At 49.5% G+C, this 227389-nt stretch overlaps 7 protein-coding genes across 15 annotated transcripts in view; 3 read left to right on the forward strand and 4 right to left on the reverse strand.

The window, feature by feature from the left end:
- Positions 1-36157: 36157 nt before the first annotated feature.
- Positions 36158-43293, reverse strand: mrpl12 (mitochondrial ribosomal protein L12). The gene is made up of 5 exons (XM_038777652.1): positions 43130-43293; positions 40232-40418; positions 39484-39558; positions 38202-38336; positions 36158-36651 (listed from the first exon to the last, which is right to left on the reverse strand). Exons 1-5 carry the CDS (start codon positions 43177-43179, stop codon positions 36535-36537), a joined length of 564 nt encoding a protein of 187 aa, XP_038633580.1. The 5' UTR covers positions 43180-43293; the 3' UTR covers positions 36158-36534.
- Positions 43294-56159: 12866 nt separating this feature from the next.
- On the reverse strand, positions 56160-95713 carry hgs (hepatocyte growth factor-regulated tyrosine kinase substrate). Of its 6 annotated transcripts, none has more exons than XM_038777007.1 (23): positions 95558-95712; positions 93348-93432; positions 89488-89563; positions 87940-88032; positions 84991-85114; positions 83133-83185; positions 82208-82276; positions 81745-81869; positions 78628-78693; positions 77959-77985; positions 76084-76168; positions 75392-75514; positions 73443-73538; positions 72706-72744; positions 72451-72594; positions 72114-72327; positions 70756-70928; positions 68640-68780; positions 67110-67287; positions 64810-64943; positions 61994-62107; positions 60466-60561; positions 56160-58833 (listed from the first exon to the last, which is right to left on the reverse strand). In XM_038777007.1, exons 1-23 carry the CDS (start codon positions 95592-95594, stop codon positions 58750-58752), a joined length of 2376 nt encoding a protein of 791 aa, XP_038632935.1. In that variant the 5' UTR covers positions 95595-95712; the 3' UTR covers positions 56160-58749. The 6 variants fall into 6 exon arrangements, with proteins under 6 accessions (XP_038632935.1, XP_038632938.1, XP_038632940.1 ...); XM_038777010.1 differs by having other exon boundaries at positions 58661-58833; positions 72114-72324; positions 95558-95713; XM_038777012.1 differs by having other exon boundaries at positions 58661-58833; positions 72114-72324; positions 75416-75514.
- A 597-nt stretch (positions 95714-96310) lies between these two features.
- Positions 96311-109549, forward strand: arl16 (ADP-ribosylation factor-like 16). Its single transcript, XM_038777020.1, has 5 exons — positions 96311-97147; positions 101490-101548; positions 103395-103511; positions 107072-107187; positions 107739-109549. Exons 1-5 carry the CDS (start codon positions 97087-97089, stop codon positions 107914-107916), a joined length of 531 nt encoding a protein of 176 aa, XP_038632948.1. The 5' UTR covers positions 96311-97086; the 3' UTR covers positions 107917-109549.
- slc26a11 (solute carrier family 26 member 11) lies at positions 109499-146919 on the reverse strand. Of its 3 annotated transcripts, none has more exons than XM_038777015.1 (17): positions 146838-146919; positions 143469-143919; positions 140516-140708; positions 139024-139109; positions 136091-136170; positions 132989-133131; positions 126028-126203; positions 123835-123907; positions 123287-123337; positions 122342-122402; positions 120891-120946; positions 120113-120253; positions 119305-119432; positions 117818-117917; positions 115176-115309; positions 114114-114201; positions 109499-110880 (listed from the first exon to the last, which is right to left on the reverse strand). In XM_038777015.1, exons 2-17 carry the CDS (start codon positions 143652-143654, stop codon positions 110807-110809), a joined length of 1770 nt encoding a protein of 589 aa, XP_038632943.1. In that variant the 5' UTR covers positions 143655-143919; positions 146838-146919; the 3' UTR covers positions 109499-110806. The 3 variants fall into 3 exon arrangements, with proteins under 3 accessions (XP_038632943.1, XP_038632944.1, XP_038632945.1); XM_038777016.1 differs by lacking the exon at positions 146838-146919 and adding an exon at positions 146730-146781; XM_038777017.1 differs by lacking the exon at positions 146838-146919 and adding an exon at positions 146122-146701.
- A 38-nt stretch (positions 146920-146957) lies between these two features.
- sgsh (N-sulfoglucosamine sulfohydrolase (sulfamidase)) lies at positions 146958-180346 on the forward strand. 2 transcript variants are annotated; one of them, XM_038777018.1, is made up of 8 exons: positions 146958-147219; positions 148003-148163; positions 149727-149832; positions 150448-150598; positions 155290-155446; positions 174150-174231; positions 178127-178330; positions 179366-180346. In XM_038777018.1, exons 1-8 carry the CDS (start codon positions 147132-147134, stop codon positions 179938-179940), a joined length of 1524 nt encoding a protein of 507 aa, XP_038632946.1. In that variant the 5' UTR covers positions 146958-147131; the 3' UTR covers positions 179941-180346. The 2 variants fall into 2 exon arrangements, with proteins under 2 accessions (XP_038632946.1, XP_038632947.1); XM_038777019.1 differs by lacking the exon at positions 146958-147219 and having other exon boundaries at positions 148075-148206.
- A 13877-nt stretch (positions 180347-194223) lies between these two features.
- On the forward strand, positions 194224-199576 carry npb (neuropeptide B). Its single transcript, XM_038778218.1, has 2 exons — positions 194224-194515; positions 199125-199576. Exons 1-2 carry the CDS (start codon positions 194261-194263, stop codon positions 199251-199253), a joined length of 384 nt encoding a protein of 127 aa, XP_038634146.1. The 5' UTR covers positions 194224-194260; the 3' UTR covers positions 199254-199576.
- Positions 199577-203171: 3595 nt separating this feature from the next.
- gnav1 (guanine nucleotide binding protein (G protein) alpha v1) overlaps positions 203172-227389 on the reverse strand; it is a 158462-nt gene continuing 134244 nt past the window's right edge. The window contains exons 8-13 of the mRNA XM_038777971.1: positions 224925-224943; positions 222296-222352; positions 220835-220853; positions 217493-217564; positions 213606-213693; positions 203172-203390 (exon numbers count right to left, since the gene is read on the reverse strand). Coding sequence (XP_038633899.1) covers positions 203200-203390; positions 213606-213693; positions 217493-217564; positions 220835-220853; positions 222296-222352; positions 224925-224943 — 446 coding nt within the window. The 3' untranslated portion in view covers positions 203172-203199. The remainder of the gene's footprint in view (positions 203391-213605; positions 213694-217492; positions 217565-220834; positions 220854-222295; positions 222353-224924; positions 224944-227389) is intronic.

Genomic DNA, 227389 nt, shown 5'->3' on the forward strand with positions numbered 1-227389 from the left:
CCCCCTGCGCCCCCTCCCCCCCACCCTGCGCCCCCTCCCCCCACCCTGCGCCCCCTCCCCCCCACCCTGCAGCCCCCTCCCCCCACCCTGCAGCCCCTCCCCCCCACCCTGCCGCCCCCTCCCCCCACCCTGCAGCCCCCTCCCCCCACCCTGCGCCCCCTCCCCCCCACCCTGCGCCCCCCTCCCCTCCCTGCGCCCCCCTCCCCTCCCTGCGCCCCCCTCCCCTCCCTGCGCCCCCCTCCCCTCCCTGCGCCCCCCTCCCCCCCACCCTGCAGCCCCCTCCCCCCCACACTGCAGCCCCTCCCCCCCACACTGCAGCCCCTCCCCCCCACACTGCAGCCCCCTCCCCCCCACACTGCAGCCCCTCCCCCCCACACTGCAGCCCCTCTCCCCCACACTGCAGCCCCTCTCCCCCACACTGCAGCCCCTCTCCCCCACACTGCAGCCCCTCTCCCCCACACTGCAGCCCCTCCCCCCACACTGCAGCCCCTCCCCCCACACTGCAGCCCCTCCCCCACACTGCCGCCCCTCCCCCACACTGCAGCCCCCCCCCCCACACTGCAGCCCCTCCCCCACACTGCAGCCCCTCCCCCCACACTGCAGCCCCTCCCCCCACACTGCAGCCCCTCCCCCCTACACTGCAGCCCCTCCCCCCTACACTGCAGCCCCTCCCCCTACACTGCAGCCCCTCCCCCCTACACTGCAGCCCCTCCCCCCTACACTGCAGCCCCTCCCCCTACACTGCAGCCCCTCCCCCCTACACTGCAGCCCCTCCCCCCTACACCCCCTCCCCTACACTGCAGCCCCTCCCCCTACACTGCAGCCCCTCCCCCTACACTGCAGCCCCTCCCCCCTACACTGCAGGCCCTCCCCCCTACACTGCAGCCCCTCCCCCTACTCTGCAGCCCCTCCCCCATACACTGCAGCCCCTCCCCCACACTGCAGCCCCTCCCCCACACTGCAGCCCCTCCCCCCACACTGCAGCCCCTCCCCCACACTGCAGCCCCTCCCCCCCACACTGCGCCCCCTCCCCCCACACTGCGCCCCCTCCCCCCCACACTGCACCCCCTCCCCCCACACTGCACCCCCTCCCCCCACACTGCAGACCCTCCCCCACACTGCAGCCCCTCCCCCACACTGCAGCCCCTCCCCCACACTGCAGCCCCTCCCCCACACACTGCAGCCCCTCCCCCCCACACACTGCACCCCCTCCCCCCCCACACACTGCACCCCCTCCCCCCACACACTGCACCCCCCTCCCCCCCACACACTGCACCCCCTCCCCCCCACACACTGCACCCCCTCCCCCCACACACTGCACCCCCTCCCCCCCACACACTGCACCCCCTCCCCCCCACACACTGCACCCCCTCCCCCCCACACACTGCACCCCCTCCCCCCCACACACTGCACCCCCTCCCCCCCACACACACACTGTGCTCTCTGCTTACTCATCACCCATATTTAAATAAATGAGGTGACGCAAGAGATGGAGATTATGCAAAAACCCTCGGGCTGAGAGCTATCAGAAGGGGGTCCCACAAATAGTGATTGACATTATATCAACAAAGTCATCCGAGGGGGTATTGGCTGATTAAAGGGCGGGCGGAGAACTCAGGAAGAATTAAACTGTGTGGAGTCCAAATTAAACAGCGCGCCCTCGTCAAAGGCAACGTCTCTATCATTCTAATTACAGACAGACAACGACAGCAATAGAACGGAGAAACCTTTGTGGGGTTATTATTAGCAGCCTTGACTGAACCAGAAAATACTTGTAGTTTGGCAACATGATCAGCACAGTCCAACTTGACCATTTGGTAGCAGATTGTAGCACAGGGGGACAGGGACACTAGTGTGTGAGGGTGTGTGAGGGTGTGTGTGTGAGGGAGTAGAGAGAGAGAGAGAGAGTGTGTTGAGGCAGTTGCTTTGAAAGCACCCATGTGTCCAGTTCAAAGTGCAACATTCCCGACATCCTCCCCTTCCCAAGACCAGCTATCTTCCGGGGGGGAGACGACGACACCCCCTGTCCAGATTCAGGTTGGCATAGGCACAGCTCTCCCTCGCCTCTCAGATTTGTTCCCATTCTTTCAAATATTTTCCCGACAGACCTCCCTTTGTGCGGTCTGTCAGATACTGGGAACGGGGCCCAAACTCCGCAGAGCGCGCGCAACAGACAACGAGTTCCACAGAGAGGGAACAGGATGCACAATACAGCAAGACCGTTCACAGCCTCTGGGTCACCCCCCCCCCCCCCCCCCCCCACCTGCCCCCACCCTCAAAGCAATTTACAGCCAATAAAATATTTGTCTGTTCGAAGTGTCCAACATGTGAACACCCAGGCAGACAATTCAAAACTTGAGAGAAACTGTGAACAGACATTGAAAGCAGAAATTTACAACATTGTTCAGAAACACGGCAGCCAATTTGTCCACAGTCAGCTCCCGCGTTGTTAAATTCTATGATTTAATTGAATGCAATGGATTTAGAGGGCTTTGGAGATATTACTGGGGAATAGGACGAGCTCGGTGGCTCTTTCAGGAGCCGGGGCACATGATGGGCCGAATGGCCTCCTGCTGTATTGTAAAATTCTACAAATAGCAAAATGATAACGACAATCTGCTTGCGTGACACTGGTAAAGGCTGAATTCGGGCTTTGGGAAGCCGAGTGGAATGGGATCTTTCTAAATCCACCCAAGACGACAGGCAGAGTCTTGATTTTAATGGCACAGGTGAAAAGACGGCACCTCCAACACTGGAGCCCTCCCTCAGCACCTAAATAAAGTGGTTCATAAAGGGGCATCTGGGGGCAGCACGGTGGCGCAGTGGGTTAGCCCTGCAGCCTCACGGCGCTGAGGTCCCAGGTTCGATCCCGGCTCTGGGTCACTGTCCGTGTGGAGTTTGCACATTCTCCCTGTGTCTGCGTGGGTTTCACCCCCACAGCCCAAAAGATGTACAGGGTAGGTGGATTGGCCACGCTAAATTGCCCCTTAATTGGAAAAAAATGAATTGGGTACTCTAAATTTATAAAATAAAAATAAAGGGGCGTCTGGGTTAGGTGCCGAGTCTCCGCACTGGGACGTGAACTCAGAACACATGGGAACGAGTCTCCATGTTACCTGGGTCCACGTGATCCCCAAGTCCATCGCAGCCCAGGAGACCCACGCGGTCAATACATAATCGACTAAACCAGTTTGCTGGTGAGATTGAGGTTATAAATTATGCATCGTATTGGAGAGAATCTCAACAGATAAAGAGGACATTATATAACCATGGCAATAAAACAATTGAGGAGTTTACAAGGGCAATAGAAATATGATAAAAATTGAATGAAAGAGAGGGCAGCATGGTGGCGCAGTGGGTTAGCTCTGCTGCCTCACAGCGCCGAGGTCCCAGGTTCGATTCTGGGTCACTGTCCGTGCGGAGTTTGCACATTCTCCCCATGTTTGCGTGGGTTTCGCCTCCACAACCCAAAGATGTGCAGGATAGGTGGATTGGCCAAGCTAAATCGATCCTTAATTGGAAAAAATGAATTAGGTACTCTAACTTATAAAAATAAAAAAAATAAAATTGACTGAATGAATCAAAGGGTTAATGATTCTTGCTGAGTCCATGCTTGCAATTCCGTTGTCATCTTTAGATCACTAGGTTTTGTTGGTGATCTGAATGGAACATAGCAAAGAGATGGATAACAACTGCCAGTGAATCTCAGTACATCATAGAATTTACAGTGCAGAAGGAGGCCATTTGGCCCATCGAGGTTGCACTGACCCTTGGAAAGAGCACCCCACTTAAGCCCACCCCATAACCCAGTAACCCCACCTACCTTCTTTGGACACCCAAGGACAATTTATCATGCCCAATCCACCTAACCGGCACATCTTTGAACTGTGGGTGGAAACCGGAGCACCCGGAGGAATCCCACGCAGACTCCACACAGACAAGTGACCCAAGCCGGGAATCGAACCTGGGACCCTGTAGCTGTGAAGCAACACTCAGACACACAGGTATCCTACCTCAATGAGTACCCAACTAATAACAATAATAATAATCTTTTATTGTCACAAGTATGAAGTTACTGTGAAAAGCCCCTCGTCGCCACAATCCGGCACCTGTTCGGGTAAGCTGGCATGAGAATTGAACCCACGCTGCTGGCCTTGTTCTGCATCACAAACCAGCTGTCTAGCTCACTGAGCTAAACCAGCTCTGCATTGTTACACATGTGCGCACAAACATCTGTACGCATGTGTACGTGCATGAGTAGGTATGTGTGCGGACATATGCATGTATGTGTGCACAGGTGCGTAGGATAATTAGACAAATTCAGATGAGAAAGAAGTGGTGACCCAAAGTGATATTTTCAAATTTCATGAAGTTGGAGTTGGTTTGAGGATTGAGGGACGCGTATTCTCTTCAGGGTTTTAATTTAAAGGGTCTGGAGAAAATTGGTTAAATGTAAAACCAAGTCCATGCCGGACAGGCCCAGGCCTTGCCGGACAGGACCAGGCCTTGCCGGACAGGACCAGGCCTTGCCGGACAGGACCAGGCCTTGCCGGACAGGACCAGGCCTTGCCGGACAGGACCAGGCCTTGCCGGACAGGACCAGCCGGACAGGCCCAGGCCCTGCCGGACAGGACCAGGCCCTGCCACAGGACCAGGCCCTGCCACAGGACCAGGCCTTGCCGGACAGGACCAGGCCTTGCCGGACAGGACCAGGCCTTGCCGGACAGGCCTTGCCGGACAGGACCAGGCCTTGCCGGACAGGACCAGCCGGACAGGGCCAGGCCTTGCCGGACAGGACCAGCCGGACAGGACCAGGCCTTGCCGGACAGGACCAGGCCTTGCCGGACAGGACCAGGCCTTGCCGGACAGGGCCAGGCCTTGTCGGACAGGGCCAGGCCTTGCCGGACAGGACCAGGCCTTGTCGGACAGGGCCAGGCCTTGCCGGACAGGGCCAGGCCTTGCCGGACAGGACCAGGCCTTGCCGGACAGGACCAGGCCTTGCCGGACAGGACCAGGCCTTGCCGGACAGGACCAGGCCTTGCCGGACAGGACCAGGCCTTGCCGGACAGGACCAGGCCTTGCCAGACAGGACGAGGCCTTGCCAGACAGGACGAGGCCTTGCCAGACAGGATGAGGCCTTGCCGCCCGATTGGCAGTGAGGGTTCCATGCCGCCCGATTGGCAGAGAGAGGTCCATGCCGCCCGATTGGCAGTGAGGGGTCCATGCCGCCCGATTGGCAGTGAGGGGTCCATGCCGCCCGATTGGCAGTGAGGGGTCCATGCCGCCCGATTGGCAGTGAGGGGTCCATGCCCCCCGACTGGCAGTGAGGGGTCCATGCCCCCCGACTGGCAGTGAGGGGTCCATGCCCCCCGACTGGCAGAGAGGGGTCCATGCCCCCCGACTGGCAGAGAGGGGTCCATGCCCCCCCGACTGGCAGTGAGGGGTCCATGCCGCCCGATTGGCAGTGAGGGGTCCATGCCGCCAGATTAGCAGTGAGGGGTCCATGCCGCCCGATTGGCAGTGAGGAGTCCATGCCGCCCGACTGGCAGTGAGGGGTCCATGCCGCCCGACTGGCAGTGAGGTCCATGCCGCCCGATTGGCAGTGAGGGGTCCATGCCGCCCGATTGGCAGTGAGGTCCATGCCGCCCGATTGGCAGTGAGAGGTCCATGCCGCCCGATTGGCAGTGAGGGGTCCATGCCGCCCGATTGGCAGTGAGGTCCATGCCGCCCGATTGGCAGTGAGGGGTCCATGCCGCCAGATTGGCAGAGAGAGGTCCATGCCGCCAGATTGGCAGAGAGAGGTCCATGCCAGCCCGATTGGCAGAGAGGTCCATGCCAGCCCGATTGGCAGAGAGAGGTCCATGCCACCCGATTGGCAGAGAGAGAGGTCCATGCCGCCCGATTGGCAGAGAGAGGTCCATGCCAGCACGATTGGCAGAGAGAGGTCCATGCCGCCCGATTGGCAGTGAGGGGTCCATGCCGCCCGATTGGCAGAGAGAGGTCCATGCCGCCAGATTAGCAGAGAGAGGTCCATGCCGCCCGACTGGCAGAGAGAGGTCCATGCCACCCAATTGGCAGTGAGGGGTCCATGCCAGCCCATTGGCAGAGAGAGGTCCGCGCCATCCCCATTGGCAGAGAGGTCCATGCCAGCCCATTGGCAGAGAGGTCCATGCCAGCCCATTGGCAGAGAGGTCCATGCCAGCCCATTGGCAGAGAGGGGTCCATGCCGCCAGATTAGCAGAGAGAGGTCCACACCATCCCCATTGGCAGCAAGGTCCATGCCGCCCAATTGGCAGTGAGGGGTCTATGCCGCCCGATTGGAAGTGAGGGGTCTATGCCGCCCGATTGGAGGTGAGGGGTCCATGCCGCCCGACTGGCAGAGAGAGGTCCATGCCGCCCGATTGGCAGTGAGAGGTCCGCACCAGCCCCATTGGCAGTGAGAGGTCCATGCCACACCCCTATTGATAGTGGGAGAGGTCCATGCCACCCCCATGTCCTGCAAAGGGAATGGGCAGGGCAGCAGGACTGGCTTGTCCAAAGGAGCTGGTTGGTGGTGTTCCGAGGATACCCTTATCTCCAGAGCTGTGAAGAACACCGAGGGACAGTATGTACGGCCACCACACTCTTCGCATTTCATAGAATTTACAGTGCAGAAGGAGGCCATTCAGCCCACCGAGTCTGCACCGGCTCTTTGAAAGAGCACCCTACCCAAGCCCACACCTCCACCCTATCCCCATAACCCAGTTACCCCATCCAACACTGAGGGCAATTTATCACGGCCAATCCACCTAACCTGCACATCTTTGGACTGTGGGAGGGAACCTCTTCAACGCCCGAGATACTTGTCAGACTGAAGGACAAGGGTGATGATGGTGCAGCGGTAATATCACTGGCCAGTATTCCAGTGGCCCAGGCTAACGCCCTGGGGACAAGGTTCCAATTTAAATGAATATACAGCTGGTTTCAGTAATGGTGACCATGAAGATATCGATAGTCATTAAAAACCCAGCTGGTTCACTAATGTCCTTTAGGGAAGGAAATCTGCCGTCCTTACCTGGTCTGGCCTACATGTGACTCCAGACCCACAGCAATGGGGTTGACTCCTATCTCCCCCGGCCGAGCGAGCCACTTAGTTCAAGGGCAGTAAGGGATGGGCAACAACTGTTGGCTTTGCCAACGACACCCACATCCCATAAAAAACAAAAACCGCCCGGCCTCTTGAGGCGCTGCAGAGAGCAAGAGAACATCTGGACAGACAGACCTCTGATTGACCTCGACGGTGATCCCACACCCACTACCTGGAGTAGGTTTGAGAACTGGGAAGAGGCGGCTGTTTAAGTTACAGAATGTGACAGAAATACATGGGCATGGCGTTGATATCGACAAGGGGCTTGTTTAGCACAGTGGGCTAAACAGATGGCTTGCAAAGCAGACCAAGGCAGGCCAGCAGCGCGGGTTCAATTCCCGTACCAGCCTCCCCGAACAGGTGCCGGAATGTGGCGACTAGGGGCTTTTCACAGTAACTTCATTTGAAGCCTACTCGTGACAATAAGCAATTTTCATTTCATTTCATGTGTTAATAGCAGGCCTATCGTTGCACATGAATGCGTTCCATATCTCCATCAGATTGTTTAATCACCCGAGTGGTTCTGATAAACCCCCTAAAAACATTTGTTTTACAGAATGTTTAAATAGCAACAATGCCGATCTACCCTCCCACAGGAAGCCAGAAAGGAGATTGACCGTTCTGCTGAACTTGCCACGCACAGAAAATTCAGTGCTCTGAAATTGGAACGTAGAAGACAAATTGGATGAGATGCTCTTCCAAATACTCAAAGGAAATTCCAGCTGATGTTCAAGGCAGTTGTTCAACACTTATCTCAGTATTCACAGGCATTGAGGGAGTTACTAAATTGACTGGATATGGGGCTTCTTAATGATAAGCCAGTGGCAACGAGTCGTGTCAAAGGGAAGAGTGTGTCGGAGTCGACAATGACTGAGGAATGGTACATCCTAACCAACGCCTCAAGAACTTGAATCAAAATGCCGCACAGTCGTGATGGTATTCGGGAATGCAGTGCCACAGGGAAACTAAATGCCAAGGGAGGCTGAATGAATTAGGAAGGAATATCTGTTGATCCTTATTGGACTTGGCCTGCTCCACACCGGGGCCATTTGAGACGGTTTGCTCAGTCAGTTTGTGGTTCTCTATCCACAGAACAAGAACCAAACATGGTTGCATTTTCCATTGTTAAGTCCTGGTTATTTGTGCGTCATTGGCACAACGAGAGCCTGATGTAGGCTCCATAGAACAGAGCTAATCGGGCCTTCTCAGAAACGGAACAGGGATTAGCCTGCAAGAAAGACACAGCCTGTCAAAGCTTTTCATCTAGCACTGATCAGGGCAGATTCACAAGAATACCAAATCTCGAAGGGAACAACAATTTATGCTGCAAGAAAAGAAAGGGCTTAGTGGTTGGCAAGTAGACTCTGATAGGTAGAGGTATTGTCATGGAGAATGCACCGGTCTAACAGTTAACTGCCAAGCAATTCAGAGCTTTTGTCTGTCGACAGGTATGCGTGATAATATCCATCAGGGAAATTGCCAACACAACATCCTGTCTGGGAAAAAAACTCACCAATGAGGTTTGGTGCTTAATTTCATGTCCTCAATTACAGATTCAGTTAATAGTTTTAAATTCATTCACGGGACGTGTGCTTCACTGGCTAGGTCAACACTCCTACATTATTCCCACGATGGCATTGAGAAGGTAGTGGTGAGCTGCCTTCTTCAACCATTACCGTGCATGTGGTGCATGTACACACTTGGTGCTTTGAGGAAGGAAGTCCCAGGGTTTTGACTTCAGCGAAGGGTGAAGGAACGGCGATATATTTCCAAGTCAGGATGGTGTGTGGCTTAGCGGGGAATCTGCCGGTTGTGATGTTCCCAAACATCTGCTGCCGTCCTTCTACGTGGTAGAGATCATGGGCTTGCAAACAGCCTTGGTAAGTTGCTGCAGTGCATCTTGCACATGCCACACACTGCTGCCACTGTGAATCAGTGGTGGAGGAAGTGAATGTTAAGGTGGGGGATGGGAGGGAGCGGCACAGTGGTTAGCACTGCTGCCTCACGGCGCCGGGGACCCGGGTTCGATCCCGGCCCCAGGTCACTGTCCGTGTGGAGTTTGCGCATTCACCCCGTGTCTGCGTGGGTCTCACCCCCACAACCCAAAGATGTGCAGGGTAGGTGGATTGGCCATGCTAAATTGCCCCTTAATTGGATTTTGTTTTTTTTAAAAAGGTGAGGGGGTGGGATGTTAATCAAATGCTGCTTTGTCCTGGATGGTGTCGAGCTTCTCGAGTGTTGTAGGAGCTGCCCATGCAAGTGGGGAGTATTCCATCACACCTCTATTTGTGCCTTGTCGATGGTGGACAGGCTTTGGAGAGCCAGGAAGGGAGCAGTTCGCCGCAGGATCCCCCAGCCTCTGACCTGCTCTTGTAGCCAGAGAGCGAGTGTGTGACGTTTGTGTTCTCGTTAACGCGCAGATCCGGATTTACACGCTTGCTTGGGAGTGGGATCTTATTGTGATCAGGCTCTCCCAATTGCCGAGTGTGGCGATTTGTAAATCTGTCCATTTGGAGCCATCACAGACCAACATATTTCAGAATGGGAGTATAATTGTGGGAAGTGGGTCCACTTTGGCAGGGGGAATTGGATAGCATTATTGAAATGGAGCGAGATTACAGAACTCGTGATGTGTGTGCTCCAGTGAGTGTGTGTGTGCACATGAATGGCAAACAGTATGTCAGTACAGCACATGATTAGGAAGGTAAATGGATTGTTGTAGTTTATTGCAAGGGGGAATGGAATAGAAAAGTGGGGATGTTTTTTGCCCCAGGTGTTGGTGCGACCACATCTGGAGCACCGAGTACAATTCTGGTCTCCTTATTTGAAAATAAAGTAGGTCAATGCATTAAAAGTTCAGAAAATGTGAGCTCGCCTCATTCCCGGGACGAGGGGCTTTCCCGGTGAAGAAAGGTTGGGCTGATTTCCATTTCGAAGTATGGGATCCTGAGGGAATTTTCGGGTGAATGCCGATAGGGTATTATGTAGTTTTGGTAAAGCAGTTCAGAGAAGGTTCACTCAAGTGAAACCTGGGAGAGTGGGACACAGCTTGCCTTCAGAGGCAGGGCTGTTGTTTCAGATAACGGGGCTGCCAATGTTGACTTACTGTGGAAGGTCTGTTCAATAAACAAGGTTGGCAATTGGAAAAATGTTGCTGAACAGGTTAAAACAACTATGCAAATGTTACCCAGATAACTTCTGGCAGAAAGGGAGGGGGACAAGGGTTAGGAGGAGTGCAGTAGCTAAAGTCCACACTTACTGAATATTCTGGCTGGTTTGAAGGGGAAGCACTTGATGATCTTAAAGTTCACGGATAGAGACCAAAAAAAAAACTGATCACCAAATGGAAAGTTTATTAGGGCATTATCTCGCCCTGGCACACGGGGCCTGATCTAACGGCCACGTCACACCCCAATGGGAGCACAACACAGCTGATCCCAGGAGAGAAGCCTCACCGTGGGTTCCCCGAAAGCCACAATGCCTCCCGGGATCTACCCAAGTCCCGCCAGGTGCTGGGATCAGGAACCCGTCCACAATGGGCGGGGTCCAACATGGACCAGGTGTAACGGCACCCAGAGTGCTTCCCAAGCCATCGGAGGCCCCTGGGTGGCCAGGAAGAGTGCAAGGTGGCCCCCTGGCCCTCTCCGTGGAACGTGGGCACATCGGCACTGCCATGGTGCCTCGGTGGCACTGCCAAGCTGGCAGAGCACTGCCAACATGCCAGTGCATCAGAGCCCTGGTGGCACTGCCAAGGGTCAGGGTCTGAGGGGGAGCCATGCCCACGAAAGGAGGGTAATGGGGTGGTGGTACGAAGGGTGGCAAAGTGCAGGGTCGGTAAAAAAGCAGCCTGTGGGAGGTTGGGGGTGGTTGATGAATGGGGATATTGGAAAGGGGGCCTGAAGAGGGGGGCACCCCAGGGACCCCATAGCGGGGTGTCCTCACTTGGGAGAGGGCATCGAGTAATGCCCCTGTGTGTGGGGGGTGACATTGCCCACGGGTGGGGGGTGTGGGGGATCTCGGAGTTCAGCTCCCCGGTGCTGAATAACATTCTCTGGGCTAACCCGGTGTGAAACTCCCCAGGGCCCAAAAAAGTGACTACGGGCGGGATGCACTAACCAGTCCCGCCATTGTCAACGGGATTTCCTGGTCACTGCACCTCTCGTCGCTGGGAAACCCATGCGCCGGCGTGGGAACAGAATATCCCAACAATGTAACCAGCCGGTAAATCCCACCCCCAAGTGTCATTCAATAGCGGCAGGAAACTCCCAGCAAAACCCGCCACAAATGACACTTAAAACCTTTCCGTTAAATCGTGCCCTGACACACTCACTTGCTCTCACACTCACCACATGCTACGTGAACCCAGTCAGGAAAACACTTATTGTTTTTAAAATTGGAACAGACTGCAGTCCAGTCATTGGAGCCAAAAACATGATCATTCAATTTGCCAAGTCTTGTGACTGGGGCCTGCACTGCTCTCCCTGTCAATGCACAGGATATGCTCATTCTGCAACTCGCTTGTTGTAAAAAGAAAAGTTTCAGATTGTCTCATTTAACAAGGGCTAGTTACCCCAATCAACTGAAATAACTAAATTGCTCTCCAGGCAGAGATGAGCAGGGAGATTATGCGAGGCACTTTCTCACACACTCTCACACTCGCTGTCTCACACACGCTCGCCGTATCACACGCGCTCGCCGTATCACACGCGCTCGCCGTCTCACACGCGCTCGCCGTCTCACAGTCTCACACGCGCTCGCCGTCTCACACGCGCTCGCCGTCTCACACGCGCTCGCCGGCTCACACACGCTCGCCGTCTCACACACGCTCGCCGTCTCACACACGCTCGCCGTCTCACACACGCTCGCCGTCTCACACGCGCTCGCCGTCTCACACGCGCTCGCCGTCTCACACGCGCTCGCCGTCTCACACACGCTCGCCGTCTCACACACGCTCGCCGTCTCACACACGCTCGCCGTCTCACTCACGCTCGCCGTCTCACACACGCTCGCCGTCTCACACACGCTCGCCGTCTCACACACGCTCGCCGTCTCACACACGCTCGCCGTCTCACACACGCTCGCCGTCTCACACACGCTCGCCGTCTCACTCACGCTCGCCGTCTCACACACGCTCGCCGTCTCACACACGCTCGCCGTCTCACACACGCTCGCCGTCTCACACACGCTCGCCGTCTCACACACGCTCGCCGTCTCACACACGCTCGCCGTCTCACTCACGCTCGCCGTCTCACCACGCTCGCCGTCTCACACACGCTCGCCGTCTCACACACGCTCGCCGTCTCACACACGCTCGCCGTCTCACACACGCTCGCCGTCTCACACACGCTCGCCGTCTCACACACGCTCGCCGTCTCACACACGCTCGCCGTCTCACACACGCTCGCCGTCTCACACACGCTCGCCGTATCACACACGCTCGCCGTCTCACACACGCTCGCCGTCTCACACAGGCTCGCCGTCTCACACAGGCTCGCCGTCTCACACAGGCTCGCCGTCTCACACACGCTCGCCGTCTCACACACGCTCGCCGTCTCACACACGCTCGCCGTCTCACACACGCTCGCCGTCTCACACACGCTCGCCGTCTCACACACGCTCGCCGTCTCACACACGCTCGCCGTCTCACACACGCTCGCCGTCTCACACACGCTCGCCGTCTCACACACGCTCGCCGTCTCACACACGCTCGCCGTATCACACACGCTCGCCGTCTCACACACGCTCGCCGTCTCACACACGCTCGCCGTCTCACACACGCTCGCCGTCTCACACACGCTCGCTGTCTCACACTCTCTGGCCGGGATTCTCCAACCCCGCGCCAGGTCGGGGGATGCGAGACGGCGGCTTACCGATTCTTGGGTGCCCGCGGGACCGCCGCTGTGCCGGTCGGGGGCGTTGAAAGGCACCTCCCCACCCCCCCGACAATTCACGGGCCCCGATGGGCCAAGTCCCACTGGCGTGGGTTACTCAGGTTCCACATGGCAGGATCTGGATGGTGTGTATGCGGGGTAGTCCTGGGGGTGGGGGGGGGGGGGGGGTCCAACCCCAGGGTGGGGCCTCCATGGTGGCCTGGCCCATGATCCGGGGCCTACCGATCGGCGGGCGGGCTGGCTCCGTGGGGGCTATGTTCCTCCGCGCCTGGCCCCACCATAATGCGCTGGCGCGGAGACGGAAACCCACGCGCATGCACGGAATCACGCTGGCTTTTCCACGCATGCGCTGAATTACACCGGCCGTGGCACACGTGCACGAACGCGCGCCGGCCGTTCCACGCCGGCCGGTGCTGTGGGGACCACTCCAGCGCCAACCTAGCCCCCTAGGAAGGGGGACATTACTGATTATTAGGGATCATTGATGCCAGAGTGGTTGGTGCTGCTTTTCACGCCAGCGCAGGACCTGGCCACGGGGTTGGAGAATCCCAGCCCCTATCTTTCACATTCTCTCTCATGCTCTGTCACTTACACTTTCTTTCACACACTCTCTCACACACACAGTCTGTCTCACTGTGTCTTTCACACACACACACTCACTGTCTCACACTTTGTCTTTCACACACGGTCTGTCTCACTGTGTCTTTCTCTCACACACGCACTCACTGTCTCACACTCTCTCACACACTCACTCTGTCTGTCTCACACTGTCACACACTCACTCTCACTCTGTCTGTCTCACACTCTCACAAACTGTCACTCTGTCTCACACTCTCTCACATTCACTCTCACTCTGTCTCACACACTCACTCTCACTCTGTCTCACACTGTCACACACTCACTCACTCTGTCACACGCTCTGTCTGTCTTACACTGTCACACACTCACTCTCACTCTGTCTGTCTCACACTGTCACTCTGTCTCACACTCTCACAAATTCACTCTCACTCTGTCTCACTGTCACACACTCTGTCTGTCTCACTGTCACACTCACTCTGTCTCACTGTCACACACTCTCTCGCTCTGTCTGTCTCACACTGCCACACACTCACTCTCACTGTCTCACACTCTCTCACACACTGTCACTGTCTGTCTCACAGTCACACTCACTCACTGTCTCACACTGTCACACACACTCACTCTGTCTGTCTGTCTCACACTGTCACACACTCTGTCTCACACTGTCACACACTCACTCACACTGTCACACACTCACTCACACTGTCACACACTCACTCACACTGTCACACACTCACTCACACTGTCTCACACTCTCTCACACACTGTCACTCTGTCTCACAGTCACTCTGTCTGTCTCACTCTCTCACACACACTATTACTCTGTCTCACACTGTAACACTCCCACTCTGTCTCACTCACTCCTTTCCGAACAGCCGCTGCTCTCACCTGGGACAACTCACCTTGAGCAGGTCCAGCGGGTGGGTACAACACGCCGCTCCGCATGATGCCAAGCCCCCGAAATACCAGCGGGAAATGCGCCTCTCACTCATCCTCGCCTGCTGCCCTCAGCTCCGGCTCTGTGGCCTTGGGAAGGGAAAGCTGGTGGCGGGGTTGCTGCTGCAGGGTGGCGGGGTTGCTGCTGCAGGGTGGCGGTGCAAGGTGCCTCCCCAGCCCGGGGGCAGGGGGGGAATTCCAGCCTCTTGAACGGCTCAGTCTCAGCAACACTGACCAGCCGGGGCTGCAAAGTCATCGGAGCCGGGCGATGCAGCGATGTTTTATTTGGCGCTCCAGCGGAGCGGCTGCATCAGAGGGTTTGGGAGGAGGGGGCGGGCGGGGGGGGGTTTGCAATGCGGCCAATCTGACTTCCTGCAGCTCAGCCTCCGCCCCCCACACACACACACAGCCAGGCAGCCTCTCAGCTCCAAGCGGGGCCGCTTGTCTCGCTGCAAAAATCTGATACAAGCGGATGGAACGTGGCCCGGACGGCGGGGGCGGGAGGATGGGTGACTGACAGCCACCTCCGCCAATCAGCGCAGCGCCGCCTGTCACCGCCGGCCAATAGGCTGGCGGGGCGGCTTTGATTGACAGCCCATTGTATCGTTTGACGGTGACTACATTGAGGAAGTGGCTGCGGCCTCAGTCTGTGCTGCTGCTGGGCTGCGTGGGCTGTGAAGGATGGACAGGGAGGGTTTGTAATAATTAATCACTTTTATTAGTGTCGGGTTTATAATAATTAATCATCTTATATTAGTGTCACAAGTAGGCTTACATTAACACTGCAACGAACTATGGGTGAAAATCTGTGAGCCCCCAGCTGCATTCATAGAATCATAGAATTTACAATGCAAGGGCAGCATGGAGGCGCAGTGGTTAACACTGCTGCCTGACGGCACCCAGGTCCCAGGTTCGATCCCGGCTCTGGGTCACTGTCCGTGTGGAGTTTGCACATTCTCCCTGTGTTTGCGTGGGTTTCACCCCCACAACCCAAAGATGTGCAGGGTAGGTGGATTGGCCACGCTAAATTGCCCCTTAAATGGAAAAAATGAATTGGGCACTCTAAATTTATGAAGGGAAAAAAAAATAATGTACAATGCAGAAGGAGGCCATTTGGCCCATCGAGTCGGCACGGCCCTCGGAAAGAGCACCCTACTTTAGACCACACCTCCACCCTATCCCAGTAACCCAACCCAACCTTTTTGGACACTTTTTTAAATTTTAGAGTACCCAATTAAGGGGCAATTTAGCCCCTTCATGTTCCTCTGACCAAAATGCATCAGCTCACACTTATCCATCAAAGGTCATCTGCCACCTCTCTGCCCACTCCACCAACTTGCCTATGTCCTTTTGAACTTCTATATTCTCCTCTTCACAGTTTACAACATTTCCAAGTTTTGTACCATCCATAAACTTTGAAATTGTCCCCTGCACACCAAGATCTAGATCATTAATATATATCAGGAAAAGCAAGGGTGTAATACCAATCTGAGGAACGCCACTGCAAAACTCCCTCCAGCCCGACAAATATCCACTGATTGTTACAGTCTGCTCCCCATTATTGAGCCAATGTATCCACATTGCTATTGCCCCTTTTATCGCATGAGCGATAACTTTCTCACATGTTGCTGTGTGGCACTCTACTCAATGCCTTCTCAGCGCATCTCTGATGCTCCTTGCCTCCGCCTTCCAAGGTTCCAGGCTCAGGAATCCCCTCCTTAAACCAGCACGGTGGCACAGTGGTTAGCACTGCTGCCTCACTGTGCCATGGGTCCGGGTTCAGTTCCCACCTCAGGTGTCTGTGCGGAGTCTGCACGTTCTCCCCGTGTCTACGGGGATTTCCTCCAGGTGCTCCGGTTTCCTCCCACAGTCCAAAGATGTGCAGGTTAGGTGGATTGGCCATGCTAAATTGCCCTTAGTGTCCAAAATTGCCCTTAGTGTCCAAAATTGCCCTTAGTGTTCAAAGGTTAGGTGCGGTTACAGGGAAGTGAGCCGAGGTGGGCCTGAGTCGGTGCTGGCTCGAATAGAGCGAATGGCCACCATCTCTACTGCAGGGATTCTAAACCTCTCTAAATCCCTCTCTGTCTCCACATCGCTTCTTGAAATCCCTCCTCTTTGACCACAAGCTCCTGTGAAGAGCCCTCATTTGCCCTGAGAGGTGCGATATGAATGCACGTTGTTGTTAGATGTGAGTGCCACTAGCTGGCGGTGCATTTATTGCCCACTCTCAGTGACCTTGAGAAGTTGGTGGAGAGCCACTTTGTTGAACCGCTGCAGTCTGTGTGGTGATGGTCCGCTCCCGGTGCGGTTCAGGAGGGAGTTCAAGGACTTCTACTGGATGCACACTCAAGTCGGGAAAGGGCGGCACATGGCGCAGTGGTTAGCACTGGGACTGCGGCGCTGAGGACCTGGGTTCGAATCCCGGCCTTGGGTCACTGTCCGTGTGGAGTTTGCACATTCTCCCCGTCTGCGTGGGTTTCACCCCCACATCCCAAAGGTGTGCCGGGTAGGTGGATTGGCCACGCTAAATTGCCCCTTAATTGGAAAAACATAATAATTGGGTACTCTAAATTTATTTTTAAAAGTTGGGAAAAGTGTGGCTTTGAGTGAGACCTGGAGGTAATTGCCTTTAACAACCTCAGGGGATTCCAAAATACTTCCCACCAATGAATTATTTTTGAAAAGTGTTCCAGTTTAGTTCTGTAGGTAAAATTCAGAGAAGGTTTGGAATGGCCGAGTTGTCTTATGAGGAAAGGTTGGGCAGGCTAGACTTGTATCAGCTGGAGTTCAGAATAATAATCGTTTATTGTTACAAGTAGGCATCAATGAAGTTACTGTGAAAAGCCCCTAGTCACCACATTCCAGCGCCTGTTCGGGGAGGCTGGTACAGGAATTGAACCTGCGCTGCTGGCATTGTTCTGCATTACAAGCCAGCTGTTTAGCCCACTGTGTTAAACCAGCCCCATAAAGAGTGAGGAAACTTGATTGAAACATAAGATCCTGAGAGGTCTTTACAGGGTGGATGTGGAGAGGATGTTTCCTCTTGTGGGAGAATCTAGAGCTGGGGAGCCACTGTTTAAAAATAAGGGGTAGCCCATTTAAACAGAGACGGGGAGAATTTGTTTCTTTCAGAGTGGGGTGAGTCTCTAACTCTCTTCCTGGGAAAACAGAGTCTTTGAATATTTCTAAGGCAGAGATGGATAGATTTTTAGTAAATGTAAGGGTCCTTCCCAAGAATTATCTTATTTCCCTTTTCTTTATTTTTGGGCCATTATCATTTTGATGCATGTATGCATCATGGAGTGGTCATGTATCTTTAAGTCAAGCAGCAGACAGAAGGAGAAATTCAAAAAGTTGCAACATAGAATATGGTGCTAGTTTTCAACCAGCAGAACTCAGACTTTATGGCACCCGAGAGATGGGGTGAAACTCGGTTCGATTGGTTGGCTGGTGGCCAAGGAATTGCCCAAAAGGCCGTATTCTGCTCGGTAACAGGTGGTGATTGGCTCCTACCCGAGTGAGATGATTCCCAGGAACTCAGGAAAAGCAGCGTTGGGTCTTGGATGTTCAGGGAAGAAGGAACTGGGAGTGCCTGCTCTCCCTCTCTTCGCTCTCACTCACTCTCCAGAAATACTGTGAGCTGCTGGATTTCTGAACCTATAGAGAACCTGGAGGAATGAATCTATGGTGAAAACCATTGCAGACCGAAAACAGGGAGCTTGACCTGAAAGCCTAGTTTGATGGAAGGTGTGCTTAAAGACAACCATCTGAAACAAAGATTCTTTATCATTTTACTTATTATTTTCACCCCTCTCTTATAGAATCATAGAATTTACAGTGCAGAAGGAGGCCATTCGGCCCATCGAGTCTGTACCGGCTCTTGGAAAGAGCACCCTACCCAACCGCACACCTCCACCCTATCCCCATAACCCAGTAACCCCACCCAACACTAAGGGCAATTTAGCACGGCCAATCCACCTAATTTGCACATCTTTGGACTGTGGGAGGAAACCGGAGCACCCGGAGGAAACCCACGCACACACGGGGAGAACATGCAGACTCCGCACAGACAGTGACCCAAGCCGGGAATCGAACCTGGGCCCCTGGAGCTGTGAAACAATTGTGCTAACCACTATGCTACCGTGCTGCCCACTGTGTTTGTTCTTCCCCTCTGTGTTTCTTTGTCGTGTATGTGTCAAGGTTGGGGACAAGTTAAAGTGGGGAATTAGGAATTAGATAACAGTTAACAGACAAACTGAATAGTTACTTTGCATTAGTCTTCACGGTGGAAGACACCAGTGGGATGCCAGAGCTCCAGGAGAACCAGGGGGCAGAGGTGAGTGCAGTGACCATTACTAAGGAGAAGGTTCTGGGGAAACTGAAAGGTCTGAAGGTGGATAAATCACCTGGACCGGATGGACTACACTCCAGGCTCTTAAAAGAGATAGCTGAGGAAATTGTGGAGGCTTTGGTGATGATCTTTCAGGAATCACTGGAGGCAGGAAGGGTCCCAGAGGACTGGAAGGTGGCTAATGTAACACCCCTGTTTAAGAAGGGAGGGGAAATTATAGACTGGTTAGCCTGACTTCGGTCATTGGTAAGATTTTAGAGTCTGTTATTAAAGATGAGATCGCGAAGCACTTGGAAGTGCATGGTTAAATAGGACTGAGTCAGCACGGCTTTGTCAAAGGGAGATCGTGTCCAACAAATCTGTTAGAGTTCTTTGAGGAGGTAACAAGCAAGTTAGACAAAGGAGAACCAGTGGACGTGATTTATTTAGATTTCCAGAAGGTCTTTGACGAGGTGCCGCATAGGAGACTGTGAAATAGGTTAAGAGCTTATGGTGTTCAGGGTAAGAACCTGGCATGGATAGAAGATTGGCTAACTGGCAGAAGGCAGAGAGTGGGAATAACGGGATCTTTTTCAGGATGGCAGCCAGTGACTAGTGGTGTGCCTCAGGGGTCTGTGCTGGGACCACAACATTTTACAATATACATTAATGATCTGGGGGAAGGTACTGAAGGCACTGTTGCTAAGTTTGCAGATGATACAAAGAGATGTAGAGGGACAGGTAGTATTGAGGAAGCAAGGGGGCTTCAGAAGGACTTGGACAAGCTAGAAAAGTGGGCAATGAAGTGGCAAATGAAATACAATGTGGAAAAGTGTGAAGGAGGAAGGAGGAATCTAGGCACTTTGGAAGGAGAAATGTAGGCATAGATTATTTTCTAAATGGGGAAATTCTTCGGAAGGCAGAAGTACAAAGGGACTTGGGAGTCCTTGTTCACGATTCTCTTAAGGTTAATGTGCAGGTTCAGTCAGAGTTAAGAAGGCAAATGCAATGTTAGCTTTCATGTCAAGAGGGCTAGAATACAAGACCAGGCATGTACTTCTGAGGCTGAATAAGGCTCTGGTCAGACCCCATTTGGAGTATTGTAAGCAGTTTTGGGCCCCGTATCTAAGGAAGGATGAAACCCAATCAGATCAAGGATCAAATTTTATGCTTTGGCTATTCAGGGAAGTTATGGATCGCTTAGGAGTAAACAAATTAAATCAACTGCATACCATCCAGATTTGCAAGGAGCATTAGAAAGGTGGCACCAAACCATGTTAAGCGGCTATAATCAGGCTTATCCAGATAATCTGGATAAAGGAATTCCATTTGTACTATTTGCAATTAAGGATGCACCGAATGAAACATCTAAATTCCGTCTGTCCAAATAGTTTTTTGGTCAAGGGGTTTCTCCAGTCACAGGTGCCCCATCTCTGTGAATCCTCCTCCAGTGATTCAGGGGAGATGCCTTGCCTGACTGCAGCAGCCCTTGGTCAACCAACCTGGCCCCAGAACGGCATTCAGTAAGTGCGGCGCCCCAGAGCTTTCGTTCCTACGGAGCGCCACTCATCTGAATAGGGGTGGGGGGGGGGGGGGGGCACGTCTTACATTGTTCACCTCCATCTCTGATGTACCCTGGAGCCCCTGGACCCTCTTCTGCACACCCTCCCATGAGAGAGAGATCTCAATGTCCCTTTTTAGGTGTAAAGACTGTTCGGCCAGTAACTTCCGCTGGGTCGCCATGTTGTTAACTCAGCACACAAAGTGGCCTCATACCGTCTCCGGTAGAGATGGCCCATAATCGCAGTGCTCTACCAGTTTGCGTAAACGTGCCAGAAACTCCGTAACAGACTCCCCCGAGGTTTTCTAGGCCGTATTGAATCGGTATCTTTGAACAATGACCAACGGCTTAGGGAAATAGTGGTTTGTTACAAGCGCCACCAATTCATCAAACGTTTTGGAGACTGAGGATGCAGGGTAGGTTATGCTCTTTATGATGGTGAAAGTGGGGGCCCATAGGCAGTCAAAAGAATCACCGTCTGGTGGTCCTCCCCAGTAACGCCGTTCGCCCTGAAAAGATTGTGCATAATCTGTGTACTGAGCCCAATCTTCCGCACTTGCGTCAAAAGCGTTGAGTCTACCAAACAGCGGCATTTTTGAAACAGTGCTAACCTTACTCCACTGTGTTCAGATGCAGCCATGGTCTGAGTGTCCAGTGGCGCCACATGTAATTCCATTTTATCCTCGTCGCCAATATTGTAGTCAATTAGGAGCCCCGCAAAGGTGAGTCAAAAGTAGTTTATTTCCTACGTAGGAAATACAGCAACTAAGCAACACTCCAAGTCCCCGAGATGCCGGCTCCCTCTTGGGCCAGCTTTTATCTGCGGGGATTAACCAGCCCCGCTGTGGTGCCTCTGCCCCTGAGCGGGGGGCAGCACATCCTCCACGAGCCCCAGGGGGAGACTGATCGGGTCATCCCCGTGTGTCTCGTGGGGGCTATCACAAAAGAGAAAAGATTCTTCCTGTTGTACAAATTGAAGTGATTGTTCAAAATTTGTTATTGTTGCAATTGTCCTGTTGAGTGTGAGAGAAAAAGCTTCAACAACCCGTCTCTCTTTTCAGCCCTCTTCAAATTCGGGATCACCAAGTGATAGTTTAGTTTCCTCCAGTTCTGACGAAAAGCCATTGATTTGAAAGGCTCTCTGCCCACCGGACCTGTGGAGAGTTTTCTAAATAAATGTAATCCTGGTTCAAATACTGTCCCTGTGAGATACTGCAGCCACCTGAGGTACACGGATTGTAGGTGACCCTCCGAGATGGGCTGAAGGGACCTCGCAGTGTTACCTGACTTGGAAATTCCACAAGGATTCCTCGTGGTCTGCTGTCCTCATCCTGGGAGCGGGTTACGGGAAAAAAGCTCAGGAAAATGGGGTGAACAGTCGCACGATGCATAGCTCAGGATTTTCAGCCGATTGTCTGCCAACGTCACAACGGCGGAAGCACGGCGGCAGGCTCCGGGAAGTCGGGAGGCGAGTTACTTGCCGCAGAATTCCCCAGCCTGTGGCGCAAATAAAGTACAGTCGCTGGTAAATTCAAAGCAGGAATTCAGGCGGAGCGTCTGTACTCAGGGAAGGTTGAGAATGTGGGACATGCTCCCACAGGCGGAAAGCTTTGAGAGTCATTCAAAGGGAAGCTGGTGAAACTGAGGGGGTTATCCTGAGAGGCTGTGAAGTAACGTGGTGGCAGGGGGCTTGTGTGAAGCAAAGGTGACACGAGGGAAAACGTTTACACGCAGAAAGTGGCTCGGAGCTGGAATGCCGCAAGAGAGTGGGATGGAGGCAGGCTCAATTGAAGCTTTCAAAAGGAAATTTGCTTGTTATCTGAAAAGGAAGAATGTGAAGGGTGACAGGGAGAAGGCGAGGGAATGGCACTAAGTGAACGGTTCATCCGGAGAGCTGGTGCAGACATGATGGGCCGAATGGCCTCCTTCTGCGACGTATCAATCCTATGATAAACCTCAACATAGAGCAGTTGGATGTAATGGCCTATTTCTGCGCTGTGAATTCTATTTAATTCTAAATATCCGCGCCCCCCCCCCCCCCCCCCCCCCCGCCCCCACAGGAAACTGAGCTGATGAACGCTTTTTAAAAAGAGAACAATCAGTAAAATGTCACTTGGCTCTATAACTAAACCTTCTTGAATCAATCATTGGCCATGTGCTAAACTCGCTCTGCCAACGGACCCACCTTTTAACTGCCCCGAGTTATTCATTTACCTTCTCAGTAACCCAATCCCTACCAAAGTACGTCGCAATGCGACACTGACAAGGGACAATGCCCCACAGGTCACATCTTTCATTTCCTATTCTTCCCCCAGCGCTCGCCCCTCCCGATGGGGCTGTTTGCTTGTGCGGTGTTCTGTGGATCCCGGCCACCTCTTCGTCTTGCCGCCAAACCTGGGAACCTGGTATGATGTTGGCTAACCAGAAACGAAGGAACAAGTGTGCGCCAGTTAGATGGATTCCGAGGGTGTGACACAGCAAGGAGGGCACACCCTCGCGATCGGCGTGGGGACATTTTCTCTGCTTAATGTGCATTCTGGCACTGGGGTTCAAGTTTGAAATTCACGGATAAAGGTAGAGATCGATTTAAAGAGGAAATAGACAGGCTGGCGGGATGGGCGAATGGATGGTTCAACGTGTGAGTGACGCATTTTGGTAGTAAGAACGGGGAGAGGCAATAAGAGCTAAAGGGGATTGTGGTGATAGCCCATTACTCTGCTGTGTTGCCCTTTGAGGGACAAACACCACAGAGGTTGAAAAGAGGTTGCAAGGCGATTGAGAACTGAGGACTTTTTTAAAATATAATTTCCAAATGAAGGGGCAGTTTAGCGTGGCCAATCCACCGACCCTGCACATCTTTGGGTTGTGGGGGTGAGACCCAGGGAGGCAGAGGGGGCAATGAGAGCTGAGGATGTTTGTGCAGAAATCTTTAAAAGTGGCATCGCAGCGAATCAAGTACATTATACTGCAGCTCTCTCTCAGTGCTGGCGTGGGGAGTGTCAAAGTGGACTCCAGAGTGGGACTTCAACCCACAACCTTCTGGAGTACAGAGAACCCTGCCGACTGTGAAAGTGGACTGGGAACCAACCCAGCTGGCCAACATCCACTGAACTCCGGTGAAACCGGCCGGGATTCTCCCCTACTCGGCGGGGCGGGGGGTCCCAGCGGGACGGAGTGGCGTGAACCACTCCGGCGTCGGGCGTCCCCAAAGGTGCGGAATTCTCCGCACCATTAGGGGCTAGTCCCGTGCCGGAGTGGCTCCCACTCCGCCGGCCGGCGCGAATGGCCTTTGGCGCCCCACCAGCCGAAAGGCCTTCGCCGGCCGGCGGAAGTCCGCGCATGCGCCAGTGCGTCAGCGGCTGCTGATGTCATACCGGCGCATGCGCAGGGGAGGGGGTCTCTTCCGCCTCCGCCATGGTGAAGGCCATGGCGGGGTGGAAGAAAAAGAGTGCCCCACGGCACAGGCCTGCCCACCGATCGGTGGGACCCAATTGCGGGCCAGGCCACCATCGGGCACCCCCTGGGGCCAGATTGCCCGCGTCCCCCCAGGACCCCGGCGCCCGCCCGCGCCGCCAATCCCGCCGGCACCAGACGTGCTTTGATTCCCGCCGGGGGGACCGACCTGTTAGCAGCGGGATTTCGCCCCATCGCGGGCCGGAGAATCGCCGCGGGGGGCGCGGCGCGATTCCCGCCCCCGCCGATTCCTGGGTGGCGGAGAATTCAGGCCACGGTGGGGGCGGGATTGACGCTGGCCCCGGGCGATTCTCCGACCCGGCGGAGGGTCGGAGAATTCCGCCCACCGTGTATCGTCAAGGTTGACGATTGGCTTATGCGGAGAGACTGGGTAGACTGAGACTGCACTCGTTGGAGTTTGGGGGAATGAGGGGGGATCTTATCGAAACACATAGAATTGTGAAGGGAATAGATAGGGTAATAATCTTTATTAGTGTCACGAGTAGGCTTACATTAACACTGCAATGAAGTTACTGTGAAAATCCCCTAGTCACCACATTCCGGTGCCTGTTCGGGTACACTGAGGGAGAATTCAGAATGTCCAGTTTACCTAACAAGCACGTCTTTCGGGACTTGTGGGAGGAAACCGTAGCACCCGGAGGAAACCCACGCAGACACGTGGGAGAACTCTGCACCGACAGTGACCCAAGCTGGGAGTCAAACCTGGGACCCTGGAGTTGTGAAGCAACAGTGCTAACCACTGTGCTAGCGTGCCACACAGGATAGAAGCAAGGAGGTTGTTTGCCCTGGCGAGTGGAACTAGAGCAAGGGGACATAGCCTCAAAATAAGGGGGAGCAGATTTGGGACTGAGTTGAGGAGGAACTTCTTCACCCAAAGGGTTGAGAATCTGTGGAATTCGCTGCCCAGTGAAGCAGCTGAGGCTACCTCGTTGAATGTTTTTAAGGCAAAGACAGAATTTTGAATAGTAAAGGAATAAAAGGTTACGGTGAACGGGAGGGTGAGTGGAGCTGAGTTCGCAAAAAGATCAGACATGATCTTATTGAATGGCGGAGCAGGCTCGAGGAGCCAGATGGCCGACTCCTGCTCCGAGTTCTTATGTTCTTGGGATAAGGGCAAAAGTGGATTCCACGGGGCAGCACGGTGGCCTAGTGGTTAGCACAACCGCCTCACGGCGCTGAGGTCCCAGGTTCGATCCTGGCTCTGGGTCACTGTCCGTGTGGAGTTTGCACATTCTCCCCGTGTCTGCGTGGGTTTCGCCCCCACAACCCAAAAATGTGCAGATTAGGTGGATTGGCCACGCTAAATTGCCCCTTAATTGGAAAAAATAATTGGCTAATCTAAATTTAAAAAATAAATAAATAAATAAAAGTGGATTCCACAGTCAAATGGCTTGTTAAACGCAACAAATCAGAAAATCCTGGCCAATCTCAGCAGGTCTGACGGCATCTGTGGGGAGGGAAGCGAGCTAACGTTTCAATTCTGGGTGATTCTTTGTCATTCAGTGCAGTTTGACAAAGAGTCACCCAGACTCGAAACCTTCGCCCCCTTCTCTCTCCACAGATACTGTTGGACCTGCTGAGATTGTCCAGCATTTTCTGCTTTTGTTTCAGATTCCATCACCCGCAGCGATCTGCTTTTAGCTTGTTAAATGCTCTGATCAGGACTCAGGTGGATAGCGGGTGCTTCCATCGGACTCGATGCCCAAATGCTTCAAGGTGTCAGCCTCTGAGTGGGGGAGCGGGAGAGAATGGCAATCCCTCACAATCATAGGAACAGCTGTTTCTTTCCAACATTTCTTTTGCATGGTTAAACAGTAATTGCACGCGTCAATCACCCCAACCGTGGAGAATTCAACTAGATGGAGTTCTAACATTCTCAATCGGATACCTATCAGTAACTTATAAATCATGGGGCAGCACGGTGGCACAGTGGTTAGCACTGCTGCCTCACGGTGCAGAGGACACCAGGTTCAATCCTGGTCCCGGGTCACTGTCCGTGTGGAGTTTGTACATTCTCCCCGTGTCTGCGTGGGTCTCACCCCCACAACCCAAAGATGTGCAGGTTAGGTGGATTGGCCACGCTAAATTGCCCCTAAATTGGGTAAAAAGAATTGGGTACTTTAAATTTATTTTTTTTAAAGTAACTTAAAAAAAAAATTTTGAGTACCCAATTAATTTTTTCCAAGGGGCAATTTAGCATGGCTAATCCTGCACATCTTTGGATTGTGGGGGCGAAACCCACGCAAACACGGGGAGAATGTGCAAACTCCACACGGACAGTGACCCAGGGCCGGGATCGAACCTGGGACCTTGGCGCCATGAGGCAGCAGAGCAAACCACTGCGCCACACCGTGCTGCCCCCTAAAAGTAACTTATAAATCCACTGTCCCTAACTTCTCCCTTTGTTTCGAGCCTGCAATGGCTGCCGGTTATTTTTTTTTTAAAATATAAATTTAGAGTACCCAATTATTTTTTTTCCCAATTAAGGGGCAATTTAGCATGGCCAATCCACCTCACCTGCACATTTTTGGGTTCTGGGGGTGAAACCCACACAGACACGGAGAGAATGCGCAAACTCCACACGGACCCAGCGCCAGGATTTGAATCTGGGTCCTCAGCACCGCAGTCCCAGTGCTAACCACTGCGCCACATGCCACCCTTGGCTGGTGGTTATTGCCACTGGTTCTGCCTTCCTCTTTCCTGAGGCAGTAAGGCTGTGGAACTCCTTACTTCCTCACACCGTGATGCACTATCAGTTACAACGAGACGAGAGTAGAGAGTAATCGAGGCTTTATTACACAGAGATGTCTGGGCCTCCTGCAGCTGCTGCCAAAATGGCTGCAGCTCGGTGAGCACACACATTTATACTCCGCCTACTGGGCGGAGCCAGCAGGCAGGGATCTACCCCCGTACCTGTAGTACAGGAGCCTTACCGTATTACATCTCATATGTGCACTGTATACAACAGAGGTGACTACCACACACTATCCCAGGCTTTTCAAAGAAAAAGCTGAGTCACCCATCGCAAGGTTCATTTCCCTATTCTCTGACTTTGTGAGGCCTCAGTTGTGGTCTGAAACTAAGGTCAGAGCTTTTGACCACACATTGGCCACTCTTCGAAACTGGGACATCGTAAATTCCTTCTTCTGACCCAACGTGATCTTTGCACCTCGGGCTTTCGCAATATCTTGCAAAACCGAGTTCAGAGCGTTTGCTTTCTCAGCAGACTGACTTTACTTTAAACGATGGTGGGGAGAGGTTTAACGCTCCATCGATTGCGCCACCTGCTTCAACATCACATTTAATGGAGCCATCGTGTGCTATTTGACCTCACTGAAATGTCACAACGTTTCCACATGTAATCCGACAATTGTGAATCACTCTCATCAATACCCCAGGGATTGATGAATCAACATCTGTATCACTGCCCTTTCACTTTTTTTTATCCTATTATGGGATATGGGCGTCGCCAGTTAGATTAGCATCTATTGCCCATCCCTAGTTGCCCTTGAGGAGGTGGTCATGAGTTGCCTTCTTGAACTGCTGCAATCCCTGAGGTGTAGGTACACCCACTGTGCTGTTAGGGAGGGAATTCCAGGATTTCCTCTTAATTGGACAAAAATAATTAGGTACTCTAATTTTATTTTTTTTAAAACATTGACTCCTAGTTTGGGGGGGGGGGGAGGGTGGTGGAGAGAGAGAGAGGGGGAGAGGGTGGGGGGTATAGCACCTGCCACATTGCAACCACTTTACTTTTTAAAAATGAATTGAGATTACCCAGTTATTTTTTTCCCAATTAAGGGGCAATTTATCGTGGCCAATCCACCTACCCTCCACATCTTTGGGTTGTGGGGGCGAAACCCACGCAGACACGGGGAGAATGTGCAAACTCCACACGGACAGTGACCCAGAGCCGGGATCGAACCTGGGACCTCAGCGCCGTGAGGCAGCAGTGCTAACCCACTGCGCCCCCCCCTCGTGCCGCCTCAGCAGACATTTTACAGTATGTTTGAAGTGTAGCCATTGTTGTAATGTAGGAACAAAGTGAACTCCCATAAACTGCAACGTGATAACAATCTGATAAAACCTGTCTATGATGCTGGTCTAAGGAGGAATGTTGCCCAGGATACCAGAGATAGTTTCCCCGCTCTTCTTCAAAATGGCCGCCGGGGAGCTTTATTCAAAATAAATTTCCAGTACCCAATTTTGTTTTCATTAAATTGAGGGGCAATTTAGCCTGGCCAATCCACCTACCCTGCACATCTCTGGGGCTATGGGGGGTGAGACCCACGCAGGCACGGGGAGAACGTGCAGACCCCACATGGAGAGTGAGCCGTGGCCAGGATCAAAGCTGGGACCTCGAATCCATGAGGCAGCAGTGCTCACCGCTGCACCACTGTGCCGCCCCTCCAAAATTAAAGTTAGGCTGCTCTAGATAGCTGAAGTCAGAAGGCCCAAAAGGTGAATGAAATCTGGTATTCTCTTCCCCAAAAAGCAGCTGAGGTCAAGGTTCAATGGAAAATTTTGAGCTCAAGACAGAATTTTGTACGGTAAACATGTTAAGGGATACAGGAACAGGTCAGCCATCATCTCATTGAATGGCGGAACTTAGTTGAGGGGCTGAATGGCCTACTGCAGTTCTTTTGTGTACGTTCTTTTGGAAGGTAACTGAGTCTCCAAGGAGCTGAAACATGCAGCCTTTAATCTCTGCTTTATTTGCATCCGTGGAAACACCTCAAGTGAACATAGCCCACCGATCACAATCCTTACCGCACATCCCAGGCACCGTTTGATTGCTTTGTTCATGTGACAGAATCTTTGCAGGTCAATACCCGAGTGACTGAGGGTAGAATATAGAACATGGAACAGTACAGCGCAGAACAGGCCCTTCGGCCCTCGATGTTGTGCCGAGTAAGTGCGCCGGTTGTGCGAAGAATGGTGCCCCTCCCTCCTTCATGGCATTCGCGCTGTTTCTACTGTGAGTGAGTTGCAATTCTTTGCACTTAGCATCAGCGAGCGTGAGGAGACAGCACCAGGGGGCAGTGCTGTCCACAGCAAATGGGGGCGAATGTCCTGCTACCCCAGACCCAGAACGGCCCCAGGTCAACACCATCGCAGTTCCCTGAGTATTGAACCTGGAGCGCACTGCTGAAGGGACAACCCTGTAAGCAACTGTACCCTCCCTAGTAGCAAGTCCATTTAGGGCAGCACGGTAGCGCAGTGGTTAGCACAGTTGCTTCACAGCTCCAGGGTCCCAGGTTCGATTCCCGGCTTGGGTTACTGTCTGTGCGGAGTCTGCATGTTCTCCCCGTGTCTGCGTGGGTTTCCTCCGGGTGCTCTGGTTTCCTCCCATAGTCCAAAGATGTGCAGGTTAGGTGGATTGGCCATGATAAATTGCCCTTTAGTGTCCAAAAAGGTTAAGTTGGGTTACGGGGAGAGGGTGGAAGTGTGGGCTTGGGTATGGATCTCTTTCTGGAGGCCGGTGCAGTCTCGATGGGCCGAATGGCCTCCTTCAGCACTGTAAATTCTATGATATTCTGCAGCAGACTGCAATTTCCACTAAATCAGCAGATTTCTCTCCTTAATCATGTTCAGTGGCCGCTATGGGAAATGCCATTAAGTGCTGAATATTTTACATTTTGGACAATGATCTCAAACTGGCAATATAAAATCGGCTGGCCTTTGTAGATTTTTTCATTCCTCTCACTGAAAAGTGAAGTCCAGCCAATGGCTAATGAAGTGCAGAGAATTCAGCTTTCCACATGGTCAGAAGTATCCCCAGTAAGGCCAGCTCTTCGGATCTCTGCACAACTGGCAGCTCTGTGCCTTCAGCCGCTTAGGCCCAGAGTCCCTCCAATTCCTCCTTCACAACATGCTTTAAAACAATTGCCCTCGAGGTAGTACCAGGTACAATTAGTCATCGCTGCTGTCCACCATCCGCCAGCGAGGCTCGGTTTGATTCTGCCTCCAGTCGATTAATGAGGGCTAAAAATCAAAGTGCTCCCGCCGGCCAAACACCCACCCGATTGCCCTGTTCCCCCCTCGAGCCTGAGAAACAGGCCCTTTGGGCCTAATGCCCGAGGGACCCTGACACCTCTGGAAACCTCAGGCCTCCAGGACACCCACTACCAGCGCGGGGGGGGGGGGGGGGGGGGGGGGACGGACGTGGCTTCACAAATCCACATCTCGACTAACGCCTGTGCAAAATAAGGCAATCCCTTGACTTAGCCCCCGAAGATCGCGTCGTGTGACCAGTGATTGTTGAGAACAGCTGGGGGTGACACAGTTCAGGTCAGCAGAGGGGTGGCCGCTGGTTTTAGGCCCAAAGGGACATGGAAGCAAAATAAGCAGGTGTGTGTGCAAACCGACCACCGATTCCCCGTTTTGCTGGGGGCGAGCAGCCAGGCAGCGTACAGCACCCAGCTCCAGCTGTCGATACGCCCCGGAGAATTACCGGGTCCGTGGCCGTGCATGCGCACAGTGGCAGCCGCGCCCTGCTACATGGCGGAGGCCGCTCGCGGACCCGGCCCGCGAAATACTGCCCCCCGCCCTTTTGACCGGCTCGCGGTGCCCGGACCACCCCCCCCCCACAGTGGCACCCTGCCCGCGGATCGGCCCTCCCCCGACTGTGGGGGCGCTGGACTGAGTCTGCAGCCACCACGCCGAGTTCCCGACGGGTGGAACCATGAGTGACCCACGCCGTCGGAAACTCGGCCAGTCGGGGGCAGAGTATTGGGGGCGGGCCTCAGGAAATGTCCTGAGGCCGTTAATATGTGGTACGGCAAACTCTGCGAGTACGCCGCTTTGGAGGGGGTGGAGCATCGTGAAAGCAGCGCCGCCCCCGATTTGGTCGGAAACTTGGGATTCTTAAGCCAATCGCCGAACGCAATTCCGGCATGGGGAACCCCTTAACTGTCTACCCGGAGCACAGTAAGAAGTCTGACAACACCAGGTTAAAGTCCAACACGTTTGTTTCAAACACGAGCTTTCGGAGCGCAGCTCCTTCCTCAGGTGAATGAATTCACCTTCCTCACCCGAGGAAGGAGCAGTGCTCCGAAAGCTCGTGTTTGAAACAAACCTGTTGGACTTTAACCTGGTGTTGTCAGACTTCTTACTGTGCTCACCCCAGTCCAACGCTGGCATCTCCACATCACTTGGAGGACGCAAAAGGTAGGAATGTTGAATGTTTTACCAAACCTCACATTAGGCCTCAATTGATGTACTGGGACCTTAATTTAGGAAGGGTGTGAAAGCAATGGGCAAAGGCAGAGTTACTGGGGATAACGGGTCAGTTCTGAAGAAAGTTAGGGCTTTCTATCCATTGCAACTGAGCAGTTTTTTCTTCTTTTTTTAAAATTTAGAGTACCCAATTATTTTTTCCAATTAAGGGGCAATTTAGCGTGGCCAATCCACCTAGCCTGCACATCTTTGGGTTATGAGGGCGAAATCCACGCTAACACAGGGAGAATGTGCAAACTCCACACGGACAGTGACCCAGAGCCGGGATCGAACCTGGGAACTCAGCGCCGTGAGGCAGCTGTGCTAACCACTAGGCCACCGTGCTGCCCTTCAGCTGAGCAGGTTTAAGGGGCGATCAGTCAGAGGTCACCAAGTTCACAAAGGACAAGACCACACCCCCAGGTTTGCAAGTTGGTAACTAGGGAGCACAAGATGTGAAACCGTCAGCGCTACAACATCACTGCTGAGGCGACAGATATTTTAAACATCTTTTCACACACAAGGCAAATAAAATAATTAATTTTTTCACCAACCATTGTTTAGCAGAATGATTCCTGGAGTTAAAGGATTCAATTGCAAAGAGAGATGACACAAGCCAAGGGTGGGTTCCCTGGAATTTAAAAGCTGAAAGGGTGTTTGATCATTTAAGATATGAAGGGAGACAGACACAGATAGAAACAAACGATTTGGGGAGCCCAAGATTGCAACCAGGGGCTGGATTCACCACAACCCGGCCCCGGGGCGGAGAATCCACTTCCGCACATGCAAGCTTTGACAAAGGGTCAGCTGGACTCGAAAGGTTAGCTCTTTTCTCTCCCTACAGATGCTGCCAGACCTGCTGAGATTTTCCAGCATTTTCTCTCTGGTTTGATTAACTCAATTGAGTTCTTGGAAGGTTGATTGATGAGGGATTGATTTGTGTTTGTGTTTTCAAAAGGTGTTTGGTAGGAGAAACACAATAATGTCCTTTGAAGAATTGAAGCCCATTCACGCATGCAGGCACGCACACACACACGCTGGTATCCGCAGGGACCGATATAGGACCACTGCTCTTTCTTCTGCATTAATTACCTGTACTTGGCTATAAAGGGCAGTTTCAAAGTTTACAAATCACATAAAATTTATAAAAGTAGCAAACATTCGTGAGGATAGGGTGATTTCAGGAGGATGGGGGTGGCAGGTGGGGAGGCTTCAGGAGGATGGGGGGGTTTCAGGAGGACGGGGGGTGGGGAGGTTTCAGGAGGATGGGGAGGTTTCAGGAGGACGGAGGGGACGGCTTCAGGAGGATGGGGGGGGCGGCTTCAGGAGGACGGGGGGGGCGGCTTCAGGAGGACGGGGGCGTGGTTCAGGAGGATGGGGGGGGCGGCTTCAGGAGGACGGGGGGGCGGCTTCAGGAGGACGGGGGGGCGGCTTCAGGAGGACGGGGGCGTGGTTCAGGAGGATGGGGGGGGCGGCTTCAGGAGGACGGGGGCGTGGTTCAGGAGGACGGGGGGCTTCAGGAGGACGGGGGCGTGGTTCAGGAGGATGGGGGGGCGGCTTCAGGAGGACGGGGGCGTGGTTCAGGAGGACGGGGGCGTGGTTCAGGAGGATGGTGGGGGCGGCTTCAGGAGGACGGGGGGGCGGCTTCAGGAGGACGGGGGGGCGGCTTCAGGAGGATGGGGGGGCGGCTTCAGGAGGACGGGGGGGCGGCTTCAGGAGGACGGGGGCGTGGTTCAGGAGGACGGGGGCGTGGTTCAGGAGGACGGGGGCGTGGTTCAGGAGGACGGGGGCGTGGTTCAGGAGGACGGGGGCGTGGTTCAGGAGGACGGGGGCGTGGTTCAGGAGGATGGGGGGGGCGGCTTCAGGAGGACGGGGGCGTGGTTCAGGAGGACGGGGGGCTTCAGGAGGACGGGGGCGTGGTTCAGGAGGATGGGGGGGCGGCTTCAGGAGGACGGGGGCGTGGTTCAGGAGGACGGGGGGCGTGGTTCAGGAGGATGGTGGGGGCGGCTTCAGGAGGACGGGGGGGGCGGCTTCAGGAGGATGGGGGGGCGGCTTCAGGAGGACGGGGGGGGCGGCTTCAGGAGGACGGGGGCGTGGTTCAGGAGGATGGGGGGGCGGCTTCAGGAGGACGGGGGCGTGGTTCAGGAGGATGGGGGGGCGGTTTCAGGAGGACAGGGGGGGCGGCTTCAGGAGGACGGGGCGTGGCTTCAGGACGGGGGGGGAGGCTTCAGGAGGAGGGGGGGCGGCTTCAGGACGGGGGAGGTGACTTCAGTAGGACGGGGTGGGGCAGGCTTCAGGAGGACGGGAGGGGGGGGGCGGTGTGGTGGCTTCAGGGGGGGCGGTGTGGTGGCTTCAGGGGGGGGTGGCGGCTTCAGGAGGATGGGGGGGAGAGGCTTCAGGAGGATGGGGGGAGAGGCTTCAGGAGGATGGGGGGGGGGGGGGGGGCGGCTTCAGGAGGGCAGGGGTCAACAGAATGACCGAGAAGGAAATCCAATACCAAGCATTTTATTTAGTTTTCTCACAGATGTGGGAGTCCCTGGTCATTGTCCATCTCTAAATGCCGTTGAGGTGGTGGTGAGCCTTCGTGAACCATATAAATACTGTGGCTACAAGAGCAGTTCAGAGTCCTGCAGAGACTAACTCACCTCCTGACTCCCCAAAGCCTGTCCACCATCTATAAGTCAGGAGTGTGATGGAATACTCCCCACTTGCCTGGATGAGTGCAGCTCCAACACTCAAGAAGCTCAACACCATCCAGGATAAAGCAGACCTTCTGATTGGCATCCCTTCCTCAAACATTCACTCCCTCCACCACCAATACACACCAGTAACCATGTGTACCATCTACAAGATGCAGTGCAAGAACTCACCAAGGCTAATTAGGCAGCACCTTCCAAACGCTCAACCACTACCATCTAGAAGGACAAGGGCAGCAGATACCTGGGAACACCATCACCTGAAGGTTCCCCTCCAAGTCACTCGCTCTCCTGAGTTGGAAATATATTGCCGTTGCTTCACTGTCGCTGGATCAAATTCTGAAACTCCCTCCCTATCAGCACTGTGGGTGTACCTGCACCAGAGGGGACACCAGCGTTCAAGAAGGCAGCTCCTCACCACCTTCTCAAGGGGCAATAAATGCTGGTCCAGCCAGCGATGCCCACATTCCTTGAATAAATTTTTAGAAAAATCTCTTACTATGCCATGTCAGAGGCAGTTAAGTAAGAGTCAACCACATTGCTGTGGGTCTGGAGTCACATGTAGGCCGACCAGGTAAGGATGGCAGATTTCCTTCCCGGAAGGGCATTTGTGAACCGGCAGGTTTTTCCGATAATCTTGTAGTTTCATCATCGCAAATCCTGAGACTTGCTTGAAATGATATATTTGGGGAAGGAGAGGCACAATACAAACTAAATTAGACAATTGTAAAGAGAGATGCAGGATCAGACCGGTTAGTTGATGGACACAAATATTTGAAGGCGACATGGCAAGTTGAGACGGTTGTGGGAAAAGCATGCAGGATCCCCGGGTTTGTAAACGGAGGTATAAGAGTGCTAAAGCTTTCTAAAACACAGTTCCAGGCCCCGAGAGAGTAGGATATATATCAAGGCCTTGAGATGACGTTGGGGAGATTTACCAGAGACAGAAGATGCTGCCATTGTTCTCTGAACAGCGAAAACATTCAGGGGAGATTTAATACAGGCACTCAAATCATGAAGAGGTTTTGTTGGGTGTAAATAAGGAGAAGCTGTTTGCGTTGGTAAGAGGACACAGAATATGAACTTTCAAGTTGTGCATTCTGAGCTGTCTCTCGCTACTTGAAAGGATGGTGCAAGATTTCAATAACTTTCAGAAGATAAATACATTTTTTAAAAACTTCCAATTAAGGGGCAATTTAGCATGGCCACCTTTGGGTTGTGGGGGTGAGACTCATGCAGACACGGGGAGAATGTGCAAACTCCATACAGTGACCCGGGTCCTCAGCGCTGTGCTAACCACTGCGCCACCCTCAAAAGATAAATACTTGACCGAGCGGAAATCCGCAGAGCCACGGGGAAAGAGCAGACGCGAGAGTACCTGGATAGCTCTCCACCGGCCTGACATCCGGCAATGGGCCGAATGGCCCCTTTCAGTGCTGGAAGATTCAAGGATTTGTCTGGGAGGCAGCAATTCAGCAAGGAATTGACAAACTGAAGTTGCTGTCAAGCAAAACTATCAGCAAGGGGTGTCTGACTGCCAAGGCGGTGGCGAGTTTTCAGCGACTCTGACTTTAAAGGTGGCAAACCCGATCAGCCTCCGCAAGTGAGTGACAAGCGATTCAGTGCAGGAAACACCTCACGCCAGCAGAACCTTTGGCAACACAGTCTGCAGGAACCCAGCAACAACTCAAAAGCCTAACCTACGGACTCACAGATCCTGTGAAGGGAGAGGCCAGGGAATTCAAAGAGGCCAATCAGTGGGTTTGTTTCATAGTCAAATCTCACTTCACAGAGTGTATGGCAGACCAACAAATGACCACAAGCCCTTAGGGACAAATGTTCAATGTCTTTGGTTAAAAGACTTTGGTTAATTTTACCAATAAAAATCTATCTAATTCCTGTCCCCATTACAAACACCGAACATATCAGAGGCCTGGACTGCTCGGTGCACATTACCGAATGTTAAAACATAATCTTCCCAGTGCATACGGCTACTGTTATTAATACCTCGGAATCATCTTTTATTTAAAATGGGCAATCGTCAATGCGATTCAGATGGACTGAACTTTGCGTTGTGAACACACGAAGGGAGAGCTCTGACCATCTCCGCTGCTGAACCTCGTCACTCGTCGTTATTCCCGGGGCCTTAATAACTGGGAAGAAGGTGGTCAGCATTGGGAAAGATGATCTATCGGTTTCACACCGGCACAAGCACCTCCATTGTCCGAAACCTGCTTCTCTAGCCTGATGATGCTGCTCCAGTTCTCCGGATCCATCACTGCATCCCCAGGTGAGTTCGCACTAGGATAAGTGGTCACTGGGTGGCAGGTCAAAAACGTTCATCTCCGCAGTTTTAAAAAGGGTGTTCTCCCCTCATTTAATGTTGGACGACAATGACAGCTGACGCACTCAGAAATTCCGCTGACTGCTGGTGACGGTGGCTGTACAGGCCGAGCATTTACAGTATCTCCATTATTCCTATTTGACAGTCGGCTACACCCGCCAGCACTTCAGAAGTGGTATAAAATCATAATATGCAGACATACATACAAAAAAAAAACATCTTGGTCAAACTACACTCTCCATTGATATTATAAGTCCCATGACACAGTATGACACAGTATGGCAGCTCCAAGACACCAAACTGCACAGTGGGCTGAGGAAGGCCGAAGAATTGGTCTCCACGGTATCCTCCAGCCCAAGGATTGGCTGGAATAAGAAAATTATTCCAGCTGAACTGTTCCTCCTGCTGCTTCAAGGGCCGACTTCAGTTTCTCTGCCTCTTCCTTCGAGACGTTGGTTTTTACCTCTTGCGGAAGGGATTCCACCAGCTTTTTCGCCTATGGAACAAACAAACACAACAACATTAACGCCAAAAAGTCACCCCCCCCCCCCCCCCCCCCCCACGGGAATCCTCCCAGCCCAGTGACACGCGGCTCTGCAGGCCGGGACGCCCAGGCGGCGTTGACGGCTCTCAGGAGGGATTGGCAGTAAGGGGGAGGGAGAGGGTGGAGGGGGAAACAGGGTTATATCGCCTGGCTTCCTGAGGTCTGCAGAGGGTCGGGTGGGAGAAGGCCCCATCGTTCTCACTCCGGGGACAACTGCAAGTGCAGAGGTTATTCGAGGCAGAGCTCCTTGCTGTGTTGCCTCCCACAGTCAAACAGTAAGTGAGAGCTGACCATTTTGGCACACAGATAGAGAATGGCCATTTGATTGAGGCAATCACAGGCACTCGAACACACCTCAATAAACAGAGTGCTTCTTGTTAGAATCTCCCCACACTGGAAACTCTCAACACCATATCTCTTGTAATGCAGTAACTAATGCAATTAAATAGTAGAAAGGGCCAATAATATTGGAGGAGGCGGGAAACCCTCACTGCAATAACAGGCCTGATTTTTGTATTCTCTTCTTTATTGGAATGTGGGGTGGCTGGCAGGGCCTGCCATCTTGCCCATCCCTAGCTGTCCTTGAACCGAGAGGCTTGCTGGGCCATTTCAGAAGGTGATTAGAGTCAACCACATTCCAGCCTGACGTGGAGCCACCTGGAGGCCAGGCCGGGTAAGGACGGCAGATTGCCTTCCCTAAAGGGCATTAATGAACCAGGAGGATTTTTACAGCAATCGGTGGGAGCTTCACGATCACCATTAACGAGGCCAGCTTTTGAAAAAAAAAATACATTTAGAGTACCCAATTATTATTTTTTTCCCAATTGAGGGGGAATTTAGCGTGGCCAATCCACCTAACCTGCACATCTTCGGGTATGGGGGGGGGGGGGGGGGGGGGGACCCACGCAGCTACGGGGAGAATGTGCAAAGTCCACACGGACAGTGACCCAGAGCCGGGATTCAAACCCGGGTCCTCTGCGCCGCAGTCCCAGTGCTAACCATTGCGCCACATGCCGTCCTAACAAGGCCAGCTTTATGTTCCAGTTTTGAATCCCACCAGCTGCCGTGGTGGGGTTTGAACCCGCGCCCCCAGAGCTTTAGCCTGGGTCTCTGGACTATCAGTGACATTACCACTGGCACCTGATGGCTGGGCAGCAGAAACAAAATGCTATACTCTAACAAACGGGAGCAGGGACAGGTCCCCAGCCCAATGCGACTCACAAACCGTTCGTTAGGATCACCCCCCCCCCCCCCACCTCAAATCCCCCTCCCCTCCCGACGCCCTTACTCCTCAACTCCACACGTGATCGCAGCAGTGCGATCGACCCCACTCACCCTCTTGTGCCACAATCAGCACAAGATCATCGCAGGCTGAGGCGAAGCCTCCCTCCCTAACTCCCCAAGTCGAGAAGCGGAGAAACGATCAAAAAACAGACAGAAGCAGATCGAAAAGTCAACTTTAAATTCAGTGATGAAAATCAGATGGACAACAGTAGCCTCACCTGCACAAGGTTGATGCCAGAAATGCAGTTCTTCACTTCTTTAATGAGTTTCACTTTCTCTGCCGCCTTGAATTCCGTCAGTTTCACGGTGAAATGCGTTTTCTCCTTCTTTACTGGGGCCGCCTCATCTTCTGCCTGCCCGGGAAACAGGAGCAGAGAAAAGAACAGGGAAATCAGACGGGAGCAGGACAGGTAACAATGCTCAACCAAAAACAAAATACGGCAAATCTGAAATAGACACAGAAAACACTGCAACATCGCAGCAGCTTCTGTGGAGACAGTAACAGAATTAACGTTTCAAATCCAACAGGATTCTTCTTCAGAACCTCAAATGCAATCCTGAAATACTCAAGTGTACTGGCACAGTGGTTAGCACTGCTGCTCACAGCTCCAGGGTCCCAGGTTAGATTCCCCGCTGGGTCACTGTCTGTGCGGAGTCTGCACGTTCTCCCCGTGTGGGCGTGGGTTTCCTCCGGATGCTCCGGTTTCCTCCCACAGTCCAAAGACGCACAGGTTAGGTGGACTGGCCGTGCTAAATTGTCCCTTAATGTCCAATGGCTAGGTGGGGTTACAGGGATAGGGTGGGGGAGTGGGCCTCGGTTGGGGCTCTTTTGGAGGGTCGATGCAGGCTCGATGGGCCGAATGGCCTCCTTCTGCACTGTAGGGATTCTACGTCCACACAAGCTTTAAACTCAGGGATTCATATCATCTCGAAATTGGGAAAACTGCTACCTCAGAAACAAAACAATTGCCCAATTCACAAAAGATACACGGTTTGATTTTATAACAAATACCACAGGGTAAACCTGCTGGGCAGCTGTTGAATACAATGTTAGTTAATGGGGAAATTATACAGGGAGGTGGTGGTATAGTGGTATTGTCATTAGACCCAGGGCTATGCTCTGGGGACCCACGTTCAAATCCCACCACAGCCGCTGGTGAAACCTTTTTTCTTTTTTTTAAATTTAGAGTACCCAATTATTTTTTCCAATTAAGGGGCAATTTAGAGTGGCCAATCTACCTATCCTGCACATCTTTGGGTTGTGGGGGTGAAACCCACGCAAACACAGGAAGGATGTGCAGACTCCACGCAGACAGTGACCCAAGCCGGGAATCGAACCTGGGACCCTGGAGCTGTGAAGCAACTGTGCTATCCACAATGCTACCGTGCTGCCCGGAGTAAGTTAAAACACAGGCAGCAGAGTTTTGGACAAGCTTGGGTTTACGGAGAGTAGAAGCTGGTCAGAGCAGCAATGAGGGGTTTACCTCGAGTGTTAGTTACCTGGAGAATCGGCTGAGCAGCTGCCATTGCTCCAGCCATCGGCATCATTCCAATATCCTGAATTTTCAGCGTTTTCTGTGAAGACAAAGAGTATTAACTGGTATCGTGATATACAATAAAGGCCACACAGCCGATTCCACATTCTGCTCACTTGCCATCTCCATTCACCACCTTGCTCTCGTTCTCACATTTCAGGCCTCGGCTTGCTTTTAAACACCGTCCGACCAGGAGCTCCATTCATCCAGAAGGCCTCAGTTTAACACCTCGTTCGAAAGGTGGCATCTCCAACAATGCAGCAACTCCCATCGCGCTTCACTGGACACTCAGCCGCTATCACTTGCTTAAAGTCTCTTGGAGCAAAACAAACACACCACCTTCTGACTCAAGAAACTGAGTTATGGCACCGAGACATTGTCCTCACCAGGGTTGGGACTGGTGGTGGGGCTGCTGCCCTCACTGATCTACATCATGTTTTATAGAAATTTAGAGCACCCAATTCTTTTTTTCCCCCAATTAAGGGGCAATTTAACGTGGCCAATCCACCTACCCTGCACATCTTTGGGTTGTGGGGGTGAGACCCACACAGACACGGGGAGAATGTGCAAACTCCACACGGACAGTGACCCGTGAGGCAGCAGACGTAATCACATCTGAATTTGTACCCTCCTGTTGTGTTCAGAGAGTTATGTCAACCTGCTAGGAGGCTCTAACGGATCCCTCAGCAAATGGAGGCCATTCTCTGACGTACCTTAAGCAGTTCATTTAAGTCGGCGATTTCGAGAAGTGTTAGGCTCGCTATTTCCTGCACCAGTTGTTTTATCTTTGGGGAGTAATCCTTGGGGGCAGTGTCGAGGGGCGGTGTTACCAGGGCGTCGCAGCGATTGCAGGCGCTGGCCCTCAAGGCCCGCCGGGCACAGAACGTTTGTAACTCTCGCCTGCAAAAAGATTGAATAGAAACGGAAAGCTCACCAGGAGACACTAGCAGACAGGATACTTAAAACGTTATGCGATTCCTCTGGCACTGGTCATTCCCAATAGGGGCACCACTTCTGAAGAGTCATCAGCTCCGATGGTGTGTAATAATGGTGAGGCTTTCAGCGTTTGCTGCTATTGCAAAGTAAATCAGACAGCAATTTGCAGCATCAGATAAAACGCAATTAAAACCTAGAAATCCAGCAGTTGCAGTCAAGAGCTACCTGCTCCACCAACATAGCTGGCACTGAAATTATTGCAATGGTCGAGTATTTGTGAGTACCTGTTGTTTGTACGTATGATTTTTTTGGATTTTTTACGTATTTGTGAGTACGATTATTTAGTGACTAGTTCAACACCCAAACTGACTGAAAGAGTAACGGCTGGTACAATTAAGAGGAAATGAGATGCTAATAATTTATTTATGTGATAATTATGTGATAATCTCTTTGTTCAGAAAATTGACTTTACAAGTGTGGAACTGCATTCTCTCAAAAGATGACTTTTCAGAGACATGAAAAGTAAAACTATTAATTTATTTTTTCCTTTTCTTCCTCATCTCTCTTCCTTAATCCCACCTTAATTTTGTTTCCTGCACATGAATTTAATGTAATTTTGATTTCCTCTGCCTTTACTTCCCAGTTTGGGGTCTGCACATCTCATCCTAAGAGGCAACTGAACTCAAGGGCTCCAATAGAGGGGGGTTTAAAATCAGAATGTTCAAGAGATGGAGGGACTACAGATCAGGGCCGGAAGATTGCAGAGATAGGGAGTGCAAGGTCACAAGGGGTGGGGGGGGATTTGAAAACAAGGATGAGAATTTTAAAGTCGAGAACATGCTTAACCAATGCAGGTCAGTGAGCACAGGGATGATGGGGCAGGTGTGACGGGGTAGCTTCTCCAGTCATAGCATCATACAGCACAAAAAGAGGGCCATCAGCCCTCCATGTCTGCACCGGCGATCAACCACCGATCTATTCTCATCCCATTTGCCAGCACTTTGTCCAGAGCCTTATTTGCTGTGGCATTTCAGTGTTCATCTAAATGCTTCTATCCTGCACCGAGACAGGCACTCGCCCGAGCAGCGGGACAGGCACCCCCCCCCCCCCTCCCCCCACGTACCGGGCACCTCCCGGGCACCGAGATCACCATTCCCATGAACCGCGCTGGAATAGATCAAGCCCGGATGGTGATACCCCTCTGTTGCTGGGACTCAGCCACTGTCCTCACCCCAGGCGACTGGAGCGCACGGGCACAGCACCCTGCCCAAGAGGCAAGAAAGCTGCACAGAAAGCAGATCAAAAAGACAGGCACCCACCGGGCACCAGGACAGGCACCACCCCCAGGTACCGGGCAGCACCCTCCAGGGCATCACCCTCCTTGGCAGCACCCAGTGGGGCAGCACCACCGGGGCAGCACCCACTGGGATAGCACCCACCGGGGCAGCACCCAGCGGGACAGGCACCCAGCGGGACAGGCACCCAGCGGGACAGGCAACCAGCGGGACAGGCAACCAGCGGGACAGGCAACCAGCGGGACAGGCAACCAGCGGGACAGGCAACCAGCGGGACAGGCACCCAGCGGGACAGGCACCCAGCGGGACAGGCACCCAGCGGGACAGGCACCCAGCGGGACAGGCACCCAGCGGGACAGGCACCCACCGGGACAGGCACCCACCGGGACAGGCACCCACCGGGACAGGCACCCACCGGGACAGCACCCACCGGGGCAGCACCCAGCGGGACAGGCAACCAGCGGGACAGGCAACCAGCGGGACAGGCAACCAGCGGGGCAGCACCCAGCAGGACAGGCACCCACCAGGACAGCACCCAGCGGGGCAGGCACCCAGCGGGGCAGCAACCAGCGCGACTGCACCCACCAGGACAGCACTCAGCGGGGCAGCACCCAGCGGGACAGCACCCAGCGGGACAGGCACCCAGCGGGACAGGCACCCAGCGGGTCAGGCACCCAGCGGGGCAGGCACCCAGCGGGGCAGGCACCCAGCGGGACAGGCACCCAGCGGGACAGGCACCCAGCGGGACAGGCACCCAGCGGGACAGGCACCCAGCGGGACAGGCACCCAGCAGGGCAGCAACCAGCGCGACTGCACCCACCAGGACAGCACCCAGCGGGACAGGCACCCACCACGGCAGCACCCAGCGGGACAGGCACCCACCACGGCAGCACCCAGCGGGGCAGCCACCCAGCGGGGCAGCACCCAGCGGGACAGGCACCCAGCGGGGCAGGCACCCAGCGGGGCAGGCACCCAGCACCCACCGGGACAGCACCCACCAGGACAGGCACCCACCACGGCAGCACCCAGCAGGGCAGCACCCAGCGGGACAGGCACCCAGCGGGGCAGCACCCAGCAGGGCAGCACCCACCGGGACTGCACCCACCAGGACAGGCACCCGGCAGGGCAGCACTCAGCACCCACTAAGGCAGCACCCACCAGGGCAGCACCCAGCTCCAACCAGGACAGCACCCACCGGGCAGCACCCAGCTCGGAGCCTGGGGGGGGGGGGGGGGGGGAGGATACCCGGATCACAAGCCGGGAATTGGAGCCGAGGCGGAGGCTGGGCAGCTTCCCCGGGGGAGGGGGGTCCACAGCCGGTCCCCGGGCCCCTGACTCGGCCAACCTCTATCAGCAGGAGGCCCGGTCGCGAACAGCTACCTGAGCAGGCCCCGGGCGGGCCCGACCCCTCTCCCCAACGCCGCCAGCATCTCCCCGGCCAACAGCACCCGGCTCCCGGCACATGGAGCAATGGCAGCGGCAAGGGGAGGGGTGACCTCCAGGCACTGACCTACCCAGCAGCCACCGCGCTGCCAGCATACAATTAAACTTTCTTGACAGCACTGGGCAATCAGAGACACCCAACAGCCACCGCGCTGCCAGCATACAATTAAACTTTATTGACAGTACTGGGCAATCAGAGACACCCAGCAGCCACCGCGCTGCCAGCATACAATTAAACTTTATTGACAAGGATCAAGGAGTTTAGAACAGGCCCTTCAGCCCATCAGTGCCAGTCAGAAATAACACCCTAACCATTCTAATCCCATTTCCCACTTGGGCCATAGCTGTGTACACCCTGGCATCGCAGGCGCATATCTAAATACTTATTAAATTAAATGAAAATCGCTTGTCACAAGTAGGCTTCAATGAAGTTACTGTGAAAAGCACCTAGTCGCCACATTTCGGCACCTGTTCGGGGAGGCTGGTACGGGAATTGAACCTGCGCTGATGGCCTTGTTCTGCATTACAAACCAGCTGTCTAGCCCACTGTGCTAAACCAGCCCCTGGTTTATGAGGATTATGACGGTTTATGAATGTAACGAGGGTCTCTGCCGCCACCACCCTTTCAGGCAGAGTTCCAGACTTCCACCACCCTTTGGGTGAAGGTTTTCTCCAAATGCCCCCTAGACCTCGAGCCCCTTCCCTGCCCTTGATTCACACATCCCTCTTGGCCATTAATCCATACATCCCTCCTGGCCATTGATCCATACATCCCACCTGGCCCTTGATCCATACATCCCTCCTGGCCATTGATCCATACATCCCTCCTGGCCATTGATCCATACATCCCTCCTGGCCATTGATCCATACATCCCTCCTGGCCATTGATCCATACATCCCACCTGGCCCTTGATCCATACATCCCTCCTGGCCATTGATCCATACATCCCTCCTGGCCATTGATCCATACATCCCACCTGGCCCTTGATCCATACATCCCTCCTGGCCATTGATCCATACATCCCTCCTGGCCATTGATCCATACATCCCTCCTGGCCATTGATCCATACATCCCACCTGGCCATTGATCCATACATCCTACCTGGCCATTGATCCATACATCCCACCTGGTCATTGATCCATACATCTCTCCTGGCCATTGATCCATACATCCCTCCTGGCCATTGATCCATACATCCCTCCTGGCCATTGATCCATACATCCCACCTGGCCATTGATCCTTACATTTAACCTGTAATGTGGATTCTAGATTGGCACACAATACCCTAGCTGTGGCCTAACCAATGTTTTATACAGTTCCAGCATAACCTGCCTGCTCTGAAACTCTATACATCAGCCAATAAAGCCAAGCATACCCTATACCTTCTTAACCACTGTATCTACCTGCCCAGCTATCTAAAGGGATAGTGTACATGCACACCAAGGTGTCTCTGATTCTCGGTGCTTCCCAGGGTCCTGCTGTTCATCATGTAGTCCCTTGCCCTGTTTGTCCTGCCCAAGTGCATCACCTCATACTCAACCAGATTGAATTCCATTTGCCATTGATCAGCCTCTCTGACCAGCCTGTCTATAATCTCCTGTAATCGAAGGCTATCCTCCTGACTATTTACCATCCCACCAACTTCTGTATAATCCGTGAACTTACTAATCAACCCTCCTCCATTCATATCTAAATCATTTACATAAACCACAAAGAACAAGGGCCCCAACACTAATCCCAGCGGGACCTCACTGGACACAGACGTCCAGTCAGAAAAACACCCCTCGACCATCACCCTCTGCTTCCTGCCACTCAGCCAATTCTGGAGCCAATTTGCCAAATTTCTTTGGATGCCACGGGCTCTTACCTTCGCTATCAGTCTCACATGTGGAACCTTATCAGAAGCCTTGCTGAAGTCCAAGTCGACTACGTCAAATTAATTCTCATCTACACACCTGGTCACCTCTTCGAAAAATTCAATCAAGTTGGTCGGATATGGCCTTCCCTTAACAAAACAATGCTGGGACAGCACGGTGGCACAGTGGTTAGCACGGTTACCTCACGGCACCAAGGTTCCAGGTTCGATCCCGCCTCTGGGTCACTGCCCGTGTGGAGTTTCCACGTTCAGCCTGTGTCTGCGTGGCCCCCACAAAATGTGGATAGGTGGATTGGCCACGCTAAATTGCCCCTTAACTGGAAAAGATGAATTGGATATTCTAAATTTTAAAAAAAAACAATGCTGACTGTTCATGATTAATCCCGGGTTTCATTTCATTTCATTTCATTTCCAAATGCAGATCAATTCTGTTCCTCAGAATTGCTTCCAATAGTTTCTCCACCACTGAGGTTAGACTGACTGGCCTGTATTTTCCTGGTCTATCCCTTCCTCCCTTCTTGAATAATGGCCCCACATTGGCTATCCTCCAGTCCTCCGGCACCTCTCCTGTGGCCAGAGAGAAATTGAAAATTAGTTCCAGCACCCCTGCTACTTCCTCCCTTGCTTCACTCAACAGCTTGGGATACATTTCATCTGACCCTGGAAAGTTGTCTACTTTTAAGCCTGCCAGACCACTCAGAACCACCTCTCTGTCTCTCTTTAATTTTAACACAGTCCTTCTCCCTAATTTCAATACCCACACCGGCCCTTTCTCTAATGAACAGTGAGACAAAGAATTCATTTGGAACCCGACCTACATCCTCCGGCTGGACACACAAATTACCACCGTGGTCCTTAATGGGCCCTCCTCTTTCCCTAGTTATCCTTTTACTCTTAATGTACTTGTAAAACAACTTAGGCTTTCCTTTATTTCACCTGCCAGTATCCTCCAATGTTCCTTTTTGCTCTCCTAATTTCCTTTATAAGTTCTCTCTTGCACATTCTCTCTGCCTCTCCGGTGTCTGCCGTAAACCTCCCTTTTCTCCTTATCCAATGCTGTCTATCCCTCGATATCCAGGGTTCACTGGTTTTCTTGGGCCCACCCTTTCTTTCTTGAATGAAACATGTCGCCCCTCTGTTCTCCCTAACTTCCTTCTTGAATGCGTCCCACTGCTCTGTCACAGATTTGCTTGAACGTTCCTTCTCCCAGTTCACTCTGGCCAATTCATATCTGATCTTAGAAACAGAACATAGAGAATAGGAGTAGAAGGAGGCCATTCGGCCCTTCGAGCCTGCTCTGCCATTCATCACGATCATGGCTGGTCATCCAACTCAATAGCCTAATCCCGCTTTCCCCTCCATATCCTTTGATTCCCTTCGCCCCAAGCGCGATATCAAACTGCTTCTTCCCCCAGAAGCGGACCATCGCCCGCGGAGGAATAAGCCCAAATCTGAGGAGCCGCCACGGGCGATCATTGTCCAACTCCGCAGGTACTTAAACAAAGAAATGATCCTGAGGAGGGTTGAAGGAAATAGGAGAGTGCAGCTGGTAAGGCCACACCGTTAGAATTTACTAAGATTTGGGAGCAGAACTGGCAAAAAGGAGGGCGGGGTTTAATAAGGTCAAGTCTGCTCATTTTAGGAGCAAGGTGAGGTTACGGAAGGTGAGGTCGCCTGGCTCGCAGTGGGTCACACACGGGGGTAGGGGCCATTACATCGACACGTCGGGGGAGGAGACGAACAACATGGACATGGGGACATTTGAATGGGGGACAGGGGTGGGATATGGCTGTTCAGGGGCATGAGACCCCCGACCAGACTGGTCACATAGAACGCGAGGGGATTGAACGGGCCGGTTAAAAGATCTCGGCTGTTCACCCATTTACCGGATGTGGTTACCTTTAGGGGTCAAACGAGGTTGTGGTTAGACTGGGTGGGACAAGTGTTCCATTCTGGATTCGACACCAAGATAAGGGGAACTGCGGTCCATATTAATAAGAGGGTGGGTGGCCTTTTCAGTGGGGAACATAGTGGGAGATCCGGGGGAGTAGGGGGCGAGATACGTGATGGTGGGTGGAAGGTTGGAAGGATTATGATTTAGTGAATGTGTACGCTCCCTAACTGGGAAGATACAGACTTTATTAAGAGTCCCGGGCAGTCCCGGATTTTTTTCTCATCAGTTGACTATGGGAGGGGATTTCAATTGGGTGCTTGACCCCAGATTGGACCGGTCGTGCCTCAAATCCATGAAGATATCAGGGTGGCGAAGGAGTTGCTTGGATTCATGGAACAGATCCGGGGGGGGGGGGGGGGGGGGGGGGGGGGGATCCATGGAGCTTTAGGCAACCTAGAGGAAAGGAGTTCTCCTTTTTCTTACATGTGCACCGGTTTTACTCCCGCATTCACTTTTTTATATAGTGGGTAAGGATTACTCCCTGGGGTGGTAGGTTCGCAATACTCAGCAACTGTTATATCTGACCATGCTCCGCACTATGTGGATGTGTTTGGAGAGGGGTTGTGCCCAGCGGCCATTGTTGGCGGATACGGGTGTGTGTCAGAGGACTGTCACAGCTAGAGAAACTGACATGGACGATGTTTCACTTTCCACTTTCTGGGAGATCGTAAAAGCGGTGATTAGTGGGGAACTGATCCCGATTAAGGCACAGAGAGAGAGAAGGTGGGAAGGATAGAGAGAAGGTGGGAAGGATGGAGAGAAGGTGGCAAGGATGGAGAGAAGGTGGCAAGGATGGAGAGAAGGTGGCAAGGATGGAGAGAAGATGGCAAGGATGGAGAGAAGGTGGGAAGGATGGAGAGAAGGTAGGAAGGATGGAGAGGAGGTGGTAAGGATGGAGAGATGGTAGGAAGGATGGAGAGGAGGTGGCAAGGATGGAGAGATGGTAGGAAGGATGGAGAGAAGGTGGGAAGGATGGAGAGACAGAGGTTGGAAATGGTTAGTCTCCCAGAGGAGAATTTGTTGAAGGAGAGGAGGAAGCTCCAAATGGAGTTTGAATTGGTATTGATGGGGAAAGCGGTTGTGTACGAGGGGTGTTCTATGAACATGGGGAGAAAGCCAGGAGGTAACTGGCACACCAGTTGAGGTGGCAGGCAGCCTTGAGAGATACAGCGCAAATAAAGGGTCCGCGGGGTTGGGGGGGGGGGGGGGGGGGGGGGGGGTGTAATGGAGTGGTTTCTGTTCCAGGAAAGGTCAATGGGGTGTTTTACAGATCGGAGACCCCAGTGGGGATTTGGACATGAAACAGTTCTTGGTAGGTTTAGATATCCTGGTGGTGGAGGAGGAGAAAGTGCAGTTGCTGGAGGCTCCGCTTGGGCTGGAGGAAATTACAAAGTGCCCTTGGTTCATGCAGCCTGGGAAGGCTCTGGGCCCGGACAGATTCCCAGTGGAATTTTATAAGAAATTTGCAACGGAGCTGGAGCCTGATCTGAATGGAGATGTTTAATGATTCGCTATCTCGGGGAGTTGCCGATGCCATTGGCACAGGCTTCCATTTTTCTAATCCTGAAAAAGGCTCAGGATCCAGAAGAGTATGGGTCTTATTGGCCCATATCTCTATTGAACGCCGGTGCGGAGTTGTTGGCCAAGGTGCTGGCAACTCACTTGGAGGGATGTCTGCCAAGAGAAGTAGCTGAGGGTCAGACAGGGTTTATGAAGGGCCAACAATTAAGATTATTGAACGTGGTGATGTTGCTGCCATCGGGCTCGGGGCAGAGGTAATAATCTCCATGGATGAGGAGAAGGTGTTCGACTGGGTAGAACGGGAGCATCTTCAATACTGGGTTGGTTCGGGTTTGGACCCAGGTTTATTTCTTGGATCAGACTGCTGTAAAATGCCCCCATTGCGAGTGTTCTTACCAATGCATTAAGCTCAGGGTACTTTCGATTGTCTAGGGAAACAAAGCAGGAGCACCCACTTTCCCCCGTTACTTTTAGCATTGGCGATTGAACTGCTGGCTACCATACTAAGCACAATAATGGAGTGGAAGGGTGTAGAGAGGGAAGGTATGGAGCACCAGTATCCCTGTATGCAGACAACTTGCTGTTGTACGTAACAGTGTGGGAAGGATTAAAGAGGTGTTGGGCAAGTTTGGCTCCTTTTTGGGGTTATAGACTTAATGTGGGGAAGAGTGACATGTTTCCAGTGAGCCCTAAGGAACAGGGAGGGTAGATTTGCGGGGTTGTAGGAACTGATGGATAGACTTCAGCTCCCGGGAGAGGCGGGGGAGGGGTATGGGTACAGGTACTTACAGGTTAGGAAGGAGCTGACTAGGTTTCCTTGGTTGCCACCCCTTTCATTGATGGACAAGGTAGTGTCTGAGGATGAGAAAGGGGAGGGGAAGAGTTTGGATATATCTATGGGCAATTGATGGAGAGGGAGGGGACGTCGCTGGAGGAGATAAAGAGGAAGTGGGGAGGGGGTGTGGAGTGAAGCCTTAGGTAGGATAAACTCCATCTCCTCGTGTGTGAGACTGACCTTGATTCAGTTTAAAATAATGCACAGAACACACATGACCCAAAACAGGTGTGAATGTTTTTTTTTCTGGAGGTGGAGGATAGATGCGAGCAGTGTTCAAAGGGGCCAGCAAACATGTTCTGGTCCTGTCCGAAACTGGGGCGGTTCTGGGAGCCGTTTTTTGAGATAATGTCAGAGAATTTAGGGGTAAGGGTGGCGCCGGGCCCGTGGGTGGCGATATTTGGGGTATCAGATGAGCCGGGAGTGCAGAGAGGCTGATGTGTTGGCCTTTGCCTCCCTGATAGCTCAGAGGACGATTTTACGAGGGTGGGACTTGTTGTAATTTCTGCCATTAGAGGGTTGGAGGGGAATTCTATTCGAGGTGGAGGCTGCTTATCTCCTTCAAGAATTGGGTGTTGTCAGCAAATGGAGGGGGGGGGTTGCAAAAATTAAAACTGGGCACACAGAAATGAAATGAAAATTGCTTACTGTCACGAGTAGGCTTCAATTAAGTTACTGTGAAAAGCCCCTAGTCGCCACATTCCGGCACCTGTCCGGGCAGGCTGGTACGGGAATCGAACCGTGCTGCTGGCCTACTTGGTCTGCTTTAAAAGCCAGCGATTTAGCCTTGTGAGCTAAACCAGCCACAGGATGGGATGATGAGAGTTTGTTAGAGTTTAATGAGTGTTATGTATATTGTAAAATATCCTGAATAAAAATATTTTTTAAAGTTTTGATGTGGGCTGTATCTCTGAAATTTCCAAATCCAGGATACATTATATAAAAGCTAGTTTTTTTCTGTAAAATTTGCTTTTAAACGTTGTTATGGGCCAGGGATTAGAGAACCCCAAAGTGTATTGTGGAGTTCACCTGATCCACAACTTTTAATAGATTGTGTTATGGGGAGCACACGGCCCACTCTACAGGTGTGGTACAACAGAAAAGGAAAAGTATTTTAAAACAAAACAATGTTTATTCTATGAATTCAAGTTAACCTTTTTAAAAACATACAGTGAACATCTTAGCAACCATTAATTCAAATACAATCCCCAAAGAATACAACACTAAGTAATCCTTAATAACTTCCCAAACAACATCCAGAAGACAAAAGAAACAACTTTTAACAGAAGCACATCAGGTTTACATTCACCACTGAAAACATTTATAATTCTGAATTCACCAAATGATCTTTTCATGACAGAGAGAACAGCAGTACACCTGCTTTGCCTGGCTTCAGCTCCAACACTGAAAACGAAACCAAAAAAACATACACACCAAGCTTTTCTCAAAGTAAAACTAAAAAGGGGAGTTAGAGCTCAGATCCACCCACACTCTGACATCACTTCAGTAACATGAGCATTCAAACATTACTTAGTGACATTCTCATGACACCTCCCCCCAAAAAAAAAAATAAACCATCAACTTCAAGATGGTTTCATTTTTCACCTTCTCACTATCCTTTAAGAAATGCACACAGTAAATATACTTTTTTGTTTCAAAAAACAACACACACAAACAAGTATAATAATATAGTCCATTTTTTTGTTGTTGTTCTTCCTCAAACTGAACCTGCTTCCGTTCATCACATTCGCGACAAAGCATTGGTTGTCACGTTTTCTCGTCCTGCCACACGTACTATTTTTAAATGAAATGGCTGTAACAATAAACTCCAGCGAAACAGCCTTGCATTGTTATTCCGGAATCGCTCCAAAAACGTCAACGGATTCTGATCAGTATATATAACGGTGTCAGACGGATTGCTGGTCACATAAATGTGAAAATGTTGCAAAGCCAGCACCAAACTCAAAGTCTCCTTCTCAATCGTGGAATACTTTTTCCGGTGAGAATTCAATTTCTTTGAAAAATAACCAATAGGCCGCTCTTGCCCTTCGTCATCGTCTTGTAGAAGCACCACACCTACACCCACATCAACTGCCGCTTTGAATGGTTTGGTATAATTTGGGATGGCTAACACAGGAGCAGTGGTTAACACTGCCTTCAGGCCGTCAAATCCCTGTTGATACTCTGCTTTCCACTGGAATTTGTTACGCTTCTTGAGCAAGTCAGTCAGTGGAGCGACCACACTGCTAAAATTGGGTACAAATTTCCAGTAAAATCCACTCATACCAAGAAATCGCATTATTTCCCATCGTGTCGAGGGTATCGGAAACTCCCCAATAACCTTTGTTTTCACATCCCGTTGGACCATTCGACCCTGTCCAATTGTACGGCCAAGGAAAGTGACTTGGGCCATTCCAAATTCACTTTTGGCTAGGTTTATCACCAAACCCACCTCCTGAAGTCGATCAAATAACTCCATAACTTTAAATGTTCTTTCCATGTCTGGCTGAAAATTACCAGATCGTTGATATATACCGCACAATTGGGTAATCCTGAAACAACTTTGTTAGTTAACCGTTGAAATGTGGCTGGGGCGTTTTTCATGCCAAGTGGCATAACTTTGAATTGGTATATATGATCTGGAGTCACAAAAGCTGAAATTGCCTTCTTTCAGATAAAGGTACCTGCCAGTAACGTTTAAGTAAATCCAGTTTGGAAATAAAAGCTGATTGTCTCACTTTCTCAATGCAATCCTCCAAACCTGGGATAGGATAAGAGTCCGTTCTTGTAACTGCATTACCTTTCTATAGTCCACACACAACCATTGGGTACCGTCTGGTTTAGGTACCATCACGATGGGCGAGCTCCATTGGCTGCAACCCACTTCAATCATGCCATTTTTAAGCATACTCTCAATCTCTTTGTTAACCTGTGCCAATTTTAAAGGGTTAAGTCTGTGTGGATGTTGTTTGATTGGTACAGGATTTCCTACATCTACATCATGTATAGCCATTTTAGTACTTCCCAATTTATCTCTGCAAACTTGCCCATGTGATATCAATAACTCTTTCAGGTCAGTCCTTTTTTCCTCTGGAAGGTAACTCAACAATTTATCCCAATTTTTAAGAACATCCTAATTTTCCAATTTAATTTGAGGTATATCAAATTCACAGTCATCTGGATTTGGTTCGTCACTTTGAGTTAGAATCATTAAAACGTCCTCCTTTTTCTCTCCTTCCCTTTCAAAATACCTTTTAAGCATATTCACATGACACACTCGTTGAATCTTCCTTATATCTGGTGTTTTTACCACATAATTCACCTCACTTGATTTCCTTTCAATCTGATAAGGTTCACAAAACCTTGTTTTTAAAGGTTCACCTACCACTGGTAACAATACTAAAACTTTATCTCCACAGGCAAAACTACGAACTTTGGATTTCTTGTCCACTACCCATTTCATCACATGTTGTGCAACTTTTAAATGCTGTCTAGCCAATTCACCTGCTCTATTTAACCGTTCCCTAAAATTTGACACGTAATCCAATAATGCAAGTTCCAATTTCTCACTCACCAATTTTTCCTTAATCAATTCAAGTGTGGGCAGCACGGTGGCACAGTGGTTAGCATTGCTGCCTACGGCGCTGAGGACCCGGGTTCGAATCCCGGCCCTGGGTCACTGTCCGTGTGGAGTTTGCACATTCTCCCCGTGTCTGCGTGGGTTTCGCCCCCACAACCCAAAGATGTGCAGGTTAGGTGAATTGGCCACGCTAAATTGCCCCTTAATTGGAAAAAAATAATTGGATACTCTAAATTTAATAAAAAAAAAAAAATCAATTCAAGTGGTCCTCTTACCTCATGACCAAAAATTAGTTCAAAAGGACTTAATTTGGTTGACTCATTAGGTGCATCCCTAATTGCAAACAGTACGAATTTATCCCAATCCTCTGGATAATCTTGACAATAAGCCCTCAACATTGTCTTTAATGTCTGATGCCATCTTTCTAACGCTCCCTGCGATTCTGGATGGTACGCAGTTGATTTAAATTGTTTTATTCCTAAGTTATCCAGAACGTCTTTGAATAATCTTTTTTTAAAAATATTTTTTATTGGATTTTTGCAGAGTATATTTCGCCGTTATGTACACAGGATATGATATATCTGCATACATGTAGGTAGGTTCTTTGAATAATCTTGAGGTAAAATTTAATCCTTGATCCGATTGTATTTCTGTTGGTAGCCCATATCTAGTAAAGAATTTAAGTAACTCCTCTACAATCTTTTTAGCTGTAATATTACGTACTGGAATGGCCTCTGGAAACCTAGTAGACACATCCATTATAGTCAAAATATATTGATTCCCACTTTTTGTTTTAGGGAGCGGTCCTACGCAATCAATTAGGACCCTTGTAAAAGGTTCCTCAAATGCTGGAATGGGTATTAAGGGCGCTGGTTTTATCGCCGCTTGAGGTTTCCCCATCACTTGACATGTGTGGCATGATTGACAAAATTTAACTACATCTTTATGTAGTCCAGGCCAATAAAAACGATTTTGTATTTTAGCTTGAGTTTTCCTTATTCCCAAATGACCTCCCACTGGTACCTCATGTGCAACTCGCAACACCTCTTTTCTATACCCCACCGGCAATACTACTTGATGAACTTCTGCCCACTTTTCATCCACCTGCATATATGGTCTCCATTTTCTCATCAAGATATCACTTTTACAGTAATAACACTCTGGTATACACTCCAATTCCTCTTCCGTATATGCTTTCTGATACATCAGTTTTATTTCTATATCTTTCTGTTGGAACTCCGCCAATTTTCCTGAACTGAAAATATCCGCCTCATCCTCCACCGTCTGATCAAAAATCATTTCTGATAATTTTGCACTTCAACTTCATCTTCACTCTTTGATTTCTCCTCGTCTTAGCCTCTGACTTTGCGACCGTGTTACTGCACAATCTGGAAAAATCCCAGGATATTCATCCATCAACTCTTCAGTTGTCTGATTTTCCACTGGCATATCAACCACAGTGACATCACTCCCACCTACGATCCAGCTATATCATTACCCAAGATAAACTGTATTCCTGGACAAGATAGTTTCTCTATTATTCCTACCACTTCACTTTCCAATCTTACGTTGTATAATGGAACACTACTCCTCTCACCCTGAATTCCACATATTACCACCTTTTTTGGCAATGTTCTTCCCAAACTACATAACTCATCTCTTACCATTAAAGATTGACTAGCTCTCGTGTCCCTCAAAATTGTGACTTCTGTATCTGCTCCTCCTGATACACGAGTAAATTTTACCCACACAAGTAAATTCTTTAGACATCTGGCACCTTCTTATCAATCACCTCTTGATCAGGCTGTACAATCTTTTGCACCTCCTTCGCTTCACTTGGGCTTTCCTTTACCACTTCAACAAACCCACTGTCTTATCCTGTTTTACCATATCAGCCTTCAGAGTGCTTTTTTTCAACCACCAACACTGACTTTACATGGCCTAGTTTATTACAGTGAAAACATTTGAAACTTTTCATTTCTTTTCCACCCTCCTGGATTTCTTTTTTAATCTGAGGTACACTCTCCTTACCATCTCCCATCAGATCACCTTTGCCTTTACCACTTGAGTATTTCTCATGTCTCCAGTTTCTATCCTTCACAGGCTGAAACTGATTTCTGAAACCAAGCTTTGATTTATGAACTAATTCATAATCATGCCATTTCTGCTCTAATCTCGCAATTTTAACCCTCTGCTCTTCCACATGAGTTCTCACTACATCAGGAATTGAATTTTTAAACTCCTCCAAAAGTATTTCTCTGAGCACTTCATACATTTGATCTATTTTCAAAGCCCTTATCCACCTATCAAAATTACTCTGATCCTTTAAAACTCCCTGTATGTTTGACCAAATTCTTTCCTTAAATTTCTAAACCTTTGTCTGTAGGCTTCAGGCACTAGTTCATATGCACTCAAGATGGATTTTTTCACCTCTTAAGTCCCAGATACCTTCTCCGGTAGCGATGCAAACACTTCACTAGCCCTATCAGCTTTGTTTGAATCAGTGATGATGTAGCCATCTGGGATGGCCACTTACAAAGGATCCTGGGAAATATGGTCAACCCAGGACTAATAAGGAAGAGAGGGCCAGAGACACAAACGGGCCAGGATCTTACAATTGAATCTGCTGGAGAGCTTTTCAGGAGAGTCCACAGCGGGACAGAGCAGTGCTGGTGTGAACTGTATCCAGAGTTCCAGGGCCTCTGGTGAACAACCCCATTAAGAATAAACTGAAATCGGGAACAAAGCAGTAATAAAGATGATTTATTGAGGTATGGCTTTATTAATTGTGCCAATGCAAATCAGGCTGCAAAGCCCATGTGTGTTTTATGCAGGGTAGTGCTGGCAAATGAAAGTTTAAAACCCTCAAAACTTCAAAGGCATTTGAAGACTAAGCATGGCGAATCCGAGGGCAAACCTCTTGACTTTTTTCAATAGATGCAGCGAAAACATAAATCGTCAGCTGAAGTCCTTAGCAGAAATGTAACATTGAATGACAAAGCAAGTGAGATCTTGAGGACCGGTCGCATTAAAGGTAAGTGAAAATGGTGGGCCACGAAGGTCGGCCGGTTGGTAAAAGTGGGTCCCCGGGAAAAAAAGTTTGAAAAACACTGGTCCAGATCATCGTAACCCGTTGTTTAAAAATAAAAACCTTATTTCTCAAATAAACCACACACCGATTCCGCGGAAGTAAACAAATATGAAGGGAAAAATGTTTATTAAATATAAAGTATTAAAATGAGCTGAGATGGTGATGAAAGCTGAACAGTGTTGAATGAGGGAAAATACACAAGACATAGAGACACGTTCATGTACAGCAGAACAGAACGTGTGTGTCCAGTGCCTTACTGACATTAAACTGGTACGTCATCTACCCAAACTACAATGTAAATTATCCTGTACAATATTATACTGCAAATGAATAGACTATTTTCAATTTAAACATGCACACCCTATTATGAAACTTTCTTTTTTTTAAATTAGACATTTAATTGTTTATGTTCCAAAGAACACAAATATAGGACAGAGTATGACTGCACAATATACAATATGCTATACGGATGACAGCTACAGATTATGGTTAATTATATTGAGCTCCATTATTACGCAGAGACAGTTCATGGAGGTTAGTAACTTCCACTGCTAAGTGCCTGCAACTCCAATGGCGGGAGGAGTACATGGTAGAGGTCAGCAAGCAGCCAATTGTAATGTCCACCACTTACTTAGGTCAGAGGAATGAATTTCTGATCCGAGTTAGTGATTCCGTATCGTTCAACCTGGGTGTGTAACACGTGGACACACTCAGACTGCAATGTAACCTACAGTCAGGACCACTTGTGCCAACTGTCATGGTTGCTCATTCTTTACCCTCGACCCGTCTGATATTTTAAAAACATTTCTCTGTTGCCGCATCCCGCATATTCCTTGACAAGCGAAGGAGAAAGGGTGAGTGACAATCGAGAAGCAGGCAGTTTATTGAACAGAGCCTCCACGAGGCTCCCTGTGTTTAGACTCCTGTATAGTACCTTCCAAAAAACAAAATCAAGAGGTTGGCACAGGCAGTGCTGACTCGAGCAGCCCAGGGGCAAAATGTTTGATGCACGCAAACCTCACTTGTCTAAACAAGAGTTTGACTTGATTCACCAGGACAACAGCTTACTGATAGGAGCATCCCCCCGTACAGAGTTTAAAAGCGGAGTGAAATGGGACACAGGGACCAGTCCCAATATAGCCACTGGTGGTTTCTCAGCCGATTCACGGAGCAAGAGTGGGGAGTGGCCAGCGTACTTGCCAGACATGAATTTGCAACCTCGGGTTGATCAGAGGCGACAGCTACCCGGCGAGGGAGTTGAAGTTCCTTTGTTCTGGAACATGCAAGTCCCTGCCCTCTGCCAAGGCATGTCCCAGACTCACAGAGAGCTGGGAAGGTGGAGAGGTGAGCATGTAGCAGCATCCCTGCGATTGGAGCTGGGATTGGTAAAGAGAGAAATACAAGGTGTGTTTTGCTTTCCAGGTTACTGTGCAGATGCCAGTTGAGGACAGCTGTCATTTCCCTTCCCCACTCCATGCTGGAACGGACGGACACGACGACACACCTTGCATTGATATGGCGCCTTCCCCAGCCTCAGGAAATCCCAAAGCACTTTATAACCAATCAGATACTTAAAGAAAAATTTAGAGTGCCCAATTCATTTGTTCCAATTAAGGGGCAATTTAGCGTGGCCAATCCATCTACCCTGCACATCTTTGGGTTGTGGGGGTGAAACCCACGCAAACATGGGGAGAATGCGCAAACTCCACACGGACAGTGACCCAGAGCCGGGATCGAACCAGAGACCTCGGCATTGTGAGACAGCAGTGCTAACCACTGCGCCACCGTGCTGCCCTCCAATCAGATACTTTTGAAGTGTTGACACTGTTGCATTGTAGGAAGTGTGTGGCAGCCAATTTGCACGCAGCAAGCTCTACAAACAGTAATGGGATAACTGATCAGATAACCTGTTTTTGTGATGGCTGTTCAAGGGTGAATATTAACCAGGAGACTGGTGACAACACCCCTTGCTCGTCTGTGAAATAGTTCCCGGGGGGTGGGGGGGGGGGGGGGGGGGGGGGGATACACCTCAGTGCCTGAAGAAGGGTGAGCAAATACTGGTAGATGGAGGAAGCCAGTTACTAAAAAGTCACTTGCTACCGGAAAGAATTGCCAATACAGTTACAAAAAGCAGTTTAGGTAAATGGGGAGAAACAGCTCAACCATCTCCGTTGCTCACATGACACGGCTGAGTGAAAAAGCTCATGTGGTCCCAGGGGTGTGGATTAAAACAACGAGGGTCGGTCGTTTTTGGTAATAAAACGTGAGTGGGGTGGAGTGGAAAGAAAAAAAGAAAATATTCTAACAAGGAAACCCAATCAAAACACCTGTGAACTCAAATTTTCCCTCGTTCCAAAACAAAGTAAGCATCATCCCCAGTCGCTACATCGCACCAACAGGCCTCCCGCTTAAATTTAGAGTCTCGAATGATCATAATGGTCCTTTGCTTCATTCTCTCTCACACCAAGAGCACAAACAGTAACTGGAGATTTACCAGTCAGCAGTCAAATCCATGCCTGTCTTTCAAAAGGATCGGTTTATGAAAGCCAGTATGACTTTGAAAAGTGAATCTGTCAAGAGGCACCATACAGTCCTACATTTCTTTCTTGGCTCCCCTCCAATAATCAACTGGCTAGCTGCATTCCCAGTATGAGGGTGACTGTTCCCTCCCTCTCTCCCCCCACACACAGAGAGAGAGATTAGTCGAACGAGATGAGCTGCGCCTCGGATCCTGGCTGCTGCTGCTGTGGAGGTTGCTGCTGTGGTGGTCCAGGGGGTGGCATCTGCAATAAAGGAAAGGGAAGAGTTAAGATTCAGCCAGATGCTGGTTGCCAACGGCTCCTCATTTGTTTTGCTCCGGATAAATCACCATGCACCATGACAAGTCACAACGGAATCTCACCGACACAGAACACTGGAGAGAAAGAGTTTCAATTGGCTGAACGGTTCGCTCGCATCTTTAACTTTCTTACGCTCTTGGTGCAGGTGTGGCTTTAAACTCAACACTTGTTTCTCACGAAGCTGGGGACGCGGGTATCAGTGCGTAGTACTCTGGCCCAAGTCCACCCCAGATAACTCAACATATAATCCAGGTGGACACTCCAGTGCAGTACTGAGGGGACTGTTACACTGTCAGAGGTGGCATTTTTCAGATAAGAAATTAACCAGGCCATAGAATCCCTACAGTGCAGAAAGAGGCCATTCGGCCCAGCGGGTCTGCACCAACCATCTCAACAAGCAGCCAATCTAGGCCCACTCGCCTGCCCTATCCCCGTAACCCCACTTAACCCGTACATCTTTGGACACTAAGGGGAAGTTTTTAGCACGGCCAATCCACCTAACCTGCACAACTTTGCAGATTTTGAGCAAACCGGAGGAAACCCACGCAGACACGGGGAGAACGTGCAAACTCCACGCAGTCACCCGAGGTTGGAATTGGATCCGGAACCCTGGCCCTGTGAGGCAGCAGTGCTAACCACTTTCAGGTAGATATAGAACCCTCGACACGAATGAAAGACAAGCAGGGGAGCTATTCCCAGCAATCCAACCAATATACATTCCTTAACCAGCATCATTGAAAAAAGAGAGATTACTGGATGGTTTTCACAATGCTGTTTGTGAGAGTTTGATGTACACGAACTGGCTACTGTGCAATCTCTACAATTCTGACTGCATTTCAAAAGTACTTAATTTGCTGTAAAGCTCTCCGGGGACTTCTGGGAAGTGAGAATGGGATAGAAATGAAAGCCGTTTGTCTTCCCCCCCCCCCCCCCCCCCCCCCCCCCCCCACCGCCCCCGAGATGAGGCCCCTTACGCCCTCCCTCGCTCTCACTTGCCAGGCATTTGCAGCTCGCATTCCAAATGGAACTTGGCCAGTAAGATTTACAAAGCAGGTCCTGAAGCCGCAGCAACAGGAGGTCAGATAGTTACACAATGAACTGACAACACAGCCTCTCTCTTTTACCCATTTTTGGATTTTTGAGGCAAGGACTGTTGAAATTAAAATGAATCGCTTATTGTCATGAGTAGGCTTCAATTAAGTTATTGTGAAAAGCCCCTAGTCGCCACATTCCGGCGCCTGTCCGGGGAGCCTGGTACAGGAAGTGCTGGGGAAATGGAATATTCATTATGCAAGCACAGCGTTGGCATCAAGCGCTGCCAGGTCACATATAGCAAAGGCTGAGAGTTTGAAATGCCGTTTTGCCCCAGTAACAGGAAAGAACTCCGTGCTCTATCAAAGAGATGTTTTCTGTTTTCCCACATGATTCATTCGATGAGCTCCGAGACAGACAGCTAGTGCACCATACAACAGCAACACCCCCCCCTGGGTACAAATGTACCGTCGTAAAACAGTGATTGTTGGGTTGGCACTGCCCAAACCTGGGTTGCTGCACACATCCCGGCCCTCCACTTACCTGCTGATACATAGGTTGCTGTGCTGGAAGGTAAGACTGCTGCGGAGGTAAATTGCTCATGGCGGGGTCCTGAGCTGGGAGGGTAGACATCATATTCTGTAGGAGAGCAACAGAGTTGCTTATTGTATATTACAAAGCTTGGATGCCAAAGCACAGGGGAGCAGACTGAGTAAAATACCAAGCTGCATGTTCACTGTAAATACAGCCCCCCATATTATAGAAAACACTAAATACAGCCCCCCATATTATAGAAAACACTAAATACAGGCCCCCATATTATAGAAAACACTGTAAATACAGCCCCCCATATTATAAAAACACTAAATACAGGCCCCCATATTATAAAAACACCAAATACAGCCCCCCATATTATAAAAACACTAAATACAGGCCCCCATATTATAAAAACACCAAATACAGCCCCCCATATTATAAAAACACTAAATACAGCCCCCCATATTATAAAAACACTAAATACAGGCCCCCATATTATAAAAACACTAAATACAGGCCCCCATATTATAGAAAACACTGTAAATACAGGCCCCCATATTATAGAAAACACTAAATACAGGCCCCCATATTATAAATACACTGTAAATACAGGCCCTGAATCATATATACACTGTAAATACAGGCCCTCAATCATATATACACTGTAAATACAGGCCCTCAATCATATATACACTGTAAATACAGGCCCCCATATTATAGAAAACACTAAATACAGGCTCCCATATTATAGAAAACACTAAATACATCCCCCCATATTATAAATACACTGTAAATACAGGCCCTGAATCATATATACACTGTAAATACAGGCCCTGAATCATATATACTGTAAATACAGGCCCCCATATTATAGAAAACACTAAATACAGGCCCCCATATTATAAATACTGTAAATACAGGCCCCCATATTATATACACTGTAAATACTGGCCCTGAATCATATATACACTGTAAATACAGGCCCTGAATCATATATACACTGTAAATACAAGCCCTGAATCATATATACACTGTAAATACAGGCCTCTATATTATAAATACACTGAGAAATACTGGCTCCCAGATTATTATAAATACACTGTAAATACAGGCCCCCATATTATAAATACACTAAATGCAGGCCTTTACCGTTTAAATACACTGTAAATACAGGCCTCTATATTATAGAGCAGAGGAAAAAGCCAAACATTCACTTCTCTGGTTCTACTCAACAATGTGCAAGTGTGATGTGTCGGAGTTAGTTAACAATTAGCCCCTTTAAAATATACTCAACAAAACCAAATCCTTTTTCGAAATAAAACGCGGACAAATACTTGATCATATCCAGATTTCGGAGGACTAATTCTTTTCATGTCTTTCAGGATGGGGTTGTGTTGAATCTCGGAAGGATTATGATCAGTTTTATTGGGGATATCTCTGACCTCAAGACAATCCATTTGGCAACGGCAAACGTTAGGTATTTGGTATTCAGCACAGCTCAATGATGAGGAAGGATAGCTGCAGTAGTGCCTACCTGCATGTTATATGGCTGGTAACCCATGGCAACAGTCTGGGAACCCATGTATCCCAATCCAGCTGACTGAGGCGGCTGGGGAAGAGTTCCGCTCTGTGCCTGCGAAACCACATTCTGCAATGGAAGATTCACAATGAGCTGATACAGAATTGGAAAGTGTCCAGATACACACACACACAGTCCAGAGGCAGAATAGCCCCCTGCGCGCGTGCGCACACACACACACACACACACACCGGCACAACACAAGTAATGAGCTTTCTACTCCCTTGGCTCTGCAAATAGAAGGTTCGCGTGTTTGTCGTGGGAGCCTGGTGGCGAATATTTACTGGTACTTGACTATCAGGGAGAAAGACACCTAAGCAAGTCTGATCCTGTGCTCCTCAGCCAGAGATTCCAGCAGGGGGATCGGGATGGGGTTCAGGTGGCTGATTTCCCCTCTCTAACACAGACTGCGGAGGACCAGGTAGGTCCAATCAGCTGTCCGCGTGGAGTTAGTAACCACGCTGACCTAACCCAAACTCCCCAAGGAATGCAACAAAAACAGAAAATACTGGACAATCTCAACAGGTCTGACAGCACCTGTGCAGAGAGAAGGAAGCTAATGTTTCGAGTCTGGGTGACTCTGTCAAAGCTAGGAATGCAATCTATGGAATTCCTTGCCCAGTGAAGCAGTTGAGGCTCCTTCATTAAATGCTTTTAAGATAAAGATAGATAGTTTTCTGAAGAATAAAGGGATTAAGGGTTATGGTGTTCAGGCCGGAAAGTGGAACTGAGTCCACAAAAGATCAGCCATGATCTCAATGAATGGCGGAGCAGGCTCGAGGGGCCAGATGGCCTATTCCTGCTCCTAGTTCTTATGTTCTTCCAGACTGGCAACCCTCTCTTCCAGATATAGATCCCTCGCCCTCACAAGCCCCACCTCCTAAGATGCCATCCATCTCCCCCAGCTTAAACCCATGGTTCCCACCTCCTCCAAAAAGAAATATACCACAAACAGCATGGGGGGGGGGGAGTGGAGAAGAGAGAGAGAGAGAGAGAGAGAGAGAGAGAGAGAGAGGAGACAGGAGTGACATGGAGAGGTTGAAAATGAGACAGATACAGCTGGGTAGAAACGTGAGGAAGGGGCAGTCTTTGGGTGGTTAAGGAGAGAAACTGACATATAGTTGGGAAATTTTCAAATTAAGGGGCAATTTAGCATGGCCAGTCCACCTACCCTGCACATCTTTGGGTTGTGGGGGTGAGACCCACACAGACACAGGGAGAATGTGCAAAGTCCACACATAGTGACCCGGGGCCGGGACTGAACCCGGGTCCTGGGCGCCGTGAGGCAGCAGTGCTAACCAATGCGCCGCCCTCTTCACAAACAATCATAACGGCAAAATCACCCCACCCGAGAAAAAGGCCCCACAACACCCACACCTTCCGATCTCTGTGGTTCCAGCTCCTCCAATTCCCATCAACATTCAGTTCTTCCCCCAGTTTATGATCTGTTATCAAGTCATTGGCCTCCTTTGGGGTTTCAAAATGCTACTCCCGACCTTCACAGTTTCACTGGGTACAGTCCCCCAAACTGGATCAGCCTCCGGTATAAAACCGCTTCGGCCTTGTTGAATCGGGCGCTGAATTTACACCAGCTCCGCTCCAATGTCCTGACGGACCCTGTTCCCCTCCCATTCGCAATTCGGTTTCTCCCTGGCTCACCCCAGGATTTTCTCCTTCTCCACAAACCTATGGAGACTCACTGTCACCGCCCGTGGTGGCTCCCCCGCTCTTGGCTTCTGCCTTAGGGACTTGTGCGCCCTGTCCACCTCTGGGGCCTTGTCCAGCACCCCCTCCACCAACAGCCCCGTCAGCATCCTTGAAACGCGTCTCATGGCACTCGTGCCTTCCACACCCTCAGGCAAGCCCATGATAAGCAGGATCTGCCTTCTGGATTTCTCTTGCTTCTCCACCCTTGCCCTTAGCGATCTGCGAGGGTCCCCTCGGGGCCCCACCTCCGCCTCCAACACCACCACCTGATCACTGCGATCGGACATCTCCTTCTCCATCGCCTGGATCTGCGGCCCCTGTGCTTCCAGACACTTCTCGACTCTCTCCATCAATCCTTTCAAGGCCGTTACCGCTCCTTCGATGGCCTTCGCCCGATCCTTGTACATCGCCTTTCGCTGCTGGTGGAACACCTCTCTAATAAAACCATCAATTGCTCCACCTGGGGTTTTCCAACTTGCGACAACCCTCTCTCCTCCACCATCTTCTCAACTGTTACTGCGCCACAGGTCTCCTCCAGTTCCATGGCCAGATCTTTAACCTTTTTCCGCTGGGTCTCGTAACCAGTAGACATGCCATTTGGGGGGGGGGGGCAAAGCCTTCGAGCCGGAGCTGCCCTGTGTGCGACCACTCCATGGCCAGCACCGGATGTCCCCTAGTGTGAATCTTCTCTACACAACTCCAGGAGATGGCAGCAGGGAATGGCATTGAAACAGGCAGTATAAGTGGAGGAAAGCAGGAGTCAATGGGGGTGGAGAAGAGAGCAAGGGACATGCATCAAGAGAAAAAGTGTGCGATGAGCGAGTGACATGGAGAGGTTGAAAATGAGACAGATACAGCTGTGTAGAAACGTGAGGAAGGGGCAGTCTTTGGGTTGGTTGAGAGAAACTGACATATAGTTGGGAAAGTTAGGACCAAAGCCACGGAGTGAAACAGAGTCAAAACTGCTGCTTTAATCTAACACCAAAAATAAGCTCAACATCATATAACACCATAGTTAAAGAAAAACTGGGGTCCAGGCCAGAGAAGATTAGGGTGAGACTTACCTGGTAATTCTGTGCAGGAGTTGGTTGGTAGTTTGAATATCCGGTGTTTGTTGTGGGCACTCCCTGGCCTTGCTGGGTGGACTGACTGGTAGGAGCTGCTGGCTGGTACATGTAAGGATTCACCATGTTGGGATCTGAGGTGCACATGAATTGTATGATTGCACACAAGATATTTAGCAAGAGAACAAGCATCCACATGTGCTACCCCAGAGATTAAGGAGCCTGAATGTGGAGTAATTAAATTGCCTGAACTGATCTGTATGCACTGGCTCTGAATAAATAACAAAGATACAACTATTTAGCCACAGTATACAACCTACATTGGCAGACACGTCCCAACATTCTGAATTATATACCAGTCTGGCAAGTCCCTGATTTTAAAACTCTAATCCTTATTTTCAGATGCGTTCATGGCCTCCCCCACTCCTACCTCTCATCCCGTGTCCACAACCCTCCATTTCTGGTCTCGGACATCTCCGATATCCTTTGACAGTGCCATCAGCTGCTTCTACTCTGGAATTCCGTCAATAAACCTCTCCATTTTTTCATTTCTCTCTCCCCTTTCAGAAGCTCCATAAAACTAACATCCTTGAGGAAGCTATTGGTCACTAGTTCCTAATGAGACTTGATGGTGAATTTTGTTTGCTAACACATTTTGGGATGGAAGCGATCTCTCTTCAGTAACGATGCAACTAATTTACAATAAAACACAAGGGTCACAGTTGCTCATCATCAGAAACAATAGCAGTCCCAGTCCAGACACGGAAACAATAGCCACCCCAGTCCAGACAGAGAAACAATAGCCACCCCAGTCCAGACAGAGAAACAATAGCCGCCCCAGTCCAGACAGAGAAACAATAGCCACCCCAGTCCAGACAGAGAAACAATAGCCTCCCCAGTCCAGACAGAGAAACAATAGCCGTCCCAGTCCAGACAGAGAAACAATAGCCGTCCCAGTCCAGACAGGGAAACAATAGCCGTCCCAGTCCAGACAGGGAAACAATAGCCGTCCCAGTCCAGACAGAGAAACAATAGCCGTCCCAGCCCAGACAGAGAAACAATAGCCGTCCCAGCCCAGACAGAGAAACAATAGCCGCCCCAGTCCAGACAGGGAAACAATAGCCGGCCCAGTCCAGACAGAGAAACAATAGCCGTGCCAGTCCAGACAGAGAAACAATAGCCGTGCCAGTCCAGACAGAGAAACAATAGCCGTCCCAGCCCAGACAGAGAAACAATAGCCGCCCCAGTCCAGACAGAGAAACAATAGCCGTGCCAGTCCAGACAGAGAAACAATAGCCGTCCCAGTCCAGACAGAGAAACGATAGCCGTCCCAGTCCAGACAGGGAAACGATAGCCGTCCCAGTCCAGACAGGGAAACGATAGCCGTCCCAGTCCAGACAGGGAAACGATAGCCGTCCCAGTCCAGACAGAGAAACAATAGCCGTGCCAGTCCAGACAGAGAAACAATAGCCGCCCCAGTCCAGACAGAGAAACAATAGCCCCCCCCAGTCCAGACAGGGAAACAATAGCCTTCCCAGTCCAGACAGAGAAACAATAGCCGTCCCAGTCCAGACAGAGATCACAGATTTCACCGATGGGAATGTGTGAATTGCACGCTCTGGAACACTGGCAGCACCCCATCAATTTGAGTTATCAGCATCTCTGGTCTTCTGGTATCTACTGATGCCAAATCCAAGTTTGTCGACAATTTGATCATTCCGGGTAATTCAAGCATATGCGGATATATTCAGCACAAGTGTAGAATGCAAACCTACAGCCAGTAGCCGTGTTTAAAATGTTTTTCTGTTTATTACTGTTGTTTTTTCATTTATTATTTCATTTGATGTGGGTGTGACTGGCAAGGGCAGCAATTGTTTTTTTAACGATTTTGGGGTTTTTTAAATTTAGAATACCCAATTCTTTTTTTCCCCAATTAAGGGGCAATTTAGTGTGGCCAATCCACCTACCCTGCACATCTTTGGGTTGTGGGGGTGAAAGCCACGCAGACACAGGGAGAATGTGCAAACTCCACACGGACAGTGAGCTGGGCCTGGGATCAAACCCAGGACCTCAGCACTGAGGCAGCGGTGCTAACCACTGTGCAACACCCCCCCCCCCCCCCCCCCCCCCCCAGGCCAGCACTTGTTGCTGATAGCTGTCTTGGTCACCAATCCGGAGACTAGCTCTAAATTCTAGATTTATTTGTGGAATTTTAATTCCAATCAGTGGATGGGGGGGGGGGGGGGGGGGGGGGGGGGGAAAGAGAGGAGGAGAGCGGGGGGGGGGGGGGGGTTTCTCACCTGCTCCAGAGACTGGCATGGAGGGATATGGTCCGGTGCCCGGCTGACCCGCCTGATTCATGTACACAGAGTGCATAGGAGATCCTTCCACTGAGCCCGAGGGGCTGAATGTGCCGGGGTAGCTGGTTGGTCCTGCAGGCTGATACATAACACCACTAGCAGGAGGCATGGATTGGAGCTAGGCAGAAGGAGAAATTCAGATGAAACAGGAGTGTCAAGATCAATTAAGTTAAACATCTGATGCTGTGATTCAGCTTTGTAAGTACCACACAATTAATCAGCAGGTCAATCCTATGGCGGTTTCAGAGGTGCCCTCAGTCCACAGTCATACACGGTGCACCACCACTAGGAAACTCTGAAGAATAGAGCACTCCTAACAAGGGATGCACACTACGGAGGACAAATGGACAACTACAAACATATTTTTGTTCTGAAAATGAATTATCAAGCAGTTAAAAAAAACGGTGTGATCTACAAAAACACCAAAACACACCAGGGAGTTATAGAATCAGGTGCCAACCTACAATTGTAAACTTGGGAGCAGTTTGAAAATGGAACCTGGACCCAGGGATTAAATTAAATTCCCCTCGCACGTTTCTTGTTAATACATATCAAGCCCCATCAAACAGTCATTTCTCTGAACTTTGGAACCGGTTTGTCAATCATTGTGCGCAGGAATGATTGTAGATAAGATGCAGGGAAACATAGAACATACAGTGCAGAAGGAGGCCACTCTGCCCATCGAGTCTGCACCGACCCACTTAAGCCCTCACTTCCACCCTATCCCCGTAACCCAATAACCCCTCCTAACCTTTTTGGTCACTAAAGGCAATTTATCACGGCCAATCCACCTAACCTGCACATCTTTGCACTGTGGGAGGCACCCGGAGGAAACCCACGCAGACACAGGGAGAACGTGCAGACTCCGCAAAGACAGTCACCCAGTGGGGAATCGAACCTGGGACACTGGAGCTGCGAAGCCACAGTGCTAACCACTGTGCTACCGCGCTGCCCTTGGGCGAAGCCAAGCCTGGCCAGAACAGACTGCAAACAGCAGGGCACTGAGCTACTTGTGTCAGTGATAAACACTACCCTGCTCTCTCTACAATCCCCCCCACCCACCACCCAGACACAAAACAAATCCTTCAATGGATTACAACTTAAACTACTGCAAATATATCAATGATATGAAAAACAAAATCAAGAAAGGAAACCTGCACCACATCAATCAACTGTGCGTATCTGCAAAACAATCTGCAAATTTATGGCCTTGATGGAGCTCGGCTGCCACTTTCAGGGCATTCCCTCCCCTATCGGCGTTACAGCCACGCTCTCCTCTCCCAGGCACCCACTCTTATTTTTTTTTTTTTTTTTTTTTTTTTTTATTTTTTTTTTTATAAATTTAGATTAGCCAATTATTTTTTCCAATTAAGGGGCAATTTAGCGTGGCCAATCCACCTATTCTGCACATTTTTGGGTTGTGGGGGCGAAACCCACGCAGACATGCACCCACTCTTATTTAACTCTAACCTGTGCGTACGGCAGTGGGAAGGCTGGCATCTGCGCTCGCATCTGAATGGTTTGCTTTTGCTGCTCCAGGCGCATTTGCCGTTCCTTCTCCTGTTCCTGCAGCCTCTGAATGGCCAGCTGACGCTGCATCTCAAGATACTCCTAAAACACAATTAAGCAAACGGTTCAAATCCCAGTAACTTCAAGACTGAACCAAGACTTAACAAGACACCTCGTATTACTGGGAAATGCATACCACTACCAGCAGGGAACATGGACTGGAGCAGAATAACAGGGAGAGTTTAGGGGAGGCGCTGGTGTACATAGAACATACAGTGCAGAAGGAGGCCATTCGGCCCATCGAGTCCGCACCGACCCACTTAAGCTCTCACTTCCACCCTTTCCCCGTAACCCAATAAACCCTGCCTCCCATTCCCACACACAACCTGCCTCCCATTCCCACACACCTGCCTCCCAATCCCACACACACCTGCCTCCCATTCCCACACACACCTGCCTCCCATTCCCACACCTGCTTCCCATTCCCACACACCTGCCTCCCATTCCCACACCTGCCTCCCATTCCCACACACCTGCCTCCCATTCCCACACCTGCTTCCCATTCCCACACACATCTGCTTCCCATTCCCACCCACACCTGCTTCCCATTCCCACCCACACCCGCTTCCCATTCCCACCCACACCTGCTTCCCATTCCCACACACACCTGCTTCCCATTCCCACACACACACACCTGCTTCCCATTCCCACACACCTGCTTCCCATTCCCACACACCTGCTTCCCATTCCCACACACACATTTGCTTCCCATTCCCACACACACATCTGCTTCCCATTCCCACACACACCCGCTTCACATTCCTACACACACCCGCTTCCCATTCCCACACACACCCGCTTCCCATTCCCACACACACCCGCTTCCCATTCCCACACACACACCTGCTTCCCATTCCCACACACACACCTGCTTCCCATTCCCACACACACACACCTGCTTCCCATTCCCACACACCTGCTTCCCATTCCCACACACCTGCTTCCCATTCCCACACACCTGCTTCCCATTCCCACACACCTGCTTCCCATTCCCACACACACATATGCTTCCCATTCCCACACACACATATGCTTCCCATTCCCACACACACATCTGCTTCCCATTCCCACACACACCCGCTTCCCATTCCCACACACACCCCGCTTCCCATTCCCACACACACCCGCTTCCCATTCCCACACACACACCTGCTTCCCATTCCCACACACCTGCTTCCCATTCCCACACACACACCTGCTTCCCATTTCCACACACACCTGCTTCCCATTCCCACACACCTGCTTCCCATTCCCACACCCGCTTCCCATTCCCCCACACACCTGCTTCCCATTCCCACACACACCTGCTTCCCATTCCCACACACACCTGCTTCCCATTCCCACACACACACCTGCTTCCCATTCCCACACACACCCGCTTCCCATTCCCACACACACCCGCTTCCCATTCCCACCCACACATCCGCTTCCCATTCCCACACACACCTGCTTCCCATTCCCACACACACCTGCTTCCCATTCCCACACACCTGCTTCCCATTCCCACACACCTGCTTCCCATTCCCACACACCTGCTTCCCATTCTCACACACACCTGCTTCCCATTCCCACACACACCTGCTTCCTATTCCCACACACACCTACTTCCCATTCCCACACACACCTACTTCCCATTCCCACACACACCTACTTCCCATTTCCACACACACCTGCTTCCCATTCCCACACACACCTACTTCCCATTCCCACACACACCTGCTTCCCATTTCCACACACACTTACTTCCCATTCCCACACACACCTACTTCCCATTCCCACACACACCTGCTTCCCATTTCCACACACCTGCTTCCCATTTCCACACACACTTACTTCCCATTCCCACACACACTTACTTCCCATTCCCACACACACCTGCTTCCCATTCCCACACACACCTGCTTCCCATTCCCACACACACCCGCTTCCCATTCCCACACACACCCGCTTCCCATTCCCACACACACCTGCTTCCCATTCCCACACACACCTGCTTCCCATTCCCACACACACACACCTGCTTCTTTTGTCTCATGATCTCTAGCTTCTGCGCTAACTGGATCTGCCGCTGGCGTTCCGCTTCCTCGGCTGCTCGCCGCAGCTTCTCGCAGTGTTCCTCGCGCAGAGCGTTCAGTGCTCCTCTTGCATCTCGGATCTGGGCCAGCTTGTCCTGTAGACCTTCGTAGTACACTGAAATACAACAAAAAAAAAATGAAACCATCCTCTTTGATCATTTGGTTCCCCAACAATCCGTCAATACGACACTTTAAACAAAGGATTTTACAAGTCCCTGTGTGGTCAGACATGTGACTTTAGTGTCTATCCCAATAAAGTACTGCTCTTGGGAGTCCATAGATCACAGGAGACCATTCAATCCATCGTGACTGTGCCAGCTCTTTTGAAAGTTATCCGATTTGTACCCCTCAATTTCTCATTCCTCAACAGCTCTGCAATTTTTCACCTTTTATGTCTGGCTGATTCCCGCCTGAAAGTTACTGTTGGGTCAGTTTCAATCACCCTTTCAGGCAGTGTAAAAACTGGCTGCGGAAAAAAGGCCAATTCTCCTCTCCCCCACAGTTCTTTTAACAAATATCTTAGAGAGTTTAGGTACTGCTGCAGAGTTAATGACTACTGAGCTAGAGTTCTGGAATTTAAAACCGGACTTTTTAAAATGACTGTCAATTCCCAACTTGCTCTTCTATTCAAGCCCCACAGTCAGGGTTGACTGCCCAATATTGCTGCCAAACACTTCCTGTTCAGTTCCAACGCTCATTATAATACACTCTCGATTAACATCGCAAAAGTGTCTCCCCGGCTGTTAAGAGCGTTATTTGCGAGTGCAAGAGCCGACTGGGCTTCCACACAACATACAATGTGAACGGGAGGGTGGAAGAGGGCATGCCAGGTGAAACTGACTGGAGTAGCAGCTGGCTAAAGCACTCACTATTTAATTGTGAGTTTTGCGAGCATAGAACCGGACTGAGGAAGCTACCGTAGATATTAGGACTCAAGCCAGGGGATAACCATTGAGAATTCCACATTCTTTGGTAGCCTACATTTAGCTTTCGCCTCTTTCCTGCCACTGTGAGATACCAAAGCCAAGGTACAGGACCAGACAGGCTGTTACCGGGCCTGTGTCAACACACACCAACAAACTCCTGGATGACGGATGGGTGGAAGCCCCAGCGGAGTGAAGCACGCCATTCAGCCCAGCAGGTCTTATAGTTTACCCTGTACACAATGTTCCTCCCACACTACCTGATTTCAGCCCATCAACAAACTCTTCTACTTTTTTCTCCCACGTTAGCGTGCTTTCCCTCAAAATGGAGTCGTAATATCTGCCTCAACAAGTGCTAGTGAGCTCAAAGTACTCACAGCGCTTCTCATCGAGCTGATTCAGGAGCTCCAGGAGCTGAGGGTGCATGTTGTTGATGGACTGGAATAAGGACAGCACGGCAGTGTCGTTGGTGATGCTGCGGCCGCGTATGTGATTGCTCTTCATCCGGTTCACAAATGTTACCACTGAGTTCTGCAGTGCCTTCAGGAACTGGTCATGGTTCTCCTCAGACTCTCCGTTCTGATACTGCTGCTGAAACCGCAAAACAAAAACAAATACTAAGTCTGAGGCCATTATATAGAAGGTGAAGCAGTTAATTTTGTATGTTTTTTTTTTCTAGCCAATTAACAAAAAGTCCTTTCACCACCCATTTACCTCCACTACTGTGACAGGAGCTGTGTGAGTCTCAATGGGCTGTGAGACAGACTCCACCACAGAGACTGGGGCAGAGGGAGTGGGACTCTTTCGAACCTCCTCCTGTTTCTTCTCCCAGTAGTTGCGATTCAGGTATCGAGCCAGCTTTAAAAAAAACAAAGTTCGAGAAATAAGGACGCTTGTCTCGTTATTTCTCGACATTTGAAAACCACTAAATTTATTTTTAACGAGTCATTAACACAGATTGCTCTTCACCTCGGGATCAATCTCCTCAGCTGTCGGGGCAGAAGAGTTCTGTAAGGGAAAAATACAAGATCATGTTCCAGTTCTTAGCATCGTACATTCAACAGCACCAACCCTTTCTCTCAACAATAATGACAGCATTTACTCTCATAACCCAGTCAGATTATACACAAGTGGGGTGGTTTGAAAATGTTTCCAGTTGTGGGAGCTGCCATGAGCACTCAATGGGCAAATGTATCATGTAACCCGTGCGATTCCAGGTCTCTGTGCTGTAGCCAACCTCTCTTACTGTAGACGTTAACAGCTGACTTGCTGCTTCAGGGCCATGGTTATTGCTCCTCTCTCCTAGGCAACCTGTAACTCCAGTTAGAAGCGGACTCTCATGGGCATCAAGCAAGGGTACAATCAGCACTAAAATAGATGAACTGATCACGTATTTCAATGCCACTTGTGCAAACTTCCTGTTCCTGCGCACAAAATAGCTGCCAACTATTACAGCAGCGACGACACTGCTGGTTGGAAAGCACATTCTGATGTTGTGGAGGACACTTAATAAAAACAATTCCTTTTCTCTATTCAGCAAGAATAGCACCAGGTTCTTTTCTATTCACCAACTAAGTGGCGGGGTGCGCGCGCGCGTGTGTGTGTGTGTGTGTGGGGGGGGGGGGGAAGCATCATATACACACAGCAATGCCAACTCTCCCATGAAATCAATAAATAACATTTAAAAACTACCAATGAACTCTTACCACAGGGGATGAATACAGGCTGCTGACTGGTGGGGCTGAAGAGGTGACAGGTGTTGGGTCAGTCTTTGGGTACATGGAGTAGGTGTTCTTCTGTCTCTGCACAGGGAGAATTCTCAAGTCAGTTCACATTAAAAGGAACGAGCATACATTAACTGCTACCAATTCATGTAGCTCAGTGTGGTGTGTTATCGACATCAACTTCCAGGCATTCAGGAGTATTCTCCGAAATCCTGGCCAAGTATTGACTCCGACGTAAACACCGGAGTGTTTCACGCTGACATCAACGGGCCTCCTGGCCCAGCGATTCAGCGGCCCTCAAGGGGCCAGCATGGTTCCACGCTGCTCCGGTGCCAATACGGGGCCCTGCAATGCCGGCGTGGGTCCACACATGTGCGTGACGGCCATCTCCGCGCCGGCGTAGGGGCAGCACGGTGGCACAGTGGTTAGCATTGCTGCCAATGGCGGTGAGGACCCCGGTTCGAATCCTGGCTCTGGGTCACTGTCTGTGTGGAGTTTACACATTCTCCCCGTGTCTGCGTGGGTTTCACCCCCACAACCCAAAGATGTGCAGGGTAGGTGGATTGGCCACGCTAAATTGCCCCTTAATTGGAAAAAATAATTGGGAACTCTAAATTAATTTTTTTTTAATCTCCGCGCCGGTGCATGCACGTGGTGGCGGTTTCCGCGTTGGCAACGCGCAACATGGCGGAGCCGTACAGCGGGCCCGCGCGGAAGGAGGTAGGCCCCCTCCAGATGGCGGGCCTGGATGCCGTGGAGGCTCCCCCCCCCCGGAATCTGATGCCCCCCGTCCCCCCCACCAGGATGGCCACCGCGACCACGGGTCCGAGTTCCCGTCGGGTGGTACCAGGTTGGGAATTCGGCTGGCCGCTGGGTGGGGGGGGGGGCCTCTTTCAGCGGCCCTCGACCGGCGGCGCATCGACCGGGCGTGATTGCCGCTGATTCTCCGGAGAATTGCGTCCCGGCGCCAGAGTGACGTAGCGGGAATTTCCCCTATCACCAGCGATTATCCAACCCCAGCGCGGACCGGAAGAACATTACCTCTGCTTCTCGCTCCACAGATGCTGCCTGGTCCACTCACTGATTTCCAGTATTTACCACCTTTATTACAGTTTTCCTGCAGCTGCAGTATTTTGCTTTTGCCAAATTGAATATTCAAGTACGCATTTTTAAAAACAACGTTGGGCTTTCGCAAAAGATCTAATTCGAAAAGAGTAAAGAAATGGGGAGGAAGAGTGGCGCAATGGTTAGCACTGCTGCCTCACAGCACCGTGGACCCGGGTCACTGTCTGTGTGGAGTTTGCACATTCTCCTCATGTCTGCGTGGCTCTTACCCCCACAACCCAAGATGTGCAGGGTAGGTGAATTGGCCAGGCTAAATTGTCCATTAATGAGAAAATAAAGAGTAAACAAATAACACAGATCTTCTCAAAAACTGTTACAATACAGGTTGAGGAACGCAAGCCACGTGGCTGGCGCGCCAGGGTCCCAGGTTCAATTCCCGGCTTGGGTCACCGTGTGCGGAGTCTGCACATTTTCCAGTGTCTGTGTGGGTTTCCTCCGGGTGCTCCGGTTTCCTCCCACGAGTCCCGAAAACGTGCCGTTAGGTAATTTGGACATTCTGAATTCTCCCTCCGTGTACCCGAACAGGCGCCGGAGTGTGGCGACCAGGGGCTTTTCACAGTAACGTCATTGCAGTGTTAATGTAAGCCTACTTGCGACAATAAAGATTATTATTAATATAAACACAAGTGCGCAAGAAGTCATAACTTAAAGAACCGAGGCCGTGAACTGAGGCCGTGAGCTTAGAAGTGTACATCTTTCCTCTCTCCAGATTTCACTCTGGCTGGATACTGAACGCAGTGCCAGTGTTCCGCGTGAACGCAACAACAGTTCCTGCACAGGGCTGACTTTGTTCCTCGTGTGGTTACCGTTGTCCCAGGGATGTCGCTCACCATTCTCTCCTTCTCCTCTGCCTCAGACTGTGATAAGGCTATAGCCAGCTGAAGCTCCTCTTCCTCCTGCAAGGCAGCTTCATCACGTTTGGGAGGCAACTGCCACAAACAGAAAGCAGAAAAGACACACAAGATTAACAGATATATTTTCAGAATTCTAACTTTAAAAGATTTAAATTGTTATCGAAACGTGAGCATCACTGGCGAGGCCAGCGTTTATTGATCACCCTTAATTGTCTTTCTTGACCCTCTATGAATCCATGTGGGGTAGGTACACCCACAGCGCTGTTAGGGAGGGAGTTCCAGATTTGAATATCCAGTGGCAGCAGGGATGTAACTCCAAGTCAGATGGTGGTGTCCCCATGTTAAAAGTAATGTCTTCCTTCCACAATTTGGAAAGCCACCCCCAAATGCACAAGTCCAATGGGTTATGAGCCACTTTGAAACAAAGATGCACATGCACAAAGCTATCACCTCCAAATCTGGAAGGGCGATTTACCTAAAGGAGAAGGGATTATTGACCACGCTTACCCAGCTTGTGCATTTAAAAAAACCCAACAAATTTCTTGCAAACGTCTATTTCATCCCAGAAACTCAAAATACAGAAGCATCTAACTGTGCAAGACGACACGGCAAAACATGCTGAACCCAACGGAGTTGCTGTCTACCTGTGACTGCTGGGATAGAGGGCTAGTCAGGTATTCAGGGGGAAGGTCGACCGGTGCTGAAGCTGCGGGTTTGACTTCAGGTTTCCTGGGAAAGGAAGAGAAAGGTCAGCGTGTGTTGCACCAAAGAGCAGAACAAACAGATTTCAATCTCCCAATGCAAATGAAACATGACAGTAAAGTCTGTGCTTTCTGGAATAATGCAAGTGATCTGCATTCATGTACAGAGCTTTAGGAATCTACACAGCTAACTCTGCTGAAGCCTGCTACGATTTAGAAAGCCGAGGCAAACATTATGCAACATGACAATGCAATGGCACACCTCACTAAAACTGCTGCTGGCAAGTGTGGACCAAGTAGTGGCGTTGGGTTAAGAACTTGTATAAATCAGCTCACGTTTCTGATTTGTGCTAGTAGTTTGGAACTGCTACAACTATATGTTAACGGTCAGAGATCCAGTGCTTCCCTGATGTGGCAATACCCCTCAGCTGACATGACCGGGTCACCTGTTGAAATCTGTGCTGGAGAATGAGCAGGCTGTGGCCATGGTCAAGAGGAAAAGGAGAGACGGTTTCAATTAGTCCTCTTGTTTGAAGCAATTTGATGAGAAATCAAGCACTTTTTAAGCTCTGAGAATTGCCCCTTTCTGCTGTTGGTTTGATGAACCTGAAGTCTGGTACAGTCAGCTGCTGAATCTGTTTGCTCGGCTCTTCCATTACTAAACAAGGTGACTTCTATAATAGCATAATATTATTCTATTATAGAGAATAGGTTTGTCACGTTGGACAAGGGTTGCTGTCAAAGGTGAAGCCTGCGCATTGACTTTTGAACTTTGCTGTGATGACCCCAAAGGTTGGCAGCGTCTGAATGGGAAGACCCTTAACATTACAGCAATCAACAGCATGTCTGCCTCCGCTCCCAGCTGACTTATGGAAGTACCTGCCTCACACACCGTTGTCCGTTCAAGAGGAAACCTTCTCCTGCGTTTAGCACAACAGGAGTGCTTCATACCTGGAACCCAGCAAGTTGCATGTACTGATGCACTTCCCCTCTTACACTGTCCTGGGACAATGATTGAACCATCAGATTTGACAACATGGTATCATGTCCAATGGAGTAACAAAGTCTTGCGTCACAGATTGCTGGGTTTGGAGTCCCTGCCACAACATCTCACTTGCCCAGTTACTGTCAGGGCAAAGCAATGGGAGGGAGGAGAAAAGACAGTTCAGAGAACTGGTCTTTCTTAAATGCTCTCCTGTGGATTTGGATCACGAATGGGAACTTCTCGAAATACTGGAAACATTAACCAGAGTTGATGATAATGCACTCTTTCACAAGGGGTGAGGTAGAGAAACCTCGCTGAAGAATTTCTGGTGCACACATGGCATTTTTACATGGACACTTTATCACTGGGAGATGCAGCCATCTTGCTTGATTTAAGATTAGTACTTTATTTGATCCAGATCAGTGCAATGGCAGTGATATTTTTATAGACTGATCACAATTCTCCTTACCCTTGAACTCCAACCCCTCACACCAAAGAAACAAAAGCTGCCAATGAGCATTTACAAGTCCGGGCTAGGTCGGCATTATTTATATAAACTGGATGGATCCAATGGAGACCAGCATGTTTTACTGCTATAGACAATTCTACTCTATCAACTCATTACAAGCTCCTTAACCTACGATGAAAATGTATGCCGATTGCCAACATTCTATAGACAAGGTTAAATTACATACGTTTACCATCTTGATATTTAAATACACGATTTACACAACACTAGGTAAAAATAATTAATACAATGTTGAAGTTACAAGGCAATAATATATTGGTTTAATTGTAATCTACCAATTCAATGAGAATAAAGTTTGGCGTACATGTTACTGGTGTCAAGGTCTTCCTTTCTGTGAAAAAAAAATTATACGTCACCATGGAGGTATACACACACACACGGAGATATTAACTTTAACAACCTGAACTGTTGCACTCAGCCTATACAATTACAGACAATTGGCACACAGACTGGAGCTCCTCAGAAACATTTCTTTTACACACTTTCAGTGGGACATTTCAGGGGCTGCTCCATTCAAGCAATGGGATTCTTTGACAAGGTGAATGAGCGGGTGGTACAATCCTCCAGCATAGAAAAAACACGATTGACTGGACTTGCCAGATGGAGCAGAGAAGTCGGACACTTGGGCTTCAGTTTGTGCACAAATAAGACAACAGCCATGGAAGGAGGCGATGAAACACCAGATTTTATACAGACATCATATGCTCAACTGATATGTTGACATGTGAACTCTGGACGTCTGTACACAGTTCAAAATGTATTTTCCTCTTTACTTTAGACCGCTTTCGACCCACAGCGGTTCCCAAAGATCGTCAAACATGCCAAGCCAGATAAAGAATGACTGAGACCATCGATATTTGATGAAATGGCGGTGTGGAGCTTGTGCTCTCTATTCACAAATCATACTTCCCATTGTTAGTTTATGGTTACGTTTTTCTATCAACAAAATTGCTGCATCAACGTCACCACTCACTTTTGGTATGTTGAATGCCCTGTTGCGGCTCCAGGCTCTGCGGAGCATGTTTCTGAACATTTACTCCTATTGTGACCACCATGCATTGAGAAAAACACCAAATTTATCAATTAACAGTGAGCAAAACCACAGATAATTTACTAATAAAACACTAAAAAATGTATCATGACAGCAGGCTGAGTAATGCTCAGTGTAAACGTATCATTACAGCAGTGTGTAATGCTCAATGTAAACGTATCATTACAGCACAGTGTGTAATGCTCAATGTAAACGTATCATTACAGCACAGTGTGTAATGCTCAATGTAAACGTATCATTACAGCAGTGAGTAATGTTCAGTGTAAATGTATCATGACAGCAGGCTGAGTAATGCTCAGTGTAAACGTATCATTACAGCACAGTGTGTAATGCTCAATGTAAACGTATTACAGCACAGTGAGTAATGTTCAGTGTAAATGTATCATTACAGCACAGTGAGTAATGCTCAGTGTAAATGTATCATTACAGCACAGTGAGTAATGTTCAGTGTAAATGTATCATTACAGCACAGTGAGTAATACTCAGTGTAAATGTATCATTACAGCACAGTGTGTAATGCTCAATGTAAACGTATTACAGCACAGTGAGTAATGTTCAGTGTAAATGTATCATTACAGCAGTGTGTAATGCTCAATGTAAACGTATCATTACAGCAGTGTGTAATGCTCAATGTAAACGTATCATTACAGCAGTGTGTAATGCTCAGTGTAAATGTATCATTACAGCAGTGAGTAATGCTCAGTGTAAATGTATCATTACAGCACAGTGAGTAATGCTCAGTGTAAATGTATCATTACAGCACAGTGAGTAATGTTCAGTGTAAATGTATCATTACAGCAGTGTGTAATGCTCAATGTAAACGTATCATTACAGCAGTGTGTAATGCTCAATGTAAACGTATCATTACAGCAGTGTGTAATACTCAGTGTAAATGTATCATTATAGCACAGTGAGCAATACGGAGTGTAAATGTATCATTACAGCACAGTGAGTAATGCTCAGTGTAAATGTATCATTACAGCACAGTGAGTAATGCTCAGTGTAAATGTATCATTACAGCAGTGTGTAATGCTCAGTGTAAATGTATCATTACAGCACAGTGAGTAATGCTCAGTGTAAATGTATCATTACAGCAGTGTGTAATGCTCAGTGTAAATGTATCATTACAGCACAGTGAGTAATGCTCAGTGTAAATGTATCATTACAGCACAGTGAGTAATGCTCAATGTAAATGTATCATTACAGCACAGTGAGTAATGCTCAATGTAAATGTATCATTACAGCAGTGTGTAATGCTCAATGTAAATGTATCATTACAGCAGTGAGTAATGCTCAGTGTAAATGTATCATTACAGCACAGTGAGTAATGCTCAATGTAAATGTATCATTACAGCAGTGAGTAATGCTCAGTGTAAATGTATCATTACAGCACAGTGTGCAATGCTCAGTGTAAATGTATCATTACAGCACAGTGAGTAATGCTCAGTGTAAATGTATCATTACAGCACAGTGAGTAATGTTCAGTGTAAATGTATCATTACAGCAGTGTGTAATGCTCAGTGTAAATGTATCATTACAGCACAGTGAGTAATGCTCAATGTAAATGTATCATTACAGCAGTGAGTAATGCTCAGTGTAAATGTATCATTACAGCAGTGTGTAATGCTCACTGTAAATGTATCATTACAGCACAGTGAGTAATGCTCAGTGTAAATGTATCATTATAGCACAGTGAGCAATACGGAGTGTAAATGTATCATTACAGCACAGTGAGTAATGCTCAGTGTAAATGTATCATTACAGCACAGTGAGTAATGCTCAGTGTAAATGTATCATTACAGCACAGTGAGTAATGCTCAGTGTAAATGTATCATTACAGCAGTGTGTAATGCTCACTGTAAATGTATCATTACAGCACAGTGAGTAATGCTCAGTGTAAATGTATCATTATAGCACAGTGAGCAATACGGAGTGTAAATGTATCATTACAGCACAGTGAGTAATGCTCAGTGTAAATGTATCATTACAGCACAGTGAGTAATGCTCAGTGTAAATGTATCATTACAGCAGTGTGTAATGCTCACTGTAAATGTATCATTACAGCACAGTGAGTAATGCTCAGTGTAAATGTATCATTATAGCACAGTGAGCAATACGGAGTGTAAATGTATCATTACAGCACAGTGAGTAATGCTCAGTGTAAATGTATCATTACAGCACAGTGAGTAATGCTCAGTGTAAATGTATCATTACAGCACAGTGAGTAATGCTCAATGTAAATGTATCATTACAGCAGTGAGTAATGTTCAGTGTAAATGTATCATTACAGCACAGTGAGTAATGCTCAATGTAAATGTATCATTACAGCACAGTGAGTAATGCTCAGTGTAAATGTATCATTACAGCACAGTGAGTAATGTTCAGTGTAAATGTATCATCACAGCACAGTGAGTAATGCTCAGTGTAAATGTATCATTACAGCAGTGAGTAATGCTCAGTGTAAATGTATCATTACAGCACAGTGAATAACGTTCAGTATAATAGTCCAAGACTGGACATGGGCTCTGCCCCTTTCTCTTCGGTTCCAATTTTGAACCACATACAGCAGCGGAGGGAAGGTTACATCATCCCCACTTAGGAGAAAAAAAGGAATCATGAGTAACTAATGTGTAAGGAAAGTTTCCTGAAGGGACGATACGAATATGGTGACTGGATTGTGCAGATGATCGATCCAATGATGCCACAACACAAGGTGGATTGCTCCTAAACTGCTTACAGGTCGTGAGTTTTGTGTCGACCAGGAGTAACTGATAAAGGATTTACACACCCTTTGTAACACAGGAATAGCGAGACTCTAAATTCTGAGACGACAGGTTTAAGTCTGTATGCCCCCCCCCCCCCCCCCCATAAGGAAATGCCTTACCTTTGCTCAGCATCACCCAGAAACTATGCAATTATAGAGAGGCGTACGACAGGAGACCCTGCAGTGCACAGCGACTCCATCACGGAAATCCAACTAGCCATCCCTGCACATTAACCGGGTCTGAATTCCTACAGATTAAGACCAAAGTTACTAACTTGTTCAGCAGCTCAAAGCATGGCTCACAAACTCGGACTTCTTTCTCAATCCCAAATTTGGGGATCGTGGAGGACTTGGAGGAACATTTCCCGCAGAAGATCTGGCCACATGCCCTGCAATGATGCTGTCAAACAAAATTAAAACAAGAGAAGGATATTGAACTAACAATCCAGCATTGCTCAGTTTGCAAAATGCTTATGTGCTTAAAAAGACTATCCAGTTATTCACCTTGCTGTTCAAAAATTATCCTACATTACAACAACTGTACTCCAAAGGTACTACTTTATGGGCTATGAAGCAGCATAGTTATGTTGTAAAAATCAAACTCTTTTGTTCTAACCTATCCCTAGTAATGGCATTGACTGCCAAAACATTTTAACCAGTTATTCAATGGGATTCGCATGTTAGAACTGATAACGGAGCAATAATAAAATCCACAGAAAAGGCTGAGGATTAACTTACTTTCCTTGTTACTACTCCAAACTGCACTCTGCACCGGTGGCATTCTTCAGCATCGACCCAATCTGGAGCCTGCAGAGAGACCAAAAAAAACAACCCTCAGCCAACTCTGGACTCGAGGCAAGATTTTCTCTTGGTTCACAAGTCGCTGCCATGTTATAACAGTGACAACACTGTTGGCTCATTGGCTGTGAAGCACTTTGAGACGTTCAGCAATTGCTGAAGATGCTGTGTATCTGTGAAATCCAGGTTTCTTTTCTTCGAAACAGTGGTGGTCACCGCCCTCCCCCACCACAGGAACTAGGCGCAGGCATCATTAATGCAATATTCAATAGAAAATAAATCCTGCGCTAATCATAGGGTTTTAAAAAGTACGCTCTTCTGATACTCATGCACAACTTTCCACAGTAAATATGGACTCACAAAGAAGAGTGCTTGTTGTGGCAAACTCACCAACTTCAATGTTTGATTAAGAAGGACCCAATATTCGAAACATCGGATTTGATCATAGAATCCCTATAGTGCAGGATGACAACATTCGGCCCATCGAGTCTGCGCCGACCCTCTGAAAGAGCACTTGATCCAAGTCCACTTTCCCAATAACCCCTTAACCTAACCTACACATCCCTGGACACTAAGGGGCAATTTAGCGTGGCCAAGGCACCTAACCTGCACACCTTTGGGCTGTGGGAGGGAACCGGAGGAATCCCACGCAGACACGGGGAGAACGTGCAGACTCCACACAGTCACCCAAGGCCGCAATTGAACCAGGGTCCCTGGCGCAGTGAGGCAGCAGTGCTAACCACTGTGCCGTGTTGAGCAGTAAATCGCCACAGCAGAAAGCACCATCCTCCTTGCCTTCATTTTACACGTTATAGAATTTATACCAACTGTAAATAAAAGGGGAAGCTGGCATTGTCCCACTTACCCTTTCAGAAACAAACATAGCATCACTCTCTTTAAACTCCGGAAAGATGTTTCCTGCAATGATGGCATTAAAATTAAGACACAACATTAAAACACATGCGCTGCATGTCTTAACCATTATACACATGGCTTACACACTTAACACCCACTATTCAGTGCCAGCCTAGCACTCTGCATGTAGTACAGACATACACCTTAGCAAATACCCCAGAACAGAGAGAAGTTGGTTGCAAGAGACCTTCCTGTTTATTTCCTTTGTTCCCATTTCTTTCACTTCATTTTTATTATTTTGGTCCGTAGACCCATAATCGGGATGTGCCTTTAAGCAGAAGATTCAAAGTTAAACAGCCTGCTTGCCAGGACATTGTGTTCCCAGGTTTTCTATTTCGGAATGGAGAAGCCACACTCCTCGGCACCAAGTGGATCTTAGGAACAAGCTTTGGAGAGGGCCTTGGTTTGATTGGTTAACTGGCAGCCTGTGGGTTGGCCAGGGGCAGTGTTCTGCCTGACAACGGTCAGTGATTGGTTCCTGTGTGCTGCTTTCTGAGACTTGAAAGTGAAAGGAATGAACTCCAGGTCTCTCTCCCTTGAGGTTGAAGTGAAGGAACTGCTCTATTGTTCTGAAAGCAGCGAGTGCCTGGCAGACACTTTGCTGTGAATCTGAAATGACTCAGTCTGCAGAGAAAGTAGACCACCTTGCCAGAGAATGTCATCGCAAGCCTAGAAGGAAAAAGTGCCTAAACAAAAGCTTGAACTTCAGAAAGACATTAACTGGAAGCTATCCCCGTGCATCAAAGATCCTTATCCTTTTGATTTTATCAACATTTCCTTTCCCTTTCCACCACCCTTTCCCCTCTGTGTTGTTTTGTGTGTGTGTATGTGTATAGAGAGTGGGGTGAGTTAGGAAGGGGGTGTTGGGAAAGGGGTTTAATTATAATACTGTACATAATAAATGGAAAGGCTCAGGGACTTGAGGTTGTTTTTGTTAGAGAGGAGAAGGCTGAGAGGTGACTTAATAGAGACATATAAAATAGTCAGAGGGTTAGATAGGGTGGACAGTGAGAGTCTTTTTCCTCGGATGGTGATGACCAACACGAGGGGACATAGCTTTAAATTGAGGGGTGGTAGATATAGGACAGATGTCAGAGGCAGTTTCTTTACTCAGAGAGTAGTAGGGGTATGGAATGCCCTGCCTGCAACAGTAGTAGACTCGCCAACTTTAAGGGCATTTAAGTGGTCACTGGATAGACATATGGATGAAAATGGAATAGTGTAGGTCAGATAGGCTTCAGATGGTTTCACAGGTCGGCGCAACATCGAGGGCCGAAGGGCCCGTACTGCGCTGTAATGTTCTATGTTACTTGCGTTTAAAAGTTACAAAGTTTCTTGGGCTCAACCAAGGACCTCGAGTATTTTAAATAAGATCTAATTTCTCTCTGTCGCGACTCTGGGCCAAGTGGGGCTGGAATTGACCGCGCGCTAGCCCAAGGTGTCATGATGTTGTGAAAGAGCACACAATTTGAAATTTAAAAAGGGAAAAGCTACTGGAGCTAACAAAATGCCAGTGGGGCAAATGGTCTACTTCTGCTCGCATCTACTGAAACTAAATGTTTGTGGGGGAGGTGGGGGGAGTGTCAGGCCAGGCTATTTGGACTATGATATTCCCCCACAGCCAAACAGCTACACCCCACTCACATGAGACAGTCACTCGAAGGAGTGACCAGAAAACTACATCCCAGCCTGATCCAGCAAGTTAAGCTCTAGAAGGGAGCGCTGAGAAGAGGACAGGGAAATGAATGACGTCATTTAGAAGTTGGCAAATTCACAGATGCCACCATTTGCTGTTGAGATTTTCTCACCTTCGACCTTCATGATCTGGTAGGTGTCCTGTACCACTTTGTACTTGGGTTCATTACGGAAAGCCTGTGCCCAAGCCTGGATCAGCTGCAGGATCTTGGTACGAACATTAGATTCTGTCTGTTTCTGCGAAGCACAGAACATAAAAGCTTACTGAAAGAGTAACAAAGCCAGTAAGATAGAGAACCATGGTTCCCGCGGAACCAACATTCAGTTGTACAATACACCCGGTAACAACATTAATATAAAGCTCCCTGCAACTAAATTCCAGTTTAACGGAGCCGGGAAGAGGGCTGCCAATTGAGATGTAGCGCTAGAGTCTGTTGGGAAGGTATCGCGTAGCAATTTAAACTGAGCGTTTGCTGCGCCATTTGTTTTAACACAACACTATGGTTAATTCTAATCACTTGGGCCCCAAATCCAGAATTAGAATTCTAAATGGGCACCGTATAATAATAACAACAACAATCTTTATTATTGACACAAGTCGGCTTACATTAACACTGCAATGAAGTTACTGTGAAAATCCCCTGGTCGCCACACTCCTGCGCCTATTCAGGTACACTGAGGGAGAATTCAGAATGTCCAATTCACCTAACAGCACGTCTTTCAGGGCTTGTGGGAGGAAACCGGAGTGCCCGGAGGAAACCCACCCAGACACAGGGAGAGCGTGCAGACTCCACACAGACAGTGACCCAAGCCAGGAATCGAACCCGGGTCCCTGATGCTGTGAAGCAACGGTGCTAACCACAAATTCAATCATGTAAAAGTAATTTAAACAGGGGAAAGGGTGGGAAAAGAGAAAGAAAATGGGGAGAGGTGTTGGGAATTCTGCTCTTTTTTAAAAATTGTAATAAAATTACTTCAATGTTGAGTGTATTTCAGCACAGCAGCTCAGATACACTAACGATGCAGGTATCGGAGAGAATCTGGAATCCTTAGAAACTTCTGATATTCTAGGTTTTAACATTTGAGACCCAACAACAATTTAACCCATCCAGTGGGGGTGGGAGAGGGGGCAAACACTGTGTCAACTTTGAGGCCGGCAGGTCAGACAGGTCAATCCACTCACGAAGCGTGTGCGGTGTCACTGCCTCAGAACGAGCTTGTTTCACCTCGCAGGAGGTAAATCTGTGCAGAGAGGCAGACAGTGAGCGCTGTGAAGACCACAAAACCCCAAAAGGTTGGAGCCTCGGGCTGTTTAATTATCCTGTGATGTTGGCTCACCTGAATCACCACAGTGTCAGCAAATTCAGCCTCAGTCAGGTAATCCCCGTGCAACAGGGAGAGGAACGTTATAAATCACAAGGCACATGATGTCATCAGGAAGTAGATGCTGTTAACGGGAGGCAGAAGCCGCCCTGACAATCACCTGGGATTATTTCCAGGTTAAAAAAAAAAGTTTCAGGATATACTGCAAATAGCGGAGTTTCCTGCTTAAAGAAAAATTTATTGCGGAAGTCAATGCGAGTTGGGTGTTTCCAACAAACCATTTTCGTCATTAACCAGTGGGTGGTAGGGGGTCATTACTGATGTTTGGGTAACACCATCTAAAACACACAGACACAGCACAACGATTCAAAACATTAAATACAGCCTGTGCTGGAAATGTGAAATAAGAGGAGGAAATGCTGGGAATACTCAGCAGGTCAGGCAGCTTCGGTGGAGAGGGAAGCAGAGTTCACATCTCAGGGGAATGAACCTTCATCACAACGTTATATTGATTGTTACCCATGGGGCTATGGCATTCAATAGATGTGGGGGTAGGAGAAGGGAGGCAATGATTAATCGGCTCGTCAAGTTTAAACTTGAAAAACAAGCTGTGAATTTGAGAGAGAAAAATAAATCGAAAGGTGGGGGGGGGGGGGGCAGAGGAAAGTGGGAAATAGAAAGAAGAAATCCAGGCAGAATGTATAAGCTGCCAAAATGGCTTCAGAGCCGCTCTTTCCAAATTATTTGCACATGGCGGAGTTATTTAAAATGAAGAGGTATCATATTTGTATTATTTCATTTTTAAAAGAGTGGTATTACAGTTCTCCATTGTTCCCCACCTCTCCTGTCGGCTTTGGACCCGATCCCCCATAGGTGGATTGGCCATGCTAAATTGCCCGTAGTGTCCTAATAAAGTAAGGTTAAGGGGGGGGTTATTGGGTTACGGGTATAGGGTGGTTACGTGGATTCGAGTAGGGTGATCATGGCTCAGCACAACATCGAGGGCCGAAGGGCCTGTTCTGTGCTGTACTGTTCTATGTTCTAGGTAAGGTCCACTCGATTGATTCCTGGTGGTGGGGGAGAGAGTTATCTTAGCAGGAAGGAAGGTTGGACAGTTTGGGCCTGTATCCACTGGAGTTTGGAAGAATGAGAGGTGATCTTATTGAAATATACAAGATCCTGAGCAACTTGACAGGGTGGTCGAGGAGAGGATGTTTCCACTTGCGGCAGAGACTGGAGCTAGGGTACACCGTTTAAAAATAGGGGATCTCCCATATAAGATGGAAATGATAGACTTTTTGTTTATAAATCTCAGAGGGTTGTTAGTTTGTGAAATCTCCTTCCCCAGGGAGCAGTGGTGGCAGGACCATTGAATATGTTTACGGCTGAGGTAAATTGTCTCCGTTGTCAATCAAAAATCGAAGGCGACGATGAGCAGATAGGACAGGCCACAGTCGGATCAGCCATGGTCTTACAGAATGGAAGAGCAGGCTCAAGGGGCTGAGTGGCCTACTCCTAATGAATATGCACGTTTGTTCCTACGTTCCACATCTCACTCCATGGAAACAGTGGAGCTTGTTGCCCTTCTGGCTGAGTCGGCAGAGACTAGGAATTACAGTCGCACAGTCCAGTGCTGTACTGGACACAGAGCACTTTATCAACTGAGGCATTGCAGCAGGCAAGGCCTGAACTTTAGCACAGTTTGTTCCAAAACTGGTGCAAATGGTTACGCAAGTTACCTTAAATAGCTCCTTGAGCTCCTCCATTGTTTGTTTATTGGCAACTTCATCGTGAACAGTCTGGCCACAGTTCTTCACCACAGATTCCAAAACCTGGAGGAGGAATCAAGCAACAGATATGAAAATACAGGGTTCCGTCAAAACAGACTGACCACTTCAATCTGGCAAAGCTCCGAGATCACTCCAGAGAACTCCTGGCTAAGCGTGCCAGACTCTCATGGAGCGGGGGTCATCGAGTATAAGATGCGTTTTGTCCCAGTTCAGAAGTTTTAAACAGGAATGACATATTTGCAAAGATTTTTGGAGATACTTGCAAAACATAATCTCACGCTAAAATAAAAGCAAAATACTGTGCAGATGCTGGAGATTGGAAATAAAAACTTAAAATGCTGGGAAAGCTCAGCGGGTCTGACAGCATCTGTGGAGAGAGAAACAGAGTTCACGTTTCGAGACCAGAGGACTCTTCCTCAGAGCTCGAACCGTTAACTCTGTTTCTCTCTGGACAGTTTAACCAGCTTTTTCTGTCTTTATATCGAGTCACTTTCTGGGAATATTATCCTTACAAAAGAAACGCACAGTTGTTCTTCCCCATCGGAGGGCTGCTGTACGTTTGTAGAAATCAAGCGTGTTTCAAGTTGCATTTGTCAGTCCCTATTCCCAGTGGACAGTCACGAACAAAACACGGACCTCGGTTATCGGATTGACAGAACCTACTGCAACGTCAAGGCAGGTCCCAACAAACCCTCACAAAACCCCGGTCCCTGCTTCTGTCCGATCTATTGTCCAGCACGGACGGTCAAATTTACCTTCCAACACATTCCACATCTTATTCTACAGCCCCATCTTCCTCGATGCCCACTGTCAACTCTGCAAATGATTCTCCGGTCACAAAACTTTCAGCAAAACGCACTTCACAAGGTCAGATAGTAACCAGGCACTTGGAAAAGATTAAAACTTGACAGCTATGGGTACAAATAATGAACAACCCTGGACCCAGACTGCAGTCTCCCAAAGTAAATCCAGTGCAACTCACATACAACAAAAAGTATTAAGCTTCTAACAAGCAGATTAGTCTCCAGTTAACAGCAACTTATTCCTTGTTCATTATCAAGCGGTTTCTACAACCTGCACATTTCACTTCCTGAATGACTAACTGAATGACACAATTTACTGCACTTGTTTAATCAGCAGTACCTTTACTCTCTCTCTCTCTCTCCCCTATACCATTCGGTTTGCTATACCACGGCCTAACCTGGCAGCTGTGATGGTGGAATTGGCAGCTTTCACTGGAGCCGTGCTGCAGCAGTGCTAGTCACGCGGGATCACACCCCACTCCCCAACACCAGCGTGGTACAGCAATTCAGTAACATGTCACCCGCGCGAGTCGCCGCTGTTCACCACCAATGTTATCAAACGTCCCAACAGTCGAACAACACAACTCAATCCTGTATTCGCTCAGAGCAGGAGGAGTTATTACAAAGTTCACTGTCTAGACTGTACCCTGGTTAAAAGCTGAGTAAGCTGCAAGTTGTAACGAGGAAAGCTCACCTCAAGACTGTAAAGAACCACATGGGGATTTTTATCATTCAGCTTCTTCTTGATGGCACCAACTGCGTATTTAGCCCTATACAAAAGAAAAGCTGCAGTTAAAACAAGATCGCAACCCAAAATACCCTTTTTTAAAATAAATTTAGAATCCTCACGAAGCCGTGAGGCAGCGGTTCCACCGCACCGCCCCTCCAAAATATCCTTTTGATGATTTATAAAAGTCACAATCGCCATAGGTGACTACCAGGGCTACGGGTTAAGATTGGTCCGTTTTTCCTTTTCTTCTCATCTTGTGGGGCAGTGCACTGCTTCTGTGTCTAACCCACTGCAGAGCTGGGCTCGGCTCCTCAACACCTGGGAGAAATGGGACCAAGTGTCAATGGATTGTTCAGGGATTCCTACCCCACCTTCCGTCTCAGGAAGTGATAGAGGGGGGAACACCAGCATCAACAAGCCCCCTCGTACATCAATCACCCCCACAAAGTCTCAGTAAACAGAATGAAAACATTCAATTGTTGGGCAACACAAAACTCAATTCACTCGATCATCAAATTAAACTCAGAAACCACTCGGCCGGGGGGGTGGGGAGGGGCTGCCATTCCGTAGGGCAGGGACTCACTTTAGGTACCTGGGGGTGCAGGTTGCCCAGGAGTCCGGGGGGGGGGGGGGGGGGGGGGGACATTTCTAGCTTGGTGGGGTGAAAGCTGATCTGGCAAGGTGGGATGGTCTCCCTCTGTCACTGGCAGGTTGGGTACAGGCAGTTAAAATGAACATGTTGCCGCGATTTCTGTTTATTTTTCAATGCCTGCCGATTTTCCTGCCAAAGGCTTTTTGCAGAGAGATTGAGGGATTACTTCGTTCATATGGGGAGGGAAGGAGTTAGAAAGGTGCTGCTACAGAGGGGCAGGCAGAGGGTTTGGGTCTTCCGAACCTGATATACTACTACTGGGCGGCGAATGTGGAGAAGGTACGGAGCTGGGTCAGAGGGGTTGATTCCTAGTGGGTCAGAATAGAGGTGAGTTTGTGCAGGGGGTCAGGACTGAAAGCACTAGCAACAGCGCCGCTCCTGATACCCCCGGGGAAACACTCAGGGAGTCCAGTAATAATAGCTTCATTGAGAATTTGGAGGCAGTTTCGCCAACACTTCGGGTTGGGGGCAGGGTCAAGGAAATGCCGATTCGGGGGAGCCACAGATTTGAGCCAGGGAGGTGGGATAGAAGTTTTCGGAAATGGGAGAGAAGGGGATTAAGACACTAAAAGATTTGTTTCTTTGGGGTCAGTGTGCAGGATTGAAGGAGCTGGAAGCGAAGTATGGGCTGGGGCAGGGAAAATGTTTAGATACATGCAGGTTGGAGATTTTGCCAGAAAGGAGTTACAGAGCTTCCCGGAAGCCGGCCTCCACATTGCTGGAGGAGGTGCTGACGACAAGGGGACTAGAGAACGGGGTAGTGTCAGCGGTTTACAGAGCTATTTTGGAAGAGGAGAAGGAACCACTGGAAGGGATCAAAGCAAAGTGGGAGGAAGAGGTGGGAGAAGATATGGAGGAGGGGGTCTGGTGTGAGGTGCTCCGGAGAGTGAATGCCTCCACCTTGTGCACGAGGTTAGGGCTGATACAGCTGAAGGTGGTATACAGAGCACACCTCGCGAGGGCAAGGATGAGCCGATTCTTTGAAGGAGTGGAAGATGTTTGGGGGGGGGGGGGGGGGGGTGTTAATGGTGACTAATTCCTTTTTCTCATTTGTATATGTGAACATGCGGGCTAATATTTGGGGTTTGGTGGGAGGATGGGATCGTTGTTATTGATATGGGGATTGACAAATGTGTTACTGATTATTGTTTATTGTTGGTGGGTGTAAATTTGGGAGAAAATGTGAAAAAGGAGAATAAAAAAATATTTAAAGTAAAAAAAACAGATCTTCACTCAATCCCGAGGAGCCCTGCCTCTCTAACGCATTCCCGGATTTCCTTTGCTCACCAATAAGGACCATGCCTTTGGTCGTCTAGGCCCCAGTGTCAGGAATTCCCACCCTTAGACGCTTTCTCCTTTAAATTGATCCCCAAAAACTACCTCACCTTTTCCAATCTGGCTCAGTCTCAAATTATACCTGATAAAGCTTGTGTGAAGCACTTTGACCATGTAAAAGGCTGTATATAAATGCAAGTCATTGTCTTGGATTCGCTCTCAAACTTATAACCACTTTACAATTACATTCTGGACGGTGGGAGGAAAACAGACACTATGGAATGTTGCTGCTCCACTTTGCTCCTTCTGGGCTGTTTCACAGATATCTCCCATCCAGCAAACAATGACGTTGTTTCAGCATTGGGAGGCGTGGCTCTGACTAATGCATGCAGTCCACATGACTGACAACACACCACTTTAACATTCCACCAACAATACTTTCAAACACAGCAACACTGTCTTGTTGCTTTACACTAATCGCAGATTTTAAAATGCTGGTGGGGGGTTGGAGAAGAGAGAGAGAGAATTATTTTTTATTTGGAAATCTCACTTTAACCTGCCAATTTTAAAAGTCATGCTTCAGACATCCAAGATTTGAATGACTTTAAATCCTGGCAGAGCTTTTTAACTAGGCTCTTCGCCAGAGGCCAAACGCCTTGCAATGGTACTTGGGCGAGGTATTTGAGTTATGAAACAGTTATACCAGAGCATTATAGGGTCAGGGTTTCAGAGCAACAGGAGGACATCTCGCAGGCCACTGATCCATCCATTTTATTTGTCATGGCTATACTATTATTTTAATCTCCATATCTCACTGCTCTGCACAAACCTTAAAACTCTTAGCTCTCTCAAGTGAACATCTACTCCATTTTTAGATACCTTAACTGATTGTGAATCCACCACCTCTTCAACCCACCACCTCTTCAACATGCTGAAACCTTCAATACCCTCCAACCCTCAATAGCTGCGAGGGGAATGTGCACGACCATTCAACATCTTTCCACAATGGGTTGCTGGCCAACTGAAGCAGGTGTCAGGAATGGGTTGTGGTCCGGATGGGGAGGCAGTGAGATTGGGCTTTTGGAAAAATGTAGTCCAAATGGATTTCTTCATCCAGATTAACCTGGTCAATGTTTGGCTCAGAGGCTTTCACCTCCTGACCTGGGTTAGGTCTGTTTCTCGCTGGGGGAATACAAGTCACGAGCAAGCGTTTTGACGTGATCACCAAACTAAGCAAACTGCCTCAGGGAATATTAGTGACCAGTTTTCAAAGCACACAGGGGAAAGAGTTCAAGCAATGGAGACACGACAGTTAAAGCAATTTCAGAAGGAGCCTCAGCGGGTAAAAAATAAAATCCTAACCCTTTCCCCCGTGTAAATTAGAATCACTGAACAGATCTAACCTTCCAATGGTCAGAACACAACTCCTCACAAGTGGCTGGAAATACAAGAAAGCTGCTGAAATCAAAATGAGATCTTAACAGTAGATGCTGAGAGGTGGTCTCCCCCTGACTGGGCACTCTACAATGGGTTTATAATCTCGGGATACGGGGAGTCTTCACTCAAGAGGTTTGTAAACCTTTGGAACTCACTACCCCAGTGCACGATCAGTCAATGAGTATATTCAAGCCCGAGATTGACAGACTATCAGAATCGTGGGATCGAGTGAGAAGGGAAGTGGAGATAGAAGCTTAACCATGATCTTCTATAACGGCAGAGCAAGCTTGATAGGCTGTCTGGCCTCCTCTCCTGTTTCTAGCGCCTACTTCACATCTGCTAATAACAAAATATATTCAAAGACTCCCTCAGCTAATTGACCGTCTCTTTTTAGCCCCCCACCCCGGACAAATGCAGACAACACATAGTCCATCTCCACCTCTCTGCCCAAAACACCTACTGGGCATCTCCCTGTCGAATCAGGTCACAGATCTGCAGGATGGATTCCCAATCGGTTTCCAGAAGTAACTGGCTGGTTGCTTTGTCTGTTTGGGGAGAAGAAGAAAAACCTTAAACACACAAACAAGGATGAACTAAATGTTCCTAGCTCTACCACATGTAGACAGGCTTTCTCATGAGTATCTGTTAAAATAGATGAGGGGAACTCTATGAAGCAGTGGCAGCGAGATTCTTAGGCTCAGTAAGTGTTGTAGCATGGGTCAGTCACTCAACCAAAATTTGAGCTGAAAATGGCCATGGTTCTTATTTTCTGCAGGAGGATTATCCTTTCCTTCTGCCTGATTACAATTACCATAGAACGGAAAACAATAGAGATAATGGACAAAGCATTAACCTCACCCCAATAAGCCAAACACCACAAATCACAATTTCAGGATCAGAGCTACAGGAGCAAAACAGTAGAACAAGAAAATAAACTTTCAAAAAAAAACCCCCAGCTCATTCACATTTATAAATATTAATTTGTAATATTTTAATTACGTTTCTTTCAAAATGTAATTCTTTAAAGTGCATAAATTTGACAATAGCAGTTGATTACTTTGCTAATTGAGTCTAGCCACTTAAAATCCCTCTAGTTCGTCAAACAAAGACACAATTTCTTCAATTCGCTGGTTACTATGTCTGAGAGAAGCCCGGTCAGATTTTGCTGCTCTCCCAGTCTAACTTACAGTCACAATAACCAACCCAGACAGTACCTAACTGCCGCTAATTAAAGGGAGAGTGAACAGCAGGTTAATTCTTCCTCTGGCTGGAAGTACAAACACAGGTTCGAAATCTTCCCAAAACAAGTGATCATGTGGGGCAGACACAAGGGACAGAGTTTAGAACATACAGTGCAGAAGGAGGCCATTCGGCCCATCAAGGCTGCACCAAACCACTTAAGCCCTCACTTCCACCCTATCCCCGTAACCCAATAACCCCACCTAACATTTTTGGACACCAAGGGCAATTTAGCATGGCCAATCCCCCTATCCTTGTACAAAAGCAGAGGATGGACTGGATATCGCCAATGACAACTACACAGAAGACTAGTCTCTGAATGCATAAGCATAGGTAGATAGAAACAGGAGTGGGTTATTTAGCCTCTCTATTCTGTCCCACCAGCCAATGATCAGCAATCTGCTCCTAGTTCATTTATTTTACAGGTAATCTCAAAACACGGTCAGGACAGGTTGGCATCTTTGTTACCCAGACAATAAATCTCCTGTATAAAATGAGACAAATGCGGGCCGATTAATGCATGGGCCTATGGAGTTCATGGCCAGCGATCTAGCTCAATATGGACAGCATTTAAACCTGATCTATGGCGATAGGAATTTGCTTTGTTTTTTTTAAATTTTAGAGTACCCAATTCTTTTTCTTCCCAATTAAGGGGCAATTTAGCCTGGCCAATCCACCTACCCTGCACATCTTTGGGTTGTGGAGGCGAAACCCACACAAACACGGAGAGAATGTGCAAACTCCACATAGACAGTGACCCAGGGCCGGGATCGAACCTGGGACCTCGGCGCCGTGAGGCCGCAGTGCTAACCCACTGCGTCACTGCGCTGCCTGAATTTGCTTTGTTATTGACACAAACATGGAATAATTGATGTAAACATTCTAAGGTTCTATTTCTTCATGCACTTTCCGGCGCTCAATCTTCACACTGTGTCCAGAACTAAATAAACAGAGATGGCAGGACAGGGGAAGGCCATTTGGGCTCTGGTTGGTGCCTGCTCCTCTGCTCAACACCATCATGCCGGATTCAAATACATCCATCGGTCCTTGGACCCCTTGTCCAGAAAAATCCATCCTGTTCATTGAGCTTTCTGCAGGGGGGGGGGGGGGGGTTCAGAGGGTCAGTACAGACTGGATGGGCAGAGTGGCCTCCTCCTACACTGCAGGGATTCTCTGATTCCCTGTTCTTGTTTCAGGGGTAGCTGGTTTCTGGAGATTCCTCCCCGGGGGCTGGGTAAGATTGACAGCCCAGCCAGCCGCCGGGCCCGGCTCACCCCCGCCGCCCAGGCTCCCGGGGCACCCCGGCCGCCCAGGCCCGGGGCCCCGCACCCGGCTCACCCCCGCCGCCCAGGCCTCGGGTTGTGAAATGGCGGCCGTCCGCTCCCTGCAGTAGTGGCGGCGGCGGCTCCCTCCCCGCCTTCTCTCTCTCACCGAGAAGCCTCTCGAAGGGGCCGCTGCCTTTGCCCATCCTTCCGCCTCCCGCTGCTCCGTTCTCCAGCGACACCCTGCCGGCAGCTCCGCAGCCTCCTCACCCCTGCTGACACCCGGGGTCCTCCCGCGGGGGGCGGCGCTGCGTGGTGACGTCGGCGGGAGCCGCCTCCCAGCGCGGGCGCACTTGGGTGACGTCACAACCGAGCGAAGACCCGGGAGGCTCCACTGCGGGGGAAAAAAAGATAAAATAACGGGACTGGTATCGGGATTGGGCTGGGGCTGCCGGGAGATCAACATCAATAACCGCTGTTAATAGATCTCCTGGCGATGGAAGGACGCGTTCTGACAACGTCATAAGGCAGCGACACTGCCCCGTTGCCCAGCGACCGACTCCGGGCTCGGTTAAAGTTTCCAGGCCGGGTTGGGGTTTCCAGGCCGGGTTGGGGTTGGGGTATCCAGGCAGGGTTGGGGTTGGGGTTTCCAGGCCGGGTTGGGGTTTCCAGGCCGGGTTGGGGTTTCCAGGCCGGGTTGACGTTTCCAGGCCGGGTTGGGGTTGGGGTTGGGGTATCCAGGCCGGGTTGGGGTTGGGGTTGGGGTATCCAGGCCGGGTTGGGGTTGGGGTTTCCAGGCCGGGTTGGGGTTGGGGTTGGGGTTGGGGTTTCCAGGCCGGGTTGGGGTTGGGGTTTCCAGGCCGGGTTGGGGTTTCCAGGCTGGGTTGGGGTTGGGGTTGGGGTATCCAGGCCGGGTTGGGGTTTCCAGGCCGGGTTGACGTTTCCAGGCCAGGTTGGGGTTGACGTTTCCAGGCCGGGTTGGGGTTGACGTATCCAGGCCGGGTTGGAGTTGACGTATCCAGGCCGGGTTGGGGTTGGGTTTTCCAGGCCGGGTTGGGGTTGACGTTTCCAGGCCGGGTTGGGGTTGACGTTTCCAGGCCGGGTTGGGGTTGACGTTTCCAAGCCGGGTTGGGGTTTCCAGGCCGGGTTGGGGTTGACGTTTCCAGGCCGGGTTGGGGTTGACGTTTTCAGGCCGGGTTGGGGTTGGGTTTTCCAGGCCGGGTTGGGGTTGACGTTTCCAGGCCGGGTTGGGGTTGACGTTTCCAGGCCGGGTTGGGTTTGACGTTTCCAGGCCGGGTTGGGGTTGGGTTTTCCAGGCCGGGTTGGGGTTGACGTTTCCAGGCCGGGTTGGGGTTGGGGTTGACGTATCCAGGCCGGGTTGGGGTTTCCAGGCCGGGCTGGGGTTGACATTTCCAGGCCGGGTTGGGTTTGACGTTTCCAGGCCGCGTTGGGGTTGACATTCCAGGCCGGGTTGGGGTTGACGTTTCCAGGCCGGGTTGGGGTTGGGTTTTCCAGGCCGGGTTGGGTTTGACGTTTCCAGGCCGCGTTGGGGTTGATGTATCCAGGCCGGGTTGGGTTTGACGTTTCCAGGCCGGGTGGGGATTTAACGGCCAGTGTTTCCTGTGCGACAATCGAGCAGCGACTTCTGACAACAATAATTATTAATTCTCCATCCCGCCGCCGATCAGCCCCGAGACAATGTGTCTCCTGCTGGGAGTGACTGGAGTCGGCAAAACCCTGCTGCTGAAGAGACTGTACAATATCCTTCAAAATGTCCAAAATCCTTTAAACTGTACAACATCCTTAAAACTGTACAACATCCTTAAAACTGTACAACATCCTTTAAACTGTACAATATCCTTTAAACTGTTCAGACTGTCCAATAACCTTTAAACTGTACAATATCCTTTAAACTGTGCAGACTGTGTACAATATCCTTTACACTGTACAGACTGTCCAATATCCTTTAAACATTAAAGACTGTCCAATATCCCTTACACTGTACAGACTGTCCAATACCCTTTAAACTGTACAGACTGTCCAATACCCTTTAAACTGTACAGACTGTCCAATATCCTTTAAACTGTACAAAATATCCAATATCCTTTAAACTGTACAGCCTGTCCAATACCCTTTAAACTGTACAGAGTGTCCAATATCCTTTACACTGTACAGAGTGTCCAATACCCTTTAAACTGTACAAACTGTCCAATATCTTTTAAACTGTACAGACTGTACAATATCCTTTAAACTGTACAGACTGTCCAATATCCTTTAAACTGTACAAAATATCCTTTAAACTGTACAAAATATCCAATATCCTTTAAACTGTACATACTGTACAATATCCTTTAAACTGTACAGACTACAATATCCTTTACACTGTACAGACTGTCCAATACCCTTTACACTGTACAGTCTGTCCAATATCCTTTAAACTGTACAGACTGTCCAATATTCTTTAAACTGTACACAGTGCAATATCCTTTAAGCTGTACAGACTGTCCAATATCCTTTACACTGTACAGACTGTCCAATATCCTTTAAACTGTACAGACTGTCCAATATCCTTTAAACTGTACAAAATATCCAATATCCTTTAAACTGTACAGCCTGTCCAATACCCTTTAAACTGTACAGAGTGTCCAATATCCTTTACACTGTACAGAGTGTCCAATACCCTTTAAACTGTACAAACTGTCCAATATCCTTTAAACTGTACAGACTGTACAATATCCTTTAAACTGTACAGACTGTCCAATATCCTTTAAACTGTACAAAATATCCAATATCCTTTAAACTGTACAAAATATCCAATATCCTTTAAACTGTACATACTGTACAATATCCTTTAAACTGTACAGACTACAATATCCTTTACACTGTACAGACTGTCCAATACCCTTTACACTGTACAGTCTGTCCAATATCCTTTAAACTGTACAGACTGTCCAATATTCTTTAAACTGTACACAGTGCAATATCCTTTAAGCTGTACAGACTGTCCAATATCCTTTACACTGTACAGACTGTCCAATATCCTTTAAACTGTACAGACTGTCCAATATCCTTTACACTGTACAGACTGTCCAATATCCTTTAAACTGTACAGACTGTCCAATATCCTTTACACTGTACAGAGTGTCCAATACCCTTTAAACTGTACAGACTGTACAATATCCTTTAAACCATAGAGACTCTCCAATATCCTTTACACTGTACAGTGTGTACAATATCTGTTGAACTGTACAGAGTATACAATATCCTTTAAACCATAGATACTATATAAGATCCTTTAAACTACAGAGTCTACAATATCCTTTCACCTGTACAGACTGTCCAATATTCTTTAAACTGTACACAGTGCAATATCCTTTAAGCTGTACAGACTGTCCAATATCCTTTACACTGTACAGACTGTCCAATATCCTTTAAACTGTACAGACTGTCCAATATCCTTTACACTGTACAGACTATCCAATATCCTTTAAACTGTACAGACTGTCCAATATCCTTTACACTGTACAGAGTGTCCAATACCCTTTAAACTGTACAGACTGTACAATATCCTTTAAACCATAGAGACTCTCCAATATCCTTTACACTGTACAGTGTGTACAATATTTGTTGAACTGTACAGAGTATACAATATCCTTTAAACCATAGATACTATATAAGATCCTTTAAACTACAGAGTCTACAATATCCTTTCACCTGTACAGACTGTACGATATCCTTTAAACTATAGAGACTACAATATTATTTAAACTATACAGGCTGTACAATATCCGTTAACCATACAGACTGTACAGTATCCTTTAAATATCATTTTAAATAACATTCAGTCTGTGATTTTAAATAGCTTTCAGTCTGACTGATTTTAAGTAGTATTCTGTCCTATGGTAATTTTCAACAGCATTCATTCTGACTGTAATTTAAAATCGCATTTGATCTGATTGTTTTTAAATAGGATTCCGCTTGACTGATTTTAAATAATATTCAGAATCAGTCTGTTATTTTAAATATCCCTCAGCCTGGGTGTGATTTTAAATTGCATTCAGTCTGATTTTGATTTGAAATAACATTCATTCTGACTGTGATTGGAAATAGCATTCAGTCTGACTGTGATTGGAAATAGTATTCAGTCTGACTGTGATTGGAAATAGTATTCAGTCTGACTGTGATTGGAAATAGCATTAATTCGGCATGAGACTTTAAATACTATTCAATCTGAATGAGATTTTTTTTTTCTTTTTTTTAAAATTTAGATTAGCCAATTATTTTTTCCAATTAAGGGGCAATTTAGCGTGGCCAATCCACCTACTCTGCACATTTTTGGGTTGTGGGGGCGAAACCCACACAGACATGGGGAGAACGTGCAAACTCCACACGGACAGTGACCCAGAGCCGGGATCGAACCTGGGACCTCAGCGCCGTGAGGCGGCTGTGCTAACCACTAGGCCACCGTGCTGCCCTCCTGAATGAGATTTTAAATAGCATTCAGTCTGGGGGAGATTTTACAAAACTATTAAGTATTTGTGTGCCATTTTTTTGCAACCTCGGGGTTTTCCAAAGTGCTTTAGTCAATGAAGTACTCATGAAGTATTGTCACTGTTCCAAGCGGAGTGTGATTATAAACTTTACACAAACTATTATTTGCCATGCAAATTGTGTGATTTTAAATACCAGACCACTTGAAACGTGGTATTTTAGAGTGCATGCTATAATTGATGTAATCTATTTGTGTTACTGTGCTGTTACATGTGACTGCGATGAAAGTAATACACGACTCTCTGTTACAACAGCTTTCTGCACTTAATATGATTTAATTCTTTTAAAACTGGAACCTTTTTTAGAATTTCGATTGCAGCCCTGGCATTGACTAAGTCAGCACAAACTAGAGATTGAGCCTGGGGCCTTCCGGACTCAGCTATTTACAGGAGAAATCTGCTGGATTGTAGGAGGCACTTACATCTGCTTCATAAATATGACCCAAAAGTGTTGGACTATTGCTGCTAAATTGTTCAGTCGATTATTATAGCGCTATAATAAAATGTAAAGTAGCATTTAAGTAACAGCGCACAAAGCAATACCTATAGCACCTTTTACATTCCCAGGTTGTCCCAAAGCACCCCACAGCCAATGAGATAAAGTGTATTCACTGTCGTGATGTAGCAAACCAGGCAGCTAATTTATGCAAAGCAGGATCCCACAGACGGAAACACTGCAATGACCTGATGGTCTGTTGTTGTGATGTTGATTCGGGACACTGCGGATAATTCCACTCTCCTACAAAATAGCGCAATGGAATCTTTTACAATCAACTGGCGGAGGAGGCGGGGTCTTGTTTACCATCTCTGAAAGATGAGGAAGGAACATTGTCGCTTCTTCCAATAGTTAAAAATGATGGGTGGCATTCATGTGTCTTAGTGCTTGTCTAATGGTGCAACCATTGGAGGGCTGTGAGGATGTCACTTGCCTGAGACGATGGATGATGGGAAACTAAAGAGGAGAACTATACTGGAGGAATAAAATCATCAGTGTCGATAAAAATCCACAAAAAGGGAAGACTTGCATTTATATAATGCCTTTCACAACCTCAGAACTTGTTAAAGTGCTTCACAGGCAATGAAGTAGCTTTGAAGTGTAGTCACTGATGTAAGATAACCAACTTGTCTGCAGCAAAGACTTAAAATCCGAATCAGATAGTCTGTTGTAGACTTTGGTTGAGGTACAGACATTGGCCAGGTAGTTCCACTGCTGTTCTTTGAAATAGTACAGTGGGATCTTTCACCCTCAGCTGAGAGAGAAGACGAGAGCTTGGAGGTTTCATGTTTCATCCAAAAGACGGCACCTCCGACAGTGCAGAGGTCCCTCAGTACAGCACTGGGTACAGCAGTGGTGTGTCAGCTGAGGGTCCTGTGTTCACTAGTGACTAGTGCCCACAGCCCCCGTAAAGGTGGTACAAGCGACACCAGCTTCATGTGAAGGAGCAGTCACTTTCAACTTTGAATATTTAAACACGTCACAGATTGTGAGATGTGAATTTATCCAATTTTAGGCAGACATTCCATATTTTTAAATCCTTGACTGGGATGCACAGATGAGTTCGAAAGAAAGCACTGGTGAACTAGGAGAGCCTCCACCCACACTTCCCACGGTACATTCACACTGGCTATCAAATGTGTTCAATAGAAGACTCGGGTGGGATTTTCCAGCCCCGCCGATGTCTTCGCCATTTTGTGTGGCTTGACGGCCCCCCACCCCTCTGCCGGCGAGGGGGGGTGGGGATGGGGGGAATGGGGGTGTCCCCTTCAGTGGGACTAGAATATCTTGCTGGTGGGAAGGATCGGAAAATCCCGTCCTTTTAGTTAAGGTCTGCTATCCTGGATTTGTTACATTTTTTAGAAATATCCATTTAAAAACACTGGATTCAGACGGCAGCATCATGCTTCAATATGTATTATGAGTGGTAATCCTTAGAATGTCCTAAGCGAGGTGATGGATAACACACATTTTCACCTTGAATCAATCGCAATCTGTCACCGCTTTATCAGCCGTTGCGATTTATGGTGTTTAATTCCCCATTAACCTCTCCTCATAAGTTGGCTTCAGCCTCTTCGTCTTTTTAAGGAACTGGCACAGGCTGCTTGAACACAGTGGTTGCTTCAGCTGAATACCATTGTCTTTCACACTGATTGCTTGACCATCCCCATAGTGTCAGGAGCAGAGAGCAGGCCACCTCAGTACAATTAACATCAATACATTCCAAACACCTTGTTTTAAATTGGGAGAACGTAGGCAAAAGGGCCGAGGACCATTGGAAAAGCCCCTCGCATTGTTAAACTGCAGCAAAATGCAGAGTGTGGTAAATGAAGACAGGGTGATGAGATGATGCCATACCTGTGCTCTCTGAGCTGGCAGCAGAGGTGGGCTGGTACTTGAAGAGCTTGACAATTCGGGAAGGATTGAGTTCCGATGAGAATCTGCAATGAGTCACTTGAGAATGTAAATGGCTCAGAGAACATTATAGCGCATATTATAACAGAAATGTTATAGCGCAGAAGGAGGCCATTTGGCCCCTCAGGTCCATTCTAGCTCTCCAAACGTGCATGCTGACTTAGTGACAATCCCCTGCCTTTTCCCCGTACCCTGCACATCGCTTTTATTCAAATAATCATCTAATGTCCTCTTGAATGCCTCGATTGAACTTGCCTCCACCACACTTCCAGGCTCGATTCACTCGCTGTGCGAAAAGGTTTTCCTCACATAACATTTGCTTCTTTTGCAAATCACTTTAAATCTGTGTCCTCTCCTTCTCGATCCTTTTCCGAGCGGGAACAGTTTCTCCCCGTCTACTCTGTCAGCCCCCTCATGATCTTGAACGCCTCTATCAAATCTCCTCTCACCCCTCTTCTCTCCAAGGAGAATTTAACATTCAATCAACCGCCAGAGTTATTTACAGCGCTGAAGGAGAGCATTTGGCCCATCACGTTCATGCTGCCCAGCCTCGAGCAGGCCAGTCAGCCCTGGCCCCAGCTCCACCCCTTTGCAGCTTTACCCCCCTCAAGTGACCATCCACTTTCCTTTTGAATTAATTCATGCCACCACCCGAGCAGGCAGCGTGTTCCAGGTCCCTGTGGAAAAATAGTTCTAGTCAACACCATTTCAAACTTCTTTACCCAGACTGTGAAACTTGTGAACGTCTGGAGTAACTGAGGTGGAGAGCACTGTTGCTTTGAAACTAGATAAACGTGAGAACAAGTTTGGAAGGATATATGCCGAGTGTTGGGTTAACCAGGGTGACAGGAGGCTCATGTGGAGCATGAACACCGGCTTGGACCAGTTTGGTGATTGGTCTGCATGCTGTAAATTCTATCTAACTATTCCTGTGATGTTAATTATTAACGCTTTCAACTGTGACTGTGAACATAATCTCACCAGCTCCAGTGGGTCTCATTTGATCTTTTTTAATCTTTATCTCACTTAATCTGCTTTGTCCGCAGGTCGGGACTAATTTAACCGATCTCGTGGTTAATAAAAAGAGGATCACCATTCGAGAACTCGGAGGGTGCATGGCCCCAATCTGGCCAAGTTACTACAAAGACTGCGAGGCTGTGATAGTGAGTACTGGCAGACTGGAGTGCCTCAAGCTAGCTGAGTGTAACAAACGGGGAATACAACAGGACTAGATGCGCAGACGAGATGAACCAACGGTTCTTGTCTGAAATTGTTTTCTCCATTCACTTATGGGATGTGGGCTTCGCTGGTCAGTATTTATTGCCCGTCTCTAATTGCCCTTAAGGAGGCGATGGTGAGCTGCCTTCTTGAACCTCTGCAGTCCCCGAGGTGTAGGTGCACCCACAGTGCTGTTAGGATGGGAGTTCCAGGATTTTGACCCAATGACAGTGAAAGAACAGCGATATATTTCCGAGTCGGGGTGGTGAGTGACTTGGAGAGAATCTCCAGGTGGTGGGGTTCCCAGGTATCTGCTCTTCTTGTCCTAGATGGTAGTGGCGTGGGTTTGGGAGGTACTGCCAATGGAGCCTTGGTGAATTCCTACAATGCATCTTGTAGATGGTACACACAACTGCTACTGTTCGTCGGTGGTGGAGAGATTGAATGTTTGTGGAAGGGGGAGCAATCAAGCGAGGCTGCTTTGTCCTGGAATAAGTCAAACTCCTTCAGTGTTGTTGGAGCTGCACTCATCCAGGCAAGTGGAGAATATTCCCTCACACTCCTGACTTGTGCCATTTAGATGATGGATGGGCTTTGGGGAGTCAGGAGGTGAGTTACTCACTGCAGGACTCCTAGCGTCTGACCCGCTCTTGTAGCCACAGTATTAATGGGGCTTGTCCAATTGAGTTTCTCGTCAATGGTAACCCCCCAGGATGTTGATTAGAATAGACCATAGAACAGTACAGCACAGAACAGGCCCTTCGGCCCTCGATGTTGTGCCGAGCAATGATCACCCTACTCAAACCCACGTATCCACCCTATACCCGTAACCCAACAATCCCTCTATTAACCTTACACTACGGGCAATTTAGCATGGCCAATCCACCTAACCCGCACATCTTTGGACTGTGGGAGGAAACCGGAGCACCCGGAGGAAACCCACGCACACACGGGGAGGACGTGCAGACTCCACACAGACAGTGACCCAGCCGGGAATCGAACCTGGGACCCTGGAGCTGTGAAGCATTTATGCTAACCACCATGCTACCGTGCATGCCCACTGTGGGGGATTCAGCGATGGTTATGCCATTGAATGTCAAGGGATGTTGGTTAAATTCTCTCTTGTTGGAGATGATCATCGCCTGGCACTTGTGTGGCTCAAATGCACTTGTCAGCCCAAACCTGGATTTGTCCAGGTCTTGCTACATTTGGACATGGTCTGTTTAAGTTTGAGGATTCTAGAATGGTGCTGAGCAATGTGCAATCACCAGCGAACATCCCTACATCTGAGCTCATGATGGAAGGAAGGTCATTGATGATTGAACCCAGGACACTACGCTGAGGAACTCCTACAGCAATGCCCTGGCACTGAGATGATTGCCCCCCAACTGCCACAACCATCCTAATTTATGCCACGTATGACTCCAACCAGTGGAGGGTCTCCCCCGATTCTCATTGACTCCAGTTTTATTACGGCTCCTTGATGCCAGACTCAGTGAAATGCTGCCTTGATGCCAAAGGCTCTCCTCTGGAGTTGAGGTTTTTTCCCCATGTTTAAACCAAGGCTGTAATGATCAGTAGCTGAGTGACCAAACTGAGCATCAGTCAGCAGGTTATTGCTGAATAAGTGCTGTGTGATAGCGCTGTGGGTAACCCCACCATCACTTTACTGATGATTGAGAATAGACTAATAGGGCAGTAATTGACTGGGGTGCATTTGTTCTGCTTTCTATGTACAGGACAATTATCCACATTGCTGGATAGATGCCAGTGTTGTAGCTGTATTGGAACAGCTTGGCTGGGGGTGCAGCAAGTTCTGGAGCACAATTTGTCAGTACTATTGCCAGAATATTGTCCGGGCCTATAGCCTTAACATTATCCAGTGCCTTCAGCTGTTTATTAATAGCGTGTGGGGTGAGTCAAATTGGCTGAAGACTGACATCTGTGATGCTGGGGACCCCCGGAGGAGACCGAGATGGATCATCCACTCGGCACTTCTGGCTGAAGATTGGTGCGAATGTCTCAGCCTTGTCGTTTGCACAGGTGTGTTGGGCTCTTCCATCATTGAGAATGGGGATATTTGTGGAGCCTCCTCAAGTGAATTGTCCACCACCCTTCACAGCGTGATATGGCAGGACTGCAGAGCTCAGATCTGATGCATTTGTTGTGGAATCGTTTAGCTCAGTCTATGCTTGCTGCTTATGCGGTTTGGCACACAAGTAGTCCTGTGTTGTAGCTTCACTAGATTGACACCTTATTTGTAGCATTGCCTGGTGTTACACCTGTGATGCTCTCCTGCACCTTTAAAAAAAATAAATTTAGAATACCCAATTCATTTTTTCCAATTAAGGGGCAATTTAGCATGGCCAATCCACCTACCCTGCACATCTTTTTGGTTGTAGGGGCGAAACCCACGCAAACACGGGGAGAATGTGCAAACTTCACAAGGACAGTGACCTGCAGCCAGGATCGAACCTGGGACCTCGGCGCCGTGAGGCAGCAGGGCTAACCCACTGCGCCACCGTGCTGGCCCTCTCCTGCACTCTTCATTGAACCAGCGTTGATCCCCTGGTTTGGTGGTAATGGTAGAGTGGAGGATATGCGGGGCCATGAGGTTACAGATTGTGGTTGAATACAATTCTGCTGCTGCTCCACAGCGTCTCATGGATGCCCCGTCTGGAGTTACTCGATCTGTTTGAAGTCTATCCCATTTAGCACGTTGGTAGTGCCACACAACACGATGGAGGGTATCCTCAATGTGAAGATGGGAGTTTGTCTCCAGAAGGTCTGTGCGGTGGTCATTTCTACCGATACTGTCATGGACAGATGCATCTGCAGCAGGCAGATTGAGGATGAGGTCAGGTATGTTTTTCCCTCGTTGGTTCCCTCACCAACCTGCCGCAGTCCCAGTCCAGCTGCTATGTCCTTTAGGACCCGGCCAACTCGGTCTGTGGTGGTAACACCGAGCCACTCTTGGTGATGGACATTGAAGTCCCCCACCCAGAGTATATTCTGTACCCTGCTTTTACATCTGGTTTAGCTACTTCAGTGCTCGCAGACGCAGGACAGATTTAATTTTAAGATGGGTTCAGACAGTGGTACTAACATTATATTACTAATTCTTTAATTTATTTTAAGGCAATGGGCTGTTTGTTTCCTTCTGCGCAGTCTCCCTGCAGCTTTGACTATATTCTACCCGCGGGCATGCAGGGAGTTAGCTGGATGCTCGCACCGCTTTGTAAGCTGCCACAGTGCAGCCTGTACTGTGCGCACTCTGCTGTTTGCCTACAGCAGGGATCAGGCCTCTCCTTTCACTACACTGGATAAGGCCAAGCTCCAGCAATTCCTGGACACTGGATAAGGCCAAGCTCCAGCAATTCCTGGACACTGGATAAGGCCAAGCTCCAGCAATTCCTGGACACTGGATAAGACCAAGCTCCAGCAATTCCTGCACAAACAGTAGAGTTGTACCCAGCCGCTAAAAAGGTGTCTGTTTTCCTCCTAGTTCATGATCGACGCCGCCAACCCCACTCAGATTTCCTCCTCCTGCATTCAGCTCCTCTCCATTCTGACAGCCGAGCAGCTAGAGCCAGTTCCCTTCCTCGTTCTCTTCAACAAAGTGTAAGTACGGGCTGCGCGCAGGACTGCCTCGGGTTGAGTATGTGTGGGTGTAGTAATCAAGGTCCATGTCTCAGAATACAAAATCTGACCATCCCAGCACTGGTGTTCCCGTTCTGGTTAGTCCAGGTGTAATACACTGCAAGGGAAATGGAAATGCCACATTGAGAGTCATCATCCTGAGGTTTGGTGTATTATTGGGCACAATAAAGGGAGCTTTAATTGACATCGGACACGAGCTTCCCCCACCCCTACAGCTGGCACTACATGGGTTAGCAGAGTGGTGGGAAGGAGGTTCGTGTGGCACTGACCCAGCCCCCGGGGGGGGGGGGGGGGAAGAGAGGAGAGGGCCTGTTTGTGTGCTGTAAACACCAGGTAATTTGACAAAACATTCCTGAAAAGGCAGCAACGAGATTAGATAGAAGCTCAAAACAAACAGTTCAGATTGGAGGATAAGATGCGGTTCAAGATAAAAGGCTGTAGCTTCCCGAGTGAGAATCAACACATTAATATTTAAATGGATGGGATTAATGGTGTTTTTCTTTTCATTCCAGTGATCTTTCCTGCTCCATGTCCCTTGTGGAAATGAAAAGCCTGTTCAGGATGGATGACATAATTGCCTGTGCCAAGCAGCACATCAGCATGCTGGAAGTCAGTGCATGGGATGGCAAAGGGCTGGACCAGGTCTTCAAATGGCTTCACTCGCATCACAAAGGCAAACACTTACCTTGAAGACAGACCAGAACCCTCTGCCCTGGACAACCAGGTCCACTGAGAGCACAAGAGCCCAGAGCTGGGTTGAGGCAGGTGGGATAGAGTGATCAGCTCAAAGCAGTTGTTATGAAGGAGAGTATCGCTGCCCTTGTAGCTGGAGATGTAATTTATGGACTGAAATTGAGAGCAGGACAATGCGACATACTGTGGAGCATTCAAAGTACAGTTACATTAAGAACATTATGAATTAACATTGTGCCAGCAGAGTTAAATTGCCCATTCCAAGTGACACTAGATGTCGGTGATCCCAATTTACAGCTTGGGTCACTTTGTACACAACACCCCTGTAACTCAACCCACAAATCAGCATCTTCAATGCCTCCTCTTCCTAAAATCTATTTAATATTTGCAATGTAACGTTAGTGTATTTCTTCATATCGCCTCTGTCACTGGGGATCATTGTTCAAACTCAAACTTATTTTTTAAACCCGGCCCCAAATCAGGCGTAGCTGTTCTTTCATATCCAGTCCCTCAACCCGCACTAAAACACAAAACTCATATCAGTCAATTGGGATAAAGTGCGGCTGAGAAACCAAAATAAACTGCAGTTAGCAGCCCAATGGTCTGGGTCTTTCAGAAGAACACATACCAACAAAAGATACACCAGTGAAGGCTGGTAGATGAACATTATTCTTTCATTAAACGTATTGTACCTTCACCTTCAGAGCAAGGAATCCCAGGCCAGACTCCCACCTCCTTCAATTCCCTAAAATAAAACCGAGCACCAAGCTCTTCTCGTATCTTTTGTAAAATCACAAACTGCTGCTGTGTAGTATCCAGAAAACTTTACTAGAAAAGAACCCATCAGTCACCCACCGTCCTGATCACAAATATAAACCCAGAGCCTGTCCCACTAGTCTATGAGATCGTGGCTGATCAGTAATCTAACTCCATACACCCCTTTGCTCCATCTACATCTTAATAATTTTGGTTGACAGAAAGCTACCAATCCCAGATTTAGCATTAATGGTCCAATCAATAAAACCTGTTCACAAGAGTTCCAACCTTCCACCGCCCTGCGTACGTAGAAAGGTTTCCCCAACGTCACTCATCTAGTCTAATTTATTATCCCCCTCACCAGAGGCTGCCCAACTTTTATTTACCCTATTCCCCTTAATGTCTTAAATTTACTCAAATCACCCCATAATCTTCTCAATTTTCTTGTGACACTAATAATCTTTATTGTCACAAGTAGGTTTACATTAACACTATAATGAAGTTACTGTGAAAATCCCCTCGTCGCCACACTCTGCCGCCTTTTCGGGTACAAGGAGGGAGAATTCAGAATGTCCAATTCACCTAACAAGCACGTCTTTCGGGGCTTGTGGGAGGAAACCGGAGCACCCGGAGGAAACCCCGCAGACGCGGGGAGAACATGCAGACTCCGCACAGACAGTGACCCAAGTGGGAATCGAACCCGGGTCCCTGGCGCTGTGAAGCAACAGTGCTGCCGTGCCACCCAAGGAATACAATCCTCGTTCACATAATCGCATCTTGCAATTTAACCCCTTGGGAGTCAAAAAAACATTTAAGAAAAGAGTACTTTCAAAAGTAGTTTAATCAATTGTAATAAAATATTTGCATTACTGTGGATGTTACACTTCTCAAAATCATTTACTGGGGAGGATTGAAGTATCACAATATTAAAAAGCACTGTGGGATATGATCAGAAGTCCTGCCGGCTGCTAATGCCCCGTATAAATAATGGGTTTGTTTGTTTCAAAAACTTACACCTTGTGTGTGAAGATTTTAAATACATCAATAATCAAACTAAAATTCCCCCAACTCAGTGAAAAGTTTCAATTAAGTTAAATATTTACACAGTGCAGAATCCTCGAGCTGGTCTGATGGTTTGAAACCAGTCAGTGCTGCAAGCTCTTGAGGAAGCAGTCACAGAACCTAGCTAATAATTTGAATATGTGTGTGTTACCCTTCCCAGTGAAAATTCCTCAAGTTGCTTCACTAAACCCTCAATTGCTCACCGTGTGTTGGGCAAACAATTAATGCTCCAGATTCAGCTTTCCCAGCACCCAGTGACAAGCCTGCAGAATGGCCAGAACTGCAGGTAAATCACCAATGTGCAAAGATAAAGTGCAGGAGAGCAAATGCACACTGGTACAGGTGTTCATGCCAGTTGGATGATCACATTAAAAGCCATGCTAAATGGCAATGGGTTCAGACTCTTCTGCTATCTTTCTGTGCACAGGATACTTGCCGTTCTGACAGAATCTGCAGAGGCTGGGGCAAGCTCACACTGTGCTCATGGTGATGTGTCTGACCAGGACTAACACCTGTAGCTGCTCTGACAGGAGGAAGTGGAATCTCAGACCCGTGCCCAATCTAACAGTAGCTGATGTTGCAATGTTCTGTCACTATTCCCCCCCCATCCTCCCAAAGATAAACCCTACCATCAATACCCGATTTTCAGAGCCTGCGTCCACACCTGGGAACTGACGGCTTTCAATGTCAGACACTGGGAAAAGGCTCTTTTAAAGTGATTGGTGCAAAATATTAAATATAAAAACACACAAGGGGAACAAATTGTAGGAATATAAAAACAGGGAACAATATAAATCAGAGGGCAGAGGCAGCAGGACAGAGAGGTAAGGTGGAAAGATGTCCAACAAGATTTTATATCCAGTCCTCATTAACAGGGAGTCCCAAACCGTTCAGGGTCAGTTATATTGATGCTGGTGACACCAGTGAGGACCAGCTCCCCCTGTGGGTGGCACACAGTATCCTCCCCCAAGAGCAGCTCATGCAGAATCACTGATGTATTGCACCGATGGGGCTGAACAGTTTGGTGGAGCAGCTAACACTTTGCCTGGCAAGAAGGTCGTGCATTCGACTAGCTGTAAAACCCCTCATGCCGGTCGAGCAGAGGTTTCTCACTCTCCTCCAGGTTGTGCGTGTAGTCATCTCCTGAGGGAAAAGGAGAGAGAAAATAAACATCTGTTTGGAACCAGATTTAGCTCTTAACCAGACCAGTTGTTCAACACCTTCCTGAAGCTATTTGACCATTTTCCAAATAATTAGTTTTAAAAACAAATTATTTTATCATTTGGCCCATTTGACACCCCCCCCAACCACATTGTTCAAATTATTTGAAAACAAAATGAAAATTTAAAAAAAAAGATGTAAAAGCTGATTGAATAGATGTTAAGAGACACATGGAAAGGAAATTTAAGTGGGAGCTCCACCCAGTGGCGAGGTAGGTATGCTGCACCGTGTGCAAGGGAAGAGGGTGATTGATACCTATGGGAAGCAAGAAATGAAATTGCAGAGCCGTTGGCAATGATCTTTTCGTCCTCGCTGTCAACAGGGGTGGTACCAGAGGATTGGAGAGTGGCGAATGTCGTGCCCCTGTTCAAAAAAGGGAATAGGGATAACCCTGGGAATTACAGGCCAGTTAGTCTTACTTCGGTGGTAGGCAAAGTAATGGAAAGGGTACTGAGGGATAGGATTTCTGAGCATCTGGAAAGGCATTGCTTGATTAGGGATAGTCAGCACGGATTTGTGAGGGATAGGTCTTGCCTTACAAGTCTTATTGAATTCTTTGAGGAGGTGACCAAGCATGTGGATGAAGGTAAAGCAGTGGATGTAGTGTACATGGATTTTAGTAAGGCATTTGATAAGGTTCCCCATGGTAGGCTTATGCAGAAAGTAAGGAGGCATGGGATAGTGGGAAATTTGGCCAGTTGGATAACAAACTGGCTAACCGATAGAAGACAGAGAGTTGTGGTGGATGGCAAATATTCAGCCTGGAGCCCAGTTATCAGTGGCGTACCGCAGGGATCAGTTCTGGGTCCTCTGCTGTTTGTGATTTTCATTAACGACTTGGATGAGGGAGTTGAAGGGTGGGTCAGTAAATTTGCAGATGATACGAAGATTGGTGGAGTTGTGGATAGTGAGGAGGGCTGTTGTCGGCTTCAAAGAGACATAGATAGAATGCAGAGCTGGGCTGAGAAGTGGCAGATGGAGTTTAACCCTGACAAGTGTGAGGTTGTCCATTTGGAAGGACAAATCTGAATGCGGAATACAGGGTTAATGGTAGGGTTCTTGGCAATGTGGAGGAGCAGAGAGATCTTGGGGTCTATGTTCATTGTTCTTTGAAAGTTGCCACTCAAGTGGATAGAGCTGTGAAGAAGGCCTATGGTGTGCTAGCGTTCATTAGCAGAGGGATTGAATTTAAGAGCCGTGAGGTGATGATGCAGCTGTACAAAACCTTGGTCAGGCCACATTTGGAGTACTGTGTGCAGTTCTGGTCACCTCATTTTAGGAAGGATGTGGAAGCTTTGGAAAAGGTGCAAAGGAGATTTACCAGGATGTTGCCTGGAATGGAGAGTAGGTCATACGAGGAAAGATTGAGGGTGCTAGGCCTTTTCTCATTAGAACGGAGAAGGATGAGGGGCGACTTGATAGAGGTTTATAAGATGATCAGGGGAATAGATAGAGTAGACAGTCAGAGACTTTTTCCCCGGGTGGAACACACCATTACAAGGGGACATAAATTTAAGATAAATGGTGGAAGATATAGAGGGGATGTCAGAGGTAGGTTCTTTACCCAGAGAGTAGTGGGGGCATGGAATGCACTGCCTGTGGTAGTAGTTGAGTCGGAAAATTTATGGACCTTCACGCGGCTATTGGATAGGTACTTGGATTAGGGTAGAATAAGGGAGTGTAGGTTAACTTCTTAAGGGCAGCACGGTAGCATTGTGGATAGCACAATTGCTTCACAGCTCCAGGGTCCCAAGTTCGATTTCGACTTGGGTCACTGTCTGTGTGGAGTCTGCACATCCTCCCCGTGACTGCGTGGGTTTCCTCCGGGTACTCCGGTTTCCTCCCACAGTCCAAAGATGTGCAGGTTGGGTGGATTGGCCATGACAAATTGTCCAAAATTCTATGATTAACCTAGGACAAAGGTTCGGCGCAACATCGTGGGCCGAAGGGCCTGTTCTGTGCTGTATTTCTCTATACTCTATACCTCTTGCCCAAGATCCTGCATAACGAATGACCAATACAGGGAGGTACTGAACCCCCCCCATTAATGATGTTACCTGTGAGCTGTCCCCCCCATCCTGATTGACCATCCCAGTGGGGGTAAAGACATGTTATTTGGTTTAAGAAGCATCTGGTTCAAGAAGCATTTTTCAAATGTCAAATTTCACCCTCGTTACACAGTCGGACATTTTTAAACCTGTGACAGGTGATGATAAATATAAAAAAAAGAATCCCTTGTACCCTCAGCCCCACACTGAAACCGTCAGCCAGAGAAGTGCTGGGCTGGCAGGGCGAGGACAGGCCTAGTTTGTGCCCATTGTAGAGTCTCAGTACAATGCCTCCACCTCGTGTGCAAGGTTGGGGTTGATACAGCTGAAGGTGGTGTACAGAGCGCACCTTACAAGGGCGAGGATGAGCCGGCTCTTTGAGGGGGTAGAAGATGTGTGAATGTTGGGGGGGGGGCATAAACCACGTTCATATGTTTTGGCCCTGTCCAAAGCTGGAGGATTACTGGAAGGAGGTGTTTAAGGTAATCTCTAAAGTGGTGCACGTGAAACTGGACCCGGGCCCTCGGGAGGCCATATTCGGGGTGTCGGACCAGCCGGGGTTGGAAACAGGCGCAGAGGCAGATGTTGTAGCCTTCGCATCATTGATCGCCCAAAGGCGGATCCTGTTAGGGTGGAGATCAACCTCTCCACCCTGTGCCCTGGCGTGGCGGGGGGAACCTGCTGGAATTCTTGACTCTTGAAAAGCTCAAATTTGAACTGAGGGGGAGGATGGAGGGGTTCTACAATTCATGGGCGTTATTCATTATGCATTTTCGAGAATTGGATCACATCGAACATTAGGGGGGTGGGGGACTGTGTGTGTTAATGGTGGCTATGGGTGATTCCTGATTCCTCTGTCATTTGTTTATGTTAACATGCGGGCTAATGTTTGGGGTTTGGTGGGAGGATGGGATCATTGTTATTGAGATGGGGATTGACATTACATTAGTTACGGATTATTGTTTATTGGTGGGTGTAAATTTGGGAGAAAATGTGTAAAAGGAGAATTTAAAAATATTTTAAACAAAAGAGTCTCAGTACAAACCAGCCCATCACCACAGACACAGGCACTCAGGGACACCCCAAAGCGGTGAAACAAGCTGTTACCATGTAGATGACGGAGTGCAGCCTCTGTGCTGTCAAAGTGTCTCAGTCCTTCGATCTCTGCTAAAGTCAATATCGACAGAACCTTAGGCTAAATGAGAGAGGAAGATGGTTATCCTGGCTGCCTCCTGTACCGATCTTCGGAGTTTAGAAATAAATATCACTAAAAAAAATAAATGAAGGTCTCGACATTTCCTGCACAGTCTCCAGCAACATAATTTACATTGATGTACCCCGTACCTCTGACAATGCAGAGCTCAGACAGGGCTGTGTACCCTGCACCTCTAACAATGCAGAGCTCAGACAGGGCTGTGTACCCTGTACCTCTGACAATGCAGAGCTCAGACAGGGCTGTGTACCCTGTACCTCTGACAATGCAGAGCTCAGACAGGGCTGTGTACCCTGTACCTCTGGCAATGCAGAGCTCAGACAGGGCTGTGTACCCTGTACCTCTGACAATGCAGAGCTCAGACAGGGCTGTGTACCCTGTACCTCTGGCAATGCAGAGCTCAGACAGGGCTGTGTACTCTGCACCTCTGACAATGCAGAGCTCAGACAGGGCTGTGTACACTGCACCTCTGACAATGCAGAGCTCAGACAGGGCTGTGTACTCTGCACCTCTGACAATGCAGAGCTCAGACAGGGCTGTGTACACTGCACCTCTGACAATGCAGAGCCGAGTCAGGGCTGTGTACACTGCACCTCGGACAATGCAGAGCTCAGACAGGGCTGTGTACCCTGTACCTCTGACAATGCAGAGCTCAGACAGGGCTGTGTACCCTGCACCTCTGACAATGCAGAGCTCAGACAGGGCTGTGTACACTGCACCTCTGACAATGCAGAGCTCAGACAGGGCTGTGTACCCTGCACCTCTGACAATGCAGAACTGAGTCAGGGCTGTGTACCCTGCACCTCTGACAATGCAGAACTGAGTCAGGGCTGTGTACCCTGCACCTCTGACAATGCAGAACTGAGTCAGGGCTGTGCCTACTGTCAGAGATCTCAGCAGACACTGGTTCTAATTTACATTGCGCACAATCTGGGCTAAGCATCGGGAGCACGTACCTGGAAATTAGAGAACAGCAGACACACTTTCTTCTGTTGGAATGTCTGGATCAGCTCCCGCAAACCGTTCACTGTCGTGTAGTCAATGCTGCTGACATGAAGACAGTCCAGTATCACAGAACTGGGAGGGCTAGCTGGTGAAGGAAATGTGTCACAGTTCATTAGACAACAGGTCAATCCATCAGAAATAGAGAAGGCAAGACGAGAGAGCAAGAGGAATAAGCCAAATTACGCTAGAGCGTGGCAGGAAGGGATTGTGTGCAAAACTAAGAGTGCATCAGCAAAGAAGACTAGAGGTTACAAAAATAGTAAAAGGAACTAAAAGTTCTGTATCTGAATGCATGTAGCATTGGTAACAAAACCAATGAATTGATAGTACAAATAGAAATGAATGCTATGGTCGGATAGCCATTATAGAGACCAGGACCTGGACATACATTCCAAGGTATAGGAAGGACAGGAAGTTAGAAAAAAGGTGGAGAGGTAGCTCTGTTAATTAAAGGATGGCATTGTTATGAGAGTGGGAGATTACGGTGTAGAATGAGTTTGGGTAGAGATGAGAAATAGTAAAAAAGGTTAAGAAAGCTCTGGTGGGAGTGATTTTTTATAGCCCCCCCCCCCCCCCCCCCCCCCCCCCCCCCCCCCCCCCCCCCCCAGTAACCACACTGGAGGATGGGGTATGCGACGACAAGTGAAGGAACGGCGATATATTTCCAGGTCATTGTTATGGGCCAGGGTTTAGAGAACCCCAAAGTGCATCATGGAGTTCACCTGACCCACAACTTTAAATAGATTGTGGTATGGGAAGCACATGGCCCACTCTACACGTGTGGTACAGCAAAAATGGACCAGTATTTTAAAAAACAAAATAATGTTTATTCTATGAACTCAAGTTAACCTTTTTAAAACAAACAGTGAATATCTTAGCAACCATTAATTCAAAGATAACCCCCAAAGAATACAACACTAAAGTAATCCTTTAAGCGGTCCTTTTAACATCCAAAAGACTTAACAAACCTTTAAACAGGAGCACATTAGGTTCACATTCACTACGGAGAACATTTATAATTCTGAATTCACCCAAATGATCCAGAGACAGTCTTTGGATGGCAGAGATCAACAGGACAGCTCTTTAACCTCAGCTGCAGCTCACTGGAAAACCCAGACACATAGAACATAGAACAGTACAGCACAGAACAGGCCCTTCGGCCCTCAATGTTGTGCCGAGCAATGATCACCCTACTCAAGTCAACGTATCCACCCTATACCAGTAACCCAACAGCCCCCCACATTAACCTTATAAAAAAAAATATTTATTTTTTTTTAAATAAAAAGAATTAAAAAAAAAAAAATTCTTTTTTTTTTTATGACTTGATCTTGGTGGGCCGCATAAAGACCTTTGGCGGGCCGCATGCGGCCCGTAGTTTGCCCACCCCTGGTGTAGAGCTTAGAGTGTTGTTGGAGCTGCACTCATTAAGGCAATTGGAAAGTATTCAATCACAATCCTAGCTTGTATTCTGTAGATGGCAGACAGGCTACTGGGAATCAGGTGTCGAGTTGCCCAGCGCAGGATACCTGGCCTCTGACCTGCTCTCATAGCCACAGCATTTATACGGCTTGTCTAGTTCAGTTGCCTGTCAAATGATAATCACCAGGATATTGATAGTGGTGGATTCAGTGGTGGCAATGCAAGTGAACGTCAAGGGACGATGAACATTGCCTGGCACTTATGTGGTATGAATGTAACTTGCCATTTATCAACCTGGATATTGTCCAGGTCTTGCTGCATTTGGACAAGGACGGCTTCATTATCCAAGGAGTCACAAATGGTGCTAAACATCGAGTAATCATCAGCGAACATCTCCACTTATGACACGCCCAAGCTTTTCTCAAAATGAAACTAAAAGGCAGAACCAGAGCTCAGCTCCACCCACACTCTGACATCACTGCAGTAACATGGGCAGCTAACCATTTCTTAAAGCGACATTCTCATGACATCAGGATGGCGTGTGGCTTTGAGCAAAGTTTGCAGGTGGTGGTGGTGTTCCCGGTTATCTGCCACCCGTCTCCTTTTAGGTAGCGGTCGTGGGTTTGGAAGGTGCTGCCAAAGGAGCCTTGGGTGAGTTACTGCAGTGCATCTTGGGAGACAGTACACAAAGCTGCCACTGTGCCGATTGCGGAGAGTGTGAATGTTTAAAAGGTGATGGATGAGGTGCTGATCAAGCAGCCCATGTTAGCAATAAAAGGCAAAAAAAAAATGTTTTGTTTACACTGGGAGGTACAAATTCAGGAGATATACCCAGATTCTAAACAATCCCGTCCGGTAACCAAGGCAGCATCATGAGGGAAAAAGAGAAATGGCAATTTCGGACGAGAGGGAGTCTCTGACTAACCAGGGAAGCAGAGATTTATCGGTTAAGTACTGGCAAATTCAACATGGAGCTCGATAGTGTTTTGGAGGAAAGAAGCAATAGAGTTATTAGAGAATGTTTAGATAGTTGCGGCTGTGGACGGAGATGGAATTAAATTCCAATTACTGAACGCAGCGGAATCACTGGACCCCATAGGGGGAAAAACTGGCCGAATTAAAGCTGGTCCAATCCCAGCCTACAGCAAGAGGGATTAGTGAAGTTTCCACTTACCTTCTAACACACGCTGGTACAGCTTGTCACAAACATATTCAACAGCAGGGAAATTCAAACCACTCTGCAACTGCACGATAACCGTACCGTAATCAGAAATCTGAGACACAAAAAGAAGTGGGTTAGGATTCCACTGCTTTCAGCCTCCTCACAGCTCATTAATCTCCACAGGTATGCAGCATAAAGGGTTAAGCGACGCAAGTACAAAATGATTTATGAGGTGTCATTTTGGATTGATAGCAGCGAGTGTTAGTTTGTTTTTGGAAAAATATTTTACTGAGGCGTTTAAATTTTAACGCAATGAAGAGGAACACAACTCCAAACCAGCCAACATGGCTATACGTTACCAGCTCAACAACTACAATTCCCCACCGACCTGCCCCCACCTTACCCAACTCCTCCACTTTTAACCCCCCCCCCCCCCCCCCCAAACTGCTGGCAGCTTAATTTTTCCCAAAGTCGTCGCTAAATGCTGCCTCCCCCGGGCTAATTCTTCCACTGAGCCCCTGAAGCCCAACTTTATTTTCTCTAGCCTGAGAAACCCCCACCATGTCAATCACCCACACCCCCAACTTTGGGGGGTCCGAGTCCCTTCATTCTAGCAAGATCCGTCTCCGGGCCACCAGGGAGGCAAAGGCCAAGGCATCGGCCTCTCTCGCCCCCCTGGACTCCCGGGTCTTCTGACACACCAGAAAAAAAATCACCACCTCTGGACTCATGACCACCCTCACTTTCAGAACCTCCGTCGGCAAACCCCTGCCAGAATCCCCCCCAAGCTTTGGACACGCCAAGAACATGTGGACATGGCTCGTGGGCCCACCCGCACATCGCCCCCATCTACCCTCCACTCCCTCAAAACATCTGCTCATCCTGGCCACAGTCATGTGCACCCTGTGGACCACCTTGAACTGTAGAAAGCCAAACCTTTCAACGAGGATGCAGCCCAGCCTCCCAACTCCCTACCCAACTCTTCCTCCCATTTACGCTTCACCTCCCCTATCGGGGCTCCCCTCCAGTCCATCAGTTCCTTACATGCAGTGGGTGTTAGTTGACGAACAACGTTTGTGACCCTCCTCTGAATACAACGCTGCTCTGTTGGGAAAGCAGTGTAAACGATGAACCAATTACTGTGCTGTAGATCTCTGACCATCCCCAGATTGTTGGTGTAAGATCATAGAATTTACAGTGCAGAAGGAGGCCATTCGGCCCATCAAGTCTGCACTGGCCCTTGGAAAGAGCAGACCCAGGGAGAATGTGCAGACTCTGCACAGACAGTGATCCAAGCCAGAATCGAGCCTGGGGCCCTGGAGCTGTGAAGCAACAGTACTAACCACCGTGCTGCCCCAAGATTATCAGGTTACTAACTAGAATATTAAATGGTTAAATCTAGCATTATTGGAAATCAGCATCCACCCTAGTTTTTGATTAACAGACTTCATACTATCCTCCAGAAAAAGTGCATCCGAACAAAAAAGAGAGACTATTACCTTAATCTCGGGTCTGGCGATGTTAAAAAACAGGATTGTCCCAGACAAAGCAATTCCAGCCAGAATTCCATATTGAATTTCCCAAAAACAGCCCAGGAATGATGCCAGGAAAGGCAGCAGGTCCAACCCTGGAGAAAACAAGCAACAAAGCAGAGGCTGATTGGACGTCCCGAGTTATTCCACCGTGCAAAACCCAGCACCCAGGGAAAGGTTGCAGTGAAGAGAGAGGACACTACACATTTCAACCACACGAGGGCAACCTCCAACACTGCTTAATAAGAGTGGCTGCAGGGAAAAGCTGGCCCGAGGGACACAGAGACTTGCATTTATATAGCACCTATAGTCATGCCACTAAAGTGCAATTACACTGTGCTCTTACAGTTGTAATGTCGGAAATGTGGCCCCTAATTGTGCACAGCAAGCTCCCAAACACAGCCACATTGACCAGATAATCTGTTCTTGTGATGTTAACGGAGAGGTGGCTATTGGGTCTGGACACCTGGTAGAACTCCCTCGAAATCGCACAGTGGGATCATCTACCCACACCCCAAGGGGAGCTGGGCCTGCTGCCCCCACCCCTGTCCTGGCTAGATTAGGTGCTCGTGCGTTTGGAGTGGGGCTGGAATTTCGGACATTCCCACTCCGGACGTGGAGTACGATTCCCGAGCCGAGACCAAGAGGCAAGTTCGCCTGCCAAGCAGAGAGATTGAGAAAAACGGTTTTATCTGCACGGCAGGAGATTCAGAAGCCACAGCGACCAGATGAAACGCATCGGGGCGTGACCAGAGTAAAACACGCCGACACCTACTGTTCACCCTCCAGAGCGTGACGACGATCTTCAAGTCAAAGACGGCGGAGACGGCGCAGATGATCACAGCTGCCAGAGCTGCTTTCGGGATGTAGAAGAACAGAGGAGTGAGGAAAGCCAGAGACAGCAGCACAACAACACCTGGGAAAAATAAATCAAAGAACGTGCACCGTCAGACAACACAGTGGAAGGACCGGAGACAAACTCTGGTTGATGGGGCGGCAGGGCGGCGCAGTGGTTAGCACTACAGTCTCATGGCGCCGAATGTCATGGGCAGCACAGGTGGCTAGCACTGTGGCTTCACAGCGCCAGGGTCCCAGGTTCAATTCCCGGCTTGGGTCACTGTCTGTGCGGAGTCTGCACGTTCTCCCCGTGTCTGCGTGGGTTTCCTCCGGGTGCTCCGGTTTCCTCCCACAGTCCAAAGATGTGCAGGTTAGGTGGATTGACCACGATAGATTGCCCATTGAGACCAAAAAAAAAGGTTAGGAGGGGCTATTGGGTTCCGGGGACAGGTTGGAAGTGAGGGCTTAAGTGTGTCAGTGCAGACTCGATGGGCCAAATGGCCTCCTTCTGCACTGTATGTTCTATGATCCCGGCTCTGGGTCACTGTCCGTGTGGAGTTTGCACACTATCCCCGTGTATGCGGGGGTTTCGCTCCCACAACCCAAAAGATGTGCAGGGTTCATGGATTGGCCACGCTAATTTGCCCCTTAAGTGGAAAAAAAATGAATTGGGTACTCTAAATTTATATATAAAGAAAAACACATTACTGACTCACCAGTGGCTATTCCTCCAGCGGGGCTGCGCACACCAGTTTGCGAATTCACAGCAGTCCTAGAGTTTAGAAAAAACAGTTTAAGTTACAGCAGAAACTACAGGCAGTGGGATCTTCAGCTGTGACACTGACCCCTGACGCAGTGTCACCAGTGATGGGCAGCTTACTCCAGTTGACACATCGGACCACCTACTGCGGTCTTTGCTGCTGTTATGGGAGAGGTATATTCAGAACCCCAAAATGTATCATGGAGTTCAACCAACCCCCCCTTTAATGGATTGTTGCTTTTGAAGCACACGGCTTGTTCCCCAGGTGTAGTATTACAATTATGGACACGTGGGTTTTAAAACAAAACACTGTTTATTCCATGAACTCAAGTTAACCTTTTAAATAAACATTGGATCTCTTAACACTCCTAACTTCAAAGATAACCCCGAAAATAATACAACACTACCCAATCCTGCAAACTATTCCTTCACACATCCAAAAGACTTAACAAATCCTTCAAACAGAAGCACATTAGATTTATATTTAATACTGAGGCCTTTTTACAATTCCGATTTCACCAAAGGATTAAGAGTTAGTCCTTCATGGCAGTGATCACCAGCAATGCAGCTCATAGCCACACCCAAGCTTTCTTCAAACTGAAACTAAAACTCCCCAAAAGGCAGAAGTGAGCTTAGTTCCCTCCCCCCCCGTGACATCACTTCAGTAATAGAATCAGCTTCATTTCTTAAAGGTACATTTCTTAAAACGTCCAATTCTTAAAGGCACTCTCACATGGCACTGGCGGAACAGCTGAAGGTTCATTCTCCTCCCACTGGTCCCCAAAACAGAGCTCTGTTCCCCACTCTTAACCCCCCCCTCCCCGCCCACAGTCAGTGCTACCCATATCGCCCCACAGCAGTGGTTAGCACTGCTGCCTTACAGTGCCAAGGACCCAGGTTCAGTTCCGATCGTGGGTGCGGAGTCTGCACGGGTTTCTTCCGGGTGCTCCGGTTTCTTCCCACAGTCCAAAGATGTGCAGGTTAGGTGGATTGGCCATTATTACAGGGATAGGGCAGGGGAGTGGCCCTAGGTAGGGTGCTCTTTCAGAGGGTTGGTACAGACCCGATGGGCTGAGTGGCCTCCTTCTGCACTGTAGGGACTCTGTGGAACCCCCCCCCCCCCAATGTTCCTTTTGTGCCAGTTTTACCTGACACCGCTATCTACCTGTGGGCTGAGGGGAACGGGGATCAGTTCCGATGGTTGGTGATTGAAGTTTTCCATGGTTAAACCCGCGCCAAGAGTGGGAAATCTCCAAATTCTGGCCAACCTCCTTGCCCATTCCCCACACCTCTCCCCCCCCCCCCCATCCCAAAAAAAACAAAACAACTACACCCCCCCCCCCCCCCCCCCCCCCTCTCCCTCTAATCCATCACTCACCCACCCGCCAATCTCCAACTGTGACTTACCTTCCAAAACTCCCGGTTACTGGGTAGGATGAAAGAAAAGAGCCCAGAATGTTCGCACTGCCTGAAATCCAAAACAAGACATAGTCAGAATGGAGTCACAGCCAAGGGTCAGTCGGTCTGTCTGTCTGTCTGTCTATCCCAGGGTAGGGAGAGTGGGGACACAGGGTAGGGGCCCACTGATTCCTGTAGAGGGTTAAAAAAGAAACCAGGGTCAAATCTGGAATCCCCAAATATCAATCACTGTCCGGAGCAGCAATGGAAGTCAGTTCAGTGTCACCGGTTCCAATTCCTCCCCCGGAAGATACAAGATCTATTTTTAGGGTTTCTGTGCTCGACCGTCAATCAGTCGGTGTTCATTCCACAAGGAAGTGGGTGTGAGGAATTTAGAATCTACTCTGAAACCAGCCGGTTCCGATGTCGATGGAGAGTCACTCCAGCTTCTCGGAGCGCCTGGGTACAGTTCACCTTCCCTTCAATCCTAGAGTTTCAAAATTCAGAAACTCAACAGAACAAACGCTTCATCTTAGCCAAGATGCCGGGGGGAGGGGCTGGAGGGAAAACAAACTCTTTTAGGCACACCTATTGAGGGAATAAACGATCACCCAGGCATTGGCACCAAGTTCACTGCTCCCATAGTGGGGCTGGTTTAGCACACTGGGCTAAATCACTGGCTTTGGAAGCAGACCAAGGCAGGCCAGCAGCACGGTTCAATTCCCGTACCAGCCTCCCTGAACAGGCGCCGGAATGTGACAACTAGGGGCTTTACACAGTAACTTTATTGAAGCCTACTCGTGACAAAAAGCGATTTTCATTTCATTTTTTCATCAATAAAAATGCCCAACAGCAGATTCTTGAAACAGGGAAGTGAATAAACAACCTTTCTCTCCCCTCTCCCCCCTCCCCTTTTATCAGCTGGGCAACATTAATATAAACAGCCACTCTTACCTATTGCAATGAGTTCCTGATTCGGGTCAATTCGGTAATTGTTCTGACTGGCTGCAAGAGACAGAAAACCCATCAAAGTGAAACTTCTGCTAGCCACCAAACCCCCCTGGGTGTTAAGAGCTTCTGAAGGCTTTTAGCTTTTATAGGTAGAGGAATTGAGTTTCGGAGCCCTGAGGTCATGTTGCAGTTGTACAAAACTCTGGAGCGGCCACATTTGGAGTACTGCGTGCAATTCTGGTCGCCGCATTATAGGAAGGATGTGGAAGCATTGCAAAAGGGTACAGAGGGTACAAGGGTAGGGGAATGTCAACTGGACTTTAAGGCTGAGATTGACCGGTTTTGTTGGGTTAAAAGTGGGTGGGGAGCAGTGATGACCAATAGGGAGTCGAGGTGCAGGCCAGACATGGTATAATGGAGGGATCGGAGGGGCTGAATGGCTTCTTCCCATTGTTACTTAATACAGCTTTGTCTCAGAGATGGAATAGGCCACGTAAATCAAGCTGGCCTGCTCGCAGCTTGACAACAGGTCACTTGTGCTGACGACTCACCAAAAGCTTTCGCTATCGCAATACTTTCCAGAAATCCAACCAGAGGCACCACAGCTAGTCCTGCGCCAAAGTTCTAGAAAGATCAAAGAGGGCTCAATAAATAAATATCGGGATCAATTTAACAGTCCAATTATGGATCATCCCTGCATTTTATTCCAGAAACCTGGTAGTCATTTAACCAGTCAACTATTTATTTACAGAGGGAAACGTCGCAAGCATACACCTCTTAACTCGACCACACCTTCAGTAAGTCTCTCTTTATATATGCTCAAGTGAAATGCTAATTAATGCCACCAACCTGAATAATAAATCAATATGCAATCAAAACTCAGATATCCAAGCATTTAGTGGAAAATGGTGCAGAATCTTGAAATTACATTATATTTACTTTCTTCCAAGGCGTCAGCTCGAAAACAGTTCCTTGGCGATCTGGATCATGCCAGGATTTTAGCAGTGAGCAGGGTGAAATCTACCTCAGCTGGAACAGGGATTAGACCCGGTGTTGCTGGCACTGATCTGATCCACGTGCGAGCAGACAAGAAAATGGAGTTAACTGTTCATCCCAGCTTACACATTTAGGGTGCATCCTCGATTTCTTCACTGGTTAATTCACTTCACTCTGAATCATACTGTGGCTTTGTTGTGATCGTTGAGTGTTCAATAACAGCTGATTTAATCCGGACTGGGTTGCAAGTTAGAAACCTTATAACCGCATACAAGCTCCCAGTAAAACCCCAATCAGCGTTTTTAGTATTATTGGGGGGGGGGGGGGGGGGGGGGTCAAGGAATTGGCCTGGGGAATGCACTAGAGAATGGCTGGCATCCTGACTGGTTTGAATAAGCAAAGCTTGCCAGTTAACGGTTAACCATCAGTTAACTGTTGCATTCTGAGGGCAGCACAATGGTGAACTGGTTAGCACTGCTGCCTCACGGCGCCGAGGACCCGGGTTCGATCCCGGCCCCGGGTCACACTCCATGTGGAGTTTGCACTCCCGTGTCTGGGTGGGTTTCGCCCCCACACCCCAAAGATGTGCAGGGTAGGTGGATGGGCCACGCTAAATTGTCCCTTGATTGGGAAAAAAATAATTGGGTCCTCTTATAAATTTTGTTTTTAAAAACTGGTGCTTTCTCCATGGCAACACCTCTAAGAGTCCACTTGTCAGCCAATCAGCACTCTCTTCTCAAGAAATACAAATTGTTGTTCCCTTTGCATTTGGTGTTCTTGCGATAAGAGTCCAAAACTAAAAGCTTTTTTTAAAAAAATGTTTTTATTGGTTTTGCATACAACATTTCTGAAATAAATTTAAATATACAACAAACTGTCCAAAGACACAGTATAAACGTAGCAAAAACAGGGAAACAAAAGTGGTCCGGTCTAGATACATGCGGCCCTGTGGTATTAGAACATACAGGGATTTGCTCGGGGTCCCCCAGGTGCGCCCTCTTCTTGTTGCTGTGGACCCCCCCCCCCCCCCCCCCCCACCTAGGTTCTCCCCTTCAGTGCCCTTCTTCTCCCGTACTCTGGTAGGTGTCCCCTCCCCCCGTCCTTTATCTGATCCGGTCCAGTTCTCTCTCTCTCCCCCCTCCCCTCACCCCACCCTCCTTAATGGTTGCTGGTCATGAACAGAGGTCCTCGAACAGGTTGGTGAATTGCTTCCATCTATTGCGGGATCTCTCCTCCGATCCCGAAAGTCTGCGGCCCTGATCTCCAGCCGAGCAAGGGTCTCCGGCAGGCGATCAGGGAGACAAAGGCGAGGGCTGCTGCCCCTATCCGCATAAAGAGTTCTGGCTGTTCAAATATCCGGCAGACCACCACGTGGACCCGGTTCCACCCTCATCCCCACAACCCTGGACATGGACTCAAAAAAAAAGGTAGTCCCGTACCCCACAAGTCTGGGGCAAGACCAGAACATGTGGGCGTGGTTGGCTGGCCCTCCTTGGCACTGTTCACATTTGTCCTCCACCTCCAGGAACAACTCGCTCAGGCATGTTCAGGTGCGCCTTCCATTAGCGGTGTTACGCTCAGCCCTCTGCAGGAGGAGGTGACGTTCTCCCTCTGCAGTGCTTCAATCCAGAGTCCACCCCTTTCTCTAGAAGGCAAAGCTTTGGCATGTCTTCCCCCCTCCCCCCAAACAATACTCAATTGAATCATGTTCGATTTTGCCCAGGACTGCCTTACAGGTCAACCCTTACCTGAAGCATCTCAGTAAAGCAAATGGTCCCATTGGATGCAGAATCGGAAAAGGACGGCAGCCGGAAGGGTGGGAGGCCACGAGCCGTTTTCCCGGTCAGGGTGAACACGTGCTGATCTTGACTTTCAAAGCTGTAAGCGACAAGACTGGCAGCCACCACTACCACAGCATTCCGGGCTGTAGAAAAAGCAGCATCATTACAACTAAACCCCAACAATGTGTCCTTAAATATAAAAGGGAGAACTCCACATCAAGTTGTTACACGTTTGTGCTTTCTTCCCTCTGCGCCTGTTTGGTTACTCACTAAAATATTCTGTTTCAATCGGTGTTGAAACCCCGTTCGATTCTTCCTGCATTTGTATTTTGGCCTGAAGTTGACCGACAAAACATTACTCCTGTTTCCAGTGGGCAGCACGGTAGCATTGTGGATAGCACAATCGCTTCACAGCTCCAGGGTCGCAGGTTCAATTCCAGCTTGGGTCACTGTCTGTGTGGAGTCTGCACATCCTCCCCGTGTGTGCGTGGGTTTCCTCCGGGTGCTCCGGTTTCCCCCCCACAGTCCAAAGATGTGCAGGTTATGTGGATTGGCCATGATAAATTGACCTTAGTGTCCAAAATTGCCCTTAGTGTTGGCTGGGGTTACTGGTTTATGGAGATGGGTGGAGGTGTTAACCTTGGGTAGGGTGCTCTTTCCAGGAGCCGGTGCAGATTAGATGGGCCGAATGGCCTCCTTCTGTACTTTAAATTCTATGAATTCCTCAGATCTCACATTCCACCCTACCCCACATTGCAGTTGGTCAGGGAACCTTGTGCGATTCTTTCACACGGACCGGGATCGCAAACTAACCACGCACAGACACATTCCTCAACTCTCATTCCCTCCCCCCCCCCCCTCCTCGCCAAATTACACTTCTCCCATCCCTCAGCTCATGTTTTGAGAAAAGAACAGAAATAAAACTTGCCCTGGAAACACCGCAGAGGATAATAAAACCACAATATAGATTTTTTTTTTAAATTTAGAGGACCCAATTATTTTTTTTCCCCCCCAATTAAGAGGCAACTTAACGTGGCCAATCCACCTAACCTGCACGTCTTTGGGTTGTGGGGGTGAAACACACGCGAACACGGGGAGAATGTGCAAACTCCACACGGACAGTGACCCAGAGCCGGGATTGAACCTGGGACCTCAGCGCTGCAGTCCCAGTGCTAACCACTGCGGCACCGTGCTGTCCTAGCCATTTATATATTAATAGAATTGTCGCCAACTAAAAGCAAAATAAATATTCATACATTGGACACAGAGGGAAGTGCACAGCTCTTGCATTCGATGTTGTGAGCGATCAGCACGTGAGGGAGAACTTTACGTGCAAACTTCAGTCATGGTGGTAGGGGGAAAAATCACATGGACGGAAATCACTGGAACGTGGCAACCCTGAACGTGGGCAACGGTCAATGAAGCTAAATGGGCCGCATGTGGCCTGCCACTGGTTTACAGTAAGGAAACACCCAAGGAGTGTAGCTCATCAGAAATCTTACCTGGAGAGAGCACGGGCGAGAGCTCAAATGGACAGAAAGATCAGATTGCTTCAGAAATTCAATTCCTCATTTGAGGGAGAGGCTGGTTTCACAAGATTAGTTTCGGGAAATGGGAATTGCTGACTCGCCCATCATTGTGGCTACAGTGACATCCTTTCATAGTCACATGCACTAATCCGAGTAGCAAATGCCCTTCAAACTCTCAAAAAGAACTAGCACCACTCAGGAAAGCAAGGAATAAAAGCACCCACAGTTAAAAAAAAAGAAGAAAACACTTTCTCCTAAACTAGGGTTGCCAATTCTGCTTTGACATATTCCTGGAGAATGTTTGGAGAGACACATGATCACATGACACATGAATTTGTTCATCGTTTACAAATGTTATTGCGTTTGTTTTAGCAAGTCCTTTAATATTCCTGGGCTCGGACTAAAATTTTGACTTAATCTTAATTCAATTGCTCTCAAATCCCACAACGGAATTCCGGGGGATGAATTGCTCGAATCCTGGGGCAGGACACACATTACAAAGCGAGTTCCAATGATCACAGATCTGTAATGTTGATTGTTTTTCGCTCTCTCTCTCTCTATAGATACTGCCATACCTGCCGAGTACCTCTAGCATTTTCTGTTTTTTGTTTGTTATGTGCAGAAAATACGGAGGCTGGGGATTGAGGGTGATTTAGAGATGTGGATCAGAAATTGGCTAGTTGAAAGAAGACAGAGAGTGGTAGTTGATGGAAATGTTCAGAATGGAGTTCAGTTACGAGTGGCGTACCACAAGGATCTGTTCTGGGGCCGTTGCTGTTTGTCATTTTTATAAATGACCTAGAGGAGGGCGCAGAAGGATGGGTGAGTAAATTTGCAGACGACACTAAAGTCGGTGGAGTTGTAGACAGTGCGGAAGGATATTGCAGGTTACAGAGGGACATAGATAAGCTGCAGAGCTGGGCTGAGAGGTGGCAAATGGAGTTTAATGTGGAGAAGTGTGAAGTGATTCACTTTGGAAAGAATAACAGGAATGCGGAATATTTGGCTAATGGTAAAATTCTTGGTAGTGTGGATGAGCAGAGGGATCTCGGTGTCCATGTACATAGATCCCTGAAAGTTGCCACCCAGGTTGATAGGGTTGTGAAGAAGGCCTATGGTGTGTTGGCCTTTATTGGTAGAGGGATTGAGTTCCGGAGCCATGAGGTCATGTTGCAGTTGTACAAAACTCTAGTACGGCCGCATTTGGAGTATTGCGTACAGTTCTGGTCGCCTCATTATAGGAAGGACGTGGAAGCCTTGGAACGGGTGCAGAGGAGATTTACCAGGATGTTGCCTGGTATGGAGGGAAAATCTTATGAGGAAAGGCTGATGGACTCGAGGTTGTTTTCGTTAGAGAGAAGAAGGTTAAGAGGTGACTTAATAGAGGCATACAAAATGATAAGAGGGTTAGATAGGGTGGACAGCGAGAGCCTTCTCCCGCGGATGGAGGTGGCTAGCACGAGGGGACATAGCCTTAAATTGAGGGGTAATAGATATAGGACAGAGGTCAGAGGTGGGTTTTTTACGCAAAGAGTGGTGAGGCCGTGGAATGCCCTACCTGCAACAGTAGTGAACTCGCCAACATTGAGGGCATTTAAAAGTTTATTGGATAAGCATATGGATGATAAGGGCATAGTGTAGGTTAGATGGCCTTTAGTTTTTTTCCAGGTCGGTGCAACATCGAGGGCCGAAGGGCCTGTACTGCGCTGTATCGTTCTATGTTCTATACCGCAATGAGAAGCAGTCTCTCCTTCTCCCCATCGTTCAAATTTGTCTTCCCCTCAGTAATTGACATGCACAAATCAGGAATGTTTCTTTCAAATCATCAAATATCGCTCGAGGGATCAGTCATTCTGGGAGACACTGGATAAGGAATCTCACAAAACCCAAGGTTTACACACTTGCACCACGTGTGTACAAGTACTGAAATGCCCAACAGTATCCAACCCATTTATTTCAAATGCAAAATGCAACTAGCCAACCTGCGATTGCTCAGTTCGTGACCAGAGCGCTGGTCAGACCCTGGCAGAAAAGTGGGCTTCATTCTGGAGTAGCTGCTGCTAAGCCAGACGTCCCGACTGCCGGCGAATGGGGAGCTGCCCCCTCCCCCAACACGGGCAGAGTGACTGGCGTGTGAATGGGGAGCTGCCCCCCCCACGGGCAGAGTGACTGGCGTGTGAATGGGGAGCTGCTCCCCTCCCGCCCCCTCACAAGGGCAGAGTGACTGGCAGCGAATGGAGAGCTGCCCCCCCCCCCCACCCCCCACAGGCAGAGTGAGTGGCGTGTGAATGGGGAGCTGCCCCTACAGGCAGAGTGACTGGCGGCGAATGGGGAGCTGCCCCCTCCCCCAACACGGGCAGAGTGACTGGCGTGTGAATGGGGAGCTGCCCCCTCCCCCAACACGGGCAGAGTGACTGGCGTGTGAATGGAGAGCTGCCCCCCCCCCCCCCAACGCGGGCAGAGTGACTGGCGTGTGAATGGGGAGCTGCCCCCCCACGGGCAGAGTGACTGGCGTGTGAATGGGGAGCTGCCCCCCCCACGGGCAGAGTGAGTGGCGTGTGAATGGAGAGCTGCCCCCCCCCCCCCCAACGCGGGCAGAGTGACTGGCGTGTGAATGGAGAGCTGCCCCCCCACGGGCAGAGTGAGTGGCGTGTGAATGGAGAGCTGCTCCCCCACGGGCAGAGTGACTGGCGGAGAATGGAGAGCTGCCCCCCCCACCCAACACGGGCAGAGTGACTGGCGTGTGAATGGAGAGCTGCCCCCCCCCCCAACGTGGGCAGAGTGACTGGCGTGTGAATGGAGAGCTGCTCCCCCACGGGCAGAGTGACATGGCGGAGAATGGAGAGCTGCAGAGCTGCCCCCCCCCCCCACAGGCAGAGTGACTGGCGTGTGAATGGAGAGCTGCCCCCCACAGGCAGAGTGACTGGCGTGTGAATGGAGAGCTGCTCCCCTCCCACCCCCCCCCCCCCCCCCCCCCCACCCCACAGGCAGAGTGACTGGCGGCGAATGGAGAGCTGCCCCCCCCCCACCCCCACAGGCAGAGTGACTGGCGGCGAATGGAGAGCTGCCCCCCCCCCCAACCCCCCCCACCCCCACAGGCAGAGTGAGTGGCGTGTGAATGGAGAGCTGCCCCCCCCCACGGGCAGAGTGACTGGCGGTGAATGGCGAGCTGCCCCCCCCCCCCCCAGGCAGAGTGACTGGCGGTGAATGGAGAGCTGCCCCCCCACGGGCAGAGTGACTAGCGGAGAATGGAGAGCTGCCCCCCCCCCCCCACGGGCAGAGTGACTGGCGTGTGAATTGAGAGCTGCCCCCCCCCACGGGCAGAGTGACTGGCGTGTGAATGGAGAGCTGCCCCCACCCCCCCCCACGGGCAGAGTGACTGGCGTGTGAATGGAGAGCTGCCCCCCCCCCACGGGCAGAGTGACTAACGGAGAATGGAGAGCTGCCCCCCCCCCCCACGGGCAGAGTGACTGGCGTGTGAATGGAGAGCTGCCCCCCCCCCCCCCCCCCACGGGCAGAGTGACTGGCGTGTGAATGGAGAGCTGCCCCCCCCCCCCCCCCCCCACGGGCAGAGTGACTAGCGGTGAATGGAGAGCTGCCCCCCCCCCCCCCCACACAGGCAGAGTAAGTGGCGTGTGAATGGAGAGCTGCCCCCCCACGGGCAGAGTGACTGGCGTGTGAATGGGGAGCTGCCCCCCCCACGGGCAGAGTGACTGGCGTGTGAATGGCGAGCTGCCCCCCCCCCCCCCCCCCACGGGCAGAGTGACTAGCGGTGAATGGAGAGCTGCCCCCCCCCCCCCCCCCCCCACACAGGCAGAGTAAGTGGCGTGTGAATGGAGAGCTGCCCCCCACGGCAGAGTGACTGGCGTGTGAATGGGAGCTGCCCCCCCACGGGCAGAGTGACTGGCGTGTGAATGGCGAGCTGCCCCCCCCACGGGCAGAGTGACTGGCGTGTGAATGGAGAGCTGCCCCCCCCCCCCCCCCCCCCACGGGCAGAGTGACTGGCGGAGAATGGAGAGCTGCCCCAACACGGGCAGAGTGAGTGGCGTGTGAATGGCGAGCTGCCCCCCCCCACGGGCAGAGTGACTGGCGGAGATGGAGAGCTGCCCCCCCACGGGCAGAGTGACTGGCGTGTGAATGGGGAGCTGCCCCCCCCACGGGCAGAGTGAGTGGCGTGTGAATGGAGAGCTGCCCCCCCCCCCCCACGGGCAGAGTGACTGGCGGAGAATGGAGAGCTGCCCCCCCCCACGGGCAGAGTGACTGGCGTGTGAATGGAGAGCTGCCCCCCCACGGGCAGAGTGACTGGCGGAGAATGGAGAGCTGCCCCCCCCCCCACGGGCAGAGTGACTGGCGTGTGAATGGAGAGCTGCCCCCCCCCCCCACGGGCAGAGTGACTGGCGTGTGAATTGAGAGCTGCCCCCCCCCACGGGCAGAGTGACTGGCGTGTGAATGGAGAGCTGCCCCCACCCCCCCCCACGGGCAGAGTGACTGGCGTGTGAATGGAGAGCTGCCCCCCCCCCCACGGGCAGAGTGACTAACGGAGAATGGAGAGCTGCCCCCCCCCCCCACGGGCAGAGTGACTGGCGTGTGAAGGGAGAGCTGCCCCCCCCCCCCCCCCACGGGCAGAGTGACTAGCGGTGAATGGAGAGCTGCCCCCCCCCCCACACAGGCAGAGTAAGTGGCGTGTGAATGGAGAGCTGCCCCCCCACGGGCAGAGTGACTGGCGTGTGAATGGGGAGCTGCCCCCCCCACGGGCAGAGTGACTGGCGTGTGAATGGCGAGCTGCCCCCCCCACGGGCAGAGTGACTGGCGTGTGAATGGAGAGCTGCCCCCCCCCCCCACGGGCAGAGTGACTGGCGGAGAATGGAGAGCTGCCCCCAACACGGGCAGAGTGAGTGGCGTGTGAATGGCGAGCTGCCCCCCCCACGGGCAGAGTGACTGGCGGAGAATGGAGAGCTGCCCCCCCCACGGGCAGAGTGACTGGCGTGTGAATGGGGAGCTGCCCCCCCCACGGGCAGAGTGAGTGGCGTGTGAATGGAGAGCTGCCCCCCCCCCCACGGGCAGAGTGACTGGCGGAGAATGGAGAGCTGCCCCCCCCCACGGGCAGAGTGACTGGCGTGTGAATGGAGAGCTGCCCCCCCACGGGCAGAGTGACTGGCGGAGAATGGAGAGCTGCCCCCCCCCCCCACGGGCAGAGTGACTGGCGTGTGAATGGAGAGCTGCCCCCCCCCCCCCCCCCCCCCACGGGCAGAGTGGTGAAACCAGCCCCAGATTTAGATCAAATGCCACCACATCCATTGAGAAGATGCAACCCTTCAAACTCGTTGGACACGTTAATGTCTCTGATCAGAAATGACAGCTCCCATTGTGGTAAGAGTGGGATGCAATGATTCACAAACCTGTCCCGGTAAAGCGGACGATGTTCGAACACACCCTGTTCAGGAACGGCTGGTGGCCGGATTGTTCCGGAAGCTGGTTCTTCATCATTTTCAGCAGCACAAGCAGGAAGAGACAGACCAGGCCTAGCACGAGGTCACCGATCCTGCAGCAAGGTGGAGGGCAAAGTAAAGCAATACATGGAAACTGAAACAGAAGGGCCACCCAGCCCATCAAGGCTGTGCTAGCTCAAAACCCGTTTTCCTTCTATTCCATTATCACCTAATTTCCTCTTAAAAAGACAAAGATTGACTTGCGCTGTGGTAACATGCTCCATTTTATCAACTGAAAATAATTCTTCAACCTCCTGCTTAGCGTTTATGGTATTGTTACCGACTTAATTCGACCCCAGTTCCCCAGCAACTGTTGGTGATTTACCACCAACCCCCCCCCCCCCCCCCCCCCAACATTGTAGTCAGTTTACCGGCACAAAGAGGCCTTTCAGCCCATCGTGTCTGGGCTAGCCATCGAGCACCCATTTTCCAGTACTTGGTCCTTGTATGCCATGCCGTTGAGATCGAAATGCTTCCCAAATGTTTCAGGTTCCCACCTCTACCAGCGAGTTCCAGGTTCCCACCTCCCTCTGGGTGAAAACATTTTTTCTTCAAATCCTCTGCCCCTCACTTTAATCTATGCCCCCTGGTTATTGACCCCTCTACTAAAGGGGCCCCTGCATAGTTTGTCAGTAAGCCCCTGCCGGCTAGCTCCGCCCACAGGGAGCAGTATAAATATCCATGAGGTCTCCCGAGCTGCCATTTTACAGCTCCACTTGAGGGAATAACATCTCACGGTAATAAAGCCTCTTTTGTACCGTTTCGTGTTTCCGTGTGCAATTGTTAGCGTATCGTTTCTCTGTTTTTTTAAAATTAAGTACTCACTCTCTCCTCCTCTCTCCTCCTCTCTCTCCTCCTCTCTCTCCTCCTCCTCTCTCTCCTCCTCTCTCCCCCCCCTCCCCCCCCCCCCCCCCCTCTCCTCCTGTCCCTGCACTTTCCATTTCAGGGCTTCCACTGTTTTTGAGGCCCATGTATCTGCCATAAGCCTCCCTTTTTTCCCTTATCCAATCAGGACTTCGACTCGTTGGTCCCACCCTTTTACAGGAAAATGTACTGTCTACTCCTCATAGCCAATACCCTCCAGACCAGGCAACATCCTGGTAAACCTCATCTGTCCCCTCTCCAAATCACCCACATCCTTCTGGTCGTGTGGCAATATTCTAAGTGTGGCCTAACCAAGGTTCTGTACAGCTGCAGCATGACTTGCCAGTTTTCATACTCGATGCCCCGACCAATGAAGGCAAGCGTGCCGTATGCCTGCCTGACCACCTTCTCTACCAGTGTTGCCACTTTCCGTGATCTGTGTACTTGCAATCTCTCTGCCCGTCAATTCTCCCAAGAGTTCTGCCATTTACTGTATAATTCCCACCTGTATTAGACCTTTCCAGTATTATGCTCTCGGATTAGGGGGTGCTGGTTTTCTGCTCTCAGTCTGGGCAGCACATCTGATTTCAATCCCAATCACATCAACACAAGGTGAAAATTCAGGCAGCTCTTATAAATTCCCTCTCGGCAATTTAACGCCTGGCAGAGAGCGAGTTAGAAACACAACCCCCTTACCCCCTCCATGATATCACAAATGAATTTGACCCTACCTTTCCAGGCGCCTGGCACACCCCACATCACGATACAACACTGGGTGGGCATGCCCGTCTGTGGGAAACCCCTGCCTGATACCGAAGGACCGATTAAGGCAAAATGCTGTCATTTTAAAGGGATTGTGTGTTTTGTGGTGAATGTAATGTAGTAATTCACACTGTATTTACCAATACCATTGTAAGCGCAGTAGCGTTATCCGACCACTAGGGGGAGTAGCTCTGGGAATGCTCAGGAGTTTGTACAAGGCTCCACCCTTGGCTCCGCCCACGACTCCTCCCCCTTGACTGCTGTATAAATAACCGTGTCCAGGGCCAACCTGCAGTTCATCGAGAGTTCAACGGGTAACAGGCTGGCTCTGTAGTAAGTAGATTAAAACCACTGTTCATATCTTAAAACACGTGTCTCGTGAATTGATGGTTCCATCACGTTTTTATGCTCAGCTCATAGGGCTGAACACACAGGCAGGTGGGGGACTGAGCTGCTCGAAATCCAGAGTGGGATAGGAGACAGAGGCGAACTGCTCGTTGTGGACGTGCCTTTGGCAATTACAGACAGTCTGGTTTCCTCAGGGAACCACTGCACTCAAATTGGGAGGCCCAACTCCTTAAGAGGCATTTTAGGGGTTAGTCAGTATTATAGAGAGAGGCCTGTCGGCCCATCGAGTCTGCACCAGCCCTTGGAAAGGGCACCCCACACCCCCATCCTATTCCCATAATCCCATAACCCAGTAACCCCACCTAACCATTTTTGGACACTTAAGGGGCAATTTAGCATGGCCAATCCACCTAACCCGCACATCTTTGGACTGTGGGAGGAAACCGGAGCACCCGGAGGAAACCCACGCAGACACGGGGAGAGAACGTGCAGACTCTGCACAGACAGTGACCCAGCGGGGAATCGAACCTGGGACCCTCGAGCTGTGAAGCAACAGTGTTAACCACTGTGCTACCGTGCCGCCCTAGTAGAAACAGAAACTCTCTTAATCCAGTCGCGCTCGTTCTGTCTCCCTTTTCCTTGCTGCTCTTTGACTCGGATACTCTGTTGAGCCGGAACGTCCGGGATGGGAAGCGGGAAGAAGAGGATAACGTCCAGTTTCACTCCTTCCAGAGGGTGAGAAATGTCTGCATTCTGCACCTTCGTTACACAGGTGGCAGAGATACAGGACCTCTCCACATGGACACCCTCTGACCCGAGTGTCACGGCAACCAGTAAACAAGACAAGCCTCGACTGGGGAATCGGGGATTTCTTTCTCAAACCCTCACTCGACCAGAAATGCTGCAACTGAGGAAAAACGCAATTCCCTCCTCGTCTGTACATTCAGAGAATTGAACGGGACGCCTTCGGCCTGCATGGTGCAGTTAGTCACGGAGCCTCTGGAGTTTGTGACCATTGATAAAAGCTGGAATGCCTACCTTGTCTCAGCAATGTTATGGAACGTGTAGTAAACTTCCCGGAAGAATTGGCGGGGAATGTCACAGAGGCCGAGGATATTCTGGATCAAACGACAAAGAGCGTCAGAATTAAAATTCAGATACAACGCAGCAAATCCCTGCCCAACCCCATCATCCCTCAGAACCACCTGACTGAACAGACTGGGCTGAGGCTTTGCGAATGCAGCAGCCTCACAGAACCCAAACAGTCTCTTTTTATAAATATTAATTCACGGGTTGCAGGTTACAGAGATTAACAGCAGCATTTATAACCCTTCGCTAACAGCCTGAGAGAGCGTGGCGATGCACTGTTGCCTTGAGCAACTACCAGTGTAGATAGTTACATCAAAGTTCGATGAAAAACAGTAGCTGGCTAGGCCATTTCAGAGGTGGCAACTAAAGTCTGACAAATTTCCTTTCATTTTTTTTCTTAAAATTGAGAGTACCCAGGGCAGCATCTGGCGCAGTGGTTGGCACTGGGTTTGCGGCGCCGAGGACCCGGGTTCGAATCCTGGCCCTGGGTCACTGTCCGTGTGGGCCAAATCAAATAAACTGATGACAAATTAGAGAGTGACAGTCCCTCAAAGAGATGCTGCCTTAAACTAAAAAGCAAATCACAAAAACAAAAAACTTAAACATCAAGCCAGAACACCAGAACGTTATTAAGGGGAGGGGTGGGCAGCACGGTAGCATTGTGGATAACACAATTGCTTCACAGCTCCAGGGTCCCAGGTTCAATACCGGCTTGGGCCACTGTCTGTGCGGAGTCTGCACATCCTCCCCGTGTGTGCGTGGGTTTCCTCCGGGTGCTCCGGTTTCCCCCCCACAGTCCAAAGATGTGCAGGTTAGGTGGATTGGCCGTGATAAATTGCCCTTAGTGTCTAAAATTGCCCTTAGTTTTGGGTGGGGTTACTGGGTTATGGGGATGGGGTGGAGGTGTTGACCTTGGGTAGGGTGCTCTTTCCAAGAGCCGGTGCAGACTCGATGGGCCGAATGGCCTCCTTCTGTACTGTAAATTCTATGATAAGGCACCCCCAGTCCTCGCGGTACCCACCGAGCACGGAAGGCCCCGATGGTGCCGGTGGATATTGTGCGCTCAGAGATACGCGGTACCAACAGTAGGCAGGCATTTCCTTTGTTCAGGTCTGGGCCAGTTGTTGATTAATTGACAAGTCAACAGCTTTATCATATTTCATGGGACTATCAGGATGGTGGGAACGGAGCTCATTAAAACTTTGATCTTTGCTTATTTAGTAGTCGTCATTTTAAGTCGTGAGCTCTCAATATTCACATTAACACTCAACCATCCTTCTCCAAAAGGCTCGACTCCAATTAACTTCCCATTTGCCTGGTAACTCCATCCATCTCCCCAATTGGACTCACACACAGCAAGTCATTCTCAAGCGTAGCTGGGATGAAGGAGGCGGCATTCCTTCCCATCACATTCTGCTGCTGTCCCCCCACCCCTCCAATCCCTTGCCTCCAATAGTTGTCCTCTCACTGCCTCTCGGCCAGTTATTGAGCGAGGAGATTGTTAAAGGGTCATTGAACAAAGCCAGCCGCACGTCTTGCTGCCTGCACCAGGAAACCCTTGCATCCATTTCAAGAGCCCTTCTCACGGGAAAGTCTCTTAATCCTCTGAAATCCCATCAGCGTGTTCGCCCAAGCGAGCACTTGACCCGCTTTAGGGATGTCAAATGGAGTTACAAAGGCTTCACCGGGTCCACGAGGTACGAGAACCTTGACTTTTCCGACTGCTGCCATCGGGTTGGAGGCTCGAAACAAAGCAGGATTTGATTCTGGATTTCTGGATGGGGTGAGCAGTGGCAGAGTACTCCCAATGGAATTTGGGAGGAAGGGGAAACCAGGAGAAGCAAGGGACAATCATAGCGTCCCAAGTCAAGTGGAATACTGGAGAGATTCACCTCTCCTCGTTTAGCACAGTGGGCTAAACAGCTGGCTTGCAATGCAGAACAATGCCAGCAGCGCGGGTTCGATTCCCGTAGAGGCCTCCCCGAACAGGCGCCGGAATGTGGCGACTAGGGGCTTTTCACAGTAACTTCATCGAAGCCTACTTGTGACAATAAGCGATTATTATAAATAATTCTCCCCTCGTAAATGGGGAAAGTGAGAGAGAAACATTCACTGTAGTGACATTAATGTTATCTGAACTGATGGTACTGGGACTAAAGTGAGAAATATAGAAATGTGTTTTTCTATTCCAATAATCATTTGGTAGTACTGAACTCTGCAGACGTTTCTCATCTTGCACCCATCAGGATAACTTACAAAAACACCAATTGTAAAAAGGGAGCAACAATTTGTGCTGCACGAGAAGAGTGTGCTGATTGGTCAGCAAGTGGACTCTGATTGGTAGAGACGTTGCCACGGAGACTGAATCAGAAAATGGCTGTTGCCTATTTTGCTTAGTTGAAAAGGTGCAATGAGTGTATATGTTCTGTCTGCAAAGCGCAGGGCCCTGTGCACGTGACTTCTAGCATGTGTAAATGAGCCACACTGCGTGCCCGACTGAATCTGTTCCCTTTACAGTTGGTATTTTTGTGAATTGCCCTGGTGAGTGCAAGTTGAAAAGCTTTGACGACATGTGCCTTTTTCAGACACTTTCTACTCTATTCGGATGCTGTTATTTTGTTTGACGGGAGCTACTGAGAGAATGCTCCCTCCCTCCTGCCATTCGAGAATAATATTGATAACGGGGCAAGTTCTCAAATCGGTAGACCCTCCCAAACTCCTGCCTCTCAAAACATTTCCCAGATAGGGTCCAGAGAGCAGGACAAATCAACACCAAACGAGAGACAGGGGCTGTTTCATACGGAATATTAACCTTGCTTTGCTTAGAAACACAAGTCAACATCGAACAAAACCCACGGCCTCTTCATCGACTCGATGCTCACCTTCACTTGTCCAAAGCCAATGGTTAGAGCAGCAGAGGAAGTGAATCCCTTTATTACAGGATAGGAAATAAAATCAACCAGGAAACCTAGGGAGAAATGGGAATGGAATTATTTAACCATCTTAACCAGCAGCCTGATCTGGAGAGAGAACACACTGTCTCACCTCCGGAGTTTACAAACAGGAGCGAGCATTCAGGGAACAAGCGAAGATTAACGCACTCACTCGAGCCGAGCGATTAGGACAGACGCAAAGGCGAAGAGTCAATGGGTGGACACCAGGCGGTTTGTAAGCATTTTTTGATTTTTCCGATTCAGGGGCAATTTAGGCAATCCACCCACCTTTGGGTTGTGGGGGTGAGACCCACACAGACACGGGAGAATCCTCACGGACAGTGTCCCATAGCCGGGATCGAACCCGGATCCTCGGCGCCGTGAGGCAGCAGTGCTAACAAGTTGTCCATTACACCAGTATGATCAGGGGCAAGGCGAAATACAATGTAAACACTTGCATTTATAAAGCGCCTTTCACACCATTAGAATTCCCCACTGTGCTTCACAGTCAGAGGCAAGTGTAGCCGTTGTTGTATGAAGGAAACATGGAGGCGAGTCACCACACCACAGGGGCTGGTTTAGCTCACTGAGCTAAATCGCTGGCTTTTAAAGCAGACCAAGCAGGCCAGCAGCACGGTTCGATTCCCGTACCAGCCTCCCCGGACAGGCGCCGGAATGTGGCGACTAGGGGCTTTTCACAGTAACTTCATTGAAGCCTACTCGTGACAATAAGCGATTTTCATTTTTTTTTTTCCACACAGCAAGATCCCACAAATAACAATGTGGCGATAACCAGGTAATCTGTTCTGATCAATGTCAACTCTGACACCAGGAAGAACTCTCCTGCTCTTTTGCAAATGGTACCACGGGTACGTTCATGTCCACTTGAAGGCAGACAGTGCCATGGCTGAACGCCTCCTCTGACAATGCAGCACTCCCTCAGTGTTGCACTGCAAGTGTTGACCCAGACCTTGTTTCTGGAGTGGGACCCGAACCCACAGCCTGCTGGACTCAGCCGAGTGAGACAGAACTGTGACCCAATGCTTGGGGTAGGGTGGGTCACAGCCTGCTGGACTCAGGCGAGTGAGACAGAGCTGTGACCCAATGCTTGGGGCAGGGTGGGTCACAGCCTGCTGGACTCAGCCGAGTGAGACAGAGCTGTGACCCAATGCTTGGGGCAGGGTGGGTCACAGCCTGCTGGACTCAGCCGAGTGAGACAGAGCTGTGACCCAATGCTTGGGGCAGGGTGGGTCACAGCCTGCTGGACTCAGCCGAGTGAGACAGAGCTGTGACCCAATGCTTGGGGCAGGGTGGGTCACAGCCTGCGATGTCGTTGCTCTGTCAGTCACCACCTCCCATCCCCAAGGAGAGATCATGGGGCAGCAATGGATTGAATTCAGTGCAGAGAGAGAGAGAGAGAGAGAGAGAGAGAGGGTCTTACCGAGATGCAGGATTCCCATTGCCAGTTGGATGCAGCCACAGAGGAAAGCCAGCAACACAGCGTACACCGGGTCATGATAGGCATATGAAGCAACGAGGAGGGACATGATCGCTGTGGGACCCAGAGTGATGTCTTTGGAGGTACCAAGGAAGCAGTACACAAAACAGCCCATGAATGATGAATAAAGCCCATACTGCACAGAGAGAGAGAGAGATTTTATTCACAGAAAACATCCTTCCCTTCAGGCTGGCAATACAGGATAGAGGTCAGGACAGTCGCAGGAGCATCGGGAGGCCATTCAGCCCATCAGGCCTGTCCCAATTTGCCACATCTGTTCTGCAGCTTAACTCCATCCTTACCATTACCACAAAACAAAGCATAGTCTGAACTTTAATACAGCTGAATAAAAGTCTACTTACTCTCCTCCCCCTGCAATCCCAGCTCCTGTATAACTGAACACAGCCTCGAGAGTCACCCTCCCACCCCAACCCCTACTCCTCCAGGTGCACCAGGCCTCTGTTGGACAGTGTTTTGTTGGTCCAGACTTTGCTCACAAGGCAGCCAACGAGCAATCTCCGAGGGGTCTGCCCGAGAAAGGCAAAAGCGGAAACTTATAGAGACCACACGTACTTGTGTAAAAGTTGACTCATGACTTTCAGCTTTAGGAAAAAAACGATTTTCAATGACCCAGTATAAAACCAAGAGGGATTTTCCGGGAAAAGTTTCAGAACCAAAGTTTAATCCTGGAAATGTAACCGAGATGATCAAATTGTAAACGTATAAATAATGAATCAAAGTAAACAAATAAATGTCAGGTAATGGATATGAAATGTGATTGCGACTGTCTTTTGTGATTTCACTTCGGCCCAATCAAGAACATTGGTCAACCTCGAAATCATTGTCCGTACAAAATTCAACCCGATTTTTGATTATGTCCTAGAAAGACTAGGCTCAAAAAGAAAAAAACCTTTTACACAAGTGGATACAGTATTTATGGGATGCCACGGTCAGGGGACAGTTGTAAATATCAGGTCAGTGACCTTGATTTATGCATATTTCCACCCAGGCCCCTCTGCCAGGGCTCCTTCAGAATTGTACGTACTGTATCTGCATTTTTCTTGCCAAAGTGAGTCACTTCACACGTCTCTGCATTAAAATATCACAGAGAAATACAGCAGTTTCTGCTTTGCAGGCGTTCACACGTCCCACACAAGTTTATTCTATTCAAATTATCTTTTGCCCCTGTCCCCATGTTCCCTTCTCCCTCAACAATGTGATTTGTTCCAAGATTCCACGTGGCATCGGCACGCTAAGAAATTCCTCCCACATTCTTTATTTGATCTGTCAGCGCGCATCTTTTTTTCCCAAATTTAGAGTGCCCAATTCTATTTTTTTTTCCCAATTAAGGGGCAATTTAGCGTGGCCAATCCACCTACCCTGCACATCTTTGGGTTGTGGGGGTGTGAGACCCATGCAAACACGGGGAGAATGTGCAAACTCCACACGGACAGTGACCCGGGGCCAGGATTGAACCCGGGTCCTCAGCGCCGTGAGGCAGCAATGCTAACCACTGTGCCACCGTGCCGCCCCGTCAGCGTGCATCCTGCGTGTTTATTACCTCGCTTTGTTCCAGAACACCCTCACCCGTCCAACAGTGTGTTTAGGTCCAAGTGTAAAATGAAATGAAATGAAATGAAAATCGCTTATTGTCACGAGTAGGCTTCAAATGAAGTTACTGTGAAAAGCCCCTAGTCGCCACATTCCGGCGCCTGTTCGGGGAGGCTGGTACGGGAATCGAACCGTGCTGCTGGCCTGCTTTCAAAGCCAGTGATTTAGCCCAGTGAGCTAAACCAGCCCCTTGGAGGGTGCCCCTGAATACCTCTTCAATCAGAATGACTAATCTGCCCGATGTGTACAAACAGAATTGTCATTGGTTTCACGGTGTAGCTCACGGTGCAGCTCACGGTGCAGCTCACGGTGCAGCTCACGGTGCAGCTCACGGTGCAGCTCACGGTGCAGCTCACGGTGCAGCTCACGGTGCAGCTCACGGTGCAGCTCACGGTGCAGCTCACGGTGCAGCTCACGGTGCAGCTCACGGTGCAGCTCACGGTGCAGCTCACGGTGCAGCTCACGGTGCAGCTCACGGTGCAGCTCAGAAACACTGGCTGGTGAGGCCATTCAAAGAGAAAACAGCAGCAAATGTCCAAATTATTAAACTTGTTTAATCTGAAATCAACACTGAACTATCAAAGGTAGACTTTCTACAGTAACTTTTGACAACCTCAGGACATCTCAAACCAGTTCTACGTAGTCACTGCTGTAATGTAGGAAATTTGGCAGCTATTTTGCACACAGCAAGATCCCACAATGTGATACTGACCAACAATCTAAGACACTGGGGATTTCTTTAAAATAGTGCCTTTTGGGGCAGCACGGTGGCACAGTGGTTAGCAGTGTTGCCGACGGCGAGGAGGACCCGGGTTCGAATCCCGGCCCTGGGTCACTGTCCGTGTGGAGTTTGCACATTCTCCCCGTGTCTCCGTGTGTTTCACCCCCACAACCCAAAAGATGTGCATGGATTGGCCACGCTAAATTGCCCCCTAATTCGAAAAAAATAATTGGGTACTCTAAATTTATATTTTTTTTTTAAAAAAGTGCCTTGGGATCTTTTGTACCCATCCCCCCGCCCCCACCACCCCCTCATCATCCCATCCAGACAGTGGCTCCAACAGCGCAATGCCCCCTCGGTACTGCACTGTGCAGTCCAGGCGCGAGGTTTGAATGTATGAGTGTGCGGCCAAGTTCCCCCAGAGCTCCAAAATGTGGCTGTTTCTTTCTCCACAGATGCTGAAGCATTTCTCGTTTTAAAAAAAAACATTGAAACCCCACCCCAAAAACCTTTTCCCCTCCCTCAAGAGCCGGCCTGGATTAATCCCATACGAGAGGTGCCTACCTGAACAGGGAGCCCAGCTATTTCAGCGTAGGCTAGAGCCTGGGGAACCACCGTCAGTCCCACCGTCACGCCCGCCAGTAGATCCATTCGCAACCATTGAAAAGTATACTGAGGCAGCCAGGCTAGAATCGGTAACCTCCTCTTCAAGGTGCGATAGGAGCAACATTTCCTCACTACGGACGCCATGCCACGATGAAGCCCTCTCCCAGTTTCAGATAGAGAGGGCTCGTTCCTCTGCTGGAGCCTCGGTTGTGCCGGTTATCCCGAAGCTCTTTCCCCAACTGACAGGACTCTGGATGGATCGGACTCTTCAGGGTGACACAGTCCACTTGCTCGTAGCCCAACCTTCACGGATAGTTACAGATGGTCTCCCGACTCCTCCCAGGACATCGGAATGTTAAGCCAGAGCTTTGACAATCACAAATTACTTGGAAAGATGCAGATTCGGAGGCTTTAAGGCAAGTTCAGAACATTAGAAAGACTCTTAATAGGTTAAGATAAGTATAAAATTCTCAGACTTAGGTCAGAGTAAATGGTGAGAAGCTGTTTCTCCTGTCTGGAGTCTCTGGAAAGTGTGTGTGGGTGTGTGTGGGTGTGTGTGGGTGTGTGTGTGTGTGTGTCATCACAGTTTCAGGTGATACTTGACCTCCTCACACCCTCACTTCCTGGAGGGACCCATTCCATCTGCCACTTTCTCCACCTCCCTTCCATCTGATCCGATGATGCTACCGTCTGACAGGACTTCCTTTATCCCGAGCCAAGTTCCCCCCTCCCCTGCCCAGAGGCCGACAGGGTCCTCAATCCGGTCTAACCTATTGACCATATCTCGGCCCTCACCCCTTCCCCACCCTCCCAGAAACATGACAGGGTCCCTCGTCCTCACCTTTCACTCCACCAGCCTCCGTATTGAAAGGCTCAACCTCCGCCAATTCCAGCATGTCATCACACCCAACTCCCCATCCCACCTTCCCACACAGCCGCAGACAGGGCAACACCTGCCTCTTTACCGTTCAAGGCCCCAGGCGCTCTTTTCAGGTTGAGCAGCATTTCACTTGCACCTCCCTCAACCTGGTTTATTGGATTCAAAGTTGGTCTATTGTATTTGCTGCACCCAATGCGGTCTCCTCTACACCAGGGAGGCTAAGCACAGACTGCTTTGTGGAACACCTTCGCTCCGTCCACAAACATGACCACCCCCCCCCCCCCCCCCCCAAACCTTCCTGTCACTCGTCATCTTAATGCAGCATCTTGCTCTCAGGCCCACATATCTATCCTTGGCCTGTTTGCAATGCTCCAGGGAAGCAACACGGAGTTCAGCAACTTCAATGTGGAACATAGAACATAGAACAGTACAGCACAGAACAGGCCCTTCGGCCCTCAATGTTGTGCCGAGCCATGATCACCCCACTTAAACCCACGTAACCCGCATACCCGTAACCCAACAATCCCCCCATTAACCTTACACTACGGGCAATTTAGCATGGCCAATCCACCTAACCCGCACATCTTTGGACTGTGGGAGGAAACCGGAGCACCCGGAGGAAACCCACGCACACACGGGGAGGACGTGCAGACTCCACACAGACAGTGACCCAGCCGGGAATCAAACCTGGGACCCTGGAGCTGTGAAGCATTGATGCTAACCACCATGCTACCGTGAGGCCCCAGTAGAGTCCCAGTGGAGTAGAGTCATGGTCTGATTTATATTTTCATTTCCTGAGCCCCCTCCACAAGGCCAGTCTGCATTCATTCCCCTGATTTGCCTTCAGAGTGCTGACCCTTGTCCAGCTATTAACACACCCTGCTCTTGCACCACACCTGCCTTTCGTCTTTAACACTATCCTTACTGCTTGCTGTCCTTGGCCCTCCAAAGTTCAAAACATTCCTCCCTCTCTTCAGCTCGGTAGGATAGTCGTGAGGACTCGAAACATTAACTCTGTCCCCCTCCGCAGAGGCTGCCACACCTACTGAGTTGATCCAGCATTTTCTGCCTTTGCTCAGTCTCGGGATAGGAGGGCAGCAAATTAGGACATAGACAGGGGCAGCACGGTGGCACAGTGGGTTAGCCCTGCTGCCTCACTGCGCCGAGGTCCCAGGTTCGATCCTGGCTCTGGGTCACTGTCCGTGTGGAGTTTGCACATTCTCCCCACGTTTGCATGGATTTCACCCCCAAAGATGTGCAGGGTAGGTGGATTGGCCACGCTAAATCTTCTCTTAATTGGAAAAAATGAATTGGGTACTCTAAATTTTTTTTTACAAATGTAGGAGGGAGATAAATCAGCACTTTGAGAATCAGAAACTGTTGGAAGTCGCTGCCAAACACACAATTTGGTGCCCGAGTATATTCAACACAGACTGCACGCAGATAAAATTACTGCGGATGCTGGAATCTGAAACAGAAAATACTGAGATAATCTCAGTAGGTCTGACAGCCTCTGGAGGGGGAAGAGTTAATGTTTGGGATCTGTGGCTGTCATTGGGTGAGCGGGTAAAATTAATATTTTCCTTCTCTCAGCCCTCCTCCACACCATGGTCTTCTCTAATGATGACAATGCATTTAAAACAAAGGAACAGGCCACTCGGCCCAACTGCTCCATATTGGTCCATTCAAACCTCCTCTCCCCACTTTTCATTTCACCCCCATCAGATTCACCTTCGATTCCTTTTGACAGAGTCATCCAGACGCAACAAGTTAGCTCCGTTCTCTCTCTCCACAGAAATCAATCAGTCAGGGGGAGTGGACAGGGGATGGGCTGAATGGTCTCCTGCGTTCTCCCTAAAGTTGAGCCAGGTCGCTGCAAAACATCAGCACCAAGGGGACGGAAGTTGGGAGACACACACACACACACACTCCTCCAGACAGGATACAGACTCAGTGTTATGGGGAAGATGTAGCAATTCGAGGTTTCTGAATAGATCCGACCAGTGACCACAAATTAACTGATTAGACACACAAGGAGGGAAATGCAAGAGATAGGATTTCAGATAGCAGAAACAGACAGATTTCAGATAACAGAGACAGACAGATCACAAACCCACATCAGACTTCGCAGCCTCGTCAATATCAACACGGGTTTATAATACACCCCCCCAAAAACAAATCACCAGGCCTGGTCAATACAACAGACAGGAAGACATTGAAAAACAAAACAAAGGCAATCGCAAAAATAAGCTGCACATTTTTTAAAAAGTGAAATGGGATATCTTTCATTGCAGGCAAAGAATTCCAAAGCAAACTTGAACAAGCTTTTGATCAATTACCCGGCTCTGAGCTCAGCACAAAGCGGCTGTTTAAAATCACTGCCCCCCCCCCCCCCCCCCAATAATTCAACATAAAAATTTGCTTTTATAAAAAAAAATCCCACTCACTGCCCCCCAGCATCGATCCACGGAGTCAGGGTGAAGCACTGGGGGAGTATGTGGAGATTTGTCACATGACTGTCCCTCGCTCTCATGTGACACAAGAAAATGTATCTTTCACTTCCGGGAAATTGCAGGATTTCCAGGGGAGGGGATCGCTTTAATTAAGTTGATTGGATTTGGGCTTTATTGAGTTTGTGGTTGAGTCACGGTCGGTTAGAGAGGAGAATCAGGGATTGTACAGCCAGTGGAGTAGAGGCAATCCCCCGTCCCCCTGATTGAAGTTATACTGTGTCTGAGGGAATGTTGCCAATCTGCATTCTGTTACTGACAGCAGTGGCTAATTCCTGCGGGGCGAAACAGCAGAGGCGGAACCTGCTCCTCATCATTGGTGAGTGGACCATTCCTATTTTCCTCCTTCCACCCCCCTCCCCATGGTCTTCTCCAATGATTACAATGCCTTTACAGCATAGTAACAGGCCATTCGGCCCAACTGCTCCATGTTGGTCCATTCCAACCTACTCACACCTCACCCTATCAGATTCACCTTCGATACCCTTGTCCCTCGTGTTGATCTGTCTTCCCCACAAGCACATCTGGCCCTGGAATTGCCAACGTGCCGGTCCTGCTCCTGGGCTCCAGCACCAGAATCCAGGCTAACTTTGCAGAGTCCTGATGTGGAGATGCCAGCGTTGGACTGGGGTGGGCAGAGTAAGAAGCCTTACTAACACCAGGTTAAAGTCCAACAGCTTTGTTTCGAATCACTAGCTTTTGGAGCGCTGCTCCTCAGAGGAAGGAGCTGCGCTCCGAAGGCTAGTGATTCGAAACAAACCTGTTGGACTTTAACCTGGTGTTGTAAGATTTCTGGAGTCCAACAGAAGAGTTAGGAGCAGAGTAGGCAATTCAGACCCTTTGAGCCTCCTCCGCCATTCAATCAGATCACGGCTGATCATGTGCTGGTTTCAAATCCACCTACCTATCTGTTCCCCATATCCCTTTAACCCATGGGGGTGCTGTGCTACCAAGGGTGGTATGGGGGAGGGGGCAGGGGTAGTGGAGGGGGGCAGTGCTGCCAGGGGGGGTTGTTCAATGTGATTGGCGAGCGTAGTTTAGATTGTACTCACTGACAATGATTTGCTTTTCAATAATCTCTCCATTGTGTGTGCTGTGACAGCTGATGACGCTGGCTTTGAGACTGAGGTGTATAACAACACTGCCATCAGGACCCCGAACCTCAACCAATTGGCAAAACGCAGCGTCATCTTCCGAAATGCCTTCTCGTCCGTCAGCAGCTGCTCGCCCAGTCGTTCTGCCATTTTAACAGGCCTGCCACAGGTACGGACACTGACCCTCCGCCATTTTAACTGGCCTGTCACAGGTACGGACACTGACCCTCCGCCATTTTAACTGGCCTGTCGCAGGTACGGACACTGACCCTCCGCCATTTAAAAAAATTTAGAGTACCCAATTATTTTTTCCCAGTTAAGGGGCAATCTAGCGTGGCCAATCCATCTAACCTGCACATCTTTGGGTTGTGGGGGTGAGACCCACGCAGACACGGGGAGAACGAGCAAACTCCATTTTGTGAGGGGCACGAAGAATCCAGCCCGAGTTTTCAGGATACAAAGAAAAAAACATTTATTTACAATAACATATATACAGCAGCAACAACTTCCCTTGCTGCTCACTCCTCTCTCTCTGCTGGTTCCAAACTGGCCAGCTCTATTTATGCAGGGAGTCTGCTAATGATTTCTCTGCCCCCCTCATTGGGGAAGCTCATACTCCCACAGGATTGTGGGATTGTCATTAGTCTCCAGCCAATGGTAAGCAGGCAGGTTGTAACACTCCACACGGACAGTGACCCGGGGCTGGGATTGAACCCGGGTCCTCGGCGCCGTGTGGCAGCAGTGCTAACCACTGCGTCACCGTACCGCCCCACCCTCCACCATTTTAACTGGCCTCCCAGTGGTATGTTCGCTGACTAAATGTTAACCTCCGGCTCCAGTCACTGCTGTGTTTAGCGGATCACCACAGCCCTGAAAGTTGGGTCAAAGCTTTTGCTGGTTGTCTACAAGGAGGGCGTCCAGTTCCCGTCGCTCACTTAACGAATGCTTTAAGCAGGTTCTAGCAGTATTTACGTCACCCGCACCGGGGACATACATCTGAGACTTGGAGCCCTCCGTTCACAAACAGCCCGGGTCCAGTGGGCCCTTTTTCTGAGTGAGGCAGTTGGGGTTTTGGGGATGTGAAGTAAAGCTGGCTCGATGGAGTTGAGGTGACGATCGAGCAAGGTTGATGCAAGAGGCTGGCTGGGCAGCTCTGAGGGGCTGAATGGCCTCCACCTTGATGGCAGTTTTGTGCTCGGTGAGATGTTGTGATTGATGTTGTGACCCCGGGGAGGAAAGAATCAGCCTTGTGTCCTCTTCCCCCCCCCCCCCCCCCCAGAGGACGCAGGCCACCCTGTGTAGAGACCCCCTCCGTGGCCACATTTATTTATAATATTGATTTTTGAAGCCTCCATTTCAAGGTGCGCTCGCCCGCCCCTTCCTACCCTACCTCTGCTCACTCCCCTTCTGGGAAAAACTGTGCCAGTGTGCAGTAGTCGGGCTCCGTCAAGGACCCAAGAAGAAATGCTGGAAAATCTCAGCAGGTCTGGCAGCATCTGCAGGGAGAGAAAAGAGCTAACGTTTCAAGTCCAGGTGACTCTTTGTCAAAGCTAACATCAAGGACCTGGAAATAGCGCTTGCCCGGGTTTAGAAACAAAGCAATAAGATTGGGGACCGAGTGGAGCTCAGTACCTGACAAGACAGTCTGTGCGGGTTACATGTAGCGTTAACTGAAATGGAGAGAGGTTTTGAGGATGCGAGGGTGATTGATTGGCTGGGTTTGTGATTGCAGCATCAGAATGGGATGTATGGACTGCATCAGGCTGTTCACCATTTCAATTCCTTCGACACTGTCAGAAGTTTGCCATTTCTGCTCAGACAGTCACAGATCAGGACAGGTAAGGGTTTGGACATTGGCACAGAGACTCCATTTCTAAAATGCTTTCAACTTTCACTCTGTTTAAAATGTTACCTGAATCCCACTTCTTTCACAGCGAATAACATACTCCCACGCCGCGTCTTGCCCTGCCTGTGACACGTTACTGCACCATGTGTTACCCTGCGTGTGACATGCTACTGCACCATGTTACCTTGCACGCGACACACTCCTGCCCCGTGTGTTAGCCTGCGTGACATGCTCCTGCCTGCGTGTGGCATACCCCTGCCCTTGCCCCATGTGTTGCCCTGTATGTAGAATGCCCCTGCCCGCTGTTTGCCTGGCGTGTGGCACGTCCGTTTCCCGTGTATTATTAGGTATTTATCCCCGATTCTTGTGGAGATGTGACATTGCTTAAGACATCATTGAAAGTTGCCCCTCTGTTAATTCGTTGAACTGTAAATTCCCTTTGCTGCAAATATTAATCTGTCTTCACAAATACTCTTTTATGTTTTCGGTCTCAATTATAATTTGTAGTTTTATTTATTTTTCTATATGTACGGCCTGGCCCCGAATGACCATTGTTCCTCTCGTTTCTCCTCATTTATTTTGATCATTCAGTTGTACTCTTTTTCAGGAATAATCGGGAAGAAGCACATTGGCCCTGAATCGGTCTATCCCTTCGATTATTCAGAGACGGAAGAAAACCATTCTATCCTGCAGGTGGGGAGGAATATCACAAAAATCAAACTGCTCGTCCGGGAGTTCCTGCACAGCACCGGAGACAGGTATAACCTCCCAACACCGGAGACAGGTATAACCCCAACACCGGAGACAGGTATAACCTCCCAACACCGGAGACAGGTATAACCTCCCAACACCGGAGACAGGTATAACCTCCCAACACCGGAGACAGGTATAACCTCCCAACACCGGAGACAGGTATAACCTCCCAACACCGGAGACAGGTATAACCCCAACACCGGAGACAGGTATAACCCGGGCAGCTCCCAACACCGGAGACAGGTATAACCCGGGCACCTCCCAACACTGGAGACAGGTATAACCTCCCAACACCGGAGACAGGTATAACCTCCCAACACCGGAGACAGGTATAACCCCAACACCGGAGACAGGTATAACCCGGGCAGCTCCCAACACCGGAGACAGGTATAACCCGGGCACCTCCCAACACTGGAGACAGGTATAACCTCCCAACACCGGAGACAGGTATAACCTCCCAACACCGAGACAGGTATAACCTCCCAACACCGGAGACAGGTATAACCCCAACACCGGAGACAGGTATAACCCCAACACCGGGGACAGGTATAACCTCCCAACACCGGGGACAGGTATAACCTCCCAACACCGGAGACAGGTATAACCCCAACACCGGAGACAGGTATAACCCCAACACCGGAGACAGGTATAACCTCCCAACACCGGAGACAGGTATAACCTCCCAACACCGGAGACAGGTATAACCTCCCAACACCGGAGACAGGTATAACCTCCCAACACCGGAGAAAGGTATAACCTCCCAACACCGGAGACAGGTATAACCTCCCAACACCGGAGACAGGTATAACCCCAACACCGGAGACAGGTATAACCTCCCAACACCGGAGACAGGTATAACCTCCCAACACCGGAGACAGGTATAACCCCAACACCAGGAGACAGGTATAACCCCAACACCGGAGACAGGTATAACCTCCCATCACCGGAGACAGGTATAACCACCCAACACCGGAGACAGGTATAACCTCCCAACACCGGAGACAGGTGTAACCTCCCAGCACCGGAGACAGGTGTAACCTCCCAACACCGGAGACAGGTATAACCTCCCAACACCGGAGACAGGTATAACCCGGGCAGCTCCCAACACCGGGGACAGGTATAACCTCCGAGCACCGGAGACAGGTGTAACCTCCCAGCACCGGAGACAGGTATAACCCGGGCAGCTCCCAACACCGGGGACAGGTATAACCTCCCAACACCGGGGACAGGTATAACCTCCCAACACCGGAGACAGGTATAACCTCCCAACACCGGAGACAGGTATAACCTCCCAGCACCGGAGACACGTATAACCTCCCAACACCGGAGACAGGTATAACCTCCCAGCACCGGAGACAGGTATAACCTCCCAACACCGGAGACAGGTATAACCTCCCAACACCAGAGACAGGTATAACCTCCCAATACCGGAGACAGGTATAACCTCCCAACACCGGAGACAGGTATAACCCGGGCAGCTCCCAACACCGGGGACAGGTATAACCTCCCAACACCGGGGACAGGTATAACCTCCCAACACCGGAGACAGGTATAACCTCCCATCACCGGAGACAGGTATAACCACCCAACACCGGAGACAGGTATAACCTCCCAACACCGGAGACAGGTATAACCTCCCAACACCGGAGACAGGTATAACCTCCCAACACCGGAGACAGGTATAACCCGGGCAGCTCCCAACACCGGGGACAGGTATAACCTCCGAGCACCGGAGACAGGTGTAACCTCCCAGCACCGGAGACAGGTATAACCCGGGCAGCTCCCAACACCGGGGACAGGTATAACCTCCCAACACCGGGGACAGGTATAACCTCCCAACACCGGAGACAGGTATAACCTCCCAACACCGGAGACAGGTATAACCTCCCAATACCGGAGACAGGTATAACCTCCCAACACCGGGGACAGGTATAACCTCCCAACACCGGAGACAGGTATAACCCCAACACCGGAGACAGGTATAACCCCAACACCGGAGACAGGTATAACCCCAACACCGGAGACAGGTATAACCTCCCAGCACCGGAGACACGTATAACCTCCCAGCACCGGAGACAGGTATAACCTCCCAACACCGGAGACAGGTATAACCTCCCAACACCAGAGACAGGTATAACCTCCCAATACCGGAGACAGGTATAACCTCCCAACACCGGAGACAGGTATAACCTCCCAACACCGGAGACAGGTATAACCCGTGCAGCTCCCAACACCGGAGACAGGTATAACCTCCCAACACCGGAGACAGGTGTAACCTCCCAGCACCGGAGACAGGTATAACCTCCCAGCACCGGAGACAGGTATAACCTCCCAACACCGGGGACAGGTATAACCTCCCAACACCGGAGACAGGTGTAACCTCCCAGCACCGGAGACAGGTATAACCCGGGCAGCTCCCAACACCGGGGACAGGTATAACCTCCCAACACCGGGGACAGGTATAACCTCCCAACACCGGAGACAGGTGTAACCTCCCAGCACCGGAGACAGGTATAACCTCCCAGCACCGGAGACAGGTATAACCTCCCAACACCGGGGACAGGTATAACCTCCCAACACCGGAGACAGGTATAACCCGGGCAGCTCCCAACACCGGAGACAGGTATAACCTCCCAACACCGGAGACAGGTATAACCTCCCAACACCGGAGACAGGTATAACCTCCCAACACCGGCAACAGGTATAACCTCCCAACACCGGAGACAGGTATAACCTCCCAACACCGGAGACAGGTATAACCTCCCAACACCGGGGACAGGTATAACCTCCCAACACCGGGGACAGGTATAACCCCAACACCGGAGACAGGTATAACCCCAACACCGGAGACAGGTATAACCTCCCAGCACCGGAGACGGGTATAATCCCAACACCGGAGACAGGTATAACCTCCCAGCACCGGAGACAGGTATAACCCCAACACCAGAGACAGGTATAACCTCCCAGCACCAGAGACAGGTATAACCTCCCAACACCGGAGACAGGTATAACCTCCCAACACCGGAGACAGGTATAACCTCCCAACACCGGGGACAGGTATAACCTCCCAGCACCGGAGACAGGTATTACCTCCCAACACCGGAGACAGGTATAACCTCCCAACACCGGAGACGGGTATAACCCCAGCACCGGAGACAGGTATAACCTCCCAACACCGGAGACAGGTATAACCTCCCAACACCGGAGACAGGTATAACCTCCCAACACCGGGGACAGGTATAACCTCCCAGCACCGGAGACAGGTATAACCTCCCAGCACCGGAGACAGGTATAACCCGGGCAGCTCCCAACGCCTCCAGTTTCATTGATCCAAATCTCACAGCAGCCTCGGGGGAGGACGGGGCAGTGTGTCCGAATCCTGGGTTTGGGGGGATGTAGAGATCTACCTTGCGAACACTAAAACTCAGTTGAAATTTGAGTTAACACATCGGTGCAAACAAGAATTGTTTATTGCCTCTGTTTGATCACAATTGAGAATCACTTAAATCTTATACTCTAACAGGTCTGGCTGGCAAAAGGACCCAAAGAGAAGTAATTTGTAGACAATTTAACTTTCAAATGATACAGAAATGATTTTTTTCCTTACGGCAAACAGTTTGCATTTACTTCAAGAGTTAGAGTGGAAAAGTGAAAATGTAGAGATAGAGAATAGTTTCAATCAAAGTATGGAATGATCCAGGATAAAGATGGCTGTACGGACTATCAGAGTTATACTAAATAATGTCAGTCTTTAGCCATCTAGCTACACCCCTATGTAATCCTATTTGGTTTGGGTTAAAACCAAATGAGTTTGATTTGATGGTTAGCTGTCAGTCTTTAATGTGCAACATTAACTTGAAATGTTTCATAAATGAATTCTTGTACGTGTTATGGAATGCGATTTTCTGCTGTTATCGCGACTGGCTTGAACTGACATCTTGCTGACTTAGCTGTTATCAACATTGAGAACATTTGGGGGCCTCACGGTAGCATGGTGGTTAGCATCAATGCTTCACAGCTCCAGGGTCCCAGGTTCGATTCCCGGCTGGGTCACTGTCTGTGTGGAGTCTGCACGTCCTCCCTGTGTGTGCGTGGGTTTCCTCCGGGTGCTCCGGTTTCCTCCCACAGTCCAAAGATGTGCGGGTTAGGTGGATTGGCCATGCTAAATTGCCCGTAGTGTAAGGTTAATGGGGGATTGTTGGGTTACGGGTATACGGGTTACGTGGGTTTAAGTAGGGTGATCATTGCTCGGCACAACATCGAGGGCCGAAGGGCCTGTTCTGTGCTGTACTGTTCTATAAATTCTATAAAACAATGGTGCCTTGATATTACCATGTTGTTGCTATGCTGTTGCCATAGAGCCTGCCCTGTCCTTGGACACTGTCTTGTCAAAGTGTTTGTTTTAATCTATCAGGTTCTTCTGTGTTTCTGTTGAATTGTGTGTTTTCTACATCATTTAAATTTGTGAATTTAAATTTGTGCGGTGTCATGCTGTTTTGTAAGCAGTATGTTTTGAGATGACCTGAGGTTGAGTGAATGTAAAATGGGTATTTAGTAAGACGGGGGTTAATGTTTAGCTAACTTTTACCTGTTAGGTGTGTTAGAAAACAGTTGGTGTCTACAGGGGGGTGGGCTCTGGGCGATTCTCCCAGTGTCTCAGGCACCCCGTTTATCTCTCTCTGCTTTTTATTTCTAGGCCATTCTTCCTATACGTTGCCTTCCATGACCCGCACCGGTGCGGACATTCCCACCCCCAGTACGGGAACTTCTGTGAGAAGTTTGGGAATGGGGAGAGTGGAATGGGCTGGATTCCAGACTGGCAGCCACAGCATTACACATCGGAGCAGGTCAAGGTAAGAATAGGGACAAACCGTCACACACAGTCACACTGAGAGTGACACAGTCACACACAGTCACACTGAGGGTGACACAGTCACACTGAGAGTGACACAGTCACATACAGTCACACTGAGGGTGACACAGTCACATACAGTCACACTGAGGGTGACACAGTCACACACAGTCACACTGAGAGTGACACAGTCACACACAGTCACACTGAGGGTGACACAGTCACACACAGTCACACTGAGGGTGACACAGTCACACACAGTCACACTGAGAGTGACACAGTCACACACAGTCACACTGAGGGTGACACAGTCACACTGAGAGTGACACAGTCACATACAGTCACACTGAGAGTGACACAGTCACATACAGTCACACTGAGGGTGACACAGTCACACTGAGAGTGACACAGTCACATACAGTCACACTGAGAGTGACACAGTCACATACGGTTACATACAGTCACACTGAGGGTGACACAGTCACACACAGTCACACTGAGAGTGACACAGTCACACACAGTCACACTGAGGGTGACACAGTCACACTGAGAGTGACACAGTCACATACAGTCACACTGAGAGTGACACAGTCACATACAGTCACACTGAGGGTGACACAGTCACACTGAGAGTGACACAGTCACATACAGTCACACTGAGAGTGACACAGTCACATACGGTTACATACAGTCACACTGAGGGTGACACAGTCACACACAGTCACACTGAGAGTGACACAGTCACACACAGTCACACTGAGGGTGACACAGTCACACTGAGAGTGACACAGTCACATACAGTCACACTGAGAGTGACACAGTCACATACAGTCACACTGAGGGTGACACAGTCACACACAGTCACACTGAGAGTGACACAGTCACATACAGTCACACTGAGGGTGACACAGTCACATACGGTTACATACAGTCACACTGAGGGTGACACAGTCACACACAGTCACACTGAGGGTGACACAGTCACATAGAGTCACACTGAGGGTGACACAGTCACACTGAGAGTGACATAGTCACACACAGTCACACTGAGAGTGACACAGTCACACTGAGAGTGACACAGTCACATACAGTCACACTGGGAGTGACACAGTCACGCTGAGAGAGATATAGTCACACACAGTCACACTGGGAGAGACACAGTTACACTGAGGGTGACACAGTCACACACAGTCACACTGAGGGGGACAGTCACATACAGTCACATACAGTCACACACAGTCACACACAGTCACACTGAGAGAGACACAGTCACACTGAGAGAGACACAGTCACACTGAGAGAGACACAATCACACTGAGAGAGACACAGTCACACTGAGAGAGAGACAGTCACACTGAGAGAGACACAGTCACACACAATCACACAGAGAGACAGTCACACACAGTCAGACTGAGGGTGACACAGTCACATACAGTCACACACAGTCACACTGGGAGTGACACAGTCACACACAGTCACACTGAGAGAGACACAGTCACACACAGTCACACAGAGGGTGACACAGTCACACACAGTCACACAGTCACACTGAGGGTGACAGTCACACACAGTCACACTGAGGGTGACACAGTCACACACAGTCACATACAGTCACACTGGGAGCGACACAGTCACACTGAGAGAGACACAGTCACACTGAGAGAGACACACTCACACTGAGAGAGACACAGTCACACTGAGAGAGACACAGTCACACCGAGAGAGACACAGTCACACTGAGAGAGACACAGTCACACTGAGAGAGACACAGTCACACTGAGAGAGACACAGTCACACTGAGAGAGACACAGTCACACTGAGAGAGACACAGTCACACTGAGAGAGACACAGTCACACTGAGAGAGACACAGTCACACTGAGAGAGACACAGTCACACCGAGAGAGACACAGTCACACCGAGAGAGACACACTGAGAGAGACACAGTCACACTGAGAGAGACACACTGAGAGAGACACAGTCACACTGAGAGAGACACAGTCACACCGAGAGAGACACAGTCACACCGAGAGAGACACAGTCACACTGAGAGAGACACAGTCACACTGAGAGAGACACAGTCACACCGAGAGAGACACAGTCACACTGAGAGAGACACAGTCACACTGAGAGAGACACAGTCACACTGAGAGAGACACAGTCACACTGAGAGAGACACAGTCACACTGAGAGAGACACAGTCACACTGAGAGAGACACAGTCACACTGAGAGAGACACAGTCACACTGAGAGAGACACAGTCACACCGAGAGAGACACAGTCACACCGAGAGAGACACAGTCACACCGAGAGAGACACAGTCACACTGAGAGAGACACAGTCACACTGAGAGAGACACAGTCACACCGAGAGAGACACAGTCACACTGAGAGAGACACAGTCACACTGAGAGAGACACAGTCACACTGAGAGAGACACAGTCACACTGAGAGAGACACAGTCACACTGAGAGAGACACAGTCACACTGAGAGAGACACAGTCACACTGAGAGAGACACAGTCACACTGAGAGACACAGTCGCACTGAGAGAGACACAGTCACACTGAGAGAGACACAGTCACACTGAGAGAGACACAGTCGCACTGAGAGAGACACAGTCGCACTGAGAGAGACACAGTCGCACTGAGAGAGACACAGTCGCACTGAGAGAGACACAGTCACACTGAGAGAGACACAGTCACACCGAGAGAGACACAGTCACACCGAGAGAGACACAGTCACACTGAGAGAGACACAGTCACACTGAGAGAGACACACTGAGAGAGACACAGTCACACTGAGAGAGACACAGTCACACTGAGAGAGACACAGTCACACTGAGAGAGACACAGTCACACTGAGAGAGACACAGTCACACTGAGAGAGACACAGTCACACTGAGAGAGACACAGTCGCACTGAGAGAGAGACAGTCACACTGAGAGAGACACAGTCACACTGAGAGAGACACAGTCGCACTGAGAGAGACACAGTCACACTGAGAGAGACACAGTCACACCGAGAGAGACACAGTCACACTGAGAGAGACACAGTCACACTGAGAGAGACACAGTCACACTGAGAGAGACACAGTCACACCGAGAGAGACACAGTCACACTGAGAGAGACACAGTCACACTGAGAGAGACACAGTCACACTGAGAGAGACACAGTCACACTGAGAGAGACACAGTCACACGGAGAGAGACACAGTCACACCGAGAGAGACACAGTCACACTGAGAGAGACACACTGAGAGAGACACAGTCGCACTGAGAGAGACACAGTCACACTGAGAGAGACACAGTCACACTGAGAGAGACACAGTCACACTGAGAGAGACACAGTCACACTGAGAGAGACACAGTCACACTGAGAGAGACACAGTCACACTGAGAGAGACACAGTCACACTGAGAGAGACACAGTCACACTGAGAGAGACACAGTCACACTGAGAGAGACACAGTCACACTGAGAGAGACACAGTCACACTGAGAGAGACACAGTCACACTGAGAGAGACACACTGAGAGAGACACAGTCACACTGAGAGAGACACACTGAGAGAGACACAGTCACACTGAGAGAGACACAGTCACACTGAGAGTGACACAGTCACACTGAGAGAGACACAGTCACACTGAGAGAGACACAGTCACACCGAGAGAGACACAGTCACACCGAGAGAGACACAGTCACACCGAGAGAGACACAGTCACACCGAGAGAGACACAGTCACACTGAGAGAGACACAGTCACACTGAGAGAGACACAGTCACACCGAGAGAGACACAGTCACACCGAGAGAGACACAGTCACACCGAGAGAGACACAGTCACACTGAGAGAGACACAGTCACACCGAGAGAGACACAGTCACACTGAGAGAGACACAGTCACACTGAGAGAGACACAGTCACACCGAGAGAGACACAGTCACACTGAGAGAGACACAGTCACACTGAGAGAGACACAGTCACACTGAGAGAGACACAGTCACACCGAGAGAGACACAGTCACACTGAGAGAGACACAGTCACACTGAGAGAGACACAGTCACACTGAGAGAGACACAGTCACACTGAGAGAGACACAGTCACACTGAGAGAGACACAGTCACACTGAGAGAGACACAGTCACACCGAGAGAGACACAGTCACACTGAGAGAGACACAGTCACACCGAGAGAGACACAGTCACACCGAGAGAGACACAGTCACACCGAGAGAGACACAGTCACACTGAGAGAGACACAGTCACACTGAGAGAGACACAGTCACACCGAGAGAGACACAGTCACACTGAGAGAGACACAGTCACACCGAGAGAGACACAGTCACACCGAGAGAGACACAGTCACACTGAGAGAGACACAGTCACACTGAGAGAGACACAGTCACACTGAGAGAGACACAGTCACACCGAGAGAGACACAGTCACACCGAGAGAGACACAGTCACACCGAGAGAGACACAGTCACACTGAGAGAGACACAGTCACACTGAGAGAGACACACTGAGAGAGACACAGTCACACCGAGAGAGACACAGTCACACCGAGAGAGACACAGTCACACCGAGAGAGACACAGTCACACCGAGAGAGACACAGTCACACTGAGAGAGACACAGTCACACTGAGAGAGACACAGTCACACTGAGAGAGACACAGTCACACTGAGAGAGACACAGTCACACTGAGAGAGACACAGTCACACCGAGAGAGACACAGTCACACCGAGAGAGACACAGTCACACTGAGAGAGGCACACTCACACTGAGAGAGACACAGTCACACTGAGAGAGACACAGTCACACTGAGAGAGACACAGTCACACTGAGAGAGACACAGTCACACTGAGAGAGACACAGTCACACCGAGAGAGACACAGTCACACTGAGAGAGACACAGTCACACTGAGAGAGACACAGTCACACTGAGAGACACAGTCACACTGAGAGAGACACAGTCACACTGAGAGAGACACACTGAGAGAGACACAGTCACACTGAGAGAGACACAGTCACACTGAGAGAGACACAGTCACACTGAGAGAGACACAGTCACACCGAGAGAGACACAGTCACACCGAGAGAGACACAGTCACACCGAGAGAGTCACAGTCACACCGAGAGAGACACAGTCACACTGAGAGAGACACAGTCACACCGAGAGAGACACAGTCACACCGAGAGAGACACAGTCGCACTGAGAGAGACACAGTCACACTGAGAGAGACACAGTCACACTGAGAGAGACACAGTCACACCGAGAGAGACACAGTCACACCGAGAGAGACACAGTCACACTGAGAGAGACACAGTCACACTGAGAGAGACACAGTCTCACTGAGAGAGACACAGTCACACTGAGAGAGACACAGTCACACTGAGAGAGACACAGTGAGCGAGACACAGTCACACTGAGAGAGACACAGTCACACTGAGAGAGACACAGTCACACTGAGAGAGACACAGTCACACTGAGAGAGACACAGTCACACCGAGAGAGACACAGTCACACCGAGAGAGACACAGTCACACCGAGAGAGACACACTCACACAGAGAGAGACACAGTCACACTGAGAGTGACACAGTCACACTGAGAGAGACACAGTCACACTGAGAGAGACACAGTCACACTGAGAGAGACACAGTCACACCGAGAGAGACACAGTCACACTGAGAGAGACACAGTCACACTGAGAGAGACACAGTCACACTGAGAGAGACACAGTCACACTGAGAGAGACACAGTCACACTGAGAGAGACACAGTCACACCGAGAGAGACACAGTCACACCGAGAGAGACACAGTCACACCGAGAGAGACACAGTCACACTGAGAGAGACACAGTCACACTGAGAGAGACACAGTCACACTGAGAGAGACACAGTCACACTGAGAGAGACACAGTCACACCGAGAGAGACACAGTCACACCGAGAGAGACACAGTCACACCGAGAGAGACACAGTCACACCGAGAGAGACACAGTCACACCGAGAGAGACACAGTCACACCGAGAGAGACACAGTCACACCGAGAGAGACACAGTCACACTGAGAGAGACACAGTCACACTGAGAGAGACACAGTCTCACTGAGAGAGACACAGTCACACTGAGAGAGACACAGTCACACTGAGAGAGACACAGTCACACTGAGAGAGACACACTGAGAGAGACACAGTCACACTGAGAGAGACACAGTCACACTGAGAGACACAGTCACACTGAGAGAGACACACTGAGAGAGACACAGTCACACTGAGAGAGACACACTGAGAGAGACACAGTCACACTGAGAGAGACACAGTCACACTGAGAGAGACACAGTCACACTGAGAGAGACACAGTCACACCGAGAGAGACACAGTCACACCGAGAGAGACACAGTCACACTGAGAGAGACACAGTCACACCGAGAGAGACACAGTCACACTGAGAGAGACACAGTCACACTGAGAGAGACACAGTCACACTGAGAGAGACACAGTCACACCGAGAGAGACACAGTCACACTGAGAGAGACACAGTCACACTGAGAGAGACACAGTCGCACTGAGAGAGACACAGTCACACCGAGAGAGACACAGTCACACTGAGAGAGACACAGTCACACTGAGAGAGACACACTGAGAGAGACACAGTCACACTGAGAGAGACACAGTCACACCGAGAGAGACACAGTCACACCGAGAGAGACACAGTCACACCGAGAGAGTCACAGTCACACCGAGAGAGACACAGTCACACCGAGAGAGACACAGTCACACCGAGAGAGACACAGTCACACCGAGAGAGACACAGTCGCACTGAGAGAGACACAGTCACACTGAGAGAGACACAGTCACACTGAGAGAGACACAGTCACACCGAGAGAGACACAGTCACACCGAGAGAGACACAGTCACACCGAGAGAGACACAGTCGCACTGAGAGAGACACAGTCTCACTGAGAGAGACACAGTCACACTGAGAGAGACACAGTCACACTGAGAGAGACACAGTGAGCGAGACACAGTCACACTGAGAGAGACACAGTCACACTGAGAGAGACACAGTCGCACTGAGAGAGACACAGTCGCACTGAGAGAGACACAGTCACACTGAGAGAGACACACTGAGAGAGACACAGTCACACTGAGAGAGACACAGTCACACTGAGAGAGACACAGTCACACTGAGAGAGACACACTGAGAGAGACACAGTCACACTGAGAGAGACACAGTCACACTGAGAGAGACACAGTCACAGCGAGAGAGACACACTGAGAGAGACACAGTCACACTGAGAGAGACACAGTCACACCGAGAGAGACACAGTCACACTGAGAGAGACACAGTCACACTGAGAGAGACACACTGAGAGAGACACAGTCACACTGAGAGAGACACAGTCACACTGAGAGAGACACAGTCACACTGAGAGAGACACAGTCACACTGAGAGAGACACAGTCACACTGAGAGAGACACACTGAGAGAGACACAGTCACACTGAGAGAGACACAGTCACACTGAGAGAGACACAGTCACACTGAGAGAGACACAGTCACACCGAGAGAGACACAGTCACACCGAGAGAGACACAGTCACACTGAGAGAGACACAGTCACACTGAGAGAGACACAGTCACACCGAGAGAGACACAGTCACACTGAGAGAGACACAGTCACACCGAGAGAGACACAGTCACACCGAGAGAGACACAGTCACACCGAGAGAGACACAGTCACACCGAGAGAGACACAGTCACACCGAGAGAGACACAGTCACACCGAGAGAGACACAGTCACACTGAGAGACACAGTCACACTGAGAGAGACACAGTCACACTGAGAGAGACACAGTCACACTGAGAGAGACACACTGAGAGAGACACAGTCACACTGAGAGAGACACAGTCACACTGAGAGAGACACAGTCACACCGAGAGAGACACACTGAGAGAGACACAGTCACACTGAGAGAGACACAGTCACACTGAGAGAGACACACTGAGAGAGACACAGTCACACTGAGAGAGACACAGTCACACTGAGAGAGACACAGTCACACTGAGAGAGACACAGTCACACCGAGAGAGACACAGTCACACTGAGAGAGACACAGTCACACTGAGATAGAAACAGTCACACCGAGAGAGACACACTCACACCGAGAGAGACACAGTCACACCGAGAGAGACACAGTCACACTGAGAGAGACACAGTCACACTGAGAGAGAAACAGTCACACCGAGAGAGACACAGTCACACTGAGAGAGACACAGTCACACCGAGAGAGACACAGTCACACCGAGAGAGACACAGTCACACCGAGAGAGACACAGTCACACTGAGAGAGACACAGTCACACCGAGAGAGACACAGTCACACCGAGAGAGACACAGTCACACCGAGAGAGACACAGTCACACCGAGAGAGACACAGTCACACTGAGAGAGACACAGTCACACTGAGAGAGACACAGTCACACCGAGAGAGACACAGTCACACTGAGAGAGACACAGTCACACTGAGAGAGACACAGTCACACTGAGAGAGACACAGTCACACTGAGAGAGACACAGTCACACTGAGAGAGACACAGTCACACCGAGAGAGACGCAGTCACACCGAGAGAGACGCAGTCACACTGAGAGAGACACAGTCACACTGAGAGAGACACAGTCACACTGAGAGAGACACATTCACACTGAGAGAGACACAGTCGCACTGAGAGAGACACAGTCACACCGAGAGAGACACAGTCACACTGAGAGAGACACAGTCACACTGAGAGAGACACAGTCACACTGAGAGAGACACATTCACACTGAGAGAGACACAGTCACACCGAGAGAGACACAGTCACACTGAGAGAGACACAGTCACACTGAGAGAGACACAGTCACACTGAGAGAGACACAGTCACACCGAGAGAGACACAGTCACACCGAGAGAGACACAGTCACACCGAGAGAGACACAGTCACACCGAGAGAGACACAGTCACACCGAGAGAGACACAGTCACACCGAGAGAGACACAGTCACACCGAGAGAGACACAGTCACACCGAGAGAGACACAGTCACACCGAGAGAGACACAGTCACACCGAGAGAGACACAGTCACACCGAGAGAGACACAGTCACACCGAGAGAGACACAGTCACACTGAGAGAGACACACTGAGAGAGACACAGTCACACTGAGAGAGACACAGTCACACTGAGAGAGACACAGTCACACTGAGAGAGACACAGTCACACTGAGAGAGACACAGTCACACTGAGAGAGACACAGTCACACTGTGAGAGACACAGTCACACTGAGAGAGACACAGTCACACTGAGAGAGACACAGTCACACTGAGAGAGACACAGTCACACTGAGATAGACACAGTCACACTGAGAGAGACACAGTCACACCGAGAGAGACACAGTCACACTGAGAGAGACACAGTCACACTGAGAGAGACACAGTCACACCGAGAGAGACACAGTCACACTGAGAGAGACACAGTCACACTGAGAGAGACACAGTCACACCGAGAGAGACACAGTCACACTGAGAGAGACACAGTCACACTGAGAGAGACACACTGAGAGAGACACAGTCACACTGAGAGAGACACAGTCACACTGAGAGAGACACAGTCACACTGAGAGAGACACAGTCACACCGAGAGAGACACAGTCACACTGAGAGAGACACAGTCACACTGAGAGAGACACAGTCACACTGAGAGAGACACAGTCAGACTGAGAGAGACACACTGAGAGAGACACAGTCACACTGAGAGAGACACAGTCACACTGAGAGAGACACAGTCACACTGAGAGAGACACAGTCACACTGAGAGAGACACAGTCACACTGAGAGAGACACAGTCACACCGAGAGAGACACAGTCACACTGAGAGAGACACAGTCACACTGAGAGAGACACAGTCACACCGAGAGAGACACACTGAGAGAGACACAGTGAGAGAGACACAGTCACACTGAGAGAGACACAGTCACACCGAGAGAGACACAGTCACACCGAGAGAGACACAGTCACACCGAGAGAGACACAGTCACACCGAGAGAGACACAGTCACACCGAGAGAGACACAGTCACACCGAGAGAGACACAGTCACACCGAGAGAGACACAGTCACACCGAGAGAGACACAGTCACACCGAGAGAGACACAGTCACACTGAGAGAGACACAGTCACACTGAGAGAGACACAGTCACACTGAGAGAGACACAGTCACACCGAGAGAGACACAGTCACACCGAGAGAGACACAGTCACACCGAGAGAGACACAGTCACACCGAGAGAGACACAGTCACACCGAGAGAGACACAGTCACACCGAGAGAGACACAGTCACACCGAGAGAGACACAGTCACACCGAGAGAGACACAGTCACACTGAGAGAGACACACACTGAGAGAGACACAGTCACACTGAGAGAGAGACACAGTCACACTGAGAGAGACACAGTCACACTGAGAGAGACACAGTCACACTGAGAGAGACACAGTCACACTGAGGGAGACACAGTCACACTGAGAGAGACACAGTCACACTGAGAGAGACACAGTCACACTGAGAGAGACACAGTCACACTGAGAGAGACACAGTCACACTGAGAGAGACACACTGAGAGAGACACAGTCACACTGAGAGAGACACAGTCACACTGAGAGAGACACAGTCACACTGAGAGAGACACACTGAGAGAGACACAGTCACACTGAGAGAGACACAGTCACACTGAGAGAGACACAGTCACACTGAGAGAGACACACTGAGAGAGACACAGTCACACTGAGAGAGACACAGTCACACTGAGGGAGACACAGTCACACTGAGAGAGACACAGTCACACTGAGAGAGACACAGTCACACTGAGAGAGACACAGTCACACTGAGAGAGACACAGTCACACCGAGAGAGACACAGTCACACTGAGAGAGACACAGTCAGACTGAGAGAGACACACTGAGAGAGACACAGTCACACCGAGAGAGACACAGTCACACCGAGAGAGACACAGTCACACTGAGAGAGACACAGTCACACTGAGAGAGACACAGTCACACTGAGAGAGACACACTGAGAGAGACACAGTCACACTGAGAGAGACACAGTCACACTGAGAGAGACACAGTCACACTGAGAGAGACACAGTCACACCGAGAGAGACACAGTCACACTGAGAGAGACACAGTCACACCGAGAGAGACACAGTCACACTGAGAGAGACACAGTCACACTGAGAGAGACGCACTCACACTGAGAGAGACACACTGAGAGAGACACAGTCACACTGAGAGAGACACAGTCACACTGAGAGAGACACAGTCACACCGAGAGAGACACAGTCACACCGAGAGAGACACAGTCACACTGAGAGAGACACAGTCACACTGAGAGAGACACAGTCACACTGAGAGAGACACAGTCACACCGAGAGAGACACAGTCACACCGAGAGAGACACAGTCACACTGAGAGAGACACAGTCACACTGAGAGAGACACAGTCACACTGAGAGAGACACAGTCACACTGAGAGAGACACAGTCACACTGAGAGAGACACAGTCACACCGAGAGAGACACAGTCACACCGAGAGAGACACAGTCACACTGAGAGAGACACAGTCACACTGAGAGAGACACAGTCACACTGAGAGAGACACAGTCACACAGAGAGACACAGTCACGCTGAGAGAGACACAGTCACACCGAGAGAGACACACTGAGAGAGACACAGTCACACTGAGAGAGACACAGTCACACCGAGAGAGACACAGTCACACTGAGAGAGACACAGTCACACTGAGAGAGACACAGTCACACCGAGAGAGACACACTGAGAGAGACACAGTCAGACTGAGAGAGACACAGTCACACCGAGAGAGACACAGTCACACTGAGAGAGAGACAGTCACACTGAGAGAGACACACACTGAGAGAGACACAGTCACACTGAGAGAGACACAGTCACACTGAGAGAGACACAGTCACACCGAGAGAGACACAGTCACACTGAGAGAGACACAGTCACACTGAGAGAGACACAGTCACACCGAGAGAGACACAGTCACACTGAGAGAGACACAGTCACACTGAGAGAGACACAGTCAGACTGAGAGAGACACAGTCACACCGAGAGAGACACAGTCACACCGAGAGAGACACAGTCACACTGAGAGAGACACAGTCACACTGAGAGAGACACACACTGAGAGAGACACAGTCACACTGAGAGAGACACACACTGAGAGAGACACAGTCACACTGAGAGAGACACAGTCACACTGAGAGAGACACAGTCACACTGAGAGAGACACAGTCACACTGAGAGAGACACAGTCACACTGAGAGAGACACAGTCACACTGAGAGAGACACAGTCACACTGAGAGAGACACAGTCACACTGAGAGAGACACAGTCAGACTGAGAGAGACACAGTCACACCGAGAGAGACACAGTCACACTGAGAGAGACACAGTCACACCGAGAGAGACACAGTCACACTGAGAGAGACACAGTCACACTGAGAGAGACACAGTCACACTGAGAGAGACACACTGAGAGAGACACACTGAGAGAGACACAGTCACACCGAGAGAGACACAGTCACACTGAGAGAGACACAGTCAGACTGAGAGAGACACACTGAGAGAGACACAGTCACACTGAGAGAGACACAGTCACACTGAGAGAGACACAGTCACACCGAGAGAGACACAGTCACACCGAGAGAGACACAGTCACACTGAGAGAGACACAGTCACACTGAGAGAGACACAGTCACACTGAGAGAGACGCACTCACACTGAGAGAGACACACTGAGAGAGACACAGTCACACTGAGAGAGACACAGTCACACTGAGAGAGACACAGTCACACTGAGAGAGACACAGTCACACTGAGAGAGACACAGTCACACTGAGAGAGACACAGTCACACTGAGAGAGACACAGTCACACTGAGAGAGACGCACTCACACTGAGAGAGACACAGTCACACTGAGAGAGACACAGTCACACCGAGAGAGACACAGTCACACCGAGAGAGACACAGTCACACCGAGAGAGACACAGTCACACTGAGAGAGACACAGTCACACTGAGAGAGACACAGTCACACTGAGAGAGACACAGTCACACTGAGAGAGACACAGTCACACTGAGAGAGACACAGTCACACCGAGAGAGACACAGTCACACCGAGAGAGACACAGTCACACTGAGAGAGACACAGTCACACTGAGAGAGACACAGTCACACCGAGAGAGACACAGTCACACCGAGAGAGACACAGTCACACTGAGAGAGACACAGTCACACTGAGAGAGACACAGTCACACTGAGAGAGACACAGTCACACCGAGAGAGACACAGTCACACTGAGAGAGACACAGTCACACTGAGAGAGACACAGTCACACTGAGAGAGACACAGTCACACTGAGAGAGACACAGTCACACTGAGAGAGACACAGTCACACCGAGAGAGACACAGTCACACCGAGAGAGACACAGTCACACTGAGAGAGACACAGTCACACTGAGAGAGACACAGTCACACCGAGAGAGACACAGTCACACAGAGAGACACAGTCACGCTGAGAGAGACACAGTCACACCGAGAGAGACACACTGAGAGAGACACAGTCACACTGAGAGAGACACAGTCACACCGAGAGAGACACAGTCACACTGAGAGAGACACAGTCACACTGAGAGAGACACAGTCACACCGAGAGAGACACACTGAGAGAGACACAGTCACACTGAGAGAGACACACTGAGAGAGACACAGTCAGACTGAGAGAGACACAGTCACACCGAGAGAGACACAGTCACACTGAGAGAGAGACAGTCACACTGAGAGAGACACACACTGAGAGAGACACAGTCACACTGAGAGAGACACAGTCACACTGAGAGAGACACAGTCACACCGAGAGAGACACAGTCACACTGAGAGAGACACAGTCACACTGAGAGAGACACAGTCAGACTGAGAGAGACACAGTCACACCGAGAGAGACACAGTCACACCGAGAGAGACACAGTCACACTGAGAGAGACACAGTCACACTGAGAGAGACACACACTGAGAGAGACACAGTCACACTGAGAGAGACACACACTGAGAGAGACACAGTCACACTGAGAGAGACACAGTCACACTGAGAGAGACACAGTCACACTGAGAGAGACACAGTCACACTGAGAGAGACACAGTCACACTGAGAGAGACACAGTCACACTGAGAGAGACACAGTCACACTGAGAGAGACACAGTCAGACTGAGAGAGACACAGTCACACCGAGAGAGACACAGTCACACTGAGAGAGACACAGTCACACCGAGAGAGACACAGTCACACTGAGAGAGACACAGTCACACTGAGAGAGACACAGTCACACTGAGAGAGACACAGTCACACTGAGAGAGACACAGTCACACTGAGAGAGACACAGTCACGCTGAGAGAGACACAGTCACACTGAGAGAGACACAGTCACACTGAGAGAGACACAGTCACACTGAGAGAGACACAGTCACACCGAGAGAGACACAGTCACACCGAGAGAGACACAGTCACACCGAGAGAGACACAGTCACACCGAGAGAGACACAGTCACACCGAGAGAGACACAGTCACACTGAGAGAGACACACTGAGAGAGACACAGTCACACTGAGAGAGACACACTGAGAGAGACACAGTCACACTGAGAGAGACACAGTCACACTGAGAGAGACACAGTCACACTGAGAGAGACACAGTCAGACTGAGAGAGACACAGTCACACTGAGAGAGACACAGTCACACTGAGAGAGACACAGTCACACTGAGAGAGACACAGTCACACTGAGAGAGACACAGTCACACCGAGAGAGACACAGTCACACTGAGAGTGACACAGTCACACTGAGAGTGACACAGTCACACTGAGAGAGTCACAGTCACACTGAGAGAGACACAGTCACACCGAGAGAGACACAGTCACACTGAGAGAGACACAGTCACACTGAGAGAGACACAGTCAGACAGAGACACACTCAGACAGACACACCCACACAGACAAACCCACACAGACACACCCACACAGACACACCCACACAGACACACCCACACAGACACACCCACACAGACAAACCCACACAGACACACACTCACACAGACACACACACACAGACACACACACAGACACACACTCACAGAGACACACTCTCACACACACACTCACACAGAGACACACACACACAGACACAGTCACACACTCACACAGTCACACACTCACACAGAGACACACCCACACAGACACACCCACACAGACACACCCACACAGACAAACCCACACAGACACACACTCACACAGACACACACACACAGAGACACACTCTCACACACACACTCACACAGAGACACACACACACAGACACAGTCACACACTCACACAGAGACACACACACACAGACACAGTGACACACTCACACAGAGACACACACACACAGACACAGTGACACACTCACACAGAGACACACACACACAGACACAGTGACACACTCACACAGAGACACACTCACACAGACACAGTCACACACTCACACAGAGACACACTCACACAGACACAGTGACACACTCACACAGAGACACACACACACAGACACAGTGACACACTCACACAGAGACACACTCACACAGACACAGTCACACACTCACACAGAGACACACTCACACAGACACAGTGACACACTCACACAGAGACACACTCACACAGACACAGTGACACACTCACACAGAGACACACTCACACAGACACAGTGACACACTCACACAGAGACACACACACACAGAGACACACACACACAGACACGCTCACACACACACTGAGAGAGACACACACACACCCACACACACACCCACACACACACCCACACAGACACACCCACACAGACACACCCACACAGACACACCCACACACACACAGACACACACCCACACAGACACACACCCACACAGACACACCCACACACACACAGACACACACCCACACAGACACACACCCACACAGACACACACACACAGACATACACACACAGACACACATTGAAAGAGGCACACTCACACACAGACACACTCACACACACTCACACAGACACACACACAGACACACACAGACACACACAGAGACACACCCACACAGACACACCCACACAGACACACCCACACAGACACACCCACACAGACACACCCACACAGACACACCCACACAGACACACCCACACAGACACACCCACACAGACACACCCACACAGACACACCCACACCCACACACCCACACCCACACACCCACACCCACACACACACACCCACACAGACACACCCACACAGACACTCCCACACAGACACACACACACCCACACAGACACACACACACCCACACAGACACACCCACACAGACACACACACACAGACACACCCACACAGACACACACACACAGACACACACACACACACACAGACACACACACACAGTCACACACAGACATACACACACACCCTCACACAGAGACACACTCACACAGAGACACACTCACACAGACACACACTCACACAGACACACATTCACACAGACACACACTCACACAGACACACACTCACACAGAGACACACTCAGACAGAGACACACACACACAGACACGCTCACACACACACTGAGAGAGACACAGACACACCCACACAGACACACCCACACAGACACGCACACACACACACAGACACTCACACGCACACACATTGAAACAGGCACACTCACACACATTGAAAGAGGCACATTCACAGACACACTCGCACACAGACACACTCACACAGACATAGTCTCGCACACAGACACACACACACACACAGACACACACAGACACACTCACACACACAGAGACACACTCACACACACAGAGACACACACACTCACACACAGACACACACAGTGGCAGTCACAGAGAGAAATAGAGACACAGTCAGACAGACAGACAGTCATTCATGCAGACTCATGCACACACAGACACGCTGACAGTCACAAAGCAGGCGCAGTCGGATGGGCCGACACAGTCACATGGACAGACATGGTTACACGGACAGACATGGTTACACGGGCAGACATGGTCACACGGACAGACACGGTCACACGGACAGACATCAGACATGGTTACATGGGCAGACACTGATGGTCACACGGACAGACACGACCAGGCGGACAGACACAGTCACACGGTCACGCTCACAGACCACGGTCACATGGACAGACACATGGACAGACACATGGACAGACATGGTCACACAAACAGACACGGTCACGGGACAGACATGGTTACACGGACCGACACACGGATGGTCACACGGACAAACACAGTCAGGCTCACAGACCACGGTCACATGGACAGACACACGGACAGACACGGTCACACGGACGGACAGACACGCGGGCAAACGCAGACATGGGGCAGACACGGTCAGACTGTCCTCAGTGCATCTATCCTGCACCGATATTCCTGTTTGACCCCAGCTCCTTGATGAGTTTATTCGGGCAGTTGGGGCTGAGGGATGAATGCTGGTGTGGCTGGAGAATCTCAGAGCCCCCAAATAAATACAAAATAAATTCACCGTGACTGGTCTTAATGCGCTGGTGAGAGGGGTTCAGGCTCACTTACTGCCCCCAAGTCACTGTTGTGTGCGTGCCTCTGTCAGTGCGCCTGTGTCCGTCTGTGCGCCTGTGTCCGTCTGTGCGCGTGCGTCCGTCTGTGCGCCTGCGTCCGTCTGTGCGCCTGCGTCCGTCTGTGCGCCTGCGTCCGTCTGTGCGCCTGCGTCCGTCTGTGCGCCTGCGTCCGTCTGTGCGCCTGCGTCAAATTCAGATGCTCATTTAAATACTTCTGAAGTGTTGCTGCGAGGGTTTCCACCTCTATCACCCTTTCACGCAGCGAGTTCCAGATTCGCAGATTCAGATCCTTAAATGCCTCTAAATCTCCTGCCCTTTAAATCTGTGCCCCCTGGGTGTTAACCTTCTATGAGGGGAAAGATTTCTTCCCAGCTACCCTATCTATGTCCCTCATAATTTTTTACACCTCAATCAGGTCCCTCCTCAGCCTTCTCTGCTCTAAGGAAAACATCCCCAGCCTAACCAGTCACTGGACAGCTGAAACGCTCCAGCCCAGGATACGTCCCGCTGAATCTCCTCGGCACCCTTTCTAGTACAATCACATCCTTCCTATAGTGTGGCGACCAGAACTGCGCACAGTCCTCTAGCTGTCACCTAATCAGCGTTTTACACAGCTCCATCCCAAACCCCCTGCTCTTATATTCTACCCTTCAGCTAATAAAGGCAGCTAACTCAAAGAGAGAGAGAGACCTCGATAGGGAGTCAAGACTCCCAGGGAGAGGGGAGATGAGATTCACTTCTGACCATACGGATGTGTTGTGAGTCACTGTTCAACGCTTATCATTTAGTCTCTTTAACAAGAGTTAGTGTGTTGCTGGGAGGGGGAGAGGCTGTTTTCTGTCTCCACCCGTGGGAAGGTTAACCCCTCTCACTGCTGTCCTCAGTATTAAAGTTGTTCGAGCAGGAACCTGGGCAAGTAGCGCCAAGGTGATGGAAATTCTATTTGTTATCCCTTTATCTGCCTCTCTCTCTCTCTCCTCAGGTTCCTCACTTTGTACCAGACACACCGGCGTCACGTGCTGACCTAGCAGCGCAGTACACCACCATCAGCCGTCTAGACCAAGGTACAGTCACAGTACACCACCATCAGCCGTCTAGACCAAGGTACGGTCGGTCACAGTATACCACCATCAGCCGTCTAGACCAAGGTACGGTTACAGTATACCACCATCAGCCGTCTAGACCAAGGTATGGTCACAGTACACCACCATTAGCCGTCTAGACCAAGGTACAGTCACAGTACACCACCATCAGCCGTCTAGACCAAGGTACGGTCGGTCACAGTATACCACCATCAGCCGTCTAGACCAAGGTACGGTTACAGTATACCACCATCAGCCGTCTAGACCAAGGTACGGTCACAGTATACCACCATCAGCCGTCTAGACCAAGGTACGGTCGGTCACAGTATACCACCATCAGCCGTCTAGACCAAGGTACAGTCACAGTATACCACCATCAGCCGTCTAGACCAAGGTACGGGTACAGTACACCACCATCAGCCGTCTAGACCAAGGTACGGTCACAGTATACCACCATCAGCCGTCTAGACCAAGGTACAGTCACAGTATACCACCATCAGCCGTCTAGACCAAGGTACGGTCGGTCACAGTACACCACTATCAGCCGTCTAGACCAAGGTGCGGTCACAATGGGCCAAGTTGTCTCAATGTTTCCATAATTCAGTGATCGGCTGTGTAGACCGAGTTCAGCGCAGTGAAGGCGCAGTCACGCGGGATGCTGGTAACCCAGCAGAACAGAGCAGCTATGGAAAATGAAAGAACCTGCACTTATATATAGCCTTCCTTGATCTCGAATTGTCACCAAACCTTTTGAAGTGCTGTCACTGTTTTAATGTAGGAAACACAGCAACTAATGTGTGTATAGCAAGATCCCACACAGAAACTGTGTTGATTGCAGGGTAAATATTGGGCAGGACGCCTGGGGAGAACTCCGCCCTGCTCTCCCTCAAAATGGCGCCATGGGATCTTTTGCATCCACTCGGAAGAGCAAGCGTGGGCCTCGGTTTTATGTCTCACACAGCGGCAGGGCAGCACTCCCTCAGTGCCACATCAGGAGTGTCAGCCTAGATTCTGTGTTGAATTCTCTGGACCTGAACAACAGTGCTAACCACCGTGCCACAGTGCCGTGTATAACACACATGGGCTTCGTCTCCTCTGTTTTGACACAATTGACAAAACCATACCTCAAGAAATCATCTTTATACTTCTTTGTTCCAAGTTAAGTTTCTTTATTCAGGACCATTACCCAGAGGCTCTGGAGCTCTAGCACTAACACTGCTGTGTCCTGTCCTGGACTCTCCTGTGCAGCTCTCTCCAGTAGATTGTGTTGTGAGATCCTGTCCAAGTAACCCAGAGATCACTACAATCTGCTCTTAGACCTCATCCCTTTTTTAAAAAAATAATTTTTATTGGAATTTTTTACAGAAAATATAACAACAAACAATGAAAAGCAACAATATAACCCCATAATAACTGTAACACCCCTAAGATCGTATCAACGCATGTATCACATCCCCCCCCCCACCCCCCCAAACCCAGTAAACAACAAGAAAACTTAAAAATAAATTAAAATTAAATAAGCAAACATAGTCATCGTCCCCTTCCCCCCCCTTCTTCCCCCCTCCCCCCCCCCCTTCCCCTACCGATGTGCACTACAACCACTGGCCGTTCCCCCTCCAGAATGTCCTGTAACCCCTCCGAGACAACCCTTACCCTAGCACAAGGGAGGCAACATATCATCCTGGAGTCTCGTATCCAGCCACAGAAACACCCATCTACTCCACTTACACTTGAATCCCCAATAACTATTGCATTCCCACATTTTTACTCCTCCCTCCGCAGCAGAGATATGGTGCAATGAATGTTATTGTTGCCGGTTTCCCCCCGAGAGGCCATTCCTCTCAACAGTATCGAAAGCGGGATATTTGTTTTGCAGGGTAATGGCCACAGGAGATTCCTGCTCTGCCTGTGTGGGCAACCGTTCCGTTCCGACCTGTGGAGAGGTCGTGGTTAGCACGTACAGAGAGGTGGTCACACCGCAGGCTCAGTCTCCACAGGTAGGAACGGAATGGGTGCTAGGGTAAGGGTTGTCTCTGAGGGGTTACAGGACATTCTGGAGGGGGAGCGGCCAGTGGTTGTACTGCACATCGGTACAACCAACGCAGGTTTAAAAAAAAGGGATGAGGTCTAAGAGCAGATTGTAGGGAGTTAGGAGGTAATTTGAAAAGTAGGGCCTCAATGGTAGCGACCGTTCCAAACTGGATGGGTTATAACTGGGCTGCACTGGGACAGATGTCCCGGGAGAGTATTTGCCAATGTGGTTTGAGTAGGGTTTAAACTAAAATGGCAGCGGTATGGGAACCTATGCAAGGAGTCAGAAGAGGGGGAAATCAAGGACCAGAGTGAAAAATAATGGGAACAGGACAGGTAATTTTAAAAAGCCAAGCCTTCAGGTTTTGTGCAATAGCGCAAGGAACACTGGCAGTGAAGTGGATGAATTAATCGAGCAAATAGATGTAAAATGGGTATGATATAGTCGGGATTACGGAGACGTGGCTGCAGGGTGACCAGGAATGGGAATGACCATCCAGGGGTATTCAGTATTTGGGAAGGACAGACGAAAGGAAAAAGGCTTGCATTGCTGGTTAAAGAGGAAATGAACGCAGGAGTGAAGAAGTCTTCACCCAGTGAAGTCCAGCACAAACTGGAGGAACAGCACCTCATCTTCCGAAGAGGCACGTTACAGCCTTCCGGACTTAACATGGAGTTCAACAGCTTCAGAACCCTCCCCTCCACCTTCACCACATTTTTATTTTGAGCAATTTATTTTCATTTCTTCCATTGATCTGTTTCCCTTACCATTGTCTCCCCCCCCCCCCCCCCCCCCCCCCCCCCACACACACCATTAGGACTGTCTGTTCCTTGTTCCAGGACCCTCTGCTTACCTTTGCCATTAACACATACTTTAAAACAATTATTTTTGTTTCCAATTAAAGGGCAATTTAGCGTGGCCAATCCACCCGGCCTGCACATCTTTGAGCTGTGGGGGTGAGGCCAACACAGACATGGGGAGAATGTGCAAACTCCACACAGACAGTGACCCAGAGCCGGGATCGAACCGGGTCTTCGGCGCCATTAGGCAACAGTGCTAACCACTGTGCCACCCTGAAATTAACATATTCTGATCTCTGAATGTTCCACTACCAGCACCCTTCTTAGCCATGATCACCACCACTTACGTTCCCTTTGTCTTTTGTCCACAATATTTTTGTCAATCTCTCCCTCGACTCCACGTATTACTGGCTCTCTATCCACTCCCACAACAGTAGAAATCTCACCCTAGTTCCAGTTCTCTCCTGCTCTGATGTAGAGTCATCCAGACTCGAAACGTTAGCTCTGTTCCCTCTCCACAGAGGCTGTCAGACCTGCTGAGATTGTCCTGTTTTTGTTTCAGGTTCCAGCCTCCTTAGTCATTTCTTTTACCCTAAGACAGGCCATCCTAGACTGGGTATTGTGCCATGAGAAAGGAATAATTGACAATCTAGTTTTGCAAGGCCGTTTGGGGATGAGCGACCATAATACTTCATCCAGATGGAGAGTGACATAGTTGATTCTGAGACTCTGGTCTTGAATCTAAATAAAGGAAACTATGATGGCATAAGGCGGGTGTTGGCTACGATGGATTGGGAAACGTTACTTGGAAAGGATGACAGTGGATAGTCAATGCAAACATTCAAGGAGCACATGAATGAACTGTAACGATTGTTTATTCCTGTCTGGCACAACAGGTATCCAAGGCCAGAAATGAACCCGGGTCCCTGGTGCTGTGAGGCAAAGTGGGACTAATTGACTAGCAATATCAAAGGGCCAGCACGGGAGTACAAGGCTGAAAGGCCTCCTTCTGACCTCTGCCCTTCTTGCTCTTAACTGTCTGCAGGAATCGGATTGGTGTTGAGAGAGCTCAGGGAGGCCGGTCATGGCAATGACACGCTGGTGATTTACAGCTCCGATAACGGAATCCCGTTCCCCAATGGAAGGACTAACCTGTACCACGCCGGTATCGCCGAGCCAATGTTGGTGCATTCGCCAGAGCACACTGGGCGCTGGGGCCAAGTCAGCCAATCATACGTCAGCTTACTAGGTACGTAGCACTCGTTAGTGTGTCGTCAAAAACCTTGCCTTAGAGAGTCGCTCGGTGCGGTGATTGTCACTTTAAGACCAGCCTTACCGAGTAATGGTCATGTGATCTGAACAACCAATCCACACCTGGAATGGGGAACCCCCAGAGGGAAAGCGTGTACCATGGACTAGCTCGAAGCCCGAGGCCAATCACACAACCGTATGAATAAAATGTGCGTTCTCCCCGTATTTGCGTGGGTCTCACTCCCACAACCCAAAGGTGTGCGGGGTAGGTGGATTGGACATGCTAAATTGCCCCTTAATTGGGGAAAAATGAATTGGGCACTCTGAATTTATTTTAAAAGATAAATAAAATGTGTTTGTTCAATTTAAGAAATCTCTGGGAATACATCATCACATCTGGCGATGAGGATAAACGATCCTCGAGCCCTACACCTGTGAGTATCTCGGTTTAAATGAAACTGAAGAAAAAATATATATCTCCGGAATGCCTCTCTTCAGGTGAATAGATTCATCATATTCCTCCACAGGAAAACTGGGGTCAATACATCGAGGGCCTCGGGTTTTACTTCCAGGCAAATGAAATAGGGGAGGAGGCAAAGCACAAAGCAATTCTCCTGAGCATCTGTGGAAGTCAGAGTTTTAACCTTATTCCCATTCTCACCGCCTGACTCCAAACCTTTCAGTCAGCTTGTGGATTTAGTGAAGGGTCAATTTCAGGTCAAACCATCAGTCACAATCCCGTGATTCAAATTTAATGTGAGGGCGAGAGCCCCAGGTGGATCGATCGGGACTTACATTGCTGAACTAAAGCAATTACCAGAGCATTGTGGTTTTGGAGCAGCCCGAAGCGACATGCTACAGGATCGGTTAGTTTGCGGCGTGAGCAATACTGCTGTACACCACTGATTTGCAACCAGATTTCAACATAAATTTCAAACGGGCAATGGAAAAAGTGCTGGCCGTGGAAGAGTAGTGGAAAGTGTCCACTCAGCAGTGCAGGAACAGTGCTAACCCTTACTGTTTGTCTCTCCAGACATAACCCCGACTGTCCTCGACTGGTTCTCCGTCCCTTATCCGACCTACAGTATCTTTGGAAAGGACAAGGTTGTCCAACTGACCGGCCGGTCGATTCTGCCCGCTCTGGTCTGCGAGCAGCCCTGGGCTACGACATTCTCCAGTCAGAGTCACCATGAGATCACCATGTACTACCCAATGAGAGCTGTGCACAGCCTGCAGTATCGACTGATCCACAATATTCAGTTCAAGATGCCGTTCCCCATTGACCAGGATTTCTACCTCTCACCCACGTTCCAAGACTTGTTGAACAGGACCCAGTCCAGCCGGCCCACACACTGGGAGAAATCCCTGCAGGAATATTACTATAGGGAGCGCTGGGAGCTGTTCAACGCCCGGGAGGATCCTTCCGAGACCCACAACCTAGCCTCGGACCCTCGCTACGCCGACGTGCTGGAGAGGATGAAGGGGCAACTGGAGAAGTGGCAGTGGCTGACCGATGACCCCTGGGTATGTGCCCCAGATGGAGTGTTGGAAGATCAGGGGCCCTACAAATTCAACCCTGAATGTCGACCTCTCTACAATAAACTCTAATGTGTGGGCGAGAACTATTATTTAAAAGAGTTTTTGCATCTTATATTTACAGGAGATGATGCTGATAAAAGGAAATTGTTGGTGCAATTTAGACCCTGTTATATGGGCAGTTTGATGCATCGTTCTATAATTCTAGCGGGTAATTTTATACATTTGAAGCTCAGCAGATTTGTTTGGATGAGTTTTTGGATAACAGGAATGCACTGAGCTTCCCTAAACTGGTGTGGGCCGTTTGGATTGGGACAGTGTGTCCATGCGATTGATGATCTGAGGGTGGTGCCGTAGACACGGAAGATCCCAGAATTTCTCTGTGCTGCATCCTCTCCGAGCTCCGTTGTCTCTCCTGGGCCTGGCCTGATTTTGACGGATACCGGGTGGGGAAGGTAGACACCTGTGAGGGTGTGGAGCCGGGTTGGGGGGGGGGTCGAATGGCAGTGAGGGTGGGGTCCGATGGCTAAAGTGGTGCCCGGAGGGAAGATGAATGGTGGAGACGGGGATGGGGGAAGGATGGAGCGTCATCCACAGGGCTCTGGCCTGAGAATGGCTGTGGAGACCCCGAGCTTCTGTTCCCACAGATATCTTAACGAATGGGTTAGTTAAAGGGCGTTTCTTTTTGCTGTTTATGGATACGCTCCTGTTCATGGACGGTCAGTTCGGAGACGGCCGAACACAGCGGGAGTTAAGATTATGCAGACGGCCAATCAAACAAACTCGGGGAGGTCCCATCGCCGGATTTTCCCAAATACCCATTTCCCATGCGTTCCCGTTGCCTCAGCGACACAGAGCAGGAAAGGGCAATCTCCATCAATGGGGCCGGTGTCAAAGGTCACAGACCCCTGACCCCACTTGACCTCCGACATCCTTCACCATCCCTTTTTTGTCAAACATTTATCCTTTAGGCTTCAACTTACACCTTTCTTCACTTTGAGACTGTTGGATTCAACAATTATGGAGGGAGGTCCTTTAAAATGTTAACTAAAATGATTCTTGAAAATTACTGTAGAAATATGAGTAAGTTATAATCATTTGAATCCTGTCCATGACTGTCTCAAATGTAGTAGATTATTCTTAACAAGTTCTGATGTGATATGAAAGGTACATTTGACAAGCCTGAAACAATATCGTAACTGAGACCAAACGTGAAGTAGGGAGTTTGAACGTGGGCCAAAAGTCATGGGACAGTTAATTAATTTGGAGTAATTGATTAATATCTAATTAACCAATCACCTGTTAAGTGACTGACACCTTCCTGAACGAATCAAGGGGGGTCTCAGCTGAGAATTAGAAACAATGAAACTAAGTAAGGGGCTAAATCCAGATAAGGATTCCCTTAAGAATGTGATCCGTCTAACTGATCAGCAGAGAAATTATAGCCGTCGGAGAACAAACATTACTTTTAAAGGCCTTTGTTGAAACGACTTTTAATTCTTTAAATCTGAAGTCAGTTTTTTATCCTGAAGTTTTTGTTTTCACTCGTTGGTGTCTCGACATTTCGAGAGACACGGGAGAAAGTATTTTCCAGTTAGTTTTGTGTGAATGTACCAAAATGTGTTCTTAAGAAATAAACTTTGCTTTCCATTCATTCAACCGGACTGACTTATCAATGAGCGAGAGATAAGACGAATCTTAGACGAATAGTAAAGACCCCCCACCTCCCCCCCCCCCCCCCCCCCCCCCCCCCCCGGCCCTCGTTCACCCACCCCAGCACGTCATTGCCAAGTAGAGAAGGTGAGATCAGTTACCAGGCTTTGAAGCTATGAAGCCAAAGTTTGGCTTTTCAAAACCAACAAGTATTAGGAGGAGCTGACGTGAGTGAGCTCTCTGAGTGAGACAGGGAGGAGTGGCGTGGGGAAAGGGGCAAAGTTCAGTATCGCCGACTGACCCACCCCACCGAGGCTCTTTCTGGCCTGCCCGTTAGGGAGCAGCTCTCTGGATTTTATTTGTCCTTTCCGCAGCTGCGGGACAGCTTTCTGTGTCTCAATATTTAACTAAAAAGCTTAAGGAATAAATAAGCTCAGGAATGACCTCCTTCTCCGCGTCCAAGACACTTCTGAAAACTGACCTCTTTGGCCAAGACTCTGGTCACCTATCCCAATATCTCCTTGTCCGACTTTACCTTTTGTCCGCCTCCTCTCCTGTGAAGCATTTCTGGGACATTTAATTATGTTAAAGTCGTTTGATAATTTGCAAGTTGTTGAGCATTTGGAGCTGAGTGTGTACCAAGGCTAGGTATATACTCTCCCTCCACTCTCCCTACCTATCCCTGTAACCCCATCTTTTTTTTAATGAAAACATTTTTTTTTGAGTATCCAATTCATTTTTTCCAAATAAGGGGCAATTTAGCGTGGCCAATCCACCTACCCTGCACATCTTTGGGTTGTGGGGGTGAGACCCACGCAAACACGGGGAGAATGTGCAAACTCCACACAGACAGTGACTCAGAGCCAGGATCGAACCTGGGACCTCAGCGCTGTGAGGCAGCAATGCTAACTACTGCACCACTGTGCTGCCCTTCCTGTAACCCCACCTAACCTGTGGACTGTGGGAGGAAACCGGAGCATCCGGAGGAAACCCACGCAGACACGGGGAGAAAGTGAAAACTCCACCCTGGCGCTGTGAGGGAGTAGTGCTAACCACTTTGCCACCATGCCGCCCCCTGATGAGGACCAGCTTCTGACTGCTCCTTCATTCACTCCAGCTCCCAGAGATGAATGGTCAGTCTATTAAACCACTGCCACACGTTTCCCCCGGGACCAACAACACTGGGGAGGGGGGATCAGGAATCAGCACAGAGTCCCAGTACAGCAGCAGATGCTGCAGGCATTACAGGGCATCACCAGCAGAGGGTGCAACTGCACCATGTTTCAGGAGGACGACAGTATTGACAGCTGCCGTGGACATGAATCTGCCCAGAAATAATTGATCAAAGAAAGTATTGAAGGTGTTTGTAAAAGACATTACAGCTCTGGGACAAATGGTGACAGCCGCTGAGTGCACACATGTTTTATATATACATTAATCAGATGTTTTACAGAAACAGCAAACTGCCATTTGAACAAAAACTATGAACATTCATTGAGAGAGTAAATAAATACAGGAATGTTTCAACACTGGCAAATGAGAAAGCTAATTAGTACAGAGCAGCTTCCAGCAAATAGCAGCTTCCAGCAAATAGCAGCTTCGGCAAATAGCAGCTTCCAGCAAATTACATTCATAGTTTGATGTTTGGAGATTTTTGTGTGTTTTGTACACATTGGTAAATATGTGTATGTTCCATATGCATATCTTTAAGTCTTTGTATGTACATGTTCTCAACATATATCTGTGTGCTGTATGTGCTTGAGAATGGATATCTGCACACATTCCAAGTGTGTATGTATATACATTGTGTATGTTTATCGGTGTGCTATAGGTTCATGTATATGTTCAGTATACATATGTATGTATATGTTCTGTATACATATTTGTGTGTATGTTCTGTATGCATATGTGTGTGTATATGTTCTGTATGCGTGTGTGTTCTGTATTCATATCTGTATATATGTGCTCTGTATATATGTTCTGTATGTACGCATGTGTGAATGTGTGTGTCTATATGTTCTGTATGGATATGTGTGTGTATATATATATGTTCTGTATGGAGTTGTGTGTATATATATATGTTCTGTATGGAGTTGTGTGTGTATATATATATGTTCTGTATGGAGTTGTGTGTATATATATATGTTCTGTATGGAGTTGTGTGTGTATATATATATGTTCTGTATGGAGTTGTGTGTGTATATATATATGTTCTGTATGGAGTTGTGTGTATATATATATGTTCTGTATGGAGTTGTGTGTATATATATATGTTCTGTATGGAGTTGTGTGTGTATATATATATGTTCTGTATGGAGTTGTGTGTATATATATATGTTCTGTATGGAGTTGTGTGTATATATATATGTTCTGTATGGAGTTGTGTGTGTATATATATATATGTTCTGTATGGAGTTGTGTGTGTATATATATATATGTTCTGTATGGAGTTGTGTGTGTATATATATATATGTTCTGTATGGAGTTGTGTGTGTGTGTATATATATATTCTGTATGGAGTTGTGTGTGTGTGTATATATATGTTCTGTATGGAGTTGTGTGTATATATATATGTGTTCTGTATGGAGTTGTGTGTGTGTGTATATATATGTTCTGTATGGAGTTGTGTGTGTATATATATATGTTCTGTATGGAGTTGTGTGTGTGTGTGTATATATATGTTCTGTATGGAGTTGTGTGTGTATATATATATGTTCTGTATGGAGTTGTGTGTGTGTGTATATGTATGTTCTGTATGGAGTTGTGTGTGTGTATATATATGTTCTGTATGGAGTTGTGTGTATATATATATGTTCTGTATGGAGTTGTGTGTGAGTATATATATATGTTCTGTATGGAGTTGTGTGTGTATATATATATGTTCTGTATGGAGTTGTGTGTGTGTGTATATATATATGTTCTGTATGGAGTTGTGTGTGTGTATATATATATGTTCTGTATGGAGTTGTGTGTATATATATATGTTCTGTATGGAGTTGTGTGTGTGTGTGTGTATATATATGTTCTGTATGGAGTTGTGTGTATATATATGTTCTGTATGGAGTTGTGTGTGTGTGTGTATATATATGTTCTGTATGGAGTTGTGTGTGTGTGTATATATATGTTCTGTATGGAGTTGTGTGTGTATATATATGTTCTGTATGGAGTTGTGTGTGTGTGTATATATATGTTCTGTATGGAGTTGTGTGTATATATATATGTTCTGTATGGAGTTGTGTGTGTGTGTGTATATATATGTTCTGTATGGAGTTGTGTGTGTGTATATATATATGTTCTGTATGGAGTTGTGTGTGTGTGTATATATATGTTCTGTATGGAGTTGTGTGTATATATATATATATGTTCTGTATGGAGTTGTGTGTGTGTGTATATATATGTTCTGTATGGAGTTGTGTGTGTATATATATATGTTCTGTATGGAGTTGTGTGTGTGTGTGTATATATATGTTCTGTATGGAGTTGTGTGTGTGTGTATATATATATGTTCTGTATGGAGTTGTGTGTGTGTGTATATGTATGTTCTGTATGGAGTTGTGTGTGTGTGTATATATATATGTTCTGTATGGAGTTGTGTGTATATATATATGTTCTGTATGGAGTTGTGTGTGTGTGTATATATATATGTTCTGTATGGAGTTGTGTGTGTGTATATATATATGTTCTGTATGGAGTTGTGTGTATATATATATGTTCTGTATGGAGTTGTGTGTGTGTGTGTATATATATGTTCTGTATGGAGTTGTGTGTGTGTATATATATGTTCTGTATGGAGTTGTGTGTGTGTGTATATATATGTTCTGTATGGAGTTGTGTGTGTGTATATATATATGTTCTGTATGGAGTTGTGTGTGTGTATATATATATGTTCTGTATGGAGTTGTGTGTATATATATATATGTTCTGTATGGAGTTGTGTGTATATATATATATGCTCTGTATGGAGTTGTGTGTGTGTGTGTATATATATGTTCTGTATGGAGTTGTGTGTGTGTGTATATATATGTTCTGTATGGAGTTGTGTGTGTGTGTATATATGTTCTGTATGGAGTTGTGTGTGTGTGTGTATATATATGTTCTGTATGGAGTTGTGTGTGTGTATATATATGTTCTGTATGGAGTTGTGTGTATATATATATATGTTCTGTATGGAGTTGTGTGTGTGTGTGTATATATATGTTCTGTATGGAGTTGTGTGTGTATATATATATGTTCTGTATGGAGTTGTGTGTGTGTGTGTGTATATATATGTTCTGTATGGAGTTGTGTGTGTATATATATATGTTCTGTATGGAGTTGTGTGTGTATATATATGTTCTGTATGGAGTTGTGTGTATATATATATATGTTCTGTATGGAGTTGTGTGTGTATATATATGTTCTGTATGGAGTTGTGTGTGTATATATATATATATGTTCTGTATGGAGTTGTGTGTGTATATATATATGTTCTGTATGGAGTTGTGTGTGTGTGTATATATATGTTCTGTATGGAGTTGTGTGTGTGTGTGTATATATATGTTCTGTATGGAGTTGTGTGTGTGTGTATATATATGTTCTGTATGGAGTTGTGTGTATATATATATATGTTCTGTATGGAGTTGTGTGTGTGTGTGTATATATATGTTCTGTATGGAGTTGTGTGTGTATATATATATGTTCTGTATGGAGTTGTGTGTGTGTGTGTATATATATGTTCTGTATGGAGTTGTGTGTGTATATATATATGTTCTGTATGGAGTTGTGTGTGTATATATATGTTCTGTATGGAGTTGTGTGTATATATATATATGTTCTGTATGGAGTTGTGTGTGTATATATATGTTCTGTATGGAGTTGTGTGTATATATATATATGTTCTGTATGGAGTTGTGTGTGTATATATATATGTTCTGTATGGAGTTGTGTGTGTATATATATATGTTCTGTATGGAGTTGTGTGTGTGTGTGTATATATATGTTCTGTATGGAGTTGTGTGTGTATATATATGTTCTGTATGGAGTTGTGTGTATATATATATATGTTCTGTATGGAGTTGTGTGTGTATATATATATGTTCTGTATGGAGTTGTGTGTGTATATATATATGTTCTGTATGGAGTTGTGTGTGTGTATATATATATGTTCTGTATGGAGTTGTGTGTGTGTATATATATGTTCTGTATGGAGTTGTGTGTGTGTATATATATGTTCTGTATGGAGTTGTGTGTGTGTGTATATATATGTTCTGTATGGAGTTGTGTGTGTGTGTGTATATATATATATGTTCTGTATGGAGTTGTGTGTGTGTATATATATGTTCTGTATGGAGTTGTGTGTGTATATATATATGTTCTGTATGGAGTTGTGTGTGTGTATATATATATATGTTCTGTATGGAGTTGTGTGTGTATATATATATGTTCTGTATGGAGTTGTGTGTGTGTATATATATGTTCTGTATGGAGTTGTGTGTGTGTGTATATATATATGTTCTGTATGGAGTTGTGTGTGTATATATATATATATGTTCTGTATGGAGTTGTGTGTGTATATATATATGTTCTGTATGCATATCTGAATATGCATACCCTGTGTGGGTGTTGGAGAGAGCGCGGTGCCTCGGTGTTTGGGGGGGGGGGGGGGATTTGTGTTGAAGGCTCAATCAGGCCCCGCCCCCAAACAACATTCCCAGATTTTCTGTGCACCGAGAGCCAGAGGATCTGGAGAGAAACCTCAATGATGCAGCTGGAGAGCTTTCTCACCCCAGCAGCGCTCTCTACACATATCTGTGGGCTGTATATGTTCTGCATGGGTATCTGTGCATGCAGTCTGTGCGTGTGTGTGTGTGTATCCCACTCATCCCCAAAGGACCCGACCGAGTGGGGGTCATACAGACCCATCTCACTCCTCAACACGGACGCTGACGCTCTGGTGAGCCGCTTGGCCGCCATGATGACGGAAGATCAGACCGGGTTTGTCAAGGGCAGGCAGCTAACGGCGAACATCAGGCGACCGTTGAACGTGATTATGTTCTGTGTGTATATCTGTGTGTATTCTCCTCCACCCCGGGAGGGGACACCAGACCTGATCACCTCCCCAGATGCTGAGAAATCCTTCGATCGAGTAGAATGGACGCCCCCTCATGGAGGTGCTGGAACGGTTTGGGTCAGGGTTCACCTCGTCGGTGAAACGTTTGTCCAGCGTTCCCAGGGCAGGTGTGCGGACGGACGCCACCAACCCCGAGTATTTCTGGCTGCACAGAAGCAGGAGTCAGGGGTGCCCGTTGTCCCCCCCCCCCACCTTGCTGTGCGTACCAGCCATTGAGCCATCGCTCTTCGATCAGCAAAGGGGTGGACAGGCAGTTGGAAAGGAGGCAGGGGGCGTAGAAACTCACTCTATGTGACTGAGCTGCTGCACAATGTCTCAAAGCCCCTGTCCAGCATGGGCAAGGTAACAGACCTCCCGAGAGAGTTCGGAGCCCCCTCCGGTTACAAACTCAAGCTGAAGAAGAGTGGAACCCCGGGCGGGCGGAACAGAGCTGACGGCTCTGTTACTCCCTCACCATGGTTTCTGTTACTCCCTCACCGTGGTTTCTGTTACTCCCTCACCGTGGTTTCTGTTACTCCCTCACCGTGGTTTCTGTTACTCCCTCACCGTGGTTTCTGTTACTCTCTCACCGTGGTTTCTGTTACTCCCTCACCGTGGTTTCTGTTACTCCCTCACCGTGGTTTCTGTTACTCCCTCACCGTGGTTTCTGTTACTCCCTCACCGTGGTTTCTGTTACTCCCTCACCGTGGTTTCTGTTACTCCCTCACCGTGGTTTCTGTTACTCCCTCACCGTGGTTTCTGTTACTCCCTCACCGTGGTTTCTGTTACTCCCTCACCGTGGTTTCTGTTACTCCCTCACCGTGGTTTCTGTTACTCTCTCACCGTGGTTTCAGTTACTCCCTCACCGTGGTTTCTGTTACTCTCTCACCGTGGTTTCTGTTACTCTCTCACCGTGGTTTCAGTTACTCCCTCACCGTGGTTTCTGTTACTCTCTCACCGTGGTTTCTGTTACTCTCTCACCGTGGTTTCTGTTACTCTCCTCACCGTGGTTTCTGTTACTCCCTCACCGTGGGTTTCTGTTACTCCCTCACCGTGGTTTCTGTTACTCCCTCACCGTGGTTTCTGTTACTCCCTCACCGTGGTTTCTGTTACTCCCTCACCGTGGTTTCTGTTACTCCCTCACCGTGGTTTCTGTTACTCTCTCACCATGTCTTTCTCATTATTTTCCGTTTACACTAATGTAAATAATGAAACGCCACTAAAATCACTTTTTTGAAAAGTGTGTGTATATGCTCTGCTTGGCTATCTATGTGCTGCGAGTGCGAGTATTTTGTACGCATATTTCTGTGCCATGTGCATGCATGTGGGTATATGTTAGGTACAGGTCTGTGCATATGTTCTGTATGCATATTTGCATGTACTGTGTGTGAGTATATGTTCTGTACAGCTATCTGTGTAATGTAAATGTGTATGTATCTGTATATGTTCTGTACTCGTGTGTGTTTGTGTATTTTCTGTATGTATACGTGTGTATGTTGCATTTGTCTTATGTTCTCTGTATATGTGTGTTGTATGTTATACACGCACATGTTCTGCACACATCTGTGTGCGCTGTGTATGTTCTGAAAGCATATCTGTATGTACTGTGAGTATATTTTCTGTATGTATGTATCCTCGCCAAGATCACCTACTTCCATTTCCATAACATCGGTGGGGAGGCTGGTACGGGAATTGAGACTGGTTCCAGGACACGGACAGTGACGGGAAAGGAGATGCAGAGAAAATGTGGATGGACAAACAGCGGAGAGAACAAAGAAAATGCTGGAAAGAGCTGGAGATAGACAGAGGAATGAAAAGCAACACTGACCAGCACATTATCCTGGAGCAAGTGTGTTAACACGAGGAGTGTGACAAATGAGGTGGTCGAGCTCCAGGCACAAATTGCCACGCGGACTGTAACTTAAACATAGGCCGGAACAGAAACAACATATTTCTGGCCACGATGGATTCAGGAGGGACAGGGAAAAGTGAAAAAGGTATTTGGGTATCAGGGGTATGAAGTAGGGGAAGGCCCCTGGGCCAGATGGGTACCCGGCAGAATTTTATAAGGAATTTGCGGTGGACCTGGCACCACATCTGTTGGGGGCGTTTAATGAAGCACTGGAGAAGGGGGAGTTGCCGGAGACGATGAAGCAGGCAGTATTCACACTAATCCCATAAAAAGGGAAAGATCTGGTGGAATGTGGGTCGTATAGACCCATATCACTATTGACCACGGGTCTGAAAGTATTGGCTAAGTTGTTGGCGGGGAGGATGGAGGATGAGAACAGGGGCTGGTTTAGCTCACTGAGCTAAATCGCTGGCTTTTAAAGCAGGCCAGCAGCACGGTTCGATTCCCGTACCAGCCTCCCCGGACAGGCACCGGAACGTGGCGACTAGGGGCTTTTCACAGTAACTTCATTGAAGCCTACTCGTGACAATAAGCGATTTTCATTTTCATTTCATTGTGTCCCGGGGGTGGTTGCAGATCGAACAGGCTTCGTGAAGGGCAGACAGCTCGCGAGTGATATAAGACGGCTGTTGAATGTGGTGATGAATCCGTCGGGGGCTCTGGTACCGGAGGTGGTGGTGTCCATGGACGCGGAGAAAGCATCTGATCGGGTGGAGTGGAGGTACTTGTTCGAAGTTTTGGGCAGATTTGGGTTTGGGTTTGGGTGAGATTTGTGGCACGGGTGCGGTTGCTGTATGTGGCGCCAAGAGCGAGGGTGAGGACGAATGATATGAGCTCAAGAAGCTTTGACTTACACAGGGGTACGAGGCAGGGGTGCCCGCTGTCGCTGCTGCCATAGAGCCATTGGCGAGGGCTCTCAGGGAGTCGGCAGAGTGGCAGGGGATAATGAGGGGACCGAGGGAACTTCGGGTGTCGCTGAATGCCGATGACCCCTTGCTGTATGTTTCGGATCCGTTGGAGAGTATGGGAAGGATTATGGGCCTGCTGGGGAGGTTTGAAGGGTTCTCGGGATACAAGCTGAATGTAGGGAAAAGCGAGGTATTCCCGGTGAATGAGCTGGCACAGTGGGCTAATTTAGGGGGGATGCCATTTACGGTAGCGAGGGACAGGTTTAGGTACTTGGGGATTCAGGTAGTGAGGGAATGGACGGGGTTCCATAAGTGGAACTTAACGAAGCTGGTGGAGGAAGCCAGGGAGGATCTTAAGAGGTTGGATACACGGCACCTAACGTTGGTGGGGAGGGTCCAAGTGGTGAAAATGAATATTCTGCCGAGGTTCTTGTTTATCTTTCAGGCTCTCCCGATCTTTATACCAAAGGCCTTTTTTCGGAAAGTGAACAGAATCATCTCTGACTTTGTGTGGGCGAGGAGGGTGCCGAGGGTGGGGAGGACCCTGCTACAGAGGCAGAGGCCAAACTTGCTTCATTATTATTGGGCGGTGAATGTGGACAAGGTGCAGCAGTGGTGGGAAGGAGAAGGGGTAGAGTGGGTTAGGATGGAGGAGGAATCATGTAAGGGGTCTAGTTTGAGGGCTATGGCGATGGCAGCGTTGCCAATGGCTCCGAGTAGGTATTCAGGGAGCCCAGTGGTGCAGTCCACGGTGAAGATATGGAATCAGCTGAGGAGGCATTTTAGGGTGGAAGGGATGTCGGTGCTAACGCCGCTGTGCGAGAATCGTGGGTTTGAGCCTGGGGGGGGGGGGGGGGGGATTGATAGTGTATACGGGAGGTGGAGGGAAGTGGGGTTGGTCAAGCTGAGGGATTTGTATTTGGAGAAAGGGTTCGCCAGTCTGGAGGAGCTAAGGGAGAGGGCAGAGCTGCCAAAGGGGGAGTGAGTTCAGGTATCTAGGTTAGGAACTTTGCACGAAAGGTCTGGAAGGGGTTCCCTAGATTGCCGGGATACACCCTGCTGGATCGACTGCTGCTTCCGGATGTGGAAGGGGAGGGAAGAATTATATAAGTGGCTGGGGGAGCAGGGAGGCGAGCGGGTGGTGAAGATCAAGGAGAAATGGGAAGCAGATTTGGCAATGGAGATCAATTGGGGAGTATGGAGTGAGGCACTGTGAAGGGTAAACAGGACCTCCTCTTGTGCAAGGATGAGGCTGATACAGTTTAAGGTGGTGTACAGGGTGCATATGACTCGGGCGAGAATGGGTGGGTTCTTTCAGGGGGTAGCAGATGAGTGTGCGAGGTGTGGGTGGGGGCCAGCGAATCATGCGCACAAGTTTTGGGGTTGTGAAAAATTGGGAAGATTCTGGGCGGGAGTGTTCGCGGTCTTAGCCAGGATAGTGGAGGAGGGAGTGGACCCGGACCCTTTGGTGGCGATATTTGGGGTTTCAGAGAAGCCGGAGCTCATGGAGAGGAGGAAGGCCGATGTCTTGGCCTTCGCCTCTCTGATTGCACGGCGATGGATTTTGCTGGAGTGGCGGTCGGCATCGCCACCGGGGGTAGCAGCATGGTTGGGTGACATGTATGACTTCCTGCGGTTAGAGAAGATAACGTATGAGTTAAGGGGCTCAGTAGATAACCTACTTTGATACTAAAAAAGATGTTCAGGGGAGAGGGGCAGATGGCAGCGAAGATGATGTTCAAGATCTGCTGACCGCATTGCGCCAGAATAGGCGCAAGATCCTCTTCCGGGATCTACTCGGCTCAGGAGATCTAATACGATCTCGCAAAATGGCGTGATGTGAATCACACCCATTGTGGGGTCACTTTATGGCAAATCTGTATTTTAGACTGAGACAGCTATATGGACATTACCGAGATCCTACCCAGGACATTGGGATCTAACCCCTTTGCCTCGGACATCTCGGGCGAGTGCTGATCAGTGCTGGGCTCCACAAATGGGGACCAGATAGAATGGCACGTGGGGGTCTCCCAGGGAATCGGAGGCTCCCAGGTGCTTGTCCTGCGGGCAAGGTGGCACCCTGGCACTGTTGGTGCCCCCTGTGTACCCTGGCATGGCCTGGGTGCCAGGCTGGCATTGTCAAGGTGCCGAACTTGCATTTTTCACACGAGGGGGATCATGCCCAAGGGTGCCATGCTGGGGGGGGGGGGGGGGGGGGGGGTTGCAGACAGGGACGAGGACCCACTTATAGGTGAATTGGGGCTTGTGGTGGTGGGGGGGGGGGGGGGGGGGGGGTTGATATATTTTAAAAAAAAACAAATTTAGAGTGCCCAATTCATTTTTTACAATTAAGGGGCAATTTAGTGTGGCCAATCCAGCTTTGGGTTGTGGGGGCGAAACCCACGCAAACACGGGGAGAATGTGCAAACTCCACACGGACAGTGACCCAGAGCTGGGATCGAACCTGGGACCTCGGCGCCGTGAGGCAGCCGTGCTAACCACTGCACCACCGTGCTGCCCCGGGGTTAATATTTCTAATTAAGAATGTAGTGGGTTCCCCAGGGGTTGCAGGTTCGAATCCCGGCTCTGGGTCACTGTCCGTGTGGAGTTTGCACATTCTCCCCGTGTCTGTGTGGGTTTCGCCCCCACACCCAAAGATGTGCAGGTTAGGTGGATTGGCCACGCTAAATTGCCCCTTAATTGGAAAAAATGAATTGGGTAGTCTAAATTTTAAAAAAGATAACTGCAGGCTGGCGAAATGGACAGACAGGCCAAATGGGCAGCGGCACTTGGAAACAGCACGCTACCTAGGCCCAAGCCCCAACGTTATTCCCGCAACCCCACCTAACTGTTGGACACCAAGGGTAATTTATCATGGCCAATCCACCTAACCTGCACATCTTTGGACTGTGGGAGGAAACCCACGCAGACACCCAAGGTCGGAATTGAACCCGGGTCCCTGGCACTGTGAGGCGGTGATGCTAACCACTGTGCCACCACGCCACCCCACTTGCTCCTATGTTATGGTGTTCGGTGCTCATCCAAATGCTTCTTCAATCCTGTGTAACCAACTCTTCCAGAACTCGACACTTCCTACTGTCCATCGCCTTCTGCATTCCCACTGGCCTCACCTGGCCAGTCAGTCCCCAGAGCTCCCCCCCCCCCCCTCTCCTTTAAAGGTAAATGTTTCTGGAAATACCCCGGCTGTTCCCGCAGCAACAGCCATCAACTCTAATTGGACATTCTGAATCCTCCCTCCGTGTACCCGAACAGGCGCCGGAATGTAGCGACTAGGGGATTTTCACAGTAACTTCACTGCAATGTAAGCCGACTTGTGACAATAATAAAGATGATTAGATTAGTTCCCCTCCAAAGCCACCGGCCATCCCGACTTGGAAATACATTTGGAACTACGCGGGCCGTTCCTTCACCGTCGTCGCTGGGTCCTCCCTCCCTAACAGCGCAGGGGGTGTGCCTACACCACGCGGACTGCAGCGGTTTGAGACGCGCGTCCCACCCCCGCCTTCTCAAGGGGCAGTTAGGGATGGGCAGCGAATGTTGGCTTTGCCAGTGATGCCCACATGGCCCAGGTTGGCTAATTTCTCAGGGAGGAAACAGAGGGTGAGTTTGTTAGCCAGAGATTGAGGATTGTTCCTGGCTGATTCCAGGGGAGGTTCCAATGTTTTGGAGCTGGAGGGGCTGTGATTTACTCCCATTGTGGAGAGGATTAGCTGCGTGTGTGTGACGGAGAGAGTTTGGAGAAGGGGGGAGGGCACCAGGGGGTATTTAAGGGACTGGGCAGACTGGCAGTGTGCATTAAGCAGCCACAAGATGCCAGCACTGGGAGGCTGTCTCCGGCTGGTCCTGCTCTGTGTGCTGCTGTCTGCCCTGCTGCCCAGCCCTGCCACCGCCTGGTACAAGCAGGCAGCCGGCCCCAGCTACTACTCTGTGGGCAGAGCCTCCGGGCTCCTGTCCGGCATCCGCCGCTCGCCCTACACCCGCCGCTCAGAGCCCGGGCTGGGGGCAGACAACAGCGTGGACCCGGAGCCCGCAGCACAGCCCAGAGCCACTCTCATCAAAAACATGGTGAGTACAGAGAGGGGAAGAGGGAGTGGGAGAGGGGGAGTGGGACAGTGAGGGAGAGAGGGAGAGGGACAGGGAGAGGGGGAGTGGGACAGGGAGGGAGAGAGGGACAGGGATAGGGGGAGCGGGACAGGGAGGGAAAGAGAGAGGGAGTGGGACAGGGAGGGAGAGAGAGAGGGAGAGAGGGAGTGGGGCAGGGAGGGAGAGAGAGAGGGAGAGAGGGAGTGGGGCAGGGAGAGGGAGAGAGAGAGGGAGAGAGGGGAAGGGACAGGGAGAGAGAGAGAGGGAGTGGGACAGGGAGAGGGAGAGAGAGAGGGAGAGGGGGACAGGGAGAGGGAGTGGGGGAGAGGGGGACAGGGACAGGGAGTGGGACAGGGAGAGAGGGGGAGAGAGAGAGAGAGAGGGAGTGGGGCAGGGAGAGGGGGAGACAGAGAGGGAGTGGGACAGGGAGAGGGGGAGAGAGAGAGAAAGAGGGAGTGGGACAGGGAGAGGGAGAGGGGAGGGAGAGAGGGAGAGGGAGAGGGGAGGGAGAGAGGGAGAGGGAGAGGGAGAGGGAGAGAGGGTGTGGGACAGGGAGAGGGGGAGAGAGGGAGAGGGGGGGGGAGAGAGAGGGAGGGACAGGGAGGGAGAGGGGGAGAGAGAGGGAGTGGGACAGGAAGAGGGAGAGAGGGTGTGGGACAGGGAGAGGGGGAGAGAGAGAGAAAGAGGGAGTGGGAGAGGGAGAGGGGAGGGGAGGGGAACAGGGAGAGGGAGAGGGGGAGAGAGAGAGGGACAGGGAGAGGGAGAGAGGGAGAGGGAGAGAGGGTGTGGGACAGGGAGAGGGGGAGAGAGGGAGAGGGGGGAGAGAGAGAGGGAGCGGGACAGGGAGGGTGAGAGGGGGAGAGAGAGGGAGTGGGACAGGAAGAGGGAGAGAGGGTGTGGGACAGGGAGAGGGGGAGAGAGGGAGGGGGGAGAGAGAGAGGAAGAGGGATAGGGAGGGGGGAGAGAGAGGGAGTGGGACAGGGAGAGGAGAGAGAGGGAGTGGGACAGGGACAGAGAGAGAGGGAGTGGGACAGGGAGAGGGAGAGAGGGGGAGAGAGGGAGAGGGGGGAGAGAGAGAGGGAGAGGGACAGGGAGGGAGAGAGGGGGGAGATAGAGGGAGTGGGACAGGGAGAGGGAGTGGGACAGGGAGAGAGAGAGAGAGAGGGAGTGGGACAGGGAGAGGGAGAGAGGGAGTGGGGCAGGGAGAGGGGGGAGAGGGAGGGAGTGGGGCAGGGTTGGAGGGAGAGGGGGAGAGTGGGACGGGAGAGAGAGTGGGGCAGGGAGGGAGAGAGAGTGGGGGAGGGAGAGAGAGAGGGACAGGGAGGGAGGGAGAGAGAGAGGGAGATAGTGGGACAAGGAGGCACAGAGAGAGTGGGACAGGGAGGGCGGGAGAGGGAGAGAGTGGGACAGGGAGGCAGGGAGAGGGAGAGAGTGGGACAGGGAGGGAGGGGGAGAGAGGGAGGGAGAGAGAGGGAGGGAGAAAGAGAGTGGGACAGGGTTGGAGGGAGAGGGGGAGAGTGGGACAGGGAGGGAGGGAGAGGGAGTGGGACAGGGAGGGAGGGAGAGGGAGTGGGACAGGGAGGGAGGGAGAGGGAGTGGGACAGGGAGGGAGGGAGAGGGAGTGCGACAGGGAGGGAGGGAGAAAGAGAGTGGGACAGGGTTGGAGGGAGAGGGGGAGAGTGGGACAGGGAGGGAGGGAGAGGGAGTGGGACAGGGAGGGAGGGAGAGGGAGTGGGACAGGGAGGGAGGGAGAGGGAGTGGGACAGGGAGGGAGGGAGAGGGAGTGCGACAGGGAGGGAGGGAGAAAGAGAGTGGGACAGGGAGGGAGAGAGAGGGGGGGGGGGACAGGGAGAGAGAGGGCGGGGGACAGGGAGAGAGAGGGCGTGGGACAGGGAGGGAGGGAGAGAGAGTGGGACAGGGAGGGAGGGAGAAAGAGAGTGGGACAGGGAGGGAGGGAGAAAGAGAGTGGGACAGGGAGGGAGGGAGAAAGAGAGTGGGACAGGGAGGGAGAGAGGGAGAGAGAGAGAAGGGGACAGGGAGAGAGAGGGAGTGGGACAGGGAGGGAGGGGAGAGAGAGTGGGACAGGGAGGGAGGGAGAAAGAGAGTGGGACAGGGAGGGAGAAAGAGAGTGGGACAGGGAGGGAGAGAGACAGAGGGGGACAGGGAGAGAGAGGGAGTGGGACAGGGAGGGAGGGAGAGAGAGTGGAACTGAGAGAGGGACGGAGAGTGGGGCAGGGAGGGAGGGAGGGAGTGTGACAGGGAGGGAGGGAGAGAGTGAGCGGGACAGAGAGAGGGAGTGGGACAGGGAGGGAGGGAGAGGATGTGTGAGAGAGAGGCAGGGAGAGAGAGAGAGTGGGACAGGGAGGGAGAGAGAGAGTGGGACAGGGATGGGGGGAAAGAGAGAGTGGGGCAGAGAGAGAGAGGGCGTGGAATTGAGGGAAGGAGTGGGGCAGAGAAAGAGGGGGAGAGGGTGTGGAACTGAGGGAGAGAGTGGGTCAGAGAGAGAGAGAGAGGGGGAGAGAGGGCGTGGAATTGAGGGAAGGAGTGGGTCAGAGAGAGAGAGAGGGGGAGAGAGGGCATGGAACTGAGGGAGGGAGTGGGTCAGAGAGAGAGAGAGGGAGAGGGCGTGGAACTGAGGGAGGGAGTGTGTCAGAGAGAGAGAGGGGGGAGAGGGCGTGGAATTGAGGGAAGGAGTGGGGCAGAGAGAGAGAGTGGGGCAGAGATAGAGAGAGAGAGGGGGAGAGGGCGTGGAATTGAGGGAAGGAGTGGGGCAGAGAGAGAGAGAGGGGGAGAGGGCGTGGAATTGAGGGAAGGAGTGGGGCAGAGAGAGAGAGGGGGGGGAGAGGGCGTGGAATTGAGGGAAGGAGTGGGGCAGAGAGAGAGAGGGGGAGAGGGCGTGGAATTGAGGGAAGGAGTGGGGCAGAGAGAGAGGGGGAGAGGGCGTGGAATTGAGAGAAGGAGTGAGGCAGAGAGAGAGAGGGGGAGAGGGCGTGGAACTGAGGGAGGGAGTGGGTCAGAGAGAGAGAGAGGGCGTGGAATTGAGGGAAGGAGTGGGGCAGAGAGAGAAAGTGGGGCAGTGTTGGGCGTAGTGGAAGTTACGGAGGAACTCAATGTGAAGGCAGGTTATTGAAAATAGTGTCTTAGAGAATTCAGCTCAAAACCTGTTCAAAGTGCTCATATAAAACATCTTTAAAGATATCAGCACTGAACGGGAGGGGTTAAATAAAATGGTTTATATTTCATCACAGGATAGAGCTACCCATGTGTTTATTGCTTTCTGAGTTTGATTTCTGTTTTAAAAGAGTTTGTTAGTGATAATTGCTGATCACGTTAAAAATATATCCATTCTTTTATAGACAGCAAAAATACTCAAGGAAGTGCAGGAGAAGGGGTGAGGGAGGGAGAGAGAGGGAGTGAGAGGGTGAGGGAGGGAGAGAGAGGGTGAGGGAGGGAGAGAGAGGGTGAGGGAGGGAGAGAGAGGGTGAGGGAGGGAGAGAGGAGGGTGAGGGAGGGAGAGAGAGGGTGAGGGAGGGAGAGAGAGGGTGAGGGAGGGAGAGAGGAGGGTGAGGGAGGGAGAGAGGGATGGCGAGGGAAGGGGAGATGGCAAGGGAGGGAGAGAGAGTGAGGGAGGGGGTGAGAGAGGATGAGGGGGAGAGGATGATGGGGAGAGGGTGAAAAGGCGAGGGTTAGGGGAAAGAGCGGGGAGAGGGAGAGAGTGGGTGAGGGAGGGAGAGAAAGAGAGTGGGGAGAGAGAGGGTTAAAGGGAGTGATAGGGTGAGGGACAGTGAGAGGGGGTTTGGGGAGAGTGAGAACGAGTGGGTGGGGAGAAAGAGGGTGGGGGGAGTGAGGGAGGGTGAGTTGGAGAGAGGGCGAGGAGGAAGAGGGTGAGGGGGAGACAGAGAGAGGGTGTGGGGAGGGTTGGGGAGAGAGGGGAGGGGGAGAGGGAGAGAGAGGTGGGGGAGAGAAAGAGTGGGGGAGAGAAAGAGTTGGGGAGAGAAAGAGAGGGCGAGGTGGGAGAGAGAGAGGGGGAGGGGGAGAGAGGGGAGGGGGGAGAGAGAGAGGGTGGGGGGCAGGGGGAGGAATAGGGCCATGCTGGGTTGAAAGGCTGTGGGTCTATTGCAGCAAGACAGAGTGTGGAGTATGAATACTTGGCAATGAGCAGGTTTGTGGGCAGACGTGGTACAGATAGAGACTGCAATGATCGTAGACTGAACTATAAACGTTACAAATACTTAAAAGCTGAAAATACACAATGATTAGTCTCTTAGCTTTTGTATGATGACCAGATTGTAAAGCAAGACCCCGGGTCACTGTGTGGAGTTTGCACATTCTCCCAGTGTCTGCGTGGGTCTCACCCCCACAACCCAAAGATGTGCAGGCTAGATGGATTGGCCACCCTAAATTGCCCATTAGTTGGAAAAAAAAATAATTGGGTACTCTAAATTTATTTTTAAAAAATAAAGCAAAACCATTCACAATTTCTCAATGTTAACAAAATTATTTTCGGTTCACACAGAGCACCTGAATTGTCTTGTTTTATTCTAGTGACTGTGAAGGTTAACAAATGGTGTGTACGGTGCTCTTTTCACAGGCTGTCTGTGTGAAGGACATCTCTCCCAATCTGCAAAGCTGTGAACTGCTCCAAGACGGACTAAACACCTTCCAATGCAAGGCTGATGTATTCCTGTCGCTGGATTCACAGGACTGTGTAAACACCTGATCTCCCCCTGTCCAGCCCTCAACAGAAATACCACCAAACGCCACAAACTGCTCCTGACGCTGAATGTTTCTCATTTCGACCCATTTTCAACAGTTTAGAATTGACCCTGAACTCGCTGTAACTCCTAGCTCACCGATATGTGTTAAAATATGTTAAACTTAACTAATTCATTTGCTGCGGGGGCAGTTCCACGGACTGTGATTTTTGTTAATGATCAATTGTCTGTATATAAATATATAAATGCATCTCAATATGTGTGCATTGGTAAGATTCTGATGTGTCTTTGACAAAATGAATTCATTATAGTTCAGTCTTGAAACGTGTCGCGACTCCTGTTTGAGCATCAAATTCCTCCTTCACCTGCCCTCAAATCCTCTTGCAATGTATCAATAACTCCCAGAAAAATAGTTCAGAGACAATTAAACTCCAGGAAAAAGAAAAAAATGCTTCCCAAGAATCAGTTACATCAAATCGCACAGTAACGGTTGATATTCAGATAATGTAGGCGTTCAGCAAACCTTTTAGATAGGATGTGAATATTTATACAGAAAATATTGTTGCTTTCTTCCTGTGCGAGTATGTGCATTATAGTGCGAGTGCGTGTGTACCTGTTAGTGAGTGTGTCTGGATGTGTGTACGTATATCAGCATTAAAGTCACCATAGTCCCAGATAATTGTCGGCTGCTTTCCCCTTTTGATCGGGAGAGCTGACTAGGGCTGATTTAACTTGAGGGTCACAGCACCTCAGGTTGAAAAATGAAAAAAAAAAGAAAAATGAAAATCGCTTATTGTCACAAGTAGGCTTCAAATGAAGTCCCTGTGAAACGCCCCTAGTCGCCACATTCCGGCGCCTGTTTGGGGAGGCTGGTACAGGAACTGAACCGTGCTGCTGGCCTGCCTTGGTCTGCTTTAAAAGCCAACTCTTTAGCCCTGTGCTAAACCAGCCCCAATAATAATCACTTATTGTCACAATGAAGTTTACTGTGAAAAACCTCTAGTTGCCACATTCCGCCGCCTGTTCGGGGAGGCCGGTATGAGAATTGAACCCGCGCTGCTGGCCTTGTTCTGCATTACAAGCCAGCTGTTTAGCCCACTGTGCTAAACTGGCCCCATGAATAACTTCAGCCAGTGCGGGTATTGATCCCACTCTCCTGGCCTCGCTCTGCATCGCGAATCAGCTGTTCCAGCCAACTCGGCTACATTTCCTAGGTTATAAGTGTCTGAGTGCATGTGTGTATAAATTAATTGGGTACTCTAAATTTATATTTAAAAAAAATTTTCTAAATTGCCATGGAGATGGGAGGAGCTTAATAAGTATCTGAGAGAGTGGACGTTCAGAGACTATTTCCTCGAGTGGATGTAGCTGTTACAAGGGGGGCATAACTATAAGATTCAGGGTGGGAGATATAGGAGGGATGTCCGAGGTAGGTTCTTTACTCCAAGGGTTAGGGTGTGGAATGGACTGCCTGCTGTGATAGTGCAGTCGGACACTTTAGGAACTTTCAAGCAGTTATTGGATAGGCACATGGAGCACATCAGAATGACAGGGAGTGGGATAGCTTGATCTTGTTTTCGCACAATGCTCGGCACAACATTGAGGGCCGAAGGGCCTGTACTGTTCTATATGTGTGTGTGCGTGCTTCTTTAAGTTAACCAAAACAAATCAACAAACTGTGGGATAAATTAAAAATGCAGCTCCTTCAAAGAATGCTGCATCAAAGTAAACAGAACCTCGAAGGAAGCTGAAAACATCAAAACAAAATGTGATTGAATGGGTTGATAACTCACCTCAGTCCCCGGGGTGCCCACTGGGCATGGAAAGGGCACGATGGTTGCGGGCAGGCACTGCATGCTCCCTTTCGAGCGACACCCAGCAATGAACATAGCCACGGTAGAAGGCAAGTTGGGACCAATGAACCCCCAACCACCTGCTGTCCGGATTAATGCCCAGCGTGGCTATTGCCCAGGAGCAAGCCCCCCACCCCCTCCCCCACACCCCCCTCCCCCACACCGGGGTGTTCTGTGTATGTGTGTCGGCACGCATTTGTCAAGCTCAGGGTGTGAAAAATTAAAAAACACCAAACATTGTTTAGAATGAGTCACATCCACTCCCAAGCTGTCTCCCACTGTCACTCCAACCCAGGCAATCGCAAAAAAAATAGATGCATTGAATTTTGGGTGTCACGATCAAACAATAGAGGCAAACCCACTTAATTGCAGCTGTTTGGCTTGACTTTGCAAATGGTGATAAAATAGGAACTTCGATAAAGCAGGAGGCAACAGATATCAAGGCCTCCTTAACAGTTGCCTAAATTGTGTCCATGTAACAAGAGAGAATACAGCGTAATATCTTAAACATTTTAACAGTTAAAATAATAATTTTTTTAAAAATTCTTACATTTGGGTGTCGCTGGCAAAACCAGCATTCGCTGCCCATCCCTTACTGCCCCTGAACTGAGAGAGCAGTCAGTCAACCACATTGCTGTGGGTCCAGAGTCAACCACATTGCTGTGGGTCTGGAGTCAACCACATTGCTGTGGGTCCAGAGTCAACCACATTGCTGTGGGTCCAGAGTCAACCACATTGCTGTGGGTCCAGAGTCAACCACATTGCTGTGGGACTGGAGTCACATGTAGGCCAGACCAGGTAAGGACGGCAGATTTCCTTCTCCGAAGGACATTAGTGAACCTGGTGGGGTTCTTTTAAACAACAAATCAATAATAGTTTCACACTCCCCAAACTCAAAAAAGATGCGCAGGCTAGGTGGATTGGCCACGCTAAATTGCCCCTTAATTGAAAAAAAATGAATTGGGTAATCTAAATGTATTTTTTTAAAAAATGATAGTTTCACGCTCAATGTTGCTGAAACTAGCTTTAGATGAAACTACCCCCCCCCCCCCCCCCCCCCCCCCCCCCGGAGCATTTCCATCTCTATAATCTAATTATCTGCAATGAACGTTCCTTCTGCATGTAATGACAGAAGATGGGGGTGGGAGAAGACAGGTTTGAAGAACCATTAACTGTACTTTATTCTGAACATGTACCAGTGCAACATTTGTCATTCAATATTAACAATACAGCAGATTAAACTGAGACGCAACATCTCCATACACCTTTAAACAAACTGAAACTTCTCTAAAAATAAAAAAATGGGTTGGTCTGGAGGCAGCAAGTAACTGGGACATTAATAGATGGAAAGATTAAAAGTTCTGTATCATGGAGAGATGTAGTTCATGTCAGGATCGATGAGAAGTCACAGCTTTAGGCAACCAGGACTATACTTGTTGGATTGCAATACTGATTTAGAACAATGCTTCACCACAGAAAGTCCCAATGTCCGAGGGGTTTGCACCAGACAGTCGCAGTGGGAGATTCCAATTTGCCCCCATGCCTTATCTGGCAAAACTTCACTGGAAGCAACAACCCCCCCCCCCCCCCCCCCCACTCCTCCAATCAACTCCCACTCGCTGCCTCCAATCCTGGCCCTGGAATCAGGAACAAGAGGCATGCCCGAGGGGGGGGGGGGAAACATGCCCAGGCCAAAGAGACATCCCCTTCAGTGCTCACTTTGCCAAGGTTGCTCTAGAACGACTGAATCCACTGTTCCCCCTTTGCACAGCGGGGACGTGGAGATTTAAATATCCTTCATACAACTTCCCTTCACCCCGAGCAGGCAGGCATGTGATTAAAATATTGAAATGTCGGGAGTCTCCCTCCCCATCGAAAGGAGGGTCGCGGAGGACGCGACACGTCCATCAGACAATGTGACCAGTCAGTAGATTGGGGGACGGTCGGTTGGAGGGTCCGAGGTTCTGTCTGTTCCGAAACCCTGAGCCACACAAACTGGTACCACCTTTGTGGGCGAATAATTCCCCCCCCCCATCCCTGCTATTCGTCCCCCCCTCCCCGCCCCCATCCCTCCTCCACCCGGCAACTCTCCCAAGGATTAAAGCAGTGATACGGCTTGCAGGTTCTCCTTTATAATGGTATCCATGACGACCTGGAAGACGACTTGGATGTTGGAGGTGTCTGTGGCAGTGGTGAAATGGTGGTAGATCAGCTTTGTCTGGCTCCTGTTGAGCGACAGGAATTGACTGGCAATGTGCCGGGCGGCAGAATCCACGTCAGAATCAGGACCTGAGCGGGCAAGAGAGAGAGAGATAATAAAACAAGAGGCAACACACGGCGTTAACCACTCACTTCTAACCCTGCCCCCTTACCACTGCGGCCCACTGACTCCCGCTGCCCCCCCCCTCCCCCCCCCACATCATGTCCTTGGCTGCCTGCCTACTCGCTGCCACGATTGGTTGCCCCCAGTGCTGTTACCGAGAGCTGACTGAGGGTGGGGCGATGCCAGTTCAGTGCCAGCCTTGGTTACATTCAGTTGAATCCAGCCACTTGGGGATGGAGGGATAGAGAATAGATTAACTGGTTTAGATGAAGAGGGTTAGGAGGGTCATGTGAGGCATCAATGCCAGCATGGAACGTTTGGAGTGAATGGCCTGTTTTATGTGCTGGAGGTCCTGGGAATGCATGGGAACATCACCACCTTCAAATCCCCCTCCCAAGTTGCTCACCATCCTGACTTGGAAATATAATCGGCCGTTCCTCAACCATCGCTGGGGCAAAATCCTGGAGCTCCTTCCCCAACAGCACGGTGGGAGTACCTACACCACGTGGACTGCGGCGATTCAAGAAGGCAGCTCTGCACCACCTTCTCGAGAGCAACTAGGGATGGGCGATAAATGGGTGGGCAGTCACACCCACACCTCTGGGAGGTCAGACAGCAATGTAGCCCAGAAAACCCAACACATCTGATGAGTCGGTTCAACGATGGGAACTAGAATCAACTGGCTGGATGGGGACAGGAGACGAAACATCAAACGCAAATCTGAGGGGTGGCCCTAAGTTATGTAGTGATTGCTCACTGCAGGCCCCTCCAAGTCTTGCAATCCCTTACTTCTAATTTCAGTGCTGAAAGGTAACATTCCCATCAAAGCTCCCAAGCGTTTCCCAGGGTCGATTCTCGTGCATCACACAGGATCAAGGAGTTTCATCTGATCTAGGATTTCCTCCAACATGTGTCCTTGAGCTGCCATGAGAGGCTCCTGGACAACGAGTAACTGGTAACCTCCTCCCTTGTTGAGGGTCGGAGGGGGAGCTCAAGTGGCAGCTCGATTTGGCTGAGATCAGACCCTCATGACTGGACATGACTGACATTCCAGGGCTCTCACAAGAAATTGGAGTGGGAGACAGCCCCCAAGTTCTTCAAAACTGCTCCACCATTTAAGAGTAATCCTTCTAGCTCACCTCCACCTGTCCAAACTCTTTCCAAATCTGTCAACTTCCTTAATGCCCAAAAATGGCCATTCAGCCCATTGAATCTGCACTAGTCCAGTCCTAGGCCCAATCCTCCGCCCTGTCCCCATAACTCCATCTAATCTTTGGACACTAGAGGCAATTTTAGCATGGCCAATCCAACTAACCTGCACATCTTTGGGCTGTGGGAGCACCCGGAGGAAACCCACACAGACACGGGGAGAACAGGCAAACTCCACACTGACTCACCCAAGGCGGGAATTGAACCCGGGTCCCTGGCGCTGTGAGGCAGCAGTGCTAACCACTGTGCTACCGTGCGGCCCCATTTAAGGAGAAGTTAGAGAAACGCCGTCTTGAATATACTCAACGATGCATCTGATTGGAATAAGCTGTCAGCCACCTTGTAACATACTCAGTGGGGGGCAATGGCACCTCCAGACCAGAAGGCTGTGGGTTCAAGTCCCACTCTGGAGCACAAGTATTCAGACTGATACTCCTGGACAGCACTTAGGGAGCACTGGACTATTGTGGGTGCTGTCTTTTGGACCGCACCAAGGCTGTTTCTGTTCTCTGGGGTGCACGTTAACCATTCCAAGGCACTATTTCCAGGAGTGCAGTAAAGTTACTCTGGCGTCCTGGCCAATATTTACCCCTCAAACAACAAGATGATCTGGTCATCATCACATTGCTGTTTGTCAGAGTTCGCTTTGCCCAACTTAGCAGCCACGTTCCCTACATGACAACAGTGACTACACTTCCAAAAGCTCTTCCTGTTTATTTTCTTTGCTCCCATTTATTTTGCGTCATTTTATTATTTTGGTCTGTGCACCGATAATCGGAATGCGCCTCCAAGCAGAAGACTCGAGGTTGAAACAGCCGGCTTGTCAGGACACGGGCTCCCAGGTTTTGTGTTTGGGGAGGTGAGGTCAGGCTCCTCGGCACTGAGTGGATCTTAGGAACGAGGTTTGGAGGCAGTCGGTTCGACTGGTTAACTGGCAACTAGTGGGTTGGCCAGGGACAGCGTTCTGCCTGACAACAGGCAGTGACTGTTCCTGCGTGATGCTATCCGAGAGAACGGGGCAGGAGCTTTGGGAGTAAAAGGAACATTCACTCTCTCACTTGCTCCGGCTTGCTGAAGTGAAACAACTTGTCTATTGTAAAGCAGTGAGTGTCTGGCACGTCCTTTGCTGTGAACCTGAAACGATGTTGAGTCTGCAGAGAAGGTGGACAACCTTGCCAGAGAAAGCCATCTCAAGGCAAGCAGGAACAAGCACCAAAACAAAAGCCTGAACCTCGCATCCAAAAAGAACAGCTTACAATTACCGCATAAACACGCCTACTCAATTCCCCATTAATCAAGAAAAGAAACATACAGCTCACAGTCCAGCTTAAAATTAGCACGGCATAGATTTTGGCTCCTGATAGAACCCATTCAGATTCTGGCTGAACATCTTCAGGGTTGTTTCAGCCTCTTGTCTTCGACAAGAATGCTTTGCTTTAACTATTATTACTCTTTTTTAACCTACCCTGCCAGGAGAGAAAACTGCCTTCACTTGTGGGCAAAGCAAGGGTTGGCAGGTCAGACTTCAATCCCTCCCCAAAAGCTTTCCCAAAATGTCCCTCTGAAGCTCTTAGCTCCACCCAGCAGTGACATCATCCCCTCAAGCTGAAAAACAAATGAACTCTCCAGTGACTTCCACGAATGAACGCTCCACGCACTTCCCCAGTCAAACCACAGTGCGTTAGCCCAGACTGAAAAACACAATCCTCTGGCCAATTTGACCTTCTGGCTCTAAAAGCTCCCCCCAGGCTGTGCAGAACAGAATCCTCTCTCAAAAACAGGGCCACTGCAGTCAAACACACCATAACCCCAGGCTTTGAACCCGTCAATTGCCCAATATTTAGAACTCAATATTCGTAGATTCCTCCATCCGTCACGCTTTCCACCACCCTTTCCCCTCTGTTGTCTGCCCGCGTGTAGGCACTGAAATGGGGGGGGGGGGTTGAGAAGGGGGTAGTCAATAGTTAAATTTCCTGTCCATTTATTCATAATACTGTACATAATAAAAGGTTACTTGTGTTAAAGTTACAAACCGGGTGACTGTAGTTGATTGGGCTCAAGCGAGGACCTTGGGTATTTTAAATAAAATCTAATTTCACCTGTGTTGCGCCTGCGAGTCAGGTGGGACTGGAATTGACCCCACCCTATCCCAGGGTACCGTGACAATGTAACGTAATAGTCATTAAAGTCAATTTCACACATTCCTCTTCATATAAAGTAACACAGCTGTCCCCTGTACTGACTGGCCAAGGGTCCCAGTACAGGAACTGCAGTGTGATATTGGCATTCAAGCCATGGAGGGCACAGGCCAAGGAGATAAAAGGTGGGAAATTAAACAGTTTTGTTGGCCGCTGAAGAACGATTTCGCACAACAATCCATTTTGAAGAGGTTTATTTTTCCCCACTGCCATTTAGTCACGGTCTTATTTGGGCGTCTGGTGCCCGTCTTCCTGCTTTTGCTCAGACGGTCATTTGCAAGAGGGAAAAGAAAATAGAAAAGCGCAAAATGAAGAAGCCGTCTTCAAGCTCCCGCCACAATCTCTAAGTAATCCTTAAACTTTCCTTTTAACATCCATAAGTTAAAAACCCTTTTTACAGAAGCACATCAGGTTTAAATTCTCTACTGAGAGCAGTTGTCACTCTGGATTCACCAAATGATCTAGAGATAGTCTTCAGATGGCAGAGAGATCAAAATTACACCTTCTTTGGCTGGCTGCAGCTCCAACACTAAAACAAAACTAAAAAACACAGACACACACCAAGCTTTTCCTCAAAGCAAAACTAAAAAGCAGAGCCAGAGCTCAGCTCCACCCACACTCTGACATCACTGCAGCCACTTGAGCAGACAAACATTTCTTAAAGTGGCATTCACTACAGATATTTTTATAAACACCCGTTTCTTCAAGTACTCTCACATGACACAAGCATAGAACATAGAACAGTACAGCACAGAACAGGCCCTTTGGCCCTCAATGTTGTGCCGAGCAATGATCACCCTACTCAAACCCAACAACCCTCCCCTTAACCTTACTTTTTAGGACACTACGGGCAATTTAGCATGGCCAATCCACCTAACCCGCACATCTTTGGACTGTGGGAGGAAACCGGAGCACCCGGAGGAAACCCACGCACACACGGGGAGGACGTACAGACTCCGCACAGACAGTGACCCAGCCGGGAACTGAACCTAGAACCTAGGAAGCAATTTAGCAGGGGAGATTATTTATTTTGAATTGCAAACACCCCTCTATTGGGTAATTTCCCCATTAATTACAGCTACTTTTCCTTTTAACAGAAACTAGCCGAAAGCTGGAAAGGCTGAGATGTGGCAGCTGGAATATAAATACCAGTGCAGACCAGTGGTGTGAAATGGCCCGTTTCTCTGCCGCGTATCCTCTGGAACGTTTCCACATCTGGAGGCGGCGCCTCGGTGAGAGACAGGGATTGATTTTGGCCAGCTCAAAACTTTCCAAATTACTCTCCTCCACTCACTGCCCTTTTCCTGGAGGAATTGTCCCCTTACTGGGACTCTTTGGGTTTGTGTAATATCCAGTTTGGCTGGTGCTACACGATGCAGCCTGCACTGTTGGGAGCAGGTACTGGATGGAACACTGGCCCAGCCCAAATTCAGAAACACGTACTCGCCCTCTCCGAATCCACCCACACTCTTGGGGCTTCCGATGGCCGTCTCCAGCTTTGCACAATTCAATGTTATTTCAGCACTCCTGTTAACAAATGCAATGTGAATGCTCAAATTCACTGACCATGGAGGTAAGAGGAGAGTGAAGCACGAGAAGGCCTGTTCGCTTTAATTAATGCAACGATGACAGGGCGGCGCGTGGCGCAGTGGTTAGCACTGCTGCCTCACAGGGCCGAGGACCCAAGTTCGATCCCGGCCCACTGTCCGTGTGGAGTTGGCACATTCTCCCCGTGCCCACAACCCAAAAGATGTGCAGGGTAGGTGGATTGGCCACGCTAAATTGCCCCCTTAATTGCAAAGAAAAATTGGGTACTCTAAATTTATGAAAAAAGGGGCAGGTCAATGGTGGCTGGTGACAGGGCCGCTCCGCCACCTGGCCTGCCCATTCTAACTCTCCTGCTCAGCACCTCATCAGTGCCCCCCGACTTTTCTCAACCCTCCCTCTAATCCCTCCTCCCTCCTGTTTGACGCCTAATTTTCATCCCTCCTCCTCTATTGGTCTAGGAGCTGCCTCTGCCCACAATAGGAACACGTTTGAGCATGCATCAGCTCAACAAGTTCTGAATGATGCAATTAGGTATCTTCCCAAGGACTCTCAGGAATGGGCAATAAATAATAATAATAATCGCTTATTGTCACGAGTAGGCTTCAATGAAGTTACTGTGAAAAGCCCCTAGTCGCCACATTCCGGCACCTGTTCTGGGAGGCCGGTACGGGAATTGAACCCGCGCTGCTGGCCTTGTTCTGCACTACAGGCCAGCTGTTTAGCCCACTGTACTAAACCAGCCCCAGCCCCTAAATACCCGCCTGTCAGAGACACCCACACATTCAGAGAGCAGGGGGGTTGGGGGAGGGGGAAACAAAAGCCAATAGACTCTTTTTTAAATCTAAAGATAAGAGGCATCAAAGTTACTTAAATTCTCGGTTTCGAGATGAACTCAGGGTCGCACTAAAAATAGATCTCGCCAGATCAGAACCCAGAGAAATCTGCCTGCATCGCATCGCACAAACGTCAGAAATGAATCTGAATGATATTCATCTTCAGATCCCAGCTGGCAAGTCAAAATGTAAAGATCTAAAAGCATTAAAAACTCAGGCTGGGAAGTGAATCGAATTCTCGCGCAGCGCTGTTTTCTATTACTGCAGACTTCCAATTCCAGGCATGAATTCTAATTAGATTCATCTTTCCCGTCCTGACAATCTCGCTGAATCAGGATTTGGTCTGCATTGACGGTATGGTTCATGGCTTGCTACCTGCGTTCAGTGTTTTCACACTGAGTTCACCGGACCAGAGACAGCCTGTTCGGCCCATCGGGGCAATGCTGGTCCTTCTGCGCCGCACAAATCTCCTCCAAACTTACTTCATCTAACACCATCAGCATATCCTTCGATTCCTTTCTCCCTTTCGATGAGAAGCATCTGTGCTTTTCACCTCCGATTCTCCTGGTCGTGAAGAATTCCACATGCTAACCACGGTCTGAGTGAAGGAGGTTTACACAAACTCCTTCTTTGATTTATTGGCAACTTTCACATTCATGGCCCCTAGTTTTAGACTCCCCCATAAGTGGTAACATATATACATGACGTCCACACACTTCTATATACAGTGTAACTGCACATCTGGATCACTCTGCACCTCTACCCCATTTTAACACACATTGGGCGGCACAGTGGTTAGCACTGCTGCCTCACGGCGCCGAGGACCCGGGTTCGATCCCGGCCCCGGGTCACTGTCCGTGTGGAGTTTGCACATTCGCACCGTGTCTGCGTGGGTCTCACCCCCACAACCCAAAAGATGTGCAGGGTAGGTGAATTGGCCATGCTAAATTGCCCCTTAATTGGAAAACAATAATTCGATCCTCTAAATTTATTTTTTAAATGTTTTAAAGCACATTATCCAAACAGTACGAGACCTCATGGGGCAGCACAGCGGCTAGCACTACTGCCTCACGGAGCCAGGTTCCCAGGTTCAATTCCAGCCTCTGGTGACTGTGGGGAGTTTGCACCTCCTCTCAGTGTCTGCGTGGGTCTCCTCCGGCTTCCGGTTGTGCGGGTGAGGTGGATTGGCCGCGCTAAATTGCCCCCTAGTGTCCAGGGGTTCGGTTGGGTTACGGGGTCGCAGGGAGTGGGCTGGTGCAGACTCGATGGACCGAATGGCCTCCTGCTGCATTGTAGGGATTCTGTGATTCTATCTCACAGTTATCTACATTGAAATTCATTTGCTAATTCACATCTATTTCACAAGTTTATTAAAAGTCTTCTTTCCATTTGTCGCTCAATTCCTCAGTACTTACTGCAGTTTCTCAAATTGCTATTCAAATTCCCGAGGCCAAGTCACTGGTGTTAAGTTATGAGCGGCGACCGCAGTGTTGATCTTTGTGGGACCCTGCTTCCCCACCTCCTACCGCTCTGAGTGCCTCCCCTTTGTAGGATTTCGCGAATTCTACTCATTTTTTAGAATCTGTGGATTTTAATCCGTAACCACAGTTTAAAATGAAGTGGTTCTGCTTTGCCTTTGCTGCTGACCAATTGACAGTCAAATTGGCTGGGGGGAAAGCAGGGAAAACGAGCTTGTGAAGAATTGTTTTATTGTTTTATGATGGAGCTCATTTGAGTTGAGCTGAAGCTGTCTCAGCGGCCAAAACACGATTAAGGTGTTTGTTTTAAAAATCAGTTTCAAGGAATGGGCCAACGATGTGAATTTAGGATGAAACCTTCCGTTAAGCAAACCATGCATTACTTAATGGATCTGTGCCTGTTGACTGTTGATTATAATAGCTACACTGTGGATTAATATATATTGACCAGAGAATGTGACTTTATTTATGGCGTCTCTGTATCTGGAAGGAAATTTAGAACATAGGACATACAGTGCAGAAGGAGGCCATTCGGCCCATCGAGTCTGCACCGACCCACTTAAGCCCTCACTTCCACCCTATCCCCGTAACCCAATAACCCCTCCTAACCTTTTTGGAGACTAAGGGGCAATTTATCACGGCCAATCCACCTAACCTCCACGTCTTTGGACTGTGGGAGGAAACCGGAACACCCGGAGAAAACCCACGCAGACACGGGGAGAACGTGCAGACTCCGCACAGACAGTGATCCAAGCTGGGAATCGAACCTGGGACCCTGGCGCTGTGAAGCCACAGTGCTATCCACTTGTGCCACCGTGCTGCCTCATTTGCATTGGTTTGTGATGGAATGTCAACTTGTGGAGTTTATGACCCATAAGGCAGGGGGTGTTGCAAAGGTGGGGTGAAGTGAGATGAATTTCCTCCTGTAGCCAATTGGAGGATTGAATTTGGACCATCTTCAAAAAAGGAAGGAGGAATGGGAGACTCGGGGGTAAAAATTGATAAATCTTAATTTTCGATGGTAGGCTGTTACCAGGGGTATGATTCATCTGGATACAGTTCAACATCGCTTCAAAGACAAAGGGGAGAGACATTGTCTGTGCAGACAACACCAAGAGTTCCTGGAATCTTGAGAGATGAAAACTTCTGTCTTTATCTTTATTATTATTATTATTATTGTCACAAGTAGGCTTACATTAACACTGCAATGAAGTTAATGTGAAAATCCCCTAGTCACCACATTCCGGCGCCTGTTCGGGTACACAGAGGGAGAATTCAGAATGTCCAATTCACCCAACAAGCACGTCTTTCGGACTTGTGGTAGGAAACCGGAGCACCTGGAGGAAACCCACGCAGACACGGGAGAAAATGTAGACAGTGACCCAGTGAGGAATCGAACCTGGGACCCTGGAGCTGTGTGGCAACAGTGCTCCACACTGTGCTACCATGCAGCCCCATGCTGTGTTGTCTTCACTGTTTCTTGTTAAGTGTGTGCAAAATCATGTTGTGTAAAATTTTGTTTAATAAATTCGACTTAGAATCATAGAATTCCTTCAGCCCATCGGCCCATCGACTCTGTACCGACCCTCTGAAAGAGCACCCGTACCCAGGTCTACTTCCCACCCTATCCCAATAACCCAACCTGCACACTCCTGGACACATAGGTGCAATTTTAGTATGGCCAATCCACCTAACCCGCACATCTTTGGACTGAGAGGAAACCGGAGCACCCGGACAAAACCCACACAGACGGAGGGGGAGAGAGAGTGTGCAGACTCTGGACGGAGAGCCACCTGAGGCCGGAATCGAACCCGGGTCCCTGGCGCTGTGCGGCAGCAGTGCTAACCACTGCGCCACCGAGGCGCCCTAAATTCATTCATAAATACTGGTTATTTGCACCTTGTGGGTCAAGTACAACTGAGGATCCTCATGTTAGAAATGTAAAATTCAGATTTCTTAGAGTTTGTTTTAATTTCAAAGGGTTTTATACCTGAAAACCATAAACCTTACACCCTTAACCTCTACTCTCCATTTCCTGCTTTGTAACCAGAGTGCTACCAATTTGTTGTCCCAGACTTCACAACCTCTGACCTTAGCTGTGAGCTCACCGCATGGTACATAATCCAAAGGCCTTTTGAAAATCTAAATTTTAATGACACACCCTGCATTACCCCCGTTTACTCTTCCTGTCAATCCTTTTGCACCTTCGAAAAAAAGAGTCAATTATCTTTCCTACTACTGATGTGAAGCTAACTTATCTGTAGTTCCCTGGATTCTCTCTCTCTTCTTTTTTAAATATAGGGATCCCATTCACTGTCTTCCCGATCCTTTACTAATTTTAGAAAAGTATTTACATATATAACAATGTTTCTGCTGTCTCTTCCCTAAATCATTTAGCGTGTGTGGGTGCAATCCATCTAATCATGGGGTTTTACCCTCCATTTCTAAGTGAGCTGTTTATTTTCTGGTCTCCCAATGATATGTCCACTTTGTTAGTCTCCCTGGTGATTACGGAGGCAAAAATAACTATTTTGGAAATTTTCTCAGCCAATTTGCACACAGGAAACTCCTGCAAACAGCGATTTAATACCATACCCAAATGACTACACCTCCAACCAGACTGCACCTCCAGCAGTGCAGCACTCTCTCAGTACGGCACCCACGCCACTGTGGAGAGGCTACAACGTGTGACCCTTCTGATTCAGAGCTGAGGCATGTTACTTACTGAGCCTCACGTTGCACCTTTTGGGGAAAGAGGGCAGGTTGGGCGAGGTACTGCATGATGGACAACTCTTACAGACCCCCGCTCCCCAGCCCAAGACCCCGCCGCCCCCTCCCGAAGTACACAAAGCAAGGTGAGAAAGTGCCCACCACGCAGACACGGAGGCAGACGCCAGGCCCCTGAATCTACATACCTCTGTACTGTGCAAAATACAGTCGGAGATGTCTCCCAGAATGCAAAATCTTCTCTTGGAACAGATCAATTTTGTTCAGAAATAACATCTGAGGGAAGAGAAAGCAATTCATTTCAGAACGTGAACAGATTAACCCTCGAATTCAAATAACATCAAAAATTAAATTAGCCGGAGTCCTCTTAATTCCACGCTCAGTTTGTGTTTGTGGTTTAACTTCTTGGGATTTTATCCTTACCGATTCAATAAACAACCAACACGAATAATTGACATGGGACTTAGTGGAAAAGGTGCCTATTGTTAGAGGCGAGTTCCCTCACTGAGGTTGTAATTAGGAGGCAGGTGGTAGGACATCAGGAGAACTTCGTCCAATCAGGGAAGCAGCAATGAATAATATCTTATTAAGGAGGATAAATGGAGGGGCTTAAATGAATCCATTTAGTGAACAATAATGGTAAGTAAGATTGTCAAGCGTAACAGAAATGACCATTTGTCATCAATTATTGGCTGCATTCTAATTACAGATGGCAGGCTCCATTAGGAATAAGTGGAACCGGATTAATTAGAGGTCACAGGTGGACAGGCTTAAAATAGCTCGCTGATTGAGATGTGGCTGGGGGGGGGGGGGGGGAAGTCTTCTTCATCAACACCCAACTCAAACTCTGAACTCTCTCTCTCTCACACACATACAGATCACACCCTCTTTCAGTCTTTCTGTGTTTAAAATTATTAGGATGAGAATTCCTCAGAATTTTCCTTTCTGCTTCCCCGAAGACTCTCCTGAGGAAAAACACCCCTCCCCCCCCCTACATAAATTCCTCTCCCCACTGACCCCTCCCACCCCACCCCCTCGTTACAAACCCCACTGTGGTACAGTATTATCATAAATGTAAGAACTGGAAGGGTTAATGAAATGTCCAGATCAGCCACTAGAGGGAGCAAGAGTTACAAGTATATAAGACATTGATGCTAAGCCTTGGGGGAATAAAAGTGAAGGAGATAGCTAGAGTACAGACTGAAAGAAAGATAATGTGAGTGAGAGCAGATTATAGTTTATAATAATTTGTAGATGAGTGTAGATTATATGTTAATTATCAACTGTGTATTATTTAGGAGTACATAGAACATACAGTGCAGAAGGAGGCCATTCGGCCCATCGAGTCTGCATCGACCCACCCAAGCCCTCACTTCCACCCCATCCCCGTAACCCAATAACCCCTCCTAACCTTTTTTGGTCACTAAGGGCAATTTACCATGGCCAATCCATCTAACCTGCACGTCTTTGGACTGTGGGAGGAAACCCACGCAGACACGGGGAGAACGTGCAGACTCCGCACAGTCAAATCAGTATGGGTCAAATCCAAATTAGTGTTAAAAAATTTATAGCTTTGTTCAAGTCAAAGCTATATTATGGTCTTTGTGGACATTACGCCAACCATCCTGAATTTAGCAACACAAAGACCATCACACCCACCTGCCATTCCGCATTACTTAACAGTCCTTGTGTTAACATTCACTCAAATAACTCCTACATTGAATGATTTCATGAAATAAATCAATTAGTGCTATCTTTTCTCTGTTGTTCCTTGTGAGTCAAGTCAAGTGTTTTGTGATCATCTACAGGTTTTCAATGACAACTTTCTCAAGGTTAAGACTATTGATAAAGGATGTCACCGAGGATTTACTTCCAGTGGGAATGATTCCTTCCCAGAGACTTCAGTGGGGGTGCGGAAGGGTCCATGGCAAAGTTGGTCAAGTCATGGGTCTCCCTCCATCACTGGCCCCTCTCCCTACCACGGTCCCCGGACTTGGTGAATTTAGCTCCCCCACTGCCCAGCGTCAGTGAAAGGAATGGCCTTGGGGGGCAGGCTTAACATCGCTCTAAAAACACCTACCCACAAGTCTCAGAGACAGGCTGTCATGGCAACTCAGGATCCCTCAGGACAGAAAGACCTCTGAACTCAAAGGTTAGGAAATATGGAATAGGAGCAACAATGAAACAGAGGGGGCGTTATTTTGAAAGAATGGAGGGGGGGTATGGAAAGAAAGGCAACTGAAGGAGGGGGTCAGCCAGATGGTGAAGGAGGGGGTCAGCCAGACCAGCAAGGGAGGGGGGGTGGGGGTCGGCCAGATGGTGAAGGAGGGGGGGGGGGGGGGGGGGGGGGGGGGGGGGCAGACCAGCGAGGGAAGGGGCGGGGGGGGGGGGGGGGGGGGGGGGGTCGGTCATATCGGTAGAGGAGAAGAGGGAGGCGAGTTGTGTCGTATGGAAACCTGACGGGGTGAGTGTGTTGGGAGGAGGGGCAGTCACTCTGGAAATGTGCGAGATTGGGCAGACCCGTCTATCTTTCCTTATCCACAATGGGACAGTGAAACTCAAGGTAGGCTCTTGTGTTGGGCAAACCTGCATTGTCCATCAAAACTCCCTTAATGGGTCTAAAGTGATCTAAATTCTTTACACACCTCAAGTCACAATTTTTATTTAAAAAATGTTCAATGCCTCCAGTGGCAATGCTCCCTTGGATGTCATATCCTGCAGCAACTGTTAGAAGGCTCTGGGCCTCTGCTCCAGCCTCCAGCCCACTGGGGCCCAGTCCCAGCCACTCCTCCCATCAGTGAAGAGATTCTCCAGCGGGGCTTCATCCAACTGGTTTGTCCAATTTCTTTACAGGCGGTAAAAGATCTTCTAGGCTAACCAAACCTTCAGGTAGTTACCACTGTACCTCACACAGGAAAATGATCAGCAACAGGAGTCCCAGGCTCCAACGGCCGCTGTCGTGCTACCTGTAAACACGGTGGCACAGACAGCGTAGCCTCCAGCTAATGGGCAAGATGATGCTGGATTCAGTAAACACTTCAGTGGGACACAGATTTTTTAAAATATAAATTTAGATTACCCAATTTGTTTTTTCCAATTAAGGGGCAATTTAGCGTGGCCAATCCACCTACACTGCCCATCTTTGGGGTGTGGGGGCGAAACCCACGCAAGCACGGGGAGATTCAGTGAGACACAGATACACACTGAGGAACACAAAGTCCTGAACAAATCCAAACTGCAAGGTGAGCCCACTGATGAGGAACCTCCAAACAACAACCTTCAAATCCCACAAAGATCATGGCTGACCACCCAGAAAACAGAAAACCAGGTTCGCATCACAATGACCGGAGTGAATACTCTCTCCGGGAAGAATGGGAAAAGCTGGTGGTCACCGAACAGACCGTATGAAGAGAGTTGATAAATAGAAGTTCAACTCCAAGGAGCAGGAAAAGCGCGTCAGAAGATGGAGCAAGTCCCAGAAACACAAACGACAACTCAAACCCTGGCTCACAAAGTGGGGTTATTATAATGTAAATATGTTACATCCGATCCTGGCCCCGGGTCCCTGGCCGTGCGGAGTTTGCACATTCTCCCTGTGTTTGCGTGGGTTTCGCCCCCACAACCCAAAGATGTCCAGGCTAGGTGGATTGGCCATGCTAAATTGCCCCTTAATTGGGAAAAAAAATAAACACGTCGGCTAAAGATTTGGAGCAGGGTGATGTAGTATAAGGGTATCTGGCATAGCAAGAGTTAAAGTGGACAGTACCACCCCCAATGTATTGTAAAGAGACACATGACCTGAAACTAGAGTCATTTGTGGACTGGACAGAGACCTGTGTGTAAATAAGCTCGGAGTCAGCTCATTTACGTATAGTTAGATCTTATCAATACACCAACAATGTTCAACCAATCAAGACTCAGTCCTTCCTTGTTAAAGCTACTGAACATATAATAATAATACACAGTAATTAAATGATAATAACTAGGTTCAGTCTCCTCGGCTTCTGTGCAGAGTCTGGTCATATATTCCATTCATATTCTAACCTATCCTTTATTAATTTCTCATCAAACATACCATGGATGTAGTCCTGAAGAATATGTTATTGCAGATGGAGGAAAAGAGCCTCAAACTCTCCTGCAAACGATTCTAGGAAGGAAAGAAAGAGAACAAATATATAAACCAAAATCAGCGTGTTCCCAAGGATCGTCCAACCATTTCTGCCCTTCTTTCAGAGGGAGACTTGCAACGTTCTTTCATTTGGCATCAGTTTGCTCCTCCCCCACTTCCCCCTCCAAACCACACCCCCACAGTTGCCATGTGTGGAGGGGTTTTAGCTACAGGGGCTTTTAAAGTTATGGTCTAGTTGTTTATCCTGTTCCTCAAGAACAGAAATCAATAGCAGGAGGACGCCATTTAGCTCCATGACTTGGCAGTGTCTATGCACTCAATCCCACCCCCCACACGCCCACACTCATACGATGCCAGCCCACAACAGAGTGCATTACTCCAACTTACCGGAGATGAAATGAAATGAAAATCGCTTATTGTCACAAATAGGCTTCAAATGAAGTTACTGTGAAAAGTCCCTAGTCGCCACATTCCGGCGCCTGTTCGGGGAGGCTGGTACGGGAATTGAACCCGCGCTGCTGGCCTGCCTTAGTCTGCTTTAAAAGCCAGCTATTTAGCCCTGTGCTAAACCAGCCCCTGTAATATGAGATAATGCCCCATGAGATAATCGGGAACAGCAGCAGGCCAGGGAGAAGAATAAAATGGAGGTGCAGGCTCAGGGCCTATCACTTACTGAAGGAGAGAATCGAGAGCCGAAATGGGCCGGGGGGGGGGGGCGCCGGGGGTGGACCAGGGGCAGACCGTGGACACTGGAGCGGGCCGGAGCGGACCTGGTGGCACCGAGGTGAGTTGCCTCCTCGATGCCAGGGTCAAGATGTCACTGAATGGCTACAAAGCACTCGGGGGGAGGTGGAGAGCATGGCCAGCTAACTGTTAGGGTTCACATCGGCACCAACGACATGGGTAGGAGGAGGAATGTGGTCACGCAGTCAGAATTTAGGGATCTAGGTACAAAATCAGCAAGAAGCACCTCGAAAGTAGTAAACTCCAGGCTACTCCCAGTACCACATGCAAGTGACAGTAAAGCAAGCCATTGAATGGATGGGGGTCAGAGAAGCGAGGTGATAAATTGTAAATCAGGATTAATGTGTATGAATGTTCAGTGTAGTTAAGAAGATTGGTGAGTTGCAGGAAAAGTTTGACATCTGAAAAAATTATGTTGTGGGTCTGAGAGATCTGGCTCAAAGGGCTGGATGTTAAATCTTCCTGGACACAAGGAATGATGGGAAAGGAAGTAAAGGGGGAGGAGTATGGGTTTAAAGAGAGCATTGCAGTGCTGGATATCTCAGGGGTCAAGGACAGAATTTTTGGTTAGAGTTCAGGAACAAAAAAGTGGTCTGAGTGGTCTACAGCCTATCAACCAGTGGAAAGACTGCAGAGGAAGAAATTTGCAAGGACATTACAGAGCTTTTATCATGGGGGACTTTAATCATCCAAATATAGACTGGGATAGGAGTGGTGTAAAGGCCAGAGAGGGGCAAGAGTTCCTACAGTGTGTTCACAAGAACTTTCTACCCCAGGAAGTTTGCTGTCCAACAAGAGGAGTGGTACTGCTGGAGTTGGTTCTTGGTAATGAGGTGGGCCAAGAGGGCCCAGTAGGAGAACATTTAGTGGACTGTAATCATTGTTTTATAAGATTTAGGATGACTATGGAAAAGGGGAAGGAACAATCCACAGCAAGAATAATTAACTGGGGCAAAGCCAACTTCAATGGGGTAAGAACGGAATCTGGTGCAGATAAATTAGAATCAATTTAAAGACGACATATTTCGGGTACACAAAGAGGAAAGGGAGGACAAACAAATGCTGAATTCCCTGGTTGACAAAAGAGCTAGTGATAAGAGGAAGACAAAAGTGTGCTCATAACAGTGGAATCTCTAATTGTAGCCAAATTTCCTAAGAATACCAAGCATCATGTAACGGCTTTTTAAAATAAATTTAAAGTACCCAATTCTTTTTTTTTCAATTAAGGGGCAATTTAGTGTGGTCAATCCACCTACCCTGCGCATTTTTGGTTTGTGGGGGTGAGATCCATCGAGACACGGAGAGAATGTGAAAAATCCACACGGACAGTTACCCAGCCAGGATCGAACCAGGGTCCTCGGTGCCGTGAGGCAGCAGTGCTAACCATTACGCCACCATGCCGCCCAACGTAATGCAATGGCATGCTGTGTTTATGGTCCATTTGAATAAATATCCAAAGCTTCTGTGAATCAAATGTGGCTCCCCAAATCCAAACAGCCTCTGAATAACAATTAATGGGACCAATCCTAGAAATTAAACCAAAATCAATGATTTTCCTCAGCTTCCTCTCACACCCTTCCCTTAGCTCCAGGGCGGGACACATGCCATGACCCTGACCTTGGACCTCAAGTGGGACATAGGCCGTGACCCTCAACCCAGGCCTCCAAGTGCGACATTCCCTTAGACCTCAAGTGGGACACATGCAGTGACCCTTCCCTTAGGCCTCAAGTGGGCCATAGACTGGGACCCTTCCCTTAGGCATCAGGCGGAAATGGGCTGTGACCCTTCTCTTAGGCATCAGGTGGGCCATAGGCCATGACACTCCCCTTAGGCCTCAGATGAGACAAAGGCCTGGACTTGAATTGACAATTACTTGGATGCATTCATAGAATTTACAGTGCAGAAGGAAGCCATTCGGCCCATCAAGTCTGCACCGGCTCTTGGAAAGAGCACCCTACCCAAGGTCAACACCTCCACCCTATCCCCATAACCCAGTAACCCCACCCAACACTAAGGGAAATTTTGGACACGAAGGGCAATTTATCATGGCCAATCCACCTAACCTGCATATCTTTGGACTGTGGGAGGAAACCGGAGGACCCGGAGGAAACCCACGCACACAGGGGGAGGATGTGCAGACTCCGCACAGACAGTGACCCAAGCCGGAATCGAACCTGGGACCCTGGAGCTGTGAAGCCATTGTGCTATCCACAATGCTACCGTGCTGCCCTTCATGGAGGAAGATTCAAAAAATGCACCCCCGACCCAGGTACAGAGGATTTCATTCTTCCACAATATTTTAATAACCAGAAAATGAAAATGAAAAGGATACTTTATAAGCGCCATTATGATTTATCTCCGGAATTCACTCACAGCAATTCCGAGTGTTGGTGACCTTAATTATGACCCTTGCCCTAAGGCCTTAACAACCCTTCTCTTGACACCACCGGAGGTGATCTTGCTTTGGACTGGAGGCCTGCTGAAGGAAGAGGAGTCATGCACCAATTCCCTTCCTCGCTCCCGCTGTATAGTACCTAATGAGGCCAGTGTTGGGTCATCTAATCTGTAGGAAACTGGAGAAGTCAATCATTCCCCTTCCGGGTGGTCACACTACACACCGACTCCGAGACTTGTTCAAACCTATAACCTTCTGCACGACACAAAACTCATGGTTTTTTTTTTTTAATTCCACATGCTTTACAAGGGCAGCAAATTAAAACCTTTGCATCATGTCTAAATGTGCTAACTGCACACCGAACCCTTTGATGGATCGGGTTAGGGGTTAATTGAGAAACAGATTTCTCATTAGTTGATTTCTCAAACCATAGACTGTGTTTTCAGGATGCGAGGCAGCGATATCCAACCGTAAGGCAAGACTTCCTTCCAATATCACACAAAGAGAAGATAACAAATCCATTCAATTTGCCAGCAAGTATGGGAGAGATAGAGAGAGAAAGAGAGCGAGAGAGCAAGACAGAGAGAGTCAGAGTTAGAGAGAGACAGAGATAGAGAGAGACAGAGACAGAGAGAGACAGAGATGGAGAGAGACAGAGATGGAGAGAGACAGAGATGGAGAGAGACAGAGATGGAGAGAGACAGAGATAGAGAGAGAGAGAGACAGAGATAGAGAGAGAGTGAGCGAGAGTGAGCGAGAGAGAGAGTCAGAGAGAGAGAGAAAGAGTGAGCGAGAGAGAGTGAGCGAGCGAGAGAGTCAGAGAGAGAGAGAGACAGAGAGAGCGAGAGAAAGCGAGAGAGACAGAGATACATAGAGAGATAGAGAGAGAGATAGAGAGATATAGAAAGAGAGCTAGAGCGAGAGTGAGAGATAGAGACACATAGATGGTGCTGGAGGTGGTTGTTATTTCCCAGATTGTCAAATAACCAATCGAGAAGCTAGCACTTTGTTTTTTTTTAAATTTAGATTACCCAATTATTTTTTCCAATTAAGGGGCAATTTAGCGTGGCCAATCCACCTACTCTGCACATTTTTTGGGTTGTGGGGGCGAAACCCACGCAGACACGGGGAGAATGTGCAAACTCCACACGGACAGTGACCCAGAGCCGGGATTCGAACCCAGCTCCACGGCGTTGTGAGGGAGCTGTACTAACCACTAGGCCACCGTGCTGCCCTGGCTAGAACTTTGTTAAAGGGCAGCAGGTTTAACTGTGTCACGATGGGTTCATGTCCCACTCCAAATGTCCTTCAATTGGGTGTAAATGATCCCAGAAGAGCAGCAGGGTCTGTGCCAGGCATTATTTATTCTTCAACATCAATAAAACGGAGTTTTTGGAAGATGATTAGGAGAGTTGATGGTGTCAATCGGGAGGGGGTGGGAGTCCCAGAGAGCAGGCAAATCGGAATGAATTGAATCCAGGTCGTTCAGGGGTGCAGGAAGCTCATTACCACTGTCTCCCCCCCCCCCCAGCACTGTCCAACACCCCCCCCCCATTGTTTTGTTATGCTCTTGACGTAGCATAAGCTGCTTCCTTGATGTGCACTCTGACAAAGGAAGGTTCAGACCTGGAGATAGCTTTAACACATTTATTAAACTGTTAACGATTCTCCTACTTGGATTCGACTCTCCTGTTAATCCTGCTATAGCTACTCAGGCTGACTAACCAGTCTGCTACAATCCACGTGGTGAGTGTGATGTGTTTCAAATCAACCCTGTGTACACACTGAGAGTCTCCACTGGAAAGAGGAAGATCATGTGCAGTGTCCTTTTATATGGGTTGGTGTAATGCCCTCCTGTGGTAGTGTCACCTGTGTGTGTGTCGTGAATGCCCATTGGTCGTGTCCTATCTTACTGACCTATTGGTTGAATGTCTGCGTGTCATGTCTCTGGTGCGCCCTCTAGTGTCTAGCTAGTTTACGTGTATTTACATTAACCCCTTGTGTGTCTATAGTGATGCATATCACCACACCCACTACACCCCCCCTGCCCCAACCCGCCAAAAAAAAAAAACATTAGCCCTGCCGGTCAATGGAAATTTTTAAAAGTTGGATTAGTAAGGCATTTGTGAGGTGTATTTAATCTGTGTAAATCAAATTTAAGGTCAGGCAGGATCTATGAATGGGCAGATTAAAGGGGCTGGATGGCTTCTTCCTTCTCCCTCCTTCAGGAGGTGACAGAGATAGGGAGGAGCAAGGCCAGAGAGCAATTTGTGGGAACAAGGATGAAGATGTTCAAATAAAGGCGGCATGTGGCGCAGTGGTTAGCACTGGAACTACGGCGCTGAGGACCCGGGTTCAAATCCCAGCCCTGGGTCACTGTCTGTGGGGAGTTTGCACATTCGCCCCGTGTCTGCGTGGGTTTCACCCCCACAACCCAAAGATGTGCAGGCTAGGTGGATTGGCCACGCTAAATTGCCCCTTAGTTGGAAAAAATATATATAATTGGGTACTCTAAATTTATATTAAAAAAGAAAAAAAAAGATGAAGGCAGTGACAGACTGTCGGTCAGCGAGCACAGCGATGAACCAGAGAAGTGGACTTGGCGTAAGTTAACTCCAAGACCTGAACATTAAGGATGGCCTTAAATCTGTAAATCACATTTTTGTAGAAGTTATTAGTAAATTCTTTTTAAAAACACGACTAACTGATCAGCTCGGTGAGTCGAACTTCAAACACATTGACCAGCTCCCTCAAGCTAATTAACTGACTCGCACATCGAAGTGTTGTTCAGCTGCTCATCACCCATTTAACTACACTTTAGAGGTTTAGTTGCCATTACAACATAGTTAGTGATCAGTCAGTTGGCAGAACAAAGATCGCTCACGCTTCCACACACAATTAAACACAGCCAGTTGATGTATCATTTTTGACATGACCTCGCTATGCATTACGGAACGCGCATATAACAAGGATTCACCTTCCTCTGTTTGCTGTTAATGGCCTGGCCTTAAAGTGAAAAAGAAAGTGCAGAGCCTGCAGGCAAATGAACTCCAAGGAATAGGCTCAGGATCTCTGTTCAAGTTTAAGTACATAGTTCTGTATCCACTGCAGGAGTGTCAACCTTCCAGCAACTGCACGCTCACGTCCCGGACACGACTGGGTGAATCGTCAGGAGGGAAGTCACCCTGGTGTTTAAAGGACAACGTTTTCTCTCATTTTCTTTGAGCATTTTTGTTCATCAAAGCAGCTTTCGAGACAGGAGAACAGACAATTTGATTGGGCAGAGTGGTCGAAGGTCATGGGATGAGATCTCAGACTAGAGTTGGGGACATGGATATACTGAGAGATGAGCTGTTTTGGCTTCGGGCGCGACAAGAGGGTCCAAAGCCACCATCACGCTTTAGGGAGGAGGTCAAGGCTGTGGAGAGGGTGGAGGGGAGGTTTACCAGGAAGATACCAGGGATGAGGGATTTGAGTTGAGGAGGAGCTGGGCTTGTTCACCTGCAGAGCAGGGAGACACAATAGAGTTCTCGGAAACGACGAGGGATTTTGATAAAGCAAGTTGGGGGAACTGTTTCCTCCGGCAACTGGTTGCCGCCAGACAAGTGCCAGGCGATGACCATCTCCAACGAGAGAATTTAACCATCACCCCTTCACATTCAATGGCAGTACCATCTCCGAATCCCCCACTACCAACATCCTGGGGTTTATCATTGATCAGAAACTGAACTGGACTAGCCATATAAATACTGTGGCTACAAGAGCAGGTCAGAGGTTGGGAATCCTGCAGCGAGTAAGTCACTTCCTGGCTCCCCAAAGCCTGTCCACCATCTACAAGGCACAAATCGGGAGTGTCATGTAATACTCCCAGTTGCCTGGATGAGTGCAGCTCCAACAACACTCAAGAAGCTCAACACCATCCAGGACAAATCAGCCCACCTGATCGCCACCTTATCCACCACCTTAAACATTCACTCCACACACCACCGACACACAGCCATGTGTACCATTTCCAAGATTCACTGCAACAACTCACCAAGGCTCCTCCATCGGTACCTTCCAAACCTGCAACCTCTACCTCCTGGAAGGACAGGAGCAGCAGTTACCCCACCACCTGGAGGTTCCCCTCCAGGTCACTCACCATCCTGACCGTTCCTTCACTATCATAGAACATAGAACAGTACAGCACAGAACAGGCCCTTCGGCCCTCGATGTTGTGCCGAGCCATGATCACCCTACTCAAACCCACGTATCCACCCTATACCCGTATCCCAACAACCCCCCCCCCCCTTAACCTTACTTTTTAGGACACTACGGGCAATTTAGCATGGCCAATCCACCTAACCCGCACATCTTTGGACTGTGGGAGGAAACCCACGCACACACGGGGAGGATGTGCAGACTCCACACAGACAGTGACCCAGCCGGGAATCGAACCTGGGACCCTGGAGCTGTGAAGCATTTATGCTAACCACCATGCTACCCTGCTGCCCTATCAGATTTCCAGCATCTGTAACACTTGCCTTTTAGTTTTAATTCACGTCCCACTTGTCGATCACGAAGAGGGATTATGGGAGTCAACACAGATTCGGTCCCTAATCCTTACCGAGTCAGCTCTACAACATACTTCGAAATTTACAGCATGGAAATTAACAACGTGAGGTTCCACAGAGTCATGCACCCCTCCCATCCCCCCACCCCCCCCCCATCATTACTCTTCATCTCTCCACATCAACAAATGTTTCAGCTCCTCTCTCCCTAATTTGCTCATCTATCTTCCCGTTAAAGGCATCTTCACTTTAACCATTCCAATTGTCGTGACGTCCACGTGACCACCTTTTCGAGTAAAAAGGTTTCTCCCGAATTCTATATTGGATTTCACACCTGGCTCTCTTGTCTATTTATGGCCCCTGCCTTTTGGACTTGCTCCGAGGTGGAAGTGTCTTTATGTCTGTCTACAATATCAGATCCCTATCAGCCGCTCCCTGTGGCAGCGGCTCCCACATTCTCACCACTCTCTCCGGGTGGAGGCGTTCCCTCTGAATTCCCGATTGGATTCCTTGTTGACTATCTTATATTGACGGCCTCCAGCTATTCTCCTCCCCACAAGATGAAACTTTCTCTCTCTATCCACTCGAGCAGCACGTTTAGGTTTTGGGTGGCGCAGTGGTTAGCACTGCTGCCTCAGCTCCAGGGTCCCGGGTTCGATTCCCCGCTGGGTCACTGTCTGTGCGGAGTCTGCATGTTCTCCCCGTGTCTGCGTGGGTTTCCTCCGGGTGCTCCAGATTCCTCCCACAGTCCAAAGATGTGCAGGTTAGGTGGATTGGTCATGATAAATTGCCCTTAGTGTCCAAAAGGTTAGGTTGGGTTACAGGGAGAGGGTGGAGGTATGGACTTCAGTAGGGTGCTCTTTCCAAGGGCCGGTGCAGACTCGATGGGCCAAATGGCCTCCTTCTGTACAATCAATTCTATGATTCTTTCATCATTTTAAGGACCTCTATTGGGTCACCCCTCAGCCTTTTTTTTTAAAGCGAGAGATGCAGCCTGTTGGTCCTTTCCTGATGCGTAAACCCAGGCATTTCTGATATCATCCTTGTAAACCTTCTCTGCGCCCTCTCCAGTGCCTCGCTTTCCTTTTATAATATGGCCAACAAAACTGTGCTCAGCATTCTAACTATAACGATGTAACATAACCCCGGCTGGTTAATGACTGTACTGACCCCCACACTCGCAGAGCCCTGGAGTGGGTGTGGGGGGATATAGGGGGAGGTCTGTTCACTGCTGTCTGTATGGCTGGAGGTTGCAACGGTTCAGATTACTCCCCCCCCCACCCCCTACCTCAACAGCAGCTCCCTCATTGTTCTCTCTTCCATCAAGTACCTGAACTCCCTGCCACACACAATCTCTGCTCAATTCCCTTGTCAGGCTGTAATATATAATTATGGATTGTGGATGATTTCCTCTGAATGGAGCTGTCATCCTGAAGGGCTCCAGTTTGGGTGGAGTGACACTCTGCACATTTTCACTATTCACACTCTGCACTGATTGCTCAGCAGATTACACAGAGGGTAGTGGGGCCTGGAACTCGCTGCCGGAGGAGGTGGTGGAAGCAGATTACACAGAGGGTAGTGGGAGCCTGGAACTCGCTGCCGGAGGAGGTGGTGGAAGCAGATTACACAGAGGGTAGTGGGTGCCTGGAACTCGCTGCCGGAGGAGGTGGTGGAAGCAGATTACACAGAGGGTAGTGGGAGCCTGGAACTCGCTGCCGGAGGAGGAGGTGGAAGCAGATTACACAGAGGGTAGTGGGAGCCTGGAACTCGCTGCCGGAGGAGGAGGTGGAAGCAGATTACACAGAGGGTAGTGGGAGCCTGGAACTCGCTGCCGGAGGAGGTGGTGGAAGCAGGGACGATAGTGACATTTAAGGGGCATCTTGACAAATACATGAATAGGATGGGAATAGAGGGATACGGACCCAGGAAGTGTAGAAGATTTTAGTTTAGTCGGGCAGCATGGTCAGCACGGGCTTGGAGGGCCGAAGGGCCTGTTCCTGTGCTGTACATTTCTTTGTTCTTTGTTTGTTCACTGGGCTCAGTGATGCTGCCATTCCTCAGCTTTCTCCAACCTGCTTCTCGCGGCTTTTATGTCTTGTTTTGTTCTCTTTTCCAATTTACTGCGCCTCTACCCACAAACCTCTACCTCTACCC

Source organism: Scyliorhinus canicula, chromosome 18, assembly GCF_902713615.1.
Source record: "Scyliorhinus canicula chromosome 18, sScyCan1.1, whole genome shotgun sequence".
NCBI classification, from domain to species: domain Eukaryota; kingdom Metazoa; phylum Chordata; class Chondrichthyes; order Carcharhiniformes; family Scyliorhinidae; genus Scyliorhinus; species Scyliorhinus canicula.

What these genes read in the sequence shown, in the direction of transcription:
- mrpl12 (XM_038777652.1), bottom strand. Translation starts at nt 43,179, where the DNA reads ATGCTGGCGGCGTTGGGGAGAGGGGTCGGGCCCGCCCGGGGCCTGCTC. An exon ending in CTGCTCAGCCGATTCTCCAG is followed by an intron (nt 38,337 to 39,483) that starts GTAACTAACACT and finishes TTTCCCGGGCAG; the next exon opens with GCAGAAGATGAGGCGGCCCC. An exon ending in CTGGCATCAACCTTGTGCAG is followed by an intron (nt 36,652 to 38,201) that starts GTGAGGCTACTG and finishes TTTGTTCCATAG; the next exon opens with GCGAAAAAGCTGGTGGAATC.
- sgsh (XM_038777018.1), top strand. Translation starts at nt 147,132, where the DNA reads ATGTTGCCAATCTGCATTCTGTTACTGACAGCAGTGGCTAATTCCTGC. An exon ending in GAACCTGCTCCTCATCATTG is followed by an intron (nt 147,220 to 148,002) that starts GTGAGTGGACCA and finishes GTGCTGTGACAG; the next exon opens with CTGATGACGCTGGCTTTGAG. An exon ending in ATCATACGTCAGCTTACTAG is followed by an intron (nt 178,331 to 179,365) that starts GTACGTAGCACT and finishes TTGTCTCTCCAG; the next exon opens with ACATAACCCCGACTGTCCTC.
- slc26a11 (XM_038777015.1), bottom strand. Translation starts at nt 143,654, where the DNA reads ATGGCGTCCGTAGTGAGGAAATGTTGCTCCTATCGCACCTTGAAGAGG. An exon ending in TTGGCTTTGGACAAGTGAAG is followed by an intron (nt 136,171 to 139,023) that starts GTGAGCATCGAG and finishes CGTTTGATCCAG; the next exon opens with AATATCCTCGGCCTCTGTGA. An exon ending in TCAGGAACTCATTGCAATAG is followed by an intron (nt 122,403 to 123,286) that starts GTAAGAGTGGCT and finishes TTTGGATTTCAG; the next exon opens with GCAGTGCGAACATTCTGGGC.
- hgs (XM_038777007.1), bottom strand. Translation starts at nt 95,594, where the DNA reads ATGGGCAAAGGCAGCGGCCCCTTCGAGAGGCTTCTCG. An exon ending in CTATGTTTGTTTCTGAAAGG is followed by an intron (nt 82,277 to 83,132) that starts GTAAGTGGGACA and finishes GTCTCTCTGCAG; the next exon opens with GCTCCAGATTGGGTCGATGC. An exon ending in CTGAGGAGATTGATCCCGAG is followed by an intron (nt 72,595 to 72,705) that starts GTGAAGAGCAAT and finishes TTTTTTTTAAAG; the next exon opens with CTGGCTCGATACCTGAATCG.
- npb (XM_038778218.1), top strand. Translation starts at nt 194,261, where the DNA reads ATGCCAGCACTGGGAGGCTGTCTCCGGCTGGTCCTGCTCTGTGTGCTG. An exon ending in CCACTCTCATCAAAAACATG is followed by an intron (nt 194,516 to 199,124) that starts GTGAGTACAGAG and finishes CTCTTTTCACAG; the next exon opens with GCTGTCTGTGTGAAGGACAT.
- arl16 (XM_038777020.1), top strand. Translation starts at nt 97,087, where the DNA reads ATGTGTCTCCTGCTGGGAGTGACTGGAGTCGGCAAAACCCTGCTGCTG. An exon ending in GCTGCTGAAGAGACTGTACA is followed by an intron (nt 97,148 to 101,489) that starts ATATCCTTCAAA and finishes ACTGGGATGCAC; the next exon opens with AGATGAGTTCGAAAGAAAGC. An exon ending in AAGACTGCGAGGCTGTGATA is followed by an intron (nt 103,512 to 107,071) that starts GTGAGTACTGGC and finishes TTTTCCTCCTAG; the next exon opens with TTCATGATCGACGCCGCCAA.